Source organism: Eptesicus fuscus, chromosome 18, assembly GCF_027574615.1.
Source record: "Eptesicus fuscus isolate TK198812 chromosome 18, DD_ASM_mEF_20220401, whole genome shotgun sequence".
Taxonomy (NCBI): domain Eukaryota; kingdom Metazoa; phylum Chordata; class Mammalia; order Chiroptera; family Vespertilionidae; genus Eptesicus; species Eptesicus fuscus.
Window position 1 is genome coordinate 30,677,012 of NC_072490.1, and position 288,358 is coordinate 30,965,369.

A 288,358-nucleotide genomic window follows, 5' to 3' on the forward strand; every position below is an offset into this window, starting at 1 on the left:
TTTGGAGTGATGGGTATGTTTATTATTTTGAATGTGGTGATGGTTTCACAGGTGTGTAAGAATTTATCAAATCATATACTTTAAATATGTATAATTTATGTCAATTATACATCAATAAAATTGTAAGAAAATCAAGAGCTAAATAATATTTGCAGAACTTTCCTTATATTTTAACTAATTATCTGATAAAGAGGACAACATTTTTACTAGTGGCACTGTCCCCCTCCAAAAGACTCCTAGGCCTTTGAGGAAGAGTCTGAAAAACCTTTGTTTTAAACCAAGAGTTAGCCACAGGCTCTTAAACTAGCTGACAAAATTTAGATTAACCCTTTTAAACTGCATTTCTTCCTTTCAAATATTGTTTAATCTCCAAACTGTCTCATAGCAATTTCCTGGAATAATCTAATCAACTCAGCATATTTACATTATTGAATATCCAAATACATACATAAACACACACATATATACATATATATCTTTTTAAGTTTTTATTGACTTGAGAGAAACATCGATCAGTTGTCTCCCATACACACTCCAACTGGGGATCGAACCTGCAACCTGGGTATGTTCCTTGACCAGAATCAAACCCACCACCTTTTGGTGTACAGGACAACACTCCAACCAACTGAGCTACATTGGCCAGATCCCAAATATTTTTTTCTATCCAACCCTCAGATACAGGTTCTTTCACAAATTATGGGCTAGTGTTTGGAAATGTAATCGCAGGCTAACAAAACAAAGAATTTTAAATTTAGAAAGAACCATGTCTAATCCCTAAGGTCACAACACCAAGGATCTGTATGCATATCTACTGACATTCCTCTCTCCACTCTAGCCTGCTGCTTCCTGGAAATTCTTTATAATATTCTACACAACAACAAACAAGAATAACTAAGTAGTCTTCCTAGGCCTACTACTTATGAAAGTGAGGGGGGAGGGGTACAGGGCTGTGGTAGGGGAAGCAGTAGTAACCCAAAGTGGCTTGTACTCATAGATGTGAAGCAGAACACTAGTCCTTTAAGAAAATAAAGACTCGAATATTGAGAATAAAGAATAAGTAGACGGCAGCCAAGGGTGAACTTGCTGCCCAAGGAAGGCTCAGCCTAGTAAGAGAATATGACTCATTATTTGTGAGTGATACAAATAAGCCACTGAGGACGCTTATGTTTGAAAATTCTTCATAAAAGTTTTATTTAAGATCTCATGCCCTTATAAAAAGTACATTACATCAAGATTGCAAAAAAAAAAAGACACTTCTTTATGAGAAACTTTTATCTACTCATCTATGTTACCTCATAATTTATTTCCTACCCTAACACATTTCCTCCTCCTTCCTTTTCTTACTCTTGCTTTGAAAGGATAAGTGCCATGAGGGATATCTTAATAGAAGGTGCCATTTTCTTGCCAGGAAAGCAATATCTTCCTACTGGACTTAAGAGAGCCATTGGCATTCCTTGTTCCCAGAACCAGAAAGGTCTGGACTTAAGAGAGCCATTGGCATTCCTTGTTCCCAGAACCAGAAAGGTCACTAAATCCTGAACTTAAATGTGACCTTTCTATTATTTTCAATCTCTCCCTGAGTTTCTCTTTTACTTACACACTATACTGTAAATCAATCTTAAATTTTAAGCACTCAAGAATTGCTTAAGAAATGATTAAAGGGTCTAAAGTTAACTGACTACTTTAACTTAACTGTTTTCTACATAAGAATCTCAAAGTTAAAAAAAAATATGAGTGAGGACCCAATACTAAGAAGGGAATGAATTCTGAAAGTAAATACTTTTTATAACTCATCTCAAAGGTAAGATCAATCCTACAAAATAATTAGAATGTTAAGAATGCAATTTACACAGTAAAAATGATTTGTTTTCAGTATGAAAGTACTTTTAATTTCTTTACTGCAGGTACAATGGCATCCAAGTTATCAATTTCTGTAATAAAAAAACACAAGAATAATAAAAGAGTAGCATTGTCTAGTAATAGGCTCAGATAAAATGAGAATCTCTATGCAAAGGCAAACCTCAAACACAAAAGCAACAACACTGGTGCTTTCATGTACATGACATTTTTCTCCAATAGTGATGATGAGAGTATCACTAATGCAGACACAGATGCTTCACAGGGCATCTTGTTTGTAAAAGCTACCACATACCATAAGCATTCACTGACTTTGATATTAAATTCATTAGCAGTATGCTCTTATTACTAGATCTTTCTGGCCACATTTATGATATTATGTCACTGCCTCTTTAAGTCTGTATAGTTACGTGGGTGAGCCTACATGTGAAATCCCAGGTAGAGGCCATCTCTCTCCTGGGTCCCTAAGGATTTCTTTGCATGGAACATAGTCCTGTCCTTAATTCTCTTGGAAAGATTTCTCATTAGTAGGATCACTCTTAAGTCTACTTCTTAGGATGAAATGTATCTATCTAAAAAAGATGTGAAGCTTCCCAAAGTATAAATATCAGATGCAATGTATTATAGAGGTTAGCCTGCTCCAGCTTCCCAGATAAATCAGTTCATGTTTTTCTCTGCCAGCTTCTTTCTGAATCTGATTTTTCTTCCTAAAACTATCTTTTCCCAGTCAGCCTAAGTCAGAACTCTGTCTGAAAGCTCCTGGCTACTGAGGAAGCACAGTCCTTTCTCCGATTATCTAAACTCCATGCCCTCACCGGTTTGGCTCAGTGGATAGAGTGTCAGCCTGTGGACTGAAGGGTCCTGGGTTCGATTCCGGTCAAGGGCACGTACCTTGGTTGCAGGTTCCCTGATTGGGGTGTGTGCAAGAGGCAACCAATCGATGTGTCTCTCTCACATTGATGTTTCTTTCTGTCTTTCCATCTCCCTTCCACTCTCTCTAAAAATCATTGGAAAAATATCCTCAACTGAGGATTAACAACAAAAAATATAAAAATAAAGTCCAGCCCTACTTAAAGTAAGCCCCAATGGCAGGTTCTCTAGATTCTCACCACTTTTTCTGGATTATTCTGCTAGGCCTCTGTTCATAAATCTTACATAAAACACACTTCCTTAGTATCCACCTTCCTCCCTCAATGTTTAGCTGGATTTTGGTTGTTCTTTCTTTTGTCTAAACACATGACCCATGTTATTTAAGCTTCTGACTTCAGTCAGAATACTTGTCTGGATCCAATTACAAAGCATCAAGATATAAGAAAGGAAAAAATATAAGCAAATTTACAACATAGAATTTGGTTCACACATTATATCCTGGTAAGGTACAAGAGCAAGCTATTATCTAACCCATTCTGAAATCACACCTATTTCCTCACTAAATGAGAAATCTACCTGATAAATGAGAAGAATCTTGGCTAATATGAGAATTTTCTCCGCTTATATGAAATTCGGAAGAAAGACCTCCATATCTGATATTCAGTACATCACTCTGTAGTTATAGGTGCTTACTTTGACATCTAGTAATAAAAAAAGTCATGCTTGCCAAAACAGATTTAACTTTCCCAATGTTATATATAATATTTAACTCCAGAATTGCAACTAAATGATCTCACATGAACCATGCTGATAACATCTGAGAGGAAGTTGTATAGAAGGATTCTGAAATAAGTGTTAGCAGCACATCTATTAAAATATTTATTAACTAGAGGCCCGGTGCACAAAATTCGTGCATGGGGGTGGGGGAGGATGTCCCTCAGCCCTGCCTACACCCTCTCCAATCTGGGACCCCTCAAGGGATGTCCGGCTGCCCGTTTAGGTCCAATCCCAGTGGATCGGGCCTAAACGGGCACTCGGACATCCCTCTTACAATCCAGGACTGCTGGCTCCTAACTGCTCGCTTGCCTGCCTTCCTGATTTCCCCTAACCGCTTCTACCTGCCAGCCTGATCACCCCCTAACCACTCCCATGCCAGCCTGATTGATGTCTAACTGCTCCCCTGCCAGCCTGTTTGCCCCCAACTTCCCTCCTCTGCCAGCCTGGTCACCCCTAACTGCCCTCCTCTGCAGGGTTGATTGCCTCCAACTGCCTCCCTTGCAGGCCTGGTCCCTCTCAACTGCCTTCCCTTGCAGGCCTGGTCCCTCCCAACTACCCTCCCCTGCTGGCCATCTTGTGGTGGCCATCATGTGTCCACATGGGGGCAGGATCTTTGACCACATAGGGGCAGCTGTCTTGTGTGTTGGAGTGATGGTCAATCTGCATATTCCTCTTTTATTAGATAGGATAGAGGCCTGGTGCACGGGTGGGGGCCAGCTTGTTTGCCCTGGTGTCCCGGATCAGGGTAGGGGTTCCCTTGGGGCGTGGGGCGGCCTGAGCGAGGGGCCTGTGGTGGTTTGCAGGCCAGCCACGCCCACTGGCGACCCAAGCAGAGGCCCTAGTATATGGAATTTATTTACCTTCTACAATTGAAACTTTGTAGCCTGGAGTGGAGCCAAGCCTCCTGCTAGATCCATGGCTGCCGCCATTTCTGTTTGGATTTGTTTACCTTCTATAATTGAAACTTTGTATCCTTGAGTGGAGGCCTGGGCCTGCCAGAGTGTGTGGAAAGCTTGGCTTCCTCTGTTGCCGGGGAAACCCAAGCCTCCCTTCTGGTAGCCATCTTGGTTGGGGTTAATTTGCATACTCGGCCTGATTGGCTGGTGGGTGTGGCTTATGTAGCTGAGTGATGGTTAATTTGCGTATTACTCTTTTATTAGAGAAGATAATGAGAACTTCATTATTTAAGTTAACTATGCAGAAGCAAGTAAAATCATATTATTCTATACTGGGGATTAAACCCACAACCTGAGTATGTACCCTGACCAGAAATCGAACCCACCACCTTTTGATGGATGGGACACTGCTCCACCCAACTGAGCCACACCAGCCAGGAATAATTTGTATATTTAAAAAACACAGTAGACAGGTACTATCTTTTAAAAGGAGCAAGAGGATGAGGAGGAAGAGAAAAAAACACTATTCAAGGTCATAAATTCTATCAAGGTTTCTCATTAGGTAATCACAGAGTCAGGGCCTAGCCAGAGTAAATGCCATTTCTCATCTCAAGGTCCCAGGACAAAGGCAGTCCCCTGCTCTTTAAAGGATATGTGCTTCTCTGTTCTGTAGACTAATCCCAATCACCTCTAGCTGCAAGTTAGGAGTGTTTTGCAGAACTGTTCATGGTTTCCAGACACTTTCTACCAAACACTCTAGGTGAAAACCCTAATTCAGTGAGAACAGTCTTCGCTCAAACCCACAGACATCTTGAAACTTGAAATTTAAACACTATTAACAGAGAGCTTACCTAAGATTTCAAGTAGATCATTAGTGAATGCCTGAAACGCTGGAAAAAATTCCTCGTGTTCTTGCAATTTGATGATAATGCTTTAAAAAAAGGCAGTTTACAGTGAATTTCCAACTTAAAGTTCTTGCATCTGATTGAACATAGAACATTTTCAAAATAGAAACTGTCCTGTTAATAAGTTATTTAATAATTTACTGTAATACTTTCTTTTGAGCTCTTTGTTCATCAAACATCAGTTTTCTAAAATATATATATCTTATTATCAGTGTAAATATCTGATCCAAGGTTAAATTTAGGTAAATTCATATAAAGTTTCCCTACCATTTAGCTCAAGGATTCTTAAGAGACCATGTTCTATAATATATTAAAAAATAATTGGCTTTTATATCCAGTATTCTCTTAAATATTAAGTATTAGTAGCCAGTACTAGTAAAATGGTGGGAAGGGGAAAAAGACCAGTAGTGAGATAAATGTTCCTTTTAAAAGCATTAAGTAGCCCAGCCGGTGTGGCTCAGTGGTTGAGTGTCGTCCTACAAACCAGGAGATCACGGTTCAATTCCTGGTCAGGGCACAAGCTCTAGTTGTGGGCTTGGTCCAGGTCCCTGGTAGGGGATGTGCAGGAGGCAGCCGATCAGTGATTCACTCTCATCATTGATGTTTCTGTCTCTCTCTCCCTCTCCCTCTCCCTTCCTCTATGAAATCAATAAAAATATATTTAAAAATAAAAGCATTAAGTATCAGAAAACTAAAGTGTCAGGTTAGGTAAAGGTTCTTCTTAGAATATTTATAGAACATATGGAATAGCGTGTGTTTCCCTTACAATATGTTGCAATATAAAATTTGTGTGGGGGGTGGGGGAGGAAGGATTTTATAACAGAGATGCCTAGCTTAAAAAAAAAAAACACAACCCTTAACATTTTTATCTTCTAATCAAATATATAGTGTACTAAAAATAGAACTTGTTTATATATTCTAAACTCACATGAAGTTGCTAACAAGGTTTGAATTTCTCCACGTATTATTTCCCCTGGAAACAGACTTATAGCAATAATGCTGGATTATGTAAACATATCCACCTTATGTAAGCCTATAGGCTCTACAATCTATTTTTATCTTGAAAATACTTGGCATTCTCTCCATCCCTAAGGTGTAAGATTATTTTAGATTGTCAAGTTATTTAATGGATGCTATTCCAAACAAGAAAGATAAAGAACTTAAAAAGTTTTGAGTCTTTAATTTCACCACTCCAAGCATTTGGGATGATATTTTGCAAGCTTTTTAAAACAAATACCTTTGGAGGTCTTCAGGTCCCAATACCTGCATAACCTGTTCATTCATATCCTCATTAATCAGCCTACACAATTTTCCAACTGTGCTTACCAGCACACACAATGAGGATGAACTATCTGCAAAAGAAATAAAAGAATAATGTATTTTAAGCTAAGATTTGGAAACAGCCTAAATGCCCATCAGCAGATGATTGGATTAGAAAACTATAGTACATCTACACAATGGAATACTGTGCTGTTGTAAAAAAGAAGAAATTCTTACCATTTGCAACAGCATGGACGGACCTGGAGAGCATTATGCTAAGCGAAATAATCCAGTCAGAGAAAGATAAATACCACATGATCTCACTCATTTGTGGAATATAAAGAACATTATAAACTAATGAACAAAAATAGATCCAGAGGCAAAGAAGCATCGAACAGACTGTCAAACTACACCAGGAAGGCAGGGGAGGATTGGCGGGGAGGCGGGGGGAGTAAGAGATCAATTGAAGGACTTGTATGCATGCATATAAGCATAACCAATGGACACAAGACACGGGGGAGGAGGGGGAGGCATGTGCCAAGGGTAGGGGAGGCCAGGGGGAGGTCAATGGGGAAAAAAGGAGACACAGTAGTCTATTTGTAATACTTTAAACAATAAAATAAAATTTAAAAAAGAAGAATAAGGTATTTAAAAAGAATTCTCAAAATCATTAATTTATCAAACCAATTATCCTCAATTATCCCTCACTTATCCTCAATTTTTTTCCTTTAAACTTTTTTACCTACTTTTTGTTGATTACAAATAATTCTTAAATGGGGGCCCAAAATGACAAAGGGTCATCACCTAATTCTAAGAGTTCTTGGAGGTTTCTCACAGCACTGTTCAATTCTCCAAGTCTAGTATAAACTTCATTCATTCGGGGATAGACTCCATTTAAAGAAGGCACATCAAATAATTTTTGGAAATGAGAAACAATAGCTTGCAAAGTTTTAAAGTTTGGTATGTTGCTGTCCTGTCCAAAAAAGGGAGAAAAAGAAAGTTCACATGTTAAAAATAATCCCCAATCTTTAAAAAAATAAAAACTTTAAAAAGAGAAATAGAGTCCTAGTAGACTATCAATATCCATATTGTTACCAATTTTAAGTTAAGATTACATCCTCCTATATAATAAAAAGCTAATATGCAAATCAACCAAATTGTGAAATGACTGGTCGCTATGATGCACACTGATCACCAGGGGGCAGATGCTCAATGCAGGAGCTGCCCCCTGGCTGGGCTCAAGGCTGGTGAGCACAGCGGCAGTGGCGGAAGCCTCTCCTGCCTCTGCAGCAGCGCTAAGGATGTCCAACTGCAGGCTCAGGCCTGCTCCCCACAGGGATCAGGCCTAATCTGTCAGCCAGGCATCCCCCGAGGGCTCCCAGACTGGGAGAGGGCACAGGCTAGGCTGAGGGACCCCCCCTCCAAGTGCACGAATTTTGTGCACCAGGCCACTAGTTAAAATATAAACATTTACATAGTAGTATTACCTTTTCCTTATTTTCAACTTCTTCCAACATGGTATCTACCATAAACAACAGATCTTCAACTATGATACCTTCCTTTTCATCCTGCTTCTTTAAATTATGCCAAGGCACCAATTCTGCAGATAGTATTTTCAAGGACTTATACAAATCCTTTATAACAAAAGAAATAACAAGGTATCATTGATTTAAAAATAAGTTTCCATAAATATACTAATAAAATATAATTATGTTTCAATGTCTTTTTAAAAGTCAGGATTTATGTTAGGATCTACTAAGTACATTAATTATTATCAGTATTTTTTTTAAATACCATTACCAGTTTAGGGAAACCTGTTAAAATAGTTTTCTCCAGGTAAATATAGGCCTTACATAAAACTTTCCATATTAATTGTCTTGAAACTGGATGTTTTAAGCAATTATATATTATTTCATTTTCAGCTTATGTAATTTAAGTAATTGGTTTGATTACTGATGGATAAAAAAATAAGTTTGTTCTTTATATTTTAGCCTGGAATTTTTTATAACATACTTATTAAGATGTAATTCACATAACATAAAATTCACCCTCTTTAAGTGTACAACTGAGTATTTTAATATATTTACAAAGATGTGCAGCCATTATTTAATTTCTGAGCATTATCATCAACACAAAAATAAACCTGCACCTACTTGAAGTCATTCCCCATTCTGCCCTGACCCAAGACCCTGGGTAACTACTGATCTACTTTTTTTCTATGGATTTGTCTATTATGGGCATTTCACATAAAATGGAATCATATAATAAACTAGCATTCCCGTTGCAGGAAAAATCCTGCAATAGGGTTTCCTGCAGCACTCTACCCCACCCTGGCTGCTCTCCTCCCTTCTCCCCCACCCCGCCTTCTCAGCCAGCCCGATTGCTTTTCTTCCTTCTCCGCCAGCCCTCCCGCTCTCCTTCCTTCTCCCCCGGCCCTGCCTCCGCTCCTCCCTTCTCCTCCCCCCGGCTTGCTTGCTTCTCCGCAGCTTTGCTCCCTTCTGCAGCTCTTGGCTTCTTTCTACACTGTCTTGATATGCAAATTATCCGTCATCTTGGTTGGGATAATTTGCATACTTGTCCTGATTGGTTGGTGGGCATGGCTTGGCTGGTGGGTGTGGCTTGGGCATAGCGAAGGTGCGGTCAATTTGCATATTTGTCTATTATTAAGTAGGATGGCCTTTTGTGACTGGTCTCTTTCATTTAGGATAATATTTTCTAGCTTCATCCATATAATAGCATATATCTCCAAGCAGGTTTGAATTTGAAAGGATGCCTAAATTAATTGTACTTAATCTTGATGATGGCCTACTTAGTTTTCCTGGTCTAGACACGTTGCCCTAGTCTATTTTAAACTGCATAGGGGCAAGGCTACTGAAAGTTTACAACTTTAAGATTGTTCAACTGATAAACAAATATTTACTGAACATCCATATGTGCACGGCACAGTACTTGGCCCTTTAGAACAATGCTGTCCAAAAGAAATGTGAGTCAGTAATTTTAAATTGTCTAGTAGCCACACTTTAAAGAGAGAAACACGTGACATTAACTTTAATGATTTATTTTATTTAACCCAATATATCTGAACTATTATCATTTAATATTTAATATTATTTTTTCCACACTAAGTCTTCTAAATCGTGTATTTTATACTTACAGCACATCTCAATTGGAACCAGCCACATTTCAATGATCAAAGCTGCATGTGGCAGGTGGTTACTGTATTAGTGCAATTTCAGAATACAGAAAGAAGTATATAGGAAATTCCTTTTCCAACTCTTTTAGTCCTCCACTTATTTAACACTTTCCAATTAATGCCCAGACTTCACATATTGATATCTTTAACCTTTCATTTGGTATTTCAAGGCAATACATTCAGTGTCAAATGAATGTTTTAAACATTAGGTGACACCAGAATTTTTTAAAAAGTCCAAAAGTTGCAGCATAATGATACTTTCATTAACCAACGTTCCACCAACAAGATGTGGTCATAAACAAATGGCCTATGGTACAAACCACACCAATTATAAATTTCTGCTTGAGAATAAAAGTCTTAGCAAGATTAAGGGGGGGGGGGGGAAGATGTCTGATGTACTTAGCAGTGCAGGATGGCTGGAGTGGTCCATCAAGTAAGCCCTGAAAAACCTAAAAGAGGGTCTTCTAGATTCTCCACATTGCTCAGCTAAGGGATGTAGAAGTACAGGTCATGTCTGACTTTGGATGGCTGGCCTCTGGAGCACTAGGGGATGGGAAAGCCACAGCACACCACAGCATTGGGCTGGGAAAGCTACAGAGTCTGTAGCTCAACTTTCCGGGAAATGTGGGTGGTGGGAAAGACAGAAGGAAGGAGACAGCTAGCTAGCTAGCTCCACGCTTTTTCCATCCTTCTCTTTTATGCCAAATCTAACTTGAGAAATAAACTAGTCTGGGAAAATGGTTGTCCCAAACTTAGAGGCTGCTACAGTATAGAAAACCTTTCATATGAGGAGACCTCAAAGAACCTCATGTACTTCCTCAATCTGGATCCCGATTCTGCAGTATAAGGTAAATATCTGACGCACGGCCCCAAATCTTTGAGTTACTTCAGTGGCAAAGTCACTGTTGGGGGTCCTCAGGATAAATTCCTGTTGGGGGTCCTCAGGATAAATTCCTGTTGGGGGTCCTCAGGATATTCTAATTATAAAACTAATTCTCCTTGTCTCCTTCTAGTGGGAAAAATACACAGTAGCAAGAACTCACCACCACTGTAAAGCTTTCCTTGGGGGCTCCTTCCTCCTCCAGAATCTGGAGTACAAATTATGTGCATCATCCACTTGGCACTGCATGGCCTATCTGTTTTCATTTCTTCCTATGGTAAATTTTATTTCATATATTTTAGCATGTTTTCTCTCTCCAATTAATCTGAATCTGTGTTCATATTTTCTGATACCTCCCACAATGAACAGAGTAAATAACCAGTAACTATACATTTATTTGATTCTTCCTTTGCCTCCTTTCTCTTCTAATCTTTCCCTTGTTTTGGGAAGGCTGGGGCATTTTTTTTAGCCCATGTGCCCTGAGAAGGAGAAAAGTGAAATCAGCACTATTCTCTCCTACTGGAAGAATCCCCTGACAAGCAATAATTTGGAAAATGCCATGATTTACATAATTAATCACTAATTATTTCACTCTCTTCTAAGATATAAACTGGAGAACTCAAGCCTATAAAATAGGTATATTAATCCAACACTGTCACTCAATTTAAATTTTTTTATTTTTATTTTATAGCTCTGAGCCCTAGTTAAAAAGGGAAGAAAAAATTAGGCTGAAATGTGAAGATTCTTTCATCAGTTACAGGTGTGTTTTCATTAAAAACTTTTTAAATTCAGGACTATCTTCTCTATTTTGTTGCCTTGGACTGTGTTACTCTGATTCATTCTTTTGACAAATATTGAGTATTTATTATATATCAGGAGATTCCTTGGAACACGTCAGAGGACAAAGACAAAACCCCTGGAGCTTATACATTCTTACACGTATCTTCGGCATCCTTTATACTTCCTGTGATAAGGCTTCTACTGACAAATACTATTACTGAATCACACATTCATGAACAGAGGAATGCTATATATATTAGTTATTGAAAAATCTAAAGTTTAAAGGGTACAGTCCTAACTGGTTTGGCTTGGTGGATAGTGTCGGCCTGTGGACTGAAGGGTCCCAGGTTTGATTCCGGTCAAGGGCACATGCCAGGGTTGCAGGCTCGATCCCCAGTGCGGGGTGTGCAGGAGGCGGCCAATCAATGATTCTCTCATTGATGTTTCTATCTCTCTCTCCCTCTCCCTTCCTCTCTGAAATTAATAAAAAATATATATATAGTTAAAAAATAAAAATTTAAAGGGTACAGAAATTAAATACTATGACTTTAGCAATTCACCTTTCAGTGAGCTACTCAACAAAAACTGGAAAAACCTGAAGTTAATAAAAAATATACAACAACTCTATAAAGTGAAAAAATTTCATCTTTCATGGATAAAAAGAATAATAGTAGTACTGGCTAGCTATCTGACCAAAATCTGCTCCACAGAATAGACAGACATGGAGATAAGCTTTAAAAGAAAAAATAATAATTTTAAATATGAAGAGAAAATCTACATTCCCAATTAAAATGAAATGAAGGATAAAACATTACATTTGAAGAGGAATAAGGACCAGGAAAATCTGTACCATAGGGATACCAAAAAGAGGGAGATGAAAGTAGAACAGGGAAGCACCTAGAAGTCAAAGTGGATCTACTATGGATTTCCAACAAGGCAATGAGCCTAAAAAATGTCTTGTTTGGTAGAATCTTATAGGAGGCAGCTTATAGTAATGACAACATCAAATAGATAGTACTTAAAACAGGTATTTAAGTAGCAAGATTAACATTTAATATGATAAGCCGTTTCAGCTTTACAGTTAAACAAAACAAATTAAGCCTAGCCTATTAATGAAGTCCACAACTCCAATAGATTTTCTAAGCATGTAAAAACTATTCAACCCCTTACCTTCAGGGAAGTCAGTTGATCTGCCCACATTTCTAGGATAGGAACAAGATGCTCAAATTCACAATCTTGACCAAAATCTTTATTAAAATGTTGGACTCCTCCTTTGCTCTGTTTATAAAGTATTACTGGAGCTCTTGGGTTGTGAATAATTGAATTGATGCTACTCAGTACCTTTAAAAAAAAGACGGTTTTTAGTTGAAATGTTTACTATAGTCCTTTAAAAGTGACATAAGTAAAAGAAGTCCTTTATATGTCAATGTAACATCATTTTCAAAGTTAATTTTAGACATTAAGGTCTTTAATAAGACTGACACTTGTAATGTTTCAAAAGTACAATAGTTTCATCAACATGATTAAACCTAAGTTCTAATGAGAACCACAGATTTCACACAAAAAAAATAAAATGTATTTTTAACTGATGTAGAGTTGAAAGTAGTTATGACCTATTATAATCCACATAGAAAAGAAGCATCATCTAGATATCCTTAGCTAGAGCCCCACATTTCCCTATTTCTATCTTCTCATATTTAAGCTAATTTAGATATTAAATGGGAGCATTTCCTGATGTTTCACAGCTTCAGCTGAAGTTCTGAGTAAAGATAATCCTATACAATAAAGAGGTAATATGCAAATTGACCATCACTCCAATACACAAGATGGCCACCCCCATGTGGACACAAAATGGCCACCACAAGATGGCCGGCAGAGGAGGGCAGTTGTGGGCGATCAGGCCAGCAGGAGAGGGCAGTTGGGGGCGGCCAGGCCTGCAGGGGAGGGCAGTTAGGGGTGACCAGGCTGGCAGGGGAGGGCAGTTAGGGGGTGATCAGGCTGGCAGGCAGAAGCGGTTAGGGGCAATCAGGCAGGCAGGCAGGCAGGCGAGCGGTTGGGAGCCAGCAGTCCTGGACTGTGAGAATGATGTCTGACTGCCCATTTAGGAATGGGCCTAAATGGGCAGACATCCCTCGAGGGGTCCCAGATTGAAGAGGGTGCAGGCTGGGCTGAGGGACACCCCCCCTCCTCTGTAACGAATTTCATGCACCGGACCTCTAGTCAATTATAAAGCCCAACACATTCTAAACAGAAATCCTAAAAAACATCATGCAGGTCTTGCAAAGAGGTGATCAAAATGATCCTGGATAGTGACCAGCCTATGTAAGAAAATGTTAGTGATTCATTGGACAGGATTTACCAAGATTAATGTATTTTTAAAAAGTGGCAGAACTAGTGAGTGAAAAATGCTATGCTATTTTTCTTTTCTCCCCATAAAAGCTACAGGTCTCTTGAGAATTTGACTTCTGATGCTTATTTACAAGCAGTTTTGTTTATTGCTTATTTTAGTGCATTTCAGTATATCACTTCTATTATATTTAAATTTTTTAAATACAATTTTAATGGGAAAATATTTCCCTCCACTAAATTATCACTGAGAGCAAGATCTTTAATAAGACTGACACTTGGAATGTTTTGGAAGTACAACAGTTTCCTCAACATTAAACATAAGTTCTAATGAGAACCACAGACTTCACACAAAAACTAAAATGTCTTTTTAAATGATGTAGATTTGAAAGTAGTTATGACCTATTAGAATCCACATAGTCCTTCTCCTCCTGCCTCAGACCAAAAGTTAAGGAGGGCATTAGCACTCCTAAAAGAGACCAGGGAACTGATCTAGCTGAGCTTCAGAAGTTCATAGGAAAGGGAAGGAGGGGAGTGAGTGAGAAAGAGAGACCGAAAGACAGAGGCAGACAGACAGACATTGCTCAGTTGCCTCCATATGTACCATGACCAAGAATCAAACCCACAACCTTGATATGTGCCCTGACTGGAACCGAACCCATGACTCTTCGATGCCTAGGACGAGACTCCAACCAACTGAGCCACACTAGCCAGGCTGCCAGATTTACTTTTTAAGAGAAGCTATAAATAAGCAATTAATAAACAAAATCTCTTAATTTAAGAAATATTAATAATTAATTCAAAGTTTAAAAAAAAAACCCTGTGTAGGTCCAATAAAATAAAAATGCAGGCCCAGTTAGGTCAGTAAATAATCAGGCTTACCTGCACATCTAGTCAATAAATGCTCATCTACCTATTCTATAAAATCAGCAAGGTAAGATCTCTGTATCATACCACATAAAAAATTAAATTTCAGATTAACTTAATATCTAAATTTTAAAAAAAGAACCATACAAGAACCTTAAGAAAATTTACTTATATAATAGTAATAATAATAATAATACCAAAAACAATAAAAAGGGAAATGGCTTAAGGAGGGAGAGCAGAGAAAAGTATAAAATCTTACCAGCTTTTTACTACCCTGCTTTGAACTAGGCCAAAGTCTCTTTTAAAGGTAAAGACAAATTCTAAGTTAAACTATAATGTTTTTAGCCAAACAGGTATGCCATGGCAAGACATGACAGGATAAGCACAACAAATAGTGGATACAAATATTCCTTACCAACTGATAATTTAGGACACTGCAATTAAAACCAAAGTTGACTACAAACACTAGTCTCTTTGCCAGCTATTCCATACCTGAAAGTATCTCTGGTCAATTAGGGCCTGCCGCTGGTTATCTTTGCTGGGATCATCTTTTTTCTCTGTGTCCTCAGTCTTGTTTTGACTGAGACAATCATGTAATCTAGAGGGGGGAAAAATCAAGATAATACAAAATGCTTTCCTACATACTGGATTAAGATAACAAACTCAGTCAATGATCCAGCTACCCTCCCAACAGCTTTATATCATTTTATGTATGTGTGTGTGTACATGTGCTCACAAACATGCATACATGCATTTTTTAAAACTTAAACCATATTGTCACTGGAAATAAGAAGGTCCTCTCAATAGACCACAAATTAGAAGGAATCGCTGATAATAAAAGGGATAAGACTGAAGAAGAAAGTTCTAACCACTCCCCAACACTTGCAAAAAATACAAAGTAAGAAAGAACTACAGTAAAGAATGGAAGCAGCTTCAAAGGGATCCAAGCTTGGAAACTAGAGAAAGGAAGCAAGAAGCAATGGGTAGGGAAACTGACTTGGGCACTGAAACAGCAAGAACTAGAGCAGCGGTCGCCAACCTTTAGTACCTCATGCACTACCAGTGGTCCACGGACCACCAGTTGGCAACCGCTGAGCTAGAGAGTATGGCCCTTCCTTCTTCATGCTCCACAGATAACGTGATGCTTGGGCCAGTCAAGAGGGCATGAAAACCCAAGAGAACATTATTCCAGGATGCTACTAGAACGCTGGGGGAGTCTCTTTGCCCAGAAACCTAACTATGTATGAGTGTATACCTAGTAGCAAACCATTGCCCTTCTCCAAAAATCTCTGAAGTCAAACTGTAGTAGACATTCCTCCTTCCATCCTACCTTAAAAAACAGGTCTATTTATACCCACTTTAAATTAACTATCTTAATTTAGAGTATGCCTATCAGTTTCCTACAGAATCTTGACTCATAAAACTGATTCCATGACTCATCTGTAAAATAGGATAGCAATATGCATCATGTCATTTGCCTGCTGAAAAACAATCAATTGCTTACCACTGCTTTGTGAATTAAATCTAATCTCCTTGGGTTAGCATTTGAATCTCTCCAGGCGGTTAGTCCTAACCCAATATTCCTACTGACTTCTTTCTTACCTCATCTCTTACTACTACCCTACAATTATCTACTCCAGTCATATGTATTGCCCTTGATCTTCACTCAATTGCTCTTCTCTGCTCTCTGGTGAGTATATGACAAAAATAAAAATAAATTAAATTAATGGATTAGCTCTAGGTAAAAAGTCAGCCTCTTTCCTCTAGTAGACACAAAGACCTCATAATCCATTTTCCAGTTGATTTCCCACCTATTTTCCATATTCACATACTTTACAGCTTTGCCTAAAGGCAGTCAGGAGCATATTATCTAGAATACAAGAGAGAAAAGCCAATATGCTCTCTAGTGGGAATACCAGTAAACTGATATATCTGAATTTAAATGTCAGTTAACTTTACAGTCTTGCTCCTTGAACCTCTGGAATGTTCAAACTGGGCAAAACAACCTTTGGACTAGGCCTAAAACATCACTGTATTTCAAACAACTATTTGTAGAGCTAACAGGAAAGCTGACACTCTGGACTAAAAATTAAATACCTTCTTTAGAATTAGCACCACCATATTTAGCTAAAAAATAACCTAGCTTACGTGCCCCTATAGAAATTCCTTCCTTTACTTATTAACATCAATAGAAACTCCTACCTTCTATTCATGTAATTATTCCCCTTCCCTTTCTCATAAAAACCGTTTGCCATTAACCCCAATTGGGACACTTTGGGTTTCCGCCTGAATCAGTGCTTCCTGATTAGCTATTCTTTTGGATCTCAAACAAATGCTTGTTGTCGCTCACTGTGGCTTTTTTTTTAGATTAACACTCTTATTCACATAATTGTTCCCTTCCTTTTCTCATAAAACCCCTTGTTTTCACCCTGTAATTGGGACACTATTTGAGTTTCTGTCTCAATCTGTATTAAATTCTTTTTTTATCCCACCAAAAATGCTGTTGTCTCTCATTTTGGCCTTTTTTTTTTTTTAAGTTCTTAGTTTATTAATCCTCTCATGAAAAATCTGCACAATTACCACAGAGAGTCACTCAAGAATCTTGATTTGTTTTTGCCAGCACCAACATGGCCTTTGTAGTCCCCGACTTTCTTCATTCTGTTCTTGCATTCCTGTCGCTGTTTTCTTGAAGTCATCTCTTTTCATACAGACCATGTCTGACAAGTCTAGAGTTCATGTCTGACAAGTTTGAGTTCATTTTTCTTTTTCTTTTTTTTTTTAAAATGTATTTTATTGATTTTTTACAGAGAGGAAGGGAGAGAGATAGAGAGTTAGAAACATCGATGTGAGAGAAACATTGATCAGCTGCCTCCTGCACAGATGTGCCCGCAACCGAGGTACATGCCCTTGACCGGAATCGAACCTGGGACCTTTGAGTCCGCAGGCTGACGCTCTATCCACTGAGCCAAACCGGTTTCGGCGAGTTCATTTTTCTTTACATAATCCAAGGAATCATAAATCACCCCAAAGACTGTTGTCTTGCCATCCCCAAAGTGGGTTCTGAATCCAAATACAAAGATAACATCTGGTGTGCCCTTATACATTTTGGCTAGCTTTCCCCCAATTTCTGTCTTAGGTACTGTTGCCTTGCAGGGTGAAGGACATCAATGACCATTTGTTTCAGCGCAAGCAGTCTACTGGTCATGAACTTTCTGGTCCAGCTAGTTACTGTGTCATTCATGATGGTGGCTGACCTTCAAGCAGCCAAGGAGGAAAAGCTTTTTTTATTTTTCCAATTAAGTTAACAATGTTTGAGAAACCTATATTGTAGCAGAATAGGCTGTTCTCAGAAATATGCTAGGGTTGTTTTGTAGTTTCCAAAGCAGTGAGCAGGGCTTGAAGGCCATAAAAATCCCCTAAGAGTGACTAAGGGATATTTTTCGTACTTAGCAGACCCTCATTCTATGTAGACAACAGCAACAGCTCAGCTTCTTTGTGGAGTCTGGGAAAACCAGAAAACTGCACTTCCAACTTAAAATATGCTGTTATCTCCGTAAGATAACGTTCTGTGAGCAGGCACTTCAGAGCTTTCAACTGTATCTGTTGAAGCCTTTCCATGATCTCATGTGATTCCATTCTGAAGATGAGGAACGAGTTGAAAAGTGGAAAGCCCATTTTATTTTTAAAATCATGCTAATTTAGCCACAATGAAATAAAACACATCTGCATCAACATGAGCCTCTCAAAGTTGTATGCTCCCTAAGTCCTTTTCCCTACACTCCTACAATTTTGTAAATGATTAGGATGAAAAGAAGTATGGTTCTCTTCAGTCTAGCAGTCACAACTCTAAAGGCAACTGTTTCTCTAGGAGGGGAGTCCATCTCCAGCCCCAAAACCTATGTGTTATCTTTCAGGCCCAAACCGTAGGCAATTATACAGGCTGCCTGGGAAGCCTCATGGCGTAAAGCTGCCCCTCCACCCACCAGACTGGGTGTACAGCCTGTGCATCACAATCTTTGAAGGGAGTTGCTGTCAAGAATTCAGTCCCCCTAACCTCTCCCCTCCCAGCTGGCCATGCTCATATGCATTTCTGCATTCCTAGCCCAAGTGTCTCCTTTCTGAGCCCTTATTATTGGGGGACTCTGAGAGAGGCAACTTTCACTTCTTAACGAAACATTTTTCTCCAGTCTGACTCTGTTTTTCTACTCCTGGGCCTCCTCCTAGGCCCATGAAACAGTAGGGGTCTTTTGTGCCAGGCTCCTAAGGCACTGAGATGCTTCCTCCCATCTGTTCTACATGTCACTGAAGACCCTTGCCTGGTGCCATTCCCTGGGGAAAATGGAACACTGAGGACCCAGCCTTTTTCTTTTTGACCCCTTGCTAACACTATTGCAGAAAGTGAGTAATACCTAGATTGTTCATTTCAATTTGGCTCGTTGGTCTAACTGAACACCTCAGTGGCTGTCATATCTCAACACTAGGTGATGGGACTCTTATTTTGTTTCCTCCTAGCAAAATACAAACACCATTGAAAAATTAAATGGAATTGTGCTTTGGTTATCTTGCAATGGAAAACCTAGTTGATCACTTCCTAGCAACAGAATTCTATAATTAACTTGTTCATAATATTAACTCAAACAAGAGGAGTCCATGTTTCCGCATGTTAAATTAATCACCTTATCTGATATTGAAGGTTGGTTAGTTGAAAGTTAACTACAAATCTAAAGGGGAAAAACTGAATCTTCTTTGATTCTAAAAGGGAAAGAGACTTTCCCCTCCTCTTGTAGTAATTCCTTTGAAAAACTTGTAGCTATAAATCCTGTCTCTGTCTCTTTAAGAATAATGTAAATCACCAACAAAAAACCATCTCAGAGAAATCACCAACAAAAAGCACAAAATTGCAAAAAAAAAAAAAAAATGGCAACTGTGATAACAAGAAGGATGCTGTGGCTCAGTTAGTTGGGCATCCTGTGCACCAGGAGGTTGCCGATTCAATCCCTGGTAGGGGGCATGCAGGAGGTGCTAATCAATGTTGCGCTCTTGCATGGATGTTTTTCTCTTTCCTTCCTTCCTCTCTCTATAAATCAATAAACTACTCTTTAAAAAAAAAAGAATGTAAATTTTTAAGATTTACATAAGCCTCTTGCCAATTTGTAATGCCTGCCTTGGAAGCTTTGGAACCATCTCTCTGAATGTGGACGTCAGGGAGGACTGTCCCTTGTCTCCGTCTCTGTTGGAGGTTATCGAAGGCTCCTGGCTCTAAATTGTAACTTCTTGCTTGGCTAAGGTTCTGAAAAGTTTTCTTTTTCCTTTGGATAAAGACAATTCACAGGTATGTAATGGATAGTGTCTGCCTGGCTGTACAAAAGGGCGAGGTCTCTTTCTGTCTTTGCCATCTCTTTAGCAGACTGCCTATAGCACACATCAGTCTGGTTGAATGTTTATTCAGTAATGAAACAGTTTCTTTTTTTCTATATATGTAGAAAGGATTTACTGGATTGACAGATCATATTCTTAATTATTTCTCCAACATCAGTTGTTTGAAAAATATTTTACCCCTGACACTTAAAATAAAAATTTGAAATGTTTTACCTTACACTTTTTTCATTGGGTGTTTTGTTTGGTTCTAATTATTAGTGTGGTGGTTAGGAGTGTGTGCTTTGGAGTAAGAATGATTGGGTACAGATCTGATTTCTTCTATGTACCACCCATGTGATGCAAGCTATCTAACATTCCAAATTCTGTTTCCACATCTAGATACTCAAAAAAAAAAAAAAAAAAGATTTTTAAGCCCTAGCCAATGTGGCTCTCAGTTGGTTGCACATTGTCCCATATACCAAAAATAGATTTTTTAAATTCTAAATTTAAATTAATAGAAAATATAATTTCTTCAAATTTAGCAGAAAAATATGGCAGGGATTGGTTCTGAATCACAATTTTAAAGGCTAATAGTGAAAAGTCAATCTAAAGACCAGAGCCTAAATGAACAACACAAAACATATTTAGTCAATTCCTATTTGTGGTAGCTATGTTCTATCAAGTCACAAATATGCTTACTAAACAATAGACACTAAATTAGCGAAGATGAAACCACTACTCCTAGGGGAAACACAAGGGCAGGTTCCTGCATGCATCTGGTCACACTTTCTCAACTGTGTGTGCATGTTTAAAGACAGGGCTAACAGCACTGTAACTCATGCCATAATGAAGTTTACTAGCGCGTGTATTTTTCTGTAAGGCACATCACAGCCTTCTTGTGTATACGGAAGAAGAGTATGAGCTAAGGGTAGTAAACTGGGGGAAACTCAGATTCTTCTTGGTGTCCCTCTGTCTTCAGAGATAAGTTGCTCCTTTCCTCCTGGTACAGGGAGGGTACCTGTCACAGGAGGGCTTGGGAGCCATCTCAGAGAAATCCAACAAAAAGCCCAAAAATGAAAAAAAAAAAAAAAAAAGAGCGGCACTTGATAACAAGGATGCTTGTTTACAGTATAAGGGCTGAATCAAGAGGGCAGAACATCATCTTGTTCAACAGCTGGAAACGTTTGTGTTGGGCATGTCCATGAGTGATTATGAAAGTGCGGCAAATATTGATTTGGGGATTAAAAATAAAATTTAGCAGGTAGGCAAGTTCCCAAATATGTTATCTGCAAATAATAAGGATTGACTCTGTTATCTCTGTATATATACATACATGCATGTGTGTGGGTATTATACTTGCCTTGCAGTAAGATTCCCTTGTAGAGGATCAAGATATGGCACTACTAAATATACCACACTGACATAAGAAATGCTTTAAGCTGAAGGAATTTTAAAATGGCAGGTGCAGGGCATGCAGGAGGCAGCCCATCAATGATTCTCTCGCATCACTGATCTCTCTCTCTCTTTCTCTCTCTCTCTCTCTTTCTCTCATCCTCTCTGAAAATGGCAGGTGCAGGAAGGTCTTTCTGACCTCCCTCTTCTTTCCTGAAGCAGATCATACAGCCCTCCTGTGACAGGTACCCTCCCTGCACCAGGAGGAAAGGAGCAACTTTATCTCTGAAGACAGAGGGACACCAACTGAGTTTCCCCAGTTTACTACCCTTAGCTCATACTCTTTTGTCCTATCACATTTTACCACAACTTTCCACTCTTCATCAAACCTGGCTTAACTGCACTCAGGCTTAACTGCATGTTCAGATCTTCATTTCCTTAAGGATGCTCCTATGTCATATAAAACTTATATTCAATAAATCTGTATGCTTTTCTCATGTTAATCTGTCCTTGTCAGTTTAGTTTTCAGGCCCAGACAGAGACTCCAAGAGGGCTAATGAAAAGCTTTTCCTCACCTACACTTTCTCCTCTGACTTATTACCTCCCTATAGCCTCCTTTTACTAGTTGTTTCTCAACTGATTTTCCCATCTTGGTTAATGCACCAACAATTACCTAGTTATTCAGGCCTAAAACTTAGGAGTCTTGATTCCCCTCTGCCCCCCAGCTGCCTATATTCAATCCATCACAATCTATACATTCTAATACTCCAAACACTTTTCAACACCTCCACTACTGCCACCTTTGATCATGTCCAAACCTCACACAATAGCAACTCTTACACTATCTTACATTTATTATTTTTATATCAAAACTGTCTTGTCATTTTCACTGGCCTTCTCCCGTTGTGTAATCTCCATGAGAGCAGGAACCTTTTCTATTTGGTTTACCACTGTAATTCCAGTACCCAGAATGCCAAGCAGATAGTAGGAGGTATCATAGGTACCCAAAATGTCAAGCAATAGTAGGAAGGAAAAAAATAGTAATTGAATGAATGAATGCAGCTTTTCCAAACCTTCACTTCTCTCCTTCTTTAGTTTTCCTTCTGTACCATTTTATCTAATTCAATATATAATTCTTGGATATCCAGAATACTTGCCTTTCACTGTGGCATGTGTTGCCATAGGAAGAAGGAAATACAGCTGTCACTAAAAACTGAATCAACTTATGCTAATACAATTGATTTAATACATCTAATACATATATTAATCATATAGTTTTCAAAATATTTCATCCCAATAATCCCTTAAGTCCCATTCCCTTGAGTCAAAGAGTATACATAGATAATCTTCAGAAAATACTACCACTATTGGAGGAAAAATTTTTTGAAACTCTTCTGAGTACGTGCTTTTCAAAGTCAAGAAAGATACAAATGGTGAATATAAATGGATCACTGCACTCATTCTGGTACTTTTAAAGTATGATGAGGCTATATATTCTTCAGGTCATGGCTACCACCATGATTTGGGGCTTGTCATTTCTAATTTCAATGACTCTCTTATAATTCCTCCATGATTTCCAAAGACAATTTTCTAGTTAAAATCTTGCCCTTTATTAAATTAGGCAAATTCCGTTTTCTTGTTCTTAATTAAGATGAATATATAGCCAAATCCAACACAGTAGAAATTGTTTTTAGACTGTGGAACCAGAAATACCCCTTTTTAATGTCATTTCCCTCCATCAGCCTGGTAATTTTAAGCCAAGCTCACTATGAAGAAAAATGAGAGGTAATAAAATACAAAAGCCTAATAAATTTGTAACTTTCATAAAATATAATTACTTGATGCTTTTCTTTAGGGCTTTCTCCAGTTTCTTCACCTGCTGTTTATAAAGTATTAATTCATGCTGTGTGGGCCTGCAGAAAATAAATCATATTGAATACATTCAATTTATTAAATAAACATGTAAGGATATTTAATAATAAACAATAGTGTATACTTTGTTACTTGTCACAAATATGCTTATTAAAATTCTTAAAATATCTCACGACTGCTAGTGAGGGTTCATTGGCCATTGGATTTCTTCTCTATATTTCCTATTCAAAACTTTTTACCCATTTTTATCATTGTAAACCTATTATTTGTTTATATGTGAAATATTTAGTAAAACAAATAGTATTTTACGTGTGTCCCTTATTAATGTCATTCCGCTCTTTTGCATAAGTAACCACTATCCCAAATTCACTGTTCATGATTCCCATGCATGTTTTAAATTTTTACTATTTATATAATCATAATTTTCCATATTACTATGTGGCAGGCTGTTAAAATTTATATAAGAGGTTTATACTATAGGCATCAATGCCCTCTCCATTAAAATATAAGCTTTATGAGAATAAGGTATTCGTTTTGGTCATTATATTATACTAGATGTTCAACAAATATTTGTTGAATTAAATGTCTCATCCTTATTAATCACTGTACACATGTAGAGTCTCATTCTTTTGTAGTAGTATGCTGTATATAAATATACCTTTCTATTGTATTCTATTTAAACTTTTTTAAAAATATATTTTATTGATTTTTTTACAGAGAGGAAGGGAGAGGGATAGAGAGTCAGAAATATCGATGAGAGAGAAACATCGACCAGCTGCCTCCCGCACACCCCCTACTGGGGATGTGGCCACAACCAGGCTACATGCCCTTGACTGGAATCAAACCTGGGACCCTTCAGTCCGCAGGCCGACGCTCTATCCACTGAGCCAAACTGGTTAGGGCTCCATTTAAATTTTTAATTTTCTTCTTCTCCCACAACATAAGGATAAGATGAAATAATATGTCCTAAAGGAATTTGGGATGGGAAACCTACTAGTACAAGAATCTACTACTGAATCAACTCTGAGTTCCTACCCAGTTTTATCTTTTCAATGTAGACTCCTATTTTCTCACTTCCCTTGCCTACCTATGTGTTCTTGTTCCTTCCATCATATGACAGACAACTGACTAAAATGAATATGAGAGTATGAATTTCCTCAAGATTAGTTTTAGAGTAAAAGGGCTAGAATGACTCATTTAACATTTTAAATTCCAGTATGTGTTTACTTTTCAAAGGTTACATAAAAATTACTTAAGTTTCTCTCACCTGGTTTCCAAATCTTTTTGGAGATTCAGCTTTTCACTTAAAAGTGCATCAATCTTAAATTTTGATTCCTTCAGTTGATTCTGTAATGACTGCAACATATTTCATATAAAAAAATAGTTAACTTTCCTACATGATTATTTTACTTTATAAAAAAGTATTTATGAGTCATGTAGTCCCTGTACCAGTAGAAGGCCTTTATAAGTTGGTGAGGCATCAAGACTGCTGTAGTCGTCTTCTTCTGACTGACTTTCATCTTCTTTATATTGCCTATGAAAAAATAGATTTTTTCCATAAGTGTACTGTATCTATCTTCAAAGAAATGCTTTAGCTAACAAAAATTAAATCAATCCAGTAAGATTTTGATAACCCAAATATGAATTAAAATTTAAGCCAAATTTCTTACTTGTCCTCATAGAGAATAGTATTAGGTATTAAGTACTTCTACCTAATAGTAGAGTATATATCTGCTATCACCTTAATTAAAATATAAGATCAACAGAAACCAGAACTTTGTCTTGTTCACCATGATATCTCATTTACTAGAAGAGTATGGAGCCTAAGAGTGAATGAAAAAGCACTTGTTGAATGAGTAAACAAAGCATACTGTTTTTTTCCTTGTAGTACTTTTATGTCACCAAAAAACTGTATGAAAAAATGTAGAGTATAAGTGGACATTTTATCTCCCTTAGCAGATTGCAAAATCCTAGAATGTAAGGACCCTACCTAAAACTTTGTCCTATCTCTGTAGAATCTAACACCATGCCTACAATCTAAAACGTAAGTTTCATTTGAAAATGAGAAGGTCCCTGAAGTTACTTATAATACTGCTTTCTGAATAGAATGAAGCAAGGAGTTACTCTACCATTAGCTGTTCTTTTCTTGTCTTCCCTTCCTCCCTCTTTCACTTTTTCCCCCTTCTTCCCTCCATCTGCTCTCTTTTTAAAAGAGTCTCAAGGGTCTAGAAGGAATCAGCAACCAGCACAGCTCTGTCACTGGTCCTGCTGAGTTTCTGGAAAGTTATTTTTCTTAAGAATACTAGAATGTATGCTTAATCAAAGTGGAGATTTATCTGCTTAGTTTATCATGGTAACCTTAGTCCTTAAACCAGACCATGGCACAAAGAAGGTGCTCAAATAGATATCTGTTAAAAGAACTGTTCCATCTATAAATAATGAAATAGACTAGCTACTGTTTTAATGACCGTATATGAAAGCACTTTAGGTTATTTGGCCTTATATTATTCGGCTATTTTAGGTTAATTGAAGACCATTATTTTTATATTTACCCTTAATTTCTTTTATCAGAGGTAAACTGTGTTTTAGTCTATATGCTTGATTTTTCACTATGACATTTTATCTTTAGCTCATATAAATCTGCACACTAATTAGACTGCATGTTGGTAGATAGCTAATCTAATCATATCACTTTGTGACTATACTCAGTATCTATCTGATGGCCTGATGACATCCAATAGAATAAATTATAATACTTTAAAATATAAAATAAATCCTACTTCTTCTGTAACCAATATTTTGGTGAAATAAATATATATATTTAATAGAAATGCAACAATAGATTTTAACATAAGTAGTAAAATACAGTCTTCAAGATCTTTATTAAAAATTCATAGTTACAGGAGGAGAAACCAAGATGGCGGCATAGGTAAACACCTAAACTGCTGCCTCGCACAACAATTTCAAAACTACAACTAAAAGACAAATGGACATCATCCAGAACCACAGGAAGGCTGGCTGAGTGGAAATTCTACAACTAGAAGGAAAGAGAAAAGCACACTGAGACTCAGAGGAGCTGCAGGAGGCAGAGGTACTGAGATGTGCGCGTGGAGAGGACTGGCAACTGAGTGCGCGGCTGGCTTTCTCAAGCGGGAGGGAGACAAAAGCTCCCGACTGCGCTGAACTCCAGTTCTGGGTGAGACTCTGGGGACCCAGACTCATACGGGGTGAAACTGGATGGTCAGGAAAGAGAAAAGCACACTGAGACTCAGAGGAACTGCGGAAGGCAGAGGTACCGTGGTGCGCGAACGCGGAGAGGGCGGGCAACTGAGTACGCGGCTGGCTTTCTCAAGCGGGAGGGAGACAAAAGCTCCTGACGGCTCTGAACTCCAGTTCCGGGTGGACTCTGGGGATCCAGACTCATTCGGGGAGAAACTGGACTGTCTGGCAACAGCGGAACTCAAGGGCAGCATTCTCTCACAGGTGCTTGCAGCGATTACCACGGGACACTGAGACACAGGGGCCTATTAGGGCAGGGCTGATGGGAAACCAATGCTGTCTGCTCTGCCCTGAGACTCCGCCCCATCCAAGCTGAGCACGGAGGCTTTTGCAAGTCTTGTCTCATAAGGGTGTCTCCAGCACAGAAGTTCTCCCAGCATAGACACAGCTGATCCTCACAGCCAATTGGCCTAGAGGTCAATTCCTCCCAGTGATACCAACAACAATCAAGGCTTAACTACAACAAGACTGTGCACACAAAAAAAAACAAAACAAAACAAAACAAAACAAAACAAAAACGGAAAAAGACTGTGCACACAGCCCACAAAGGGGTGCACCAAGAGTGTCCACCTCAGGTAACTGGGGAGGCTGAGCCACTGGACCCTATAAAACACCTAGCACACAAAGCCACTCTATCAACTCAGGGAAGCAGCCAAAATGCAGAGACAAAGAAACAGATCACAAATGAAAGAAATGGAGGAAAGCAAACAACTGGATATAGAGTTCAAAACCACGGTTATAAGGTTTTTCAAGAATTTTCTAGAAAAGGCCGATAAATTTAGTGACCCTCGAGGATATGAAAAAGGACCAACTAGAAATTAAGCATACACTGACAGAAATAAAAAATATTATACAGAGATCTAACAGCAGACTAGAGGAACGCAAGAATCAAGTCAAAGATTTGAAATTCAAAGAAGCAAAAAACACTCAACCGGAAAAGAAAAAAGAAAAAAGAATCCAAAAATATGAAGATAGTGTAAGGAGCCTCTGGGACAACTTCAAGCGTACCAACATTAGAATTAGGGGGGTGCCAGAAGAAGAGAGAGAGCAAGATACTGAAAACCTATCTGAAGAAATAATGACCGAAAACTTCCCCCACCTAGTGAAAGAAATAGACTTATAAGTCCAGGAAGTGCGCAGAACCCCAAACAAAAGGAATCCAAAGAGGACCACACCAAGACACATCATAATTAAAATACCAAGAGCAAAAGACAAAGAGAATATTAAAAGCAGCAAGAGAAAAACAGTTAGTTACCTACAAGGCGAGCACCCATACGACCATCAGCTGATTTCTCAACAGAAACTATGCAAGCCAGATGGGAGTGGCAAGAAATATTCAAAGTGATGAATAGCAAGAACCTACAACCAAGATTACTCTACCCAGCAAAGCTATCATTCAGAATTAAAGGGCAGATAAAGAGCTTCACTGATAAGAAAAAGCTAAAGGAGTTCATCACCACCAAACCAATATTATATGAAATGCTGAAAGGTATTCTTTAAGAACAGGAAGAAGAAAAAGGTAAACATAAAAATGATGAACAACAAATACATATCTATCAACAAGTGAGTCTAAAAATCAAGTGAATAAAAATCTGATGAACAGAATAATCTGGTGAATATAATAGAATCAGGGGCATAGAAAGGGAGTGGACTGACAATTCTTGGGGAGAAAGGGGTATGGGGGGTGCAGGAAGAGACTGGACAAAAATCGTACACCTATGGATGAGGACAGTGGGAGGGGGTAAGGGCGGGGGGGGGGGGGAACCGGGTGGAGGGGAGCTAAGGGGGGAAAAAAGAGGAACAATTGTAATAATCTGAACAATAAAGATTTATTAAATTAAAAAATTTTTTTTTAAATTCATAGTTACATATTAGGAGATTTCCAAAGCATATTTTAGGTTTCAAAATGCTGACTACTTTTGGTGTGATTCACAACTGGGTAGTATCTTTAAAAATTGCAATACAGGATTAGTTTGTACCTTTGTTTATGAAGTTTTCTAATTTTAGATTCATAGTAGTCAATTAGGCAAAGTAACCTAGAAAACAGGAAATAAATTATTTCAAAATGTGATATTGTAGCATTTACTATTCTTTCTATATAATTTCAAATTACAGTGATAAGTGTACAGATAATCTAGCAAGTTTATAAAAAATTTAAGTGGTTTTGCCAGTATTATACTAAATCATATATTATATTACTTTCAAAGTATAGTTTTAAAAATAACCACATATTTCAGCATATTAAATGTATATTCTCGTTGTCCCAACAGTTCTACCTATAGCAATCGTTCTCACAGAAATATATGCCCCAAGGTTGTAGTCAAGATGAACAAAGTTGCTCATTGTACCATTATTTAGAAAGGTGAAAACACAGAAACAATTTATTCTTCAACAAGGAAAAAGTTAAATAAATAATGGCACATCCATACTATAGAAAATGATGAAGCATTAGAAAAATAATGTATATTTTACATTATTTTACAATAAGGAGTAAGAGAAAAATTAATGTTGCATAGCCAAATGTATACCACTACTATTTTTTAAAGAAATAATTGTATGTGATTTTGTATGTGTATTGAAAAAGAACTCTACAGGTTCTTAACAGGGGGATAATTCTATAATCTAGGGAACAGAGTTGGCTGCAGACTGACTGGTTGGGGAGAAGGCAAGATATTAAAATTTCATCAATGAGCATGACAGCCCTACACAATAATAAACTGTCCCACCCAAAATACCAAGAGCACTCCTGTTTGAAACTATGAAAGGCACAAACCAAACGATTAAAGTGGTTATCTATAAGGTGTGGGAATTAGGAGGGACAGGCAGGTCTATAACATTTTAAACACTTCTATATTATTTGAATTTTTATAAGCATGTACTGCTTTTTTAATTTAAAAAAATCCTCAAAGAAAAATAAAATAACACTATACTTCCACATGTTCTTTTTAAAATAAGAATTCACACTATGTCTCTCCTATCTTGGGAAACTTACCCATCTCCTGCCTTTAGATCTAATTCAACCAATTGTGCTTTTAATATAACTTTCTGGATTAGTCTTTCTTTTCAACTTTCCCCATCCCAACACATACTAGCTTACATATCATCCTTTCTATCCTTCACAAGCCCTCTCATCCCCACACTTCCCCCTTAAGCTACCATTCCATTTTTATCTTTTCCTCCTTAGCAAACTTCATTCATTCTGGGTGATTGTTACCTGCTATCTTCAATAAACTTTTAGTGAGGAGTTATTATGTGTCAAATGGAAGTTCTGAGCAAATAAGACAGGAAGAAGGTAAACATATAAACTGAGGCAGCATGTAACACTTCGTACCACCCTCTCCTTGAAACACTCTGCTCCTTGGTTATCCTGACACCCAAATATAACTTCTCTTCTGCCTCTTTTTTGTCTATCTGAAATTTGGAAGTTTTCTGGAGTTTGGTCCTTCTAACTGCAGCCCTGATACTTCTACATAGCTGGCATAAGGTGCTTAGGTACATGTCCAAAAATTAATTCATCATCTTTTCTCTCCATTCTCCAAATCTAACTTGAAATCTAATAATCTTTCACTCCTCTCCTCCTCTCAACAACTATAGCCAGTCAGTCTGGACAATTTCTGTCCATCTCCGCAATCTCTCTCTTTTAGCCCTAACACAGGCCTTCATTATCTCCCACCTAGACTATTACAGCTCATTACTAACTTGTCTTTCTGTCTCTGGGCTTAATTTCTTTGCTTAGAAATCCTGGGGATTTTTATCCTGCTATATAGAAAGCAGAACCCAATTTATGAGAGATATACATAACCACTCCCAAGATAAAATCAGTTTTAAAAAATGATAAATCTATCCACATATCAATTTATAAAGTAAACATTACTGTCTATCCAAGATGGTATGAGGAACTCTTTTGCAGAGATAAGAAAATACTCTGTTTTGAGTGACAATGCGCTCTTCCTCCTCCTTTGTTAATCTACAGATATCCTTTTGCAAAAAAGCAATAGTCTCTTGTTGCTCCATTTGTTTTCTCTTGTAATGCTGACATTTTGCCTAGAAGAAATTTTTTAAAAAACAATTATAATATGTACATCTAGGACATGCAGTTCTAACAGTATTGTACACAAAGCCATCTTCACAGTTTCTATCAAGCTGCTTCATTCAAGAACTTCAGTACTGAGGCTGTTTTTAAATAGGTACTAGCTCCAGAAACACTGTCATAAATGTAAACATATAACAAGTAAAATAGGTATAAAATAGGGGAATTATAGCTTATAACTGCTTGCATTCAAGGTTTCATAATAGTAAAGGAATCGGAGAATCTCCATAACACTAAAGAAAAAGGAAAGCCATTGGAGAGTATTGAGCTACTATGTTGAGAGCACATTAAAAAGACAAAGCTCAGTGGTTGAGAGTATCGACCTATGAACAGGAGGTCATAGGTTTGATTCCCAGTCAGGGCATATGCCCAGGTTGTAGGCTCCATCCCCTGTGTGGGGCGTGCAGGAGGCAGCCGATCTATGATTCTCTCTCATCATTGATGGTTCTCTCTCTCTCTCATTCTCTCTCCCTCTCCCTTCCTCTCTGAAATCAATAAAAATGTTAAAAAAAACACACACACACACAAGGGGACCCCTAGCTGGTTTGGCTCAGTAGGTAGAGCGTCAACCCTACCTGAAGGGTCTCAGGTTCGATTCCACTCAAGGGCATGTACCTCGGTTACAGGCTCAATCCCTGGCTCTGGTTGGGGCGCGTGCGGGAGGCAACCAACAGATGTGTCTCTCTCACATCAATGTTTCTCTCTTTCTGTCTCTCCTTCTCCCTTCCATTCTCTCTAAAAATCAATGGAAAAGTATCCTCGGGTGAGGATTAACAAAAAAGAAAAGAAAAAGAAAAAAGGCAAGGTGAGAAGCAGCAAAGCCAAGAGAGAAGCCGGGGATAAATGAAGGTGACTTGGACCAGAGTGGAGACTAAAAGAAGAAAGTTTTGGAGAGGAAATACAGGAACTCAGTTGTAGACGTTCTAGATGCCTATATTAGACATCCAGGAGTGATGTCAAGTGGGTATCAGGAAGTAAGGGAAGAGGTCTGGACTATAGATTTAAATTAGGTGCTAAGAAAGACTGAGCATCACCAAGGGAGTTAGAGTATATAGGGAAGAGAAAAGGACTAAGGAATTACTTGTAGGGAATCCCAACACTGAGAGGTTAGGGAGATGAGAAGAATCAGCAGTGGGGTTAGAGGGAAACCAAATGAGAAAATATTCTAGAAACTAAGGGAAGAATATCAAGAAGAAACAGTAATAGGCCAAGTAAAGACCATTGAATTAAGCAACATGGAAGTCACCTGTAACCTTGATGAGCTGTTTTATACTATCATGTAAGAAAATATATAACTCAGTACCTGTAAAGCTTTATGCTCCTTTTGAAGATCTTTTATTTTATTCTGCTGCTGGCAAACTCTATTTAGGGATTCATCCTCCAATTCACCAATTTTGGATTTCACACTCTCCATTATTTGTTCCAAGTCATTAGCTCGTTGTTCCTGATCTACTGCTCGGCATTTTTCTAGCTGAACTTCTTTTCTAATGATACACACAAATCCTTCCTTAGTAATAAACATAAATCACATCAACAAATCTACTCATCTAACAACATAATGAATTTCTAAAATTTCTTTGCTAAGCTATTACCAAAAGATTACCTACTAAAAATATTTATATTTGCGCCCTATCTGGTTTGGCTCAGTGGATAGAACATCGGCCTGCGGACTAAAAGGTCCCAGGTTCAATTCCAGTGAAAGGCACATGCCCGGGTTGCAGGCTCAATCCCCTGTGGGGGACATGCAGGAGGCAGCCAATCAAGGATTCTCTCTCATCATTGACATTTCTATCTCTCCAACCCTTCTTCTCTGATATCAATAAAAATATATTTAAAAAATATATATATGTATTTGCATCTACATAGATACAAAAAATCCAAGAGAGCTCCCCCTCCCCCATTTTCTTACTTAAGCTGCTGATTAGTTTCTATGAGCTCCTGGATCACGTTCTGTTGACGCTCTGTTTCTTCCACCAACGTTTTCAAGTTCTGTCTCATCCTTTGTGATGACCGTCTGTCAAAAACGATGAGATCTATATTTTTTAAAACATAGAATACAAATAGTAAAAATAAAGGTAAGGCAAAAAGATTTTAAGATAAAAAACATTTTAAAGGAAAAAACAGCTTTTTACCATCAGGAGCAAGAATAGGATCGGGTTACCTTTAAGATCTGTTCTTTTGACTAGAACTAAAGGTTTTAAGCCATGCGTCATCAACAGCACATTTATGCTCTCCCATTCTGCTTCTTCCTGCTACAATTACAAAGGAGAGAGAAAAGGATCAAGTTTATGATATAAAATGAAAAAATACCTTCTTGTATATAATTTCCTTTGTTTTCAGAATAACAGAACTTTTTCTCAAAAATTTTAATATGAAGTTTTGTGTACATACAATAATTAAAATTAAAACAAAACAACTAAAAAACACCTTATAATTGCAGTGAATCAAACAGACCTTAGGTTTTTCATTTAACTGAACCAGTTCAGGCCCCACTCAAAAGAAACAACTGCAAACTGAGTTACATTAATTGAATAGTAAAGAGAAGGTGAGTCACTTGGAAATAAGTGTAATTTTTAAAAATATATATATTTTATTGATTTTTTACAGAGAGGAAGGGAAAGGGATAGAGAGTTAGAAACATCAATGAGAGAGAAACATCGATCAGCTAACTCCTGCACACTCCCCACTGGGGATGTGCCCACAACCAACGTACATGCCCTTGACCGGAATTGAACGTGGGACCCTTCAGTCCTCAGGCCAACGCTCTATCCACTGAGCCAAACCGGTTAGGGCATAAGTGTAATTTTAACAATGACTAAGGTCACACACACACACATACACACAAAACATATCTGAATGGTTGGAGCCAATAATTTAAATAGTTTCTTGTAAAATGGATATGATCAAACTATAAAATTGAGTCTGTCCATTCAGGTAACCGATTTGAGTAGAATCATTCTGAGTGATTCTCTTTTTTGTTTGTTTGTTTTTGTTTTTCTGAGTGATTCTCAAGTCTTGTACCCCTGGTTCTAAGTATGTCATTATGCCATAAAGCTGAGAGGGGAACTCTAACTCTCTAGTCCAGGGGTCCTCAAACTTTTTAAACAGGGGGCCACTTCACTGTCCCTCAGACTGTTGGAGGGCCGGACTATAGTTTAAAAAAAACTATGAACAAATTCCTATGCACACTGCACATATCTTATTTTGAAGTAAAAAAACAAAAGGGCAAAAACACCCGCATGTGGCTCACGGGTCGTAGTTTGAGGACGCCTGCTCTAGATTAAGTGAATAAAAACATAATGGGGCCCTGGCTGGTTTGGCTCAGTGGATGGAGCGTCAGCCTGCAGACTGAAGGGTCCCGGTTAGATTCTGGTCAAGGGCGCATGCCCCAGTTGCGGGCTTGATCCCCAGTGGGGACGTGCGGGAGGCAGCCGATCGATGATTCTTTCTCATCATTGATGTTTCTCTCTCTCTCCCCCCTCTCCCTTCCTCTCTGAAATCAATAAAAAATATATTTTAAAAAAACAAAATAAAACATAATAGGAAGAAAAATATAATAAGGACATAAAAGATGGATCAGGCCTGGCAGATGTGGCTCACTGGTTGAGCGTTGACCTATGAACAAGAGGTCATGGTTCGATTTGCAGTCAGGGCATGTGCCTGGGTTGCAGGCTCAATTCCCAGTGAGCAGCTGATCAATGATTCTCTCTCATCATTGATGTTTCTCTCTCTCTCTCTCTCTCTCCCTCCCTCTCCCTTCCTCTGAAATCAACAAAAATATATTAAAAAAAAAAGATGGAACGGAATAATAGAGATAATTTTTTAAATGACACATTTAAATCCCTGATATTGATATCTATAATAATAAAAGCATAATATGCTAATTAGACCAGAAGTCCTTCCAGACGACCATCCAGATGAAGCCGGGGCTGTGAGGGAATCCCGGGTCCCGGGTGCCAGTGGGAAGCCGGTGCTGGCAGCCAGGGGAAGGAAGGCCTACTCTTGCACGAATTTCATGCATCAGGCCTCTAGTAGTTTTATAATGGGCTTTTAATGTTAAGTACAATAATCAATTTTGAAATCACTGTGTGAAGTGCTTTGCATGCTCTTTAAGGTATTAAAGAATATTTGTAAAAAGCCAATTTGAGTGACTTTTCAATGTTTAAATGCTTGAAAAAATATAATTTATACAATAAATACGTTTTTATTACTGGTATAGTATGTAAATACTGTAATAGCTTGAAGGTTAATAAATTAGACAAAGCACGAATAAAAGCATTACTCTCCACTCCAAATGCTCCTCTGACATTAAAGATTCTATCAGGATAAAAAAGGAACATATTACCTTGATGACTCTTTGACAGTATTATGACCCACAGCGCCAAATAAACCTTTTCTTTTGATTGCTGACTTTCTTTCCCTTCTTTATCTTTTCTATACTTCTCCTCCTTCCCCAAACCTTTCCTCTTCTTTATGCTTAGGTCTTCTGGTCACAAAGATTAATGACACAGAACTAGAATTACTACGATAGCCCTGGCTAGGTAGCTCAGTTGGTTGGAGTGTTGTTCTGATAAGCTCCCTGGTCAGGGCATATACAAGAAGCAACCAATAGCCCTAGCCAGTTTAGCTCAGTGGGTAGAGCATCAGCCTGTGGACTGAAGGGTCCTGGGTTCGATTCTGGCCAAGGTCACATGCCCGGGTTGTGGGCTCTATCCCCAGTTGGGGGCATGCAGGAGGCAATCAATGATTCCCTCCCATCATTGATGTTTCTATCTCTCTTTCTCTTTCCCTTCCTCTCTGAAATCATTAAAATTTTTTAAAAAGCAACCAATAAATGCATAAATAAGTAGGACAACAAATTGATATTTCTGTCCCATCCCCCTCTCAAAAATAAAAAAATTTATTACTGATATCTGTTTTAGGAGCCAAAAGCTCTGTGTGGATACCTCAGTGGAGGTCTACCTAGTATGACTCATAATGACAAAATGCTTTGTAAATAATAATGTTATGAATTTTGAATGATCAAGTTATACATGTTGTTCCTTATCTTTTCAATCGATTTTTTTTTTTTAAGAGAGAGAGGAAGGGAGAGAGAAACATTGATCGGTTGCCTCCCGCATGCACCCCAACAGGGGATCAAACCTGCAACCTGGTATATGCCCTGACCAGGAAATGAATCTGCAATCTTTGGTGTATGGGACAACACTCCAACCAACTGAGTTACACTGGCCAGGGCCTCTAATACCTTTTAAGAGAAAGAATAACATCAACTGTTTGCAAATTCTGAAAAGAGCTAAGAATGGCATTTTCCAAAGTATGTGCTGCAGAACACTTTATACTTGAGCCTCCTTTTAGAGACTGGTATCTTAGAGTAATGAAATCATTTAATAGTTTTTAACCCGGCATTTCCCAAAATTATACTATATAATAAAAGGCTAATATGCAAATCAACCAAACGGAGGAACAACCAGTCGCTATGACATACATTGACCACCAGGGGGCAAACGCTCAACGCAAGAGCTGCCCCCTGGTGGTCAGTGTGTTCCCACAGGGGGAGTGCCACTCAGTCAGAAGCTGGGCTCATGGCTGGCAAGAGCAGCGACAGTGGTAGGAGCCTCTCCCGGCTCTGCAGCAGCGCTGGGGATGTCTGACTGACAGCTTAGGCCCACTGTCAGCCGAACATCCCCCAAGGGCTCCCGGACTGCGGGAGGGCACAGGCCGGGCTGAGGGACCCCGACCCCAGTGTACAAATTTTGTGCACCAGGCCTTAGTTTTACTAAATAAAAGAATCTTTTTACTTTATTTTTCAATTACAGTTTATATTTAATATTATCTTGTATCAGTTTCAGGTGTACAGCATAGTGGTTAGATAATCATATACTTTACAAAGTGTTCCCCCAATATTTCCAGTACCCACTTGGCACCATACATAGTTATTACAATATAATTGACTATACTCCCTATGCTGTACACCTGAATCCTTTTAAATTAAGAATCCTTTTAAGATTTTTCACGTTTGTAGATGTAGTATTATTTGCCACCACATATTTTGAAAAACACTGGTTTCAAATATTTCACATTTACCTGTTTTTCAGTCATGAGTCTGTTTGATGATTTACTGGACTGCTGGGCTTTAGGGGCTGCTGGAGATATACTTTTCCTTTGCAGAACCAAAGAAGTAGAGACTGGCAGTGAAAAATTTTGAGTTGCCTAAATTAAAACAGAAAAAAGTGCAATAGGTGTTAAATGAAATTATACTTAAAAGAACCACTACTCTTGACAATTTAAGCCATTCCTGTGTCAAAACTTTTGTTACTTCTTAGAAAGCTAATTTAAAGAATGATTAGAATATACCTTATCTTATAATGTTTTCCTCTAGATATAAAATATGGGGTTTTACACACATACCAACACAAAGAAAAATATTTTTGTTTTAACCCTTTGCACTCGCTTGCTTTTTTCTCGATTCCTTTATTCTAATGCTAACCGTGTCGAGTCACACTCGACATCCGAGTGCAAAAGGTTAACTGGATGTGAAAAGTACATGATGCTAATAAACTGTTATCTTTTGGAAGCTGCTTTTCAAAAAACTAAAAGAATTGTGCCTGACCCAAAAGTTACGGGCCAGTCGAATAATTCACTGGACTGACTCCAAGAGTGAATGGAGTGCCACTTTCTTAGATGGACTTTATTTCTAAATAGATCAGAGGTTAGCAACAAAGGATTCTATTTGACAGGCACACATAGAAGTTTATATTCAGTCTAACCTACCGTCACTTGCTCTCATTATCTAAGAATGTACCATTCTATAGAAAAAAAATTTTTGGGTTGTTCGACATATAGGTATAATTCTTCCCCTCCAGAGGCACAATCCCACATATTCATTAGCATCATGGAATTTTAGAACTTGAGAGGACCTTGAAAATTGTTTAATCCTAAATCTCTAGCTGTTCATAGCTGGCAGAAAAGTGTGTAGGGAGAGCTGCACCAATAGATCAGGTACCAGAGACATCTGAGGCCCAGAGAGGTACAACAATCTTCCAGGACTGATTAGAGGTAGGCCTCCTTCCTGCCAGTTTAATGTTTCATCCAAAGCACCCTTCTGCTTCAGATAGTGAAATCCAACTAAACATTTCATTGGTCACTAATAATTTATTTTTAGCTAAACTTAGTAACATATTACCTATTCTCAAATGCTGCCACTTTTGCAGTTTCACATCAGAGTCCTTACTCCCTTTAAACTCTGGTCTCTTTCAATAACTCAATCACATACTACATTCAACCCTCCTGCCTTTATCCTATATAATAAAGAGGCAATATGCAAATTGACCATCACTCCAACACACAAGATGGCTGCCCCCATGTGGTCAAAGATGGCCACCCCCATGTAGACACAAGATGGCTGCCACAAGATGGCCAGCAGGGGAGGGCAGTTGGGAGGGACCAGGCCTACAGGGGAGGGCAGTTAGGGCTGATCAGGCCTGAAGGGGAGGGCAGTTAGGGGTGACCAGGCTGGCAAGGAAGGGAAGTTAGGGGTGACCAGGCCAGCAGGGGAGGGCAGTTGGTGGGGCAAGGCCTGCAGGGGAGGGTAGTTGGGGGGAACCAGGCCTGCAGGGGAGGGCAGTTGGGGGGAACCAGGCCTATAGGGGAGGGCAGTTGGGAGAGACCAGGCCTGCAGGGGAGGGCAGTTGGGGGTGACCAGGCCAGCAGGGGAGGGCAGTTAGGGGCAACCGGGCCGGCAGGGGAGGGCAGTTAGGGGCAACCGGGCCGGCAGGGGAGGGCAGTTGGGAGAGACCAGGCCTGCAGGGGAGGGCAGTTGGGAGAGACCAGGCCTGCAGGGGAGGACAGTTGGGAGGGACCAGGCCTGCAGGGGAGAGCAGTTGGGAGGGACCAGGCCTGCAGGGGAGGGCAGTTGGGAGGGACCAGGCCTGCAGGGGAGGGCAGTTGGGGGTGACCAGGCCAGCAAGGGAGGGCAGTTAGGGGTGACCAGGCTGGCAAGGGAGGGCAGTTAGGGGTGACCAGGCTGGCAAGGGAGGGCAGTTAGGGGCAATCGGCCCGGCAGGGGAGCAGTTAGGCATTGATCAGGCTGGCAGGGGAGAGGTTAGGGGGTGATCAGGCTGGCAGGCAGGCGAGTGGTTGGGAGCCAGCAGTCCTGGATTGTGAGAGGGATGTCTAACTGCCCGTTTAGGCCCGATCCCAGTGGTCGGACATCCCTTGAAGGGTCCCAGATTGTAGAGGGTGCAGGCTGGGCTGAGGGACACCCCCGCCCCCATGCACAAATTTCGTGCACCGGGCCTCTAGTTTTAAATAAAGATCCTTTTAAAAAATGCCAGCCAACTTCAGTTACTAGCTTTTTAACTTTTCATTCGAAAAATTTTTCAAAAAATACACAAAAGTAGAGAGACTATAATGAACTCATGTATTCATCAATCCAGCTTCAATAACATTCTTCTATTCTTGTTACATTTCTTCCTTACCTACTTATATTTCGGTAAACATGTCTAACAAATATAGACTCATTATCACACCCAATAAAAATATCAGTAATTCTTTACTATTACCTAATATCTAGTCCATGTTCAATTTCCCCCAAATACCTTGTGATTTTTTTTCAAATAAGGTCCATATATAGCACTCTTAAGTTCCTTTTAATTTTTAAGTCCCAGTCTCCTTTTTAATATGGCATTTATTTGTTAAAGAAATAGGCCATTTGTCTTCAGAGTTACCCGCATTTCATATTTAGCTTATTGCATTATCATTTAACATATTTCTCCATCTCCTATATTTCTTGTAAACTGGTTATATCTAGAGGCTTTATTAAATTCCAGTTCAGTATTTTATGGCAAGAATAATTTAGAGGTAGTGCTGTGTTCTTCCAACTGCATCACCATTAGTAATCAGCCAAAGTTTTAAAGTGGGAAGAATACACCATGTAAACCAGACATAACGTTAGTAGACATCAATGTAATAGAATCTTCCAAAAAGCATGGAGCCACATATTCTAACAGTCTTCCTAATCGCCACCCTGGATCTCTCTCAAATCTTCAAAATGCCATCTCCCTCCATGTTCAAGGCCTAAGAGTTCAATCTCTTCTTCACTTAGTTAACTCATACTTGACCTTCTGATGTCAGCTCAAATTTCCTTCTTCAGGGAAATCTCCCCTGATTCCATGACTAGATCAGGTTCTCTTGTTATATGCTCTTGTAGCACTATAAAGAATAAAGTATAGAGGTTTAGAGTTCAGAGTCAGATGGCCTGAGTGACTACCAGCTTAACCATTTATTAAACTGTGACATGGACAAATTCATTAACATCTTTGAGCCTTGATATCTTCATTTGTAAAAGAGTAATAATAATATCTATACCTCAGCAGTTGAATTAAGTCAGACAACATGTAGAAAGTATTTAGTACAAGTGCGTGACACATAGAAATATATAGATAATTGGTAGTTGTTATATGTAAGTATGCTGAACAAAATGGAACTTACCTAAGCATACAATCATATATTATCTTAGACCTTTTTCTACAAATTACTCAACTATCTGTTACAAGTTGTTTTACATAATATGTCTAGGTAAAACTAAATTCCAGGACATTAATAGTCTTTTTTTTTTTTTTGGTAATAGTCGAATAGGCAATCTGCCTCTAAGAAAGCCAAATAAAATACTTTTTCTTTTCTTTTTTTTAAATAAATTTCAGAGAGGAAGGAAGAGGAAAAGAGATAGAAACATCAATGATGAGAGAGAATCATTAATTGGCTGCCTCCTGCATGATCGAGCCCGAAACCTGGGCATGTGCCCTGACCAGAATTGAACCTGGGAACCTTTAGCCCACAGGTCAACGCTCTATGCACTGAGCCAAACCGGCTAGGGCCTTTTCTTTTTCTTAAAAGCATTGAAGAACTAACAAGATAATGAGGAATTACCAGGACAAAAAAAATCACAAAGATGAGAACACACTTTTTCTCTGAAGGCATTTACCAAATCCAAAGAAAAAACTGTGAGAACGAGCGCTAAAGAGCAAAGCCAGCTACCTTCAACAAATCAACGAATGACAAGTGCTGGCGAGGATGTGGAGAGAATGGAACCCTAATACAATACTGGTGGGAATGCAGACTGGTGCAGCCACTGTGGAAAACAGTCTGGCCCGGCTGGGTGTAGCTCAGTGGTTGAGCATCAGCACAGGGACCAAGAGGCCAATGACTGGATTCCCAGTCAGGGCACATGTCCGGGTTTCGGGCTCAATCCCCTGTGGTGGGCGTGCAGGAGGCAGCTGATCAATGATATTTCTCTCATCATTGATGTTTCTCTCTCTATCCCTCTCCTTTCCTTTCTCTCTAAAAAGTCAATAAAAACATATTAAAAAACAAACAAACACAGTATGGAGTTTCCTCAAAAAATTAAAAATAGAACTGCCATTTGACCCAGTGGCCCAACTTCTAGGAATATATCCTAAGACTCCCAAACACCAATCATAGAATATATGCACCCCTATGTTCATAGCAGCACAATTTCCAATAGCTACTAGTAAGATCTAGAAACAGCCCAAGTGCCCATCAGCAGACGAGTGGATAAAAAAGCTGTGGTACATTTATACCATGGAATACTATGCAGCAGTGAAAAAAAAAGAATCTCTTACCCTTTGAGACAGCATGGAGAGACCTGGAGAGCATTATGCTAAGTGAAATAAGTCAGTCAGAGAAAGACAAGTATCACATGATCTCACTCATATGTGGAATCTAATGAACAGAATAAACTGATGAACAAAATAGATCTAGAGACACAGAAGCATGGAACTGACTGACGAATCTCAGAGGGAAAGTGGGGGGGGTGGGGAGGAGGAGGGAGAATTTTCCAAAGAACTTATATGCATGACCCATGAACACAGGCAATAGTGTGGTAAAGGTACGGAATGGGGGTGGAGGAGTAGAAGGGGAAAAGGGGGAACACCTGTAATACTTTCAACAATAAAGATAATTTTTAAATAAATATATAATAAAAATGTTTAAAAAGAGCAAAGCCACCCTATTTAAAATTGCTGCCTGGAAGGGCTACAGCTCTCAGGAGAAAGGTGAGCAAGAAGTAAACCATCCCTGCCATGAACTGAAACCTGGCTTCCACTTCTCTATTTCATTCCATTATCTCAACAAGGTCCCAAATTAATAGTGCTTCCAAGCACCTGGCAGAGCAAATGAAATCTCTGGAAAAAGGCCTCAAATTATCCCCACCAAAAAAGTTTCAAGTGCAATATCCAGAAAACAGCCAAAGATAACCAAGACATATAGGAAACAAGACATAAGGAGATCAGAAGCAACAGTAAAAAAACAAACAAACAAACAAAAAACAAAGAAAGACTTCTAATATTGTAATTATTAGGCACAGACCATAAAATAACTACGCTGACAATGTTCATAAAAATAAAAACTTGAAACTTCTGGCAGAGAACTAAAACTGAAAGGAAACAAAACATATTTGAAAAAGAATAAAAACTTTAGAACAAAAAAGTTACAGTAACTGAAATTAAGATCTTAAATCACATGCTTAACAGTAGATTAGAAAGAGCAGAAGAGAAAATTAAATTAACTAGAAGGGAAGTTAGAAGAGACTACCACCTTTTTAGTTCTCTATGCTGCATTCAGGAAAACACAGAAAAGATTAAACTTTAAATGAAGGGAACACTGGCACATCCAAGAAAGAGGAAAAAATGGAGCAGCAGCAGCATTTGGAGATAAAACTAAGAAGTTTTGAGAGCCATTAAAATAAAAGTCCACAGATTCTAGAAGCTCAACATAATCTTGCATCAGGATAGAAAAAAAAAATCACTCCCAGGCATATATTAAAGTATAAAAAAAAATCTCAAAAGCAATTAGAGAAAAAAAAGATTATCATGAAAGAAGTGACAGAACATCAGCTAACTTTTTAAAAAAAAAAGTATTTTATTGAATTTTTACAGAGAGGAAGGGAGAGGGATAGAGAGTTAGAAACATCGATGAGAGAGAAACATCGATTAGCTGCCTCCTGCACACCTACCACTGGGGATGTGCCCGCAACCAAGGTACATGCCCTTGACCGGAATCGAACCTGGGACCTTTCAGGCCGCAGGCTGACGCTCTATCCACTGAGTCAAACCGGTCAGGGCATCATCAGTAACAATGAAAACTAAGAGTAGACTAATATCATCAATGTGCTGAAGAAAAATTTGCCAATTTAAAATTCTAAACCCAGTGAAAATATTCATTAATAATAAAGACAAAGGATATTTTCAAACAAAACAAATATGACAAATCTGCTCTATAAAAAATTCTAAAGATGCTTCATGTAGAAGATTCCTTGATACAAAGAAAGAGCTGTAGAAAGGAATAAAGATCAAAGAGTCCAGCTGGTGTGGCTCATTGGTTGAGCATCGACCTATGAACCAGGAGGTCACGGCTCAATTCCTGGTCAGGGCACATGCCTGGCTTGTGGGCTCAATCCCCAGTGTGAGACATGCAGGAGGCAGCCGATTAATGATTCTCTCCTATCATTGATGTTTCTATCTCTCTTACCCTCTCTGAAATCAGTAAAAACATTTTAAAAAAGAAATAAAGCCCAGAAACAAACCCACACATATAAGACAAAGGTGAGAAAGTGATTCAGCAGAGAAAGGATAGTCTCTTTAAAAATAGTGCAGCCAAAACCGGTTTGGCTCAGTGGATAGAGCGTCGGCCTGCGGACTGAAAGGTCCCAGGTTTGATTCAGGTCAGGGGCATGTACCTTGGTTGCGGGCACATCCCCAGTGGGGGGTGTGCAGGAGGCAGCTGATAGATGTTTCTCTCTCTTCGGTGTTTCTGACTCTCTATCCCTCTCCCTTCCTCTCTGTAAAAAAATCAATAAAATATATTTTAAAAAAATAAAATAAAATAAAAACAGTGCAACTGGGTATCTATGTGCCAAAAAAACAGACTTTGATTCATACCTCACACCATAAACAAAAATTTTCTCAAAATGAATCATAGACATCTAAAAACGTAAAAATACAAAGTGTCTAGAAAAAAAGCATAGAAAACCTTTGTGACCTTGCAATAGGCAAAAATTTCTTAACTATATCATCAAAAGCATGATCCATAAAAGAACAAATTTGGCTTCATAAAAATGAGAACTTGCCCTGGTTTGGCTCAGTGGATAGAACATTAGCCCACATGATTATAGCAAGTGCTTAAAAAAAAAACACAACAAAAACAAAAATACATTCAACTAAATCCAATGCCCTTTTTTGATAAAAACTCTCAGCAATGTGAGAATAGAGGGACCATACACAATAAAAGCCATAAATGACAAACTTATAGCCAACATCATACTCAATGGGCAAAAACTAAAACCATTTCCCTAAGAAGAGGAACAAGACAGGGATGCCCACTTTCACCACTTTTGTTTAACAATACTGGAAGTCCTAGCCATAACAATCAGACGAGAAGAAAAAGATAAAACGAATCCAAACTGGAAAGGAGGAAGTAAAACTGTCATTATTCACAGATGACATGATATTGAACATAGAAAACCCTGAAGACTCCATAAAAAAACTACTAGATTTAATAAATGAATTCGGCAATGTAACAGGATACAAAATTAACACCCAGAAATCTATGGCATTTTTATACACCAATAATGAACTCACAGAAAGAGAAGCTAAAAAAACAATCCCATTTACCATTGCAACAAAAAATGTAAGATACTTAGGAATAAACTTAACCAAGGAGGTAAAAGACCTGTACTCAGAAATCTACAGGATGCCCGGCTGGCGTGGCTCAGTGGTTGAGCATCGACCTATGAATCAGGAGGTCACAGTTCGATTCCCGGCAGGGCACATGCCTGGGCTGCAGGCTCAATGCCCCAGTGTGGGGCGTGCAGGAGGCAGCCAATCAATGATTCTCTCTCATCATTGATGTTTCTATCTCTCTCCCCCCGCCCCCTCTTCCTCTCTGAAATCAATAAAAATATTTTTAAAAAACACAAAAATGAAAACTACAGTACATCAAAAAAAGAGACAGAGGGGAAAAAAAACAAGTGGAAGAATATACCGTGTTCATGAATTGGTAGAATCAACATAATTAAAATGTCCATACTACTCAAAGCAATCTATAGATTCAATGCAATCCCTATTAAAATACAAATATCATATTTTACAGATCTAGAAAAAACATTCCAAAAATTTATATGGAACCAAAAAAGACCCCAAATAGACACAGCAATCTTGAGAAAGAAGAACAAAGTTGGAGACATCAAGTTATACTACAAAGATACTGTACTCAAAATAGCCTGGTACTGGCATAAGAACAGGCATATAGATCAATGGAACAGAACAGAGAACCCACAAATTGACCACTATGCTCAATTAATATTTGACAAAGGAGGCAAGAGCATACAATGGAGTAAGGATAGTCTCTTCAATAAATGGGGTTGGGAAAACTGGACAATGCAAAAAATGAAACTAGACCACCAACTTACACCGTACACAAGAATAAACTCAAAATGGATAAAGGACTTAAATGTAAGACATGAAACCATAAAAATCTTAGAAACCATAGGCAGCAAAACCTCAGACATCTCTCATAGTAATATGTTTACTGATACATCTCCAAGAGCAAAGAAAACTAAGGAGAAAATAAAAAAAAATGGGACTACATCAAAATAAAAAGCTTCTGCACAGCAAAAGAAACCATCAACAAAATGACATGATTACTTACTACAATGTTATTTATAAAAAAAAAATAGAAACAAACTAGATATTCATCAATTAGGAACTGGTAAATAAATTCTGGTAACATACAATGTACCAGGGTAGACAAATGAAATATTATGTAGATGTAAATATAAACAATAATGCTCTTCACGTACTGGTTATGAATTATCTCAAAGACATATTTGTTATTAAAAATCAAGTAGAGGACAGTACATAATTTTCACTGGGTGGGAAAAGTATAAATGCACATAATTTCTTGTTTATGTATAAATGCTTTCCTAAAAAAAAAAAAAAAAAAGAAATACAGTAAACAAAAAATATTTTTTTACTTTAGGGAAGGACCAGAATTATTAAAATAGTGACTTAAGTGAATATTTTCAATATATATATGCATTCAAATAGGAAAATTCAACTTTGTGAATGTCTAACATTGTCAATATTTACATTAAAATGTAAATTTAATAATATCTAAACTGGAAAAAAAAGGAAATAAAGAACCAATTTATAATCTTGAAAACTGGTAAGTAAATGGTAGGAATCAAGAATAAATGCTGCCTTTCCTGAAGGAATTATACTGCTGCCTATCCAAATGATAGATAAGGGACTAGTACTCCAACCAATAAGTGAAAAAGATATGATAGAAATACAATACCACTATTTCACCTTCAGTGAACAGATATATAGGCATCAAGTAGCACCAGCTGCTGAGATCAGGGAGAGAGAAACAAGGACACATTATGCACCTCCTATGGTCTTGCCAACCACCATTTAGACAATTGCCAAGGGGATGACTAAGTCTGATCCAGTCTGCAATCCAACTACTAATGTGCAGGAACTACCCATATGAACTATACATGATTATACAATCAGCAAAATCCAGACTGTAAGATATACAGGTCAAATGACTCAGGTTCTTTATCAGGAAAAAAAAATTTTAAGAAAAAGAAAGAAATAGAGAGAAAAACTACAAATTAAACATTTTTTAAAAATTTTAATGGGCAAAACTACATTATAATATCTAGGAATATACAATATGCATTTATGCATTTATGAAAAAAATGTTGTTTTAAAACACAAGGAAGCAATTACTATAAAAGTAAGAAGAATGGCTACTAATGGAAGTAGCTGTGCTTGGGATGGGGCAACAGAGCAGCTGTGGCATGGCTAGTACTGTTCTACACCCTGACCTAGATGGTACTGTCTTTTAATAATTCATTAAGCTATGCATCTGGTATGTGTGTTCTACTTGATTTCATAATAAAATTCATTTTACTATTTAAAAATTGTATCTATAATAATAAAAGCATAATATGCTAATTAGTCCGGACACCCTTCCTTCATGACAAAGCCGCGGTGGGGGGGCTGAGGCAGAGGGTAGCCGCCTCAGGCCCTTGCACAAATTCATGCATTGGGCCTCTAGTTAAATAATAATAAAAGTAAAGGAAATACCAAAAGAAAGCTGGTATAATTTTGTAGCCAAACTGCCTATGTTTGAATTGTGGATTCTGCCACACAGCCAGGAAAAGTACTAATCTCTCTGTGCCTCAATTTCTTTATCATGAAGTGAGAATAACAAAAGTGTTTAGCTCATAGTGTTGTTGTGAAGATTAGGAGCGTTAATATACAGGCATACCTCAAGAGATATTGCAGGTTTGGCTCCAGACCACCATAATAAAGCAAGTCATACAAATTTTTTGGTTTCCCAGCATATATAAAAGTTATGCTTACATTATACTCTATTAAGTGTGCAATAGCATGATGTCTAAAAAATGCACATACCTTAATTTTAAAATACTTTATTGCTAAGAAATACTAACCATCATCTGAGCCTTCAGAGAGTTGTAATCTTTTTGCTGATAAAGGGTCTTATTTTCAATTTGTAAAAAATACAATATCTGTGAAGTGCAGAAAAATTAAGTGCAATTAAACAAGGTATGCCTGTAGAAAGGAAACAGAACAGTGCCTGGCACATAGCAGGACAGAGGCGGTGATTAGAGTTAGGGGGTGATCAGCTGTGTTAGCTTAGATATTTAACCTCTCTGGGCTTCAATTTCCTTAACCTGATAAAATTATTAGGAAGTCAAAAGGAAATATATGTATTATACCCAGTATAGCAGTATAGCAGTCAATAAACAGTAGATTTGCCCTGGCCTGTGTGCTCAGTGCTTAGCAGGGGTCCTCAAACTTTTTAAACAGGGGGCCAGTTCACTGCCCTCAGACCGTTGGAGGGCCGGACTATAGTTTAAAAAAAAACTATGAACAAATTCCTATGCACACTGCACATATCTTACTTTGAAGTGAAAAAACAAAACGGCAAAAACACCCGCATGTGGCCCGCGGGCCGTAGTTTGAGGACGCCTGGATTAGAGCGTCAGCCCCTACACTGGGTTCAATTCCCAATCAATGGCACAAACCTGGGTTGTCGGTTGGTCCCCTGGCCTAAAAGCAATGGAAAAATACCCTCTTTTAAGAATTAAAACAAAACAAAAAAACACCAATAGATTCTTTCCATGGTCTCCCAACATCCACAGAGTCATCTGTCACATTAGGCATACCTCAGTCACAGCACATTCCTCTTGCACTTTTTATCTGGTCATTCAAGTTGATTTCAATGAAATGATCACCCAGTGAATCTCACGTTCGAAACTGGATCTTCATCTAGGTTTCAAAAAAAAAAAAGGCCAAAATCTTAAAATGTCCAACCTCCTAGTAAGAATGGTCTTGTGTTACTCCCAGAGCAGGAATTCATGGTACTGGTAACCACTAAACTGAGGCTGAACAACTGAAGTAACTGCTAATGGACTCCGATGCTCACCACCCCTTCCTAACTTTCCTCTCCCTGCTGGGGTCCAAATCTATCTTTCATTAATTCTGACTCCTGGCTTCACAGGTAGGGTCTTCTCATTTGCAAGGGCACTAACAAGAAGCGTGCTCAGAGACTCAGAGAGATAAATACCACTGAACATAAAAGGCAAGGGCATCAATTCCACCTGTAACCAAATGCTCCTTTTGAGGGATCCATACTGTGAAATTCATGTGTCAATAGTTTGCAGCAGCCCTTCCCTACTCAGCTGTGACAGGAAGAGCTGCAGGAAGAGAGGAAAAGCTTGCCACCGCAGAAGCTGTAGCTGCAACGGGTCTGGGGCTTTTTTGATACCTCACCTTAAGGAAGACTTTGGGCATAGGGGTTGCAGGGTAGGAGTTGGTTCGCATGTGGCATAGAAAGCCAATGCCAAACACAGCTGTATTTCTGGCACTGTCCAGGTTTCCCAAGAGCCCTTTGGTAACTTACCCGTTACAGTGCACCGTACATTAAACTGTAAATATTTTTCACCATTTGGGAGGTGGGGGAGAAGCTAGAAATAACAAACCATGGCGAGTCACTGTTCTTTCTCAAGTGGGCCACGTTAAAGTCTGTGATTAGCTTTCTCAAAGGCATGTCGTTCACATTATTGCAACAAATGGAATACGCATTGTTTTCAAAGTCTCTACTGTCTATCAACTGCAAAAGCTCTATTCCAAAAATATGCCAACACGCTGTGTAATGTTCCTAAAAAGAATGGAATCTCCCACAAATAAGGAAATGCAGTTAGAACTGGATATGGTCTCAACCCGATCATCCTGCCCCAGGAGAGGTTACATAAAAGGCCCGAACACACCTCTCCCCCTTAGAAGCCGAGCCCCAGTGGGTTTGGCTCCCTCTCCCCCAAAGTGGGGTCAGATGGCAATACAGAAAGTAAAACAACAGCAACAAATGGGTAATGCCTGCGCGGTGTTTAATACCGTTACAGTCTGAAAATAAAAGGGGCGGTAGACACCCTTTCTGGCTGGTCCCTGCATTCCGGGCCTCTTGGCCTCTGACGTTTCCACCTCACGGACTTCCTTCAGAGAATCAAATCGGACGCCCCATAAAGTCAGATGCGCCCGGAATCAGGGAAGAGCGGGAAGAAACCGGAGAAGAGGATAACACTTACCTGCCACCCACTCGCACACACGGCCCCCGCCTTCGGCTCCGAGCGCTCACCAGCCGCGCAACCTTCCCAGACGCCCGCTGGCCTACAATTTACCCAGAGCCCAGAGCCCGGCGGCGCGGCACCACCAAACGCAGCGATGGTCAGCCGGTGTGCCGCCGGGATCGCCGACACCTGCAGCCCCTGTTTACTCGGGCACTGACTCTTCCCCCTTCCACTGTCCAACACAATAGCCACCCGGCGCGAACGAGTCAAAATTATACCTTTGTTTATTATATTAGCAATATATATATATTTTAAATTTTTAATTTTTTTTGATGTGCCGCAGAATTGTAGTTATTAGTTTACGTGCCATGAGATGAAAAGGGCTGAAAGTCGCTGCTCTAAGATTGACACGGATTGCCCCATTTAACCTCCTCAACCCCCACGCCGGGCAAGAATGACCGGCTGTGCTCGGTAAACGAAGAAATCGCGGCGCCGAGGCGTTACGCCAGCAGCCACAGATCACAAAGCGGGGGGGGGAGGGAGGGGACCAGGTTCGCCCGGTACCCGATCCTAACCCACGACTGAGATTTTTTAATCGGCGCGAACCCGTCCCCGGCGGCTCCTCTCTGGGGACCACGACAAGGGTCAGTGTGACCACTCGCAGGGCCCAGAGGAAGCCGATTCTGGGGGTGCTTCGCAGAGGAACTTCAGCCGCCGCCTCCGCGAACCCCGAGCGCCGCACTCACCTTCCGCGGCCGCCCGTCTCCCACCAGCAGCGCGCCCAGCTGGGCCGGCTCCGCCGCCTGGGGCCCCGCCTCCGCGACCGTTACCGCGCTGTGGGAGGCCGACCAATCGAGCCCGAGCAGGTCGAGGTGTCTCCTCCTGCCCCGCTTCCGGACGCCCGCGAGCGATTGCTCGGGCCGCACGGGGAGGCTGGATGTAAGCCCCGCCCCGCGCCCTCTGGTTGGCTCCGCTGCTGGGGGCGGGGCTTACATCAAAGCAGTTGTAAGTTTGGGCGCGGCGTTGCCATCTGCGCCTGCGCACTTCCTCCACACCTGTACTGCGCTCTGGGCTCGCAGGTGTTTTACCACCCACCTGGAGTTCTCCTTTGTCCGGGCGACTTGCTGGTAAGAAATACCCATTTAAGGCTATCGGTGAAAGGGAGGCCCGGGGCACGTGGCCACCACAGACTGCCCGCCCGACACCTACACCCGCCCTAATTGTGAGCTCTTGCTGCACGATCCATCAGCTGTTTTCTATGTTCCAGACCTGGCTGAGCACGGCGGCGTCTGGCATTTGGAGGACCCTAAAAGCGTTTGTTGATGACATTTTACCCTCCCACTCATCACTTTCCAAATCTCCACAAAATGTCAGGACCTACATCGGGCTCCAGAGGTGCAGAGGTGGCTGACTGGAGATACTCAAAAGTCTAGTTAGGGAGAATGGGTATACACTCTGAAATTAAGAGACATTGTGATATGATCAGAGAAGGCTGTGACGGGCCCAGGAGGGACAGAGGAGGAGGCTTACCTAAGTCAGTCACTAAAGTCTTCCGAAACCAGTGGTTCTCAACCCTGGTTGTGCATTAGAATTAACCGGGGAGCTTTGAAACCCGTGTTGCTCACGCCTCAGACCAATTAAATCAGAATCTCCAGGGTGGGACCCAGGTGTCCATAGTTTGGAAAGCTTCCCAAGTGATTCTACTGTGCAGCCATACTTGAGAATGGCAAACCTGGAGAAATACTTAAGAAGAATGACTCTAATGATGAATAAGAATTCTCCAGCAATACAGGGGAGAAAAGTTAGAGAAATTTTTCATGTGCAAATTAATAACTCAAAAGCACATTATTATAATGCCTATTTCACAAGTGCTTAGCAAACCTTACCGTTTTGTTGTTGTTTTTTGTAATGAAGCCTGGCTGGGTCCCTTCTATGTAGCTCATATCTACCCTCCCTAAAAAACCTAACTCCCCAAACACTTACAAGTATTATGGAACTTACTGAGGGCTTCCTGAGAAAGTTGAAGAATGTGTTGCATCACTAGAGAGGCTGAGGAGGAAAGCCTCAGGAATTATGCTAAGGAGCTGGGACTCTATCTTGGAGGTGATAGGAAACAATAGGCAAGTTTTCAAAAGAGGCATGAATTGTAAAAAAACAACAACAACTGTAAAAACAGCTCCAACAATGTACAAATATGAACTGCTGTCATTGCATCATATAGCCACATGATGTCGCTGTTAACAGCCTGTATTTTCCAACTGGTTAAATGATGCAGGTCTGCAATGATGCAGGTCCCACAAAGGCCAACAAGGCTTCTCCCACACAAGACATGAGCCATGGTATCGCTCACAGGAAGGTCTTAGGTTCATAGCTCAATACTTTCGGGCCCATACACAGCCTTATTCCAGGCAGCTGGGACCACTGTGAGTCTGATCTCTGTGTCTGGCCCCCATGCAAAAGGGGATTACCATAACTGGAATTGGCAGTGGGGTAGGTGTTCCTTAAATCACATGGGTTGGAAGGTGGAGGCAACTTAAGTAAAACTGAAGTCCTGTAAGCAGTGAGAGGACAGTGGATGCTAGATGAACAGATCACCAGTATCCACAATTTTCAAAGCACAAGAAGCCTGATTGCTCTCTATTTCCTAACAATAGAGAGCTCCCTCTCTCATCACTCCTGGATTTTGTGTGTAGCAAGTGGAGGGGAGGAAGCTCTATATCATTGTCCTCCAAAGAAATCCCCTTCTTATGGACCACCAAGGTATAGCTCAGGCAAATATAGTAATAACAAATACTCAAGAACCTATACAGAATAACCATAGTTATATTAATTGAGCCCTTAAAATGTGCCAGGCTCTGGGACATTTTCATCTTCTAACTTGACTCTTCACAACAACTGTAGTGTAAATACTGTTATTATCTTATGTTACAAATTATCAAATTAGGAAATAGATGAAAAAAATAAAACACCACAAACAAACCAGACTTGCTTAGGTCTCACAGCAAGTATGTGGCAGAGCCAGGATCTGCAATTAAAATTCTGGCTCCAGCACCTATTTCATCAATCACGTGACCATACCACTTCTCATGATGGGCATCTGCTCTACTGTAAGTTGGTGTATGAACTTATTTTCATTTGCAATTATTTCATCTGTCTCTATATTAGTTATCTATTGATGTATAACAATAAATTACCCCTCATCACAGCAGCCTAAAACAAACATTTACTATCTCAAAATTTCTGTGGGTCAGAAATATAGGAGTGGCTTAGCTGGATGGTCTGGACAGAATCTTTCATGAGTTTGCAGTCAACCTGTTGGCCAGGGCTACCATCTCAAGGTTCAACAGGGGCTGAAGGATTTACTTCCAAATTCACACATGTGGCTGCTAGCAGGACTCAGCTCAATCCTTGTCATGTAACAAACAGATAGCTGCCATTCACGGTACCATTTAAATAATTTTTAATAGCAGGACTATATCCAGACCCAAGAATATTTACTTATGTATATAATTTCTATATAACTACTAGACGCCCGGTGCACGAATTTGTGCATGGGTGGGGTCTGGCTGGCCTGCCCCGAGGGGCCCACCATCGGAGGGGCCGAGGGCAGTTGGCCAGCCGGCCCCACCCCTGATCTGGTTGTTGGGGGCCAGTCGGGGCCCGGATCAGGCTGGTTGGCTGCCGCAGTGCACGTCATTGCCACCGGTCATTATGGTCGTTCTGCCATTCTGGTTGCTGGGCTTTTATATATAGATAGATAGAAAGTGGACTTGGAAGGTAACATCACATTCATGAGAACATTGGCCTTTGGGGAGGAGAAGAATATAATGGTGTTGGGATTGAAAGTCAAATAGGGTTTTATCTGCAACATTTTCTTCTATTAAGATTTTTATTGAGTCAATATTTAATGATGGTCAGTCAACTCTGGGTAGCAGGAATGTAGGAATTATATTCTGTTCTCTATATTTTAAAATATAGAGAACAGAATATAATTTTCAAAATAAACAAGATATTCCCTGGCCGATGTGGCTCAGTTGGTTGGATGTTGTCCCATGCACCAGAAGATTGCTAGTTTGATTCTCAGTCAGGGCACATGCCCAGGTTGCAGCTCGATCCCCCACGGGGAGTGTGCAGAAGGCAGAAGGCAGCCAATTGATGTTCCACTCTCACATCTCTGTTTCTCTCTCTGTTCCTCTCCCTTCCTCTCTCTCTAAAAATCAATTTTAAAAATCTTTAAGAAAATAAAAATAAACAAGATACAAATTTTCAAACTCTTAACCAATTGAAACATATGTCTGTACTGCCTTCCTTTGGCTCTTTACTCTAATTGAGGGTGTATCTACAAACCCCACTCTCCACATGACTCGGACCAAACCTATTTTCTCCTCAGATTTTCTGGTTTGAAGTTTTACAAAATCTCCTTGGTTTGCTGCTTCTCCACTTTCTGTGTTTGTGCCACAGCCTCCTTGAGCTGAGGGAGAGCTGGCCAGCAGCATGAGGCTATAGTTACTGGCATTGGTTCTGACACACGATCCTCTGAGGTCAGAATCCTGGGTCCTGAGCTCATTTCTAAAGTGCCGGTGCCTCTTCCTTTAACATAACCAGTAGTCACCCTGGAACAATTCTGGAAGTGCACATGGAAATCTTAAATCTGTAGGCATCAGATTATGTAACCCTTTCCTTCTATTCTGATCTCCATTCATGCTGTTTAAAAAACAAGTTCAGAAAATCAGTCAATCCATTAACAATTCCCTTTTCAAAAGGAGGCCCAATAAAAACATGGACTCTTGTGAATTAAAGCATTTTTAGCTGCTCTCTTAAAATAAATCACTGATGTCTAAGGGCAAATTGGTAAGAGGCCATTTAAGAAGAAAGAGAAGCATATAGGTACTTCCTGGGAAACAAAGAAACAACTCAGAGTGAGAATAAAGTCAAAAGCAGGGTACCTCTGAATGAATGAATATGTTTTGTACTCAATCTCAATACCTTTCACAGTGTTTTGTTCAGACTTTATTTTCCTCCATAACAATCCTGTCTGGTTACAATTCACTATTCCTACCTCCAGTGTCCTGGACGGAGGGAATCAGTAGGTAGAAAATGCAGGTATGTTCCTTAATTCCAGGTATCCTAGAAACTGGACCCAAAGAGAAAATAGTGGTTATCTGCGGAATCACAAACTGCCTTGCCTTTTCTGGGTGCAGACCTGGATGTACCTTATGAGCTGACTCTGGTGTCCCTGGACAGAGAAACTTTCCAGGCCTCGAAGACAGGGCTCGGATTTTTCTTCAATCAAAATGAACACTTTTCTAATAAGGTCCTATTAACATGAGCATTTCAAATTCCCCAGGCCTGGCTCCACAAGCTGTCATTTGGTGTAAATGTAATCACTGGGCTGTTGAAAGACCTATAGGTAATGATATACAAGACATATAGCAAGTATTCAATTACACGTATTGGTTTTATAAAAAATATCCAGATTCCTAAAGTTTCTCAAGAAAATCTGATTCTTCATTAACATATCTTTGATATGACAACATATCCCCACCAGGATTTCCTGGTCCTAACCCAACAACTCAGGGTTGTTTCTCAGAAGAACTAAGGACTAGGAAGAAAAAATTAAGGAGATGTCTTCACCTAGCCTTGTCCCAGCTCTGGAAATTTTGTCACACTGGAGCCTTTTACCTTTCCCCCCTAATTCATTCCTTCAACAATCGCTTATTGAAAAGTCTTTGTTCCAGACACTGGTATGGAAGAAAATGCAAATATGAAGTCTTTGTCTTCAGGGGACTTTCAATACAGGGTAGCAAACAAGAACTTAGCACTCACTAAGCAGAATCCCTGTAACATAATTTGCGTAAGAACCTGTTTTTATTACCTTGCAGACTGGTTAACCCAGTGGTCGGCAAACCTCAGCTCGTGAGCCACATGCGGCTCGCGAGCCGCGGTTTGCCGCTCTGTTGACTGAGTTTGCAGACCACTGACCTAAGCATTTAAAAGAGGAACACTGTTGCTCAGTAGTTGAACTTCGACCTATGAACTAGGACAGTGGTCAGCAAACTCATTAGTCAACAGAGTGGCAAACCGCGGCTCGCGAGCCGCGGTTTGCCGACCACTGGGTTAACCTAATCAATAGATAGTTACCTGTTTTCTCCCAACTTCCCCTTCATTCACGTACTGGCCCAGCATGTAGAAACGAATCCATCCTACCTACCAGGGTGTGACCATCCTTTACATTGCTATCAGCTGCAAGAAGAAATCACACAAGGGGCCTGGCTGCCTCTCTGCCCCCAAATCTGCTGGGCCCTCCGAACCCCTCCAGAGCACTTCACATGTCTCTAACGTGTTGCTGGTCCCAAGACCACTCATGGCTGTCTTCAGATGGCCCACTCAACAACCTTCCTCCCTCTCTGCAGGTGCCATTGTCCCTCCTTAAAGTGAAAGCCAAGGTACCTAACACATTACCGGGCCTGATGTTCATTCACTCACTCAACAAACGTCTATCAGAGCCTCCTGTGTAGGAGCCTGCACTGAGCAGAGGTGGGAGCTACAAGAGGGAGAGCCAAGCGGCCATGGTCCCTGCCTTCACGGACCTCCCGCTGCTAAGATACACTTCCAGCAAAAATCACACACAAAACTGCACACCTGGAAAGGGGCTAAGAAGCAGAGTTACAGGTGCTGCAAATCTTAGAGGCCAGAGTCGTTTTCCTTAAGAAATGATCGGAACAATCTCAACAACAAAATGGACGTAACCTAAGGAAAGAAGCCAGGAGCGTTGCAGAGGCCCTGGGGGGGGGGGTGGGGGGGGGGGGGGAGAAGGTGCGGGCACCCACGAAGGTAGGTAGGCGAGAGCATCATACACCGGGCCTCGGGCCTCTCCTACGGGGGTTGGGTCTCCAAACTAAAGAAGTAGTCGGAACCCACCCAGAGGTTTCACGGAGCGAAGGCCGCGATCGGATGAGCCTGCCCGGCGTCTGCAGCGCAGGCTCAGGGTCCGCTCTGCCCCCAGGTTACCGCCCCGCGCCCAGCCCCGCGCCCGCCCTCAGCGGGTTCTCACGGCGCCGCTGGCCGGGGCGCCGCCGCCGGGCTGGGCCTGGGGTCGGGGCCGAGGAGGGGCGGCGCGCCGAGGCGGCGGGCGGGGCCGGGCAGCGGCGCGGCCGGGCGGTGGCGGCCTGCGCCCCGGCGCCCCCCGGGGACCCGAAGCCGACACACAGCCGGCGCGCATGGGACTCGCGCTCGCCGAGTTTCGGCTTCCGCGGGGGCTGCGTCCGGTTCTCGGCGGAGGGAGAAGGCCCCGCGGCCTAAGCGGCCGAGTCCGCACCGATCCCCGGCGTGGCCCGGAGCCCCCCCCCCCGCAGCCCACGGCGCACAGGTGAGACCCGCGGCCCAGGTGGGGGGCCCGGCCCGGCCCCCCGGAGGCCCCTGCGCGCAGCCCCGGCACCCCCTCTGCGGCGCGGCGGCCGCCATCTCCGGGCGCGGCGGGCGCGTCCACGCGGCCGGGAGAGCGGCGGGAGGCCCCGGGCCCGCGGGGTGTGTTCCGGCGGCGCCCGGCCGCCCGGCCGCGCGGGCAGAGGCGGGGACCCCGGTGCCGGCCGGGCCCCGCGATCGGCCGCTCCAGCCTCCGGCCTCGTCCCACCTCTAAAGTTAGCACTTGTCGCTGTTGAAAAAGTGGGGCCGGACAGCACCGGGGAGGAAGCGCAGGAGCCGGGAAAACAGCCCGGGGGAGCTTGGAGCTGCATGTCCTTCCTTTTCCCCATAAGCGTGGCCAGACTGTGCTTTTGCAGGACCCGGATCGGAAAGGGGTGTGACTTGGCTTCTTTCTCGGTACATCGCGGGCATCACCCGCGGCTTGGGATGGGTTTCTCGGTTTCTTTGTATGGAGGACACCAGGCTGCGGTCCTGGGGGCCAGGTTGACCTCTGCATCCTTCCCCGGAGTCTGACCTGGCTCCACCTTCAGGCTGTTGAATGACAGGACTGTGATTTACTCCGTGGGTCCCCTCCCGGATGGTGAACACACAGGTGGTTTTCAGTTTTTACAAAAGCAGGTTGTTAGCACTGTTCCGTCTGGCTTTTGTTTACACTGACTCCTTCCTAAGGCTTGTGGTAGATATACATTGCACCGAGGTCGGCAAACTGCGGCTCGCGAGCCACAGGCGGCTGCTCTTTGGCCCCTTGAGTGTGGCTCTTCCCCAAAATACCACGGCCTGGGCGAGTCTATTTTGAAGAAGTGGCGTGAGAAGAAGTTTAAGTTTAAAAAATTTGGCTCTCCAAAGAAATTTCAATCGCTGTATTGTTGATATTTGGCTCTGTTGACTAATGAGTTTGCCGACCACTGATCATTGCAGAATGCTCCTTAGAAGAGTTATTCTGGTTTTTCCACCTTCACTAGTGTTGGGGAATACCTGGCTCAAGGAACTTCCTGGTCGCCTTTGTTGCAGGTCCCACAAGGCACAGGGAGCAAATTGTCAACACCTGTTTGTTAAAGAGTGCCTTGCCTTGTGGCTGTCCTTACCTAGAGCTTTTGCTGAAAAGGGAACTATGAGTATCTTAGTAATTTTAAAATTTTGATTTAGATTTAACTTGGACAAACCACTACAGTCCCCAATACGGTTAAACTTGGGTTAATGCAAAATTCAAGCTGGGCTTAGATGAATCGTGGAGACGTTTTAATGTTTCAGTCATACACTGAAACATGGGTGTTGGGTTGTAAGGGAAGGGATTTTAAGAGATTCTGCTGATGCCCAGTCACTAGAAACTCAAAAATCTTTCCTTGAAGACTTGAAAAAGACTTCGAGTGACATTGTCCTCATCAGTGAAAATACATGGAATTCGTTTTTCCATTCATTTCATTTACATTTTAAGTTTTGTGCTAAAATAGAGGGAATTTTTCTCTGTCATGATCATTTATTTTCCTGTTTGGTCACATGATCCTGAAAATTAAATGTGTAGATAGGAGTTTAAAACTTACAGTGGATTGGTTCCTTTCCCCCGAATATTAAACCAAAGCCTTCCCACCACTTGGCAGGGCTGGGGTCCTTTCTCCGGGCCCATTCTGTCTTTTCCTGCTTCCCTGTGTGAGACACTCCCATGGAGGTGCTGTGATCCTCCTCCCACCCCTCCGGGGTCCCTCACTCTGAGCTCCGTGCCCAGCTCCGCGCCTGGCACACAAGTGACTGATAACTATTAGCATGGTGGATGCATTCCGATTATGAGTGTTTAAGTCCAGTTTGTAAGTTAGAGATCTGTGTGTGACTGACTTTCCATTCCAATGAGTCAGGTGACCAGGGCAGCTGTGATCATCTCTTGCTTTTAAGTGGATTACATCCCAAGAAACACTAGCCTCAGGGCACCTAGGCCTTTTTTTTTTTTAAACAACTTTGTTGATATGTAATTCATACACCATATAATTCATCCATTCAAAGTATACAATTCCATTTTTTTGGTATATTACAGTATTGCTTTTTGTCACTTTATCTATTTTTAAGTGTCAAGAATTTAATGACATTAAGTACACTGACAGTGTTTTCAACCATCACCACTATTTCCAAAACATGTTTACACCTTAAACAGATACTCCATAAATACATATATGAATGGATGTTGATAATTTAAAAGAAAACAATTTCAATATTGATTTCTAACCCCCTTTTTATTTATTGTGTTGTCTTTTACACCTATATGAAAAGTTATTATAACTAAGATGGCATCATGCATTATCTTAGTCCAATAATACTTGAAGTTCCTTATAATGGAAAACTGGGCAATTCGTTCAAGTTTGAATGCTGAATTACTGAACTTTCTAGGGTCTCTACAAGTTGTAGAGCAAAATTTGAACAATATCCCTATGTCCACTCTGATTTGCAGAGGATGCTTTATCCAAGTTGATATACACTGTTTGGCTTACTCTATTGCTATGCATTCCCTTTGCTTTTATAGTTGTAGGATACCCTCCACTTTCTTTTTATTTATTTTTTTATTGTCTGAAATTTTACATATGTCTCCTTTTTCCCCAATTGACCCCCCCCCCCAACCATTCCCACCTGGGCAAGCCCCCACTGCCCCAGTGTCTGAGTGTCTGTGCCCATTGGGTATGCTAATATGCATGCATACAAGTCCTTTGGTTGCTCTCTAATCACCCTCCCCTCCCCCGACCTCCCCTGCCATTTGTCTCTGGAACTATTTTTGTTCATCAAATTATGTTGATCATTATATTCCACACATGAGTGAGATCATGTGATATTTACCTTTCTCCGACTGGCTTATTTCGCTTAGCATAATGCTCTCTAGTTCCATCTACCCTCCACTTTCATAGGAGGTACCCTAGGGCTTCCTAAGACTAGAAAAATCTATAAAATTTTAAGGTGCTAATAAAAAAAGAGGGATTTATTTTAGGTACAAAGTGTTTTTAAATACCTAGTTTTCATTCTGAAATTCTTAGCTTTTCTTTGCCTGTTATATTGCTTTTATGGATGTCAATCTCTTAACATCTTTTAAAAAACAATTTGTGGCTTCTGGTTGTTTGAGCTTCCATTTTTAACAAGGAGAGAGCACCCTTGGGCATCAGTAGGAAGAAGGCTAGGCTAGGGTAGAACTTGGGAGCAAAAATTAGTGAGCCCATTTTTTAGTAGGTTTGGCAGGGGTATAACCGTTAATCCCAAATCTTCAAATATGGAGGGATTCCTGTGTATGTGAGTACACCTGTGCTTCTGATCGCAGTGAAACTTAATTAGCATTATAGCCCAGTTACCGTTTAGTTAATTGCACAGGAACACTGGGCTCTAGGTTTGGCTTGGGCCCTGCTAGTGGCCTGAGCAAACCACATCATTTTTGTGGATTCATTTTTGGCACTAGTACATTAAGTGGGCTTGAGTAAACAGGTGAATTAAGTTTGCTCTTCTAAAGCCAGCTAGCATATTCTTGGCTGCTTCCTGCAAACTCACCATTTCTTTGAAGTTATCTAAAAAATTTGTTTTAATTATATATTCTACCATAATGTAGCCTTCTAAAATTTAGTATAAAGATTGCATTTTAAATTTGTAACCACCTGTAACATTGATGCGTCCAAAAGATGCATTCTGTTTATCCTAGAGTTTTGTGTATTCCCTGACGCACTGCCGAAGACCCTTGGGGCTCCTTCTGCCTCAATTTGAGAAGCATGGAACCCAGGGGACTTCCAGGTCTCTTGATGCTCTGATGTGGTATAACCCTTGAAATAAACTAGAGTTTATTCTCTAGTTTTAGGAGATTATAAATCCATACCACAGAAAAATATGATTAACCGATTTGAATGACTTAACTTCTTTCCCTGGAAATTAGAGATTGCAATTCTATTGTGTGTAAAAGCTGTTTCATCAGAAATTTCATTCCATTTTAAGAAATGGATTGCAAAGTTAGAAAAACCCTTTTACAGATGTCATCTCTGTTGCTCTCAATCTTTCTTGCCTGCAATTCTGCTGTTTTCTTTCCTGGCTGCTAATTGGATTAAAGACTGTTTTGCCAACCATGGCATCTGGAGATGAGAGTCCTATCTTTGAAGATGACGAAAGGTAAATATCTTGCATTGCAATCAGACTAGCTTTTGAAACTTTCAAGATTGTTTTAGTCATCCAGAAGAGTTATTTATCCAGGTTACTTTTTAAAGGACACATTTTGTAAAATTGCAAAGTGCATGGTTTTGCTTTTCTATGATGTGAACGCGGGTAGTAAACACCCGGTCTGAGGGTGGCCACCGCTAATGTGGCATCCTTTATAGGACCTGGATATAAGATCTTCAAATCCCTCTCAGCACAGTTCTTGGCAATCACTTCAAAATGACATAAAACCCACTCAGTATCCCTGATTTAGAGCACACGAAGGAGATGAGAGGGAACGAAGAGTCGGACATAGTTAAGAGAACAGTCTCTTGAGCCAGAGTCCTAAGTTTAAATCCCATCCCACTTACTGTCATTGTGACCTTAGACAAGTCCTTAGCCTCTCTGAGCCTCAGTTTCCTCACCTATAAAATAGGGATAATAATAGTACCCCTCCATGATGAGGATTCTATGAATTAATACATGTAAAGCTCTTACAATAGTGACTGGCACACAGTAAACACTTCACTGTTAGCTATGGTCATTAAGGCTGTAATGTTACTTTTCTCGAAGCTAAAAACCTCTATCACTATAATATTATATATGTCATTTACATATAAAACATAATATGTTTTATATTAAAATATTTATATTATGTTTTATATTAAAATGTGTTTAAATTATGCCAGAAACTTCTGACTAAATAAAATCCTTTATTTTTTTAAATAAGATTTTCTTTTTCCTTTTTTATAAATAAGATTTTCTACATCAATGACAAGAGTTACTATTTTTCATAACATTTTAATCTTTATTATAGGACATTTCTTCCATGACTTCTCCTTTTCTCAGTCTTACTTTAGTAAATTAAAAAGTGTTTTTGTTAAAATTAATTCTTAGTCATTGGTTTAAGTATGAAAGGTTTGTAGAATTCTTGTTTTGGAATTATTGGATCTGAAAAAAAAACCAACAAAATTAAAGACTGCTTTTCAATAAGGGGAGGGAGAAACAGAGACTTCTTACTGACCTTTCCAAGCATTATTCTGTAGCCTAGCTTAGAATACTGTCATGGATAAACTGATAGATTCTTAATCCTATTAAAATTAAGGTGACTTTGTTTGGAATTACCTGTGTATACCCATGAGAGTACTTTCATCTTAAAGGAAGAGTGCATAAGAGGGAGAAGATAGTTTCATGTACTGTGAGTGAGATTTCTTAGGTAATATCACTTTAATATTTTGTAATTTTATGGGTTTTAAACATCTGTTATTTTCTCCTTGGAAGGATTAGTTGGCTATCCTATAACTGTTTCTGGCCTTCTATAATTGCTGTATTTTATTCCCTTAGCCCTCCGGATAGCCTGGTAAAAATGACAGATCTTGTAGCCGTTTGGGATGTTGCTTTGAGTGATGGAGTCCATAGGATTGAATTTGAACATGGGACCACATCCGGAAAACGAGTGGTATATGTAGATGGGAAGGTAGGAAAAAAAGCATGTTACTTTGTAAATATGGTATACAGAGAAGGTTTATTTTGTTAGTGTAGATTCTTCATATGTGAATTCAGGCTTTTCTCTGACTAAAGTGGTTATCTTTATATTTTGGCCTGTATCATTTTGCTGTGCAAAGCTATTGAATCATAGTTAAGGAATTCATAGACTATAACATCTAACATCTAATATTTAAACATAAAATGCCTTTAGAGTCTAAAACCTTTGCATCACAAATTAATATTACATCTAACTAGCATTATCATTTGCTCACTTTAATTATATTATTTCTAACATTAAACATTACATTTTCTTCCATTTGTGTGTTTTCAACTTTTCTATTTTATTACTTAGGAAGAGATAAGAAAAGAATGGATGTTCAAATTAGTGGGCAAAGAAACCTTCTGTGTTGGAGCTGCAAAGACAAAAGCAACCATAAATATAGATGCTGTCAGTGGTTTTGCTTATGAATATACTCTGGAAATTAATGGGAAAAGTCTTAAGAAGTATATGGAGAACAGATCAAAAACCACCAATACTTGGGTATTACATTTGGATGGTGAAGACTTGAGAGTTGTGTTGGGTAAGTGATTGCTGTTACTACAGAATTGATTTTTATAATGGCTGTTTAATTACTTTCTCTAACTGTCCAGATCTTTTATGGGAGCTTTTTTTTTCCCTTTTAAATCTTTATTGTTGAAAGTATTACATATGTTCCTTTTACCCCAGTGCCCTCCTCCCCCCGCCCCAGGCCTTCACCACTTTATTGTCTGTGTCTATGGGTTATGCATATAGGCATATAAGTTCATTGGCTAATCTCCTCCCTCCCCACCCCACCCCCCGCCATGGGAGCTTTGAATAGGTGTATTTTTAATGTGTTCTGTGTGAATGAAGTATTCATTTAATTGATTGATTTATATATAAAATGTGAGAGTCAGAGTTTATAGTGATGGATTTGAGGAGTATAAACTTAGGTTTAAAAAAAGAACTATTGGGCCCTGGCTAGGTAGCTCACTTAGTTAGAGCATCGTCCTGATGCACCCAGGTTATGTGTTCCACTCTTGGATGGGGCACATACAAGAGCCAGCCAATGAATGCATAAATAAGGAGAACAACAAATTGATGTTCCTTTCTCTTCCATCCCCTCTCTCTAAAATCAATAAATAACATTTTAAATAAATAAAAAGAAGTATTGATATAGACATTGGCTGTTATTCGATATTTCACTTTAAAAGCATGTCTAAAGGCAGTTGGAAATTTAAGATTCACCAGTGAGAAGGGAATTTTTCTCTAGGTGGCAATAGGGTTAGGACTGCAGCAGATCAAGTTGGTGAGTCTAGATAAAAGTAGATTAAAAAAATAAAAGGCCCTAGCCAGGTGACTCAATTGGTTGGAGCGTTGTCCTGTATACCAAAAGGCTGGGGTTCAATTCTCAGTCAGGGCGCATACCCACATTGCGGGTTTGATCTCAGGTCAGGGTGAGTATGGGAGGCAACTAATCAATGCTTCTCTCTCACATTGATATTTCTCTCTCTCTCTCAGGTGTATTTTGGCAGCATTTTGCTCTTTTGTCAGCACTTAGCACAGTCCACCAGGTATACTTATATTTTTTCTTATGATCCAGTAATTTTTCCCTCAAGTGAAACCATTACAAAAATGAATAGAGATTATTGCACTATCCATTAAAATATTTACTCGTAAGGCTACATTTCTAACCCTTTAGAACTTTATCCTGTCTATTCTGTATGAGCTCTGTGGCAGCCCTTTGTAGTGGTCTTTTTTTAATCCTCACCCGAGGACATTTTTACAGAATTTTTAGAGAGAGAGGAAGGGAGAGAGAAACATTGATGGGAGAGAGAGAAACATCCATCAGTTACCTCCTGTACTCACTCGATTGGGGACTGAATCTGCAGCCTAGGCATGTGCCCTGACCAGAATTGAACTTGTGACCTTTCGGTGTATGACACAGCACTCCATCCAACTGAGCCACACTGCCCAGGGCTTGGTGGTCTTTTTATGCCATCTTCCAATTGACTCAGCGTGAGAGGCCGGGGTAGTCATCTAGTCACTGATACTAAAGGACATTCCTTTTGGAAAAGTCCCTCCTCACATTCACTTGTATGCATCTTCCTTTGAAGATTATGCTTCAGTATTTACTGTTGAGTTTAACAAGTCTTCATCAATTTGTATTGGGATCATGATTTTCTCTTAAAAGTTTGTTTTGTTTCATTTTGATTTTGTCTGTGAAGAAAATAATCCGTTTCTTCAAATTTAGAACCAATTCAAAGTTGTGAAAAGTTAATGGACTTTGAGGAATCCAGTGTATCAAACCTTTCTAAAAATAATAAATATAAAGAGTTATCTTTAAAATCATATATTATAATTTTTAATTTGTTACTTTTACAGAAAAAGACACTATGGATGTATGGTGCAATGGTAAAAAAATGGAGACAGCAGTAAGTTGACTTTTTTTTAATGTGGTAATAATTTTATTTTATTTTTATTTTTTAAATCTTTATTGTTCAGGTTATTACAGTTGTTCCTCTTTCTGTTGTATGCCATTTAAACTTTTCATTTTCTTCTTTTCCCACAACATAAGGATAAGATGAAATAATATGTCCTAAAGGAATTTGGGGATGGGAAACCTACTAGTATAAGAATCTGCTAGTGAATCAACTCTGAGTTCCTACCCAGTTGTTTTATTTTTCTTTTTATAAATCTTTATTGTTCAGATTATTACAGTTGTTCTTCTTTTTCCCCCCCATAGCTCCCCTCCAACTGGTTCCCACCCCACCCTCTGCCCTTATCCCCCCACCCCATCCTCATCCATAGGTGTACAATTTTTGTCCAGTCTCTTCCCACACCCCCCACATCCCTTCCCCCCCCAGGATTGTCAGTCCACTCCCTTTCTATGCCCCTGATTCTATTATATTCACCAGATTATTCTGTTCATCAGATTTTTTTATTCACTTGATTTTTAGATTCACTTGTTGATAGATATGTATTTGTTGTTCATTATTTTTATCTTTACCCTTTTCTTCTTCTTCCTCTTCTTAAAGAATACCTTTCAGCATTTCATATAATACGGGTTTGGCGGTGATGAACTCCTTTAGCTTTTTATTATCAGTGAAGCTCTTTATCTGACCTTCAATTCTGAATGATAGCTTTGCTGGGTAGAGTAATCTTGGTTGTAGGTTCTTGCTATTCATCACTTTGAATATTTCTTGCCACTCCCTTCTGGCCTGCATAGTTTCTGTTGAGAAATCAGCTGACAGTCGTATGGGTGCTCCCTTGTAGGTAACTAACTGTTTTTCTCTTGCTGCTTTTAATATTCTCTGTCTTTTGCTCTTGGCATTATGATGTGTCTTGGTGTGGTCCTCTTAGGATTCCTTTTGTTTGGGGTTCTGTGCACTTCTTGGACTTGTAAGTCTATTTCTTTCACCAGGTGGGGGAAGTTTTCTGTCATTATTTCTTCAAATAGGTTTTCAGTATCTTGCTCTCTCTCTTCTTCTGGCACCCCCATAATTCTGATGTTGGTACGCTTGAAGTTGTCCCAGAGGCTCCTTACACTATCTTCATATTTTTGGATTCTTTTTTCTTTTTGCTTTTCCGGTTGGGTGTTTTTGGCTTCTTTGTATTTCAAATCTTTGACTTGATTCTTGCGATCCTCTAGTCTGCTGTTGGATCTCTGTATATTATTTTTTATTTCAGTCAGTGTATGCTTAATTTCTTGTTGGTCCTTTTTCATATCCTCGAGGGTCTCACTAAACCTTATAACCATGGTTTTGAACTCTATATTCAGTAGTTTGCTTTCCTCCATTTCTTTCATTTGTGACCTCTTTCTTTGTCTCCACATTTTGGCTGCTTCCCTGAGTTGATAGGGTGGCTTTGTGTGCTAGGTGTCCTATAGGGCCCAGTGGCTCAGCCTCCCCAGTTACCTGAGGTGGACACTCTAGGTGCACCCCTTTGTGGGCTGTATGCACAGTCTTGTTGTAGTTAAGCCTTGATTGTTGTTGGTATCACTGGGAGGAATTGACCTCCAGGCCAACTGGCTGTGAGAATCAGCTGTGTCTACGATGGGAGAACTTCTGTGCTAGAGACACCCTTATGAGGCAAGACTTGCTTCAGTGGGGCTTTCGTGCTCACTGAGTCTGCCCCGAGTGTGTCCCTTATGGATCTGAGGAGTTGTAATCTGGATGGTCCTACTCTGTTCCCTGGGTACACTGGCTCTTGGATCTCCATGGAGGTGCTAATTTAGCCTCTGCCTGAGGCCACCCAGCAGGAGCTACAGAGAGATCTGCAGATTCCTCTTCTTTGTTTGGGTTTTGGAGGTGCCCAGATGAGGCCCAGTTGTGAAGCAATGCAAGCTGCTGAGGGGCCTTGGGCCTTCTTTTGGATGTTCTGGGTCTCTCTGACTCACCTGCAGTTTTATAGGTAAGTTTAGATTTCAAAGGACCAGGCCATTCATATGCAAAAGCCTTTGCGCACAGCTTGGATGGGGCAGAGTCTCAGGGCGGAGCAAACAGCAATGACTTCCCGTCAGCCCTCCCCTAAGAGGCCCCCAGGTCTCAGTGTCCCACGGTAATCACTGCAAGCACCTCTGAGAGAAAGCCGCCTTTGAGTTCTGCCCGCTGCCAGACAGTCCAGTTTCCCCCTGTATGAGTCTGGGTCCACAGAGTCTCACCCGGAACTGGAGTTCAGAGTAGTCGGGAGCTTGTGTCTCCCTGCGGATTGAAAAAGCCAGCCATGTACTCAGTTGCCAGCCCTCTCCATGCACGCGCCTCTGTACCTCTGCCCTTTACTTCCGCAGCTCCTTTGAGTCTCAGTGTGTTTTTCTCTTCCCTTCTAGTTGTAGAATTTCCACTTAGCCAGCCTTCCTGTGGTTCTGGATGATGTCCGTTTTGTCTTTTAGTTATAGTTTTGAAGTGGTTGTGCGAGGCGGCAAGTTCAGGTGTTTACCTATGCCGCCATCTTGGTTTCTCCATAAGTTGACCTTTTTATTATTCTTCACACCATGTGTGTAAGTTATGTTGAAATGTTGCTACATTTCCTAATTATGAAGATTTTATAATAAATCCGAAGGTCCTCTTAGTTGAAAAAAAAATAAATAAAAGGGAGGAATTACTTCAGACTCCAAAATTTGAAAACCTTTCCTGAAAAGTGCTTGGGGCAGCAAGAATTTGGAAATAATTTACGTTGTAAGCTTGCCCGACCTCCCACTCTACCTTTCATTTCCTGGACCAGGCTCTATCCTAAAAAGAGTTCCCCCATTAGAAAATACCTCCCCCAAAAGTTGTGTACTTCTGTGTTTATTCACATTAAAGCGGTGCTTCCTGCTGCTTCTCAAACATACATGCACATTTTTAACATTTCCCCAGGTGAGGCCCATGCTGCTGATCCACAGGTCACTTTGAATAGGAGGCTTTATACCATACACTCAAACAGATGGTACTTTCCTAAAAGCAAAGTTTTTGAAAAAGAAACGATGCACATGATGTCAGATGGTGACACAAAGACAGACAGGAAAGGGCATTGTCACAACCCCCAGAAGTCAAGTGGAATTTATAGACTAGCAGTGCCAGAGGCTACGCACTCATTGGGGCCACACAGGATGAGATCCCTACCTAAACCCCAGTGTGTTTGGCTTTTGCTATCAGCTGCTTGCACTGTGAGTAAGATGAATATAGGAGTGAATTCCAAGCTGGAATTAAGTAATAGTGGTGTATATAGAATTGTATCCCTGAAAACTATATAATTTTATTAACCAATACCACCCCAATAGATTCAATTAAAGGAAAGAAAGGAAGGAAGGAAGGAAGGAAGGAAGGAAGGAAGGAAGGAAGGAAGGAAGGAAGGAAGGGAAAGAAAGAAAGAAAGAGAGAAAGAGAGAGAGAGAGAGAGAGAGAGAGAGAGAGAGAGAGAGAGAGAGAGAGAGAGAGAGAGAGAGAGAGAAAGAAAGAAAAAGAGAAAGAAAGAGAAAGAAAGAAAGAAAAGAAAGAAAGAAAGAAAGAAAGAAAGAAAGAAAGAAAGAAAGAAAGAAAGGAAGGAAGAAAGGAAGGAAGAAAGGAAGAAGGAAAGAAGGGGAAGAAAGGGAAGAAAGGGAAGAAAGGAAGAAAGAAAGAAAGAGAAAGAAAGAAAGAAAGAAAGGAAGAAAGAAAGAAAGAAAGAAAGAAAGAAAGAAAGAAAGAAAGAAAGAAAGAAAGAAAGAAAGAAAGAAAGAAAGAAAGAATAGTGTAGTATACATAGCATGGGGAAGGGGTGAAAGCAAAGGAGACTATATTGGGAAGCAGGGAGGTTGGGACTAGGCACTGAAATTGTCAGATGGAAATTCCCACGTGTTATTGGGTCACCTGGCAAGCAGGGAGTACCTGCTTGTCCTGCTGGCTTCTGGTGCGCCAGGGCTAGAGAACGAGACGCTCTCTTCTGTAGTCCTTTTTAGCTCGCTGCACAATAGTAGATGCTGCCATCATCTCCGCTGTCTGGTGTAGGTATAGGAAGATGAGAAGAGCTGCTTGGTCTGGGATAAACTTATTCAGACTACCTAGAACCTGCTGGGTCTTATAGATGTTCGCTCTGAGGAACTGCTCAAGCCTTAAATCAAGACTTAATCCTGGCATTAATTCTTGAAGGGAAATTTAACCAGGAGTCACTCAAAATTGATTCTCAGAGATTAAGCCACTCTCCAAGTTCAATCTCCTCATTGACTTCTTTTATGCAGAGAGGCTTGGCGAGCTCTTCGGTATCCTGTGACCCCTTTGGGAACAGCTTCTGTTACCATTCACATGGACTGGGCACCTGCTGGGTGCCCGGCGCCACGCCCGGTGCTCCTTCCTGTTCTTACTTTCCTACCTTGCAGTTCTCTCGGTGGAGAACGAGCAGTTTGAACCACATTCCTTTCCACACTCACAGAATTCTCCAGTGCCTATGTAAAGAGAACATTGTTTTATGACATTAATATGGTTGTAAATTGGTTCAAAATAGTGTTCACCCTACACTGTCTCTGTTTCTCAGTAATTGATAGGAAACCACAAGTGTGTGGACAATAGCTCTTTATGACCCAGTTGCCTCCTCACTGTAACTACAGCCTAGTTTGCAGGACATTCGGCAGCTCTGTGTCCGGGCAGCCTCCCCAGTACTCTGCACACCTGCAAGTTACATCTTATTTGCTCCTTTTCATCTCCAAGTATCATGACCAAGGTTATGAATCTGTCAAATTGTCAAGAAGCTACTTAGAGGAATTATTTTACTAAACCATTGCCCTGCCCTCTGAATTGATCTTTACAGAAGTATGACTTAAAGGACATTTTTCAAGGCTCAATATAAAAAAGAGTGAAAACACATTGCACTCCAGGTCCAGACCCGCTCACTTTGGAGGTGTTCATACAGCTCTCCTAAGAGCTATTGACCACATTCTGCTCAGAGCTAGGAAAATGCTTCTCCCTGATGCACCTGTGCTTTCTTTGGTTTGATAACGTTAGCTGCGGGACTTTGCTCTGTCTGCTTTGGCTGCCAGGAAGCTCACAGCCAAGTTTTAAGTCTGACTGGGGTTTCCTTGCTTTCTGGAGTAATTCATTCTTATTCTTATCCTTTAGTCCTCCTCTTCTTCCTTCCTTCTCTATACTACTTGACCCCTATTTTTTTTATTCCAGATCAGTACTATTCAGTATGAGCCACAAACATGAGCTTTGAGTGTAACTTCTTTATTAACAATAATATTTTAAGGTGAAATTTATTTTATATTTGATTTAAATCCATCTATCAAAATAGTATTATTTAACATGCAATCAATAGACACAGTTTTTAGTGAGTTATTTTACATTCTTTGTTTCATACTAAGTATTCCAAATCCGGTGTGTATTTTACACTTAAATAGCCTATCTCATTCCAGACTCAACACATTTCAAGTGCTCGATTTTGCTACACATGGCTAGTGGCTACTTGTATTGGACAGAGCAAATCTAGATCTAGTAGTGTTTGTTACCTCTGTGTTTTATTATAAAGCCACTTTACACCCGAGGAGTCAGATCTTCAGAGCGGTTAGAACACTCCATCCCTTATTGACTAGGGTCTTAAGCAAGTTATTGACTCTGTGCCTCACTTTCCTTCTCTGTAAAAGGAGGATAATAGTATTTCTGTCCGGGTTCTTGTGAGGATGCAATAAAATAATGCATGTAAACTGTTCTTGGTCTAGAATAAGTAACTAATAAATGTTTTCTATCATGTTTATCTTTTTTACTTTTGAAAATATTCTGTATGTCTGCATAGTACATGTTACATACACAGAGCCATGAGGTGCATGGTTTTACTTTTCTCTGAAACTTAAGATTCTTAGATTGTAGAGAGTACAGATAAGAAACTTTCAATTCATAGCAGAATGTAAAAGCACCTAAATACTAGTTTCTAACTTTACAAAGCTTAACATTTAGCATGTAATTCATTTTACCACCCTTTTAGACGGTGTTAGTGCTCAAGGTAAATGTTTCTGAACACTAATTTCTCCTTCTCTGTTGGCCTAGGGTGAGTTTGTAGATGATGGGACTGAAACTCACTTCAGTGTTGGGAACCACGACTGTTACATAAAGGCTGTCAGTAGTGGAAAGCGGAGAGAAGGAATTATTCATACTCTCATTGTGGATAACAGGGAAATCCCAGAGATTCTTGAATGACTTCATGTTCATGAACATTAATCTTAAGAAGTAACAATCAGGACTTTTACATTACTGTGGTAATTAAATATGTTCAATATGTACTTCTCAGTACATTTAATCTGCCATGTTTTTATTTTTTTAGTTACTTGAAACTGTAATGTTCTAAGAGTCAGGGAAAAATATTATATACAATTAAAAAGACCTGCAATTTATTTTGTAAATAATGTAAAAATGTTTCAAAGCCAAATGGAAAATAAGGACCAAAATCACTAATGTTTTACAAAAGGACCTTTTACTATAATAAACATTATAAAATAAAATTGGTGCTGCTTGATTGTGTTTCTAAAAATGGATGTCTTCATATATTTCTCACTTGTGCATATCAGACAGGACAACATGAATAGGTGTCATTAGTCATCTTGGGCTGCTATGACAAAATTCCATAGACTGTGGATGAAACAAGACATTTCTTTCTCACAGTTCTGGAGATTGAGAAGTCCAAGATCAAGATATTGACTGATTTGGTTCCCCAGTGAGAGCCTGCCTGCTTGCTTGCAGAAAGCTGCCTTCTCACTGTGTCCTCACATGGCGGAGAGCGATCATCTTTAAATTTGTATTTACCTGATAATATTGCCTCAAACTCTATAAAACAAAAATTGACATAACTAGAATAGGCAAATCCAAACTCATAGTGGGATATTTTATCTCTCTCATAAATGCTAGGCAAAAACTCAGTAAAGATATGTACACTTAAACAGTAACACCATTAGCAGACTTGATCTAATGAACATAGGTAGAACAATCTAATAATTGAAGAATATGGATTTTTTACATGCACACTGAACATTTATAATACTTGACCATAGTGTGAGTCATAAAAACAAGTCCCAAATTTCAAAGAACTGAAATCATACAGAAGATGTTCTCTGAATGCCATGCAACCTAGAAATCAACAAAACGGCAATGAGAAAATCCATGAGTATTTGGAAATTAATAAGCATACTTCTAAGTAAGCAGTAGCATGGAGAAACCAAAATGGAAATTAGAAAATATTTTGTTCTGAATGGTAATGAAGACTTCATATCAAAACTTATGAGATGCAGATAAAGATTATTATAAAGATTGCTATTGATCAGCTAAGCAAACATACAATTGGAGGAGAGGAATAATAAATACAAATAGAAGGAAGAAAATAAAGGAGAGTTAAAAACATACAACAGGATAAAAAAGCAGAAAGCTGATTCTTTGTGAAGATCAATGCAACTGGAAAACCTCTACTGAGACCAATTCAGAAAAAAAGAAGGTACTAACAAATACCAAGACTGAAAAAGATCACTACCAATCCACTAAACTCAAAACATAAAAATAAATTTGAAAATGTAGATGAAATGGACACATTCCCAAAAAACTGGAACTCTTTAAGATGAACACAAGATACAAAAATCTGAATATTATTCTAGCTATTGAGTAAATCACATCCATATCTCAAAGAAAACATCAGACATAAGGTCACTGGCAAAATACTATCAAACTTTTAAGTAAGAAGTAATGTCAATCTTACTTGTGTTATAACATTACAAACACCTAGTTAACAAAACCTGACACAGACCTTAAAAAAAACTTAAGGGCAAGTTCCACTGATGAAAATAGATGCAAAAACCCCAAATGAAATATTGGCAATCAAACCCAGCATTATATAAAAAGGATAATACATAACAATCAAATTGCTCATTCTAGGAACGTAAACTTGGTTTAATATTTGCGTATCAATCAACATAACTCACCAAATCAGAAAAACTTTATGAACATCTTCATAAAATATAGAAGAAAAATTATTTGATAATATTCAACATCCTTTTATGATTTTTTTAAAGTTACTATTACCAGTTTATTATAAAAGTTATACATAACATACTGATGAAGAGGTCCACACGGCAAGGTCCGGATGGGTCCTGAGCGCAGGAGCTCCTGTTTTTGAGGAGTTGGTGTGCCAACATCTGGTATATACATGCGTTTACCAATCCAGAGGCTCCCTTTCATAATTAAAACAATACATATCTTGGGAACTGAAGTTTACTTCCTTAATTTGGTAAAAAAATCCAGAGTCTAGGACAAATACCACACTTAATGTTGAAAACTTTCACCTTTTATTGGAATTCCTAACCAATGCAGAAGGGCAAGAACAAGAAATAATTGAAGGGAACAGAAAGAAGAAATAAAGCTGCAATTATCTGTAGATGATTTATGTGGAATTAAAATAATTTCTATAAATAGGATTAATAAGAATGTTTAGTAAGTCTGGTAAATACATCAATTGTATTTTTATTGATTGCTCTGAAACTTTAAAATCACATATTGTTGGGCCGAAACCGGTTTGGCTCAGTGGATAGAGCGTCGGCCTGCGGACTGAAAGGTCCCAGGTTCGATTCCGGTGGAGGGCATGTACCTTGGTTGCGGGCACATCCCCAGTAGGGGTTGTGCAAGAGACAGCTGATCGATGTTTCTCTCTCATCGGTGTTTCTGACTCTCTATCCCTCTCTCTTCCTCTCTGTGAAAAATCAATAAAATATATTAAAAATAAAAAAATAAAATCACATATTGTTGGATTCTATCTCCAGAGTTTCTGATTCAGTAGGTCTAGTGTGAGGTTCAAGAATTTGCAGTTTTAACCAGTTTCTAAGTGATGCTAACTAATATTCCTAGTCAGGGAACCACTCTTCCAAAACTACTGTGATATTTTAGCAACAATGAAAATTAAATACCTAGGAATCTAGCAAAAGATATACAAGACTATACATAGAAAACTATAAATCATGATGGATATAAATTAAAGAGGATCTAAATAAAGGATACTACAGATTGGAAGTCAATATTCTGAAGATGTCAATTTTCCTCAACCTAATCTACAATTTAATGCAATCCCATTCAAAATTTCCATAGGTTTCTTTTGGTGAATATCAATTAGCAGATTTTGAAATATGTATGAAAACATCATCAATAATTATAAGTAAAGAACTTACACTTAAGACAAACTCCCTGGATTTGTATAGTGGTTCCTTCTTTGGACAAATTACTGAACCTTCTATGCTTCAGTTTTCTCATCTGTGAAGTGGGGAAGAACAATTATACCTATCACATAAGATAGTTATAAGGGTTAAATATATATAGTTTTGATATGTGCCTCAAACACACTAAATGGTATGTATGAGTTTGATAAAAATAGGGAGATGAAATCTACTGGGTGTCTTCTAAAGTCCAGAAGCAGACTCGTATATATGGGCACTTGGTTTATGACAAAGGTGGATCTATAGAACAGTGGGGGAAGATTACTTTTCCAATAAAAGATACTGGGACAACTTCATGCCCATATGGGAAAAAAACAAAATTTGATTCCCTCTTCACACTATATGTAAAAAGCAATTCCAAACAGATTATAGCTCTAAATGAAATAGCTAAAAAGTAAAGGTTTTAGCATAATCCAGGAGAATACCTACCTTGGGATAAAGGAAGATTTTTTAACTACTACACAAGAAATATTAACCATAAAGGAAAATGATAAATTTGACATTAAAATTAAGATCATGTTAAAAGAAACCATTACAAAAATGAGAAAGTCACACAATGAGTAGAAAACATATTTCCAACACATATGACTGATAAAGGGCTTGTATATGAAATATACAAGCACCTAACAGCCAAGGCACTGGGTAGCCAGCCCCCATGCAAATTATATATATCCTATATAATAAAGCCCTAATATGCAAATCAACAGAACAACCAGTTGCTATGATGCACACTGACCACTAGGGGGCAGACACTCAATGCAGGAGCTGCCCCCTAGTGGTCAGTGCTCTCCCATAGGGGGAGCGCCGCTCAGCCAGAAGCTGGGCTCACAGCTGGTGAGTGCAGCGGTGGCGGGAGCCTCTTGCGGCAGATGGACATCCCCTGAAGGGTCCTAGACTGCAAGAGGGTGCAAGGCTGGGCTGAGGGATTTCCCCCCCAACCCTGCCAGTGCACAAATGTCATGCAGTGGGCCTCTAGTGTGTGTGTGTGTGTGTGTGTGTGTGTGTATAAAATATATCCTATATAATAAAAGCATAAGATGCAAATTGTCCCCTTGACTGGGAGTTTGACCAGGGGGCAGGGCTGGCTGGGGGAAGGGAGGGAGGCCCCAGCTGGCAGCTGGCAGCTGGTAGCCGCTAAGGACCCTACCAGTGCACAAATTTCGTGTACTGGGCCTCTAGTCTATACTAATAAAAGGGTAATATGCTAATTAGACCAGACATCTTTCAGATGTCTTTCCAGACAAAGCCACAGTGGCTGCTGCTGCGAGGGCCGGGACGAGGCTCAGGCAGCTGCGGCAGCCGGCAGTGGCATGATGGGGGCGTCGCCTTCCCCTGATCGGGCTGGTCACCTCCCGCAGAGGGAGGCCAGACTACAGCTTAGGCCCGCTCCCCCCAGGGAGTGGGTTTAAGCCTTCAGTAGGACATCCCCTGAGGGCTCTTGGACTGTGAGAGGGGGCAGGCCGGGCTGAGGCGCCCCCCCCCCACCAGTGCACAAATTTTCGTGCACCGGGCCACTAGTATATATATAATTTCACATAACAAAAACCAAAAAGAAAGATTTAAAAAATCCATCCTACACCAAAGTGATAGGAGGCAACCAAATAAATGGACAGAGGACTGAAGCAGGCATTTCACAAAAAAGAAAATCCAAATGACTGATGTTCAGATCCTACCTGGATCCGAGTAGAGGTGCTGTATTCTGGAGTAGAAGGGGAAAGAAATAATTGCTGAGTGTGTTACTGCCTATGAACCCTGCTTTATCTCACCTCCATATGCTTTCTGCCTAGTCTGCTCTTCCTACTGAAGCATAGTAACCTCCATCTTGTATAAAAAAACTGCTGTTTGAAACTCTCTATTGTTATAGTCCCTAGTCCTATAAACTGTCATTATAAACTCTGTCACTTTAAGACAATCTGTTATTCTGTAACATGACTTTGTTTTTAGTTCAAATAATAGGAAAAGATTAACTGTCTGACCTTGCAAGCTAGCCATCCAATGTTATAGACTAAAATGACTAATACTGATAATATTTCCCATATTCTTATACCAAGTACAAACTCATTATGTATTCAAGGTTACAACTGCCTGTAACAATAACTCACACAGAGAGAGCCCTCTGTAATATCTGCAAACGAAGAGGCTCAAAAAGTAAAAATACAGGAGACTTCCTGTATGTGGTGCTCAGAGATTTGGAAGAGACACCTCCCTCTGGGCCACGCGCAATAAATGACTCCTAATTAATTGGCTCATTAAGGCATCTTGTATCTCATTTGCTGATTTACGAAACAACACTACCACCCCTTCACCTAGCTCCTATCTGTCCTCGAAGACTCAGCTTTTCTAAGGAGCCCCAGCTCCAGCCCCCTCCTAAGAGCTGCCCATCTCCAATAGTCAGGGTCCCGTGGCAGGTTTGGTGCTGAATTAGGAGACAGGATAGAGCTCTCAGGGAAGTGGCCTTTAAGAGGGGGAAGCAGGGAAAGAAATGAGCTTGCCTGAGTGAGGAACAGTTATTTTCAGTTTCGTTTTACAGACTAGGAAGCTCAGACCCTGAGAAATAAATACCTTACTCAAGGGTCACAGAGGCAGAGCTGGATTGCAAACATGGGCCTCTGCAGCCCAGGGTCTCCTAATGACATGAGGACGATACTCAGGAATTACTTGTTCAACAAAGTCATCCTTTGTGTTCCCAGACAGATGCTGTCCTCAAGTATGGAAATGGACAGGGTCTCAAAAACCTTGTTTTGGGAAAGTACCAAAAGGAGAGGGAGCTAAGTGTGTTGGGGGGGTAAGATCTGCTGTTGACCAGAGCACTTAATAGCCAAGGCACTGGGTAACCAGCCCCATGCAAAAAAGCTCATCCTGCAGCTCAGACCGCAACCCATCCCAGAGGCTGGCTATCCTCTGCCTTTTACTTTCTCCTCTCTGGCTCAGCCAGAGGCCCTGAGAATCAGACATGCAATTCAGCAAGTCTGTAGGAAGCACCTACTAGTTACTAGTATGCTTATCAGTTACTGAGGCTCCTGTCCCACAGTGTCCTGGCATCTTTAGGGGGCTTACAGTATGAAACAAGCCATTCTGGACTCAGGTCCAACACTGTCTGGAGAGGTCCTTTCCCTTTTTCGCTCTTAAAGACATTCACATTCACTGACCGAGGAGACCCCTCTGGAAACAGTGGTGCCCATTTCTACCAGGCAATGTTCACCCTCCTCCAAACCCCAGGCTTGCAATCTGGTGCATGTAATGATGGACTGATACCAGACAAAAACCCCTGAACATACCATCCTTCTACAGTCCTATTCCTGGAACTCTCACTGAGTCTAGACCAGCCCTAGTAATATTGAGAGATCAATCCCCATTCTCAGCTGAGTTATTTCCAAGAAACTGTGACCTGCTCTGAACATCTGCCTGTGGAAGAGAGCGCCAAAGTGGTACAGCCTGGCTTTGGCCTGGGTACCGAGTAACTGAAGAGGCATTTTAGACCCCGGGGTACCTCCCAAAGATATGGAAACGATGAGGGTACCCTCTTGCCTCAAGCTCCCTCCAAAGTCCAGAGGCCTCCCATAGTACTAATGGGATAGGGAAGCAAGGAGAGAAGTCAGGGAAGAGACCGTGTGCCTTACAATTCCTGAGGTTGGTTTGTCTCGACTTGACTGTTTCTTCAGAGTCCCAGTGCCAAGGTCCAAAGGCCTGGGCTGCCCATAAAGAAGAGGCCCATACATCCCAAGAGCCGCTGAAACCAGCTCACACATTTATTTGACTGAAAACATGAAGGAAGACAACAAAATTAAACAATCTTTAATGAAATTCCTATAGAAAACTCAGTCACGGGGCAAATACTCAGTTTTCTTTCCCGTGTCATTGAGGATTGGAGATCCCAATAGTCTTTGGAGAATAAGCAGTAGTTTTGCTGGATGTTGCCAGTACTCAGAAAGAGCATCCATTTACACATTCAAACCAGTAGTTCCTATTGCACATATTAACAACATTATTTGCCGTCTAGCACCCTAAATATATGGTACCTCAACAAATAAATTAAAGAATTCCATGAAACCATTTCATTTTCAACTAATATCCTTAAAAAAAAATCACATCATTATAAGTTTTAATAAATACAGTAAGAACAGCTGGCATTTTACTAAAATACTGAATTTTAGGTCTGAAGTTTATTTCATAAGAGTTTCCTTTTCATTTGTTTTCTGTCTTGGATACATTTGCTCAAGTATCTCTACCAAGTGAACGCTTTCACAGATACAGTAAAATCTGTATTAATGTGTGCCTCAGTACAGAAGCAGCTGGAAGAACTGGATCACATAATTAACTAAAAAAAGTAACTTAGGGAGATGCTCTGCTTTCTGTAAAACAGAGGCTGAAGGAAAACAAAAAAACATATTTTTATACAGAACTCCCACTAGAAATTTTATAAATATATAGTCAGCAAATATATTATATTTGCCTCACCAGTAGATTTTCAGCAAGTCTGGCTGGGATGATGCTATCACGACAGATAAATATCAACAAAAGAATTAATGTTCCCACAGGTTTAAAAGATTTCTTTTGAAAAATAATCATAATTTCATATTATATTATAATTTGTAGTTTACACAATTTAAAAAGGAAGAAAGATACTGTTTTTTAAGCCTCATTTGGAAATTAAGAACAGCCACCAGTCCCCAGGTGTGGATAAGTTGGCTGAGTGATAACACTTGGTCACAATTCATAAAAGAAGTATTTACACCTTTCTGGAAAAGTACCAAATAATGAAAACAAAATTTAAAAAGACAAAAAACAATCTCTAGTAGCATTCCTTGGCGTGCAAAGTCAGCAGGAAATGATTATCCATAATGTTGACAGTTTTCGTGATGAATCTTGGAAGCATACAAAAAGCAGAGGGTGGTAATTGGGGATTGTTCTGTTGATGCATTGTTCTTAATTTAACTGAGATTCAGAATTTCATTCCCTTTATAAAATCTCTGGCAGGGTCATGTTCAATTTAGTGCAAGTGCAAAATGAAAATGAAACAAAAGGCTGGTCATTAAGATCTGTAGTCTTTCCGAACCGTGTGGGCCATCCAGTTCACCTTAGTAGTCCAGCTTTCCCTGAGTGCCTCATCAAATTTTTGCTTAAATTGCTTGAGTGCTTCTTCTTCACTCTTCCCTAAGGCAAGTGAGTCCTAAAAATTGAAGGGAAAAAAAAAAATCAGATTTTATACATGCTCCAAAGTGATATGCAAATGTATGCAGGAAGCTTACTTGGCCATGCCACCCCAGCCAACATGAAGTTGTGCGCCTCATGTTTTTATTTTTATATTTATTGTTGACAGTATTACAGATGCCCCCACGCCCTCCCCCTTTCTCACCTCCACCCAGCCTTACCCCACCCCAGGCCTTCACCTCACTACTGGTCTGTAGGCTATGCATATATGCATATATGTTCTTTGGTTAATCTCTTCCCATCCCTCCCACCGTCCTCCCCTCTGAGATCTGTCAGTCTAGTCCATGCAGACTAGTCTAGTCTCTGGACCTACTGTTTTTATTTAAATGCCGTTTGCAGCAGGGAGCATGAACACCAAGGTAGGGTGATAATATGACCTCTGCCAAAGGGTTTTCGAAGATGAAAAGAATTTATGATTACTGCAAGACAGCTACTCAAGTGTTTGTCGCTACCACTCCTAATAAGAACTATCTCACTGAACATGACTTTGTTCCATTCCCTTTGAACATTTGAATGAAATAGGCAGGCATACTTGAACTCCTATATACATAGAAAGGGGTTTATACCTTAAGATACTGTATATCCTTGACTGATGTGAGCTCAGGAAGCCCTGCAGTCAACATCAGTGCAAAGAGAGTGATGAAGAGGTTCCCGTGCCGTCGTAAAATCAGATAGGCATCCTCACAACACTGGCGGAACCTTTAGTTGATGCGGCAAATCACAAGAGCATGATGTTAGAGGGGGAGATAGCAAATTAGTACAAGAAAACAAGAGAGACATAGCTAGGCTTTCCATAAGAGCTGAACATTTTCTACTGAATTAATTAATAGTTCTGCTTCTTTGAAAACTGCCAGGACTAAAATTTACATAAAATAAATCAAACTCTCTAAAATAACACTCACTTATCTCTTTGCTTTTTAAAAAAATTGATTTCCAAGAGGAAGGGGGAGGGATAAAGAGATAGAAACATCAATGTTGAGAAAGAATCTGATTGGCTGCCTCCTGCACACACCACACTGGGGATGGAGCCCACAACCTGAGCATGAGCCCTGACCGGGAATTCGAACTGGCAACCTCTTGGTTGCTGAGCCATGCTGGCCAGGCCACACATATCTTTTTCAACACCAAAACCAAATAGAAATTCTATGATAAAAGGCAATAAAAAAGTTAATTGAGGCTTTTAAATTCTATGAGGCAAAAAAAAAAAAAAAAAAGGTTATAAAAACAAAGTGATAATTATAATCCATGAGGATTCCTGAACATACTTCTAGTTTGTGGCCTGATTCCAGAGATTTTCTTTAATGTCCCCGAAATCAGTATCAATGCTTTTGCATTGGGCCTCCCTGTCATCTTTCCATCTTTCTCGCTCCTCTTCAAGATGGTCATTCAAGAGGACCATCCAAACTTAACTTTGCCAAAGAAAAAAATGGACCCAGAGGTATATTCTGCAGAAACCCAGGCAGAACTAGAAATGATAATGATAATAGCAATTATTTAGTAAGCCTATAATATGAGTTGGTCACATCATATAACATACCTCTAATAATCAAAACAGCCCTGAAATTTAATTATTTTTGTATCAGTTTTAAGATAAAACAAAGACAGGAAGACAAGTTATGTGCTTGGAAACATACAAGGAGGAATAGATCAGAGATTACAAAGTCTACCCCTGAAACCCTGGCTCCCGTACTGTACTCCACACTGAATAACAGCCAAGTGCCTGTTCTCAGCATCTCACTCTCAAATGCCTTAACAGTTTCAGAGAATTTTCTAAGAGAGGAAAAGGAGATATACTATTAGAATAAAACACAGTAGCTAATTTCAGTTTTGTAGCTTCGTTTCTCTTCTCTGAGTGTATCTGAATTACAACCTGGATCTAAAAGGCAAATTCCCCCCCAAAACCTCCTATTAACAGACTATTTCTCAGACCTAAATATTGCTCAGCAAAGAAATGCAAGTCTAGATGGTCAGAGGAGAAAACGTTAGGTGTGTTTATACCCTTAACATGAGGACAATACTCACCTGCCAAACTTTTCTGTGTTTCCTGTTTTTCCTTGTTGAATCACATGAATGAAATCATAGGTAAGAATAAAAGGCACTCGCTCCCTTTTAATGCCAAATTTAGACTTAAAATTTCCAAGAATATGTCCAAAGTCAATGTGGAAGAGCTGGAAAACAAATGGGATTTCATTTCCCTTGTTTTTCTTGTGGATTCTAAATAGAAAGGCAAGATCTCAGCAGTCCTAGATTCACATACACTACACCCACCCTCAGCTTGAGCTCTTCTCTCTTTCCACAGCCTTCTTGGGAACAGAGCATGTCTAACATTCATAGGTCTTTTATATTCAGTAATAACCGATCATAAAATGCATATACCCAGTGAGGAAGGCAACTCTTTAAAAGGCAAAAATATATCTGAAATAATAAACATGTCTGATTTTTAAAAAACAAATAGTTATACATACAGAACTATTTCTATAGTTCTACATGTAGAAACATAACAAAGAGAGTATATTCTTGTCCTAGTAGCTCCCTCACCATCTTGAGTGCTACTAGTGGTAACATCTCCCCATTTTCACACATATTTCCTGATATCTGCCTCCATTTTCCTAAATAGTATGTTTATACTTATTTTTTACTTCCTAATTTTGGATTACTATTCTTATTATGGAAGGTAAAGATTTAGTGCTCTTATACTGATGTAATGCTACACAATTTGGAACATTATATCATAATTTCCGATCAAATTAATATTCAATATTTATACTGTTCAACTACGTAAATGCATTTCAAAGCTAAGCCATGTGGGTTTTGGAATACTAGGACTACATTTCTATTTTTGCTCACCTTTTTCCTTGATACAACTTTCTTTTTTTTAAACTTAGAGTTCTAAGACCCTAGCATTAATTCTTCCCAAAATCTTCTTAAAAATCTAAAAATTGTTTTCAAAATATTTTCCCTCATGGTCAGGTAATCTAATAGTTCCTTTGTGGGCTGTTTGTTCTCTAGGGCTGCTGCACAACCATCATCCTGGGCTCTCCTTTCAACTCTTGTCCCACATCACATTCTTGTTTGGTTTAGACCAGAATTTTTCAATATTGGCACTACTGACATTCTGGGCCCAATAATCCTGTTATGAGGTTCTGTCCTGTACACTACAAGATGTTTAGAAGCATTCATGGCCTTTACCCACTAGATGCCAATAGAATATCATCTTCCCAGTTATGACAACCAGAAATGTCTTCTGATATTGACAAATGTCTCCTGAGGGCAAAAGCACCCCAATTGAGAACTACTGGTTTGTACCCTTGTTTTGGTGGATGTCCTTATTCAGATAGCCTGCTTAGGAAAGATGCAGAGGAGATACAGCTTTTAAGATCTTGTATGGTTGAAAATGTCTTTATTCCACCTTTATACTTGACTCATAGTCTGATTAGAATGCTAGGTTAGAGCTCGTTTTCCCTAAAAATTATGAAGGCTAACTTCCACTCTCTTATAGTGTCCAATATTGCTACTGAGAAGCCAAGTCTTTCTGACTCCAAGTATGTGGCCTGCTGCATCTCTGGGAAGGTTTGAATACCGTCTCTTTATGCCTGGTGCACTGAAATGTCATAGTGAAGGGCTTAGTAAGGGCCTTTTCATCCAATATAAGGAAACTTTTGTGCTCTGTTGACTGGATATTCATAAACATAAGCTTTAGGATATGTTTTATATTATTTGCTTGCTAAGTTCCTTCCCTTCTTCTTCTTTCTGAAACTCCTATTAGAATGATGGTGGACCTCCCTGGATTGATTCACCATCATTACTGGATCTTCTTTCTTCTATTTATCAGATGTTTTAGTTCCTTTGGTATATTAAGGAGCAACAGAGAGAATAGTGGCTAAAAAACAGACTCTGAGCCAAATAATCAGGATTTAAATGGTATGTCTGTTGCCTCAATTTTCTCACTGGTAAGTGGTGATTTCCCTACCACTAATTCTATAGGGTTTTCCTGAGGATTGAAGAAATTAACTAAAGAACTTAGCACTGTGCCTTCCACAGGTTAAAAGTTCAATAAATATTATCTAATCTTCAGTTTACACTAATTTTAACTTTTTATTTGTCCCTCTTTTTAATTTCTAAGAATTCTATTTTCTGTTTAACAAAAACCCCACAGAACCCTATTATTACTTCGTAGGTGCAATGTTCCTTTTGTTTTGATATTTTAATCATCTTTTTTTTTGTTTGTTTTACTGTATTTATTCTGTTTTCCCAGGTTTTTTTCACCCCTTCTGTTTGTTTTGGTCTATATTTTTTATGTTGAGGCTTCCCTCAAATTTCTGCTAATGCTTGGCCAAGCAGAAATTTGAACAATGAGTTGCTAAAAAGTTGAATGAAAATTCTATGTACACGGTAGGACTGATTGGTGGGCTTACTTGCAAAGTGATTGGGGGGAGACCTCAATTGTCAGGATCTGTAGGACTTTTCACTGGAACCAATCAGAGTCTCTTGAGAAGAATCTCTAGAGTCTTGCTGAGAGTGGGGATATACACACCTAATTGCTCCACATAAAAACTGCCAATCATTCGTGTTTCATCCTCTTCCCTCATCCACACCTTCTGTAGTGCCTTGTGCATTTGATCCCCAAGCTTTTCTCAGACTTGACAGACTCCTCTAAACGTACACAGGTTTCAATTTTCCTCAACTATGCTAAGTCATTGCCACTTTTTCCTCATGCTTTCTATCATTCCCAAATCTGCCGATGTCTTTCACTTAATGGGGGCCTCTTTTCATATTACTTTTTATTTCTCTTATTCCTTAGTATCATATTAAAAGAGTGTCAGAAAGAATTAAGAAAAACTCATGTGTTCAATCTGATTAACTGGAAGTCCTAAGGAATCCTTTTAAGTGTGAACACAAGGTTCAACTGTCAAAGCCCAAGCCGAACTACCTAAATCTCTCAGGTCTAAAACTCTGGGTCCCACCTAGAGCCAGAGTTCACACAGGAACCTAAACATTTTCATTTTGGAATGTGCTTCTCCCGGCAGGAAATTCTAAGGGTGGCTAAACTGAAAAAATTATCCTAAATATCTCATCTATGTTGCTTAATTAAAGGAATTAACAAAAAAAATAAGTCACATCGAAAAAAAACACACCTTCATTTGAAAACTAACAGCTTCTTCATAAATAACCTAGTCTAGTTCCCTGGTTACCCCAGAGTGATATTACTCCTACTCTACTTCTCCCTACTCCTATGTATGATTAGATTGATATTCTAAATGAGAAAATGGGTCAAGCAAATTTCATCTCCACTTTTTTCTTTTTAAGCACTGGTTATCTTATTTAAAGTTAATACATTTTGTACGTCATCTCTTCCTTCTACTCTATTTAAAAGAATAGGGCACTTTTAAATAACCATAATAATTTTAAAAATTTAAATTCTCATCACCTAACTCTAAGCAAACAAACCAATGGATAGATGAAGCAGATGGTATGTGAAACAAAGAATAGGAAATCAAAGATAAGCACATGACTCCGAGAATCACTACAGAATCTGCCTGAGTTTCACAAGAGACTGTGCTGTACATAAGTAAGCATCCCTGAGGCCCTTGGCAGACTCTGGGGAACAGCTCACCTGGCCATTTTTTTTTACCATGATGTTGTCACTATGTCTGTCACCAATTCCAAGGACATAAGAAGCTACACAGTAGCCAGCACAGGACAGGGTAAACTCCTCAATGGCTCGGTCCAAGTCATCCCTGAACAAAAGAAAAAATACAAGCAACAAACGTTTTTGGTCTCCAAATGAGTGAGATAAGACCCAATCCCACACTTGTTTCCTCTTTAATTGTGAGAACTGCAACACAGAGCTGCCAAAACCATATGATCAGAACTTGCTGGCTCAGCCAAGAGGGTGAGAACGGTCATCACAGGAGCAGAACCGAGAGGAGTAAACATGAACAGGCTGGCTTAAAGCCATAAGACTAGACTTTAGCCATTCAAATGACCATGTCCTAGGGCAGTGATGGCGAACCTATGACACACGTGTCAGCACTGACACGCGTAGCCATTTCTGATGACACGCGGCCGCATGCCGAGGATGAAACATTTGCTGCTCCTGAGGATGAAACATTTGCGACTAGAGTCTTGGAGTTAGTTTTTTCCTCAAAGTGACACACTACCCGAGTTATGCTCAGTTTTTTGGCGAAGTTTGACATACCAAGCTCAAAAGGTTGCCCATCACTGTCCTAGGGTCATGTTTCAATGAAGATGGGGGCAGGTTCATATGCATAGAAATGAGAGGAGACCATTAGCTTTTCTGGATAATGCTGGGGCTTTGGAACATTTTGGTCTGTTTTGACCTAACACTAGAATTCTATATTTAAGAGTTAAGTATTGCAGTTCCAATCATTCATGTCACTGACCTAAATTAGAATACAGACCCATTAGAGACAAGATCAAAATTTATAAACTGATACATACAAGAGCTTGGATTTTGTCAATAATCAAATTTAAGCCTGATTTTTGAGGTCTTCAGCTAAAAATACTTGCCAAGTGTTTTCCTCTCACTGTGTAATTTCTTAATTTCCTATATATTAGGGCTTTCTAATACAATAACCATAAAAAACACAGATCCAAGCACTTTATTTTTTAGTGTGGAGAGATCAGTCTACAAACTCATTTACTTCTATTACAAAAATCCATTGAGAACTCACTTAAGCTCACACATTCACATAATTATAAAAGTTGATAAATATAAACAAAAACTTGTAAGTTCTTTTTAAAATACTTAAATGTTGGAATTTAAGATTTAGATAAAGTAGAATTCAACACTAATCATCTGTAAGACTTTAGGAAGTCCTATTTTGTCATTTTGATCTAACCTGAAATGAAGCAATAAATACATTAATATTTCCTCTAGGACACTGATGATTCTAAATGGGATAACAGCTATTTGGATGTTTGTTCAGAAAAGTAATAACCAAACAAAATAAACTAACCCAGAATTGTATTCTTTAAGCCAGTTCAGAAGGGCATCTTTATTGAAGGCTGCTGCAGCAGCCACATTGCTACTGTTCAGCTGAATGTCAGCAATTGTTTCAGAGGTGCTCACAACTTCAATGAGGCCTGAGCGATCTCCTGTCGCTAAACAGCCATAAGGCAACATCCTGAAAGGGAAAAAAATGGGAATAAAGAGCCACATGTGTAAATTATCTATTAAATGAAATATTAACCGAGTTTTTTCTTTTATTTTTAAAAACATTTTACTACTAATTGATATCCTTGCCATTACTGTATTGTTATCATGTGGAAAGATATGAGTTCTACCTTCTGTTAGGAAGTAAATCTCTTGGCCAACAGATGGAGTAATTTACTAGAATTCCAATATGCCAGCTAAATGTAAAATCTGTTATCTAGTTATTCTGGTGAAATATTCTATTAATTCACATAGGTGGACAGAAGTACATCAGATAAAAGTCTTTCATTTTTTACTCTAAATTTTGAGGAAGGAAACAACCCTTAATGGAGCACCTAAAAGGTAATACATAGCAAGATAATTACTTCATATTAGCTTCATATAAGTATTTCACATTAGTTAATGGCAATTTCATGTGTCCAGATTCAAGCCCACAACCTTAAGGTCACCTTTTACGCTTTCTCTCATGCCCAACATTTACCTCTCGTGAATATGTATATTGCCTCCATCGTTCCTTCTGCTACCACCCTAGTTCAAGTCACCATCAACCCTTAATTATTCAACAGTTTCCTAACTAGTCTTCCTGCTTCCACATCATAGTTCTGGATGCAACAGCAACATAATTCACTTAAGATATACTTATATTATGTCCCTCTCCTGATGGAAATGTCTGCAATGGCTTCCCACCTTACAATGAAAGCCAATATAGTTGTCATAACTCACAAGGCCTTCAATCTACTCCCCCTTTACCTTTCCTAGTATCCTCCCCTGGCTCACTTTGTTCAGACTACACTGGCTTCCTTTCTGTTCCTCAAATACATCAGGCACTAATCCTCCCTCATTCCTTTAGAAGTGTAATTTTTTCTGCCAGGATCATTCTTTCCCAAGATATTTACATGACTTATTCCCTTGCCTTTTGGGAACCTTTGCTGAAATGTTACCATCTCAGTGAAAAATTCCTGGATCATCCTATTTAAAATAGCAACAATATCTGTGGTACAATACTTGCTCTCTCTTCCCTGTTTTATTTTCCTCTATAGACCTCAATACTATCCAGTATCTTATACATTTTATTTATAAGCTTATTGTCTATATCTACCCTCAGGGTGTAAGTTCCACTGGCAGTGATGCTTTGTTCACTGCAGAATCCTCAGTGCCTGAGAATGTGCCTGGCACGAAGCAGGCACTCAACAAATATTTCTAATGAATAAACATTTAATAACAAAATTCCTATAATGTAAGTTACCAATATTACACACGAGAAATAAAGTAATGTGCAAAAAATCATACACTTAACTAAGTAAAAGATCCAATGCTTAAAACTATGTCTATGAGGCTCCAAAACTATCTTTTTAACCTTATATAGTTTCTAATGTCACTGAATATATATAAGAAGCCTGTAAGGCTCCTTCTTGTGCAAAATAATTTTCACCAAATTGATAAGAAGCATTTTGCTTTGATTTGCATTTTTATGACCCCTAGTGAAAACAAAACTTCTCAGCTCTCTTTTAGCCATTTTAAGATAAATTTCTTTTGTAAATTAGCTATTCACATCTTTGTCTATTTATTAGGATTTTACATGTTTTCCTTAGTGATTTATATTAGTTGTTTATATCATAACTAGAGGCCCAATGCATGAAATTCATGCACGGGGTGTGTGGTTGGGGGGGAGGTGGTCCCCTCAGTCCAGCCTGCACCCTCTCCAATCTGGAACCCCTCGGGATCGGGCCTAAACCGGCAGTTGGACAACCCTCTCACAATCCGGGACCGCTGGCTTCTAATTGCTCACCTGCCTGCCTGCCTGGTTGCCCCATGAAGCCTGCTTTTCAGTCATTTGGTCACCCCTCATTGCCCGCCCCCCTGCTGGCCTGGTCACCCCACACAGCCTGCTGTTCAGTCATTTGGTCATCCTTCACTAACCCCCCTGCCAGCCTTTTGCCCCACCCGCCTGCTGTTCGGCCCGTTGTGAGGGCATTCTTTTTTTTTTAAATGAATCTTTATTGTTCAGATTACAATTGTTTCTCCTTTTTCCCCACATATCTCCCCACCACCCAGTTCCCACCCCCCTTTGCTCTTACCTCCCCCCCCCCGCTGTCCTTATCCATAGGTGTATGATTTTTGTCCAGTCTCTTCCCATACTCCCCACACAGACACCCTTTTCCCCCTGAGAATTATCAATCCACTCCCATTCTATGCCTCTGATTCTAATAAGTTTACCAGTTTATTCTGTTCTTCAGATTTTTAATTCACTTGACTTTTAGATTCACTTGTTGATAGATATGTATTTGTTGTTCATAATTTTTATCTTTCTTCTTCTTTTTCCTCTTTTTAAGGAATACCTTTCAGCATTTCATATAATGCTGGTTTGGTGGTGATGAACTCCTTTAGCTTTTTCTTATCTGTGAAGGTCTTTATCTGCCCTTCAATTCTGAATGATAACTTTGCTGGATAGAGTAGTCTTGGTTGTAGGTTCCTGCTATTCATCACTTTGAATATTTCTTGCCACTCCCGTCTGGCCTGCATGGTTTCTGTTGAGAAATTAGCTGATAATCATATGGGAGCTCCCTTGTAGGTAACTAACTGTTTTTCTCTTGCTGCTTGTAAGATTCTCTCTTTGTCTTTTGCTCTTGGCATTTTAATTATGATGTGTCTTGGTGTAGTCCTCTTTGGATTCCTTTTGTTTGGGGTTCTGTGCGCTTCCTGGACTTGTAAGTCTATTTCTTTCATCAGGTGGGGGAAGTTTTCGTTCATTATTTCTTCAAATAGGTTTTCAGCATCTTGCGCTCTCTCATCTTCTGGTACCCCCATAATTCTGATGTTGGTTCGCTTGAAGTTGTCCCAGAGGCTTCTTACACTATCTTCAACTTTCTGAATTCTCTTCTCTTCATGCTTCTCTGGAGGAGTGTCCTTGGCCTCTTTGTATTCCAAATCTTTGAGTTGAATCTTGCAATCCTCTAGTCTGCTTTTGGGTCTCTGTATAATATTTTTTATCTCAGTCAGTGTATGTTTAATTTCTAGTTGGTCCTCATGGAATTTATCGGCCTTTTCCATGAAATTCTTGAAAAACCTTATAACCGTGGTTTTAAACTCTATGTCCAATCGCTTGTTTTCCTCCATTTCTTTGGTTTGTGATCTGTTTCCTTGCCTTCTCATATTCTCTGCTTCCCTGAGTTGGTAGGGTAGTTTTGTGTACTAGGTGTCCTATTGGTTCAACGGGTCAGCCTCCCAGTTACTTGAGGTGGACATTCTTGGTGTACCCTTGTGTACTGTGTGTTCCCCAGCAGGAGCTACAGCAAGGGCTAGTTTTCTCCTCCTTTGCTTGGGCGGTTTTGGAGCAGTCTGACTGGAGCTGCAGTTGGTTAAGCTGCCACAGAACAGGCCTTTTATATGTAAAAGCCGCTGTGTGGAGCCTGGGCAGGTTTGTAGAATGTGCGGGGCGGGGCCTCAGGGCTGGGCGGGGTCTCAGGGCGTGGCCAACAGCGATGGCTGCCGTCAGCCGTCTCTGCCTTTCCCGTTTCCAAGTCCCTGCGCCCCACGGTCCAGCGCAGTAAACAATGATTGCTGGGCGCACCACCGCAAAAAAGTCACTCTCACTTTCCAACCCGATGGCTGAGAGTCCAGCTTCTCCCCGTAGGTGTCTGGGTCCCCCGAGTGTCCCCAGAAACTGGATTTCAGTGATCAGGAGCTTGTCTCCCTGCGGGTTGAAGAAAAGCCGCGCACCCAGCCGTCCGCCGCCAGCCCGATTCGTGTGCCTCCGTACCTCAGCTTTTCAGCGATTGTGCTCCTTTCTCTTCTTAGTTGTAAATCTTCCACTCAGCCAGCTTTCCCGTGGTTCTGGGTGGTAGACGTTTTTGTCTTTTAGTTGTGTTTTTGAAATTGTTGTGTGAGGCAGCAGATTAGTTGTTTAACTATGCCGCCATCTTGGTTCCTCCTGTGAGGGCATTCTGACCAATTTGCATATTACACCCTTTTATGAGTATAGATATCCTTTTCTAATTCTGGTTGTGAACATTTTTTCCAGTTTTCTAAAAACTTTATTATCATTACAGCAATTCCAAAATGAAATGAGATGCCTTGAAAAGTTCACATAAAACTCTGGTAACTACAGAAAATGAAATGGATGGAATTCATTCATTCAGTAAGTATTTGGGTGCAGCTATGTGCCAAGCATTGTGTTAGCTGATGGTGATGCAGAAATGAGCAAAAATACTAGCCTTTCATTGAGACAAATCACAAATGCACAATATACTACATATGATCTTTGTATGAATGAGAAGTGCCACAAGAACATGCCAAGAGTTAGGTAAGATCTCTGTGAGGGGGAAGGTCAGAATGGTTGGAGGAGAGTGCAAGGGGAGCACAAAAGCAAGGTGAGGACAAGAAACAATCAGTGTTGGAAAGACCATGCAGGGTTCTATAGGCCATGTAAAGGCTTGTCATTGTCCCAAACTCACTGAAAAAGCCTTTGAAGGACTTTATGAAAGAGTGTGTGTGTATATTTGTAATCTGGGGAATGTGTGTTAGTGCATGTAACAATCAGATAAAACAAGAGAGTTTTAAGTAGTTCCTAAATTTCCCACCAAACAACAATTCAACCAGTTTATGCCTCTTTTTTAAAAAACTGAAATAATGGCACCCTGGCTGGTTTGGCTAAGTGGATAGAGGATCGGCCTACAGACTGAAGGGTCCCGGGCTCAATTCCGGTCAAGGGCGCATGCCTGGGTTGCAGGCTTGATCCCTAGTAGGGTGCATGCAGGAGGCAGCCAATCAATGATTCTCTCTCATCATTGATCTCTCTCTCTCTCTCTCTCTTCCTCTCTGAAATCAATAAAAATATATTTTTTAAAAATTAAAAAAAACCTAAAAAAATGGCCAGGTTTTTTGTTTTGTTTTGTTTTTACATATGCTCTTATTGATTTGAGGGAGAGGAAGGGAGAGGAATGGAGAGATAGAAACATCAATGATGAGAGAGAATCACTGATTGGCTGCCTCCTGCACCCCTGACTACGGGGGATCGAGTCCGCAACCTGGGCATGTGCCCTGACTGGGAATCGAACCGGTGACCTCTTGGTTCCTGGGTCTAGGCCCAGATGCTGAGCCATACCTGCTGAGCATATTTATGCCTCTTGAAGCACTTGCCTAGTTCTAGCAAAATAAGGTTGAGAGCAGAGTTGTCAGTACATGCTGGCAGTCTGATATTACCAATGGATTGCTTTACATCTACATTATTAATTTATTTCTCCTTTTAAGAATTTACCCCTCAATAAAAAAGGCAGTTATGGTGCATGAAAGGTTTTTACCAATTTCCTTATCCTTATCATGACACAACACATGTGAAGTAAACACTGCCGATTCAAGTGCACTCTGGCTCACTTTCCTGCATCTCCTCCCACCCTACTTGCAGCCAAACTGGGCAAAAATCCAACAACTTCCCCTTCAAAAGCAGGCAATGATGAAAGCATTCAGTGTCTTGAGGATGGAACACTCACAATAGGAAGGAAAAAACATTCTTGTCTGAAAGACAGTTTGACAGAGTCAAGCTGGGGACAAATCCTGACCATCTTACATGGGCCTCATTTGCACTCAACTTCTACACTTCTTATAAAGGCCATGACAACGATTAGCAATGTTTACCTTCCTTTCTGACTCTCTGACCCGAAGAGTAATTTGCTACCTTCCCACTAAAGAAAGAATTTAATAATTTATTTAATTATACAGTGGAGTGGCAGCTCCTTAACCCTACTCTGAATGGGTATGTAGAAAGTTTTCTCTGGCCTTGACTCTGACACATTGACCCAAGTCTCATTGACCCAAGTCTTAGCCCATTGCCTCCAAAGCAGGAGAGCATAACATCTTTACTTAATGATTTCATTAATTCAATCTTCTCCCTTCATTCTGAGACCACTGATACCAGTGTCATTAAAGCACTCTCTCTTAATAGGGAAGTAAACCCCATTAGTGCAACTCAGATGTAAGTCACAATGAAGACAACTGTCCAAAATTTAATGTCACATGTATTTATGGGAGTGTGTATGTGTGTGTGTGTTGAGGGGGTAAAGAGGGAGGACTGTCAACTTTAACAAAGGCTTGACAGATTTAAATGTAGAAAACATATTGGACTTGACAGAAAAGGCTAACTATTATTTGTTGAGCAAAGGAGGTCAGGGTGTTCTAACATATTGATGGCTTACAAATGTTCTGATTTGAAATTAAATATGACAAAAGAGTACTTTAAGACATCAGGGGAAAATGAAAACGAGAAATATGCACTTTGGTTCAAGCTAAAATGGCACTGTTACAAGTACTAAAATATTCTGATCAAAATAGTGCTGTATAGAAGTTACATTAGATTTTAGAATAAACTTAAGAGTATGTGCTACGTGACCCAGTTTAACCTGAACAGCTGGCCAAAAGAAAAACAAACACAATAGAAACACTGGAGCATGTATATTTATAGAAACAGTAAAAATGTTTAGCGAGGAAAAGGTACTAGTTTGAAAATGAACTCAAAATAATTAAAGTCCTGCATATTTTTTTAAACATGGGGTCAGAGTACCAAAAGTCAGCAAAGATCTCTCTAGACAGACAAGTTCCTTTTTCTTGTTAGACACACATTGCTTCCTATCAGGGAGACACCAGGTTTATTTCTAGCACTGCCTCACATGGGGCTGCCTCCCTTTGCCCGAGGTCACACTGAACTTCAGATAATGCTAAACATACTTCACATTTGATCAGAATGTAAAATCAAAACTAAAAGAAAAGAACTTGGTTGGGGCTTTCAATTAGGCTGATGGAACTAAGGACAAAATCTTTAGCTCAGCCTTTTATAACTAAACTAGAGGCCCAGTGCACGGATTCGTGCACCAGTGGGGTCCCTCGGCCTGGCTTGCGGGGATCGGGCTGAAACGGGCTCTCCAACATCTCCCATGGGGTCCCAGATTGCGAGAGGGCACAGGCCAGGCCAAGGGACCCCACGTGCACCAGGCCTCTAGCATGCATATAATATCTTTAGTTAATCTCTTCCTGCCCTCCCCTATCCCCTCTGAGATTCATCAGTCTATTCCATGTTTCAATGTCTGTGGTTTCCACTCCTGCGTTGAACATCTGCTCCCTGGCGGTCAGTGTGTGGCATAGCTACCAGCCGGCAGGTCGAATAGTTGGCCAGCCAGTTGAATGGTCAGCTGGTTGCTTAGGCTTTTATATATTTAGATAAGATTCATCATATGGCCTGAATCTGTTCTTAGCGAAAGGAGACCACTATGTAGTTTAAACGCTGAATTTGAAAAGAATCAATGAGTTATTAGCCTAAGCCTGAAAAGTTTCCCCTATTTTTTATGGTATAAGTCAAATAAAAACATTTTTATCGCCGTTTACTGTTTTTGGAAGGGTCTCTAAACTTTTGCTGGAATGAGACAATATTTTAGATGCTGCAGACTATTAGGTTGCTACTCAATTCTGCTATTAATAGCATAAAAGTGGCCACAGACTATCTGCAAATAAATGGATTGTGGTTGTGCGCTAATAAAACTTCATTAAAAAAAAAAAAAAAAAAAGCCAGCCCAGATCCCTCTGGGTTTATATCCCTCAGGCAGAGTTTCTCACGATCACCATGCCTTTTATCTATGCAGTATTTCTTATGAGTGGTTGACCAAAAAACTTGTTTCCTACTCAAAATTACTAATTCCATTTTTACACAGCTGTATTAGAAATTCCTCCTAATTAAAAAACAACACTATAATTTATGGTGTTAAAAAGGTCTTTTTCGTATGAACTCTATAATCTCTCTTCCTTATTCCAATCACATCTACAAGTCTCATGAAAACAACAATACCTGTGAATTGTTCTTTCTACCTCAACAGCATAGCAAAAGTTTACCCTGGGAGGATTTAAGACTAGAAAACTTTCTAAAGAGAGAGAGAAAGAGAGAGAGAGAGAGAGAGAGAGAGAGAGAGAAAGAGAGAGAGAGAGAGAGAGAGAGAGAGAGAAAGAGAGAGAGAGAGAGAGAGAGAGAGAGAGAGAGAGAGAGAGAGAGAATGAGAACCAATGGGAAAAATACACACTTTTTGGGTACCAGAACACTTGGATAAATAAAAAAAATTACTATATAGCCCAACCGGTATGGCTCAGCAGTTGAGCGTTGACCCAGGAACCAAGAGGTCACTGGTTCGATTCCCGTTCAAGGCACATGGCAAGGTTGCAGGCTCAATCCCCAGTAGGGGGCATGCAGAAGGCAGCCAATCGATGATGTTTCTCTCTCTCTTAAAAAAATCAATAAAAACATATTTTTAAAGAAGGGGGGAGGTACTAGATATATCTTACCATAATTGTTTTCTCGTTTAGACTGGTAAAATAATAGAAAGACATCAAGTTTAGAGTCTAACAGAGCTGGATTTGAATGTGGCTCTGCTAATTAATATTTTTGTAAGTTTTGACAAATTATTTAATATCCTTTGAGCCTTAATTTTCTCTGCTGTTAAAAAGGAATCGCACACCCTAGCTTGTTTGGCTCAGTGGATAGAGTGTCAGCCTGTGGACTGAAGGGTCCTGGGTTTGATTCCGGTCAAGGACACATACCTGGGTTGCAGGCTCGATCCCCAGTAGGGGGCGTGCAGGAGGTAGCTGATCAATGACTCTCATCATTGATATTTCTATCTCTCTCTCCCTCTCTCTTCCTCACTGAAATCAATAGAAATATCTTTTTCTAAAAAAGAGACACACAAACCTCAATGTTGAACATATTAAACAAAAATTTTATAACACCTATTTCCAGTATGTTCAAAGAACTAAAAGAAACTATTTCTAGCCCTAACCAGTTTGGCTCAGTGGATAGAGCGTCAGCCTGTGGACTGAAAGGTCCCAGGTTCGATTCCGGTCAAGGGCATGTACTTGGTTGCGGTCACATCCCCAGTAGGTTGCAGGAGGTGTGTAGGAGGCAGCTGGTTGATGTTTCTCTCTCATCAATGTTTCTAACTCTCTATCCTTCTCCCTCCCTCTCTGTAAAAAATCAATATAATATATTAAAAAAAAGAAAAAAAAGAAACCATTTCTAAAGAACTAAAGAAAAATATGAGAATAATTAATTGCCAAGAAGAGACTATCAACAGGCAGGAATTATTAAAAATTAACCAAATAGAAATTCTGAAGTTGAAAAGAACAATAACTAAATATAAAATTCCCTAGAGGAACATAACAACAGATATGAGCAGCCATAAGAAAGAGTAGACAAATTTGAAGATAGGTCAAAGAATGAAGAAAGAGTGAAGAAAAAAATGAGCTTCAGGGTACTGTAGAATACCATCCAGCATATCAACAAGTACATAATGGCAATCTCATAAGGAGAAGAAAAAAGAAACAAACAAACAAACAAACAAAAATTGAAAAAGTAGAGCTGAACATTTCTGAAATTTGATGTAAAACAATAACCTACACATCCAAGAAGCTCAACAAATTTAAAATGTGATAAACACCAAGTAGGATTAGACACATTATAGTCAAACTGTCAAGATTAAAAAATAGAGCCCAGCTGGCAGGGCTCAGTGGATGACAGTGGACCACAAGGTCATGATTCGATTCCCAGTCAGGGCATATGCCTGGGTTTCAGGCTTGATCCCCAGTATGGAGCATGCAAGAGACAGCCGATCAATGATTCTCTCTCATCATTGATGTTTCTATCTCTCTCATTCTCCCTTCCTCTCTGAAATAAAAAATATATATATATGGGGAAAAAATATTAAAAAACAGAATCTTGAAAGCAACAATAAAGATGTGACTTATCACTGACAGGGATTCTCAATAAAATTAACAACTGATTCCTCCTTAGAAACCTTAAAGGCCAGAAGGTAACATGACATTCAAAGTGCTAAAAGACTCAAACAAGAATTCAATGTCCATTAAAATTATTCTTTAAACACAATGGAGAAATTAAGAAATTCCCAGATAAATAAAGAGGAAGAACAAAAGCTGGACTCACATTTTCCAATTTTAAAACATATTAAAAAGCCACAGTAATAAAGCCTATGACAAAGACAGACATGCAGATCAATGAAATACAATTTAGATTACAGTCCTAACTGGTTTGGCTCAGTGGATAGAGCATCGGCCTGTGGACCAAAGGGTACCCGGTTCGATTCCAGTCAAGGGCACAGACCTTGGTTGCAGGATGTGAGACTCATGCAGGAGGCAACCAATCAATGTTTCTCTCACATTGATGTTTCTCTCTCTCTTTTACTCTTTCTAAAAATAAATGGGAAAATATCCCCGGGCAAGGAATAACAAAAAAACAACAACAACAAAATTTAAAGTACAGAAAAAACTCTCAAATTTAGTCAACTGGTGTTCAATGAAGAAAGAACATCTTTTCAACAAATGGTGCTAAGATAACTGGATATCGAATTTAAAATAATAAAATTAGACTCCTGCCACATACCATATAAAAAGATTAAAAGAAAATATTTGCAAATAGTTTATGTAATAGGAGGTTCTAGTATCTAAAATATATAAAAAATTCTTATAACTCAAACATTAAAAAACAAATAACTCAATTCAAAAAGGAGCAAAAGACCTGAAAAGATATTTCTCCAAAGAACACACGCAAATGACCAACAGCACAATAAAAAGCTGGCCAACATATGGAAACATGCTAACATCTGTCACTTAATTGCTAAATATATGCTTATTAAATCTGAACATCAGAATATAAAACTTGCTGTAAATTTTCTTCTGTACTTTCATGTTTGAAACAGTCCACAATTAAAAAAATATAGAATTAGGTAAATGATAAAGTTAAATATTATTAACTAGCATTTTAAAAGTTTAAAAACTGTATGGACCTATGCTATATCATGAAACATGCTTAATGTTTTTTTTCTCCTTGAGTAAAAGAGATTGCCATTGTAGAAAACTAGAGAAATAGATACACAAGGGGGGGGTGGGGCGGGGAGAGGGGAATCATTTTCAATCCTACCACCTGAAATGACTATTGACATTAGTTTCTGTCAACATCAGTTTGTCATTGTTCAGTGAATTTTTAACATGGTTGAAATCTATATAATAAAAGCCTAAGCAACTGTTATGGTAGAACAACCAGAACGACTGGTCGCTATGATGCGCACTGACCACCAGGGGGCAGACGCTCAATGCAGGAGCTGCCTCCTGGTGGTCAATGTGCTCCCACAGGGGGAGCACCGCTCAGCGAGAAGCTGGGCTCATGGCTGGCGAGCACCTCTCCCACCTCCGCAGCAGCGCTAAGGAGCAGTGTGCCGAGCGGTAAGGAGCAGCGAGCAGGCAGGTGGTAAGGAGCAATGGGTCCCGGACTGCAAGAGGGATGTCACCTGCCAGCTTAGGCCCGATCCCATGAGCCCACATGAGGTGCTCGCCAGCCATGAGCCACATATATATATATACACACACACACATATATATATATATAAAGCCAGCATCCATCATGACCAGGACGACTGATGACCAGTCGCTATGATGTCCACTGTGGCCAGCAAACTGGCCTGATCAGGGGGTGGGGCCGGCCGGCCAACCTCCTGTGGCCCATCCCCCCGGCCCCCGATCGGCCCGCCCCACTATGATAGGCCCGCAGCCCCTCCCCCTGGCCGGGCCCCGCCCCTGATCACCTTCCCCACCCCAATAGGGGGTGGGGCCAGTCAGCCAACCTCCTGCAGCCCTCCCCCCCAGCAGGCCCCCATTACCCTGATCGGCCCGCAGCCCCTCCCTCCACCCGGCCCCACCCCAGATCGGCTCCCCCACCCTGATCAGGAGCAGGGCCAGCTGGCTAAACACCCATGGCCCTTCCCCCAGGCTGCTGGCCCCTAGTCGGCACCCCCCACCCCAATCGGGGGCGGGGCTGACTGGCCCACCATCCACAGCCCCTCCCCCTGGCCAGCCCCGCCCCCAATCAGCTGTGGTCCCTCCCCCGATCGGGGCAGGCTGGCTGGCCAACCTCCTGCCATCTTCTCCTCCTGACAGGCCTATCCCTGATCTGCCCCGATTGGGGCTGGGCTGGCCAGACCCCACCCGTGCACAAATTCGTGCACTGGGCCTCTAGTTTTTATATAAGTACATCAACATTTCATTTGCAATTATCATCTGCTCTTTACCTTAGAATATTTGATAATAATTAAACTTTTAAAATCTAGTATGTTTCCTTTTTTCTGTTGCCATAAGCCTTTCCTGCTCGCTGTCCACCCTTAATAATGGTGGTAACTTAAAAGCTCTAAAAGTTTACCAAAACTCTTGGCTCTCAGGAAGGCAGAGAAAACAATGTTACTAGGCTAAAAAGAAGGGCAAATCCTTTCGCTGGCCTTGTCACTCCATAACCCCGTGATTCCTCCCTGAGAGTAAACCGATTCCTTCTTTCTGAATTCACCATCACAAATCTACTTCTACACCTGATGAGGTTTAAATAAGATAATATATTTGAGAGTGCACTGCAAGCTATAAAAAGGTACATAAACATTATTATAAAAAATTAATAGTAACAGGAGGGAAGGAATCAATAAATTTTAAAAATTCTGCTGTGGAAGGAATATAACATGAGACAAAAATAATTCACTAGTGCCTGGCCAGTTTGGCTCAGTGGATAGAACACTGGCCTGCGGACTGCAGGGGCCCAGGTTCAATTCCTGGTCAGGGCACATGCCTGGGTTGCAGGCTCAATCCTCAGTGGGGGGTGTGTAGGAGGTAGCTGATCGATGGCTCATTATTGATGTTTCTATCCCTCTCTCCCTCTCCCTTTCTCTCTGAAATCAATAAAAATATATTAAAAAAAACAACTTGTAACTAATATTTAAAATAATAATAATAATAATTCACTAGAAATCTCACCGAAGATCCAGACCGGCTTCTTTCCAGAGTAAATCCATCAAGCGCAGCATTTGGAGTGTCAACATATCCTGTCGTAAATCTAAGAGAAAAAACCCTCATTATTACAAATGTTTTCCATTTTATAATTGCTAACATTAACTTAAGATTAGCTGATGCAGCCAGAATTAACTAAAACCATTGGCAAATGCTCTGATAATTTTTTCCCCAAAGTTTTAAAGTTGATCATATTCATTAAGGTTTGTTGGTTAGCACATCCCAGTAACACAATTTTAAAAATGGAGTGTAAAAATATTTTAGTTTACCATGTGTAAGCTACTCTACTAATTATAATACAGCTTTAACACAGTAATGTTATATTAAAGCATCCACACAATTCACACTAATTTTTTTCCTTCTTTTTTAATTTTAGGGATACACAGGAAGTTCTCAAGAATTGCTAAAGTAATAACTGCATGATGCGTTCACAAAACAGTAATAGCTTATTTTATTTATGATGTCCAGGGGTAATTTTCAGGTAACAGAGGCTGTGAAAGTAGTGACTTCTACATAATGACATTCATATGGTCAAGTGATGTAAATGTCTGGCAAAACACTACAACTTCTTTTAAAAGTAGTTGTAAGCACATATTATGCTAAGCACATTTACTTGTTATCTCACTTAATTCCTGTTAATAACCCAATGAAACACTGGTTGGCTGCCTCCTACACACCTCTTACTGGGGATCGAGCCCACAACCCAGACATGTGCCATGACCAAGAATCGAACTGGCGCACAGAATGACACCCAACCAACTAAGCCACACCTGCCAGGACTCAGTAAGGTATTTTAAAAAACAAAACTATGGCAGCAATATAAAAATTGTTATCACTGAAATAAGATGTATGAATATATTACTGGAAATATTCTGTTGTATTTCACAAGCTTTTTACCAAAGGAATAGACTTTGTATTTTGTAGGGGGGAAAGGGAAGGTATATTAGAACAATGTATATAAGTAAGCTGTAGAAGTCAATTTCCAAAAAGGGGGGGAAAAGATTTAGGACATGATGAATTCAACCTCACGACCACTGATAGCTAGCTCTTTTGGATGCCATTTGCTGTTAACATTTACACATTTCAGATAAAGAAACCAACAACAAAAGAAGAAATACTAAGAAATTTGGCACTATAAAAACTTCAGTACATACCATCACCATTTTTAAAAATCACGCCGACTGAATCCTCACCAAATACCTTGTTGTTGTATACCAGCCACAACGGCTTCATTTTAGAATCCATGTATTTACACTTTTCAACACTGAAATCAAACAAGGGGAAAATTAGCCCACTTCAATTTAAAGACAGGACAAGATTATAATTTTGCTGTGATATACTAGTCGAGGGAGAACCCCTCACCTGTTCCAGTCTACAGAAGTCAGAACTAGAGCATTTCCTCTTGGCAGAAAAGCAACCTGGATGACAGCCTTTGGTATGTAGTGATGCCAGATGGGCTGGACTAAAAACCTAGGTTTACCCTTCTTACTACCTACATTTAAAAGTCCTCCTTTCTTTTCCTTATTCTTCTTTATGTTGTTATGTATAGTCAATAATATTATTAAAATTATTAAGAGTTCATTCTTAATTTCTTAAAAAGGAGTCAATTTTGAATACTGATATACTGAATACATATTATTACTTCTCCATTATTGCTTCTATAGAGAATGAAAAAGTGAGAAATAATTTTCCAAATTTATTCAAGGTCTCATTTTGAAATAGGAAAGCTGGTTAGTAAATAATTTTAAAATAAGTTAATTATCAAATGATGGGTAGCAACATTTTTACTTACATAGGATTTTCAACTCTTAGAAACCAGTAATAGAAAATAAATTTAATTACTAGTATATACACTTGAAAGGAAGTGAACTTGTAATAACTTTCACTAACCCCACAGGTAAATTTAGCTAGCAGACATACATCCTATTGAACACAAGAATAACCTTTGAGGACATTTAAGGTCTCCCTTCTTTAATTATATTCCACTTATTGGTGCTAATACGTGGCCCTTTTCCTCCTCCAAGGCAGTCACTTAGAAATCCTTTCTTTATTGCTGTTTTCATGTAACATCCACTGAACATAGCATAGACTGTCACTTACTAGAGTTCCGAGAGGATGACACATGGGTTCAGAGGGGACTGCAGGTCAGAGAGGGCTTCCCGGTAAGCATTCTGTTTTAAACAAGTGTGCATGGCCTCTTTGCCTTTGGCTCTGTTTAGCTTCATTGCATTCAGTTTGATTAAACTATTTAAAGTTTTTAATTTATTGAGTGCTTCAACCTGGAAAATAAGTTTCCCCACCACCAAAATTAATTCATGGTTAAAAATAATACAAAGTACTATGACACAATTTGATCATATTAATCAGCAACCACTCAGAACACACCCCCAACCCCACACACACCCCAACCAGCTAAAGTAAAAACAGTACTTGGCTTATGAAAAACAGATACAACAGCATAAAAAACTTACTTTTATCACTTGTTACTTAAAACATCATTTTTCAAACTTTCTTTAACCCTTTTCTTAAATGGAATCTTATCAATCAGGAAAAAGTAAAGGGACATAGATTGTGGATAAAAAGATAAGTATGAAACTTAAACTACACAGAACTCTACAACTCACTAAGTAACAGAATTTAAAACACAACTAACCTGAAACACTCCATTTGGCCAACTCCGTAGTTTAAGAGGAAAATTTATGTACAAGTAACCTGGGGTTCCTAATATTCAACCTTACTACCTGCTTCTTGTCATCATTCTTATATGTCATCTTCTCAGTATATTCTCTTTCCATTAATAGTATGTTAAAATGGATTTTTTGTGTAATAAATAAAAATACAGTATTTGTTGTCCAAGTCTAAATTAATGACTTGTTTTTATAATGAGGACACTGGCTATCAAAACTTATGCAAATAAAAAAAGTTTATGCAAGAAGTACAAGGTCAATCAACAATGGCCAACTTAATCAAAACCACTGTGTTTAAAAGGTAACTTTGTCTAATAACTGAGGGTCTTTCCATCATGTTATGTAAAATTCCATAAAACAGCCTTGGCCAACCACAAACCAAAATAATTTATCATTATGGCATTAAAACTGGAAACAACTAATGATAAAAACAAAGTATGTATAAGTTGTATATAACAAGCATATAAAATATGTATACAAAAAACATTATGAATACCATGGCTTGAATTTCCATGAACATGAGATTTATTTTATACCATATTTTCATTTTCGAACTCTGCTCCTATTCAAGAAAACTACTAAGACTCTGTAGGGAGGTGAATTCAGGCATACAGTTTCTACAGACAGGCTGGGGGCTTACTCACAGGAAACTGGGAAATTTCTATTAGCTTGATGATAAAATTGAGACGGCAGACCAACCTGCCAAGTCAGTCATCTGTCAAAACCACAGACACTTCGTTTCTCAACAATTCCAGAAGCTGTACAAACAGTGGTGAAAAGGGAACCAGCTAAAAAATGGGCTATGCAAACAGGAACTTTTAGAAGTATTTCAAATTTTAATTTCTTTCATGTTTGTACAGTTTGGAATTTTCATGCCCCATCACTAATGTGTTGATATCCATTTCCTGGAACAGTGTCCTGAATACCCATATGGCCATAAGTGCTTCAACACCTTGTCTTTTTATAGCTTTACAGTGATAACAAGAACTGCCATGTAAAGGGTAGTCTTCCCCTTGCAATTCATCAGTATAGGAAAAAAAGTAAGACTAATATGATCATACATATGTCATATGATTGCTGTTATAAAAGTCAAGCTGAGGTCTCCAGAGAACCAAGATGTCCAGTGTGATTTGAGCATATGAGTGAAGCCAAAGAAGTAGGGACTTCATCAAGTGTGGCCTTACAGACTTTGACAAAGAGTTTGAATTTTTATTCTCCATGCAATAAAAATTACTGCAGGGATTGTAAAAAGGGAAATGACATAATACATCTACATTTTAAAAACATAACTTTATCTGTCAAGAAAAGGGGTGAAAGGAGGGGGGGAAAGAATGAAAAGAAAGGGTACAATATAGGAGGTTAATGAAGACATACAGGTGAGAAGATAATGGGTGAAACTAGGGTGGTAGCCATGAACACATGAGACATTGATAGATATGAGATAGATTTAAGGGGACTATAAAGTTAAGGGGATTAATAGTATCAATCTCAGATTGTTGTGAAGAATAAATGTCCCATAATAAGTGCTTAGCTATTATTGCCATCATTAAAGGCCTTTCTAAAAGGGAGGGATCAGATATAATTTGTTTCAACATGAATTAAAAGTCATCAATATTAAAATTATCTCTGAAAACCTATGGGAGTTTCTCTGGCAATGCAAATGAGTTAGAGAAGTGCAGTGGCTACGAATTTGCCTTCCCTGCATTCAATGCTTCTGCTAAAACTACCATGCATGGACTTACAGAACACCTTATCTATCATTGTGGTATTTTATATAGCATTGCTTCTGAACAAGAAAATCATTTCACAAAAAATGAAATGCAGCAATGGGCTCGGTGCTCATGGAATTCACTGGTCTTACCATATTCCCCACCACCCTAAAGTAGTTGGCTTTATAGAACAGTGAAATGGCCTTTTTAAGACTCAGTTACAGCACCAGCTATGTGATAATACCTTCCAGAGCTGGGGCAAGGTTCCCCAGAAGGCTGAAGGTGCTCTGAATCAGTGGCCAATATATGGTGCTGTTTCTCCCATAGCTCGGATTCATGGGTCTTAGAATCAAGGTGTGGAAATGGAGATGGTACCACTATTACTCTCATGGTAATCCACTAGCAAAACTTGTGTTTCCTGTTCCTGTGACCTTATGCTCTCCTGGCATAGTTATCTTAGTTACAAAGGGAAGAATCTTCCACTGGAAGACACAACAATGATGCCATGGAACTTGAAGACTCCTTTCCAGCCCATTTTGCGGTCCTTGTGGGAGAACAGGCAAAGAAGAAGGGCGTCACGAAGCTGGCTGGAGTAACTGATCCTGACTATCAAGGTGAAATTGGCCTACTACTCCACAATGGAGGTAGGGAAGAATATGTCTAGAATATAGATCGTTTGGTATCATCAGGCTCTGTGATTAAGGTCAATGGAAAATTAAAAGCCAATCCAGGCAGAACTACTAATGGCCTACACTCTTCAAGAATGAAGATTTGAGTCATTCTAGCAGGTAAAAAACCACAACCAACTGAGGAACTTGCTAAAGGCAAAGGAAATACAGAATAGGTTGGAAGAAGGTAGTAATAAACACCAGCTATGACCATGTGACCATTTACGAAAATGAGGACTAATTGTTATGAATATCTCCTCATTTTGTTATGTGTTTGTATGTGGTATGTTTATAGAAAATGCCTGTTTCTTCTTGCTCTTTTTTCCTTATCACAGAACATAAGATAAACTAACTTTATATTACAGTATTTAAATGTTGTTAATTTTACATCATAGTATTTAATTTATAGTATATCAAGGAGAAGAATAAACATCACTCAAGGAACCTCCTCTTCTGGGAAAGAGGTCAATCATTTTTTAAAAAAATATGTATTTTATTGATTTTTTACAGAGAGGAAGGGAGGAGGAGAGAGAATTAGAAACATCGATGAGAGAGAAACATCGATCAGCTGCCTCCTGCACACCTCCTACGGGGGATGTGCCCACAACCAAGGTACATGCCCTTGACTGGAATCGAACCTGGGACCTTTCAGTCCGCAGGCCGATGCTCTATCCACTGAGCCAAACCAGTTAGGGTGGTCAGTCATTTTTAATTATACTCAGGGTAGTTGTATCAGGTTAGGTGAAATTTTGACCTTGTTATTGCCCTTATTTGGAGATTAAGTATGGTTTAACATTCTGCATATGGATGCTTCATCTGCCATAGTTAATTTGATGTATTAACTTGACTGGGCAATGGAGTGTCCAGATATTTGGTCCAAAATTATTCTGGTTGTGTCTGTGAGGGTGTTTTCAGGTGAGATTAGCATTTGAATCAGTAGACTGAAAAAAGCAGATTGCCCTCCCTATGGGAGTGGGCCTCATCCAAGCATGAAATTTTGAATAGAACAAAAGGCAGACCCTCCTGTGAGAAAGAAGAAATTCCACCTGTCTTACTGCATTGAACGTGGACAAAGGTCTTTTCCTGCTTTTGGACTTGAACTGAAACATGGGCTCTCCTTAGGTGCCAAGCTTGTCCTCTTTCAGACCAAAACTTATATACTATTGGCTCTCCTGGATCTTCTGCTGAAATTGTTGAAACTTCATTTTTTTACTTAAATTTTTATTTTAAAAAATATGTTAAGATTCAGTTACTAAAACCTCTATAAGTAATGAAATGGAAGAAATTATACAATTTATCAAGTACCATGTGGCAAATTGAATATGAAGATTAAAACAAGCTGGTATTGCCCGGCTGGCATGGCTTAAAGGTTGAGTGTCGACCTATGAACCGAACCAGGAAGTCACGGTTCAATTCACGGTCAGGGCACATACCTGGGTTGCGGGTTCCACCCCCAGTAGGGGGTGTACAGGAGGCAGCCGATCAATGATTCTCTCTCATCATTGATGTTTCTATCTCTCTCTCCCTCACCCTTCCTCTCTGAGATCAATAAAAATATATTTAAAACAAACAAACAAACAAAAAAGAAGCTGATACCTGCTTGGAAAGCACTTTCATGTGCCCTACGCTTCCCCGGCAGTACGCTTCAAGGATGACACCAAACTGTATGGAGATAGCAGGAATGTGCACTTCTGATCTGCAGAAAGTTAATATTATGATCATTTATCAAACACTTCAGATTCACCAAACTAAAGTAATGACTTCTTTATTCTATTACTAGAGGCCCAGCACACAAAATTCATGCACTGGGGGTGGGGGGGTTATCCCTCAGCCTGGCCTGCGCCCTCTTGTAGTCCGGGACCCCTCGGGGGATGTCCACCTGTCAGCTTAGGCCCGATCCCCCTGGGCCCAAGCCGGCACTCAGACATCCCTCTCGCAGTCTGGGGCTCTCCTAGTCCAGGACCCCTTGCTCCTTACTGCCACGGAGGCAGGAGAGGCTCCTGCCACCGCCGCTGCCTCGCCAGCCGTGAGCCCGGCTTCTGGCTGAACTGGGAGAGGGGGGAAGGGAGGGAAGGAAATGCCGCTCAACTAGTAGCTGGCCCTGCCCCTCTGCCCACTGGTGGGGGTGGGGGGCTGATTGGGGGCAGGCTGGCCAGGGGAGGGGCCATGGGAGGTTGAGGCCCTGGCTGTGAGAAGCTGAGGTGTCGTGGTAGTGCCCAGTTCCACCTCCTCCCCACCTCTGTGGAGATGCTGGGACCACGCAGCCCCCTCTCCCACCGCCTCTGCGGAAAGGGGGCACCGGGACCAGGCCTGCACCCTGCCTCTCCCAGGGTGGCATGCCTTGGCCCTCGCAGCCCTGGCTTTGTCCAGAAGGTCATCCAGAAGGACATTTGGCTGTCCAGTCTAATTAGCATATTAGCTCTTTATTATATAGGACTAGAGGCCCGGTGCACAAATTTGTGCACAGGTGGGGGGTCTGGCCGGCCCTCTCTGATCAGGGCCAATCGGGGCCAGCCGGCCGGGGGGGGGGGGGGGGGGGGAGGGAACGTGGGAGGTTGGCCAGCTGATCAGGGGTGGGGGAGGTGATTGGGGGCGGGGCCAGCTGGGAGGAGGGGCCGCAGGAGGTTGGCTGGCTGGCCCACCCCCGATTGGGACAGGTTGTCTGGCTGCAGTGAGTGTCATAGCAAGCGGTAGTTCCAGTCATCCAGTCGCTTGGCTTTTATATATATAGATAAAATTAACTTATGATGCCAACCAAAGAAAAAAATACATCCTCTTGCTAAAATATTTTGGTGGGATGGTCAACTTTTCAATTCTTTAAACATTATAGTACAAAAAGTTATGAAATTTTATAGTTACTTAATTCTTCCAAGAAATCCAAATATTTTACATATTACCTTATTTGCTTTTTAGAGTGAAAAGGTAATATTACCAATTTAGAGATACTTACAAAGATCTGACTCATATCACACAATTGACTAAATCTCTCAACTTGCTTCTATTCAATTTTTCTCACTTAAAGAATGTGTATATATTTGAAACAGGAAGGAATACCTTATTCCCTGAGATGTTTATAAAACACTTACTTACCTAAGGTGCCAAAATAGAAACTGCCCTATCCTCCGATTAGCAAGTGCTCTTTCTAACAGGAATCTAGAGAGGGCACAATCAAGAAAAGGCTCATATTTTAAAACTTGCACCAGTTGTAAAAGATATTGCGAGAGTTCTTCATCGCTGAAAAAACAAAACAAACAAAAAACACACAGTAAGTCACTTAACATCCTATGCCAGAAAAAGATCCCTTCCTGTCAAACTATTGAATATTAACTTACTGAAGCACAATGGTTCTTTTGGGTCAGGCTTGTTGCATGCTTACATTCCCTGTTCCACTATTACAGTAACACAAGAAAAGCTGAAGATTTCAGCAAGAGGGAGAGTGGAAGGGAGCAAAGAACAGATATATGGGGCATTTTTATTAAATTATTTAGGTTGATACAAGTATAATCGGCCAGAGTTACAATAAAATTCAGTACTGATTTCTGGTCATGTTGAAAATGTTGTGTACTCAGTCAAGCAATCAGTTTTAAAAAATAAAAACTATATCAGTACTGTGGTAATTTATTTTACTCTCCTATCATTAGGATTAAGTAATTCTTTCTCCCAGATAATGAATGTACAATTAAAATCTTAACTTTAAGTAGTCTGAAGGATAAGAAAATGAGTGCATTTGTGAGTACTGAACCACTGAATTAATATAACATAATATTGTAATTAACATGAGTTGAATTAATTAAGATTAGTGGTTCTCTATTGGATGTCCATCCCAAAACCATTCACATGTAAACGCACTCCCATCAGAGGCAATTCCAGTAGTCGGGTAAGATATGAATCTCAAGTTCACAACTTACAAGTAAATGCCATAGATTTCCACACAGTTTTGACCAAAGAGGACTGTACAAGCATATTCACTGCAGGATTGCTTATAACAGACAAATCGAGAGAAGACTTAAAGTGTTCCTCAATAGGGGAATTAAATAATTAAGATATATCCTTATAACAGAATATTACACAGTGGTAAAAGGAATAAACTACATTTATCTGTAATGTGAGAGACTGACCTTAAAAACCTAATGTTGAATTTTTAAAAAAAGCAAAGTGCAAAACAATATACACAACAAAACACATTTGTGTGAATTTTAAATGTATTATATTATCATTCTGTATCTATATTTTTATAGATATAGAAGTGTGGTAAAGCAGAAAGTGTGATATAGAAGGATAAATACCAAATTCATGATTATGGCTGTCTCTGGAAAATGAAAGGAAAAAATCAGTGCTCAGTAAGGAAACTAAAAGGACTTCATCTTTAACTGTATTGTTATTTACTTAAAAATTAAATAATCATTACAAAATATTAACATTTATTAATTCTGAGTGGTAGATAGAAAGGAGTTAAGACAGCAGGCCTAACTGCTATCCTTTGAAAAAGTCTGGCCCTTGGCTGGCATCTGGAAACAGATTTAAAAGGCTTTCTACCAACCTAACAGAAAAGAGTAGCTCAGTGTGCCTAACCTATGCAAACAGTATATTTTATGCTGAACTTTTCTTCTGGAACTCTAGAATTTTGGTTTGTGCTAGACAGAGGGTGCTTGTGTGATTAGCCACCAAGTCTCTAATGCTTCCCTTGTAGACATTTCAAACGTGTCGTTTCAACTCATTACTGGGGAAATTAAGTGTATTTAGTTTGATTCCACTGGGAAAGGAACCTTAGAAACTTGCCTGGTTTCCTCCAGACTTTGCCCCATGAATCTTTTTCCTTTGCCAATTCTGCTCTGTATCCTTTTGCTGTAATAAATCATAACCAAGAGTATGATTATATGCTGAGTCCTATGAGTCATCCTAGTGAATCATAGAACCTGAGGGTGATCTTGGGGACCTCTGATCCAGTATGTTTTTGTTTTACAATATAGAGTAAATGCAGAGAGAGAGGGAGAGAGAGAGAGAGAAAACAAATGCTTTAAATTCTGAATAATTCCTACCCTTTTTCTTTCTTATTAGATATTCAAGCAGGCATTACCTTCTCTATCCACACCCAAGTAATTCCTTGCCCCCCAAAAAGCCAACTGCAGGAGATACCTCATCTGTCGCAGGCAGCCTACAGCATATTCCCGAACGTACTGATCTGGATAGTTGAAATCTAGAAGCTCCAGGGCCTCCCGAGGAGGTAGTTTAGGCCAAATCTGAAGTAGTGCCTGAAGCTGTTTAAAAATTGAAACTGGTTCAGAAATTATAGGGGTTAGGAGAAGAGATGGGTCAAAAGGAGAAGCCTACTTGCAATTACAGAGGCCTCAAAAATCCATTCCTGTTAATATGGAATAATAAAGACTGTCACAGTTGAAATACTCTATAGATAAGCAGAAAATAAAAGCTATTAAATACTTACTTGGAAATAGATGATGCACTGAATATATGAATTCTACAATCAATGACCATTAAATAATTTTAAAAGGAAAGCAACAAAGGGTGAGGAAGAGTACGTGTGCACAAAATGATCAAGAAATACTTAAAGGTAAAATTCAAAGTACAAATATAAGTGGCAATGCTCAAATTAATGAGTTATTTACATGTAAAGTTAATGAATAACAACATAAAATTATTTTGAGGGAGTTTACTTTTAACTCTTAATATTTTAAGAGAATCTTATGACTTGATGGAACTTTTTATTGACCATAACATGTTTAAACCCTAAATCATAATAAGTAACTCATTAGAAATAAATAGTAACTAGTTGTTTATTTTCTATAAACAAGACAAATACAACTAGTCTTCTACTTGCAGATGCCACTTAGAAATGGTCTAGATTTAGGATAAAAAAGAATCCCTTGGGGAGATAAGCTGGGACTACAGGTGGAGAACAGGTTTGGGTACACATGGCCACATCTTTGGAAACCTGAGTTCCAGAAAGCACAAACCTCTTGAGCTTTTGTGCAAGACTTAGGCTCTAAGAATTTAAGAATTAAGAATAATGTTTCTTTTTTCTTTTTAATACAATTTTTATTGATTTCATAGAGGAAGGGAGAGGGTGAGAGAGAAACATCAATGATGGGAGAGAATCACTGATTGGCTGCCTCCTGCTCGCCCCATACTGGGGATGGAGCCCGCAACCCCGGCATGTGCCCTTGACCGGAATCGAACTCAGGACCCTTCAGTCTGCAGGCTAATGCTCTATCCACTGAACCAAACCAGCTAGGGCTCTCATCATTGATGTTTCTTTTTTATTTTTTTAAATATATTTTATTGATTTTTTTACAGAGAGGAAGGGAGAGGGAGAGAGAGTCAGAAACATTGATGAGAGAGAAACATCAATCAGCTGCCTCCTGCACACCCCCTACTGGGGATGTGCCTGCAACCAAGCTACATGCCCTTGACTGGAATCGAACCTGGGACCCTTGAGTCCACAGGCTTACGCTCTAGCCACTGAGCCAAACCGGTCAGGGCACATCATTGATGTTTCTATCTCTCTCTCTCCCGCTCCCTACCTCTCTGAAATAAATAAAAATATATTAAAAAAGAATTAAGTAAAAATAGTTTGTATTTTATCTGCATCCTATCAGAGCACAGTGAGACTCATCAGGATTGCTCTTGACAAGAGCTCTTTCCTCATGTTTTTGATATGTTGATAGCATGCATTCTTATCAGGGATGGTTAAGTGGGAAGAAAATTGGTTATGGAGAGCAAAAACATTTTTTGGTAATTATGAATGTAGCACTCTAAAGCTCAACTCTATCTAATAAAATCTTTTTCCTTAATATTTATCTTGTTGGGTTTCCTTGGTTATCGCTGACATCAAGTCCAAGGAGAAAACACAAAATGCATACAAGATAAGTTACAAACTATGGCAAATAGATGGCAATGAGTGGAGAACGTTCTCTCAACTGACTGCCCCAATCTCGAAGTCATGTTGTAAGAGATGGTCTGTTACTACCTGCAAGCTGCCTTGTATATGTCATTTGAGCTGGTATGTGAGATTTGGGCTTTGAGAATTAAATAAAAATAGCTTACATTTTATTATTTAATTCTACAAATTATTCAACCTCTCATTAATTATGTCAGTGCCCCCCTAAAATCAGTAATATCTGAATATCTAATAGCTAAGTTAAAAGGTATTATCTTATATCAAAGAAATTTCAAAGTTTACTAAAGATAATTTAAGAAATTAACTTAATTTTTCAATCGTTTTATATTTACAGAATAGCTCTTGAATAAGTTTTAAAGATTTTATTACCTTGCTATTAGTATACATTTATATAAATTTGTGGTGGCCATCTTGTGTCCACATGGGGGCATCTTTGACCACATGGGGCAGCTATATTGTGTGTTGGAGTGATGGTCAATCTGCATAGTACTCTTTTAATAGGATAGAGGCCTGGTACAGGGGTGGGGGCCAGCTGGTTTGCCCTGAAGGGTGTCCCTGATCAGGGTGGGGTACCCTTGGGGCGTGGGGCGGCCTGAGCGAGGGGCCTGTGGTGGTTTGCAGGCTGGCCACGCCCCCTGGCAACGCAAGCGGAGGCCCTGGTATCTGGAAATAATTACATGAAAAATTTTCAACAAACAGTAAAATGTTATTTTAACTTTTACCTATTTTAAAATTTTGTTTAATTATTCTTAAAAGTTGCATTGAATAAAAATAAGCTTTATACTTGTTATTCATATATTTTAAAGCACATATATACATACAGTACATAAACATACATATACTTGTCTGTGGTATCAAAATCTCATGGGAATGAGGCTATTAGGAGACTAAAAAGACTCCTAAAGAGTGTAATATTAAAAAAAGTTTGAGAAGTACTGGTTTAAAGATATGAAATATCCACCACACCCCACTTTTTATCACTGATGGGGCCCCCTCCCCACTTTGCTCAAGGCCACAAAGGATCAGCAGTCCTCATTATGGATAGAGGAATTAGCGGGCACCATTTCCTGAGGGTCTGAAACAATAGTAAAAAAAGCTCCAGCATCTTGAGTTAACACTTGGAATATATTACTCCACAAAAACAATACTGCAAAGGATAGATAATACTCTAATACTTGAGGTTCAACTATGTTGTGCGTTAAAAACAGCCCTACTATTGAGAAGTAATTAACTTTGGTAAGATTATTTATAATTATTGAAAAATCAATTATATAAACATAAATAAATTACCAAAACCCATCTCTTTAGTTTACGGAAACCTACAGAAACCAACAGGGAAGGGAAATAATTGGACTCAGCCATATTAATAGTAAAAGCAATGCTGACTAATTACTTATCTGCCTGCTGCAAAGACCATTGAAACCCTTTCTGCATTATGCCAACAGAGTATTTTTCTGTGGATTAATGGGAGACTACTCTTCCATAGAATTTTCATCTATGGCCCATACCAGTAGAATCAGAGTACAAACTATGCACCAGGCTTCTGACTCTTCCCTTTTTAAGGTAGTAGGTTTACTGAAAATACAATTTACATTCTTTGGTACCAGTTTACTGTAACTGGCAATGGGGCAGGGTTGAGAGAAAAGCCAAACCACATTACTTTTTATTCTATTAAATTTTTTTCTACACTACTAAAAAAGGAGATTAAGATTGTGAAATTCATGCTTTCACACACTTGTTTACACACATTTAGGTGTCTACTTGAGTATTAAGTTACACTACTAGCTTTCTTTTAACATCAAAATGGAGGACGTTAAACTATCTGAAAATAATGCTTTAGATTCCCTCATGGAAATGAGATAAGCATGCTAAATTCCTGAATATAAAAATTACTGTCCCTAGGGTACAAATAAAGAAATATTAACCATAAATTAGTTCATTCCATTTTCTGACAGTTGACATATAGTAAAACCTCTTTCTCAGATATCTTTTAAGTATACAGCAAGAAATATTTCCTACTCTATAATTTTATACAAAATAATATGATGTATTTCTTGGTGGAGGGTAGGATCGGGAAGTACTTAGAACTGAACACTACCTATGAGAAGTAGGCAAATGTGCCAAATGTTTACATCTGGTACGCCACCATTATGAGGGCTCATAGAAAACTAAGCTTGAATTTAAATAAGATGTAACAACAATAAAACCTATCTAAAGGACAAAATTAGTTCTTTTCAGAGTAAGTAATGTGCATGTGGTCTAACTATAGAAACAGTTTAAACAAGGCCCATAATAAATATAATTATATAACATGTTCAAAAAAATCATTAAGAAGTAAACTCAAAAGAAATCCTTTTTACACTTAATTTGAGAAGAAAAACTGTAACAAAGATTTTAAAAATGCATTTGATTAAAATAAAATTTTAAAGTTATTATAGAATTACTAAGCCCAAAAAACTCTTTAAAAAAAAAAACACACTGGGTGAATTCAACTAAGTAAGTAAATTTGGTTATTTCAATATTCCAAATATATCTGTTCTGATTACAAACAGAAAAAGGATCTTTCTATAGATCTTTTATGGTCAATTAAATTTAATAAATGCTGGTGCTTTTTGAAAGTCTTAAAAAATCAAAAAAGGAGTTAAAATTTAGTGGCCTTTTAAAAGGAAGCAAAATTTTTTTCCCTTCTCTATTCTGCCTAAAGGCAAACATTCAACTCTGCCAAACAGAAATGAATGTTAAAATTGAGCTGAATGGTTTATGTTCTAAAATGTTAACTTCCACAAATGGAGGTAATTTTCAAATAATATACTCATTTTAGAATAGCCACTGCAAAGGATCTTAAGATTAAAACTTTGGAGTTCAGTGACCTGTTAGAAGTAACCCAGGACCTAGAACCTGTCAGTAATTACTGTGTGTGTGTGTGTAATTATTATTATCAAAACCATTGTTTTTATTGTGTTTAGTGAAAGATACAGGAAATCTACACAGAATCTGGGCTTTTTAAATCTTAATACTTTCTGGACTACTACTTAGATTATATATAAGAGTTAAAATCTCAAAATTTCTCCTATAGAAAAATAGCCAACCTATACACATATACCTACTATGTAGGAAAGGACAATTTACACAAAAGCAACAAAGTAACATATACTCCCAAAAGGTGTTACAGAAGTGATCTTTTGTTACCTGAGCAACATCCTCAAGTTTATTCCACTTGATCGACAGTAATAACTTTGGCAGTGACTGTGGGAAGTTCTCTCTGCAGTCTTGTCGCAAAGTCCAAATAAGATCCATTTCATTCTCACACAGTTGAGACAAGGGATCCCTGTCCAAGATTTCCTTCAGTACAGCAAGAAACTTTTTTCCACCCCGACTCTAAGAAAGTAAAATTACTCATTATAGAACTGAACTGTGCAAACATTCCTGGCAAACACTTAGCAAATTTTATACAATGAATTTATAAATAATTTATCAGCTTTAACATGTGAGATACCTAAAATCGAATTACTCAAAAAGATTAATAAAGATGAATTCTCCTTTTAAAGTTTTTATTGTCAAATATAACATCTGTAAGCAAAGAATAAAGGAATGAATTATTCTCAAGCAGTTCTGAAAAAAGAAAAATATTGTTTACTAAAAATCCATATGCAACAGAGAGGAATCGACAGGACTACTCCAGCCATGAAGACAGAAGAGAAGCAGTCCAGAGATGGAAGACGCTGACGTGGCCTTCCCATACTAGCAGTTAGCAGCTGTGCATCACTGCAGGTTGCCCAGGACCAAACCAGAGAGAGTCGGACCTGCATTACCACCATTTGTCCACCATCCAGAACTGTAATGTCAGTGCTGACATGTACACAAAAGGAACTGTTGGACATTGTAATTGGGTCTCAAAAGAACTGTTGGCCCAGAAAGACACTCACTACAGACTGATTCATTTCCTGTCACCATAACCATTATTGCTTGTCTCATTTTCGGTTCTTATAAGTGTATTTCTAATAGCACATGATCTCACTCATCTAGTGGAAATAATGAACAACATAGACTGATGAATAAGAACAGACCCAGAAACAAGGAGTCATGGATCAGACTGTCGGGCCTCAGAGGGTGGGGGTAAAGGGGAAAGATCAACCAAAGGACTTGTGTGCAAGCATATGCGCCTAACCAGCAGTTGGGGACAACAGGGGGGTGGGGGCATGTGTGGGGAGGAGTGTGGGATGGGAATGGGGGGATGAGGACAAATATGTGATACCTTAATCAATAAAGAAATTAAAAAATAAAAATCCATATGCAAACACTAGGTGGCAGAATTGTAACCTGGATTAAAAATAAGTTATTATTTGAACTAAATTTCTTCTTTAATTTTCAGTTCCTATCAAAATAAACCAACAAAAAGATAAACCAAACATATTATGTTTTAAAAGAAAAGTAGCTCTGGCCAGGTAGCTCAGTTGATTAGAGCTGCATCCCCATATGCAAAGGCTGCAATTCGATACCTGATGGAGGAAAATAGAAGAAGCAACCAATGGCCCTGGCAGGTGTGGCTCAGTTGGTTGAGCATCATCCTATGCACGGATAGGTCACCGGTTCAATTCCCGGTCAGGGCACATGCCTGCATTGCAGGCTCGGTCCCCAGTGGGTGCCATGCAGGAGGCAGCCGATCAATGATTCTCTCTCATCATTGATGCTTCTCTCTTCCCCTTTCCCTCTCACTTCCTCTCTGAAATCAATTAAAAAAAAAATTTTTTTTTAAGTCACAGGAGAGCTTGAATGGGCTGCCACTGGCCAAGTCTGGGTCATTTTTGAAAATCAAAATAAATGCCAGTGATTAATTATAAATCACTAAATAAAATGGAAATCATGAGTCTGTATTACTATACCTTAAAAAAAAGAGAGTGAGCAAAAAACGGAGAAGAAAACCTCTATCTTATGGTATAAGCCAACTAATAAATCTAACAGGAAAAATAAATTTTAAATTCAGCACTTGGCAAACCACTGTAATAATATTGATTCAAGCAAGGTATGTTAATATTAAAACAACTGGGTAAAAATGTGAATCAGGATGTCTACTTGGAGTCAAAATACACCCCCATAAAATACTTACTAACTTTATAGAGAAAAACCTAGTAGATCAAATGATAACAATTAGTATCAATATTAATCACACAAATTGACATTGTTGCTTCCTGATAAAATTCAGTAAAGAAGAACACTCCATTATTTCTATAGTATTCCTGCTAAAAATGCATAGCTGGTTTCTGATCATGGATAAAACATTAGGCAATCCAAAGTGAGTGACATTCTACAAAGTAACTGGCTTGTATTCTATAAAAAGTCAGTTATTAAAATAAGGAAAGGCTGAGCAACTGCTTTAGAATGAAGGAAATGAAAGACGCACAACAATGAAATACAACAAATAATCCTGAGTTGGATCCTGTACCCAATAAAGGACATTATTGAGACAACATTATTGAATGGAATGTATAGTTTATACAACAGAACTACAAGTGTGGCTCAGTGGGTTGAACACTGTTTCATGCACCAAAGGGCTGCCAGTTCGACTGCTGGTAAGGGCACGTGCCCAGGTTTCAGGTTCGGCCTGGGTCAGGGTGCATATGGAAGGCAACCAATTAATGTTTCTCACACTGATGTTTTGCTCTTGCTCTCTTCCCCTTTCTCTAAAATCAATAAAAACACATTAAAAAAGGAAAAGAAAATTACAGCCTCCTCATTCAACTTAATAGTATTCAGAGTAGTATTATTAATCTATGAGATGTCATAGCATCCCTTACAAACTAGCTGAACTTGTGTTTATCTCAGAAAAGGGCTTACCATGGAACACAGACCACCTACAGACAGCTGCCATTTAACAAAACATTAGTATGTACATATGCATGAGTACAGTCTTCTGTAAGTTCAATGCCATAAAGGAGATGAAGGTAGCTAATAATAAGCACAACTTTATAATAAGTCATTTAAAAACCTTGATACTTACTGACACATTAGCACTATCGCTGCTTGCAATCTCAGCTGCCTTTTCGATAATCTGTTTAAAAAGATTAAAAAAATCAATTTTGGCTCTTGTATTTGTAAAATTTTAAATATAAATGACTTCACTTGTATATATAGTCTGGCATTTCAATGCTTTATAATGTAAACATGAATTTGAAATGCAAAATGGTATTGTGCAGTGATTCACAATCTTTAAACTCCAGAAAACTAGGAACCAATGGCATAACTACAAGGGACTGTGAATCCTGGGATGCACTAGGATTGTCTGTAGATAAAGTGAGCAGTGGCTTGCATATGGAGGTGGGGAAAAATTTTTTTTAATATAGGTAAATGTCTTCTGATTAAGAAAATAAAAAGGTATATGAGAGTTACTAATGATAAAGTTTTGTCATTTGTCAGCACTTTTTTTCTGAATTAACAGATATCAAAAAACCTAAAAATATTTTTTAAATCATTAAGTTCAAAAGGGCTCTAATTATTGAAAAGATGTGACCCCATGAATTCAGGAAGAAGAGCAGCGGTAAAGAATCTGAGAATCTATATCTGAGTTACATAACAAGCTAATAATTTGTATCCTCATCTGTAAAATGTAATGATAATTCCCATCCTATTTCATAGGGTTTTTATAATAGTAAAATGAGATTATGGTTATTAAAACTAAGCAATAAAAATAAAGTTGATTTTAAAAGCAAAATGCGTGTGAGATTATAGCACACACAAAAAACACATGAAAAAGAATATGGGGAACTTTCACTTTTTATATCTGTATTATTTGATTTGGTGTTTATAAAACACAAAAAGTTGTACTATTATAAAAATTGTACTATTAAAGAAAACCCAGTAAGTATAAATGTGTTTAGACATACTTAAAGACTAAAATCTTCATCCCAAGTTGATCTTCAAAGACAAAGGAAAGTTTAATGACTGAATGGAGAGGACTTATGCAATGTTGAAATAACGCATTTTAAAAAAATTAAACTTCTCTTGAAGTATTATATTAAAAACATTTATATTTGCACAGGATGTCATATTTGAAAAAGTGCTTTGAAATGCGATCTCATCTGATTTCAAAAAAATTATACCTGATTGTCAAATATACCATAATTAAACACAAAAATAGGCACAGCTAGGCCTATTCTATTACTATGCTAAGGAATAAAGCCATGGCATAAATGTAATGGATGAGTCAAAATGTATCTTTTTTACTCAATGTACACTAAGATAGAGGGTTCTTGACATATTTAGGATTCCTATTGTAAGAATCACAAAGTATTATTGATCAGAAAAACATTTTATAAGAATCTGAAATGAAAAGATATTTCTTAGGTGGATAAAATTCAATTAAAATAGAAGTAAAGGAAAAAAACTTTAAATTATATACATTTAATTTACATACTACTTTTAAAACCTACTCCTTACAGGTCTGGTAGTGCTAAACATTAAAACACAATTAAGTTTATAGGTGGAATAATTTAAATACTACTTAGTATAACATCAACTTTTAAAGGTAGCTGTTCACAAATGGATTAAGGAAATAAAAGGAACATTATTACTTGAGAATTTGCTCAAAGATTTCATCATAAAAATCAGTAATCATACCTGAAACAAAGATACCAAACCTGAAGATAAAACATATGAGCTTACTTAACTCTCTTAGCAAGTAAATTAGACATACTATGATACTACTCTCCTTATCCTCAAGACATGCCAATTCACTCTAAGGAAATGTGTTTAGAAATGGAAATCCTTGCTATAGATTCTACAAAAATAATAGTACCTTAGGAAGTCCTACTACAAGTAATATTCTACATAAATCATCTTTTCTTGAATAACAACTCTAACACAGCAGTTATTATGTCTTTAATCTCTGAACCAACATGCTGGCATATTTCACATGTTCAGAATTACATCTAACTGCATTTACTGCCCTTGTAAACTGAAAAACAAACAAATAAAAACCTCTGAGAACAATTATGATTTCCTCATTTTATAAATGAGGAACCTGAACTCTAAAGATAACACATCTCACTTGGTCAGTGACAAAGCCAGGACTAAACAGAGTTGACTCCAGTGATCTTTCCACTGAACCAAGCTGGCAATTTATGCGATGTTTTGAAACAGAAATCGAAATAGACAAATAGAGCTTCAACTATAAACCTTCAGAACCAGGAACTAATAATTCAATTACTTCACACATAGTGGCCCTTTAAATAATTATCTTACCTTATCAAAGGGAGGGTAATAATAAGGTTGTTTTTTATTCTCTGGGAATCTGATATGCAAAGCTGTTGCATTCTCAGTATATGGATTTGTTTGAACAGTTCCCATTGGATTCAACATTTCTTCAAGTTCATCTAAAACATGTAAATAATTTTGATTCTTAAAATATATTTTTGAAAATGAAATAGAACTTTAATGGATTTAAACCATGAAAATGATTTTAAAAGTGTGTCACCTAAAGAAGTATGGCAGACAATTTTATCAGTAAGCCTCTAATTTTCTGTTAATGCTTGGCACAAAATTTGAATCTGTGTTTATATACATTTTTAAAATGAGAAAATTAATAAAAATTAATAGCTACATCACATCATTCTTCAATTTGGTAAGTAGTCTCAATTTTGGGGAAAAAAATTTAATTGAAACTGTTCTCCCTCCATCAAAATTAAGGGCCCAGCCCCCTGGCTGGTGTGGCTCGGTTGGCTGAGTGTCTTTCCATGCACCGAAAAGTTGCCAGTTCGATTCCCTGTCAGGGCACATGCCCAAGTTTCGGTCAGGGTGCACATAGGAGACAACCACTCAGTGTCCCTCTCCTTCCCTCCCTCCCTCCCTTCTTCCCTCCTTCCCTCCCTCCCGGCTTCCTCCCCTCCTGGACTCCTCCCTCTTCCTCCCTTTCCCTCTCTCTTCCTCTCTCTAAAATCAATAAAAAATACTTTAAAAAATTAAGGGCCCATAGGACTCATTATTTCATCAGTATAGATAGACTTCTTAATCACATGTAATCTGATTTCCATGGTCATCACAGTACCCAAACTGGTATTTTCAGTCATCAATGACATTCCTTTTGACAAACTTAATGTTCCTTATTATCCTATAACTGCTGATACAGTTAAACACCTTCTCTGGCAGTTTCTACAACTCCATTCAAGTGGTCTTCCTTTAACCTCACCAACTGCTTCTTTCTTCAAGGCACTCCTTCCTCTTCTCTACCACTCTAAACACAGTCCATGCACAGCATTGTGCACAGGAATCTTAGAATTTCAGTGTTTTCATAAAACCCTGGAGTTCATTAACTTTCTCATTTCATAGCTAAGTAAAATGTTGGAGACATGAAATTTAAGATGAGAGAACAGAGCTAGCTCCCCCTCTCTAAACTAATTTCTCTTTTCTTATACTGATTTTTAAAAGTTACTCTTATAGTTCCTGAGAAAAATCTGTCTAGGCCTAATGTCCAGATAGTATGTATAATCAGAATTATCTCCCAAAACTAGAAAATCTTTTTAATTCCATCTTTACTGGACTGAAGCAAACCTCATAATTTATACACCTCTAAAACTACCTTCTTGGCAAATTATGATCTTACATTTGCTAACTAGTGGCATTATACCTATTTGTCCTACCAAATGCAACCTATCTAAAGTCAAATGTAGCATTTTAGTATTATCAGCCCCAAACTTATGGAGGCAACCTTGCTTAAAAGTGATCACAAAAAAAAAGCAAATGGAGAGTACAAATTGGTACGATCTCTAAGAGAACAATTTGAGATTATCAATATTACAAATGTGTTTGTTCTTTGACTCAATAAATCCAACTTTGAGAATTTACTTTAGATATATACCTGCACATAAGCAAGGTTATTCATTATAACTGTTAAAACTATCACAACATAACTCTGCTTTTGTAAAGAGAAAAGTTCAAAAGGCAAAAGAGCAGAACACTGCACAGAATATGCTATTTTATGGAAGAATGGGGGGAAAAATAAAATCTACTTTTATATTGCCTAGTGTATACATGAAAAATTCTGGAAAGACACAAAAGTAAACAATAAATGTAATGATATACCTTTTAATGATGACCTAGGAACTCAAGATAATAGATTTATAGTTCATTTCTGACTTGCTCCTCCTCCTGGGATAAATGTGACAATTCTAGAGCTGATACATGCAGAGCAAAGGTGTTCACTTATTATTTTTCACCTTACATTTTGTTAGATGATAAAGTTAAGTTCATGGTATACCTAGTTCATACCACCAAAATATTTTCTAAAAATACCAGTCACGTTGCTTGATGATTCTGGAGAACATGTGTGAATCTAAATTCAGATTTTCAAAAAAAATATATTGCTGAAATGCATAATTTTTACCCTAACGGTGAAACCATAGTTCCTCTTAAGAAATGTGTACATGCACACTGCTTTCCTATAATTGGGTATTAATGTGATTAGTGAAAATTATTAGAGGTATATGCAGGAAAGGATAGGAACACAATATGTACACACATAAAATATTAGAATGTGAGATGAGTATATACATCCATAAATAACTAATTGTAATTTATGTACAAAACAATTATGTGTGTGGGTGTGTCCAAAAACAACTTCTATGCTAGCAACTACTAATACATGAACATTTTTCAAATGTTTGTCACCCACAAAATAATTTTACAATGCTAGTTCAAAATTTTATTAAATATCTATGAAGACAGAAAAACCCCCACTTATATAATGCAAGTTACACACTAAAAATGTCTAACATTTGGGTAAGTATAGAGTAATGAGAAGAGCCAAGCCGTCTCTTGTACAAATCCTAGGTTTGAACCAATTATGTAAGATTGACAGAGGTTCACTTTCCTCATTTGTAAAATGGAGATAAAACCATTGACCTGATAGGAGTACTCTGAGCTGTATTTGAAAAATATAGGCATGTAGAAGGTGCTCTTCTTAGCTCAAATTTCAGGCTAAAGCCAACTAATAAATAAGTGTTTTTATTATTCTTCCCATATTAGTGAATGTTCCTTCTACTACTATAGAAATTAGTACAACAAGGAGCAATAAAGAAAAGACAGTTATAAAAAGACATTATTCCTTTGGAGAATTTCTCAAAAACTTAAAAATATAAAATGCTTACAGCGTGAACACATTCACTGAACACAATATATTCAGACACAAATAACTTTTTGAGTATATTAAAATAACCTATGGAAATTTGTTTTAAAATAAACAATAAAGATATGAAATGACGGTTTTAGTAAACTGAAAAAATAGTGAGTCATAAAGAAACATTAACTAGTCCACATGCCAAAAGTTATTCTTTAACACTAAGAATTAGAAAGTAAATCTTACCAGGAAATGAAGACCAGCTGTGCAATATTATGTCTCCAGATCTCAACTGTCCTTTAAAGTCAAAAACCATCGTATTTACCCATGCTACAGGATAATGCTGTTGAAAAAGATACCATTGCATCAATATGCTAAGAATGAATTTTAAGGTGTAAACATGTTCATGTCTTTGTTCCAATAATCTTAGTTCTAGAAATGTCTAGAGTTCTAGATTATCCCCCATCAAAACAAACAAACAAAATCCTCCAAGATATATATTGTAAAATGTTCAGTGTCTTTACAATGGTTGAAGAAAACCCTAAAAACCAATGAAAGTTTCACAAAATAGTATATCTAAAAAATGAAATGTTATTGTACATCCACTGAAAATGAGGAGAAACTTTCAATGATTGAAGAAAATATATCTAATATATTGTCAGGTTGTATGTTTTAAGACCTTTCAGCATATATAACTAGAAGAAGGCAATGCCTCTAGATATCATAGAATTTATTTATATGTCTAAAAAGGAAGCACTAAGCTGATAGGACTTTTATGTAGACACTTAGACTAATAAGTCAGTGTATCAAAAAACCTTATTAACCCTCAAATGCTTTGAGTAAAAAAATTCTATATCAATGGGGGGTAGGGGAAAAGACTAAGAAAGTAACTCTTCGGTGACTTTTTTGTGAAAATTTTATTTTGAAAAAAATCTAATAACCAGCCTAGCTGGTATGCCTCAGTGGTTGACCACCGACCTATCAACCAGGAGGTTTGATTTCTGGTTAGGATACATGCCCAGTTGCAGGCTCCATCCCCAGTAGGGGGTGTGCAGGAGGGTGCCGATCAATGATTCTCTCTCATCATTGATGTTTCCAACTATCTCTCCCTCTCCCTTCCTCTCTGAAATCAATAAAAATATATAGTTCTTAAAAATTATAATAATCAGAGAAAATATTTACATTCTGATGTTAAGAATCCTATATAATAAAAGTCTAATATGCAAATCAACTGAACGGTGGAACCACCGGTCACTATGACGAGCACTGACCACCAGGGGGCAGACACTCAATGCAGGAGCTGCCCCCTGGTGGTCAGTGCGCTCCCACAGGGGAAGCGCTGCTCAGCCAGAAGCTGGGCTCACGGCTGGTGAGCGCAACGGCAGTGGCGGGAGCCTTTCCCGCCTCTGTGGCAGTGCTAAGGATGTTTGACTGATGGCTTAGGCCCGTTCCCCATGGGGAGCGGGCCTAAGCCGTCAGTCGGACATCCCCTGAGTGCACGAATTGTGTGCACCAGGCTCCTAGAAGTAGATAAATCCATATAGATAAATATAATAATCAACATTTTTTTAAGGTATAAAATTCTCTCAAAAACAAAACAAAACAAAAAACTCTCAACTTTTTATAAAGAAGAAAAATGATTTGGTTCAGTGGATAGAGTGTCAGCCTGTGGACTGAAGGGTCCCAGGTTCAATTCTGGTCAAGGGCATATGCCTGGGTTGTGGGCTCGATCCCTAGTAGGGGGTGTGCAGGAGGCAACCAATCAATGATTCTCTCTCATCATTGATGTTTCTATCTCTCTCCCTCTGCCTTCCTCTCTCTGAAAAAAAAAAAAAACCACACAAAAAAGAAAAAGAAGAAAACAAAAACGAAAAAATCTTGAATGAAAATATTAAATGGAAGAGAATATGGGAAAAAATGCACCATCCTTTATTCACAATTTCAAAATTGAAGAAAGTGAAAACTAAAGGTTTGTTCATATCATTTGATAGTTTAAAAAAATAACCTGAAATTAATATTTGCCTCATTTAACGTGACTATTCATATACTTTCCTTCTAGATACTGATGTGTTTGATTATAGATTTGAGTCCCAGACCCCCAAGGTGTGTTGAATGCAATATGATGATCTATGATCTTTCTAAAATGCACAAAATTCTTAATTCTCAAACATGTGGCACCTGAAATTTCAGTTAAGAGATTGTGGACTTGTAATTTTTAAAATGTCTTTATTCTTTTTCATCAATATCTCCTAAAAAGTATAACATTTATAATAGAGCACTTATAATATGATATTTACTAAAATAAATTGGCCAAAAGAGAAATGAATGAGCAGGACATAAAAAAAAGGAGATTTATTATCTTTTTGAAATCAGTTCTTAGGGATCAAAGTTATATTAATTTCACTTATATTACTCAATTATGTCAAAGGGTCTTAAAATTATTTCATTATAATATTATTCCATTGTTACTTAATTTTTAAAAATTCTCAGAAGTTAGTATATAATTACCACTTTCCCAGATTTCCTGATGGTCTGATATTTAGAGGCATTAATTGTTTTAGTTGATTTCTTTGTTTTCACTTTATCCAAAACTGCATAAACAGCAAAACATAATCTAGCCATTCGTGGCAGGTCACAAGTATTAATATCAAATTCCAGTGGTTCATTCCAAACATGATCATTTTTTCCTGATATCTCTGAGCTTACGATGGTTTTACACAGGAGTTCAGTACCATGAAAAAGGCCAGCCCTGACATGAACCTGTAATGAGGGAGACAAAAACAAATACAGATTCATGAATACTGTACCACGGCCGCACCTCTAATTTCGGAGAATAAAGGAACATATACAGGGAGAAGAAGCAAGTTGGTAATCTAAATTTAAGATCTTATAACACAGACATAACAGCAAATGTCCACAATCAACCTAAAACTCATTCCATTTAATAAAGGTATGGATAAAAATGAAAATGATATTTTTGGTATTACTGTTAAAAACCACGATTCACGTTTTTCTCCCTGCTTATTTAAATAGTTTCTAGATTGAGTAGCCATAGCTTTAAGCAACCTTTGTTTAAGTCCATGTCTCTAAACTGTTGTAAATGATATTTCCCCAAAGTTTAGATTAAAAGCCTGGAGATTTTCATATTTAGTTTATAAAGGATATGGTAAGAAAAATTAAAAAGATTTTATACAACAGTACTTTAAAGAAATCTCTGTATCTACCTTTATGCTAGACTCAAAGTATCTAAACTATGAGAAACAGACATTAGTATTTTTAACAGCCAAGACAGAAGAGGAATAAGAAAGCATACTGATACACAATTTCTCGTTTTCATAATTACTTTATTCTCTAAAGAAAAATTTAATTGCCTATAAGAATCATTTAACAGTTCTTTTCTAAGCAATGGCCCCATCATGAAACGCACAATAAATGGCATTTAGTGTCAGTAAAATTATATGGAAGGTAGGAAGAAAAAACACAAAACCTAGATTTCTCAGTTTTCTTTTCCTTCCTAACATACCTCAGAAAGATTGAGCATCAGTTAAAGAACACACAATGGATGGAAGTTTGAATTCATCAGGAGGTTAGGAAAAGGTTCCAGCACTTTTGTACCAAACATTATCTTAAAAGGAATTCAACGGGTAAAGAAAACAATGACAAACTCCCCTGGCATGCCTTAAGAACCCAAAACAGCCCCATACAGCTTGAGTCTCAAAGTGCTTGGGTTGGAGAAGCTAACAGCAAAGTCAGTGCCATTTAAAACTATTAAGCGCAAATGCAAGTTAAACAGTTAGAAGACCACTTGAAAATATTCCAAAAAAAAAAAAAAAAAAAAAGGCTATTATGTCAAAACAAAACAAACAAACAAAAAAAAACCACAACACTTTTTCTTCAGGGAGGAGAAATGCTGGGTTCAAGGTAAGGTGTGAAGAGAGGCAAGAAGAGCAGTCGGGAGGCTGTAATTCAGGGAGAGACAGTCCAGGCTGGAACTATGACAGAGTCAGAAGATGAAGGAAGGAATGGAGGTAAAGGATATTAAGGAAGGATCAACAGTATATGATCAATTGATCAAATATGATAGATGAGAGAGAGGGGCAACTTTAGCTGGTGTACCAAACATAATAGGAAAGGCAGTCAAAGAGGGAAGAGAATGAATTGGGAACTTTAGGTATCAACTGGCTTTAGAAATGTGTGTGAAGATAGAAGCCTGGAAGTGAGGAGATATTTGGGCAAAGGCTTGAGAATCATAAGCAAAGGTGGTATGTTTTTCAATTTTCTAACAAAAAAGTGATCAGTAATTGTTTTCCAAGAACTGAAGAATGCCCAGTGAGAGGAAAGCACTGAGAGTGCTGAGGCAGGGTCCACATGCCTGAAGTAAATAATCCATCTAATCTCTGAGTTACTTGGCCTCAAAAGCACCATAGTATTTTCCCTCCTTTCCCTCAGGTACACATCACACAGGAAAGCTCCCCTGCTCTCATTAGGCCTCCATTTCAATGACCAACCCCTCCCTGCCTTTCTGTCAGCTTTGTCTGACTTCATTCTCCCCAAACTCCCTGCAAGTGCCTGTCTTTCCCTCTGTCACACTCATCTGAAGCCCATGCTCTAGATCAGTGATGGCGAACCTATGACACGCGTGTCAGCACTGACACGCGTAGCCATTTCTGATGAAACATTTGCTGCTCCTGAGGATGAAACATTTGTGAAATGTTTTTTCCTCAAAGTGACACACTACCCGAGTTATGCTCAGTTTTTTGGCGAAGTTTGACACACCAAGCTCAAAAGGTTGCCCATCACTGGTCTAGATAAACCTAACTGCCTGTCTCTCTTCCATGCCAAATGACTGGCCAATCACAAATGTAAAATTACCCTTTCATCCCTGAGTAAAAATATACATAGAATTTCCTAAAAGACACACAATATATTTGTTTCTTAGGAAAGTCCAAATGTTACCATTCAATTAAGGATAAACTATCACCTGGTTGAGTACAGTACTCAGACTGAATTATTTTGGTGTCTCATAGAATAACTTTTTCTGAATTGTACTGTCAATGTTATTTTTTAAGTCTACCCAGTAAAACATATTGTAAGGGACAAATATGTGGAACATTATTTTACTACTGTAATGATGCTGTCAGTGGTAATGGTGCTCACTTTATCACCCACTGTATCTCCTTCAGTATCAGGATGAGCTACAAACACATGAACAGCTAGTTTGTTTTTATCTTAGGAGATTCTGAATATTTTAAGTGATCATATTTTCTTTGCTTTGACTACTAGCTATCTTGCAAGCTGAGAGCAAAATTTGTAGCCCACAAATTCTTATTACTGTATATATATATACCTACTGTGAATCTTGCTCCTGACTTTTCTTGGCCATTAAATATCCTCAATTTTATTTTCTCAATTATTTTTTTAAAGATTTTTTTTTAAATCCTCACCCAAGGATATGTTTATTGACTTCAGAGAGAGAGGAAGGGGGGGTGAGAGAGAGAGAGAGAAATCTCAATGTGAGAGAAAAACACTGATCAGTTGCCTCCTATATGCACCCCAACTGGGGATCGAACCCACAATTTAGGTATGTGCCCTGACTGGGAATCAAACCCATGACCGTTCAGTGCACGGGACAACACTCCAACCAAGTGAGCCACACCAGCCAGGGCCTCAATTATTTTATAAAAAGTCAAAACTTTGTATATTTTGTGTGTATATGTGACAGAGAGAGAGAGAGAGAGAGAGAGGAGACAAGTGCATGTGCACAAGTGCACTTGACTCAAATCATTTGTGAAATGAGAGTAAATAAATCATAAGACAAAACATACATAAAACATATTTTGCATCTTTTGTATGATATAATGGAAGTTAGAAATTTTAGGATAAAAATTTATTCAATTTTCACTCTCAGTGACCTCGAAGACTTATGAATTAACCACCTTTTGAAAGATAAATTATTAAAAAAATAAATTATTTTTCAACATTATTGTGATAAAGCCAAGCTATTTACAATAAACTGCTGAGCTTAAAAACAGAAATACAAGCAAAAGCCCACTACATAAGTATTCAATAAATGTTAATATTTTAAAATAAAAACAAAAAATGCTAGTTATAATTCCATCAACCAACTTCTGGCAAAATTCTGACATAAGGAATGAAGTAAAATTATGGATCAGATGGCTAGAAAGCTTAAAAAAAAAACCACCTCAATTATAATGAATAGAAAAGTCCTATACTAGCTGTAAACAGAAACAGTAAAGGGTGTGATCTGGAAAAGAATAACAATAAAGAATGAGTGTAACTTGGGCATGGTAACAATAAACAAAAAAGAGACCCTGCACATTTTGAAGAAATCTGTTGAAATAACATTCATTATCTAATAGTCAAAGTGTGACTTATTTAAAACCAAGTCATTAAGATTATGTCTGCTTGAGAAATCTCTTTAAAAGAGTAAAGTTGATTAAAAACAAGAATAGAAAAATTAATCCACATTTAAAATAAAATGAAAAAAATTCTGTTTTCGGAACTTAAAATCTCCCATGGTATCAGATATATTAAAGGTTTTGTTTTCAGAAAAAGCAGTAAGAAAAACCATTCCCTAAACTTCTATCATGTGAAATGTCAAAATTGTCCCATTTCCTGATGCTTGGTCTGGATCATCTTCAGACTCTGAAAAGTGCAGAATTTTAAAGCCACCATTATGCTTAATACAGTCACACATTTTATTGTCTGACTGTAGTAAACTTCCAGAGACACATTTTCACAAGCCCCACAACACATGGAGAGCAAGAGAAGGCAGGCTTTATAACGAAAAGGCCTTGCCACTGTGCTCCAGCAAGGGTGTGCCAAGCATACACACAGACTGTATTCCTGAACTCACCAATTAAAAATGTTCTGTTTTGGGCAAGATATGAAACTTTTTCCCAACATCAACACTTAATTTCCTTCTAATTTTGCAATATGGCCAAAATCCACTACATTTTTGCCTTTAGATATTAGACACCAAAAAAAAAAAGGCGGGGGGGGGGGGACAGTAGCATGAATAATAGGCTGAATTCTCAGTTTCATGAAGTATATCACTTTTGTAAAGAGACAGATTTGTTCTCATTTGTGGGAGAAGCCATGTGCTACCTTTAACTAAGGATATAAAGATGTTATAGCTACATGAAAATGTATTATTAATTCATTATACAAAAGTTTACTTAGGATTTAGGCACTAAAATAAGATAAAAAGATTAAGACACAATTTCTTTCCCCAGGTTACATATATTTTAGTAGGTTAAGAGTGCTGAGACCCATATAACTAGGCTATGAGGTGTTATGATTTATGACTAATAAGTGGGATATATGGGATATATCTGGCCTTGGAATTCTGTAAGTTTAAGAATCTGTCATAATAGTTATATCTTTCGCCAACTTTGGAAAGCTCCCAGTGATAATTTCTTTAAACAGTTTTTCTGAACTGCACTCTTTCTTTGCTTTCTGGGATTGAGATTATACAAATGTTAGACCCTGGCCCTGTAGATAGTCACAGGCCCTGTAGCTTTTTTCTTCCCTATAATTTTTCTCTCTGTTGTTTAAATTGGAAATTTTTTTGATTATTAATCTTCAACTTCACTGACTCATTCTGTTCTCATTACCATTCCATTGTTGAGTCCATTCAGTGAGTTCTTTAAATTACAGTTGTTGTTTTTTCATTTCTAAATTTTCCATTTGGTTCCTCCTTATACCATCTATTTCTTATCTGAGATTTCTATTCTTCCATTACTTTCAATTATAACTGCCCTTAGTTGTTGGCACATTTTTATAACTGTTTTAATAACTTTGTGAGATAATTCTAAAAATCTATGTCATATCAGCATTGATATCTGTTATTACCATTGTACATACAACTTCAGATTTTCCTGGTCCTTTATTTATTGTTTTAAATATGTTTTTATTGACTTTAGAGAGAAAAAGGGAGGAGGAGGGATAGAAAGAAACATCAATGATGAGAGAGAATCATCGATCCACTGCCTCCTGCACACTCCCTACTGGGGATTGAGCCTGCAACTGGGGCATGTGCCCTGATGGGGAATCAAACCTTGACCTCCCGGTTCATAGGTCAGTGTTCAACCACTGAGCCACACCAGCCAGGACAGATTTTCCTGATTATTTAAATGCCAATTAATTTTGAATTGTCTCCAAGACATTTTGATCATTATGTTAGACTACTCTGGGTTTCATTTATATCCTACAGAGAAAATTAATGTTTGTTTTTAGGAGATCATGATTAAGTTCATGCTGCAAGTTCCAACAAGCTTTCAATGAGCTGTGGTTCCAATACCAGTTCAGTTTTCAAATTCTTTGCAGGATTATTTGGATCTGTCCTATGTGTTCATCATACAGGGACTGGTCTGAGGATTGGGTAGTGATTTCTGCTATAGTTCAGTTCTCAAACTATGTAGGTAGTAAGACTCAGATCCACAATGAACAGCTCAGCAATAAACATATAAGCATAAATACACAAACATTTAAAGGGGTTGCTTTCCCAAGCTCTTGCACTCTGCAATCATTTGAGTATATTTTAGTTGCTAGGGCTCCCCTTTTCTTGTCATCCAGCCAGAAAGCTGAGGCTTTATTCACCCACACTTCCTGCAACTATGCCAAACAGCAGGAAGAACAGAAGGGGAGTTGGGGGGAATCAATGAGGATTTACCACATTCTCTTGAGATTACAACTCCTCCAATCAAAGAGGAAGGTTCAACTCTGCATTTTAAGCCTGTCCCGCTTTGGTGTTGCTGTTGCCACAGGACTTCTTAGAGACTGAGGCAAATGAGAACAGAGAAAAGAACAGAAAACAAAAAAAAAAAAGGAGTAAAATGGGGAGAACTTTCTCTGATAGTTAGAAGACCCTTTCCCCACAAAAAGCTGTAACTAGAGGGCTTTTTGAATGCTTTCCGATGGCACTGACACCATCTTCTAGATTTAGGCAGCATTGAGTTTAAGCTTCTGGTAAATATTAAGATGCGCACCAGAAAAATGAAATGTCACAAGGTTGAAAAAAGACTGACCAGGAAAGAAGCTGAATGCTACAGAACTCTAAGCACTCTCACAGGGTTGAAAGACATTCAATTACCAGCCAGGCAGGGTAGTGAATCCTCATTAAACAGCTAGGATTTTCATTACAGACTACAGAGAATCATCTGGAACTGTGAATATAATGTATCTCACTCCCATGATTAGGTTATACTATATGATATTGCTGGCTTTAAGGAAGGGAGATTATCTGTTAGGGGCCTGATGCATGAGCCCTTAAATCCTTGCAATAGATTCAAACAGTGAGCAGGATTTGATGCTTGAGAAATTCTCCACTTCTAGATTTTAAAATGGAGAGCCACATGGCCAGGACCTGAAAGATGCCTCTATTAACTGAGAGCAATCCCCAGCTAACAGCCAGCAAGGAAACTAGAACCTCAGTCCTACAACTACAAGGAACTGAATTTGGCCAGTAACTTGAATCATCTTGGAAGCAGATTCTTTCCCAAAGCATTCAGGAAGGAATGCAGCCCAACTAATACCTGGATTTCAACCTTGTAAAGACAACAAGCAGAAAACCCAGCCACACCATGCCCAGACTACTGACCAATAGAAACGTGAGCTAATAAACAGATATTGCTTTAAGCTGCAAAGTTTTCAGTAATCTGTTACCCAGCAACAGAAAACCAATTTAAAGGGCCACTATAAACTTAATGCTAATAAATTTAACAAGTTAAAATAAATTATTCAAAAGACAAGAATTACCAAAATTGACACAAAAGAAAAAAATCTATATATCCATTAAAGAAATTAAATTTCTAATTAAAAACCTTCCTACAATGAAAATTCTAGGCTCAGGTGGCTTGGAGTAAATCCTATCAAATATTTAAAGAAGAAATAATACCAAACCTACATAAACTTGTTCAGAAAATTGAGGAGGGGAAGGCTTTTCAACTCAATTCATAAGGCTAACATTATCGTGATACCAAAATCAGAGAAAGTCATTACATGCGAAGAAAAGTGCAGACCAATATTTTCCCTGAGTATAGACATAAAAATCTATAACAAAACAGTAATAAAACAAATCCAAAAATATATAAGCTACATCTTCACTGAGTGGAGCATATTTCAGAAATGCAAAGTTGGTTTCAACCTTTTAAGATCAATCAAATTAACAGACTAAAATGTAAAAAACATACAATCATCTCAATAAATATAGAAAAAGCATTTGACAAAGTACAACCTTTTTTTATCCCTTTCAGGATACAAACTCTTAGCACAGTAGGAAGAGAAGAGAATTTCTTGAATAAAGGGCATCTTGAAAAATGTACAGCTAACATTATACTTAAAGTTGTAAGACTGAATGCTTTCCTTTAAGAATACTAAGCCTTGGGATGTCCAAATGTTCTGGGTGTTCCTTTGGGGATTTTAGATGAGATAAACATTCAAATGGTAGGCTGACTAAAGCAGATTGCCCTTCCTAAAGTGGGTGACCCTAATCCAATTTGTTGAAGAATAAAATAGAAAAGGAAAAAAAAAAAAGCTGACCCTCTGAAGAGTAAGAAAGAATTCTTCCTGCCTGAATGATTTATCAGCTTTTCTCCTGTCGTCAGAACTGAAATAGCAGCTCTTCCTGGTCTTGAGCCTGCCAGCCTTCAACAGGGAACAACTCAAACAATCACCTGGTTCTCAAACCTTCAGACTCACACTAGAATTAAACTCTGAGCACTGAGTCTCCAGTTTGCCTCTATCCCTACAGATCACAGGACTTAACCAACTTCACAATCATGTGAGCTAATTCCTTAAATAAATGTGTGTCTGCATGTGCACGTCTGCATGTGCATGTCTGCATGCCCCCGCCCCCCACATATTCTACTGGTTCTGTTTGTTTCTCTGAAGAATCCTGACAGATACATCTACTCTCATCATTTCCATTTAACATCATATGTTGAAGGTCCTAGCCCGGCATACCCACTTCTTTTTTTTCCTTCAGATTTCTTTTCAACATTGTTCTGGAGCTCCTAACTTGTGTAGCAATTAAACAGAATGGTGTGTATTTACAAAAATAAATCATGTTATAATTGCCTTAACTTACTTACATTCAACAATATAACCCCAATGGAAAAAATAAAGGGGGCTGGCGAGAGGAGACTAGCAAACTAGATGGAGTGGACTAGGAGACATTTTACGTGTCATTACGACTATTACTCCTTAGAGCATGACCACAAACAACAGAATCAATTCAGCTTGAAATATCTGTTGGAAGTTATCCTATGGAAATAAAATGTCACTGACAAAGACATATAAAATGTAATACTCAAAAAAATAAAGCAGGCAGTGAAGGCTTCTTTGGTCTTTTTCAGAAGAAATAAAACAGAAGACCGTAGAAAATTTAATAACTACACAAGAATTAAATAACATAAATTACCTACAGAAGACAAATACAATAAACTACAAATGGGAAGAACAAGTAAGAATTCCCATTTTTACAATGTAAATTACACATCCATACATACAAATCAAGGAAAAAAACTATACAAACATATATAATACTCCATATGACTTGAGGATAGATTTGCCTATATGTGATTTCTGCCATTAGAAATATAATAACCAAGGAATTTTAGTGACTATTTATGACAGTCCAAGATGTATTATAAAGTAAATAAATCAGGTTGTAGAATAATGCATACAATATCATCCCTTTTTAACAAACCAACCAATCAACAAAATAAACACAATCAATCTATTCAATCTCCAAACTATATGTATATATTCTATTTATATAAATATGGAAGTCACTCACAATACTGGTTATATATGATGATAAAGAGATAGGTAGGAGAGATCGGTAACTTTTTTCTCTAATCATGTTTGGACTTTTTTTAACCTATTGTAACAATGTTACACTTTTACAATTGGAAAATAAGAAAATTTTAAATTAAAGGAAAAAATAAAATTACCACTAAAATAGAAAACAAAGGCTAATTGGCATACACACACTCATTAAAAATGCAAATCTAGCTAAGAATTTAAGAGAAAAAACACACACCCTTATTTTAATGACAGCTACCCAAAGAATCTTTAATGTCCATTTACAAAAGCAAGCTATTGGTAATCTTTGGCAAGGTGCTTCCTGTATATATTGTCATGCCAGCAAACATCTCAAACTAACTGAATCTCTTTCTTGGATCACAAAACTGTTCACTTAATTTCCTGCCAAACAAAATAGGGGAAAATGCATGCTTTATACTTTGAGACAAAATGCCTTGTTAAGTCTTCTCTTAATTGTATGGGGTTGTGCAATAAATCTCCATGTGTTAACAACTTGTGGTCTATAATGTAGTCATCTATTTTCTTGCAGGAAATTGTATTACATTTTTTGTGCTCAGCAAGTTTAAAAGAAAAAAAAAGGCGGGGGCTGAGTTCAGCTCTAAGCAAGGCCAAGAAAGAAGAGTAAGCTTGCATACAAACACGTAACCTATAGTTTCAACTTAAATTTCACTTGCTATATCCCTGTTCTAAAGCAATTTCTTTTATATAATATACTGGAAAATGTCAATCTATCCATTACATCTCCAAGCAAGTATTTAAAGCATAGTTTAAAACAAAAAAACATTTTTAATTAATAACAAAAATTCTTGTCTTATAATTAACTGCCATATTCTACCTCGTATAATTGACCAATGTTAGTAAAATTTAATTTCCAATGTGACATTCATTGAGCATATCAGTGAGTTATTTAAATAATGGAGCAGATGACAAATTCAAATCTTAGCAAGTACTCACTTTTACAGTTTCTTCTGTGTTAAGTTTATTTCCCTTAACCAAGACAATTTGGAAAGGGTTGTTATTTTCCCAAACATGCTGTAAAAGAATGAAATAAGTACAGGTATTTTAATTAAAGACATGAACATCTTATGCCAACAATGAAATCATCTCATCAATTCTCATGTCCACTGGCAAAATAATGAAAATAGACCTCTAAACTAACAACTGAAAGTCACATATGTTAAATTAAGCATCATAACCAGTAGCACCTAATTCTCACGGTAAAACACAAGCAGCATTCCAATATTGCTAAGAGATTCACTAAGCTAAATATCATAAACAAATAGTATTAAAAGCTTTGAATAAATTAAGAATTTACCATTTAAATTAATATATAGATAATATCTTACTCATACAATTTGTTAAGACTGAATAACTATTTAAAAAGTGTTAACTGTTCCCATGAACACAAACATTTCTTCTTTTGATACAATTAAAGTCTAAGAGTATTCAATAAGACAGGCAAATTACACTGAGTGGCCAGATTATTATGATCTCTAAACGCATAATAAGCTGGCCACTCAGTGTATATCCTATATAATAAAATGCTAATATGCAAATTGTCTCCTCGACCAGGAGTTCGACCAGCAGGCAGGCCGGTCAACCACCCATGTCTCCTCCCACTGGCCAGGCTGGCTGGACCCCACCCATGCACGAATTCATGCACCGGGCCTCTAATATATATATTAGAGTGGCCAGATTATGATGTGTTCAGAGATCATAATAATCTGGCCTTTCAGTGTATACCACAACACTATCATAGCTAAGCTGATAGAAATGAAATATAATAGTAAATCAACTATTTCTGCACATCTAACTTTTCTACCACAATGTCTCAAATTACTCCGGTCCCATGTTCAGCTCTAATCTAAAAAATCTCTCTAATTTAATGGCATTTTTATTTGGAACCAAAAGAACAACAGAAATATAAATGTCATATTTACATTTATATGTAGCTTGAGTAAAGAAAAATAATAGTAACTAAACAGATAGTTATTATAAATGGAAAGGGATTTGTATGCATTGGTTTTCACAGAAGAAGTGAAAAAAAAAGTGTGTGTATGTGTGTGAGAGAGAGACTTACGTATACAACTTAACAAAATCACATGCCTTTTGGGGTTGGCAAAAATTCACACATGAAACTTACAGAAATAATTCGTTTCTTTGGTGGTAAAGGAAGAGGAAGGTTAGATGAATTTCGATTTATGGCAGCCTCTATGGCAATCATTTCCTGTTCATACATCTTTTTGATCTTGCAACATTCCACAAGTATAAAATGGGGCAAGGTCCTGTTCATGACACAGTTCCGGATATACTAACAGTGGCAAGAAACAATAGGTAAGGATATTCAAGCAAATACTTAAATCAATAGAAGAATAAAATTAAGCTGAACAACACTATATTAAAATGACTATGAAAGTATATCTTAACCAATTTAATGTCAAGAATATGAGAAATAAAGTCACACCATAAAAAAACTACCATTCACTGAATATCTTAAGTACATAAGAACTGAGCTAGACAATTCTTATACATTAAAGGTAATCTTCATAAAAACTCTATTAGAGCAATTATCCCCCATTTAATGATATATTAAAGAACAAAAATTGGAAGAGTTAAGTTATACATCTAGTATCTTTAAGACCTGAATTTAAATCCACCTGCCTGACTTTTTTTTTGTTTATTGGCTAAACCTTGAAATACATGCCTCAGTCTAGATGTTTTATCTTCTCCTTTCTGCACTTAACACCTGACAGTTTGACAATAGGCATATCTTTCTAGGGCAGGACATGAACATCGTAGACTGATGTCACAGTACAAGCTTTCACCAATCAGTCAAGAAAGGTTAGCATGTAGTACCCATGTGGCCATTTCTTAAGTCATCTCAACTGGCCACTCACACTTTCCTATGGACCCCTGAGGTAGACCTGGTACCTTTTTAGCACAGGGCTCCAGGCAACCATTACTGTTTTCCAGAAAAAAAAAAAAAAATTATTGGCCTCTCAGCTTGAGGCTCTTGTTTTATTTCCATGAAACCAGGATGACTCTCCAGAGGCATGTAAAAAGGGGGGTGGTTATTCACATTACCAAAGATTCCTAAAAAAATGAATAGAAATCCAATGTATTACTCAAAAGAAAAACTTTCTTATCTATAAAAGCGTAATATGCTAATTAGACTGGACAGCCGAACCACCTTCTGGACTTCCTTCCCGACGAAGCTGCAGCTGCGGAGGCTGAGGCAGAGGCGGTTAAGGGCGATCAGGCAGGCAGGCGAGTGGTTAGGGGCAATCAGGCAGGCAGGTGAGCAGTTAGGGGCTATCAGGCAGGCAGGTGAGTGATTAGGGGCAATCAGGCAGGCAGGCAGAGTGATTAGGGGCGATCAGGCAGGCAGGCAGAGTGGTTAGGGGCGATCAGGCAGGCAGGCAGGTGAGCGGTTAGGAGCCAGCAGTCCCAGATTGTAAGAGGGATGTCCTGGACTGCGAGAGAGTGCAGGCTGGACTGAGGGACCCCCTCCCGCACCCCTGTGCACGAATTTTGTGTACTGGGCCTCTAGTACAGATATAAAGTGTGACTCTATGTATTGTATCAAATGTAGAACCACTAAAAATATATTTTTTGAAATAAATAAAAAACATTTCCAGGATGGCCTATAAGTGGAATTACATGATATTATGATAAATATATTCATTCAAAACTTTTCACTATGAAAGATGTATCATTACATTTCCTTCATATTCCTTTGTTGATACTGTATATTTTCTTTCCAATATGACCTTGTACAAAAACATATGCATGGCTTTATTTTTCTTTATAATAACAAATTCTAGTTTTTGGCAAAACAATATACCTTCCTCTTATTAAGTTAAGAAAAAGGTGTTAAGTTAAAGAAGCAGGAGGCTACTTAAAATATGGCAAAACATGAAGGGAAGAAGGCAGTACTTCTATGCTCCCACCAAGCACTTTATATCTTCCTTCTTCCTCTTATGAGCCAGAGTTCAAGCACTTACTATCAGAATGCACAGCTCCCAAAGCTGTGCACAGAAGTTATCATCACTGTTAGACTTCCTACCTACTAAAGCACAAGAATTGAAGGTTACACCAAAAATCTGAAAACAAAGGTGTAAAATTCCCTATTTCCTTCTAATAAATCACAGGTCTTTATTCTCAAACAAACATCACTTAATATTTGGCATGCCTGTATTCCTCTTTCTTAAAACAAAACAAAAATAAAAGTGATCACATATTACTCTAAAATCTTGCTATTTATCTAACTTGGCACTCAGCTTATTGTTCTTAATACAATGATCATTTTTTAGTCTCCAAATATAATTTCAAAAAATAATCCTCAAATTCCTTGAAGGCAAAGCTAGGATCCTATCCTTTAAGTAGCATAACATATGGTGGGGGAAGAGGTAGTGCACTGCACATATCTTATTTACTTTACTCCAAAAATAATCTGAGGCACTTCAGTGCCTTTCATAACACATATAAGCAGAGAATTCATGACTAAATGGTAATAAATAACCGAAAGGTAAGGAAAGACTTTTGGAGAATGGTAAAACTTAATTCTTACAAAATTTCTACCACATATGGAAGTAACAAAAAAGGTGGGGGAGGGGTGAAGGGGGAAATTACACATACAAATATTAGGCTTAAACTGAAAAGTTTTATAATACATAATGGAAATTTTTAATATTACTTTACCTAGTTAACAGACCATTGCAAATAAGTTTTTATATAATTCAATTAGTGGCCATTTAATGAAAATATTTTGTTTTGCTTCCCCCAGAATATTTCATATCTAAATCATTGTTTATATGATGAAATAGTGGGCAGCTATAACAAACTGTATAAGAATTCACAATACTATATGAAATTATGACACTGAAACAATTAAAAAAGCACAATAAAAACATTATAGATACACACATAATGCCAAAAATACATGTATCTTTGAGTAAAATGACAAAAACATGCCAAAATGTTAACAATGATTAACTCGGAGGGAGGTAGGATTGTAGCTATTATTTAATTGAGTATAATTTTCTGTAGGTTCCAAACGCTGACTATAGTTAACACATTTTTATATCAGAAATTTAAATTGTCAAATTGCTAAATATACACACACACACTTCTCTGGTAAATTGAGAGTTAATACTCATACCTGGAATTGGATTAGTGGGTGATCACCAAATACATATTCTACTCTCCCACTGATTTGCAGCACATAGTCATAGGGGCTAACTTCATCCTCTTTCCAATGAATAGTCAAACGTTTTTGGATTGCCAATTCATTTATTTTTATAGGATTCATATTAGGAGATACTTGAAAGCTAAACACATCCTAAAGAGAGAGGTAGAAAAAAAACCACAAATAACATTTGTGCTAAAAACAAAACATTCTTTACATTTGTACTTATTACTACATTATAAATAGCCATACATAATGTTCAGATATATACATCCTTTAGATTTAATATTTCAGTAAATCTTTCTGTTTTCTAAATATACTGTGTCCATGCCAAATATGCTAAGATTTCTGATAATTTGCAATTCATCTTACGCTATAGAGTGTGCCACAGTTTCCACAGGTCAGATAAATACTTAACTGAAGTTTAATAATATTTAACTAAATTTTATCTTCAGGTAGTTTATCACATGCATTTTCCAGTAAATATCCTTCTTTTAAAAAGTTACCCAAAACCCTGTGTTTTTAGTCTGTATTAATAAAAGAGTTATATGCAGTCACTAGTAAGAAGAGATTTTTACTTTATACTAATTGAACCATAATTTAAAATTTTTGTCTGATTTTATAAACATGTAAAAAGAAACAGAGAAATTTTTACTAGTGAAAAATGGAGATATAGTTGTGATGGAATATTATTAAACCTATGCATAAATCCCAAAGACAGAGATATTAAAGACTGTTTAATAATACCCAAATCCTTCTATAATATAGCAAAATAATTTCACACCAAATGATAATATATCAAAGATATAAGAAAGCTCACTCTCTCTCACAGCAGCCAACTGCTACCCTGGACAACTATGATTATTAGAACACTAGTGGCCTGGTGCACGGATTCGTGCACATTCAAAGGAAATTAGAATATTTTAATATCGTTATTCGCCCTTTCTCTATAATAGAAGTGTCAACCAAATTCATGATCGACAATGACAGATCGAAACACATGAGTGCAACTGGCGCCAGTGAGAGCTTTATATGTATTGAGCATGGGTGAGTCAACTTAGCCTTTTATATATATAGAATAAACTTGCTTAATTAAATCTGATTTCTGGTTTAGCTCAACTTTTCCCAGACCAGTGAAGCACCCCAACTTCTCTTTCAGGTCATTGTCAGCAACACAGCAGTAAATATCAACACAAAGCAGATTGTTATTGTAGATCACACAGGGAGAACAAAGGGTAAAATATTTAACTGTAGCAGTGTTTGACTATATTCTGTGCAGTGAGAAAACTTGAAGTCATTTTCAAGGTCCACCATTTCTTACTTCTTTTCATTGGGGTCAAGTTTCTAAACTTTCTAAGTCTCCATTTTCCAGCTAATGAAAAGAAAATAGGATTCTACTGAATCTCCTATCTATCTACTCCAGGACTTCTGTGAGGATCAAATGAGATGAGGCATGGGAAAACGCTTCACAAACATTTGGTTAAAGTGTAAAATATTTGCAACTGGCTATAAAGCAAGTCATGTTCTTGGGTGAAGAAACTCCAAAGAGGCTAGTTGCTAGGGAGAGGAAGCCGGGCATTGCTACCTGATGTCATTACCCGGTGCCCTCAGCCACCGTTTCTGGGCTGGGCTGGGCTGTGGGCCGCATTTTGCACCATGGCAGTGTCAGCTGCGATTTGGTGGGCTGTCGTCCCGGGATGGCAGCGGGGCCTGTGTCCAGCTTGGGGGAAGCCGATGTTGCTTTGTCAGCGCCAGATCCACACTGCCGTTTCTCTTTAAATGTCCAGTGCACATCATGGCAGCTCCTGAATTGAGCGTGAGCATCTGCCCCCTGGTAGTCAGTGTGCATCATAGCAACCAGTCAGTGGGCTGGAGGGACACTTAACATATTAGCCTTTTATATATATAGACTTTCTATACTGACCTGGAATTGATTTTGCAGTAATTTCCACCAAATTAATTTACGTCACCTCCCTTTTCTACAAGGTATCTCAAATTCAAACTTTTAAGACCTAAACCTACTGGGTCTTCCAATCTATTTTCTCCAGTATTTTTACCCCTTTCTTCTGTATTTTCTCTGAGTTGGTGCCTTGTGCATCATAGTACAGGAACTAGATCCACAGAGTCACTTGATAAGTCATACCACTTCTCTACCTCAATTCCCATAATAATAGTCACCTTCTTTCCATCTCCAGTAACACTCTTCTACTTCAATGATTCTCTACATCTCTCCTAAAGAGCAATATAGCTTCTTATTTGACCTAACTCTTGTACTATCCACCTCAAAACTAACCTTCACCCAACTTAGAAAGTAATCTATCTTTAAAAGAAAAGCAGCAAAAAGATATGGTAGTATCTTTTAACATAATGCAATTGCTCACAACTATTTAAAGCATGGCACACAAATAGAACTTTAATAATAAAAATATGTGCTGTCTAATACATTAACCAATACGCACAAATGGCTCAATATGTGGCTACTGTGAAGAAAGCAGTGGTACACAAATGAACTTTTAAATAAAATTACACATCTGACTAGTAGCTACTGTATTCAATAGCACAGGTCTGAATGATAAAGCCCATACTACTTAATATAATTACTCTATGGTCCTACTCTCTATTTCATACATAAACTCTTCAAAAATATAAAACTATAAGACAATCTCATGATCTCTAAACTCCTTTCAGTGGTAAATTCTATGACTACTTGGAATCTAGTATGATATCTGAATATCTCCATTTCTCTTCTAACTTCAAAATACTTCTTTTCACATATAGTTACAATGATGATTACATTAAAATTTGGGTCCAGTAGAGATTTGACCAATCTACATATATATAAAAGGTTAATATGCTAATTGACCAACCATCCAACCAGTTGCTATGATGCACACTGACCACCAGGGGGCAGACGCTCAACGCAGGAGCTGCTGTGACGTGCACTGGCAACGCGAACCTGGCGCCTACAAAGCAACACCTGACTTCCCCCAAGTGGGACACAGGCCCCACCACCACCCCGGAGCAACAGCCCACCAAATCTCAGCTTACGCTGCCAAGACCCCATGGCGCAAAATGCGGCCCACAGCCCAGCCCAGCCCAGCCCAGAAATGGTGGCTGTGGGCACTGGGTAATGAAGTCATATAGCAATGCCTGGCTTCCTTTCCCTAGCAACTAGCCTCCTTGGAGTTTCTTCACCCAAGAACATGACTTGCTTTATAGCCAGGTGGGAACATTTTACACTTTAACCAAATGTCTGTGAAGCATTTTTCTGTACCTCATCTCATTTGATCCTCACAGAAGTCCTGGAGTAGATAGATAGGAGACTCAATGGAATCCTATTTTCTTTTCATTAGCTGGAAAACGTTGATTTAGAAAGCTCAGAAATTGCACCCAACTGAAAAGAAGAAATGGTGGGCCTTGAAAATGACTTCAGGTTTTCTCACTGCACAGAATATAGTCAAACACTGCTACAGTTAAATATTTTACCCTTTGTTCTCCCTGTGTGATCTACAATAATAATCTGCTTTGTGTTGATATTTACTGCTGTGTTGCTGACAATGACCTGAAAGAGAAGTTGGGGTGCTTCACTGGTCTGGGAAAAGTTGAGCTAAACCAGAAAGCAGGTCTAATTAAGCAAGTTTATTCTATATCTATAAAAGGCTAAGTTGACTCGTGCATGCACAATACATATAAAGCTCGTGCTGGCGCCAATCGCACGCATGTGTTTCAATCTGTCATTGTTCGATCATGAATTTGGTTGACACTTCTATTATAGAGAAAGGGCAAATAGCGGTATTAAAATATTTCTTCTAATTAATTTCCTTTCAATGTGCACGAATTTGTGCACCGGGCCTCTAGTACTTAATTAAATTCAGACTGATCTAGAAATCCAGGCTGTGTTCAAGTTAAATTCTACTGTTTTTAACTTAAACTCTAATAATCTCTTAACAGTAAAATTCCCTATTCCAGATCTTCCAATACTGCAGAATTCACTAAACAATATTTTAAATTTGATCTTGACACCTCATAATATCCTAATCTTGGCTCAAATTGAACTTTAATCTCAACACATCTCTGGATAGAGTACAAATGGTTTTTGTTCTCTATACAAACTTCCTCTGTAAAATGCCAGAAGGCAGGATCCTTTTCTCATATTTGTCCTAATAAATACTTATAACATGCTGTTTGAAAGGTGGTAGGACTGGATAAAGCCATAAACACCAGGATAAAATCCTTGTTCTACCACTGGCCAGTTATGAAGCCTGGCATAAATAACCAAATTTCTCTTCTTTTCTGTTTCTTCACTATAAAATGTGGAGAAAATAACTTCACTTTATAGAGTTGTTGTGAGAAGTAGCAAATATATTAAAAATTCCTTTCATAGATCCAGGCATAGTATTAGTGCTCAAAATAGAATGGCTACAGATAATGGTTTTTGTCATTGTTATCATAGTAATTGAAGAATAAAACTATCTTTTAACTTCTACACTAATCCTAAGGCTGACCCTAGATGATAAGATAATAATACAAAGGTAGTAGCATAACCCAGTTTGTAAAATTGCTCTGAACATTCAGATGCAGATTAACTGTATAAACATACATGGAAATGTCCAACTCCATATCAGTACTTAATTTACATATTAACAAATACAAGAATATTTGGGGGGGATCATTTGGTCAAACCTTTCATTTTATAGACAAGAGAAAATTCACATGAGAAAATAAAATATCTGCACTAAAGAAAATTATCTAGATAGGAGTTAGCAAATATTTTCTGTAAAGGACCAGACTTTGAAGACATGTATCTTTGTCATATATTCTCTTTCTTTTCTTTTTAACATCCCTTTAAAATTCTTTATTTTTTTATAACCCATTGAAAATATAAAAACTATTCAAAAACAGTACAGTTTGCTAACATACAATTGCATAAAAAAATCATATATGAGCAAAGGATGTGTCACTTTAGATTATCACTATAATCCTAAATATATTTCCACACTAAATCTAAAAATACTCTTGCCCAGCCAGTGTGGCTCCGTGGTTGAGCGTCAACCTATGAACCAGTAGGTCACAGTTTGATTCCCGGTCAGGGCACATGCCCAGGTTGCGGGCTCGATCCCCAGAGTAGGGCATGAAGGAGGCAACCGATCAATGATTCTCTCTTATCATTGATGTTTCTCTCTTTCACTCTTCCTTCCTCTCTGAAATCTGTAAAAATATATAAAAATAAAAATAAAAAAAAAAATGTTCTTTATAAAAGTTTTCTAGGCAAGCAAGAGCCTCCTCTGAGGGTGGAGCTGTATTTAGGTAAAAGTCACAGATTTATTACAAAATATTTATTAAAATAATATTACCTGACAATTTTCAAAATGCACAGCCACAATGAGCTTTCCTCCATAAAGTTTATCTTCTAAGTTTTCAAGGATGGATGATTCATGCTCTGGTGGATATGTCTGCTTTAGCCAGTCCATCCAAGACAATCCCACAAGCGACTGAATTTTTTCCTCACTAAATTTACGCATTTTTATTCGGAATTCATTCACTTCAGGATCCTTCAAGGCATCAAATTCATGCAAACCTAAACACATTTTTTAAAGTAGTCATTTTGAGTAGCTGATATTAAAGAGAATATTAAAAATGTAAGAGAATATAAAATATATTCAATAGAAACATATAGATAATTGGCTTTTATCAAGCAAACAAAACTGGGCAGGAAAATATTATACAAAATCAATGAATAGCCAGATAAAATACTAAAAGTAGCCCAGCTGGTATGGCTCACTGGTTGAACTGCTCTATAAATGATAATTTAGAATTAAAACAGAAAATAAAATAATCAGGCACATCATATTTAAAAGAAGGTATTTTTAGACCCATTAGGCAGTTATATCTGTAAAGGTTCCATTGTTTTCTTTGGGGAGGATGCGGCAGCAAACTTGTTCCTGAAGTTAAATTGAAATAATTGTTTATTGTTTTGCCAGGAGGCATGACCTCACTAAACCCGGTTGTAGTCATGAAATACAAAACAACAATGGCAAAAATTTACTTATTAGGTATTTAAATTGGTTCTAAAATATTAAAACAAACTTATTTAACTTCCTAAATTAATGTTAACATTTAAATTTGTGTATATGATCAAAACACCAGTTTTTCTAGAGATGCTAAAGATCTAAAGTACAATTTATAAAGAGTTAAGAGTTTATAAACTGTTTAATTTAACATAGTAAAACACTTCTTACATGCTGATCTTTTAAATTGCAAGGAACACTGCAAAATAAAATTATACAATAAGCTTTATGATTCTGAGTGAAATATAATACATTGCTTATAGAAAGAGAAATTCAATTCTAATATACATATTTCCTGTGCTGTAGTAAGGTAAAGTTAGGTTTGCCAAAGAAAAATAGCATGCCCAATTCTATTTCAATTTTAGGTAAACAATGAATAGTTTTTTAGCATAAATATATCCTATGTAATATTTGGATCGCCTATATTTTTATTTACTAAATTTGGCAAGCTTGGGTAGAGTTAATGATAGCTAATGAATCCTATGTTTTATAAATCAAGACCAGAACGGAACACAGTGATCTAAGGGTTGAAAAGGTGGTAAATTTTAAAAAGATACCTATATTCCGAAGAAAGTTAGGTATCTCTGTGGTGCTACCCTTTTGGATTACCAAATGCTTTAGATAAATCAAAATATTATCAAGTGGATAGTCTTATCCTAGAGGATAAAAGATTATAAGTAATTTTTAATTCTTTCCAGTTTTCCATATATTCTTCAGGTGAAGGAAAAACTTTTTCTAATGTAGAAAATTAATAACCTATAAAAATCTTTGGAGCATTTGGAGAAAATGGAAAAGAATGCTTTCTATGAAGTCTAGTAACATATAAGAAAAAATCTGTATGGTAATGTAATTATCTATCTATTTAATTGTGTGTGTGTGTGAGGGGGAATTATTGCCAGAAGCTAACAAGCTATCCTCTGAAGTAATAAAACATTTTAAAGAACAGGGTGCCATTAGCAAATCAACAGGGTTCTGTTCTAAGTACTCAAAGGGAAGAGGTCAGCCTCACAGTGTAATTATTGGCTACCCTGAATTACCTAAGGTCAAGATCAAAGAATACTATTTTAAATGGGATGGTTCTTGGGATGGTACTAGATTATACTCTAATACTAAATTTGATTAATATAGGTAGCCAATCCAGATCCAATAATCTCCAGTAGATTTTTTGGTTTTGTATTTAAACTTCCAAGTCTCTTCCTCAATTACCCTATGGTACTCACTTCATATTGGTATCTTGTCTAAGGGAGGAGGATATTGATAGTAAATACTGGCCTCTGAGATTACCGTATTTTCCGGCGTATCAGATGACTGGGCGTATAGAAGATTTTCCTGGGTTAAAAAGTCATCTTATACGCCAGAAAATACGGTACTACTTGTCCTTGTTTTTCATTTTGTTACTAACAATTCTCCCTGAAATTTATTTGCAAAGAATACTATAGACATGCTGTATCTTGACTCACTACAAAATTAACTTCTTAAAGATAATTTTAGTTATGGAGTAAAATTTGTCAATAATATGGGTTACATATGGAAACTTACCAGCTTAAAGTCTTGGTTGGCATAAGAATCCTATCTAATAAAGAGGGAACATGCTAATTGACCCTCATGACGTCGCAAAATGGCGGCGCCCACAGCCAATAAGAAGGGAATATGCTTATTGATTGCCCCGCCATCAAAGATGGTGGCACCCAGTCCCCTCAGCCCCGCCAGGGCGGCAGGTACGCAGCAAGGCCGGGCCCACCCCAAGGCGGGCCTGGCTGCTCCGCTCACCTGCCTCCGGAGTCCCCCAGTCCCCTCAGCCCCCCAGCCACCCAGGGCCAGCCCGAGGCGCAGGCAAGCCTTGGATGGCGGCTGCCCAGGCACCCAGGGCCAGCCCAAGGTGCAGGCAAGCCTCGAATGGCAGCTGCCCAGCCACCCAGGGCCACCCGAGGCTCAGGTAACCAGGGCCAGCTGAGGCTTGCACTGCCGGCAGTGGCAGCAGCAGAGATGTGATGGGGCATCACCTTCCCCAGATCGCCGGGTGGCCTTCTGCCCCTGAGGGCTCCCGAACTGTGAGAGGGAGCGGGCCGCGCTGAGGAACCTCCCCCTCCAGTGCATGAATTTTCATGCACTGGGCCTCTAGTTGTATATAAATTATGTTCATGGGGGAGTAGGGGCAGGATGGGGGGGTTCAATGGGGAATAAAAGGGGGGACATCTATAATACTTTCAACAATAAAGATAAATTTCTTTAAAAGAACCAATACAAATATATTTTAAAAATTATGTTCATACTGTAGGGGCAGTTCAGTATCTCTTAGAAAAGGGCTTCTCAAACTATCTGAGGCAAAGGAACATATTTCTTTACAACCTGTCAAAAAAAAACACAGTATTTTTATAAAATAAAAATAAGTCACTCGAAAAAGAAACACAAAACTTAAGCCTTTGGATATTGTGGCACTATCACATCGCTAGAAGAGTTTTTATTCCTGATTTCCGTACTTGCCTCAGTAACTGGTAACAATTTACAGACTATCACTGGTCTGTGGACCACACTTTGCAAAGCAATGTCTTAAATCATACTTACTACATGTTTGAATATATTGCAAAAAACATGTTAAGAATTCATATTAGAAAAAATTTTAATTACCTTTTCCTATAAGGACTCCAATTTTTGAGTCTAATTTTTCCCCTGGGTCACAACTTCTAGTCACTAATTTGAGAACTGGAAGAAAAGGTCTGACATCACAGAGTCTTCTTGTTTCATCTTCGAGCTCCTCATATACAGCAGTTTGATTCACACATGCAAACATATAGGAGTCAATTTCCATAAGGAGGTTAAACATTGGGTAATTATGAATCTGTGTCCACAACATCTGCAGGATAAAAATAAGACATTTTCTGAAATGGCACTTGCTTAAGTGCACAAAGACACATCTACAAGGATACTCACTGTAGCACTGTTTGTAAAACTCAAAAACTGAAGATAAGACAAATGTTTAGCAGTAAGAGATTGGTTAAATAAATTGTAGAACATTAAAGAACTATGAATATAAAACAGAAATATGGAAAGCTATCAAAGACATATTAAGGTGTGTTTCTTTAAAATAAAAAATTGCAAGAGACCCCTAACCGGTGTTACTCAGTGGTTACAGTATTGGCCTGTGCACAGAAGAGTCTTAGGTTCAATTCCTAGGTTGTAGGCTCAATCTCCAGCTCTGGGGCACATGCAGGAGACAACCAATCACTGAGAAATTTTAAAGTATGTATCATCACCCCCATACAAAACGTGTGTTATTTTTGTCCTGCATTCTTTTCTATTTACGAGGGGTCACTTTATTAATATTGCCCTATCAGAATGAACATAGTCAATCTCTCTTCATCTCTCCCCAGGTCTCCTGGATTAGATCATGTACAAAAAAATCAACTTACAAATGCAAGACGGGATTGCATATTTTAACTACAGCTAGTACGAAAACCAGAAGCTGAAGATAAGAGACCTAGGTTAAAACCGTGGCCAATTCTCATCCTATCTAATAAAAGAGTAATATGCAAATTGACCAAGACACAAGATGGCCGCCCCCATGTGGTCAAAGATGGCTGCCCCATGTGGACACAAGATGGCCACCACAAGATGGCCTGGCAGGGGAGGGCAGTTGTGGGAAGTTAGGGGTGACCGGGCCAGCAGAGGAGGGCAGTTGGGGGTGACCAGGCTGGCAGAGGAGGGCAGTTGGGGGAGACCAGGCCAGCAAGGGAGGGCAGTTGGGGGGGACCCAGACCTGCAAGGGAGGGCAGTTGGAGGGTGGGGGCAGGCCTGCAGGGGAGAGCAGTTGGGGGGGACCAGGCCTGCAGGGGAGCACAGTTGGGGGGGGGGGACAAGGCCTGCAGGGGAGCACAGTTGGGGGGGGGGGACAAGGCCTTCAGGAGAGGACAGTTGTGGGTGATCAGGTCAGCAGGGAGGGCAGTTGGGGGGGACCCAGGCCTGCCAGGGAGGGCAGTTAGGGGGACCAGGCCTGCCAGGGAGGGCAGTTAGGGGGACCAGGCCTGCAGGGGAGGGCAGTTGGGGGGACCAGGCCTGCAGGGGAGGGCAGTTGGGGGGACCAGGCCTGCAGGGGAGGGCAGTTGGGGGGGGGGACAAGGCCTGCAGGGGAGGGCAGTTGGGGGGGAACAAGGCCTGCAGGGGAGGACAGTTGGGGGGGACCCAGGCCTGCAGGGGAGGGCAGTTGGGGGGAACCAGGCCAGCAGGGGAGGGCAGTTGGGGCGGACTAGGCCTGAAGGGGAGGACAGTTGGGGGGGGGGACCAGGCCTGTAGGGGAGGGCAGATGGGGGCAGGGCTGCAAGAGAGGGCAGTTGGGAGGGGACAAGGCCTGTAGGGGAGGACAGCTGGGGGGGACCCAGGCCAGCAGGGAGGGGTAGTTGGGGGGACCAGGCCTGCAGGGGAGGGCAGTTGGGAGCCAGCAGTCCTGGATTGTGAGAGGGATGTTCAACCACCTGTTTAGGCCCGATCCCACTGGGATCGGGCCTAAATGGGCGGTCGGACATCCCTCAAGGGGTCCCAGATTGGAGAGGGTGCAAGCTGGGCTGAGGGACACCCCTGCCCCCCCCCCCGCCCCACCCCCCATGCATGAATTTCGTGCACTGGGCCTCTAGTAGCTATATAAAAAAGAGAAGCAATGCTAGGCAATAAAAGAAAAAATAGGCAAATGAACTTTGTTGAAATTAAGATCTTTTGTGCATCTGACACTATCTAGAGAGTGCAAGGCAACCCACAGACTAGAAGAAAATATGTGTAAATTATATATTTGATAAGAGATTAATAGAGAATATATAATAAATTCCTATGACTCACCAACAATAAAAACAAACAATTGAATTTTAAAATAGGCAATAGTCTTAAACAGACAATTCTAAAAATGTGCATAAGAACATGAAAAGATGCTCAACATCCTTAGTCACTAAGGAAGTACACATAAAAACTACAATAAGATACCACTTCACAGCCATGAAAATGTTATTAGAGAGAGAGAGAGAGAGAGAGAGAGAGAGAGAGAGAGAGAGAGAGAGAGAACGAACCCTAGCTGGTTTGGCTCAGTGGATAGAGCATCGGGCATGTACCTCTCTTGAGGCTCGATGATGGCCCGGCCCTGGTCAAGGCCATGCGGGAGGCAACTAATCGGTATGTCTCTCTCACATCAATGTTTTTCTCTCTGTGTCTCTCCTCTCCTCCCTCCCTTCCACTCTCTCTCTAAAAATCAATGTAAAAAAAAATATCCTCGGGGGAAGATTAACAAAAAAAAAAAAAAAAGAGAAAAATGGATGGATAAACAAAAATGTGGTAGGATCCATATAGTGGAAATTATTCAGCCTTAAAAGGAATAAAATTTGGATACACTTTACAACATGGATGAACTTTAAAACTATTATGCTAAGTGAAAGAAGCAAAACACAAAAAGACAACTACTGTATGATTCCACTTACATGAAGGAGCAAGAATATACAAATTCATAGGAGACAGAAACTAAAATACAGATTCCCCAGATTGGGAGAAAGGGTAGTTTGTCATTTAATGAGTAGAGAGTTAGTGTTTGGGATGATAAAAAGTTCAGATATGGATGGTAATGACAGTCGGACAACATTGTGAATGTACTTAATGCCACAAATTGTGCATGGAAAAATGACTCCAATGGTAAATTTTATAGTATGCATGTTTTATAATATGCATACAATTTATAACAAAAAAGGAGGAGGGTATCAGTGGTTAATCCAGGTTCAAGTAAAACCATAGGCATCTTGGTCAAAATAAAAATAAGTACTCTCTGCACCTGCAGAGTACCTAAAAAGTGTCTTTTTCTTTTTTTCTTTTAACTTCATGGATCATGCAGTTTTAAAATTCTCATGTCTCTCTGATGAAGAAGCATGGGTTAAGAGTAAAAAAAAAAAACAAACAAAAAAAAACACAGTCCAAAGTCATGAGCTTTAAAAAGGTTTGTTGCCTGGCCGGTGTGGCTCAGTGGTTGAGCATTGATTCAGGAACCAAGAGATCTCAGTTCAATTTCCAGTCAGGGCACATGACCGAGTCGCAGGCTCAATCCCCTGAAGGGAAGTGCAGGAGGCAGCTTATCAATGATGTTTCTCTGTCATTAATGTTTCTATCTCTCTTTTGCTCTCTCTTCCTCTCTCTCTAAAAATCAATAAACATATTTTTTAAAAGTTTGTCATAAATACTTTTTCTTTAAATATCATAACCCTTGCTTTCCATATTGGGTTCAGCTACTTGAAAAACATTAAAGAGAAAGTTTAGAAAAACAATTTCATTTATGTGTCAGAGTCTTCACAAATCAATGGTACTAATCAATTCACTTGAAAAAATAATCCAACAAAACAGGCAAGCCTTGTCATACAAAAGAAATAGCTTCCAAATGAGGATATACCATTCATTACTGAGGGTGGAAATAAATCTAGTGAATAGCAGAAAACTTTTTCTTCCCCAAGAGTCACCATAAAAAGTAGTGGGTTAAGGACGGAAAAGAGGAAGAGAAGGAGAAGGAAAAGGAGAGAAGTAAAGAGACAACCAACCAAAAATCACATAGGGAAAAAAAAAACATAATAAGCTCAAAGATCGTAAATACAAAGATTTAACAATGTCAAATTCCTTTTAATAAACTGAACTAATATTTCAAACTAGCTAACATAAGCTTATTTTTCTTAATTCAGGTATCACATATGGATTTTTTTAAATTAAAGGTGGGAATAAGAATGAGGATGTTTTAAATGTTCATAAGAGATAAAGCATGAATCAAAATTTTTAAATGTCATGAACTAAAGGTTAAAAGTCCCTCAAATTTATCCTTTGGTTTACATTATACTTTCTATAATAGAAGTACATGTTCCCTTAAGTGTTATAGTAATAAGCTACATTTATAGAAATTCTACTATTATCATACCTGTTTAATATTAGAAATGGTAGCTTCCCGAGGTACCTCCAACTGGATATAAATCCCAGTGGGCAAAAGGAAATCCACAGGTATGGAGCCATCAGATGCTATCTGTGAATCCACTGCCCAGATGTCAAGGATGTCTGCCATAGCAGGAGGCATTATGAAACTGAAGCACATTCATAACCATGGGGCCCTAGAAATCAGTAAATAAAATTTAGTGAATATTTAGCCAGATACTACACTAAAATATGATAAAGCCCACCAATCCACAATTAGTCCTTGTATTTCAACATAGCCAGTAATGTAATAGGAGGCCAATTAAATCAAGCAACAGTAAGCCAACAGAAATAAATTACTTAAATATACTTCGGTTATCACTACATAAATATTACACACATCCACACACAATCACACACACACCCCCACCGACTCAAATTCAAAATAAGTATATCACATGTAAAAGATGAACAGTTAAGGACTATAGGGTCCTGAAAAAGTTAACAATCACTCAACAAGTGATTATTTCCAGACTTTACTTAGATGATATTGGCTTCTTTGGCTGAGTTTTTCTTTGCAAACTCCAATGAAAACAGCAATCAAGAGGCCTTCTTTCGAAAATAATTTTCTTTCAAGCTCATGTGAGAAACAAAATATCATCAATTTAATCCCATGACCCGCCACCTAAGTATTAAAAAGACCAAATCCCTCCACCCAGCTAGCAAAGTCCTTGGTACTATGTTTCTGGCCTATGTTCCTTTCCTCCCAGCACTTCATAGCCCAGACCCTTGTGCCACAGGTGCCTTTTGCCTTCCTCCTGTTAGACCTATGTTCATTGAGGCTGACACTCCTGCATCAAAACCCTATCCCAACAAATGCCCCCTCAACTGTGCCATTTAAGTCCCATCTATCCTTTAAGAGCTTCCTTCAAGAAGGTACAATAACAGCGGGAAGAACATTGGCTTTGAAGTTAAATAAACCTAGGTTCAAATCCCTTTATTCAAAGTATGAAAGTGTTACAAGAAAAGACACAGGAGCCATCTTAAAAAGCATTTTGAGCATCAAAAATAATGACACCCATGGGTTGAAACACATCAAATATATACAATGTGTGACTTAATAATGATATAAAAAAATAAATAAACCCTTTATTGGTCACCATGAGGGCTGCTTAAACCAACTCATTATTTTGAAAACTGATAAAGAATAAGGACCTATAAACCACACATTTACCTGCTTGTTTATACTAATTCATAATTGATATGATTAAGGTGTGTGTTTTTAAGAACAATTTTAGCTAATAAATGCAAAAAGAATAATAGAATTAGAAAAATCACCATATTGCAACCTCTAATGAAATAATGGATCTAGGCAAGGATCATTAATGAATGCTAAAAAGAAATTTACAATATAAGGTGAAAAGATAATAGGGAACTTTACAATTCAGACTGACACCATCTGAATTCTCTGAATAATCCAGGTGGAACTTTACAATTCAGGTTGACACTACCTAAACTCTCTTGAATAATCCTGACATGTCTGTTCCTGTACTACAGCAGTAAGTACTACAAAGTCACTACCTATACAGTATATTTAAGACTTTTTAAAAAATGTACTTGAACCTAATGAAGTTCCAAATTTGATATATCTACCAGTTTATAGAAACTAGGGGAAATAGAGGAGAAAGTTAAACAATCAAGGAAGCAATCAGTAAGTAGTGTCCAAAATGTTGGATCATCAGTAAAACAATAACAAGAAAGCAAACTAATTAATAACAGGAAGGAAAAGGCTGGTGGGAGGATTGTTAAAATAATAAAAGAATACTTAGGAGACATAGCCAAATTCAATGTTGATTTGAACAGATCCTACATAAAAAACTATCTTTCAAACAACCTAGAAAATTTAAATATGGATTGAATATTAGATGATATTGAGGAAATACTGTTACGTTTGTGACATATAATACTGGAATGTTTATTATGTTTCTAAAAATCAGTCCTATCCATTAGAGATGCATAATGGCAGTATATGTAGGTGTAAATAGCATTATGTTGACATTTGCTTTAAATCATTCAATTTTTTTCAAGTGAATGGACAGCTGGTTTCAAAAGTTTGTATAATGATAAGATGATGAAAAAAAATCTTTTCAACAAATGGTGCAGGAATAACTGAACATCCATATACTAAGAAAATGAACCTCAATTCCTATCTTAAGCCAAAAATAAAAATGAACTCAAAATGGGCCATAGGCCCAAATGTAAACTCTAAAACCAAAAACCTCAAGAAGAAAATAAAAGAAAATCTTGTGGTTTTGGATTAAGCAAAGATTTCTTAGATATGACACCAAAAGCAGAATTTATAAATTTAAAAAATTGATAAACATCATCAAAACTGAAAACTTCTGACCTTAGCTACAATCGTTCATAATATCAAAAGACTGCCTGGCCAGTGTGGCTCAGTGCGTTGACCTATGAACCAGGAGATCACAGTTCGATTCCTGGTTGGGGCACATGCCTGAGTTGTGGGCTCGACCCCCAGTGTGGGGTGTGCAGGAGGCAACAGATCAATAATTCTCTCTCATCATTGATGTTTCTATCTCTCTCCCCCTCACTTCCTTTCTGAAATCAATAAAAATATATTTTTTAAAAACAAGTCACAGGCTGGGAGAAAATGCTTGCAAATCATATTAAGGGCTTATATACAGAATACATAAAGAACTCTTAACATACAATAATAAGAAAACAAACACCTCAGTTTTTAAACTTTGGCAAAATATTTGAACAGACACCATCAAAGCAGATATGTAGATGGCAAAAGGGCTCAATATCATTAGTCAGTGCAAAGTACAACAATGAGATACCACTACACACTTATTCCAAAATCTAAAATTAAAAAAGACCAATCATACCAAGTGTTGGAAAAGATTCAGAGGGAACTAGAATTCTCATACACTATTGGCAGTTTCTGAACATATATCTACTATATAATCCATTATCCCACTACTAAATATAAATTAAATAGAAATAATGAAGACACATATTCATACAAAAACTGTACACAACTGTTCACAGAAGCCTTACCTATACTATCCAAAAATTGGAAATAATTCAAATGTCCATCAACAGATAAATGAATAAAAAAATTGTGACATATTCATACAATGGAATACTACACAGCAAAAAAAAATGCACTACTAATATATTCAGCATTATGGATGAATCTCAAAAGAATTATGCTGACTGAAAGAAGCCTGACAAAAAGAGTACATACTCAATGATTCCATTTACATAAAATTCCAGAAAATGTACACTAAACTATAGTAACAGATTAGTGGCTAACTTGTGTGGGGAAATGAGTGGGAGAAGCAGGGAGAGGGAGGAATACAAAGGAACACAAGGAAATTCTTGGTAGTGATGGATGTGTTGTGTTCATTATCTTGATTGTGTTGTGCTTGCAAGTTCTATACATGCATCAAAATATGTCAAGTTATGTACTTTAAACATGTGTACTTCATTATATATTGATTATACCTCAATAAAGCTTTTTTAAAGTTTTTTTTTTTTTAAATGAGAGGGATAGATGCAACAAGAAAAGCAAAATGTTGATACTTGCTGAAGCTGGGTGATGAGAAGTACATTCTATTACTCCTCTGCTTTTGTGTACGCTTGTAATTTTTCATAATAAAACATTTTTATTACATCTTATCTAAACTACTTAACCTGTATGTGAATTTTGGTAAGTCACTGAAACTTCCTGAACTTCCATTAACTAAAAAAATAAATACTATGGGGTCAAGATGGCCACGGCATAGGAGTACATTAATCTCACTCTTTAATGAACAAATTCAAATATACTATAGTGTACATGTATATGGAAAGCAAGTACTCCTACAAGACAACTAAGGGCTGAATGAATAGCTTCTGAACAATAAATGAGAGAAAGAGACAGAATACAGAAGGAACTCTCTAGGGTGGAGGAGTAAGCGAGTGCCATTGTTGAGTTCTCCTCCACTTAGATATGGTGGGCTGAGTTCTCTTCTGGTACTTTGGCCTACCTGCAAGATGATTACAGCACATTCCCAGCTACACTGCCTAAAGCCTTTTGCTACTAAACACAGAGAACAAGCATGAACAAAATTATGTCACAACACACATCTGGCCTCCCTGCCTGGAGCTACTCTAGGCTAGCAAGCTAGTGCCTAAGGCTCCAGAAACTTCTGCATGGCTCCACCTGCCTTCGCCAAACTTCCAGGCAAATAAAGACTAGAAGTCATGCCCTGACCAGGTGGCTCAGTTGGTTGGAGCATCATCACATACATCATGTATTAATAATAAAGTATTATTTAGAAATAAGAAAATAAAAGCTTGCCATTTGGGACAAAATAGGTGGACCTGGAGGGTATTAAGCTAAATGAAGTAAGTCAGAAGAGAAAGACAAACAGCATATTATCTCACTTATATGTGGAATCTTTTTTAAAAAATGAATGAACAAAACAGCCCTAGTTGGTTTGGCTCAGTGGATAGAGCATAGGTCCGAGGACTGAAGGGTCCCAGGTTCAATGCCAGTCAAGGGCAAGTACCTTGGTTGCAGGCTCAATCCCAGACTTGGTCAGAGTGCAGGTGGGAAGCAACCAATCGAGGTGTCTCTCTCACATTGATGTTTCTCTCTCTGTCTTTCCCCTTCCCTTCCACTCTTTCTAAAAATCAATGGAAAAATATCCTCAGGTGAGGATTAACAAAAACAAACAAACAAACAAACAAAAAAGACCAGAAACATATCTATATATACAGAGAACAAGCTAGTGGTTGCTGAAGGGGAGGGAAGAGGAGTGATGGGAATATAAAAATAAACGAGTTTAGGCCGTGGCCAGGTAGCTCGGTTGGTTAGAGCGTCGTCCAATTCACCAGAAGGTAGCAGGTTCAATTCCTGGTCAGGGCATAGTTAATAATTGCCAAAAATGAGTTGCAATATCAAGCATTTTTTTGGTACCATCTCAAAATGCATTATAAATGAAAGTTTAGTTCTTTAGCTTTACAGCTAACCATGCTCTCTTTGCTCACTAAAGGAACATCACACCAATCTCCAAAATCAATTCCCCTATCTTCAATTTCAAGGACAAAATCCACACATTCAAAATGTCAACAATTTAAAATGATTCAGCAAGACATTAAAGATGCTTGTAAAGCAATACTGTTTAAATAAGAGACCTAAAAATGTTTTTGTCAACCAGGGATAAATTCTCAAAGGGAATATTACAAGGTTATACCCAGGTATATAAATTTCTGCCTTGATACTTTAATATTAGTAATCCTCCTATATAATAAAGAGGTAATATGCAAATTGACCATCATGACCTCACTCAAGATGGCCACCCCATGTGGTCACAAGATGGCCACCACAAGATGGCCGGCAGGGAAGAGCAGTTGTGGGCGATCAGGCCAGCAGGGGAGGGCAGTTACGGGTGACCAGGCCAGCAGGGGAGGGCAGTTGGGGGCGACCAGACCGGCAGGGGAGAGCAGTTGGGGGCAACCAGGCCTGCAGGGCAGGGAGGGCAGTTGGGGGGAACAGACCTGCAGGGGAGGGCAGTTTGGCATCGATCAGGCTGGCAGGGGAGTGGTTAGGGGGTGATCAGGCTGGCAGGCAGAAGCGGTTAGGGGCAATCAGGCAGGCAAGCAGTTGGGAGCCAGCAGTCCCGGATTGTGAGAGGGATGTCCGACTGCTGGTTTAGGCCCGATAGTTGGACATCCCTGGAGGGGTCCCAGATTGGAGAGGGTGCAGGCTGGGCTGAGGGACACCCCCCTCCCCCAGTGGACGAATTTCGTGCACCGGGCCTCTAGTATACTAATAACTGAGTTAGAGGTTGTCAGACTTTGTAAACACTCCAGGGAGACATCTAGTATATAATTACAGCTTAACATATAGGCTGTACTTGTGTGTCCCTTTAATAAAAGCAATTTTATTAGACTAATTTTCAAGTACTTCAAGCTAAACACTATCTAGAAGAATGGTTTTCGTTTTCTTTTTTAAAAATATTTTTAAATTAGTTTACATTGAAATTTATTTTTTACTAGTGTCCTGGTGCACAGATTTGTGCACATTGAAAGGAAATTAATTAGAAAAAATATTTTAATATTGCTATTTGCTTCTTGCTAATGAAAAGAAAATAGTATTCTACTGAGTCTCCTATCTATCTACTCCAGGACTTCTGTGAGGAACAAATGAGATGAGGCAAGGGAAAACACTTCACAAACATTTGGTTAAACTGTAAAATGTTTGCACCTGGCTATAAAGCTAGTCAGGTTCCTGAGATGAAGAAACTTCAAGGAGACTAGTCACTAGGGAGAGGAAACCAGGCATTGCAATGTGACATCATTAACTGATGCCCACAGTGACTGTTTCCGAGCTGGGCTGGGCTGTGGGCCACATTTTGCGCCATGGAGTCTAGGCAGTGTTGGCTGTGATTTGGTGGGCTGTTGCTCCGGGGTGGTGGCGGGGCCTGTCTTCCACTTGGGGGAAGCTAAGTATTGGTTTGTTGGCGCCAGGTCCATGGTGCCATTTATTTTTAAACTAGAGGCCCGGTGCACAGATTTGGGGGGGTCCCTCGGCCTGGCCTGCAGACATCCTCCGAGGTGTCCCAGATTATGAGAGGGCACAGGCCAGGCCGAGGGACCCTACCGGTGCACAACTGGAGGCAGGGAGGGACCGCAGAAGGGCTCCAGGGTATGTCTGGCCCGTCTCACCCAGTCCCAATCAGTCAGACCCCAGCAGAAAGCTAACCTACCAGTTGAAGTGTCTGTCCCGTGGTGGTCAGTGCACATCATAGCGACTGGTCAGACGGTCAAATGAATGGTCAGACACTGAGCATATTTGGCTTTTATTATATAGGATGGCCAGTGCATGTCATGGCAGCTCCTGCATTGAGTGTCAGCTCCCCGGTGGTCAGTGAGTGTCATAGCTACTAGTTGGACGGACAGACAGACACTTAGCCTTTTATATTGAAATTTATTTTGTATTAGTTTCAGGTGTAGCAGAAAAATGGTTTTTAATCCTCTCATATTCAATATTCTTTTTTAAAATATGTTTTTATTAATTTCAGAGAGAGAGGAAGGAAGAGGGAGAGAGAAATAGAAACATCAATGATGAGAGAGAATCATTAACTGGCTGGCTCCTATACACTCCTGTACCAGGGATTGAGCCCACAACCCAGGCATGTGCCCTGACTGGGAATTGAACTGTGACTTCCTGGTTCATGGGTCAACTCTCAACCACTGAGCCACACAGGTCAGATTCAATATTCTTTTTAAACAAATATTTTACAAATACTTGAAAATTCTGAAATAAAATTATTAATATAACACATATACTTAATGTGAAAATAAAACCCATATAATGTCCTAACTGTACCATGAAAAAGAAATTAATACAATAATAATGTATATCAGAGTATGCAGATACTTGGGCATAGCCATATCACTGCATAATGAGATAGAGTTTTATATACAAAGCCCAAACGGTGTGGCTCAGTGGTTGAGCGTCAACCTTTGAACCAGAAGGTTGCAGTTCAATTCCTGGTCAGGGCATGTGCCAGGGTTGCGGGCTTGATTCCCCATGGGGGTCATGCAGGAGGCAGCTGATCAATGATTTTCTCTCATCATTGATGTTTCTACCTCTCTCCCTCTCCCTTCCTCTCTTAAATCAATAAAAGAACTTTTTTTTTTTTTTAAAGAATCACCTTGGATATGACAACTATAAATGCAGACTGATCCAGGTGTGTTGTTTTGATGATCAAATACCACAAATGCCACTAGAACCACAAGTTTTCCAAATCTATATATTCCAAATCTCTATCTTATGAAACCAATAATTAAAATAATATAAATTTACCAGGTATTATATTTTTATGTAATACTAAAGGCCTGGTGCACAAAATTTGTGCACGGGGGTGCAGGGGGGGCTCTCCTCAGCCCAGCCTGCATCCTCTACAATCCAGGACCCCTTGGGGGATGTCTGACTGCTGGTTTAGGCCCAATCCCGGGGATCCGGCCTAATTCGGCAGTCGAACATCCCTCTCACAATCCTGGACCACTGGCTCCTAATCGCTCACCTGCCTGCCTGCCTGCCTGGTCACCCCTAACTGACCCCTCCCCCCCCCGCCACCGACCTGATCGCCCCTTCACTGCCTCTGCGTGCTGACCTGATCGCCCCTAACTGCCCCCTGCTGCCAGCCAGGTCGCCCCCAACTGCCCCCTCCCTGCCAGTCTGGTCGCTCCTAACTGCCCCCCCTGCCGGCCTGGTTGCCCCCCAACTGTCCCCCCACCAGCCTAGTCGCCCCTAACTGGCCCCCTGCCAGCCTAATCACCCCCAACAGCCCCCCCTGCCAGCCTAATCACCCCCAACTGCCCCCCCCCGCGAGCCTGGTTGTCCCAACTGCACACACACCCGCCCCCCCCGCCGGCCTGGTCGCCTCTTACTGCCCTCCCTGCTGACCTGGTCGCCCCCAACTGCTCCCTCTGCCGACCTGGTCACCCCCAACTGCCCCCTCCTGCTGGCCTGGTCACCCTAACTGCCCCCCCCCCCGCTGGCCTGGTCGCTTGTTCAGTTGTTTGGTCGTCCCTCACTAACCCCCCTGGTGGCCTGGTCGTAGGCAGCCATCTTGTGAGGGTGGGAGGGTCAATTTGCATATTACCTCTTTATTATATAGGATAGAGTTCAGATCTAGCATCAGACACAATAAAGAGACTTTTCACCTACATGAATATCTAGAAGGAAATTCAAAAATTGTAATATACATGAGATCCTTTTTTGTTGTCCAAGACTGTCCATATCCCAGAAGGTTCCCCCAATGCTCTCTTCTACCCACTATCTTGTCCCTTAGAGGTAAACTCCCCTGGAAAAAAAAACCAAAAAAATAAAAATTGTCCTGTGCATTGTAGGATGTCCAATTATCCCTTACAAAATAGTAGAACCTCCCCCAATCACTGACTCAACAACAAGCACAACAAAATCACTTCCCACAAATTTACAAAGCATCTTATGAAGGAAGTTCACTCTGTCCACTTTCAGAACCACAGCTCTAGGACAATTCCTATTATATCTAAAAGTAGGAATGAATGGGCTCTTTGCACAATTTATCTAGACCTACTTGAAGTGTGTATTTAAAACAGTATAAGGCACATAACTTAGCATATATTTCTATTTGCCAATCAATGGTGTTTTGTGTATTTGCCCATGTTGTCTGGGGCTAATTCTTGAAGGGTAAAAGACAGGCTAAGTAAAAAATAAAAATAAATGAGGTAACAAGCCAACCGCTAAAAGATAATCTTTTGTAGAGATATTTTGAAGAAAATAAAATTATTGCTACATATTTGAAAGTAAAAGATATCCTAGTTTGTACTTCCCTATGTCACCCACCCTTCTTTTACAGGAAACACCACACACAAGAGTTCCATCTGTGAAGTAACACAGTTTCAGGTTAGGAGATAGGTGATTTAGGAGTTACAGACCTTTCCCATTTTATTTTATTTTTTTCAAAAATATATTCTATTGATTTTTTTTACAGAGAGGAAGGGAGAGGGATAGTTAAAAACATCGATGAGAGAAACATCGATCAGCTGCATCCTGCACACTCCCCACTGGGGATGTGCCCACAACCAAGGTACATGCCCTTGACCGGAATCGAACCTATGACCCTTGAGTCTGCAGGCCGATGCTCTATCCACTGAGCCAAACTGGTCAGGGCTGACCTTCCCCATTTTAAAGATAAGAAAATAAGACCCAGAGAAATTAAGTAAATTATCTAGGATTACGGCTGAGTCACAGCCAGGACCAAAAGAAAGAATTTTTTCCAAGTAATTAGCATACTTTTAAATTCTTTATTTTTTTTTTTGCCTTATTTTATTTTTTCTTTAAAGGAAATGTTCTTCACAGGGTTACCTAACCTAGCAAGATTCTCAGTCTTGTATCAAATGATGAGAGACGAAGGACAAGCATGAAACAACTATGAAAACTTTTTAAGGAAGCTATAAGAGGGCACAGGAACTTCACAGTGACAATTAACCAACTAAACCCTTAGACTGTAACTACAAACCCATATCCTGTCAATTGTTCATTGGCAGAAGGAGAGGAAAGCATTTAAATGTTCTCAGCTTCCCTGGCAAGTGCCAGCAGAGCCATTGGATTTTACTTCAAGTTTAAATGATAAGCAGAAATCAACATAAACTTGTCACATACATTAATAAGTTCAACCAAAAACTACTTTGGAAAATCATGGGAAAAATCTTGAGAGACTGAAAGGGAATTTTTAAGAAATTAAATGCAATAGAGCTTACCCAGTATTTCTCTTTCCTGTTATATCTAGAAGAAAAGTGCATGTTCATAAAAGAATAGAACATTATGCCTGGCCACTGTGGCTCAGTGGTTGAGCATCAACCTATGAACCAGGAGGTCACAGTTAGATTCCTAGTCAGGGCATATGTCCAGGTTGCAGGCACATCCCCAGTAGGGGGCGTGCAATAAGCAGCCAATCAATGATTCTCTGTCATCATAGATGTTTCTATTTCTCTCTCCCTCTCCCTTCCTCTCTGAAATCAATAAAAATATTTCTTTTAAAAAAAAGAATAGAACATTAGTATTGAAAGGGGCCAGGCACTGACGACATGCACTGCACTACATTTACTAATATTTTTAACCTTTAGGTTTCAATCAGAGGCAACTTAAGTAATGGGATTTTGATTCATCTGGACTTCAGCCCTCCTGTCCTCATTGTTCAAAGACAACATACCAGCCTTTATTATTGATTTGTTAACAGTGAAGTATACATTATACTGAGCAATGAAAAACTGAACAGTGTAGAATTTCATTTTATAAAAAAAGTTATTTGATCCAAATCATTATAATTCTATGTAAGAAATATCTCTAAAGTAAGTCTACAAATTACTAAAGAATAATTGCTAAAACATTATAAGTTTATCCTCTCAAGTAGAAGATGGCACTCTAAATTGCTTTTAGAAAACATATCCTTAAAATATTTCATACTTACTAAGTATCCAGTAATTCCAGTTCTATAATTTACATATTTAAAACTTGATTAGAGAAAAAATTTTAGGCATAAAGCAAAATATGCAATATGACAAACTTGCAAACAAACTGTCCAAACATGAAGCAATAATTAGATAAACAATGATATACTCATTTGATGTCATATTAAGTAGCCATTTAAACTGGCTTGTCAAGTGTGTGCAATACTATAGAAGTATTTATAAATGATATGAAAACAGCAAAATATAAAACCGTACAAAAGTATAATTAGAATTCTCCTTACTGCAAAAAGAGGAAAAACCATGAGCACAACCTAATGCATACAATTAAGACTGCAAGAAAATATATTAATATAGTTTGAAAGTAACTATGAATAAATATTTCCTTTTTTCAAGGTTTCATTAATGACAGCATACAGCTTATACATTTTTTAAAGTTTTATTTTCAGGACACTTTGACTAATCCAAATGAAAGACTCAGGTTAGAGTTAATCTATTTTTTAATGCCATTTTAATTTACTAAGCCAATAGTACAGCAACCTAAAGACTGTGGCTGTGATCACAGCAGGATGTTTTTATGGAATTGCTGTTGAACACTTGATTGACAGCTGGCACCCTCTAGCTCACTGTGCCAAGTAAGCATCTCTAGCACCAGCTCCTTGAGGAGACCTACAGATGGAGCGTGTAGCCCAGGTATTTCTTGCCAAATGGGAGCTCTTTGGTGAGGAATCCTTTAGGAAAAGGTTTCTTGGCTTCCTCTTCAGGATGGTTGGAAGGACCATCACGCTATCTCCAACTTCCCAATCACCTGGGATGGCAACCTTCTTTTCTGCAGTCAGTTGGAGAGAGATAACTACTCTAAGAATCTGTTCAAAGTTCCTGCCAGTGGTAGCTGGGTAAAGGATAGACAGCTTCAGTTTCTTATCAGGACCAAAAACAAACATCAGGTGTGCCATCACAGGCATGCCCTTTTTGTCCTTCTCTGCTGGGTCCAGCATGCCCAACAGGATAGCAAGGTCCCAGTTCCCATCATCAATGATGGGAAAAGGTAACTTTTCCGTGGGCTCTTCGGAGTTGTAAGCACTGATATCCTTGCTCCAGGCTAGATGATGGTCAACACTGTCTACTGAAAGGGCAATCAGCTTAACGTTCCTCTTGGCAAATTCTGGTGTCAGCTTTGCACCAACAAGTGTTACAAAACATACTATAAAAAAAGGGCTTTTGGTCTAACAGGGTTTAGAATCACTGGTATAAAATTCTTTAAAGTTCTTTATACATAAATTTTACCAATCTGGCTGAAACCGGTTTGGCTCAGTGGATGGAGCATCGGCCTGCGGACTGAAGGGTCCCAGGTTCGATTCCGGTCAAGGGCATGTGCCTTGGTTGCGGGCACATCCCCAGTGGGGGGTGTGCAAGAGGCAGCTGATCGATGTTTCTGACTCTCTATCCCTCTCTCTTCCTCTCTGTAAAAAATCAATAAAATATGTTTAAAAAAAAAAATTTTACCAATCTGTATTCCCACTACCTTAATAGTTGTACTAGTATACAGCATCCATTAACAGGATTGTAATCGAGTTCTTGAGTTAATTTGCATTTCTCTAATTACTTGTAAAATCAAACTTTTAAAATATTTAATGGAATCTGTGTTTCTATATGTGTTTGGTCACAGTAGTGTAATTTATAGGTTAGAGATCATTCTACTTAAACATTAACCGTCTTTTTGCATTTTGTAATGAATAATATGTAAAAATGTTAGAATTCTGAGTTACGGACCTGTTGGTTTGCTTATCTCAGGCTTTGTAACTTTCAATATGTTAAAATATTCTATAATAAACTGAATAATTTGGTATTCAAATAAACTGAATAATTTGGTATCTTAAAGAATATTTGCTTTGAAAATAATTCTCATTGTGATAAAATAAAGCACATAAATTTCTAAAAGACACTTATTCCTGATCTAAAGGGGAACACTTGTAGTTTTTGCCTATTGAGTATGATGTTGGCTGTGGGCTTGTCATATATGGCCTTTATTAGGCTGAGGTATGCTCCCTCTATTCTCACTTTGCTCAGAATTTTTATCATAAATGGATATTGGATTTCATCAAATGCTTTTTCTGCATCTATGGATATGATCATGTGGTCTTTATCCTTTATTTTGTTTATGTGATATATCACATTTATTGTTTTGCAAATACTGTACCAACCCTGTATCCCTGGAATAAATCCCACTTGATCATGGTGTATGATCTTTTCAATGTATTGCTGGATTCGGTTTGCTAATACTTTGCTGAGGATTTCAGCATCTATGTTCATTAGGCATATTAACCTAAATTTTCTTTCTTTGTCATGTCCTTATCTGGTTTTGGAATTAGGATGCTGGCCTTATAAAATTAGCTTGGGAGTCTTCCCTCTTCTTGAATTTTTTTGAATAGTATGAGAAAGATAGTTTGCTGTTAGTTCTTTGAATGTTTGGAAAAAATTCACCTATAAAGCTATCCAGTCCAGGACTTTTGTTTGTTGGGAGTTTTTTAATTACTGCTTTAATTTCACTAGTTGTAATCTATCTATTCAGATTCTCTGATTCTTCCTGATTTAGTTTTGGAAGATTGTATGTATAAATTTAAATTTATCCATTTCATCCAGAATGTCCAATTTGTTGGCATATAGTTGTTCATAATATATTCTTACAATCCTTTGTATTACTTTGGTGTTATAAAATATTCTATTTTAAATTACTTACATTAACTTGAGTTAGAATATTTAACTTTTTATTAATTAATGCTAATCAATTTTTTCAGTGTTCTAATTTTCTTTCATCTTGCTTACCAACAACAACAAAAGATGATTATTCTATCGGGGCATACATTTCTAAGAAAGATATATTTCATCCCCACTATATTCTCTCCTCAACCTGTCCCTTCTCTTCCTGAAGCCGAAATGAGTAGCATTGTGAAAAGGGGAACTAACTGTTAAACCTATTTCAATCACTATTTGACCATAACCATATTTTAGGGCAAAAGTGGATATTTTCCTAAATAGATAAAAATTAACAGGACAAAGACTTACTACTAACATCTATTACAAAGTATGTGACCTACATGATAGGCAAGTATTCTCTATTTTTAAACATTTTTATTGTTTAAAATAACACATAAATTAAAAAGTACCAAACAAAATTATTGAAAAGCAGCACCTATTATAAAGCAAACCACAATCCAGGTCAAGAAATACAACACTGCCTTGGCTGGGTGGCTCAGTTGGTTGGAGTGTCGTCCCATACACCAAAAGGTTTTGGGTTTGATTCCCAGTCAGGGCACATGCCTAGGTTGCGGGTTCAATCCCCAGTTGGGGCGTGTACGGAAGGCAACCAATTGATTATTTCTCTTTCCCCCTTCCTCTCTCTCTAAAATCAATCAAAACATATCCTTGGGTGAAGACTTAAAAAAAAAAAAAAAGAAATACAACACTGTCTGCATCTTCAGGGTGTTCCTTTTAAATACCAACCCCCTCCCCCTCCCTAGCCCCTCACCACAATACTGATTTCTGTGGTAAGCCCTTTTTGCATTTTAATCACTTTAGTTAATAGTAAAAAAGTGAAGCAAATAATTCTGGTTTATTGGATACACTTTTGCATCTATCATGCACATAAATATTTCAGACAAAAGTTTCATTGTCTGGATGACTCTTTCTGTTTCTCACTCCAGTGGCAATGGAACCAACAGACTAACCAGAGTGTTCTTTTGAATGTCAACAAATCTTCATTTGGAACTGGTGTCCAATCAATTCTGGAACATGTTTATAACAAGTGACATTGTGACAATCAGGAATGACTGTATAGTAAAGGGTACCCACATGTAAGCATTGTGAGTCATGAGTCAAATTATACAAGAGTGTGGTGATACTGGTGAGTAAATAACCAGCAGCCTTCACATCTAGGAACTGAACCAGTGCCAGAAAGCCATCTGGATGGCAAACAGTAACACGAGAAGAATTTTAAATAGCTTACAGCTGTAGAAAAAGCACTATTCCAGACTCTGAACCCTTTAGTTATTTCTGTGTGCTGTCGTGTTTAAAATAAGTTATAATATATAAAAATTAACAGAGAGCATCCCAAAAAGCTGGCATTTCTCCCAAGCCATTTCAGGATTACTCCTTTGCATGCTGGTTTAAGTTGGTCTATGCAAGTATTTGTTTGTCTGTTTTATAGCTTTTACTTGGAGACCAATGTTCCTCCTAAGCTATCCAGCCATAAATGACAAATGCTTCTGTGTGTAGTTTTTATTATCCCTTCACTACTGACATAAACTGAAAATTTAACAACAACAACAAAAAGTAGGGAAAATTGTCCTTGGTGCCAACTCTTCTTTCACTGCCTATTCTCTAGAGGACCCAGTAAGTCAAGAGAGGCTGGCTGATAGTGTCATCTCAGTGCTAGTACTTGATTAACAGAGAAAGGAAGAAAAATTATTAGACTTCAAGTCAATAAATATTTATTAAGAACTCATTCTGTTTAAGATACCATATCACACCATAGTTTGGGAAAAGATGGGATAAAAATAAAACATGGAGCCCTTTGCAACCCATCCTGCACCAGAGCACTTAGGTCAGCTGAGAAAGACAAGTGGGAGGTACGACTGTTCTGTTTATTTGGATGATGCGCCTTCTTAGACTGCTGGGGGGGCTGGGGGGGGGGGGGGGCGGCGTGTAAAACAGAGAAAGATAGTGAAGGCTTATATGACCAGTTATAGTATTTTCCACCTCAATCCAACAGAGCCTCAACCACAAGAGATGAGGATGAAATATTGGGAATTTCAGGAAGAGGTTTGGAAATTAGTGTCTAGGGATCAGGAGACCTGACCTTAAAGGTTAGGTAGCACCACAGTATTGCTGCCATGAAATCCCCCTCACTGCCTAACTGCCCCTGCCTACCACAAGGACCAGTACACAACAGAATAAGTACTGGGAGTTACATGATTTGGAACAGCAATTTTCAACCTTTTTCATCTCATGGCACACATAAACTAACTACTAAAACTCTGCAAAAAATATATATTTTGTTGATCTGACCCAAAAAATAGGTTTAACCCTTTGCACTCGCTTGCTTTTTTCTCGATTCCTGCTACCGATGCTAACCGTGTCGAGTCACACTCGACATCCGAGTGCAAAAGGTTAATTTTGAATGATTTAAAAATATATATATATACACACACATGTACACACACACACACACACACACACACACACATATTAGTAATTACCTACCCCTTTTGCTCCAAAGTGACTTTTAACAAAATCAGGTGCCTATATTGTTCATAAGAATTTTTAGTATCAAGTATTAATCAATCACATGCAACTTTATTATGCAATATGATCAATAAGATACAACTCTATTATATGACCTATACACTTATGGCTCAAGACAGGGCATTCACACTGGTTGGCTATTGTTGTATTGGCTGTTGCCATTTTTTTTATTTGACAATCCAGGGGAAAAGAGGTCAGTGCCCCTGACTAAATAGGTATCATATGTATTAAAAATTCTTGTAGCATACCCGTTGAAAATCACTGGTTTGGGATATTCTAATAATAATTCATCACAGGAATTCACTATGCCTAGGTTCCCAAAAGATCTGATATCTTCATTTATTTATGCTTCAAATTCAGCTTCTGGATTATGTCCTATATTGAATTTACAACATTTAATATATCACATTATTTAAAAAACCTCAAATCCATTATTTTTAAAGCAGCATAATTTTTCCTTCTGATGAAAACTTTTAAGATCTACTCTCTTAACAACTTCCAAACATACAAGATAGTATTATTAACTATAGTCACCATGTTGTATATTACATCCCCAGGGCTTATTTATAACTAAAAAGTTTGTACCTTTTAACCCCTTGCATCCATTTTGCCAACCTCTAACCTCCTACCTCTGGCAACCACCAACTGTTCAACTTTGTTTTTTAGTTCTATATACAGTATAAAAATGAAACTTACATTACCCAACTTTGATCTGTCAAACTTCAGTTAAGAAAACAACTATCAAAGTAGTTTCCTTTAAATCATAACTGCTGAAACTTACAGTCCAAATTTATAAATAAACTGATGCAAGCTCTAGTCAGCTTCCTTAATTACATGTTTATAAATACACTTAATAATCTTATATTTCCTAGAGAAAATATAGACTACTAGAGGCCTGGTGCACAAAATTCGTGCACAGGGGACAGGGGGTATCCCTCAGCCCAGCCTGCACCCTCTCCAATCTGGGACCCCTCGAGGGATGTCCGACTGCCCCTAACCGCTAGTCGGACATCCCTCTCACAATCCAGGACTGCTGGCTCCCAACTGCTCGCCTGCCTGCCTTCCTGATTGCCCCTAACCGCTTCTGCCTGCCAGCCTCATCACCCCCTAACCACTCTCCTGACAGCCTGATTGATGCCTAACTGCTCCCCTGCCAGCCTGTTTGACCCTAACTGCCCTCCTCTGCTGACCTGGTCACCCCTAACTGCCCTCCCCTGCAGGCTTGATCGCTCCCAACTGCCCTCCCCTGATGGCATCTTGTGTGTTGGAGTTGATGGTCAATTTGCATATTATTCTTTTATTAGATAGGATTAGATAGGATACAGGCCTGGTGCATGGGTGGGGGCCAGTTGGTTTGCCCTGGTGTCCCAGATCAGGGTGGGGGTTCCCTTGGGGCATGGGGTGGCCTGGGCGAGGAGCCTGTGGTGGTTTGCAGGCCAGCCATTCCCCCTGGCGACCTAAGCGGAGGCCCTGGTATCTGGGATTTATTTATCTTCTATAATTGAAACTTTGTAGCCTTGAGTGGAGCCAAGCCTCCTGCTCGCTCTATGGCCGCAGCCATTTTTATTGGGATTTATTTATCTTCTATCATTGAAACTTTGTAGCCTGGAGTGGAGACCTGGGCCAGCCAGGGCAGGTGGAAAGCTTGGCTTCCTCCATCTCCAGGGGCAACTCAAGCCTCCTGCTCTCTCAGCTCTGTGGCTGCCGTCATTTTTGTTGGGATTTATTTATCTTCTATCATTGAAACTTTGTAGCATTGAGTGGAGGCCTGGGCCGGCAAGGGCAGGCGGAAAGCTTGGCTTCCTCCATTGCCGGGGAAACCCAAGCCTCCCTCCTGCTCTCCGTGGCCACAGCCATCTTGGTTGGGTTTATTTGCATATTCGCTCCTGATTGGCTGGTGGGCATGGCTTATGGGCGTGGCTTGTGGGTGTAGCGGAGGTACAGTCAATTTGCATATTACTCTTTTATTAGATAGGATGTAAACAGGTTCTTAATTTAGCATTTATAAGCTAACATGTTTGCCTACTACTTTGTACAAACACATAACATCAGAATTATTTCACCTCACATAATAAGCTTCCATTCATGGTAGAGTTGGTACCCAGGGCCTAGATAAAGCTAAAAGTATGAGTAGCCTAGTTGTGATGACAAGGAGCCAATAGTGATGTAAAAGCTTTAGCATCTCACATTCCTTCAAAATTGCACTGAACAAGGTGAATGGAGACACAATGGAAACACTTTCCTTGTGCCTTTTAAATTTAATCTCTAAGAAAGAAGGATATGTACTATATTATAAGTCTTCTTGAGTATAGATGCCTTATTTTATGTGATCTACAAAAATAAAAGATTACCAGGGTCACTGTGAAAGAGACTGCTTTTCTCCTGTCACAGTATGGAATTGGGGCTGCGCACTTGGCAGACTAGGTATTCTAACCTCCTCTAGAAAAAAGCAAAACACCGTAACATAAGTAGTTTATGTATATTAAAAATACCAAACTATTATTGCTTAATAACATATGTATGTAAAGGTATGAAAGGCAAGCAAGAATAACAAAAATTCACAAAACTATAATAGTGATGACCTCAGAGAAGGGATATGCATGCTCATGGGACTGGAGGCTGTGCAGTAAGAAATAGTCATGTACTAAGAGTTCTCCAGGGGAATGTTGAATGGAAATGCCACTTCAGGTGAGGTCTTTTAAAAAACTGAGTGTGCTGCCTATATCTTCTCTTTTCTTTTCCACTGGTCATAGAGAATGGAAGTCATAAGATAGAAGAAATCACCCAGAAGAGAATCCACCCACCAAAGAGGGACAATACACTTTAGACGCTTCCATAAATAAAAAATAAACATCTACTGTGTTTGAGCCATTATTCATTTTCAGTCTTCTATAGCAATTTGGACTTCACTAAATTTAGTCAAATACATAGTTTAGATCAGCAATTTTCAACTGGTGTGCCGCAAGAATTTTTAAAACATGCAATACCTGACTATTTAGTCAGGGGCACTGACCTCTTTTCCCCTGGATTGTCAAATAAAAAAATGACAACAGCCAACAAAATAGCTGACCGGTATGAATGCCCTGTCTTGAATCATAAATATATAAGTCATATAATAGAATGGCATCTTATTGATCACATCACACAATAAGGTTGTGTCTGATTGGGTAATTCTTGGTACCAGAAATTCTTATATACAAATATAGACACCTGTTGTGTTGTATGTTTTTTTAAGTCACATTGGAGCAAAAGGGTAGATAATTAGTATTATTATGTATTTTTGCAAATCAATAAAAATTATATCTATATTATGGCAGATCAGCAAAACAACATTTTTGGTGTGCTGCAGAATTTTAGTTATTAGTTTATGTGTGACATGAGATGAAAAAGGTTGAAAATCACTGGTTTAGGTAGCTGCAAGGCCATGATTAAAACCCATGTATCACCCAGGAAGTCACGGTTTGATTCCCCGTCAGGGCACATGCCCGGATTGTGGGCTTGATCCCCAGTAGGGGGTGTGCAGGAGGCAGCCAATTGATGATCCTCTCTCATCATTGATGTTTCTATCTCTCTCCCCCTCTCCCTTTCTCTCTGAAATTAACAGAAATAGATTTTAAAGGAAATTCATTCCTTTAAAAATAAATGAAAGAACGAATGAATAAATGAATGGATAAATAAATCTCACATATCCTCCTCAGTCATATTCAGTCCATTGATTGGTTTACTCTACACTGAGTTTTCCTTATCACCCTTCTCCATCCAAACAGAAAACAGAATCATGAAGAGAAGTGAGGCAACATCATAATGAGAGTACCATTATGACACTAGCAGATTCTCTCCTATTTTAACTCAACAGCTTTCATCCTTGTTTATCACTTGCACAATGCATTTTTTAATTCACTGGCAGAAATACTGACTACTCTCTTTCTGCTCCTAATCAGTCATCTAACTAGAATTATTGTATTTCTCAGAAATAAGTGTAGATGTACAAAGTACTTGAATTTGAGGCAGGTAAAGCCAAGAGTAATTTCCTGGAAAAACAGAATTTTAGCACAGATTTGAAGAGAAGAAATGCTAGGCAAAAGGAGAAAGAACATATGCCAAGACCTAAAAAAAAAAAAAAAAAACACACATAGAAAGGCAGAAAACAGGGAGAATGGTATTGGAGAGGCTGGCTAGATCCAGATTCTGGTAGGCCATATAAAAGGTTGCTCTTAATGCAAAAAAAAAAAAAAAAAAACAAGAAGAGATTCAATTAAGAATGTTAAACAGGTAAATAAAAATTGATCAAATAATTTTTATAAATTACAATGAAAAAATGAATATGTAAAGAACAAAATCCCAATAGAAAAATGGACAAAATAATTAAACAGAAACTTCACAGGAACCCAAAAAAACCAAGAAACATATGGGAACAAAAATGTTCAATGTCATTAGCCAGTCACCAAGGAAATGTAAATTAAAACCATAATGCTATGACATTACATAGATCACCGAAGGTGGGAGAATAAACCAATTCAACCTCTTACAAAGAATTTGGCATAAAAATTCCATTATTAGGTTTATATACTAGGAAAATTCTTATCCAAAAATGTCACATGTACATAAATATTCAAAGTGTAATTTTTCATAATACCCCAAAACTAGACATAACCTAAATATACATTAATAGAATGATCAATATGTTGTATTGAATATTTTATAATATGGAAAATTAACAAAATACAGCTAGACACATCACTATGAAAGAACCATACAATGTTAAGAGAAATAAATAAATGTATACACACACACACACAATGTGATTCCATTTTTCAAGTATAAATACAAAGTTAAATATTGTTCAGAGATATAAATGTAGGTGATAAAGTTATAAAGAAAAGCAAGGAAGTAAACAATTCAGCAAAGTGTATCTTTGGGAGAAGGAAGGAAATATGATAGAGGAAGGCACATAAGTTAGCTAAGCTGTTACATACATGTTTTATTTTTTACTCTTTAAATTATAAATTTGAGTTTTCATGTGCTCTTCTGTATATATGCTACATTTCACAACTTTTAAAAATGAATTAATAGCAATAATATGTGTAAAGGCCCTAAACAGCACCTGGCATGGGAAATCCATTTGATGGGAATCCATTTCCATTTTCCTCTGCTTATGACCTCAGTGTAGGTGATAATCAAATTCAAGCTCCAGATTTCTACTGCCAGCACTATTCTCACCTAAGAATCCTGACTATCCTCGCGCCCCTACTGCTTCTCCTTATAACCTTTACCCCTTCCTCTAGATCAGTGATGGCGAACCTATGACGCGTGTCAGCACTGACACACGTAGCCATTTCTGATGACACGCGGCCGCTCAGTGGCCGCATGCCGAGGATGAAACATTTGCTGCTCCTGAGGATAAAACATTTGCAAAATAATGTTTTTTCCTCAAAGTGACACACTACCCGAGTTATGCTCAGTTTTTTGGCGAAGTTTGACACACCAAGCTCAAAAGGTTGCCCATCACTGCTCTAGATTCTAGAAGGGAAGTGACATTAGCACCAACAGCAAGGAGTTGTGATCCTGCTAAACTCTATTTCTGTCACCCTTGCTGATATCTGGATAGTATGTTCCTGAAAGACAGGGACAAGCTTTTTCATCTTCGGGGTTCCTCACAGTGCCTGATACAAGTCCTCGGTAACTATTTAAACAGGTAAATAATAGAGCTATATTACTAGTGAAAAATAAGATCAAAGTTTAAAATCAGGCTGGTGCTTACTCATGTTCCCCAGGTCCCTTCACAGTTTTAAAGAAGCCTCTCTTGACTGCTCAAGAACACCAGAAAGACACCTCCAAAACTGCTTTAAAATCTTTGTCCACGCCCTAACCAGTTTGGCTCAGTGGATAGAGCGTTGGACTGCAGACTCAAGGGTCCCAGGTTCGATTCCGGTCAAGGGCATGTACCTTGGTTGCGGGCACATCCCCAGTAGGGGGTGTGCAGGAGGCAGCTGATTGATGTTTCTAACTCTCTATCCCTCTCCCTTCCTCTCTGTAAAAAAAAATCAATAAAATATATATATTTTTTCTTTTCTTTTCTTTTTTTAAATTTCTTTATTGATTAAGGTGTCACATATTTGTCCTCATCCCCCCATTCCCATCCCACACCCCTCCCCACGGATGCCCCAACACCCTGTTGAACTTAACCATTGGTTAGGCTCATATGCATGCACACAAGTCCTTTGGTTGATCTCTCCCCCCTCCTCCCACCCTCCCCTATCCTCCCTCTGAGGCCCGATAGTCCGATCCCTGCCTCCTTGTTTCTGGTTCTGTTCTTGTTCATCAGTCTATGTTGTTCATCATTTCCCCTAGATGAGCGAGATCAAGTGTCACTAGAGATATACTTATAAGAACTGAATGTGAAACGAGCAATAATAGTTATGCTGACAGGCAAATGAATCAGTCTGTAGTGAGTTTCTTTCAGGACCAACAGTTCTTTTGAGACCCAATTTCAATGTCCACCAGTTCCTTATGTGTACATGTCAGCACTGACCCCTCAGTTCTGGATGGTGGACAAATGGTGGTAACGGAGGTCCAACTCCCTCTGGTTTGGTCTCGGCCGGTCCCAGGGGCACAGCTTCACCCGGACTCAGGGGCACGTGGCCTCACCCAGACCCAGGGGGCGCGTGGCCTCACCCGGGCCCGGGACCCAGCCTCACCTGGATCCAGGGGCACACGGCCTCACCCGGACCCGGGATCCAGCTTCACCCATACCCAGGGGCGCGAGGCCTCACCCGGACCCAGGGGCGCATGGCCTCTCCCAGACCCAGGGGCGCATGGCCTCACCCGGACCTGGGACCAGCCTCACCCGGATCCAGGGGCACACGGCCTCACCCGTACCCGGGATCTAGCTTCACCTGAACCCAGGGGCGCGTGGCCTCACCCAGACCCGGGACCCAGCCTCACCCGAATCCAGGGGCACAGGGCCTCGCCCGGAACCAGGATTCAGCTTCACCCGGACCCAGGGGCGCATGGCCTCACCCGGGCCCGGAACCCAGCCTCACCCGGATCCAGGGGCACACGGCCTCACCCGGACCCGGGATCCAGCTTCACCCGGACCCAGAGGCGCGTGGCCTCCCCCGGACCCAGGGGCGCGTGGCCTCCCCCGGACCCAGGGGTGCGTGGCCTCTCCCAGACCCAGGGGCGCGTGGCCTCACCCGGACCAAGGGGCGTGTGGCCTCTCCCAGACCCAGGGGCGCGTGGCCTCACCCGGACCTAGGTGCGCGCGGCCTCACCCGGACCCGGGACCCAGCCTCACCCGGATCCAGGGACACATGGCCTCATCTGGACCCGGGATCCAGCTTCACCCAGACCCAGGGGCGCATGGCCTCACCCAGACCCAGCGGCGCGTGGCCTCTCCAAAACCCAGGGGCGCGTGGCCTCAACCGGACCTAGGTGTATATATATATTTTTTAAATAAAATAAAAAATCTTTGTCCACAAAAAAGGTGGATTTGAACTCATGGCTATGTGTAGAAAGTTTCTGAGATTCACTAATAATTCTTAATATTTTGAGTAAAAATCTAGATGCTTTTTCAAAGTAACATAAATGTTTTCCTATTTAAATTTTAAGTATTTATCCCATATAATAAAGAGGTAATATGCAAATTAACCCTCATGCCATCACAAGATGGCTGCACCCACAGTGGAGGCGGGGTTCCTGTAACACAAGATGGCTGCACCCACAGCGGAGGCGGGGTTCCCATAATGAGCGATCAGCAGGGACCTGAAGCTGCGTGGCTCTGGGCCAGGCTGGGGGACCTGAGGCTGTGCCCTCCCGCCAAGCTGGGCTTGATGGGGGACCTCAGGCCGCACCTCCCCGGCACCGGCCTGGACTAGGGAACCTCAGGCCGCACTCCCCACCCCGGCACCCAGCCAGGGGACCTCAGACTGCCCCCCCCACCCCCCGGCAGGGCTTGACAGGGGACCTCAGGCTGTACCTCCCAGCCTGGCGGGGCTTGACAGGGGACCTCAAGGCTCACCCCCCACCCCGGCCCGGACCGGGGGACCTCAGGCTGTGCCCCCTGCCCCGGGGCCAGGCCAGGGGACCTGAGGCTGCGCCCCCCGCCCAGCTGGGCTTGACAGGGGTGGGGCTGGCCGGGGCTGGATCTCATCCAATGGAGGTGGGGCTGGCCGGGTCTGGGTCTCACACAATTTCGAGGCGTGCACAGGGATGGGTGGGGACTTGACTCTCGGTCCCACAGCACACCCTAGACTCTGACAGGAGGAAGGTTTTCATATACATTTTACTAATTTTCTTTCATCTCTGACACTTCTATTATAGAGAAAGGGCAAATAGCAATATTAAAATATTTCCTCTAATTAATTCCCTTTTAATGTGCATGAATTTCGTGCACCGGGCCACTAGTAAATGTTATAAAATCAAATGTAAGATATACTCTGCATTATGCATAAAGCTAGTTAATCCTCCACCTAAATAAAACAACAATATTTAATAACGTATGTGACTATTCAGCATGCTCTTATATTGGAAAACTGTATTGAGATCAACAAGGCAGTCATTTATGTTGTCCTTTATATACTACTTCCTCTGTCATGTGACAGTCAAAGGCTAAGTGAGATGCTTGCAGCAAAGAAAACAATTTTGAAAGGTCATGCTACACAGACAGTCAGAATTTCTTTCACAATATCCTTACTGTGTATGACAGAATATATGACAATCTGACCACAGTTATTTTCTGAGTAAAGCAAAAAGCATGTTATTTATCAAAGGACCAGAAACAGTAGGCACTTAACAATATAATCTTTATGAACATTTTTTCTAACTGCATAAACATCCAATGCAATTAAAGAAAAAGAACCCTGGGGCAAAGAAAGAACTGAGGAGGAAGAACTGCTAAAAATTGCAAGGCAAGTATAAATCACTCCGTTTATTCATACTGTTCATATAACATGATAAAAGCTTCTAAAGCGAACTTTTTCAAATTAAAACACCACTTACCAAGGGGAAACATAATTTTACAATATGATTTACTTCAAATTTTCCAAATCTTAATGACAATTGCAACAAGGTGCAAAGTTTCAAAAACCTCTCTGCAGGGGCTGTAATCCTACCAACATTTTTACCCTTAATAACTTTTATTGGTCTATTATCCAACTGAACAAGGAATGTCTTCCCCACCTGTTACATAAATAATGTGTCAATCAACAGGAAGATAAAATTCCTCCAACTACTTTTAAATTTCCAATCTCAGAGATTAACATATATACTCTTTGAGGAAGAAAAAAAATCATTCTAGCTCATTTAATCCTTTTTTCCAATCCTGAGCAATCAATTATTCTACGTAGAAACCAAAACATGCAGTTTTCTCCTGAGACTATTGAAAGTACTTAGTATATTTTAGTATATTTACACTTCACAGCCAAGTTACACAGACATAGTAACCACAAATTCCTGGCAATGCATTCTTTTAAAGGCCCCAGAATTTTAATTCCTGTGAGGATTTCTCACTAAAATTTAACTAGAAGACAACTTCCTAAACTAGTTCTAACTTCATAGTAGAGTATGAGGATTCGTGTTACTTCCAAAACTACTAGAAAACAATATATGATAAACATTCTTTTAAGGAAATATATTGAAAACATTCTACTGCCTAAAAGCAAAGATACACTGTAAACCAAATTCAGGCAAAGGCAACCCTGTGTATTACTGCTGGGAATGTAAAATAATGCAACTGATGTGTAAAAGAGTACAGTGGTTTCTCAAAAATTTAAACATAGAATTACCATATGATCCAGTAATTCCACTTCTGGCTATACACCCGAAAGAACTAAAACCAGGGACTCAAATAGATATTTATACATCCACATACATGGCAGTATTATTAACAATAGCCAAAAGGTGAAAAATAACCCTTATGTCCATTGATGGATGAACAAATCAACAAAATGTGGCTTATATACACAATGGAGTATGATCCACTTTTAAAAAGACCATTGTGACACATGCTGCAACATGGATGAACCTTGAGGACATTAAGCTGTGAAATAAACCAGCCACAAAAAGATAAATATTGTATGATTCTATTTACATGAAATATCTAGTATAGGCAAATTCAGAGAGACAGAAAGTAGATTACTAGATATCTGGAACTAGAGGTGAGAGAGCAATCTCCATGTCCTTGTTTAATAGGTACAGTTTCAGTTTGGGCTGATGAAAAAGTTCTGGAGATAAGAGAGTGGTCACGGTTGCACAACATTCTGAATGTATTTAATACCAGTGAATTGTACTCTTAAAAATTGTTAAAACGGTCATCAGAGCTAAATGGCTCAGTTGGCTGGAGTATCATCCCATACACCAAAAGGTTGTGGGTTCAATCCCAAGTCAAGGTGCATACAGGAGACAACCAATCAATGTTTCTCTCCCAGGATACCAACCCACCACTGATTATAAACCTAATAGATAACCTCAAGCCTCAGCTTATTTAAAAAGCAGGATACGAACTATAGTTTTCTTTCTCTTTGCCTAAAAATTCCTTGATTCACCCTCTCTTCCATTTGTCTGCTTTCTAAGCAGAAAGGTTGTACTTTTTGGTAAAAGTTAAGCCCTTTGCCAGTGTCCTTGATCTCAAAACATCTTACCTCCTCTGGGCAATTAATCACTCTAATTTTGAAGCTACTCTACATGTTTAAACTATCTAATGGATCATTCCTTTTTACAAAATATTGTATACCAAGTGCTAATGCTAAAAATATCTTTTCCTATGTGGCTAACTCCTCAAAATGATCACTGTCTCACATCCTGCACAAACTCCTTGAAACACATTCTATTTTATTCTTCTAGCTGTATATTTTGTAAAACCATTTACTTAAACTCTTACAGTTCATCCTGGTCTACTCAATCTGTTCTCCGTTCAATAATCTCTTAATAACTAAATTCAATGGCCCCTTCTAGGGTAATAAAATCCTTAATCTTTCTACAGTATCTCTTTCCTCTGAAGAGACCCTCCTTAAAACACCTTATTGTGCTTGAGAGAAAAACACTGCAGGATTATGGTTTCCTTCATGCCTTTCTTATTTTTCCTTTACTGATTCTTTTTAACAACAGCCATTCATTATAACAGGCACTTCCTAAAATTCAGTGCTTTACCTTTTTTTCTCTGCTCTCTGCTAAGATACTGGAAATATCTATTTTCAGAGCTTAAACGCTATGTGAATTTCTCCTAATTCTGTATCTTCATGGCCTAAATTATTTTTCCTAAATTTCAATCTCATATATCCACATTTAAGGAGATAATTCTCAAAGTTCTACCTGTACCCCCAAAATACAAATATGTCTAACAGAATTCATTATGTTACAGTCCTACCCTCTGAACCTCTAATACCAATCTTTCCTCACAGTTTCCTTACTTTTCTTTTTCTGTTCATGGTACCATCATACTTCTAACCACTGAAACTCAAATCTTGGATTCATTTATATGACTTCTTTCTTTCATATTCCCTGCCAAATCTACCTATGAAATCTACCTACCCTGCAAAATGAATTCACAGATCAATAACTTTCACTCCTACTACTCATTCAGGTGGTCATTATTTCACTTCTTCAGCATTTATCAATGCTGTACTTAACCAATTAATTTCATAACTATTTGTTAAACTCCTAACTTGCCTGCTAGACTAAAAGCTCAGACTAGCAGGCAAGATAACAACTTCAGGCAGGGAATGTCCATCCTTGTTAATAGTATAACGAGGGTATTATCAGTATAACCACGTCATTTATCATCCAAATCAGTAGACTTGAGAGTAAAAAAGGGCATTAAAAATAGCTGGGTAATTACACAGTATTATGTGTCAATTATATTTCAAAGTTGGAAAAAATAGTTGGGCATTAGTTGATCTATAAGAGCCTTAAACCAGGATATATATGGTCACACTAACTGTAATTCTAGTGCTTAAATGATTGCTGCATCCTAAGTACATACTACATGATGGTTTAGTAAATGAATTAAGAGATGAAATATTCACTTTATCATCTCCTTATTCTTTACTCCATTGCAAGCTTACTTACAGCCACAAACACTGTCCTGAAATGGGCCTGCTAGAGCCAGCAATGACCTTCTAACTGCCAAATTCAAAAAAGTTTCTTTAGTTTTCAATTAACCTCTCTAAAAAGTTTTCAACACTTCTGGCCCCTCCTCTCTCTTTCATTAAGCTCTGTTAACTCTGTGGTAAACTAATCCTAAACATACCCCTGTCTTAAAACAAGACCTAGTATCCCCCAGCTCCCACCCAAATAAACTAGAAGATTTAGAATCTAACCAATATTCACAGTTTCCTTCTATATTTTACTTCTGGAAAAATAATGTAAGTAATCAAAGATACAAAATTGAACACTTACCTCGAAATGGTAGCCCCCATTTCAGTCTTTTAGGAAAACAGATGGCATTATTTATTTTTTTAAAGTGAAGTTTTCATAGAAGACTTTTATCAGATTGGAAGATACACTACAAAAAAAAGTAAGGATAAAAGGTATTAACATTAAATGTGCTAAATTAAAACTAAAATAAATTCTATTACTTTTATGACATTTAATTGCTCAGAACTATATTCTCCTATCTAATAAAGGGGTAATATGCAAATTAACCATCACTCCGTCACAAAGATGGCAGCGCTCAGCCCCATCGGAGTCCCCCAGTCCCGGGGGGCCGGCTGCTGAGAGTGGGCAACGTGAGTGGCCTGGTGGAATGCTTCGTCGCAATGGCGACAAGGCAAGTGTTCAGCGCCCGGCCGCGGATGGGCCTCTGGGCAGCGGGCATGGAGCAGCCAGGCCCCGCAGAGAGCTACTGACGCACGAATTCATGCGCAGAGCTTCTAGTTTTTTAATAAGGGGGAAATATAAAACACACATGAACCACAACATTAAAATTATAGAATGTTAGAACTGGGAGGGGCTTAAGTGGACATCCTATGCAACTAAATGCTCTCCTCTGTCTTTAAATCTCCTATATAAGGCTAATATGCAAATAGACCGAACGACAGACGGTCGCTATGATGCGCACTGACCACCAGGGGGCAGATGCTCAATGCAGGAGCTGCCTCCTGGTGGTCAATGTGCTCCCACAGGGGGAGCACCGCTCAGCCAGAAGTTGGGCTCACGCCTGGGGAGTACAGTGGGGGTAGCGGGAGCCTCTCCCACCGTCACGGCAGCGCTAAGGACTCCTCGGGGGATGTCTGACTGCCGGCTTATGCCCACTCCCTGCGGGGAATGGGCCCAGGTTGCCAGTCAGACATCCTTAGCGCTGCCAGACATCCTTAGTGCTGCCCCAGAGGTGAGAGAGGCTCCCGCCACCACCGCTGCACTCGCCAGCCATGAGCCCGGCTCAGAGCTTCTTGCTGAGGAGCACTCCCGCTGTGGGAGCGCACTGACCACCAAGGGGCAGCCCCTGCATTGAGCGTCTGCCCCCTTGTGGTCAGTGCGCGCCACAGCAACCAGTTGTTCCGTCAATTTGCATATTAGCCTTTTATCATATAGGGTGTGTGTGTGTGTGTGTGTGTGTGTGTGTATGTGTGTGTCTGTGTGTAATGATTTCAGAGAGGAAGGGAGATTGAGAGAGGATAGAAACATCAATAATGTGAGAGAATTGTTGATTGGCCACCTCCTGCATGCCCCCTACTGGGGATCGAGCCTGCAACTTGGGCATGTGCCCTGACCAGAAATCGAACCGTGACCTCCTAGTTCATAGGTTGATTCTCAACTACTGAATCACACCGGCTGGGCTGCTTTTTCATTTTAATTTTTATTGAATTTATGGGAGTGACACTGTTTAATAAAATTATATAGGTTTCAAGTGTACAATTCTATAATACATGTTCTGTATATTACATTGTGTTCACCACCCAAAGTTATTATTACTTTTTGAAAAATAACTGTCACATATGCATATATTTCTAAATTATATTTTATTTGCTTGTGTCCCCTGCTTCCTTTTCAGCTTGATAAATTGGTGTGCTATATGAATTCTCCAAAGACTTGAATTTTTTTCCACTCAATTTTTTTCTAAGTTTTATTCATATTACATTTTCATTGCTCTATAGTATTTTATTATATAAATATGCCACAATGTATTTAACCATCCTGTTGAAAGACATTTGGATGGTTTATAGTGTTTTGCTTTTATCAACATTATTATACAAACAAGAATTTCTTTAGGGTATGCTTTAAACATAGACATGAAATTGGAGGGTTATAAAACATGCAAATTCCCAACTTCACTAAATGCCAAATTATCTTCCAATTGTATCACTTTACCAATTCACCAGCAGTGTATGAATCGATAACATATCCTCTCCAAATACTTGGTAAAGCTCAATTTCTTAACTGGTAGCATTATAGAACATATAAAATGGTATCGCACTATGATTTCAGCTATATTTGCTTGATTAAGTTGAAGACCTTTGCACATATTTGTTGATTATCTATGTTCCTTTCCGCATTCGTTTGGTCACAAATTTTAGGCATTATTATTGAGATGTTGTTTTCTTATTTTAGGAGGCTTTATATATTCAGGATGAGTACTGACTAAATAACTTGCAGAGCCCAAAGTAAAACAAACTAAAAATTTTAAGAGAGTGACAGCATAGCATTAAAATAACATGGGGTTCTGTGTGACTGCACAGATTGCACATCTATAAGACAGCCCTGTTCAGGACCCTAATTCTCTATTATATATAGTATTTTCTTTCCCAAGTTTGTGGTTTATCTTTTCATTGCATTTATGGAGTCCTTAGATGAACATTCATTTTAATGTGATAAAAAATATCATTTTTTTTTATTTGACTCTTCTGTCTTGTTGAGATCTTACAGTCTTCATAAAATTTTATAGCTTTGCCTTCCAATTTGAGCTCTAAACCATGGGTGTTTCCCAAGGATCGAGTTCACAGCCTTCTCCTCTCAGCTGTTATGTTCCATTCTCCACTGATGACATGCTATAGGATTTAGTAACCTTGATGATAGCATCCTAATCAATATCATTTAATTCATTTCTGGGCAAGCTCACTCAACTTGGATTAGAGTTTGTACTACACACCAAGTTTGGAATAATTTACATTTGTCAGTAGTACTCCATGTCAGGAATTTTACGAAAGAAGTTCAAGCATTTGGTTAGAACTGTTTACATTTAAAAGAAGGGAGCGAACACTGAAAAATCTTCAAGTTTCATGAAAATTGGTAGAAATCAAAAAAGAGAGCATAATTGTTGCTATTAAGGTTGAAAATCTTTTTCATATTGTATCTTCAAAAGAAAATTCAGCTAGGAAGCAAGTAATTTAATTCTAGTCTTGGTTTCTTTGTTTTTGAAATAGGATCAATAATACTCTTTTTAAAGTGAGAGAAATGTTATAAAGTAAATTTTAGAATGACGTCAAAACTATATCAAACTGTTTAGATTTCTTGGAAGTAAGGAAATCAGTAAACTCAGTAGGGGAGGCTATGTGTGTGGGGGCAGGGATATATGGGAACTCTGTACTTCCTGCTTAATTTTGCTGTGAACCTAAAACTGCTCTCTAAAAAATAATGTCTATTCAAAAGGGAGGAAAAAAAAGATTTGACACAATATCAGCTAATACTGAATGTAAATATATTGCTTACTGTTCTTAGACAGTCCACAAAATTACTCTGATTCATCACAGAATTAAAAAAATAATTTATTCTTAAAGTTCCTAATAATTCTTTAGGTATAAACAATGTTATCAATGACCTTACATATGAAGATCCACTCACACAACTTCATTGTGGCGGGGGGGGGGGGGGGGGGGGGGGGGAGGGAGGGACGGACAATATACTAGGTGGAAAAAGTTCTAGACAAACAATAAATATCCAATATCATAGGGGAAAATGGGTAATCTCATTAGTACTTCAGAAAATAAATATTAAAATCACAATAATACCACTGTGTACCCACCAAAATAGGTAAAAATTAAAGAAACTAGCAATACCCAGGCTTGCTGAAGATGTGCAGCAATGGAAATTCACATGCCTTATGACAGGAATTCCACATTAGATATAATATTTTTATATTAGTTTCATGTGTACAGCACAGTGGTTAGAAATTTATATAATTTAGGAAGTAATTGCCCCAGTAAGTCCAGTGCCTACCTGGTACCAGACTGAGTTATTACAATACTAGAGGCCTGGTGCACAAAATCGTGCATGGGTGGGGTCTGGCTGGCCCACCCCGATCGGGTTGATAGGGCCGGGCCAGCCAGGGAGAGAAGACGCAGGAGGTTGGCCAGCTGGCCCTGCCCCCAACTGGGGGGGAGGAATTGGGAGAAGGGGCCAGTCGGGGGGGGGGGGGAGCTGGCCCGCCCCCTGGTTGAACTCCCAGTCAAGGGGACAATTTGCATATTAGCCTTTTATTATATAGGATTATTGACTATATTCCCTATGCTGTACTTTATAGCCTTGAGACTATTTTGCAACTACAAATAGTACTTACTTCCTTCACCTTTTTTACCCAGTGCCCCACCCTCCTCCTCTCAGCAACCATCAGTTTATTCTCTGCATCTACGAGTTTTCTCTATTTTGTTTGTTCATTTCTTTATCCAATTGTCCACTGATGGACACTTAGGTTCCATATCTTGGCTATCCTATCTAATAAAAGAATAATATGCAAGTTGACCATCACTCCAACACACAAGATGGCTGCCCCCATGTAGTCAAAGATGGCTGCCCCCAAATGGACCCAAGATGGCCACCACAAGATGGCCAGCAGGGGAGGGCAGTTAGGGTTGAACAGGCCTGCAGGGGAGGGCAGTTAGGGGCAAACAGGCTGGCAAGGGAGCAGTTAGGCATCAATCAGGCTGGCAGGGGAGTGGTTAGGGTATGATCAGGCTGGCAGGCAGAAGCAGTTAGGGACAATCAGGAAGGCAGGCAAGTGAGCAATTGGGAACCAGCAGTGGTAGGATCAGGCCTAAATGGGCAGTCGGACATCCCTCAAGGGGTCCCAGACTGGAGAGGGTGCAGGCTGGGCTGAAGGCTTCTAGTTGTAAATAATGCTGCAATGAACATAGGGATGCATCTATCTTTCAAATTAGTGTTTTGGGTTTCTTTGGACAAATACCCAGAAGAATTGCTGGGTCATAAAGTAGTTCTATTTATAACTTTTTAAGGAACCTCCATAACTACTGTTTTCCATAGTAGTTACACCAATGTACAATCTCATCAACAGTTCATGAGGGTTCCTTTACTCCACATCCTCATAAACACTTAATGTTTGTTAAATGTGTACACATTTCAACAAAAAATATTTTCTAGAGGTTCACAGCAGTATTATTCAGTATAGCCAAAAACTAAACCCAAAACAGAATGGATAAATTATGATATATTATCATAATGAAATACTATACTGCAAGGAAAATGAATTAAGTACCTTAGAGCATTATAAAAATGAATTGATACATAAAATATGCAAGATGTTAAGCAAAAATAATAAAAGTATGGGATAGTTGCTATAATGTACTTTGGGGGGGGGGGTTTGGGGTTTGTGTTTTTTTGTTAATTTTCACCCGAGGATATCTTTTCCATTGATTTTTAGAGAGAATGGAAGGGAAGGAGGAAGGAAGGGCAAGAGAAAGAAAGAGAAATATCGATGTGAGAGAGACACATCAATTGGTTGCCTCCAGCACTTGCCCCAACAGGCCTGAATAGAACCTGCAACCCAGTTATGTGTGCACAGGCCAACGCTCTCCACCTAGCTATAATGTACTTTTGGCAGAGGGATGAAGATGTAAAGAAATAAAAATATATATTAATATTTGCTTATATGTATAAAAGGCATTGAAAGATTACAAAAGAAACTCGTAATACTAGTTTCCTGGGCAGAGTAAGATGTTAGAGATTTGGGACAAATATGATATGGATAGTTGGGGACAAGGGTGGGAGACTGTTTACCTTTTTACATCTTTTATTTTTGAACCATAGGAATCCATTATATAATACAAATGTAAATAATCCAGAAAAAGGATTTAAATACCATAGACATATTTTAAAAACAATTTAGATATGAACATCTGCATTATAAAAAGGTATTTCAGCAACAAAAGTAATTTCCAAATGCCTCAAACACACACAAATAATGGGAACCACTCTTACACACCATGAGAATGAGATTATAGCTTTGTCCACCTTAAAGCTTCATGGAGAAACTCACAACTATGCATAACAGGTAAATCTCATAAGCATATTGCTGAACAAAAGATATCAGGAACAAAGATACCCCTATGGTATGATTCCATGATATGTTCCAAAAAGTGGGCAAAGCTGGAATGAGGTGCTGGGCTCAAATGGAGGCTGAGCATGTGAATCCAGCTCTGAAGCATTCTGCATGGGGAGATGGGAGATAAAGGAGAATCTTCCCCATGAGCTCAGGAGCCCAGGCTTCAGGAACGGTGAAGGACCAGGAAGCAGACAGCTGGGGCGGCCCAAGGCACAGGCTGGACCACCCAGGTGGAAACTGGCACCTGGCACCAGCTAGTTCTGCTGTCCTGGGGAGCCCCACCCCCTCTTCTCTTCCCCATCTGCAGGCTTCCACAGAGTGTTCTCTTTCTCCTTTGTGGGGTCCCTAGCTTCAGACACCATGGGGTGGGACCTTCTGCTCTTGTCACCCCATCTTCCTGTCTGCATCTCCATTCATTGTCTGGACAATCTAGACAGATTATACCTGGAGCTAATGGTGCATGTGAGGGGCCAGCCAAGGGCTGGTCCAGTCCCAGCACCAGCCCAGGGAACAGAATGTGTGAGTTCTAGAAACAGATTCCTGCTCTCCTTCTTGTGATGTGCCAGGCACTTTTCAAGCCCTGGGGAGACTTGGTGACCAAGAAAAACATAGACCCTGCCTGCACAGAACTGACAGGCCACTGGGGAGGTAGTAATAGCAGAGGTCAAAGATGAGTTGATCAGACAGGGACATCAAGCTAAGGAGATGATGAAGCCCCGAGGAGGACAGCATACTGGGCTCCTGCCCCTGAAATGGAAGCATATTCTGTGCAAGTGCTTTCCTTCTCCGGGGCATGGGGTAGAAGAAAAATAAAAGGGCAAAACTCATCTGTAGAGTTAACTATCAGAGCATGATTACCTTTGGGAAAGAAGCAAGCAGTGATGGGGTAGAGAGTGGGGGAATAACATATATGGAGAGTTTCTGGACTCCTAGCAAGGTTTTCTTCTGGGTGGTGGTTAAATGGGTCTGATTACTTTGTGACAAGTCATGATGTTATACACTTAATGATTTTTTGCCTTTCACTACATGTATTATACTCCACTGAAAAAAAAAAGTTAAAAAGAGAAAACAAACAAAACACAGTGGACCAGTTTCACATCTACCAGACTGATCAAAAGGACTCAGAATCACTCAGCCAGTGTGGCTCAGTGGTTGAGCGTCAACTCATGAACCAAGAAGTCACTGGGCCCTAACCAGTTTGGCTCAATGGATAGAGTGTCGGCCTGCGGACTAAAGGGTCCCAGGTTCGATTCTGGTCAAGGGCATGTATCTTGGTTGCGGGCACATTCCCATTAGGGGGTGTGCAGGAGGCAGCTGATCGATGTTTCTCTCTCATCAATGTTTCTAACTCTCCATCCCTTTCCCTTCCTCTCTGTAAAAAATCAATTAAAAAAAATTTTTTAAAAGTCACTGGTTCGATTTCCAGTCAAGGTAAAAGCCTGGGTTGTGGGCTCAATCCCTAGTAGGGGGCGTACAGGAGGCAGTCGATCAATGATGTTTCTCTCTCATCAATGTTTCTATCTCGCTATCCCTGACCCTTTCTCTAAAATCAGTAAAAAGCTTTTTTTTTGAAGGGACTCAGTATCAACTGCATGTGAGAATGTGGAACAACAAAAACATTTTACTTTCCTGGTGGAGTATAAATAGGTATAACCTCTTAGGAAAAGATTATGGTATTATCTAACATACTACATCAATTTAAGTTGGGAGTTTTTTCCACATTTTAACACCCCTGATATTAAATTGCATCTTACAGTCACTATCAGTCAGATAGCATGTATGATCTAAAGGTCACTGCCTACACATGTGACCTTGATTCTTTTTCCTGATGGCCTAATAAGACAGCTACAACTCATTAATATTTCAGTACACAAACCATGCAAGGACCATTTGAGGTAAGAATAAATATCCTGGCTGTGATCTGAAATCTCTGTTGACATTTTCTGGTAAAAATCATCAAAACCCCCAGAATGAGTGTCGAGGTTTATGAAAATCCATGTCACTATGCCCTTACTTAAGATTTATATACTCTGCTGTATATGTTATTAGGAAAACAAAGGAATGTAAATAAAGATAACAGCCTGACCAGCGTGGCTCAGTGGTTGAGCGTTGACCTATGAACCAGGAGGTCACGGTTCAGTTCCCAGTCAGGGCACATACCCAGGTTTCAGGCTCAATCCCCAGTAGGAGGCATGCAGGAGGCAGCAGGTCATTCATTCTCATCATTGATGTTTCTCTCTCTCCCTCTCCCTTCCTCTCTGAAATCAACCACTGAACCACGCCAGCTAACTAGCAAATTGCCTTTGCATATGGTAGGTAATAAAAATGTTCACTAAATGATTTTTTAAAACTACGCTTGCAAACAAATGGTTGTTAAGTGTGGCCTAAATCCCACATATGTTCTGTTTATCCTGAAAGACATTTTACTTCGTTCAGCCCTTTTTGAAAGAAACAGCACCTCAATAACACTTTTCCTTAATGAAATATATTAATAAACATCTTCAATGTAAAGTTTTCATACATATAAAACAACTGAAAATATTAAGAACACACCTCAGTATTGCATAAAACTATGTAAAAAGTATGTATGTCTATTAAGAGATAATAAAGGGCGGGGGAAGCTGATGTTAAAGTGCTAAATTTTTATGACCTTTTGTTCATTTTTTCTGTTTTAAAGAAACTGAGATATAATGATAAAAAATAAACATATGTAACATCTTCTAAGAAGGTAGACAAGGTTACAAGGGCCAGGCATTTTTCCACATAGTGTCTCAAATGCTAATTTTTATGGACTTTGCCATATGGGCTGTCCCAAGTGGCCTGAGAAAGAGGAAGCAGAGAAGAGAATAAGTAACTATTCACATACACCCAAGAATTGTATGACAGGTACTTATTTTTTATATATATATTTTTTATTGATTTCAGAGAGGAAGGGAGAGGGACAGAGAGATAGAAACATCGATGAGAGAGAACCATTGATAGGCTGCCTCCCGCAAACCCCCTACGAGGGATCGAGCCTGCAACCCAGGCATGTGCCCTTGACTAAAATCGAACCCGCAACTCTTCAGTCTGACACTCCATCCACTGAGCCAAACTGGCTAGGGCGGTACTTATTTTTTTAACAATTTTTTAAAAATATATTGATTTGATTTTAGACAGAGAGTAAGGGACACTCAGGGAGGAACTAATTTGTCTGGAATCAGGGCAAGAGCTGGAGGGGCAGCTTTCTCACAGACAGAGGTGCTGGCAGAGGCCAGTGTTCCTGTGTTGAGTCCTCCCTGCCACAGAGCTGACAGGCTGCGCCATATCTCAATCTCCATCTACCTTTCTCACACTTTTGGCCCATCCTGGTGATTTCCTGAGACCTGCCCCTCCCTATTTGCAGGCTCATCCAAGTCATTTCCAGTGGTTTTTCCATACAACTGACCTCTCTTACCTCATGCTTTGGATTTTCCTAAAAGCTCTCAAACAAGCAGCAGCTGGCATCAGTGTGCCCCGTACCACTCAATAAGTGGCCCCAAGCCTGAAATAGTGGCAGCCTGCCCTGGTTCACAGCTTGGCCTCTCTTGGGCACCTCCAAGCTCAACACAAGTAGCAGCCATCTGCAGATTGCTTTGTAGCTCATGCTGGATGGCACCAGGCAGAGCATAGGCAAAGGCTGACTTTGCACCTCCCCCCCAGAACTAGTGCACCCGGTGGTCAACTTCCACCACAGAGGATTACAACCCTACCACCTTCCTGAGTGACACACTCAAGGGGCGGACTCAGTGAGTATCAAAGCCACAGTGAAGCAAGTCCTGCTCCATAGGGTCAGTTCCTGCACAGCAAATCTTCAGCTGTAGTAGCAGCTGATCCTCACAACCGATTGGCCTGGGGGGTCAATCCCTCCTAGTGACACTAACATAAATCAAGGCTCAACTACAATAGGATAGTGCACACAGCTCACACAGGGATGTACCTGGACTGCCCAGTTTGGGTGATGGGAGAGCCTATAGGACACCTATTACACAAGGCCACTCTACCTCGTTCGGGAGACATAGCAGACCTACCTAATACATAGAAACAAACACAGGAAAGCAGCCAAAAGGAGACAAAGAAACATGTCACAAATGAAAGAAGAGGAGAAATAACCAGAAAAATAAGTAAATAAAATGGAAGCAAGAAAACTACCAGATACAGAGTTCAAAAGAATAGTTTATAAGGATGTTCAAGGAACTTAATGACACTTAAGGAACTTAAGAATTTCAAGGACTTTAGTGAGAATATCAACAACATAAAAAAAGGACCAGTAAAAAATGAAGCATACACTAACTAAAATAAAGAATAATTTACAGCCCTAACTGGTTTGGCTCAGTGGATGGAGCGTCGGCCTGCGTACTCAAGGGTCCCAGGTTCGATTCCGGTCAAGGGCATGTATCTTGGTTGCGGGCACATCCCCAGTGGGGGGTGTGCAGGAGGCAGCTGATTGATGTTTCTCTCTCACTGATGTTTCTAACTCTCTATCCCTCTCCCTTCCTCTCTGTGAAAAATCAATAAAATATATTTTTTTAAAAAGAATAATTTACAGATCAACAGTAGAGTAGAGGATGCTGAAAATCAAATCAAGAATTTGGAATATAAGAAGCAAAAGAACACCCAATTAGAATAGCAAAAAGAAAAAAGAATTAAGGAAATATGAAGATGGCCCTAACCAGTTTGGCTGAGTGGATAGAGTGCCAACCTGCAGACTGAAGGGTCCCGGGTTAAGGGCACATACCCGGGTTGAGGGCTCAATCCCCAGTAGGGGGCATGCAGGAAGCAGCCGATCAATGATTCTCTCTTTCCCTCTTCCTCTCTGAAATCAATAAAAAAATATATTTTTTTAAAATATGAAGATAGTGTAAGGAGCCTCTGGAACAACTTCAAGCGTACCAACATTCACATCATGGGGATGCTGGGAGAAGAGAGGAAGCAAATCAAAAACCTATTTGAAAAAATAATGACAGAAAATTTTCCTTACTGGTGAAAGAAACAGACATTCAAGTCCAGGAAGCACAGAGAGTTCCAAACAAGGTGAACCCAAAGAGGCCCACACCAAGACACATCATAAATAAAATGCCAAAGGTTATGGACAAAGAGAGAATCTTAAAAGCAGCGAGAGAGAAGCAGTTTGTCACCTACAAGGAAGCCCCCATACGACTGTCAGCTGATTTTTCAACAGAAACTTTGCAGGCCAGAAGGGAGGGGCAAGAAATATTCAAAGTGATGAAAAGCAAAGACCTACAACCAAGATGACTCTATCCATCAAAGCTGTCATTTAGAATTGAAGGTCAGATAAAGAGCTTCCCAGACAAGGAAAAGCTAAAGGAGTTCATCACCACCAAACCAGTATTACATGAAATTTTAAAGGGTCTTCTTGAAAAAGGAGAAGAAAGAGAAGAAGAAATAAAAGATAAAATATATATGGACAATAAAATGGCAATAAATGCATATCCATCAACAACTGAATCTAAAAATCAAAATAAATAATCAAGAAATCTAATGAATAAAATAAATTGATGAATAAAATAAAACCAGAGGCATGAAAATATGGAACAGACTGAAGAATCTCAGAGGTAAGGGTGGAGAGGGGGTGGGAAGAGATTAACCAAAGAATTTATATGCAAAGAAGCATTACCTATGGATACAGACAATATGGTAATGAAGGCCTGGGGCAGAGTGGCGGAGGACAATGGGAGGACAATGGGGGATATCTGTAATACTCTCAACAACAAAGTTTTGAAAAAAATAAAGAATTCATACTGATATCTCAGATTCCAATCCAAAATCAGTCATATTTATAATTAGCTTTACCACAATGATAAACTCTTATTTCAATATATTAAAAACCTTAATCCTAAAATTCACATAAAGTAGTTATAAAATTCCTAAATCAATCCAGTATGAAAAACAATCTACAGGCAGTCCTCAGGTTACATCAGACTCAACGAATGTCGTTCCGTGGTTACGTCACCATCTCCCATCCTATATAATAAAAGCCTAATAGCTAAGTGTTTGACAGTTCATTTGACCAGTCGACCAGTCGCTATGATGTGCACTGACCACCAGGGGGCAGATGCTCCGACCAGTAGGTTAGCTTGCTGCTGGGTTCTGGCCGATCAGGACTGAGCTAGAAGGACCAGACATGCCCTGGAGCCCTCCCGCGGTCCCTCCCTGGCCCTGATCGTGCATCCATGCAAGGGACCCCACCAGTGCACAAATCTGTGCACCGGGCCTCTAGTTTATATGTATATATAAAAAAATGGTCCATCATTTCAACATATGTACATATGTGCTTTATGGTTTTTATTGTTTATTTACCACAAGTAAAGGTCAGGAATTGTTATCTTTCTTTTAATTTTTTTTTTTACTGTTTCACTTCATTACTGCTATGTGCTCCATGTGAATGACGTAGGTGCTTATGTAGGTGGGTTCCAACTTACAGCGAAAATCGCGTTATGTGGCACCATAGGAACGGATCTCCGACGTAACCTGAGGACCTACTGTACTAGAGTACAGTTATTTGTTCTGTGGACCCTGAGAAAAATGATACCTCCCAAGAAGGGCTCACTGCCTCTACTCTAGCCTCTCTATTGTGCCAGAGCAACCAGAATGTACCTTGTAAAGCAAAAAACAGACCACTCCAATACCTTGTTTAAAACTTTCCAAAAGCTTTCCAGTGTAACCAGACCTGATTTGCAACTAGGACCTATAATAAAGCATCCTATATGATTTGGTATCTGTCTACCTATGACCTCATCTTCCACTCTCTTCCTCATTCACTACTCTCTAGCCATACTGGTTTTGCTATCCCTTTGTCACATATTTTGCTCCTACCTGAGGGCTTTTGTACTTGCTGTTCTTGCAGCTTGGAATGTTCTGCCCCAGGTCATCCACCACCTTCTAACATTCAAGTCTCAACTCAAAAGTTACCTCTTTTAAGAGGATTTTGGTGTATCATCACAATTAAGATAGTAACCTGGTACTTTCAACAATATAAAGTTTAAAAGTTAAGTAAATTTTCAAAATAAAATTAAAATATCTTTAAAGATAGTAGCCTGGGTCATTCTTGTGAACAAAAAAAGGGTTCTACAGAAAGTAACCTCGCAGAGTGACCTAATCATAAATTCCTAACTGGGCAGGTCATGGTGGATAGTCAAATGCCAGGCACATAGCTTCTTTTTTTTAAAATACGGTTTGTTTGTTTTTTATTGATTTCATAGAGAAGGAAGAGGGAGAGATAGAAAGAAACCATCAATGATGAGAATCACTGACTGACTGTCCCCTACATGCCCCCACCGGGAATCAAGCCTGCAACCCGGGCATGTTGTCCTGACCTGGAATCAAACGACGACTTCCTGGTTCATGGGTAGTCGCTCAACCACTGAGCCACATCAGCGTGGGCCATATAACTTCTTTAGTAAAAGGTTTATCTTTGCTTTAAGCAAGCCTTGTCCATTGTTTCTGGGCATCTAGCTAAAAGGGTGGGGAACCTTTTTTCTGCCAAGGGCCATTTGGCTATTTATAATATCATTCACTTAATATAATTCACTTAATATAAATTTATGTTGCTTTGAAAAAAAGCTTCTAGATTTATTGAATTTCGAGTCCAGCCTGCGGTTGCCTTGGCAGAGCCAGACCAAATGATTTTGCAGGACTTATACAGCCCACAGGCCAGCCATAACCCACCCCTCATATCTTTGAAATGCCTTTCAGACCCCATAGGAGCCACCCTGAAGAGAGCATATAATCTTGTTAACTATCTTGTAATCCAATCTCCACCTTGCTTTCTCCCACTTTCATGTAATCTTCCTTCCTTCCCTCCTTAATTTCAAATGCCTAAAAAAACCTGCAAACGGACATTCCAAGAAGCAGTTTTCTCTGTCTGTTGAGATCTTTCTTACTTCTTGGAGTATCCTCAGTCTGGCTCAAAGAAATTTTTGTAAAAATTCTCTACAGGCTTGGAAGTTCTTACGTCAACATTCTCCATCACTTTATCACCTTCATAAAACTTATCAGTACTTACAATTCTCATTTATTATTTACATGTTTGTTTTTCCACTGGCAAAAAAAGGAAACTCTTGAGGATAGCTTTTAATCCACAGACCTTTATCTTTTTCAATACCTTTTTTATAAGTCTAAAAATATCTATCTATCTATATATATAAAAGGCTAAGTGTCCGTCCTTCCCTCCGACCAGTAGCTATGATGCGCACTGACCACCAGGGGGCAAATGCTCAATGCAGGAGCTGCCATGATGCGCACTGGCCATTTAAAAATAAACAGCACCACAGAACTGGCACCGACAAACCAACACTCAGCTTCCCCCAAGTGGGACACAGGCCCTGCCACCACCCCGAAGCGATGCCCCACCAAATCGCATAGCCGATGCTGCCGAGACCCCATGGCACAAAATGTGGCCCACAGCCCAGCCCAGCCCAGAAACGGTGGCTGTGGGCGCAGGTAATGACATAACGTAGCAACCCCAGGCTTCCTCTCCCTAGCAACTAGCCTCCTTGGAGTTTCTTCAGTCCAGGAACACGACTTGCTTTATAGCCAGGTGCAAACATTTTACAATTCAACCAAATGTTTGTGAAACATTTTCCCGTGCCTCATTTCATTTGATCCTCACAGAAGTCCTAGAGTAGGTAGATAGGAGACTCGGTAGAATCCTATTTTCTTTTCATTAGCCAGAAAACAGAGATTTAGAAATTTAGAAACTTGACCCCACTGAAAAGAAGAAATGGTGGACCTGGAAAATGATTTCAATTTTCTCACTGCACAGAATACAGTCAAACACTGCTACAGTTAAATATTTTACCCTTTGTTCTCCCTGCATGACCTACAATAATCTGCTTTGTGCTGATATTTACTGCTGTGTTGCTGACAATTACCTGAAAGAGAAGTTGGGGTGCTTCACTGGGCTGGAAAAAGTTGAGCTAAATCAGAAAGCAGGTCTAATTAAGCAATGTTATCTATATATATAAAAGGCTAAGTTGACTTGCACATGTGCAATACATATAAAGCTCTCACTGGCGCCATTTGCACACGTGTTTCGATCTGTCGTTGTCGAGGATCGTGAATTTGGTTGCACTTCTATTATAGAGAAAGGGTGAATAGCAATATTAAAATATTCCTTCTAATTAATTTTCTTTCAATGTTCATGAATCTGTGCACCGGGACACTAGTTTCAAATAATTCTCCATGGAATTGCCTATTCTGGACATTTTATATAAATGGAATCATATAATACATCATCTTTTGTGACAAGCCTCTTTCACTTAGCATAATATTTTCAAGGTTCACCCTTGTATAATGTAGCATGTACAAAAACTGTATCCATTTTTAAGGCTGAATACTATTTGATTGTATGGATAAAATGCGTTTTATTTATTCACAAGTTGATGGGCATTTGTGATGTTTCCACTTTGTAGCTATTATAAATAACACTGCTTTTGAACATTCATGTAAAGTTTTTTTTAATGGACCTGTGTTTCAATTCTCTTGGGTAAATACCCAGGAGTGAAATTGCTGGGTCATGTGGTAACTGTTTTTTAACTTTTTGAGGGACTGACAAACCGCCTTTCTAAAGTGGCTATGCTATTTTACAATCTAACTAGCAATATATGAAAGTTCCAACTCCACATACAAAACTTATTGTCCACCTTTTGGTTAGTCATGCTAGTGGTATGAATTGGTATCTCATAATGGTTTTGATTTGCATTTCCCTAATGACTAATGATGCTGAGCAATTGATCATATGTTTATTAGCCATTTGTATGTCTTCCTTGGAAAATGTTTAAACATGTTGCCAATTTTTAAGTTGGATTATTTACATTTTTATTATTGACTTGTAAATGTTCTTTATATATATATGCCTTATTTGATTTATACTTTATTAATATTTTCTCATTGACCCTTTATTTGAATGTTAGGGTCTGCATTTACCTATCATTAACCTTAAGGTTCAAAATAAGATTTTTGTTAGTATTAACTTATAACCATAACCAGCACATTAAAAAATATATATAAGAATTTGGCATCACTGACAAGTGGTTACTTGAAATCTACATTTTACAGTAAGTAAATAACTTCATTTACGTAGTATGAGGACTTGAAGTCACGGATTACTCATATGTTGTCAATGCTAAAATAGTGTATAGAATACCCTTTGATATACAAAATGTTGGCTGCCAATTTACCAAATCACACAAAATCATAAACACAACCTTCTAATCTCTTTATATAAAAAAAATGTATATAGTAAAATAGATACCAAAAGTACTTCACAAGGGTAGAAATAACACATTTTAGAATCTCATTATTTCTGAGTATAGGAACAGGAACAAACTTCTCAGTCTGGCATACAAGGCCTTCTGTGATCCACCTCTTCCTGCCTAACTTCTGAAACTCCCTCCCACGTTACATTCCAGCTGGCAGTTATTTATACACCTGTGATTAAGCCCTGGTATCATCTCATACAGGAATATTTCCTTGACTACCTCTCCCTTGAGGACTAGTTTGTAAATTTCTATTCAAGGGGTCCTCAGACTTTTTGGTTTCAGGATCCATTTCCACTTTAAAAAAAAAAAATTTTTTTTTTTTATTTCAGGGATGAAGGGAGAGGGGAGACAGAGATAGAAACATCAATGATGAGAATCACTGATCAGCTGCCTCCTGCATGCCCCCTACTAGGGATCAAGCCCGCAAGCCAGGCACAGGCCCTTGACCAGAATCAAACCTGGGACCCTTCCATTTGCAGGCCGGTGCTCTATCCACTGAGCCAAACCCACGAGGGCCCTTTACACTCTTATAAAATGGTAAATAGAGGGACATGTTCACACATCCTAATTAACATAAAGGAATATGTGAATGAACCAGATTTTCCTATGGCAAATTTTTTAGCTAATAGAAATGTATAAAAGAAAATCTTATGATAAATTGACAGCAATGCCAAAAGTAGAATAAAGGATACATTCAGACCTGGCTTAACCACACTAGATTAGACCTTTTCAAAGTTCAGCCCTGAGGCAACAAGGAAAGCAGATCCTAAAAAACATCTTAGACTGTAAACAAACACCCACAGCTCCAGTCTTCTGACTAAATAAAAGTATCCACCTCTGCAACAAGACAATTACACCACTGTTTGAAAAAATGGCAGGCCGGGGAAGAAGGAGTGTTGGTGTCAAGGTAGGGAGAGTACCAGTGACTGATAACTAGAATCAAACAGGTATTCTCAGCTTATGAATTTCTTGAATGTTGTCAATTGTACTAGAATATTTTTTAAAAAGGTCCTACTTTTATTCATCTTGTTTTTCAAATCAATACCTCCTTTTATTTCTATAAATGAACAAAACCCTCCCAATCCAATTAAACACCAATATAACATTATTGAAAATAGGACACACGTTTGTCTCTCTCACTTATACCTAGTCCAGTACCTTGAAGCTCAACCAATATGTCTAGTTTGTTCATTAACTGGGTATTTATTTATTTTTTAAATATATTTTTATTGATTTCAGAGAGGAAGGGAGAGGGAGAGAGAGATAGAAACATCAATGATGAAAGAGAATCACTGATTGGCTGCCTCCTACATGCCCCTCACTGGGGATCGAGCCTGAAATCCAACCGGAATAGAACCCTTCAGTCCGAAGGCTGATGCTCTAGCTACTGAGCCAAACAGGCAAGGGCTTAACTGGGTATTTAAAGAGATACATATGCCAAGGAAAAAGAAATACTTTTGCAATAAGGCCTGGGATCAGTTGGAATGGAATGGTACACTCACCAAGGGGATGAGAAACGCTCTTGGGACAATTCCCAGGAGTGAAGGGAAAACTGAATGCAGGGCTAAGGAGCCTAGGGGTTCAAGGGCCACTGCAGCTTGCACACCCTAGAGCTGATAGCCACTTTCCCTAGGTCTCCACTCTCAAATGTAAAATGAAGCTCTAAAATGCAGACGCTCTCTAACATGATTTTCAGGAAGTCTATGTTGTCCAGGAAAGCCCCAACCCCATGGCAGAACAAATCTGACTTTCCAAAGGTCTGAATTTAGATAAGTCAGTGCACTAGCATTCCACATCAGACTGGCAGAGCATTTAATTACTGTAAGATAATTTACAACAAACGAGTTAATACTGTTAACAGATTTTCTAGATAAGGAAATAATAACAGAAGTAAACTAATTACTTGACCTCTTATACAAAAAAGCCATGTGAATACTTTAGAAAATGATAATCATTAAAATAATTTCCTAGCTCCTATTGTTTTATAAAAGACCACTTAAACTTTTAGTGGTTAAAATCACAACATTTTTCATTGGCAGTACAACTTGTAAATACAGCACCATACAAAGACATTCACTTTGGCGTACCCTTAGAACAGGTTCATAGAACCATTATAAAGTCATGGTTTAGAAAATAGGCTTTTCTTGTGAAACTGTTATCCATTATGTTCACTAAAATTTCACTATGCCTGGCCGGTGTGGCTCAGTGGTTGAGCATCAACCCATGAACCAGGAGGTCACCATTTGATTCCTGGTGGGGGCTCAATCCCCAGTGGGGAGCATGAGGGAGGCAGCCTATCGATGATTCTCTTATTATTGATGTTTCTATCCCTCTTCCCCTCTCCCTTACTCTTTTTGAAATAAATGAAAACATTAAATTGCTTTTTCATAGTATTTTCAATTTTATTTCTCATGTTACCTATTGAAGAAGCCTTCTATGGCCTTTAGATTGTGTTGATTATTCTCACCAACTGTTAAGAACATCTCTACAAAGCTAAATCTGGTCATTAAATGCAAGATACACAACTCCTTAAGAATTCTTAATTTCTGCAATTTCTTCCCCAGGCATTAGGAACTTCACTTCGTATTTTTAAAGGATTCTTCCCCTTACAAAAAGAATCAGATTTCCTTAATTAGATCAGCAGAGCAACCGTTTGTATAGATTAAGAGAAAGGTATCTTGACACACAATTATAAACACTTCAGTGGTTTGTTTATAAAATCTTCAGTGATTTTTCAGACTTGAAAGGAAACATAAAGGTCCTTTAACCGAGGACCATCACTGTTAAAGTCATTCAGCCACATAACTAAACATGCTCGCCAGAAAGGAGTCCCAGGAATGACTGAGTTGACAGCCTACCTAGTCAGGGCTGGGACTAAAAAAAGGAGGCCCTGAATTCAGGGAACCTGAAACCTGTTTATTCAGAATTACTCTGGAAAAAGTTAGACTTGAAAAGAGACCAACAAGAGGTAAAGAGCTAAAATGGCCAGCAGAAAAATAAACTCACATTAAGGGAATCAGAAGATGGGGGATATTTGAGATCATCCTGGAAAACAAGTCACTGGCCAGGGGTGATAGCTGCACATGGGTGAATGTTAAACTCCATCATTAAAACACAAGAAACTGGGACATCACAGGCATCTGTAGGCAGATAACTAAATGCTTCCTCTTTACAATAAACCTCTGTACTTTTAAGCTTTATACTATATACTAGTGGCCCGGTGCACACAATTTGTGCACAATAAAAGTGAATTAATTAGAGAAAATATTTTAATATTGCTATTTGCCCTTTCTCTATAATAGAAGTGTCAGAGATGAAAGAAAATTAGTAAAATGTATATGAAAATCTTCCTCCTGTCAAGAGTCTGGGGCACACCATGGGAACCAGAGTCAAGTCCCCGCCCACCCACATGCACCTTGAAATCACATGAGACCCAGACCTGGCCAGCCCCACCCCCGTCAAGCCCCACCGGGTGGAGAGTTCGGCCTCAGGTTGCCTGGCCCAGTGCCAGGGCAGGGGGTGCGGCCTGAAGTCCCCCGGCCCAGCACCGGGGCGGGGGGGGGGCACACCTTGAGGTCCCCCATTAAGCCCCTCCGGGCAGGGGGCTTAGCCTGAGGTCCCCTATCAAGTCCTGCCAGGTTGGGGGGCGTGGCCTGAGGTCCCCTGGCCCGGCGGCAGGGCGGGGGGCGTGCCTTGAGATCCCTGTCAAGCCCCGCCGCGCAGGGGCACGGCCCGAGGTCCCCCGTCAAGCCCTACCGGGTGGGGGGCGCAGCCTCAGGTCCCTGCTGATTGCTCGTTAAGGCTCATTACGGGAACCTTGCCTCCACTGTGGGCACAACCATTTGTGATGGTGTGAGGGTCGATTTGCATATTACCTCTTTATTATATAGGATAAGCATTCCACAGCTCCTACAGCTCTTTATGGAAGTGCCTTCAAATACATAAATTATATTCATACATACAGATGTGTTAAACACTATTCTTTGAATGTGAGCCATTTATTACAGTATGTCAATTTGCTTTCACTGTTTCTTTCACTGGTCATAATCCATATTTTGAATTATACAGGTCTGAACCAAATGTTTCAAAGTAAAATCTAAACTTTTTTTTCTGTACAGTTGTACTTGTAATAGCAAAAGACTGTAAACTAAAAGTCCATCAATAGAGGACTGGTTAGGCACATTATGGTACATCCACATAATGTAATGTTCTGCAGCTACTTAAAAAGAAGTCTTTAAAATTTTGGAAAGATCACAATAAAAAAAACTGCAACGAGAAAAACAATAGAATATGCTATCGTTTTTGTAATAAAAAGGGGGGAATACATAAATACATATGTATTTGCTTTTATAAACACTCAGGAAATAATCACTTGAGCCCTGGCCAGGTAACTCCATTGGTTAGAGCATCATGCCAGTATGCAGAAGTTGCGAGTTCAATCCCTGGTCAGGGCACATACAAGAATCAACCAATGAATGCATACTAAAAAAGTAGAACAATAAATGGATGTTTCTCTCTCTCTAAAAATCAATCAACAAAAAAAATTTTTAACCTCTAAAAGAAAACTAAGAGAAACTCTAAGGAAACATGACAACTAACTTCAATGTGGTATCCTGGATGTTAAAAACTAAAAAAATCTGAACTGAATAAAATATGAGCTTTAGTTCCTAATAATTTATCAACATTGATTCACAAAATGTAACAAACATATTACATTAATGTTAATAATAGCAGAAACTACATGCAGAGCATATAGGAACTCTAAACTATCTTGGTAATATTTCTATAAATCTAAAACAGTTCTTAAAAGATTATTTAACTATATCTGCTTTCAGATTCTCAAACTTGCTTTTGTCTTTTTGTAATTCACCATCAAATCTTAACTTTTGAAAATTGCCCTTTACAACATTTTTCTCTTAAATATTATACTTTTAGGAGGGCCTAAATTTGTTATCCTTTTTTATACAATTTAACCCTTGCATTTTTTAAAAAATATATTTGCATTGATTTGAGAGAGGGAGAGAGAGATAGAAACATCAATGATGAGAGAGCATCATTGATCAGCTGCCTTCTACACGCCTCCCACTGGGGATGGAGCCCAAAACCTGGCCATGTGCCCTGATCAGGAATCGAACTGTGACCTCCTGGTTCATAGGTTGATGCTCAACCGCTAAGCCACACAGGTCAGGCAACCCTTGTCTTTTTAGGCTTGATTTTACATTCTTAATATATATGAAAGAATTGTTTTTTCTACTTGTTAATTGGATAATAAAATAGAAGTCAGCTCTGCCTTTTTGCTGTCCTTTAAAAGTTTATCATCATTTTGCAACCATGATAATAACAGCTGATTAAGCTACCAAAAAACTCAATGCATACTAAAATTGATGAACATTTGATGAAAAATGGGATCTTTATTTAAACTCAAAGTGTCTTCACACAAAAATACTTTTTATTGACAAAAGCAAAAATTTATAACTTTGAATGGAGAAATCAAGCCAAGATCACTTTAATCAAGTGATCAGAGTTAAAATGACCAATAATGGCATGAACTGCCATTTTGTGTATGCTGAGCAACACACATCATCACTTCTGTGGTACTCCTGCCAAAAATGCATAACTTGGATCTTAATCAGGAAGAACAGACAAACTGAAACTGAGGAGCATTCTACAACATAACCTGACCTGTACTTTCCAATTATATCAAAGTTATTTTAAAAAAGGGGGGTGGTAAAGGAATTGTTTTGGATTAAAGGAAATTTGAAAGACCTGAAAGCATGTGCATCTGATAATAAACTGGGTGATGGTGTAAAAAATATTGTTAGTACAACTGGTAAAACTGGAATATGGACTATATATCAGATAACAATATCGCATCCATGTTAATTTCCTAAATTTGGCAACTATACTATGGCTATGTAAGAAAATGTCTACTGATATATGCAACAACTTCAATAAAGCTTCAGAAAATTACGCTGAGTGGGGGGAAAAATCATCAGCCCTGGCCAGTGTCGCTAAGTGGTTAGAGCGCCGGCCCCACGCACCTCAAGAACTTATTCCAAGATTTTACTTTTAATGATTTTCCTCAGCCCAGTCACTTATTACATTATTAAAGAGTTAATACTGTCTATAATATCTACATTTTCATTATTACTTAAAAGTACAGTCATCAAAGTAAGTTGCTGGAGAAGAGCTTTGCTATGGAAAGCATGAACTCATCTCTGAAGGCAACCACAAGTCTACTTAACTAGGTAAAAAGTCAATGCAGGAAGATGAAATGACGATTCTAGTACTCTAGTAGCCCAATTCAAATCCTGATACATGGGACCTGACTTTGTGGCTTCCCATTACCCACTGCCTCCTGGATCCAGCCATCTCCCTCTTGGAATTATCTTGCTTAAAACCTGAAATGCTCCCAACTATCTATTAGATTTAACCCCTCGGTCTGATAGTCAAATGTAAACAATGAACTAGCATCACTGAGTTCTAGCTCCACCTCATGCACTAACTGTTTAACCTTGGGAATGTTCCCTAACTTACACTTTATTTGTAAAATTGGACGGTTATATTATATGATCTTTAAAATCCATTTCAACTCTAAATTCCACTTGGTCAAGCAACTCTACACCTCACAAGTACTCAGCTTTTGTTCTAGTCCAGTCGTCAGCAAACTCATTAGTCAACAGAGCCAAATATCAACAGTACAACAATTGAAATTTCTTTTGAGAGCCAAATTTTTTAAACTTAAACTTATTCTAGCCCTGACTGGTTTGGCTCAGTGGGTAGAGCATCGGCCTGCAGACTGAAGGGTCGCAGGTTCGATTCCGGTCAAGGGCATGTACCTTGGTTGCGGGCACATCACCAGTAGGGAGTGTGCAGGAGGCAGCTGACCGATGTTTCTCTCTCATCAATGTTCCTAACTCTCTATCCCTTTCCCTTCCTCTCTGTAAAAAATCAATAAAATATGTTTTAAAAAAAAACAAAACAAAAAAAAAACTTATTCTAACGCCACTTCTTCAAAATAGACTCGCGCAGGCCGTTGTATTTTGTGGAAGAGCCACACTCAAGGGGCCAAAGAGCCGCATGTGGCTTGCAAGCTTCAGTTTGCCGACCACGGTTCTAGTCAAACAAATGTCCAAGCTTCTTCCTACAAGATCCTGCCTGAACTTGAACTCATCCTACACATCTCTTATCCTACACATCTTTCCCTCACCCTCTCCTCTCAAGCTATATATGGCCTCATTCAGTTTCTACAAGATGCCAGGCTTCCTCCCACCAGAGTTTTCCCATGTGCTACACCACTACATCCCACCTATCTTAGGTGGTCACCTCAGTCATGTCAAACTCAATGTTCCCTTTTTTAAAAGAGCAAATATTCTATAACATCCCCTTTACTATTCTGAAATAAATTTGTAGATAAGACTAAACATAATTTTAAATAACTACATATATGTATATGTTATAGAGTCCTAACTATATTATAAAGGCGAAATAAAACATAATTTAGTACGAAATAACATGTCCACTAATAGTAAATTCTCAAATACAATTATTTTAGAAGGGAGTGGAGCAGCAGAATACTATTGTTTTTTCATAACCTTGGAGGACTATCTAACCATTCAAACAATATACATGAAAGTATAACTAATTTACAAAAGCAACACACTAGTTACCAAGAAACCAGAGTTCCAATACCAGCTTTGCCAGTGACAAGCCTAACATCACTTCCAAAAAAAAATTTTTTAAGTCACTTTACCTGTCTGGCCCTCAGTTTTAGCCTGTGTGATGAGAGCAGACAAGGCCAGCACAGTCCCTGAGTGGTGATCAAGCAGGTGGTACTCCAATCTTACTCCACCAGAACAGCAGCTCAGCTATGATTTATGTATATACTGCAGCTAGCATTTATATAAGGCTTCTTTATTAATCATTGTATTATTAAAAGGGACTGTTGGCAGTTTCTTATAAAACTAAACATGCATTACCCTACGACCTAGCAATTGCACTCATGGGCATTTATCCCAAAGAAACAAAACCTTAGGTTTACACAAAACCTGTACTCATACAAAAAAACAAATGTTCATCCTTGCTTTATTTGTAACAGCTAAAACCTGAAAACAATACAAATCTTTCAACAGGTGAGTGGTTAAAAAAAAAATGTGGTCCATCCATATCATGGAATTCTACTCAGCAATGAAAAGGAGTCAACTATTAATACATGCAATACTTGAAAGGCAAAATGGAAGACAAATTAGTGGCTGCCAGGGGTTAAAGGCCACAGAAGGCAATGAAAGGTGAGAGGGGTGGGTGCCCGAGGTGGGTGTGGTTATAAACATGTAACACAAGGGATCCTGGTGTTGTAAGAACTGCTCAGTATCTTGACTGTGGTGGTGCATACAAAAGCCTAGACAGGTGACATGATTGTATAAAATTTCATACACACATATAAAAGTACAAAGGAAACTGGAGAAATCTGAGTAACATTAGTGGATGATTGTATAAACGTCAATATCCTGGTTGTGATACTATGCTAATTTTATAAAACATTACCACTGGGGAATACCCAGTCAAGTATACAAAGAATCTGTTGTATTATTTAATACAATTGCACATAAATCTAAAATTGTATCTATCAAAATTTCAATTTGCGCCCTAACTGGTTTGGCTCAGTGGATGGAGCATTGGCCTGTGGACTCAAGGGTCCCAGGTTCGATTCCAGACAAGAGCATGTACCTTGGTTGCCAGCACATCCCCAGTAGGGGGTGTGCAGGAGGCAGCTGATTGATGTTTCTCTCTCATCGATGTTTCTGACTCTCTCTCCCTCGCCCTTCCTCTCTGTAAAAAAATCAATAAAATATATATATTTTTTAAATTTCAATTTGCTCTGGCCAAGCGGCTCAGTTGGTTGGAGCGTCGTCCCATACACCAAAAGGTTGCAAGTTCAACTCCCAGTCAGGGCACACACCTAGGTTTTGGGTTTAATCCCCAGTCGGATGTATGCACAACCAATCAGTTTCTCGTTTCTCTCTCACATTGATGTTTCTCTCTCTTTCTCCCTTCCTCTCTCTCTAAAATCAATAAAAACATATTCTCAAGTGAGGATTTAAAAAAAACTTTTTTTCAATTTTAAAAATCCTGAGAATTAACAACACACACACACACACAAACACACACGCATACGCACACACACGGACATATATAAATGCCTCCTGCACGCCCCCTATTGTATGACAATTAATATATGTATGACAATTAATGATTTCCAATGAAAAGGGGGAGAAGAACAAAAATGAAATTATTTCAAATGATCAAACCTTGTCCAAAACCAACAACCATCTACTCCTATGGATCGATGTTTTCTTATGCTCACAGTACAAAATAAACAAGCATATTAAGAGAATTCCTGGTGTCTCCTCAGGACACACTCCCAAAAAGGTAACCATAATAAATCTTAATTAAGAGGAATGACATCTATATAGCTGATAAATATAAAACCTAACTTTTGAAAATACACAACTGCAAAAATAAGCTTTACCTCACACATTTTTTTAAAATATATATTTCAGAGAAGGGAGAGGGAGGGATAGAAACATCAATGATGAGAGAATCATTGATGGGCTGCCTCCTGCACGCCCCCTACTGGGGATTGAGCCTGCAACCTGGGCATGTGCCCTTGACCAGAATGGAACCCAGGACCCTTCAGTCCACAGGCTGATGCTCTATCCACTGGGCCAAACCAACTAGGGTTACCTCACAAGTTATAATTTTTGTTCAGCTAACATAATAGCATAAATTTGTAATCTATCTATAATAATAAAACCTATAATAATAAAAGCATAATATGCTAATTAGACCGGATGTCCTTCTGAATGACCTTCAGGACGAAGCCAGGGCTGCAAGGGAAGCTGGGGTCCCGGGTGCCTGCTGGCAGCTGAAGGGAAGCCCAGGTCCCAGATGCCTGCTGGCAGCCGGAAGGAAGCCTGGGTCCTGGGTGCCAGAGGCAAGTCGGTGCTGGCAGCCAGGGGAAGGCAGGCCTACTCTTGCATGAATTTCATGCATCGGGCCTCTAGTGATTTATAAAGCTAGAGGAACCAGGCCAGTGTGGCTCAGTGGTTTAACATTGACCCATTAAACAGGAGGTCATGGTTCGATTTCCTGTCGGGGCACATGCCCAGGTTTCATGCTCAATCCCCAGTAGGGGGCATAGAGGAGGCAGTCGATTGATGTTTCCCACTCATCAATGTTTCTATCTCTCTCTCCTCCCTTCCTCTCTCTCTCTCTAAAAAAACCAATTTAAAAATCATATGTATAAAGCTAGAGGAAAACATTGATTTTAAAGTATCTAAATACAAGATTTTTATGTTGGAGGAAAGTTCTACACATACCCTGAAGGACCAGAAAGAATACAAGTGTGTGTAGGGGAGTAGGGATATACAAGTGGATCCAAGAGCAAATGAAGCCTGAAACAATGCTGGAGGAAAAATGGCAAAACTAAAGCTGTCCTATTTCAGGCACAGCCTGATCTAGAAAAGAAAATAATGCTGGGAAAAGCAGAAGGCAGCAAAAAAAAAAAAAAGACCAAATATGAGATGGGTGACTCCATGTAAGAAGCCATAGGCACGAGTCTACAGGAGCTGAGCAAGGCTGCTAGGACAGGACATTGTAGACATCACTCATTCATAGGGTCACCAGAGTAGGAGTCTATCTACTCAATGGCATGTAACACAAATACAGGACCTACACTAAATCAATAGCTCAAGAGTAAACAATTTTAAATGACCATATTTCAACTATTTAATAGAAATTAATTATTGTGTAACTACATGTAACTTGAAAGTAGTAGTTAGTGACCTGGCTACAAAAACTCAGCATCTCTATTTTGAATAGCAGGTCTTCAGTTACAAATTCAAATTAAACTTAAAACTCAATCTGAAATCTCATTATTTAAATCTGAAATCTCATTATTTAAATCACAAAAGCTCAATCAGTTATGCCAGTAAAGTGCAAATGTCTCAAAATGGAGTATGACCTCTTGTTGACGGTCACCTCAGATTCCTTCCAGTGGCTCAGCAGATAAGGAATTCATGGAATTCAGGTCTTCAAGGTCTAGTAAGCATCATGGCTAAACCACCCAGTCAACACCAAATTATGTGGGGCAATGCCTGATGATTATCTAACTCCTTTGACTGCTCCCATCTTTCCACTACGTCACAGACTACCATTACTTCTAACTGGTAAATGGAGATAGATAGGAAATAAGTAAATATTATAAATTCGAGAAAAAACTATGGTCAGGAATGTGGGTAAAGTACAGTTTAAATAAAGCTTCTGAATTACCCAAGGATTTCTTTTAATCCACATAATCCTCCTCCTGAAGGCATGGATAATCAGGATCACATTTCCCTTCAAGGCAAATGAGCATTTGCTTGGTGGTCTCCCAAGAAGCCAGAGCACCAAAAAAATGACAAACTACAGGGTCAGCAATGTGGCAGTCTCTCGGGATTCTGAGCTGCAGACCTGGCTCTAGCAATGCCAGGATATAGGGGACTGTCCAGATTAACATTATTTCAGCAGTAAATACTCCCGAAGGGTCATCTAATAACCTCAGGTGATCTGCTTTAAATATTAGAGGAAATAAGGCGATATCCATAGCTTGGTGAATAAGTAGGGAAAGATATATAAATCCTGAAGCCAGGATTTTTTCAGGGGAAGGATTTGTGAATTTTCTGAGTAAATGATGGAATTTCTACATTAACTGCTTTAGGCTGGAACCAAGTTAATAGGAGAATGGAAAGCTACATTTGCAATGTACTTTAGCTGTACAGGTAACAACATATCCTCCTCCTCAACTCCTAGGAAAGTTGAATACCTGCAACTCTTAAGTGCTGGAATAAAATGGATAGGCTAGCAGAAAGTGACAATGCTAGACAGACCCGGGAGAAAAGCTATAACTTCACAGCATTATCCTTTGCAAAATTAATCTCTACCCCGTGATAGCAGTAAATGGGAATTCTGAATTTATTAAAGAGACTTGAGAGGATATGTGATGATGTCCATTACCATTTTATCACAGACTTAGCCCCCAAATTTCTTTGTTAGATGGTCCCTATTATAACCTGGTATTATGAGATTTGCATCACTTGACAGGTTCCAAAAGGTATAATTTTTAAGTTAAAGCCCTTAGAAACATTCCTCCATCTACAAGGTTAAATATTTTATTGCATGTAAACCCATTATGTTGAAGATTGGAATTCTCTTTTATATTTCTAAAAGAAAACCAGTAAGTAGGTTGATCAATTAATTATCCACTTATTCCAGTTCTGATACATTCTGATACTTGAGAAATTTTTTCTTTAAAAAAACACCTAAGTCTGCCAGGCCAGCATAGCTCAATGGTTGAGCATTGACCTACGAACCAGGAGATCATGATTCAATTCCCAGTCAGGGCACATGCCTGGGTTGCAGGCTCGATCCCCGGTGGGGGTGTGCAGAAGGCAGCCAATCAATGATTCTCTCTCATCATTGATGTTTCTCTCTCTCTCTCTTCCTCTCTGAAATCAATAAAAAATATATTAAAAATAAAATAAAAAATACCTAAGTCCAAGTGTCAAGAATTAGGGGGAAGTGACCACAAAGGACTAACATAAGGGAATTCTTTGGGGTGTTGGAATTGTTCTGAATACCGTTAGCTGCCGTAGTTACAAGAATCTATCTATGCATGTGTCAAAATTCATAGGACTACACATGCAAAAGTGAACTTGACTGTATGTAAAAATTTTTAAATTCAATGTCACTCCCCTTTTAGAAATGTCTTTTTATTGAAATCTCTTGCTCTAGCCAGTTTGGCTCAGTGGATAGAGCATTGGCCTAAAGGGTCCTGAGTTCAATTCCAATCAAGGGCACATGTCCAGGTTGCAGGCTTGATCCCCAGTAGGGGGCATGCAAGAGGCAGCTGATCAGTGATTCTCTCTCATCACTGATACTTCTCTCTCTCCCTCTCCCTTACTCTCTGAAAACAATAAATTATTATTTTTTTTTTCAAACTCTCCTTAGCCCTGGCCGGTGTTTCTTAGTGGTTAGAGCACCGGCCATGCACCAAAGGATCTCATGTTCAATGGGAAAAGGGGGGGGCAGTGAGGGAAGCAACTAATAGATGTGTCTCTTTCACATTGTTTCTCTCTCTCTCTTTCCCCCCCCCCTCTCCTCCCTCTCTCCCTCTCTCTCTAAAAATCAATGGGAAAAATATCCTCGGTGAGGATTAACAAAAAAATATACATATATATCTTTAGTCATCTAAAAAGAAATGTCTATTAACTCAAAAAAAGAAATGTCTAAATTAGAGATATGCAACCTGCTTTACTACAGCAATAAGTAGCTAACACACTATATATACCCAATCATACATCTAAATCCCTTTCATTTTCCTTCTCTTAACTAGAGGCTTATAACTCAGAATTATTTAACCTGGAGATAACATAAAGACAACCATCCTATATAATAAAAGCCTAATATGCAAATCAACCAAATGGCAGAACGGCCAGTGGAACGACTGGTCACTATGATGCACACTGACTACCAGGGGGCAGACGCTCAACGCAGGAGCTGCCCCCAGCCCGCAGGCCCCAGGCCAGGCAAGGCGGGTGCCAGCAGGAGCCCCCCTGATCGCCCTGCAGAGGGAGGCAACCGGTGGCAGCAGGGGGCGGGGCTGTCGAGCCAAGGCAGGTGCCTTGCAGGGCGGGTAGAGGGGGAGTCCCCATCAACTCTGATCTCTGGCCAGTCTAGGGACCCTACTCGTGCACAAATTTTGTGCATCAGACCTCTAGTAGAATATATGGGAAAACAACTTAAAAAGGAAGCGTACCAGTTTGAAGCCATTCTCAAGGGTAAAAGCTGGACCCAATGGCTGAAAAAAATCCAAGAAGACATCTTAATTATGGGAAAATAAAAAGGCCCTGCCTTAGCTGCCACTGTGGCTCGGCTGGTTGGAGCATCATCCCATACACCAAAAGATGGGTTGGATTTCTGGTTAGGGCACATACCCATGGTGGGCAATGGAGGCAACCAACCAGTATTTCTCACTCACATAGATATTTCTCTCTCTTTCTCTATGTATCCCTCCCCCCCCCCTCTAATCAATAGATATAAAAAGAAAAATAATAAAACAAATAGTTTTAAAAGAAGAAAAGGATAGCTGTGGCTGGTTAGAGCATCATCCCAATACGCCCAGGTTGCCAGTTCAATCCCAGGTCAGGGCACCAACAAGGAGCAAGCAATGAATACATAAATAAGTGAAATGATATCTCTCTCTCTCTCTCTCTCTCTCTTTTCCTCCCTCCCTCCCTGTCTCTAAAATCAATAAATAAAATAAAAATGCAACTGATTTCTGGGTATTAAAAAAAAAAAGAATAGTTTCCTTTTCTGCAATGTGTTCTGACATTGGACTACAGTAGGATCATAGACACTTCTTAGAAAAATAACCCATATATATCAGCAAATGGAGAGGAAGCAAACGGGAAAATACCCAAGTGTCAAAATTTGGGGAGGGTGGTGAGAGGAACGCTGTCTCAAATAAGCCTCAAAATCTCTATTTTCCCTTATCTTTCTTTTCTACTAAATGTTCAGTCAATATTATTCCACTAGAGGCCCGGTGCACAAAATTCGTACACGGGGGGGGGGGGTGTCCCTCAGCCCAGCCTGCACCCTCTCCAATCTGGGATCCCTCTCACAATCCACGACTGCTGGCTCCCAACTGCTCGCCTACCTGCCTTCCTGATTGCCCCTAACCTCTTCTGCCTGCCAGCCTGATCACCCCCTAACCACTCCCCTGCAAACCTGATTGATGCTCCCCTGCCAGCCTGTTTGCCCCTAACTGCCCTCCCCTGCAGGCCTGGTCACCCCTAACTGCCCTCCCCTGCAGGCCTGGTCCCCCCCAACTGCTCTCTCCTGCAGGCCTGGGTCCCCTGCAACTGCCCTTCCCTGCAGGCCTGGTCACCCCCAACTTCCCTCCTCTACCGGCCTGGTCACCCCTAACTGCCCTCCCCTGCAGGCTTGATCACCCCCAACTGCCCTCCCTTGCAGGCCTGGTCCCTCCCAACTGCCCTCCCCTGCTGGCCATCTTGTGGTGGCCATCTTGTGTCCACATGGGGGCAGGATCTTTGACCACATGGGGGCAGCCATCTTGGGTGTTGGAGTGATGGTCAATCTGCATATTACTCTTTTATTAGATAGGACTAGAGATCCACCAAAGGACTTGTATCCATGCATATGAGCATAACCAATAGACACAGACAATAGGGGGTGGGGGCATGTGCTGGGGGTAGGAGCAGGTGGGGAGAGGTCAATGGGGGGAAAAGGAGATACATGTAAAACTTTCAACAAAAAAGAATTTAAAAAAAAAAAGAATATAATGGAGCTGAAAAATTCCTATTGCCCAGTGACATCATAGCTGTCTTAACACTGTGCACAACTCACTATCATGTATTTGTGGTGATGCTGGTGTAAACAAACCTACTGCTGTACAAAAGTGTAGCATATACAATTATGTACAATGCATAATATTTGATAATGATAATAAACAACTATGTCACTAGTTAAAAAAAAATTATTCCTCTAATCTCGAATTTCATCGTCCAACATATTTTTCCTATATTTCTACTTTGACAATGGAATTGTACACTTCTAATTTTTTCCATGCCCTTCTTTGTTCATAGTTTTCAGGGCTAGACTCAGTCTCAGGCAGAGAAGAAAAATACTAAGTTATTTGCCTCTTTCTACAACATGACAAAGCTGTCAAGTGAGCAGGTAATAGAAACCAAATAGCCCTAGCTGGTTTGGCTCAGTGGATAGAGCATCAGCCCGCGGACTGAAGGGTCCCAGGTTCGATTCCAGTCAAAGACATGTACCTTGATTGCAGGCGTGATCCGGTGTACGCGGGAGGCAACTAATCAATGGCTCTCTCACATCCATGTTTCTGTCTCTCTCCTTCCCTTCCACTCTCTTTTTTTTTTTTTTTTTTTTTTTTTTTTTTTTAAAATATATTTTATTGAATTTTTACCGAGAGGAAGAGAGAGGGATAGGAGTTAGAAACATCGATGAGAGAGAAACCTCAGCTGCCTCCTGCATACCCCCTACTGGGGATGTGTCCGCAACCAAGGTACAGCCCTTGACCGGAATCGAACCTGGGACCCTTGAGTCCGCAGGCCGGCGCTCTATCCACTGAGCCAAACCGGTTTCGGCTCCACTCTCTCTTAAAATCAATAAAAATATCCTCAGGTGAGGATTAGCAGAAAATAAAGAGAAACCAAATAATAGGGATTTATCCCCAAGATATGGTAAGTTATGACAACTTCAAATCAAATGGTTCCCAGAATATGTACATATATGTATGCACACACACTCACAAAAGGTGGGGGGGAAAAGTCTCAGACTTTTGTTTTTAAATAGTGCAACTGAAACAAAGACATTGGCTCTCTGTAAAAATTCTGCTACCCTACAGGATTTGTTATGCAATTATTTGATCAAACTACCACATTCTAGAACCAACTCCCTCCCATCAAGACCAAAATTCAATGCCTCAAAATAACAAAACAGACCGGAAAACTTGTTTGGTTCCTTATTCGCAAAAATACTAATGATCCAGTACACAATGAACAAAATTCACATTTGTTTTGTTATCAGTGGCTTAAGTTCCAAATGCTTAGCCTTTTCAGGAAGTACAGCATGTTTATGAAGACTGAAGGAATAAGGATGTCTAGCAGAGTAACTCTATGCCTTCTGATTTCTTCCTCATTTGCACAAATCTGGGACCAAAAAAGTGTAAAGTGTGATCAGTACATGTTATACTTGGAATCAGAGTATTTTATAACTTATTTCATTCGCACGTTCATTCATTCAACGTTAGTTAAATGTTCCAATCACTGTTCTAGTTACTGAAAATAGCCCAGGAAGACAGGTCCCTGCCATCAGATAACTTATAGCACAGCTAGATGGAGGAAAAGACCATAAACAAAGAACAAAAGAATAAGCAAGATAATTAACTGATAGTGCAGGTGAAGAGTTGGATTTATTTCTTAGTGTAACAAGAAGCTACTAGAGCAAGAAACTAAGTAAAGATCATGCTGATTGCTGTTTGGAAATGGACTGTAGGAGAGTAAGACGAGAGGCAGACACCAGTTAGGAAGCTACTACCCAGTAAGAACTGGGATGGTGTCTATAAAAACAAACTAAACTAAAAATACTCAGCACATATTGTGGAGGTAAATTTACAGATTTTGCTGGTCATTTGTGTGATAGGCGAAGAGTGAGGCAAAAGAATGAATTAAGAATGGATACCAGATTTTTCACTTATGTAGGGTGGAGGAGGGGAGGAGGAGCTCTTATGAAATGGAGACTGCTGGGAAAGAAATAAGTTGAGGAATGGAAATCAAGAGCTCTACTTTGAACATGTTAAGTTTAAGATGCCTACAGACAAAATAGATAAAGATATCATGTAGGCAAGTAGAAGAAATCTGAAGTTCAGGACCCAAGATAAAAATCTGAGAGTAAACAATACATTGAGAGTATTTAAACCATAGAGCATGTTTGATAGGATCATCCAAGAAGAGTATAGATCAGTGATGGCGAACCTCTGACACGAGTGTCAGCACTAAATATTTAGTTTTTGGTTTCTTAAATACAATTATATATAGCAATTATACATTTATGTTATTTAAACTATAAATATCGTGAAATAATGTTTTTTCCTCAAAGTGACACACTACCCGAGTTATGCTCAGTTTTTTGGCGAAGTTTGACACACCAAGCTCAAAAGGTTGCCCATCACTGGTATAGATAGAAAAAAGTAGAGGGGCAAGCTTGAAAACCCTGAGGCATTAGAATGTTTGAATTCAAGAAGAGAAGAAAAAGTCAACAAAAGAGAGAGAGAAAGCAAAAAGAGAAGGGCAAATATAATATCCTGGGATATCCTTTATATGTATAATACGATTCTCTAGTCCACTACCATCCTCCCAATCTGCTGGTCACACACACACTCAAATTCCATTAATTATAAAAATATATACATAAATTGAGGTCCAGAAAGACTGAGTGACATCCCCAAATCCCCAGCTATTTGGGACCCATGTTCAGGCCTAGAACCAAGATGTGACTTCTGACCCCTAGCCTTTGCACAGTAGCTAACAGTACTTCTACTGTTGGGCTCACTAGTCCAAAATGAGACAACAGGGAAGATCATAACTTAGGAAGAACACAATTAGACTACAAGGAAGAACATAATTTAAGTGATAAAGCTCATTTTTAATTATTTTCTATGTATTTTGTTCACATTCACAAAGCAGCTTGGATCAAAAGTCTTTATGAATGAGTCGCTAGGAAAAGCAGGAAACACAGACAAGAGGTGCAAAACGGCAATAAACCCAACTCAATTTTCTCCACTTATAAAAAATAACCTGAAGGTAGAAGACACTCATCCGAGTGTGAAACAGGGATGTAAAACAAAAGTTCTTTGTTTTTAGTCATTTTTGCTTTAGTGAGTACAAGTCCAGTGTTAAAGCTTAAGGGTTTTACTTTCTTGCACACTTGCCTCCTGAAACTAGGTTAAGAATTGTAACCTGAACACCCTCTCCTATAGCTACATGATCATGACTTCCACAGTTCTGCTTTTTACCATAAAAAAAAAATCTTAAAGAGCATAGCATAAAAATCCCCAAATGATTAATGAACTGCTGAGAATTCTGACTCGTTGGAGATGATTTAATTAGGAATCATATTTCCAAACATTCATTCAGTGCTTCAAAATAAGTACTCATCTAATTTAATTATGATGACTTCACCAGACAGTAACACGGCCCACGACGATGTTTACAGAAGCGCTTGTCACTCCCTTCGGATGTAGCAATGCAGAAAGAGAAAGAAGAAAAAAAAAAAAAAAAAGTCTGTTTCCATATTCCTCGTGTGTTTATACTCTGTAACAAGTGACAGAGTTTAAGTGTCACTTAAGATTATTTAATCACCAAAGCACTTCAAGTTGGTGTGTCCCGCCATCTTCCATCCTAAGCGAATCCTAAACTCGCTGGGTTTTTATTCCAGCCACAGTTCCCCCACTCGGTACGTGAGACAGGTATTCCCAGGCAACCGAAGCAAAAGACGACAGGGTTCTAGGATGAGGCCGGAGGATTCTGATGCCACTCCCAACAGTAAACAATCCCACTTGGAGGTTACTGCAACCCCCGAGTACCTCCGAAATAATGTGCCCTCCGAGCGTACCCGCGCGGCCAGCAGTCAGCAACAGCTGACCAGAGGATGCACCAGGGCTGATCACTTGCTGTTCGGCCTTGCACATCTTCCTAGTGTCTATCCTCACAACCAACCTGTGAAGTTACATGTTATTATTCCCACTAACAAAACTGGACACTTTGACCCAAGGCCCCAGGGCTGATCGGTGGCGGCACGAGGATTTGAAAACACGACCATACCCCAACAAGTCCCGGATCTCTGCCCCTAAAAGACACTTCAGTGCAAAAAAGGTACCCGAGAGTCGGGAGGCTCCGGAGCTGGCCGCGTAGACGCAGGGGGCAAGGACACCCTCTCCACGGAGACTCCCGTCAGGAACGCGACCAACTGCGCCGGCGGCCCGGGGCGCCCCGCGGCGTCCCTGCCGTGGGAGGCCGGGCAAGCGCCGCTCACCTTGGAGAAACCGGGAGGGCCGCAAGTCGAGCGAGGCGCCCCCGCGGGCCGGCGGGCGGGAGTCCTCTCCGAGCCGGGAGGAACCGCGGCGCGGGCAACCAAGTCGCCGGCACCACAGGCTGTGGCCAGCAAGAGCACGCCGCCGGCCCGCTCCGGGGAACCTCGGCGGCGGCGGCAGAGCCCGCCGCGCCGCCCAGCAGCCGCGCCGCATATCCGGGTCGCGCTCCGCCACACTCACCTGCCTGGCGCTCCGCCGCCGCCGTGGGCTCCAAGCTCGGGTGTGCGGTCAGCAGCCCAGACCACCGCTCCCGACCAGCTGCGGCGCTCCCATCTCGCCTCTCTCAGTCACCTCCCGCCTGCCCCGCGCGGCGCTACACCGTCCCGCCGCCCACTGCCATGGCCCGCCCCGTTCCTCCGCCGCCGCCGCCGCAGCCCCTGCCGCTGCCGCCGCACCGACCGACGGAGCACGCGCGCGCCGCCGCCGTGGGCGCGCCCGCGCGTGCGCGCGCGCGTGACTACCCCTCCCCTCGCGCCGCTCGGGCCAATCCCAGACCCCGCAGCGGCCGCCGCAGACCTACGGGACAGGCGGGGCGGGGCGGGGCGGGGCTGGGCGGGGCGGGGTTGGGAGAAGGGAGACTGCTGCCTAGTCCTCTCGGCTGCCCGCCCGCCCGCCCGTCCGGCTGCTGCGCGGTGCTTCTGCTCCAGTTTGCTGCTGCCTGAGGACCGCAGGACGGGGAATCCCCAGCAAGCAGCCTCCGGAGACCTCCACCACCTGCCCCGAGAGACCTCGCTGTTCCTGGGTCTCCTTGCTGGCCGTCTCTTCGCAGTTCCTCTCCCTAATTCCGTTCTGCGATTTTGGACAGACTCCTCGGTTCTTGAGCGCAGGCAGCACTTTGCTTTCACCCCTTCCCCTCCGTTTGTCACTCTGGTTCTGGGATGGGAACCCTTGGTCAGCCGCCCCACAGCCGGCCCTTCGTTCCCTGCACTGCCAATGATCATAAAAGAAAAAGTTTAGCCTTTCAAGCCCAAGAGTCTTTTCCTGTATGTTCATCGTGGCGATAACAACAGCTAACATTTGCTGCAGAGCCTTAAGGTTTACCCAGCCCTTACTCATACCTTATCTCCTGTTATCTTTGAAATTTCATGGCCCTCTTTCTTAGTGGCACACTCGAATTTCACTTATTGAAAACCAAAAATTTAACTTATTGTAAAGCTAGTATTTGTAACGTTATTGTAACTGACTACCATAATAGCTCAGGCATATATAGTTTAGTCTGGGATAGAATCTAGAAGTAGAACCTAATATAAAGCAAAGGTGGCTTGATAAATGATCTTGGTTTAATTGACTCTCTGTTCATAATAGATCAAAAATAGAACCATGCCATATTCAAAAATAAATTCCAGAAGAATTAAAGATATAAAATATACAAATTAAAAACTTGGAGGAATATTTTTAAAGAATAGTAATATCACTGTAGTGAGGGGGGACCTTACGCAAGACAGGAAGCCCAGGCTCATTAAAGAAAAAATAAAAACACTTGTCTCTATAAATATTTTTAAAGTTTTGCATGACATCACAATGACAAGACAAGTTTTTTTTAAAAAAAAAGAAAAAACAATAGACGGAATAGAACTACACAAAACATATGGCAAGCACATTGTATCTCTAACATAAAAGAGTTTCTATAAATGGACTTTTTTAAAAAGCTGAATAGCTCAATGTTTTAAAAATATGGACAAAGTATACAAGCAGGCAATCAATAGAAGATAAAACCCAAATTTGAAAGATGCTTATTTCACTAATAGTCATGGAAAAGAAAATTAAGACATATAGTCCAGGTTTCTCTCATTATGTTGTCAAACATTTAACAAAAGCAATCACGATACATGTGGAAACAAGCGCTGGGACATAGCTGATGGAAATGTAAATTGACACAAACTCTGGGAATATCTATTAAAATTTAAAATACACATACCTACTCATTGGGGGGAGGGGGGAATTAACTCTGCCCTGTAGCAAAACTACAGAAATTACCAGTTGTAAGGATATACACAATGATGCCACAGTGGATTGAATGTTGGTCCTCTAAATAAAGATATGTGCACCTGGCACCTGTGAGCATATAGACGTATTTGGAAATACCTTTACAGGTGTAATTAAGTTAAGGATCTTGAAATGAAATCATCCTAGATTTAGGATGGGTCATAAATCCAGTGAAAAGGAAAGGCAGAGGAAGATTTGAGATACAGAGACACAGAGACGAAGATGGGAAGAATGAGGTAGAGATGGGAGTGGTGTGTCTACAAGCCAAGAATGTCAAGGATTGCTGGCAGCTGCCAGAAGGTAGGAGAGGGGCATAGAAGAGATTCTCCCTCAGAACCTATGGAAGGAATGACACCTTGATTTCAGACCTCTGGACTCCAGAACTGTGAGAGAATAAATTTCTGCTGTTTTAAGCCACCCAATTTGTGGTGATTTGTTAAAGCTGCCAAAGGAAACAAATACAGGTGCGTATTGTACTACTTGTAGTGCAAAACAAACACAAACAAATTTGGAACCACCTGACTGTCCATAGGTAATGGAATCCATGAATCAAATGTACTGCCTCTGTACTATGGAATATTACGCAATGACGAAAATGAGTTAGACCCAGAGGGATGTCCATAATATATTGCTAAATATATTCTAGAGTGATAAAGAGTGGTATGATCCTGTTAGTATATTGCTGACCATTTTTATATATATTCATAGGAACATAAAGAAAGGGGTGGAAGAATTTACACTAGGCTGATCACACTGGATACCTCCGAGTGTGAAAGAGAAGGGTGTGAGTGGGAGGGAGTTCTTTTTCTTTATAGATCTTTGAATTATCTTAATTGTTATAACCAGTGAATGTATTATCTCATTATTTCAATCTAATAAATGTAGTTTTAAAGGGGAAACACTTTTGTGACTAATTCTTTTAAAATATATATATATATATATATATATATATATATATTTTTATATTTTTTATTTCAGAGAGGAAGGGAGAGGGAAAGAGAGAGAGAGAGAAACACCAATGATGAGAGAGAATCATTGATCGGCTGCCTCCTGCATGCTCCCCCACCGGGGATAGAACCCGAAACCCAGGCACATGCCCTGACCGGGAATGGAACTGTGACCTCCTGGTTCATAGGTTGACACTCAGCCACTGAGCCACACCTGACAGGCTATGACTAATTTTGTTGTTTTTGCTGTTAATCCTCACCCAAGGATATTTTTTCCATTGATTTTTAGAAAGAGAGGAAGGGAGGGGAAGAGACAGAGAGAGAGAAACATCAATGTGAGAGAGACACATGGATTCCTTGCCTCCCACACAGGCCCCAACCAGGGCTGGGCATCAAGACTGCAACCATGGTACGTGCCCTTGACTGGGATGAAACCCATAACCCTTTGGTCTGCAGGCCGATGATCTAACCACTGAACCCATTGACCAGGGCTTTCTTCAATTTTAGAAGACTCATTTGTTCTCCTTGACCCCCGCACTTCTCACCACTGAGTTCTGAGCTATACTCAGTATATACTCTTTTGGCATTTCCCCCTTCTTTCCAAATACTTCTCAGTATTTCCTAGATTCATAGAATTTTTAAATTTTTCTTTTTAAAATTTGAGTGCTTTCATTTCCTTGTATAAGGAATATATTCACATGGTTTGAAATTCAAAATGTACAACCAAATATCCAGTAAAAAGTCTCTTTCACAGACAGCTAAGAAGTTCTCCAATGTTGCCATTTTCTTGAGTATCCTTCCAGAAATATTGTGTGCATATGTAAGCAAACACAGATATATATTCCTCCATTTTTAAATTAAACATTTTTTTATTGATTTGAGGGAGAGAGAGAGAGAGAGAGAGAGAGAGAGAGAGAGAGAGACATTGATTTGTTTTCCACTTATTTATGCATTCATTGGTTGATGCTCTCACTGGGAATTGAACCCGCAACGTTGGCGTATCAGGACCATGCTCTAACCAACTGAGCTACCCAGCTAGGGCATAGTTCCCCATTTTTTTACACAAATCACAGTGCTTGATTTATACTTGTGTGTGTGTGTGTGTGTGTGTGTGTGTGTGTGTGTGTGTGTGTTTTCTATTTTTAAAATACATTTTTATCGATTTCAAAGAGGAAGGGATAGAGAGAGAGAGAGAAACATCAATGATGAGAATCATTGATCAGCTACCTTTTGCACGCCCCACTGGGGATTGAGCCTGCAACCCAAGCTTGTGCCCTGACCGAGAATCAAACCGTGACCTCCTGGTTCCTAGGTCAACGCTCAACCACTGAGTCACGCCAGCCGGTCTATACTTGTTTTTTTGTTTGTTTGTTTGTTTGTTTCATATATATCAGCTTATTTTATATCAGTACATATAGATTTTCTGTATTATTTTTAATTTTTTATTGGTGTATAGAATATATACAAAAAACTGCACTTCATAATTTTTCACATATCAAACACACTTGTATCTTACACAGTTCCTAAATCAATAAAGAGAGCATAATGAATATCTCTGAACCCAGTTACTGCCCTGCCTCCAGGGGTAACCACTATCCCAGCTTCTAACTTCCTGTTTTTAAACTTCAATCAAATAGATTCATGCAGTGTGTGCTCTTTTTGGGTTTGGTTTCATTTGCTCTACATTTCCTCCACATTATTTTAAGAGTCATACACTACTGCAGTAACAGGGCTTGGTTCATTCTTTGCCATATAGTATTTCATTATATCTGCCTTCTATTTTATGGCTATGTAATATTTCACTGTAAAGATATTCTATAACTTATTTATCTGGTCCCTTATTGATGGATATTTAGAATGTTTCCAATCTTTTATATATATATATATATATATATATATTTTTTTATTTTTTTTTTTTTTTTTTTTTTTACAGAGAGGAAGGGAGAGGGATAGAGAGTTTGAAACATCGATGAGAAAGAAACATCGATCAGCTGCCTCCTGCACACCCGCTGCTGGGGATGTGCCTGCAACCAATGGTACATGCCCTTGACCGGAATCGAACCTGGGACCCATGAGTCCGCAGGCCGATGCTCTATCCACTGAGCCAAACCGGTTAGGGCTGTTGCCAATCTTTTGATATACAAACCTGCAACGAACAACTTTGAATTTATATCATTTGGCACACGTACAAGTATAACTACAGAATAAATTCTTAGAAGCAGAATTACTGGGTCAACAGGTATAGGTATATGCAATTTTTAAGGATATTACCAAATTACCCTCCATACAGGATGGACCCTTTATACTCCTGCCAGCAGAGTATTTGAGAACTTTCTTTCTTGGAATTTTAGAGCTTGGAGCTTGGAGACTTAAAGATCCCATTGTACAGCCCACTCATCTTACACAGAGAAAAATTAAAGCCCTTAAGGGCGAAAAGACTTGTACAAAGCCAGAGAGCAAGTTAGTTACCATCCCCAGGTCCTGAAGGAGGAGGCTTGGATGCCGGCCTCCAGTATCAGAGAGAGCCAACAAAGCCTCACACATCCTGTCCTGCCCACAGCTATTGGCATGCTGCCCTCCTCTCCCCTCCTCTTCCAACGGTCCTCAAAGACCAGCACAAAAAGGCCACACACACCAGGGCCACCAAACATGGGAGGAACAAAACAGAAAGGGGAAGGCAGATGGAGGGCAGAGGAGAAGGTGAAAGGGTGAGCAGCAGACACTTGAGGAAAAATAAACTCTGCAATAGGAAAGAAAACTTGGGAGGTAAATGAAAACTTGGGTAACAGATAAAGGTGGACAGTGATATTGGAGAGAGAAGGAAAGGCAAAAGGCATGGATTTCTGTCTTTTCTCCAGATAAGAAAAATATTTTCACAAATGCCTGGTTATCAGTAATATCAAATATAAAAAGCCTACTTGAGAAACCAAGATGGCGGCATAGGTGAAACACCTAACCTGCAGCCGGGCACAACAATTTCAAAGGCACAACTAGAGGTCAGAACGGACATCGTCCAGAACCACAGGAGAGCTGGCGGACTGAAATGCCCACAGCTGGGGGGAAGGAGAAGGCCACGGGGACAATCGGGGGAGCCGTAAAAGCCTGAGGTATGGAGAAACTGGCGGAGACACGAGCACGCGCGCCTGCGGGGAGGATGGAGCCGGAGAGGAAGGGGCGGCTGACGGCCTGGCCGGTGTTCACTGGCAGGAAGGAGATAAAGGCTCCGGAGTGCGCTAAGCGCCGGCTCCGACTGCACTGAGCGCCAGTTCCGGGCGAAACCCTGGGAAGCCAGGCGCAGGCTGGGGGAATGAATCTGGGCTGTGGGGCGCAGGCACAGAGGAGCGGGGGAAGGCAGAGCTCCAGAGGCGCGCACGGGAAGGGGCGCAAAGGACGGACTGTTGCCTGCGCCACTGAACTGCCCTAGCGGGAAGGAGACATAAGCTCAGGACCGTGCTGAACCCCAGTTCCGACTGCACTGAACCCCAGTTCCGGGCGAAACCCTGGGAAGCCAGGCGCACGCTGGGGGAATGAATTTGGGCTGTGGTGGCGGAGGCACAGAGAAGCGGCGGCTCCAGACGCGCGCACTGGAAGGTGCGCAGAGGACGGACTTTTGCCTGCGCCACTGGGTGGCCCTGCTGGGAAGGAGACAGGGACGCCAGACTGCGCTGAGACCCAGTTCCAACTGCACTGAAACCCAGTTCCAGGCGAGAATCTGGGAGTCCAGATTCATTAGGGGAGGGACTGGACTGTTTGGCAGTGGGCGAAACTCCAGGGCGCGTTTCTCTCAGAGGTGTTTGCAAGGAATACAGAGGGACACAGACACAGGAACCTCATAGGGCGGGGCTGACAGGAAGCCAAGGTTGTAGGCTCCACCCTGTAGCTCCGCCCCAGCCAAGCTGAGCAGAAGCTTTTTCCTGCTGAGTGCCTCAGGTAGTGGCTGACCCACACTGCATTGGAGACCCAGAAACGAGGGCATCTAGTGGTTGGTGGGAGATGACACCAGATTTCAATCACTTGCATAAGGGAGGCATTCTAGAGGCAGACTCAGTGAGCGCCAAGGCATTGCTGCATCAAGACCCGGCCCACAAACATGTCTCCTGCACAGCAACTCTTCCTATATGGACAAAGAGGGTCCTCACGGCCAATTGGCCTGGAGGACAATTCCTCCCAGTGACACCAACAACAATCAAGACTTAACTGTACAAAGGAGGACCAAGATGGAGACATAGGGCGGCAGCCTGATCGTTGCCTACCACAACAATATTGAGACTACGACGGGAGAGCAGAGCAGACACCAGCCAGAAAGACCGGGGGGCTGGCTGAGCAGATGCTCTACAACTAGAATAAAAGAGAGGGGTACGCAGGATGATGCTGATGCCGGTGACCCAAAGTCCACACTTTAAGAACTATGGCTCAGGCGACACAATGGTGGCCAGGAACGTGCTCGGCGCAGTTCCCCCGGCGGTCTCCGGCTGAGGGGACGGCTCCACTCGCTGCCGAGCACGGACAGACGAGCCCCTGGGAGACATGGGGTGGGAGACTCCGTGCTTGCTGACCTCCGAGTCCTTCAAGAATCTCAATGCCCCGAAGTGGCCAGGTGTGCACGCTCAGCGACTGGCCACCGTTGCAGACCCAAGGGCCGACGCAGCGACACCGGACCAGCCCACCGCCGGGCACCGGGCACACCGGAGCCTTGCCGAGCCCGCCGCCCAACGAGTTCTGCGGCAGCCGCCCTGGAGCTCTGAGAAAATGACCGAAGGAATTGCTGAGAGGGAATTGACCAACAGGAATTGGGATCAGGAAGACGAAACCCCGCTGAGACCCGAGTCCAGGCGAGCCTGCGAGCCTCTGGGCTCAGATGTGGTCACACGCCTCTGGGTCTAGGTGAGGCCTCACGCCCCTGGGTTTGGGTGAGGCCACGCGCCCCTGGGTCCAGGTGAAGCTGGATTCCGGGTTCGGGTGAGGCCATGTACCCCTGGGTCCGGGCGAATCTGAACCCTGGGTCCGGGTGAGGCCGTGGGCCCCTGGATCCGGGTAAGGCTGGGTCCCGAGTACGGGTGAGGCCGTGAGCCCCTGGATCCGGGTGAGACCACGCGACCAGGGGTCTGAGAGAGGTAACGCGCCCCTGGGTCCGGGTGGCTTCGTGCACCTAGGTCCAGGTGAGGCCACGTGCCCCTGGGTCTGAGAGAGGCCACGCACCCCTAGGTCCGGGCGAGACCATGTGTCACTGGATCCGGTTGGGGCCTCGTGCACCTAGGCCCGGGTGGGGCCGCGTGCCCCTGGGTCTGGGGGAGGCCAGGCGTCCCTGGGTCCGGGTGAGACCATGTGTCCCTGGATCCGGGTGAGGCCTCGTGCGCCTAGGCCCAGGTGAGGCCACGTGCCCCTAGGTCTGGGGGAGGCCAGGTGTCCCTGGGACCGGGTGAGACCGTGTGTCCCTGGATCCGGGTGAGACCTCGTGCACCTAGGCATGGGTGAGGTCACGTGCCCCGGGGTCTGAGAGGCCAAGCGTCCCTGGGTCCGGGTGAGACCATGTGTCCCTGGATCCGGGTGAGGCCGCGTGCACCTAGGCCCGGGTGAGCCCAAGTGGCCCTGGGTCTGGGAGAGGCCAAGCGTCCCTGGTTCCGGGTGCGACCATGTGTCCCTGGAGCCGGATGAGGCCTCGTGCACCTAGGCCCGGGTGAGGCCACGTGGCCCTGGGTCTGGGAGAGGCCAAGCGTCCCTGGGTCCGGGTGAGACCATGTGTCCCTGGATCCGGGTGAGGCCTCGTGCACCTAGGCCCGGGTGAGCCCAAGTGGCCCTGGGTCTGGGAGAGGCCAAGCGTCCCTGGGTCCGGGTGAGACCATGTGTCCCAGGATCCGGGTGAGGCCTCGTGCACCTAGGCCCGGGTGAGCCCAAGTGGCCCTGGGTCTGGGAGAGTCCAAGCGTCCCTGGGTCCGGGTGAGACCATGTGTCCCAGGATCCGGGTGAGGCCTCGTGCACCTAGGCCCGGGTGAGCCCAAGTGGCCCTGGGTCTGGGAGAGGCCAAGCGTCCCTGGGTCCGGGTGAGACCATGTGTCCCAGGATCCGGGTGAGGCCTCGTGCACCTAGGCCCGGGTGAGCCCAAGTGGCCCTGGGTCTGGGAGAGGCCAAGCGTCCCTGGGTCCGGGTGAGACCATGTGTCCCAGGATCCGGGTGAGGCCTCGTGCACCTAGGCCCGGGTGAGCCCAAGTGGCCCTGGGTCTGGGAGAGGCCAAGCGTCCCTGGATCCGGGTGAGACCATGTGTCCCTGGATCCGGGTGAGGCCTCGTGCACCTAGGCCCGGGTGAGCCCAAGTGGCCCTGGGTCTGGGAGAGGCCAAGCGTCCCTGGGTCCGGGTGAGACCATGTGTCCCAGGATCCGGGTGAGGCCTCGTGCACCCAGGCCCGGGTGAGCCCAAGTGGCCCTGGGTCTGGGAGAGGCCAAGCGTCCCTCGGTCCGGGTGAGACCATGTGTCCCTGGATCCGGGTGAGGCCTCGTGCACCCAGGCCCGGGTGAGCCCAAGTGGCCCTGGGTCTGGGAGAGGCCAAGCGTCCCTCGGTCCGGGTGAGACCATGTGTCCCTGGATCCGGGTGAGGCCGCGTGCACCTAGGCCCGGGTGAGCCCAAGTGGCCCTGGGTCTGGGAGAGGCCAAGCGTCCCTGGGTACGGGTGCGACCATGTGTCCCTGGATCCGGATGAGGCCTCGTGCACCTAGGCCCGGGTGAGCCCAAGTGGCCCTGGGTCTGGGAGAGGCCAAGCGTCCCTGGGTCCGGGTGAGACCATGTGTCCCTGGATCCGGGTGAGGCCTCGTGCACCTAGGCCCGGGTGAGCCCAAGTGGCCCTGGGTCTGGGAGAGGCCAAGCATCCCTGGGTCCGGGTGAGACCATGTGTCCCTGGATCCGGGTGAGGCCGCGTGCACCTAGGCCCGGGTGAGCCCAAGTGGCCCTGGGTCTGGGAGAGGCCAAGCGTCCCTGGGTCCGGGTGCGACCATGTGTCCCTGGATCCGGATGAGGCCTCGTGCACCTAGGCCCGGGTGAGCCCAAGTGGCCCTGGGTCTGGGAGAGGCCAAGCGTCCCTGGGTCCGGGTGAGACAATGTGTCCCTGGATCCGGGTGAGGCCTCGTACACCTAGGCCCGGGTGAGCCCAAGTGGCCCTGGGTCTGGGAGAGGCCAAGCGTCCCTGGGTCCGGGTGCGACCATGTGTCCCTGGATCCGGATGAGGCCTCGTGCACCTAGGCCCGGGTGAGGCCACGTGGCCCTGGGTCTGGGAGAGGCCAAGCGTCCCTGGGTACGGGTGAAGCCAGATCCTGGGTCCGGGTGAGGCTGTGCGCCCCTGGATCCATCCGGGTGAGGCTGGGTCCCAGGCCCGGGTGAGACCACGCGCCCCTTGGGTAGGGGTGAGGCCACGTGCCCCTTAGTCTGGGTGACGCCGTGCCCCTGGGTTCGGCCGAGACCAAACCAGAGGGAGTCGGACCTCCATTACCACCATTTGTCCACCATCCAGAGCTGAGGGGTCAGTGCTGACTTGTACACATAAGGAACTGGTGGACATTGAAATTGAGTCTCAAAAGAACTGTTGGTCCAGGGGGAAGCTCGCTACAGATTGATTCTTTGCCTGTCAGCATAACTATTATTGCTTGTCTCACATTCAGTTCTTATTAGTATATATCTAGTGACATATGATCTCGCTCATCTAGGGGAAATGATGAACAACATAGACTGAGGAACAAGAACAGAACCAGAAGCAAGGAGGCATCGATCGGACTATCGGGCCTCAGAGGGAGGAGAGGGGAGGGTAGGGGGAGGGTGGGGGGGAGGGGGAGAGTTCAACCAAAGGACCTGTATGCATGCATATAAGCCTATCCAACGGTTAAGTTCAACAGGGGATTGGGGCATGCGTGGGGAGAGGGGTGGGATGGGAATGGGGGGATGAGGACAAATATGTGACACCTTAATCAATAAAGAAATTAAAAAAAAAAAAAAAAAAAAAAAAAAAGCCTACTTTAAACAGGATATCTGGAGTAAAATTATCTGGTCTCCCTCACATTTGTTTCTTTTATCTATTGCCTCCCCAAGACTGAGATTTATTCCTAACATATAGTAGATGCTTATTAAATATTTTTGAATGAAGAAATTACATAGCAGAAACCAAGGCCCAGAGAGGTTAAGGGGCTTGCTCATAGTCACAGAGGCCATGGAAACCCAGATCTTTTAGGCTCCTAATTTGGTGAAGTGCTGCCAGTTGCTCCTCATAACCCATTGAAATGGCCTCATTAGGTTGCCAAGCACTACTTATGCCAGCATTCCTAGCTGAATGAGAAATTCTCTAGGAATACTGAGGAACCATTCCTGGACTGCTGAGAGTGATGAAACCCACATAGGTTTGTCAGAAGAGTCAAGATGCATTTGTTTTGTTTTGTTAATCCTCACCTGAGGATATTTTTCCATTGATATTTTAGAGAGAGTGGAAGGGAGGGGGAGAGACAGAGAGAGAAACATCGATGTGAGAGAGACACATCAATTGGTTGCCTCCCATATGTACACCAACCAGGGCCCAGGGATTGAGCCTGCAACCAAGGTATAGCCTTTGCCCGGAATCAAACCTGGGACCCTTCAGTCCTTGGGCCAACACTCCATCCACTGAGCCAAACTGGCTAGGGCTCAAAGTGTATTTTTATAAAAAATATATTATTTATTGATTTTTTACAGAGAGGAAGGGAGAGGGACAGAGAGCTAGAAACATCGATGAGAAAGAAACATCGACCAGCTGCCTCCTGCACACCCCCTACCGGGGATGTGCCCGCAACCAATGTACATGCCCTTGACCGGAATCGAACCTGGGACCTTTCAGTCCGCAGACCGACGCTCCATCCACTGAGCCAAACTGGCTAGGGCTCAAAGTGTATTTTTATAGGCACCAGAGAGTAGGTTTATCTTGACTGGTGACATCTTTCCTGCCTGCCTTCCTAGGGTGTATCTACTTTGGTGCTGAAGGCCCAGGGGGATTTAGGTTCAATTGTTTTTTTTGTGTGTTTTTTTTTTTACTAAATATACTTATTGATTTCAGAGAGGAAGGGAGAGGGAGAGAGAGATAGAAACATCAGTGATGAGAGAGAATCATTGATCGGCTGCCTCATGCATGTTCCCCACTGGGGATCGGGCCCACAACCCAGGCATGTGCCTTTGACCAGAATCGAACCCGGGACCTTTCAATCCACAGGCCAACACTTTATCCACTGAGCCAAACCAGCTAGGGCTAGGTTCAGTTTTTAAATTTTTCCCTACCACTCTCCATAATCGAAGCCACATCTGCCTTTAGTTCTCTTGGCCAACCTTTCTCCATGGCCTCAGCCTCAATTTCACTTCCTTGTGACTGCTGGCCTCTCCCTGCTCCACTATGAGACTCTTATTTTGATTGGAGGCAGAAAAGTTACACTCGGAGACTGATTCTGTCTTTTCCAGCAATTTATTTAGCACAGGTTCACTGTGAGAATTATAATAATTTTAGGAGCCATTAGCACACAGGATAATATATCTCCTAATAAGGCAAATAAAGAAATAACATACTCCAAACAAATGACAGATTAATCACAGGCAAGGGGAGGCAAAAGGAATAAAGTCCAAATTTAGAGGTGTACTGTTTATAGGAGTTTGGTTTCTTGGGAGAGATGGCGAAACCACCTGCAAGCTGACTTTCAGCTACTAGAGCAAAATGGAAGTCCCTTGTTGCTAGAGCACGTTGCTAGGGGATGAAGACGGCCAGTGTTGGCAGACAAGCTATGCTGCCCTGAGGGCTATCACTCCAGGGACCATTACACAGTTTAGTGCCGCCACCCACCAAAGAATCCCTTTGGCCATTGCAGGAGCAAGCATTTCAAGATCTCTGGAGAACTCCTTAAGTCGGCAAAGCATCCACTTACCCAAACCAAAACTCTCGAACAGTCCTCATAAACTTTCCGTTTTTATAGTCTAAATGTCCCTTGGCCATAGGTGGGTTAAAACAATGTTACCTGTCATAAACAGATGGATTTGAAATCGGATCAAACCAATACACAGACTCCCACCTCTCTGTTGGACAATCGCTGGTTTTCCAGCCTGTCTCTCGGTGGGCTGCAAGAAAGCTGAGGGCTGGAATGCTTTCTTGCTCCCTTTTGTATCTTCAGGTCCCAGCACAAGGGGCAGCTGGTTTTAATCGAAGGCTTTCTTTTGAAGAATCAGCTTCTCTTCTCTACTCACATTTTTAGCCATATTGTTTTAGGAAAGGGTTTAGAGGAGAGTATCTGGATACACCAATGTACCCCCTTCGGGGCTGGAGCCTGTAGAAATAGGGCGGGCATTCTGAAAAGAAGGAGAACGCCAGGCATTGGGACACAAGGAGGACCAGATACTACATGCTCCTGGAAATCAAAGAGATACATAAGGCTTTGGAGAAAAATGGAATAAAACACAATTACACGCACATGCATATGAGCACATGCATACAAACAGACACAGAGACTTTATCTGAATTACGTGGTATTATACAACTTTAAAAAAGAACAAGGCACCTCGGCCTTGTTGGAGCATCGTCCCAGACATTAAAAGATTGCAGGTTTGATCCCCGGTCAGGGCGCATAAAGGAGATAGCTAATGAATGTTTCTCTCTCACATCAATGTTTCTCTCTGTCTCGTTCCCTTCCTCTCTCTCTAAAATCAATTTTAAAATATAGGCATTTCTAAATGTACTGGTCTCCAAAATATTGTTTAATAAAATAGGCAAGATGCAGAACAGTAAAATATGCTACTATTTGGATGTACAAAGATTATCATCAGCCAGGTATAAGAAGTTAACAGTGGTTGCCTGGAAGACAGAGAACTAAAGGCTGGAAAACAAGAATGTAAGGGAGAAAAAAAGAGTGGAAAGGACAATTAATTTTTGTGGTTGTTCTCTTTTATGCTATTTGACCTTTTTGTTGTTGTTGTTAAATATATTTTTATTAATTTCAGAGAAGAAGGGAGAGAGAAACATCAATGATGAGAGAGAATCATTGATCAGCTGCCTCCTGCATGCCCCACACCTAGGATAGAGCCCGAAACCCAGGCATGCACCCTGACCAGAATTGAACCTTGACCTCCTGGTCCATAGGTTGATGATCAACCACTGAGCCACGCCAGCCAGGCTGCTATTTGACATTTTTATCATGCTTATGTGGGATAGGGATTTCCCCTCTTTTTCCTCATAATTCTTCTGGATGATCTAATAATCAAATTGACATGAGACAGATTAACTGGAGGAAACCATATAACCAAAATTAATTATATATGTACATACCAGGGTTCCATAAGACTATAGGACGCCAGAACAAATGGGGCAGTTGGGGCTTCTAGGCCATCTTGAGCTAAGGAGAAAGGGGAATAGTAGCTTGGACTTCAAAGGGAAGGTGGGCAATTCACAGGTAGATGAGAAGGAGCAAACATTTGGTGAACAAATTCTTGCCAGGGCCACCCAGAAACAGTGGGACACAGTGGGGAGTCTAACAACAAGATTGCTGGTTCCTCCCTGACTGCCACACTTAGTTCATCTTAAAATACAATTATCTATGATAATAGATCCCTTACTGAAGCAGATCCTCTATCTAAATTCTTTTAGACAGTTAGGGTAAGGTCCAAGTTTCTTCCGGTGTCTTTTGTTTCTTAAAAATAAAAGGTTTTAAAATAATCAATATCCTAATAAAGGCATATTTTGATGTGTCAAACTCTGCTCCTCCTCACTCACGTATTACTATATCATACCATATCAAAGGGCTGTAATTTAGCAGGAGGTACTACTGTCATTGAGAAAGGAGAGGCAAAAAAGCAAGAGGAAGGGGTGGAGCCGAGTGCGGGAGTGAGCCTGTGTGGCAATGAAGGCACTAGAAGGACAGGATGTAGGCTCAGGAACCAGCCTTGCAAAGTGAGAAGGCTGATTACATTGTACTTTAAGCACAATTTCTCTTCAATCCTATTAACTTGCACCACTAGAAACGGTGTCATCCACTACAGAAATATAAGTTGAATGTTGAAAAATAATAAATCAGGTACTTTTAAAACCAATTAGTGCTGGTATGCAGGGTTAGGTAGATCAAAGATTGTAGTCCTGGCTCCCAAGGGGTTCGGGTGTGACTCTGCCCTGTGGAATGTGAGCAATTCATCAACAAAGGCACTCACTGCCCTGCCCTGTTTGTTGTTGTGGACAAGCCACGGAGACTCCAATTTAACCTGTTTTCATAAATACGGAAGATAATGTAATGTCATTAGATTCACATTTTAAAGTTGTACACTTGAAACCTACAGAATTTTATTAACCAATGTCACCCCATTAAACGCAATTAAAACAAATACTTTCTGGCTCATTAAGAAGACATCGGAGGAAGAAATGTCCCAAACTCTGGTGCCAGTGGCCTGTTGGCAGTTTCACCCCACCTCACCATATTACGGAGCTTTTACTGGAGAGCCTGGATTCAGCTCCTTAGGCAGCTCACAAGGCCTTACCTTCGCAAAACAAATTCCAACTGCAAAGGGAATTCCTTTAGCTAAAAAAAGTGGTCTCCATCACATCCTTTTTCTTCAAGCAAACTCAAACCAAAGAATTGACTTTCTTGAGCTTCTGCATCTTTTTAAAAAATTTGTCTTCATTGTTGAAAGTATTGCAGATGTTCCTCCCTTTTTTCCCCTATTGACTCCCTCCACCTTGCACCCCCTGCCAACTTCTGCATTTTAAGTCTTCATTTCAAAATATAGGTAGACTAGAGGCCCAGCGCATGAAATTCGTGCATGGGGGGGGGGTCCCTCAGCCCAGCCTGCACCCTCTCGAAATCTGGGACCCCTCAGGGGATGTCCGACTGCTGGTTTAGGCTTGTGGGACCGGGCCTAAACAGGCAGTGTGACATCCCTCTTGAAATCTGGGGCTGCTGGCTCCTAACCACTCACCTGCCTGCCTGCCTGATCGCCCCCTAACCACTTCTACCTCTGCCCCGCTGCTGTGGCTTCATCCAGAAGGTCGTTCGGCTGTCCAGTCTAATTAGCATATTATGCTTTTATTATTATAGATAAGGCAGTTTGGCTTCTTGCACTAACTTTTGATTCTTAAATCAAACTGAGCTCACCGTTTGAGAGCAGTCTTGAAATACCTATGCAAATGAAAGGGGAAGTTGGTAGGTACAGGATAGGTCTGGACAACCAAAACCTGGATTGCTCAACACTGGTGGGGACTGGAGTGAAATGTGAAATGACTTCCTCATACTCAGTCCTCCAGATGGGTCCAGAGGCAGATAGATGTTTCTTTTACAAGATCGAAAGTCACACTGTCAGAGGGTTCAGGGATGTTCCATTGAGAATAAACTTTCAGATTGAAATCAGCAAGTATTTGTTAAGTGTCTTCTCAATAGTTTTTTAGTAATTTAAGCTGGGGTTCCAGTAGAGCTAAGAGAAATTCATACAAGGCAGTGTTTCTCAAATTCCAATAAGATGCAGACTCTTTGGAGGGTAAAAAAATTATTCCCAGAATCTTGAGAATATTCATTTCTTTGTTCACTCAGCAACAGTCCCAGGCAACTGGAATAAATGGTGGGGATACAGAGGTGAACAAAACAATGTGATTCCTACAGCATATGCTGCAGAGGAAGAAAGTCTTTAATGAAGTCATCTCATGATTAACTGTAAATTACAGCTAAGTGCCATAAGGTGGGGCGCCGGATGCTCTGGAAGTAAATAATAATGGGGGAATTGACTGAGAGGGGAAAGCAAACTTTTCCCTAAGGAGGGGAAAACGTGGCTAAGTCTGAAGGAAGATTAAGGGAGGCAAAGAGTGGGAGTGTTACAGGAGAGGGGAGGGGCTCATCTCCCCCAGGTTGCTAGTGGGAGTGGGGTTCTTGGGGTGCCGCTAGAATAGCATTTTGGAGGCCCCCATGGGAGGATGAGATATAGTAGAAAGCTTTATTTCCATGGAATTACACCCCATGTCCCTTAGCCCAGTCATAGAAGTGTAGCTGGGGTTCCAGTAGAGCTTAAATCAGAGCTGCTGTCCAGAGTTTCCTCTCCGTGTTGGAGCCGGGTCCAGCATCAGGCTAGCTTAGCTTGTGTTTCCCGTTGCAGTCCATTAGTCCATTGCATGTGGGGTCTGCACGGCCATGGCTCAAAGGGGCGAATACAAGAAAGCCAAGCCCGAGCCATGCAAGCAACAAGAGTCCCAAGAGTGGCCCGGCCAGCCTGGGTCAGTGGCTGAGCATCGGCCTAAAAATCAGGAGGTCATGGCTCAATTCCCGGTCAGGGCACATGCCCAGGTTGCGGGCTTGATGCTCAGGTTGCGGGCTTGATCCCCAGTGTGGGGTGTGCAGGAGGCAGCCGATCAATGATTTCCTGTCATTATTGATGCTTCTATTTCTCTCTCCCTCTCCCTTCCTCTCTGAAATCAATAAAAATATGTTAAAAAAAAAAAAAAAAAAAAGAGGGAGTCCCAAGAGTGCAAGAGAGCAAACACCTTTGTTTAGGGGATTATGTATTCTCAAATGTTCAGTGTACTTGCTGTGGCCACACCCATTCTGGCCAACCATCTCTGTCCCCAGGTATGATTGACAGACACCTTCCGTAGTCACCCCAACTTTCCTGGGCATGTGTCTATCTTCCCTTTATTGGATCCCTGGGGAGTTCGAAATTGCAGCTTCCCAATTAAGCTGCCCATATGACATGCCTACAAGGTCTGGCCTTTTCCCTTTGCTCCTTTCCTATTATTAATAGCTAGCTCATTACAATGCTATCAGGGGCAAGGGTCCTGTGGCAGGAGGGAGCATGGCCATTTGTACCTGAGTTTGTTTATTTAATCTTCCTAATAGCCAAATGAAGTAGGTCTATTATTATATGCATTTAACAGATGAGGAAACTGAGGCTCAGTCCTACCAGATTGCAAACTCCTTGGGGAGAGCATACAGGTATGGTGTTTATTTTTATACCTCCCACAGTAGACACAGGGCCTTGCTCTGAGTGAGTCTTCAGCAAAAGTGTATTCGGTCCCTTCGCCTGAATCCACATAGCCAGCAAGTTACTGAAACAGGGACTCCAACACCACCTGTTTAGGACAATAGCCCCTGTGCCTTCCATACCACATAACTCCTGCCTTCCAGCCTCCCTGAGTTCCTTTCCTCCAGGATTTTAGTTAATTCTGTGTGTTCTAGGGATATACAATTTATGGCCTAACCTTACATGGCAGCAAATGTTTTAAAAAAATTCTGTATTCAACTTTGAAAAACCATTAAGTCATCTGTTATTTGAAAAAAAAGAAAAAACACACCTGACTCTGCATATGATTAAATGGCCTTGAGGATGTAACACAAGCCAACCAAAGCACAAAAACCCCGAGTTCACCCTGCAACAACATCCTGAAATTGTGTCTCCACTTCCACTTTGATTCTGTGAACGAGCTTCCCAGGTGTTACTTCCCAGTGATGACATGACTCAGTATCTGGAGCTCTGGACTGCTCCGAACAGGGAGGACGCTATCTTAACACACTTCAGTCCAGGCAGCGTAATGGAGGGCCTCTGAAACAGTAAACGATGCATTTTACACTGCAACCCAGTACAAAGGGGTGTTTGTGTGTCTGCTTTTATAATATAAGCTGAAGTCAAAATGTGATGGAATAACACCCTTATTATGTGTGATGCACTCTGATGTTTTCTAGCCCATTCCTATTTTTTATTCTATTTTATTTTGTTTTAAGAATTGTAGTTGCAATCCACCAAGTTAATTTCACCCCCCGTTGAATCTTGCAATTTGAGAAACATTGGCCCAATACATACGCAGAAGTTGATACTCCTTGAGTACAGTAACACAAACAGTTTATGCACCCGTGTCCCTAGCACCTATCACTCCTTTTTCCCTCCTGAATAAATGAGGGGGTGAAAACCTACCATGTGCAAGTGAACCGGCCAAAACTAAGAGCCAAAGCTATGAGGATCCTTGCCATGGTGGAGCTTGGAGCCTACTGAGGGAGACAGACTTTCAACCAATATTAAATTAAATTTAAAAAATTTAAAAAATTACAAATTGCTATAAGAATGTCAGTCAGGTAGATGTACCTTAATGTGTGGGGTCAAGGGAGACATCTCTCAGAGTAGGACACATCTAAGCTGAGACCTAAAGTCCAAGTAGGCGTTAGCTACGTAGGATCTGAGAGGCAAGGGAATGGGTAGAGCATTCCAGGCAGAGGAAAGAGCATTCATGTCAATGAACAGAGGCAAGGAGTTGGGCACGTTAACACGTCTCCCCAAAGAGGGGCTGGAGCTCTGCTGTTTCTGTCCCCACTTTTTATTTTATTTTTATTGATTGATTTGAGAGGGAGAGAGAGGAGGGGGGAAAGAGAAAGAGACATGAGAGACATGGATTTGTTGTTTCACTTATTTATGCATTTATTAGTTGTTTCTTTAAAAAAATGCTAGTATATATATAGCCCTAGCTGGTTTGGCTCAGTGGATAGAGCGTCGGACTGCGGACTGAAGGGTCCCGGGGTTTGATTTCAGTCAAGGCCACAAGCCTGGGTTTCAGGTTCAATCCCCAATATATTTTTATTGATTTCAGAGAGGAAGGGAGAAGGGAGAGAGAGATAGAAACATCAATGATGAGAATCATTGATCGGCTGCCTCCTACATGTCCCCAGTGGGGATCAAGCCCACAACTCGGGCATGTGCCCTGTCTAGGAATCAAACTGTGACCCCCTGGGTCATAGGTCGACGCTCAACCACTGAGCCACGCCTTGCTTCTTATATGTGCCCTGAGCCGGGATCAAACTGAAACCTTAGCATATTGGGAGGATGCCAGGGCTATGTCCCCACTTTTCCTATGGAAGCCCCAGTATTCCCTGCTCCACCTCGGCCTGGGTGGAGCCAATCAGAAATCTTCATTTCCCTGGCCACAGTGATGAATGTGATTAGTTCGGGGAGGAGCAAGTGACCTCAACTGGACCAGCTGAAGTCATCTTTGGTATGTGAAAAGGATCTCTTTTTCTCTACGACTGCAGATGCAAGATTAAGTGAAGCCTGAACTCTCTTCCATTGTATAAGGAGACCAGATCAGAAAATGAAGTTGACATCAACAAATCAACAAACGACAAGTGCTGGCGAGGATGTGGAGAAAAAGGAACCCTCCTGCACTGCTGGTGGGAATACAGACTGGTGTAGCCACTGTGGAGAACAGTATGGAGTTTCCTCAAAAAACTAAAAATGGAACTCCTATTTGACTCAGTAATCCCACTTCTAGGACTATATAACAAGAAACCAGAAACACCAATCAGAAAGGATATATTCACCCCTATGTTCATAGAAGCACAATTTACCATAGCTAAGATTTGGAAACAGCCTAAGTGCCCGTCAGCAGATGAGTGGATTAAAAAACTGTGGTACATCCACACAATGGAATACTACGCCGCTATAAAAAAGAAGGAACTTTTACCATTTGCAACAGCATGGATGGAACTGGAGAGCATTATGCTAACTGAAATAAGCCAGTCAGAGAAAGATAAATATCACATGATCTCACTCATATGTGGGATATAATGATCAACATAATTTGATGAACAAGAATAGATCCAGAGACAAATGGCAGGGGAGGTGGGGGGGTTAGAGAGCAACCATAGGACTTGTATGCATGCATATTAGCATAACCAATGGACACAGACACTGGGGCGGTGGGGGATTGCCTGGGGTGGGAAAGTGGGGAGGGGGGTCAATTGGGGAAAAAGGAGGCATATGTAAAACTTTAGACAATAAAAAAAGAAAGAAAGAAAATGAAGTTAAAATACAGAGAAAAGGAGAGCAATCAGCAGGAGCAAGAGAGAGAAAGAGAACATCATTTGAAACTCTGAGTCCACACAGGCCTGAAAGCCAGCAGATTAGCAACACTTCGAAAGTGTTTGAGCAAATAACTTCACTCTCCCCGAGTGCTGGTTTTAGTTGGGTCTCTGTTCTTGTAACTGACTACAAGTATGAAAGAAAGAGTAGAAAGTCAATTAATTTATTTTTTTAAAGAGAAACAAGCCCTGCCTTGGCTGGTGTGGCTCAGGTTAGAGCATCAGCCCTCGAACCAAAGGGTCTCAGGTTCGATTGGTGGTCAAGGGCATGCACCTGGGTTGCAGGTTCCATCACCGCCCCTGGTCCAAGTGTATGTGGGAGGCAATCAATCAATGTGGCTCTCTCACATCGATGTTTCTCTCATGCGCTTTCTCTCTCTTTCTCTTTCCCCCTCTTTCCCTCCCTTCCACTCTATCTAAAAAAAAAAATCAGTAAAAAAATATCCTCAGGTGGGCATGAACAAAACAAAACAAAACAAAAAAGAACAAGTAGCTCAGTTGGTTAGAGCGTGGTCCCAAACCAAGGTTCTGGGTTTGATCAGGGCACATATAAGAATCAACCAAGGAATGCATAAATAAGTGGAAAAAAAACAACAACAAAATAAATAAATGAGTGGAACAACAAAATTGATCTTTCTCTCTCTCCCTTCCTGTCTCTCTCTCAAATCAATAAATAAAAATAAGAAGAGACACAATTCTTCCATGAATGAAAAATTTGCCTGGACTATGCGAGATTTCAAAGGTTCCAATTTATGAAATTGGTGACTTTTTTTAAAATTTTTTTTTTACTTTATTTTTTAAAAATATTTTTATTGATTTTCATAGGAAGAGGAAGGGAGAGGGAGAGAAAGAAACATGGATGTGAGAGCAGAACCTAGACAGCCTGGGATGAAGCCGGCAACCCTGGCATGTGCCCTGACTGGGAGTGGAACCAGCAACTTTTTGGTGCTCTGGATGACTGACTGAGCCAGACTGGCCAGGGCTTTTTCTATAAAAATAAAATAAAATAATTGATTGATTTTAAAGAGTGAGGAAGTGCGGGGGGGGGGGGGGGAGGGGGGAGAAGAGAGAGAGAGAGAGAGAGAGAGAGAGAGAGAAAAATTAATTTATTGTTCCACTTATTTATGCATTCATTGGTTGATTCTTGTATGTGCCCTGACAAGGGATTGAACCTGAAATCTTGGCATATTGGGATGATGCTCTAACCAACTGAGCTACCCAGCCAGGCTCTTCTTCTTCCTTTTTTCTTTTGTATTGACTGTGTGGAGAAATGTTAAAGGAGTTTATAAAGAAAGCAGGGAAGCTATGATATAGTCTTAGCTATAAGTATCTAGAGGTGATGAGAAGCAAACATAATTTTGGTCGAGGTGCTAGGACTTGGTCTTAGATTAGATAGAGATAAGGGGCTAAACTGTCAAGATGAATGAATAAAATAGATAATTTAATACCTGCTGAGTTCAACAGCCACAGAGCAATTGGTATATCTTGGACAACCTGGAGCTAAGACAGCAGAGCCTAAGACAAGGCCTGCCTTCAAGGAGCTTACAGCAGGGGAGATCCTACAATCAGAAAAAAAAAAAAAAGAAACAAACAAAATCCAAGAACCCCAGAAATAGGGAAGTGCTCACCTAGAGTTAAGAGAATTAGTTTTGTTTTCCTTCTAGACCTGAGGTGGAGGGTGGGGGTGGGGGGCTGAGCCTTGCCTTTGTATAACAGGATTTGTGTTAACTGGTAATCTAGACTCTCAGTCTCCAAGGCCATTAGGAAAGCATTTGGCATGGGGAGGGCACTAGGTGAGGGGAAGGAAAAAACATGGGGGCAAAATGTACGCAGGATGGGAGCCTACACTGAACTTCACTGTTATTAACAAGTCAAATGGGATACCCAGAAACAAGGGGTATGAGAGTAGGTGTTCTCCAAGTGCAGCAACAAGGCAGCTATCTCAGAGGCCATAGAACTGAAAGGCTCTCAAACCGGGCTAACGCCTCAAATTACATCCTTTATTGAAGCACACATAGGGAAGAGCAAGGGGAAAGGGATGGGGTAGGTTACCTCACTTAGGGTAGGATGCAGAGGGGTGCAAGCATGACAGGACCTGAATTCTGGGGGACACGATATTTGTATGTTGTCTCTTGGCCACATCAGCCTTCCCTGCGAATGGTGCCGTTAATAAGGACCAGAGGTGAGGTCTGAACAACGGCGTGCCCGTAGATAGACGTCTCCCTGGATCAATAGCACACCAATGCCAAAGAAATACACAGCCCAGTATACCTGGCCATTGAGGTAGCTCACCAATTAGCCAGCTGATCAGCTATAGATTTCATTTGTAGATTTTGGGGAGAGGATTGGGCCAGAATGGTTGTCCTCCTCCACATTAAGACTTCATGCATGAATATTTAGGGTCTCATGAATATACAGAGTTCCAGTGCCTCATGTATGTTCAGGACCTCAAAAGTGGTAGGGAACTCTTGGTCCTTCCAGCCTATGTTTATGTAGAATTACTATCTTCACTTACCAGATTTCTAAGTGGCTTTGCCTTTATTTTACAAACTGTAAACTTGTTCATTTTCTAAAATAAATCAAAGTCTGTGAAAAGTTCACATTACAGTAGGACTTGCAGATATCCAAGTCAGAGCAACCTCTGTGAGTGGGGAAAGAAGACTTGGGGAGGGCTCTTTTTAACACCAAAGAGGGAAAGCACTTTCTCCCCCAGGGGCTGAACCCAGGCGGGGAGAGGGGCAGCCAGATCCTTCTAAGGGGTACTCAGGGGCCAGGGGCCAGAAGTGTGACAGGGAAGCAGCTAGGATAAGCAGATGCAGCCTAGCGTCCAACCCAGACAGGCGGGATTGCTGACACCCAAACCCTGAAGCTAGTAGCGACTTTCCCCTGAGGCCCCCTCAAGCAGGAGAATTCTGGGAAGAGGTGAGAGGAAGCCCAGCCAGGCCCAGCTCAGCGGGTCTAGCCTTCCGCCCAGTGAATAAGGACCAGCTCAAACCAGGACTCCCCAGGTTTCTTGCAAATCTGTAACTTCCTTAAAGTTAGTTATTTCTGTTACTCCTTATTTCCCTGCAGCTCAGCGGGTAACATGAATAGGGTTTAAGCAGAGAAAGGAGGAGGTGCCAGGGGGATCGGTTACGTATTTAAAAGCTGACCCGAGGTGGCTGTGAAGCCGAGAGAGCACCTGGGAGCCTGCGGGGAGAGCTAGGAAAACCGACCCCAGCCCCGTGGAGGTGTGAAAGCTGGATGGGGCTGGGTGGGGTGGGGTGGGGGGTGGGTGTGAGAGCTCTGACTGGCACAGTTCAGCTAACCCCTCAGAGAATAGCTGGGCTTTTCCAAACCGCTTTGCTTTGTAGTCAGAAGTGTAGGAACTGACTGCTGTGGGAAGAAGCTCGGCCCCCTCCCCTCCAGGCTCCTACCCTTCTCTCGGCTGCCTCTCTAATCACTGTACGTGCATTGTCTGTTCTCTGTAGGTCTCCCCAGACAGACCATGAGCATCCTGGGAGCAGGCACTGTGTCCGATTCACCTCTTTCTGCTTCACAATGTGGCCCAGCATGGGGCCTGACACTTGGAAGTTTCTCAAAGAGTTACTTGTTGAATGAATGAACAGATGAATGCTTTCTCCCGACTACACTGAACTCTAGAAGGGATTTACAAAGAGCGAAAAGCCTGTTGGCTGCTCTCAACTCCTTCCTCACGCTGAACTTACCCAGGATCCCAGGAGGCAGTGAGCCCCTAAGGTTTGTTTCAGTGTTTATGTACACTTTCCTGGGGATACAATTCTGGGTAACTAACCAGATTTTCAACGGGGGGTATGTCCCCCCAAAAGGGTAACAATAAGTCATTTGAGTAAGTAGCTCCAGGACAGAGATTTTATATACATGTTCTCAGCGTTGATTTTCCTGAATCAAATTACTTTTCTTCGCAACACTACTGTTCTCTTCTTGTCTAAAATCGTTTCAATTTGTTATTTTGTAATGTCAGGATCTCCTCCTGTTCACCTGCGTAAGTGATAACAACATGCTGATGGGATTCAGGACACGGTACCCTGAAATATGGCACGCTGGCATAGTAAATATTTAAAGCTGAAGGAATTTTTAAAAGTGGCAGAAGCAGGAGGGTCACTCTGACCTCCCTCCCCTTCTTCCCTGAAACAGGTAATAAAACTCTCGTGTGAAAGGTACCTGCCCTGCACCAGGAGAAAGGAGGACATTCATCTTCAGAGACAGGGAATTGGGGGGCGAGGCTGTATAAGCAAAACTTGTTAAACGAACCCTCATCTTCTTAGTTACTTCTTCACCACTTGCTATTTCTAGCCCAAATCCCTCGTCTTGTCAATTCTTCACAAATGCTCTGGTCACCACTTCAGGTCTTCATTCCCTTGTGAAGGCTCCTAGGTACATGTAAAATGTTAATAACACCTGTATGCTTTTCTCCTGTTACTCTGTTTTTGCCTGTTTAAATTTTCAGACCCAGCCAGGGGCCCTAAGATGGTGGAGTGAAACTTTTTCCTCCCTTTCAATGCCACATAATCTTTGAATCCTCCCAGCGCCTCCCTTCACTGCCTCAGCCAAGGCACCCTTCTTGGTTTCTTTCACACTTCTGGTTCTTCGGGCGGTTTTTTGCAGGTGGAAAGAATGGGTGTGGGGAGTGTTGGAAGTGAGACCTCAAGGAACCAGGAAGAGCTGCTGAGATATCCTGCTACCCAATTCAATATTCTTCGCACGTTTAGCAGCCTCCCCTCCCTCTGCATAACAATGGAAGGAAAGAGGAAGTGGGGAAAAAAATTAGGTCCTGTAATTGAGTTATAAGGGGTAATTACCCGGACCCAGGAGCTCCCAGAAAGGAACGCTAAAGCCAGCACACGAAGATGGCAGTTGGGGAAATTAGTAACAAATATTCACTGGTGTGGAGAAGCAAAACAAAAAACCCTCAGGGCTGAACTGGATAGGCACCGAGGACACGTGAGGTGGGCAGCAAGGCCTGGGCCAGGGCCACCAGGTTCAGGACAGGAGGAGAGAAAGCCACCAGCCAGGCCGGGATTTTGCTGCAGCTGCTGTGGCCTCATATTGAGTATCGGTGCCTCAAGGGAGAGATGAGTCAGTCCCAGCAGATCCAAGTTTAGGATAAGAGAGCCACGGGGAAGACACTGGGCAAATACCTTTCCAGTGAGAGCGCTAGCTGACCATTCCAATAAGGAATCCCACTAAGTTGGCCCTGGACCCTGCCCCACGGTCTCATTTGCATGCAGACTGAGCGTGAGGTGCTGTTTTAAACTCCCTTGCCTTCCTCTGCCAGGAGGTTTCAGCCAGATATGCCACCCTTCATTTGGTGTCATAGAGTTGTCCAAAGCCAAGGTTGACATAGTCACAAGGATAAGTGACAGATTATGGTTGCGAATGTCACATCTTGAAGCAGGAGGCAGGGAAAGGTCCTTGAAACCAAAGAATCTTCTCAGTCCTGGGCGTGGCTGGAAGTGCACAGTGAGTGTTGGTGCCTCCTGGGGGAGAGTGAGGAACTGGGTGGGGATCTGGCCAACTGGTGTCTGGTTCCTTTGAGGAAGGTAAGCTCCACCTCTCACTACTGACATTCATGCCTCTTGAAAGGATGGCAGGATTAGGGTGCATTACTCTGCCTAGGTCTACATGGAAACAGAAAGTGACCCAGAGCTGCCATTGGCCCAGTATGCAAGCTGTTAGCTCATGGTGGCTGCATTTGTGCTGCATGCTAGAGAGATTTCCCTTGTTGGGAAAAAGTTTGTGATGGGTGACGTTTCCCCCCGTTAAATTTTTATTTATTTATTTATTTATTTATTTATTTATTTATTTATTATTATTTTTTAAATATATTTTATTGACCTTTCACAGAGAGGAAGGAAGAGGGACAGAGAGTCAGAAACATCGATGAGAGAGAAACATCGATCAGCCGCCTCCTGCACACCCCACACCGGGGACGTGCCCGCAACCAAGGCACATGCCCCTGACCGGAATCGAACCCGGGACCCCCGAGTCTGCAGGCTGACGCTCTATCCACTGAGCCAAACCGGTCTTGGCAAATTTTTATTTATTGATTTGAGAGAGAGAGAGAGAGAGAGAGAGAGATTGACCCATTGTTCTACCTATTTATGTATTCATTGGTTGACTCCTGTATGTGTCCTGATCGGGGATTGAATCCACAACCTTGGCACATCTGGACAATGCTTCAACAGAGTTATCCGAGAGGGCTGGATGACTTTGATCATATGGTTTTGGGTTTGTTTTTCAATTATGGTAAAATATATTTACCATTTTAACCATTGCTAAATATACATTTTCTTTTTTAAAAATATATTTTATTGATTTTTTACAGAGAGGAAGGGAGAGAGAGAGAGAGTTAGAAACATCGATGAGAGAGAATCATCGATCAGCTGCCCCCTGCACGCCCCCCACTGGGGATGTGCCCGCAACCAACGTACGTGCCCCCGACCGGAATAGAACCCGGGACCCTTCAGTCCGCAGGCCGACACTCTATCCACTAAGCCAAACCGGCTTCGGCTAAATATACATTTTCTTTTATTTCTTTTTTAATCCTGGCCTGAAAATGTTTTCACTTATTTCAGAGAGAGAGAGGAAGGGAGAGAGAGAGAGAGAAACATTGATGTGGGGGAGAAACATTGATCAGTCAACTCCCAAACATGCCCTGACTCAGGATCAAACACAAAAACTGGGTATATGCCCTGACCAGGAATCCAACGTAGAATTCTTTGGTGCACAGGACATAGCTCCAACCAACGGAGCCACACTGGCCAGAGCTAAATATACATTTTAATGACATTAATTACAATCCCAATGCTGTACAAGCATCACCACTACCTATTTTCAAAACTTTTTCATCTAAACAAAACCTCTGTACTCATTGTGCTTGGTTTTTTGTTGTTGTTGTTGTTTAAGTAACATTTTCTCTAGAGTATGTTGGTCTCTGTGCTGGTAGGTGGGGCCCTAGTCAAGAGGTCTCTTCCCTTAAGCTTCTTTCATCACAGGATTGCTGCGAGGGGTTTTTCTGTGTAAACAGCATTTCTATGTCCCTTCTATCTATACACATTTATTTTTAGCAAAGTAGATATTATATCAAACTATTCCAAAACGTAGTGCTTAAAACGACAACACTTATGCTTGCTCAACTCATTTCTGTGAGTCATCCTTTGGGCAGAGTTCAGCTGGGCATTTGTTTTGCTGCCATCAACTAGGGTGTTCATGCCACTGCAGTCTTCTGGCGCTTCCCCTGGGGCTGGATGCTATCATATGGACTCATTCTATGAATGAGACATTCTGTGTCTGGTGCTGGCTATGGGCTGGGTGGTATATTTTCAGCATGCTCCCTATGCAGCTGAGTTTTTAAAAAAATCAAGAGAAAAAAGTCAAGACCCACTGTGCAAGTTGTGTTCAAGCTGCTGCCTGAATCATCTTTGCTAATGTCCCAGTGACCAAAGGAAGTCACATGGGGAAGCCCAGAGTCAAGGTGAGAGGGGACCTCATGAAAGACCAGATATAGGCAGGTGTGGTTCATTGAGTCCCTTATGGTAACCATCTACCACACTTGCATGCTATTTTGCATTTTTCTTTCCCCACAACAATATGTCTATTTTCCATGTTAATATGGTTATTATAATTACATTTGCAATGACTACTTAATAGTCAATCAAAGGTTTATGCCTAATTCAGCAATCCCTCTCCTGGGATATACCCGAAGAACTTGAACATATGGATGGACCTTGAGAATATTATGCTAAGTGAAATAAGCCAGACAGAAAAAGCTCAGAGCCATATGATTTCACTCAAATGTGGGATATAAAACTGAAACTTGTGGAAATAAACACCAGTGTGGTGGTTGCCAGAGGGAAGCAGGTGGGAGGTGTGGGGTGAAGAGGACCTAATGTATGGTGATGCAAGAAGATTTGACTTGGGTGGTGGGCACACAGTGTAATATACAGGTCTTGTATCATAGAAATCTACACCTGAAACCTATATGATCCTCTTAATTAATGTCACCCCAATACATTTAATAAAGAAAAGAAAATCTATGCCAAAATGTACTTAATCATTATTACCTTATTTTCCACATTTGTTTTCATTTTCACTATTTTATTTATTTATTTTATTTTTTAACTTCTTTATTGATTAAGGTATCACATATTTGTCCTCATCCCCCCATTCCCATCCCACACCCCTCCCCACACATGCCCCCACCCCCCTGTTGTCCTTAACTGCTGGTTAGGCGCATATGCTTGCACACAAGTCCTTTGGTTGATCTCTCCCCTTTACCCCCACCCTCCCCTACCCTCCCTCTGAGGCCCGACAGTGTGATCCATGCCTCGTTTCTGGGTCTGTTCTTGTTCATCAGTCTATGTTGTTCATTATTTCCCCTAGATGAGTGAGATCATGTGCTATTAGAAATACACTTATAAGAACCGAAAATGAGACAAGCAATAATGGTTATGCTGACAGGCAAATGAATCAGTCTGTAGTGAGTTTCTTTCTGGGCCAACAGTTCTTTTGAGACCCCATTTTCACTATTTTAAATGATTCATTAATTAAACAGATATTTACTGAGTATTTACTATGTTTAAGGAATTATTCAAGGGCAGTAGGAACACTCCTCACTTAGATTCTTTCCTAGGTGTGGGGGTAGATATGGATGAGGAAAGGCAGACAAAAGCATCTTTTCATTGAAGCATGCATTTACATGTTGGCGCAACTTTCATTCATTTGGTATACATTTATTAAGTACAAGATTTATACTAGAGCGATCAATAATAATTAGTTAGGAATCCAAATGGGTATCCAGAGAAAGGTCCCAGGCTGTAGACCTGCAGCCATGTTGTTGGTGCATAAATTGAGATCATGGCAATGTGCTGGCCAACCCTTCTTGGTCCACTGACTTTGAACAACTAAACTCTTGTTTTACCAAACCAGAAACAAAATATACTAACTGAGCATTCTTTATTAGGAAAATTGTATTATTTTTCTCTTTGTGATAGAAAAGGTTGGAATAACAATATGTGACCTTACAGTTAGTTTTGGGCACTGAATACACTATGTCAGCTGTGAAAAAACAGATGTCCCTGCATTCAACTGACAGCCTTTCTTTGACAATTTTATGTACCTTTGTGCTAAAGAATAAGGGGCCTTAATATATATATATATATAGATATATATATATAGATATATATATATATATTTTTTAACTGATTTTTAGAGAGATCAGAAAGGAGAGGGAGAGAAAGAAACATTGATGTGAGAGTAAAACACCCATTGGCTGCCCCCTGTACCCCCCTTATTAGAGATCAAGTCCACAATCCTGCCATGTGCCCTGATTGGGAATTGAACTGACAACCTTTGGTGCACAGGACAACCCTCAACTAACTGAGCAACACCAGCCAGGGCGAAGAGCATTTATTTATTTATTTATTTATTTATTTATTTATTTATTTATTTTTATTTTTTATTTTTAAAAAAATATATTTCTTTATTGATTTCAGAGAGGAAGGGAGAAGGAGAGAGAGATAGAGACATCAATGATGAGAGAGAATCATTCATTGACCGGCTGCGTCCCGCACGCCCCCCACCGGGGATCAAGCCCGCAACCCAGGCATGTGCCCTTGGCCAGAACCGAACCTGGGACCCTTCAGTCCGCAGGCTGATGCTCTATCCACTGAGCCAAGCCGGCCAGGGTCATTTATTTATTTTTAAAATATGTTTTTGTCCTACCTGGTTTGGCTCAGTGGATAGAGCATCAGCCTGTGGACTGAAGGGTCCTGGGTTCGATTCTGGTCAAGGGCACATACCTCGGTTGCAGGCTCCAGGGCGAGTGCAGGAGGCAACCAATCGATGTTTCTCTCACATTGATATTTCTCTCTGTCTTTCCCTCTCTCTTCCACTCTCTCTAAAAATCAATGGAAAATACCCTTGGGTGAGGATTTTAAAAAAGTGATGTTAAAAATATGTTTTTATTTATTATTTATTTTTTAAATATATTTTTATTGATTTCAGAGAGGAAGAGAGAGAGAGAGACATCAATGATGACAGAATCATTGATTGGCTGCCTCCTGCACAACCCACACTAGGGACCGAGCCCGCAACCCTGAGCATGTGCCCTTGACCGGAATCGAACCTGGGACCCTCTGGTCCACAGGCCGATGCTCTATCCACTGAGCCAAACCAGCTAGGGCAAAATATGTTTTTATTGACTTTAGAGAGAGAAGAAGGGAAGTGGGGGGGGGGGGGTAGAAAGGCAGAGAGAGAGAGAGAGAGAGAGAGAGAGAGAGAGAGAGAGAGAGAAACATTAATGGACTGCCTTTCGCACTCACTCCTTCTGGGGATAGAGCCTGCAACCTGAGCATGTGCCCTAACTGGGTACCAAACTGGGGACCTATTGGTAGACATCTGGACAATGTTCAACTGACTGAGCCATCCTGGCCAGAGCAAGGGAGGCATTTATCTTAAAAAGCAAAATTCAGACCCCTGTCCTTAGGAACTTATAATTTAGTTGGAGTAATAAGGTTAGTCCACCTGGAGTTATAGGTCATTAGAGGCCCAGTGCATGAAATTTGTGCACGGGTAGGGTCCCTAGGCCTGGCTGGCAATCAGGGCCAATCAGGGCCTTCTGGCTGCTGGCCAGGGTCTCCCTTCGTTCCATGCTGCCCCTTAGTGGTCAGCGAACTTCTGAGGGGACAATTTGCATATTAGGCTTATAGATAGATAGATAGATAGATAGATAGATAGATAGATAGATAAATAGATAGATCGATAGAGAGATAGATAGATAGATAGATAGATAGATAGATAGATAGATAGATAGAAAGAACTAAGTAATGTTTTACATTGAAGGCTGCCTGGAGACACATCTGGTCTTTTTTTAAAAAAAATATATTTTATTGATTTTTTACAGAGAGTAAGAGAGAGGGATAGAGAGTTAGAAGCATTGATGAGAGAGAAACATCAATCAGCTGCCTCCTGCACACCTCCTACTGGGGATGTGCACGCAACCAAGGTACATGCCCTTGACTGGAATCAAACCTGGGACCTGCCGAAACCAGTTTGGCTCAGTGGATAGAGCGTCGGCCTGCGGACTCAAGGGTCCCAGGTTCGATTCCGGTCAAGGGCATGTACCTTGGTTGCGGGCACATCCCCAGTAGTGGGTGTGCAAGAGGTAGCTGATCGATGTTTCTAACTCTCTATCCCTCTCTCTTCCTCTCTGTAAAAAATCAATAAAATATATTAAAAAACAAAAAACAAAAAACAAAAGTGACTACAGTGCACCTACTATGAAATAGAATTCTTAAAAAAACAAAACAAAACAAAACAAACCTGGGACCTTTCAGTCTGCAGACCAACACTCTATCCACTGAGCCAAACCGGTTAGGGCCCACCCCCCTCTCTTTAAAAAAATGGAAAAAAATATCCTTGGGAGAGGATTAAAAAAAAATGGTTTTTAAGACTTAAAAAAAATTTAATAGTTGAATTGAGTAAATTTAAGTAAAATAAGCCAGTTACAGAAAGACAAATAATACTGCATGAGCTCACTTATACGTAGAATCTAAAAAAGTGGAACACCTAACAGAGAGCAGAATGGTGATTATTAGTTTGGGGATGATGGGGGAAATGAGATGTTGGTCAAAGCATACATATTTTTAGTTACAAGATGAGTAAGTTCTGGAGCCCTCATGTATAACATGGTGACTAGAGTTAACAATAATGCATTATCTAGTTGAAATTTGCTAAGAGAGTAGATCTCAGGGGTTCTCTCTGTAACTGAGTGCAAGTTTGAACTGCTTGCCGCACAACAGCCAATAAGTCGAGTGACAGGAGTTGGGGCAAGGAAAGTGATTTTATTTGGAAAGCCAGCATGCCGAGAAGATGGCAGACTAACATCCTAAAGAACCATCTTGAGACAGTACAGAATTCAGGCTTTTTAAAATTTCAGTGTAAGGAGGAACAGGAGGGTTTTGAGGCCAGAAGGTGAATGATGACTGCAGACATCTGGACGTCAACAAGGGTCCAAGGAGGATGGTGAAACGTCTTTGCTTTTGTGGTCTCAGCCAAGAGGTTCCTATAAATCTTTTGATAAACAAGAATTGTTTTTGTATATACCTTCCTTATCTCCTTGGGTGGTTGTTTCAATAATTCCTACGCTACAGGTTAGATTCCTTTAATGATCAGCACATTATATGCAGGACAAAGCAAAAGTTGCTAACAAACATGGGAACTGGGCAGGCTCAAGCAAGATGGAGTCAGGAGGACTGATTATTTCATTCTATTACATCACCACCACCACTACCAGCACCACCAAAAGGTAACTATGTAAGGTGACAGGTATGTTAATTGGCTTGATTGTGGTAATCATAGTGTATATGTATATCAAAACATTATGTCGTACACCTTAAATATATACAATTTCATTTTTTTCATTATACTTCATTGTAGCTGGGGGGGGAGGGAGGTGGAATTTATTAGCACTTTATTTTATAGCTGCTTTTAAATTTATTTATTTGTATGTTTATTTTACCATGCTGAGGCAGTCTCGTCTAGCAAGATTATATACATACAGCCCTGGCCGGTGTGGCTCAGTTGGTTGGGCAGCATCCTATGCACCGAAAGGTTGCTGGTTCGATTCCCAGTCAGGGCACATGCCCGGGATATGGGCTCAATCCTAGGTAGGGGACATGCAGGAGGCATCCAATCAATGGGTCTCTCTCACGTCAATGTTTCTTCCTGTCTCTCCCCCGCTTCCACTCTCTCTAAAAATCAATGGAAAAATGTCCTCATTGTGAGGATTAACAACAACAAAATAATAATCCTGGTTCTGCTAAATGTCAGATTAATTTATTGTAAATTGACATCTTTAGAATATTGAGTCTTCCTACTTAATAATATATATTTTCCTTCTCCTACCAGGCTATTTTTTGAGGCAACCCATTCCATTATTGGGTGGTTCTAATAGTTTTTAAAGTTCCCCTTGTTTTGAAGTGCATGTCTTTTTGTATTTTCTAGGCAATAGTTCTAATTTTGTCCTTTGAAACTACACAGAAGTTAAAATTTAAAGTGTGTTTTTTAAAAATATATTTTCAGCCCTAGCCGGCTTGGCTCAGTGGATAGAGCGTCAGCCTGCCGACTCAAGGGTCCCAGGTTCGATTCCGGCCAAGGGTACATGCCTGGGTTGTGGGCTCAATCCCCAGTGGGAATCGTGCAGGAGGCAGCCAATCAATGATTCTCTCTCATCATTGATGTTTTTATCTCTCTCTCCTTCTCCCTTCCTCTCTGAAATCAATAAAGAAATACATTTGAAAAAAAAAAAAATATATATATATATATATATATATATATATATATATATATTTATTATAAATATATATTATATATATATACATATATATATATTTATTATAAATATATATTTAATATTATATATATATATATTAATAAATATATATATATATATATATATATATACACACATATATATATATATATATTTTTTTTTTCCATTTATTTCAGAGATCGAGCCCGCAACCCAGGCATGTGCCCCGTCCGGGAATTGAACCATGACTTCCTGGTTCATAGGTTGACGCTCAACCACTGAGCCACACCGGCCAGACTAAAGTGTTTAATATGTTCTACAAAAACCTACATTAGCACTTCCCAACATTCCACATCATAGAATATGAGGGAAATTATAATATGTCCCTGGAACACTGGGGTAAGTAGATCGAACTTTTTGTAGTGATGGTGGTGGTAGGGAGGGATCAGGCTGCCCCTCATCCTACTTCTACTGCCTTGAGGGCTGAGCAGGTCACAGCTGGGACCATGTGAAACCCCTTGGGGCACATTATTAGGGAGGCTCTTCACTAGAGGGTCCATTCCTTGCCCCTCTGTACCCCTCTAACTTCATTTCAGTTACCAGGACCTGCTTAGCTTTCTAGACCTTAAACACACCAAGCACATTCTCATTTTAGTGCCTTTGCACTCGCTGTTCCCTCTGACTAGATTGCTATGGCCCCAGAAGTTCACACAGCTGGAACTCATTCTTCAGGTCACTAGATGGCCACATCTAAAGGAGCACTCCTCTCCTGCCCCACGTCATGCTATTTTCTGGGTAACACCAGTTTCAGAAAGTTCCAGACCCTTGGTGACAGCATGGATGGACCTGGAAAATATTATGCTAAGTGAAATAAGCTAATCTGAGAAAGACAAATATCACGTGATCTCACTTATTTGTGGAATCTAATGAACAAAATGAATTGACCAGCAAAATAAGACCTGAAAGCATAGAGGCATGGAACAGACTGACATACCTCGATGTAGAGTTGGGAAGATGAGAAGAGATAAACCAAAGAATTTATATACTTACTAGAGGCCCGGTGCATGAAATTCATGCACTCGGGGGAGGAGGGGAGTCCCTCAGCCCGGCCTGCACCCTCTCACAGTCTGGGAGCCCTCGGGGGAGCGGGCCTATGCTGGCAGTCGGACATTCTTAGCACTGCCGTGGAGGCGGGAGAGGCTCCCACCACTGCCGCTGCGCTTGCCAGCTGTGAGCCCAGCTCAGGGCTTCTGGCTGAGTGGTGCTCCCCCTGTGGGAGTGCACTGACCACCGGGGGGCAACTCCTGTGTTAAGCGTCTGTCCCCTGGTGGTCAGTGCATGTCATAGCGACCGGTCATTGTGCCGTTCAGTGAATTTGCATATTAGCCTTTTATTATATAGGATATGCAGAGCCCATGGACATGGGCAATACGGCAGTAAGTAGCGGGTAAGGGGTGGGTAGGGGCTGGTAGGAGGATAAAGTTGGGGGAGGGAATGGGAGACATCTGTAATGCTATCAGCAATTAAAAACAAAGAAATTTCCAGATAATTTGTGTGTTCATTGTCTCTCTCTCTCTCTGTCTACTAGAATATAAGCTCTAAAAGGGCAGGAGTCTTTTGTCTGTTTGTTCTCTTCTAGCCCAGAGCCTTATACAATGCCCCACACAGGCACTCAATAAATATTTGCTACATAAATGAGTTGATGGGCTTCCTATTTTAGTTCTTGGAGGATATTTTTCATACCACACCAATTCTTCTAATTCCCAGGTTAATTTCTCTGCATCTACCTACTTTCCCAGACTTCTTGGTCTGATCAAAGGGCTTCAGGAAAAATTGTTCAGCCAGTTATGACTCCTGCTATCTACCCTCTTTCCCACTTTGTTTGGCCATTCTGGCCACAGAGAGACCACGGGACCTTATCATACCCCTTGCAGAATCCAGATACACTGTGTCTGCAGTATTCTCAGAACCCTTCCAGTTTAGTAACCCTATCAAAAAACGGAAATGAGGTTAGCTTGGCAGGAAATAAGGTCAGTTTGGCAACTGATGGTGAAACACTGAACAATGTGGGAGTTAATAGTCCTGAGTTAACAATACAAGACATGCCCTGAGGCATGCAGCGGAATAGAAAGATCAAATGGACCACCAGCCGTGTAGGGCAATTTCAGCTCTGAGAGGGAAGATCCCTGTAAATTGCCGATTGGTCACTTTCTGTGTAACTTGGACAGCTGAGTATGTAGTGGAGCACTGCTGAGTCCTCCCAACCAGGACAAGGGTACCTCAGGGCATCGGTAGGAGAATGGCTTTGGCCAAAATCAGTAAGCACTATTTATTAAGCCTCCCATACGCTGTGCTAAGCATCTGTTATCTCTACTCCTCCCAATAGTCCTAAGTAAGTAATATTAAACATTTTAGAGAGAATGAAATGGAAATCTAAACGACTTACCCAAGGTCCCAGGGTGCATGATAAAGTGAGGAATCCATCCAGCCCCCATCCTCACCCCAGTTTGGGCCCTTTTTCTTTTTCTATGCTAATTGAGGGGAAAAGGATGCAAATCTAGGGCTCCAATAAATATTTTGGTAAGCAAACCCTGGTTTGAATCTATCTAGTGGAGTCTGCAATGCGTAACCAATTTTGAAATGCTATAATAATTATTTGGAATTATTCTTTTTAATGGACCACATAACACAAGGGTGGGGAACCTTTTTTCTGTCAAGGGCCACTTGGATATTTATATCATTTGCGGGCCATACATAATTATCAACTTAAAAATCAGCCTGCCTTGCCGAAACCGGTTTGGCTCAATGGATAGAGCGTCGGTCTGCGGACTGAAGGGTCCCAGGTTCGATTCCGGTCAAGGGCATATACATTGGCTGCGGGCACATCCCTGGTGGGGGGTGTGCAGGAGGCAGCTGGTTGATGATTCTCTCCCATCGATGTTTCTAGCTCTCTATCCCTCTCCCTTCCTCTCTGTAAGAAATCAATAAAATATATTAAAAAAAAAATCAGCCTGCCATATTTGGTCAAACATTTAATTAACTCACTCCTAATGCCTTGGCAGGGCCAGACCAGATGATTTCTCAGGCCTTATATGGCCTGAGGGCCGGATGTTCCCCACCCCTGACATAACAGAAACAGAAGGGAAGAGTCGATGGAGAAAGAAAATATCTACAGAAAAATCTAGGATGGTTATCAGAGATAATCAATTCACTCAAAATTTCCATACATCATAGTCTCTCAAGAGCTAATAGGCATAAAAGCTAATCAACAAAATATACCCATTAATGAAAATAATGATGCTGTTAATGTAGATGAGGGATAGGATTGAGCCCATTAACCTCCTGTTTCATCCACATCTTTCCTGAACTTGTGGAAACAGGGATGTAATTATAGTCAGAAAGGACAGAGGCCAGTGAGGATCATAACTCCATGTGGAGGACATTTAATGTTATCACGGCAGGCTCCTATCTTTCCATTTCTTCTGGAAAATCAAAGCCCCTGGCTGCCTTCCCGGCCGCCTGCCTAACTGCCCCAGTCCTGCACTAGGACGTCTGAATGAGCACTAAGGGAAGGAGTAAAGTTCCTGGGTGGGGTAGTTGGGAGATGCGGTCTTAAAACTGCCAACAGCTATTCTCCCATTCACTTGTAGGAACTTGTCTGAGAGAGAATGGAGTTGGCATTTAGAGAGATACTCAGAGAAGGAAGGGGAGAGAGAGAGCTGTCTTAGTTGCAGTTGCCCTTGAGGCACTTTCTGTGGCTGTCTGAGCTAAGAAGAATTGAGTTTCTTTCACTTGTAGCCAAGAATCTGACTGTTTACCTTATTCATTCCAAACATCTCAACATCATTCTATTGGTGGATTGAGATGCTTCCTCTCTGATCTAGGGAGGTTCTGTTCTCAGTGTATGTCCCCACCCATTCTGTCCCAGGAAATCTCTCTACCTTCCAGGCTCCACCCCTGCCAGCAATGTGTTCTCAAATACGTTTAGTTCTACCTTTTTAAGTCAGCCTCATCTGTTGAAAAAGAATTTTTGGTTTTATCCTTCAATTTATCCCTACAACTGGATGTGGGCAAGCCTTGGAGACAATGGTGGAATAGTAAGTGAAGCACTAGTAAATAAAGCTTGAATCCTGGCCTTTTTGTCCTGGCTGTGTGATCTTGAGCAAGTTTTTTGAAAGTCTGAATTTTTCCTTACCTGTTAAATGAAATGTTTTTTTTTTTTAATATATTTTAATTGATTTTTAGAGAGAGAGGAAGGGAGAGGAAGAGACAGAGAGAGAGAAACATGGAATGGTTGCCTCCTGTACATCGATCTGGGACCAAACCCACAACCTGGGTATGTGCCCTGACTGGGAATTGAACCAGCCACCTTCGGTGCTAGGGACAATGCTCAACCAACTGAGCTACATCAGCTAGGGCTTAAATGAAATGGTTATGTGCAAGCATCTAGTACAGTGCCTGGTACACATTCATGCTCAGTAAATGTCTGTTAAATGCATAACTTAAATGAAGGAATTGAATCCCAGTGCCCCTTTTGGAGTTCACTATACGGACAATAATTTCCCTTTTCTCTTTAGAGGTCTACTCCATTCTTAGTCCACTGAGATCAAAGGTCATATCCCCCCTCTCAGTTTGTTCAAATGCCAAAGCCCTAGGAGAGAGCATTTGATTGGTGGAGCTTGTGACACATGCCGTACTGGAGCAGGGAGTGGAAGTTTCTGTTAGAAGGATCCTCTAGGGACACTTACAGTTTCCTTAGTGAGAGGGGTAATTCCTGTGTTAACTAATTCATGCTCAGCAATTACTAATTAAGTGAACAAAGGACAATTTACCATAAAATTATCACAATATACTTCAAAATCAAATATATTCATGGATTCTTATTTGGCGTTATTGGTGCCTTTCCCACACTCCTTTGGGAGAATAATCAGATTTGACTACAGAAACACCATAGCTTTGCCATCAACCACAAACATGTATCAAGTTCCCTCACTAAGGTAGAAGAGCTGAGGATGTAAAGAGATGGCAGGTCTGGACTTAATCAAGAAGACTGTGTCCCTTTCCAAATATCTTACTGTCGTAGTGTTCACATATAAATCAACAAGTATGTTTGCTAAAGGAACTTCTAAAATCTTTTAATCTAGACTGGGAGGGCAGAGGACCATTTTGTTTTATGGAAAGGGATTTTGTATTTTTCCAGTTTTATTGAGATCTAGAGGCCCGGTGCATGAAATTCATGCATGTGGTTGGGGGGGGGGGGGCGGCTTAGCCCAGCCTGCACGCTCTCCAATCCGGGACCCCTGTGGGATCAGGCCTAAACCGGCAGTTGGACATCCCTCTCGCAATCTGGGACCGCTGGCTCCTAACTGCTCACCTGCCTACCTGCCTAATCACCCCTAACCACTCTGCCTGCCTACCTGATCACCCCCAACCCCTTCTGCCTACAGGCCTGATTGCCCCTAACCGCCCTCCCCTGCCGGCCTGATCACTTCTAACCGCCTCTGCCTCGGCCTCTGCCACCGTGGCTTTGCCCGGAAGGAGGACCAGAGGACTGGATGACCGGAAGATGTCCAGTTGAGCCGGTCTAATTAGCATATTACCCTTTTATTAGTAGGGATAAAATTGACTTGTAAACATTGTAATAGTTTAAGGAGTACAACCTAATGATTTGATATATGATATTGCAAAATGATTACTGGAAAGAGATTTAAAAACACTTCACAATCTTGGTAACTTTCCTTTTCCATCCTGTAATCAGATTCTCTGTCACTTGACTCTTGTATGTTAAATGTTTATTTCCTCTGATTATAAATTTATGCATGGATTCTAGTCCCATACTGTGTAATATCACAATTAGATTAAATTCAGATGCTCATCTAACTTGTGCCTCTTCCCTGGAGGCTAGGGCCTGCTCATCCACTTGCAGATCTGCTTACCCCACCCCCCACCCCCACACACTCAGTTCTGCACAGCTGGGGTCTGGGAGGATGGTGGAGGCATTTTTCTGGCTAAGACCCACTCCCAAACTTGGCCTGCCTACTCCTACTGGTCATATTTTTGTTTTGTTTTTTTAGTAATGCTCGCCCGAGGATATTTTTCCATTGATTTTTTTATTTTTTATTTTATTGATTTTTTACAGAGAGGAAGGGGGAGGGATAGAGAGTTAGAAACATCCATGACAGAGAAACATCGATCAGCTGCCTCCTGCACACCCCCCAATGGGGATGTGCCCGCAACCAAGGTACATGCCCTCGACCGGAATCGAACCTGGGACCCTTCGGTCCGCAGGCCGATGCTCTATCCACTGAGTCAAACCGGTCAGGGCTCCATTGATTTTTAGGGAGAGTGAAAGAGAGAGGGAAAGACAGAGAAACATCCATATGAGAGAAACACATCGATTGGTTGCCTCCTGCACTTGCCCTGACCAAGGCCCGGGCGGGGGAGGAGCCTGCAACCAAGGTACATTCCCTGGAACAGAATAGAACCCGGTACCCTTTGGTCCGCAGGCCAACAATCTATCCACTGAGCCAAACCAACTAGGGCTGGTCACTGTTTAAATCTACAGGAGCATTGTTTAAGGGTCCTTTATAAATCAGAAGTGTGGATTTGCTCTTGATGTCTAAGTAAACACTCTCCCCACTGAACTAAGCTCAAGTGGAAGGAATCCATACTGCAGAAAGCACTGTGCAGAAAACGCATTCCAGCTCACACTGCCCTGCAACCCCGATGAAAGGAGCAAAGTTCTGATTCCTGGCAGAAGCAGTGCCAAACCTCACTTGGGGGAATACTGATTTTACCATTGTCTTTTGATTATTTCTTTGTAACAGTCAAGGTCAGCTACAGCCAGGGGCTCCTTAGCCCCCTCTCTCGATCCGCACTGAGTCAGCCCTGCACCTTGGTGTGCCTTTACTTCCCACGAGCTCCCAAGTAGTCTGAGGCTCACAGCACCGGTTGGCAGGGGCTTCTGCTGAGCCGCCCCTGTGCCTGTCTAGGATCTGGAGCTTCAAACCCAGTGATCATCAGGGGAGAGTCCTCCAGAACAAGAGGCATTAACTTTGATCCAGAGGTTAGACCCTGAATGAAACAGTGACTTCAATGTTAGAGGGAGAATTCCAGACCAGATAACTTCTAGAGAAAGTTAAAGTGAAAAAAGAAAGGTAAACAGAATTTAAATACTGTTCAGTCTATATCTCAACCAGGTTACTGAACATGGTCCGGTGCACCAAGAGGTTGCCGGTTAGATTGCTGGTCAGGGAACGTGCCCGGGTTGCTGTGAGATCCCCGGTAAGGGGCATGTGGAAAGCCAATCAAGACCAATGGATGTTTCTCTCACTCCCTCTCCCTTCCTTATTCTCTCTAAAATCAATAAAAACATTTTAAAAAAATTAGTTATACCCAGAAAAGGAACTGAAAAGATTGACATTAAAATGTTGACAGCGGTTTTCTCTTAATGATGGGATTACAGCTGATTTTTCTTCTTTATATCATTGTGTATTATCCTACCAGCTGGTATTACCATTTCCTTTTTTAAATTGTTTTTTAAATCACAAAAATAATGTAAGTTCATTGTAAAATCTTCAAGTCCCAGAAAAATACATAAAAATGAAAATGCCACTCTCCCCAAGGGCCAATGTCAGTATCCTCTCAGGTTTATAACCATTGATAAAAGTTTATTGTATTTGTACTGGTATACATGCAAGCATGCATGCCGTTAAATAAGAACATGTACATTTAAATATGTAATCAGCCCTAGCTGGTTTGGCTCAGTGGATGGAGCAATGGCCTTCGGACTGAAGTGTCCCGGGTTCGATTCCGGTCAAGGGCACATGCCCAGGTTGCGGGCTCAGTCCCCAGTAGGGGGTGTGCAGGAGGCAGCTGATCAGTGATTCTCTCTCATCATTTATGTTTCTATCTCTCTCTCCCTTTCCCTGCCTCCATGAAATTAATAAACATATATTTAAAAAATAAATATATGAGCCGAAACCGGTTTGGGTCAGTGGATAGAGCGTTGGCCTGCGGACCGAAAGGTCCCAGGTTCGATTCCGGTCAAGGGCATGTACCTTGGTTGCGGGCACATCCCCAGTGGGGGGTGTGCAAGAGGCAGCTGATCGATGTTTCTCTATCATCGATGTTTCTAACTCTCTATCCCTCTCTCTTCCTCTCTGTAATAAAATCAATAAAATATATATTAAAAAATAAATATATGATCATTTTTTTTCTCTTAACATTATGTATTGAAGACTTTTCAATGTCAGCTCTATTTCATTCTTTTAAATTTCTGTTTAGTATTTTATAGCATAAATGCACTGTAATTTGACTAAATGTTCTCATTAGTGGGTATTTAGGTCATTTCAAATGTTCTACGATTACAAACTATACTGCATTCAAGATTATTGCATGTACTTTCCTGTATACGTGTGTATTTCTTTAGGATTCATTTATTTATTAATTTAATTTATTGGGGTGACATTGGTTAATATGAGTTCAGGTGTATAGGATCAGATTAGAGAAGTAAAATTTACGGGCCAAAGATATATCCACTTACATTTTGATAGAACTTATTAAACTGCCCTTCCAAAAGATTTACCAATTCATTTTCTGCTCATGGAGAAAAGAGAGCACTCATTCTTCCATAGCTTTTCCAACAATGGAAATTACTGCATGTTTTAATGCTTGATAATTCTGTCCTCCAAAATTGTATCATTATTATTATTATTATTATTATTATTATTTTGGATTTAGAATTCTTTAATGAGGCGAGAGAGACATTTCAGTGATATGATGAGGCCAAAAGCCAGTTTTTAGGGATTGGAAGAATCTATTTATAAATGCCAAAGTGTTTTTAGAATGAGTATTTTATTTATTTATTATTTAAAACTAGAGGCCCGATGCACGAAATTCGTTCAAGAGTAGGCCTTCGCAGCCACAGCGGCTGCCTCGATCCCTCCTTTGCAGCCACGGGCAGCTGCCTGGATCCCGCAGCTGCAGCCCCTGCTTTGTTCCAAAAGGACGGAGGTCTAATTAGCATATTATGCTTTTATTATTATAGATTTTATTCATTGTATTCTTCAGAATTTCTGTTGAGTTCTTTTTTATGATTTTCATCTTTCTGTTGAACCTCTTGTTTGGTTCATATATATTTCTGATTTCATTGAGTTGTCTGTGTTTTCTTGTAGTTCACTGAGCTTCGTTATAACAATATTTTGAATTCTTTGTCAGGGAATACATAGATCTCCATTTATGGGGGCCAGTTACTAGAAAGTTGTGCTATTTTGGTGGCAACAACTTCTTTATTTTTCATGTTTCTTGAAGTTTTGCATTGTTGTATTCACATTTGAAGAAAGTCACTACCTCAAATTTTTACTGACTGGCTTTGGAAGATAAATACCTTCACCGGTCAGTCCGGTTATGAACTCTTGAGAATTTTTCAGATCTTTTCTATGGATATACCCCTCCTTTTTTTCAAATTCTTATAATTATATGCTTTCTCTCAATCCTACAAAGCCAGATACGGAGAACTTCTTTTTTTCCATAGCATGGTGCCCTAAAATGTTCAAGTTTGTGAGTTCTCAGATTCAGGCTGGCTTTCTGCACACACTCAATAGTCACCTGCAATGTGTTGCACTTACTAATCATGGGAGCACATGCCAGGAGTCAGCCAGGGATGAGAGTTGAGGCATTCAGGATGCCCATGGGCCAGTTGGGGCGGTCCACAGGCAAGACATAACCAGAAGTTTGTGGGTGGGCTTTCCGATGGAGTCCACAAAGCACCTAGTAGTATTAACTGCAAAGCACTCATAAGAACCCTTTCATGGATCTCACTCACCTATGGATATTAGAGAAAATTATAAGCTGTTGAACAAAAAGATAGATACAGAGACAGTAAAGCATCAAACAGAAGGTCAAATTACAGCAGGAAGGTTAGGGAGAGGTGGGGGAGATAAGAGATCAACCGAAGGACTTGTATGCAAGCATATAAGCATAACCAATGGACACAAAACTTTGGGGGGTGAGGGCATGTATGGGAGTGAGGTGGGGGTGGGGCAATGGTAAGATATGTACACATATAATACCTTAATAAAAAATAAAAAAAAAAGAACCCTTTCATGAGTTCTGAGACCTGTAACTTTCCATTTTCAGACCCTCTGTTCCCCACAGCCCGGTCTGCTCAGCACACCTGCAGGTCTTCAAGCAGCACCAGGTCTGTTCAGAACCTGGCTCTGTTCAGGCTCCAGCCTCTGCTTCTGGGCTGTTCTGACGGGGGGCCTTGTGTGTAAACGTGAGGACACTTGAATGGTCACTGACCAGTTGTGCCATGTTGTCCTTGACAGTGAGGCATTCCTGAGGGCACAGTCTTAGCTCCTCCTCCACTTTTCATGGCAAAGAACCACAAAAAATTCCTTCATGTTTCCCAGGAGAAGAAACGCTGAACAAACAAAATCAAAGGCCACAGGGCCAGTTCCTGGCTGGCAAACGGGGTGGCTGCAACAGCCAGAGCTCACTGAGAGCAGGACCTCACCTGGGTCTGCTGTGAACACTGAAATAGTCATCAGCTAATTTATGTTGTTTTAATTCGCATTTCTCTGATTACTAGTAAGGATAGTAGCTTTTTATATCTTTATTGGATATTTATATCTCTTGTTCCATAACTTACATCTTTGTTATCTGTGTCCCGATTGGGAATCAAACCAGTGACCTCCTGGTTCATAGGTTGACACTCAACCGCTGAGCCACACTGGCCAGGCTCTTAAAGGTGTGGGATTTTTATTTGCATATGGGGTGAGGTAGAATATAACTTAATTTATAAATATTCAGTTGCCAATTCCATGCACTGAATACTCATTCTGTTACTGGAAAGGGACTGGCCCAGAGCGATCAGCCTGGGCCAGCCTGCAGTGTGTGGGTTCTTGACTTCATGCAGGAAAGACTTCACAGTGAGTCCAGGAGATTATGAGTGTGTGCTTATTAAAGCTGGGACCTTAAAACAAGGAGAGGCTTCGGACAGAAGAAGCAACAGGAGAGAGACGAGGCGGGGCTGCTTTGGCTCACTGAGAAGTCAGAGCAAAGGTGGCCTTGGACACAGGTTCAGGAGGTTAGCCCCAGACACGCTGCCACTGCCCATTGCTCCCGCCCTGGTTGCAAGTCTCCTGGGGACCCTTAGAGGTTAGGAGATGCATGCCTGTGGGGAAAGAGAAGGGAAAGGCTTGGGCATGCTCCCAGGAGGAAGAGTGCATGCTGGGTCCTTTGGATTGAGGGTTTTAACGGCTGGGGGTTTAAGGGAGGTTTTAGAGGAGGATCTCAATAGAATCATCATCAGCTCCGTGCTGATGTGCCAAAATGAGATTTATCCCCTAACTTCATCTGTCCTTGGGTGTGGTTGGCACAAATGGTACTTAATGGATTTCTGCTATCGCCCTGATTAGGGTTATTTAAGCTTTTTTCACCCTCTGATTGGGGAGAAGTGTAAACTGTCGACTCTTTAGTGTCCTTGGTTATGGAAGATAGGATTTTGTGATTTACTAGATGGCTGTAAACTGCTTGGCCATTTAACTCTCTGTCTTAGTTTCCCTATCCCACTTGTCCTGGCTTACTAGCCTGTCTCAATTCCAATTCGCTGATTTGAAAATGCCATCTTTATCATCATAAACTGAATATATTTTTACATATATGCAGAGTCAGTTTTGGGGTTTTCTATACATTCTAATAATTTTTCTACTCCTGCAACAATACCACACTGTCTCCATTACTGTTGCTTTTTACTATGATTTGGTATCTAAGGCAATTTTTCTCATTGTTGATAATTTTTAAAAAATGTTCTTTTTGTGCTCATGCATTTTTTAAAAAATATGTTTTTATTGATTTTTTAGAGAAAGGGAGATGGGGAGAGAGATAGAAAATGAATGTGAGAGAGAAACATTGATCAATTACCTCCCATATGTGCCTCTCCCGACCGGGGACCAAACCTGCAACCTGGGCATGTGCCCTCACTGGGAATCGAATCAGTGACCTTTCGGTGCATGGGACGACGCTCAACCAACTGAGCCACACCAGCCAGAGCTGTGCTCATGCATTTTTCAATTCAAACAATCTTGAGAATTAGATAAGCTTGAAGATGACCAAAGGATCATTACAATAGATGTCAAAAAAGCTTTTGATGAAATTATACAGCCACATTATGTAATGTAATAATTGTTTAAAAACAGAGAGACAGAGTCTATGGCCATAGAACCCTGAACGCATCAATCTTGTCTGATCTCAGATTCTAAGCAGGGTCTGGTTAGTACTTGGATAGGAGACCACTGGGAATAAAGGGTGCTGTAGGCTTAAAAAAAAAAAAAGAGGTGGGGATTTATACCCTAATTGAAAGATTGCCAGCCCAGTGAACAAAGCAATAGGACAATGAATATCTTATGAATTTCTTGAAGTGAAAAAGGAAGAGGTATTTACATATATATCTGTGTATGAAAACATATGCATATGAATTAAAAATCATGGTCCAGAGGGATACACACTTAACTGTCATGGGTTTTCTTTCTGGGGAGGGAAACAGTAATATAAGGGTGTACTGGGCACTATGAAGTGTTATCCAGATGCCTCTCTTTAGGACCAAGACACTTCACCCAGTTGCCAGGATGTTGTCTGCTGACAGCTTATGCAGAGTGTCCCTCCAGGCATTGCCCTCAGCTGCATGTAGCTGCTTTGCCAAGTTGAAGCCCCTCCCTGGGGACAGATTGAATCCCATGACTGGTTTTATGCAGTACAAAAGGCAGGTCCCCTTTGCCTCCGTTTGGGACAGTTCTGAAGGGCCATCCTAGCTTCAGAGCTCCCCAAGGGATTGCCGCAGCCTCTGTTGCAACTGCATTTGCTTTGCAACCTGCCCTCTCTCTGCCTCATTCCTCTTGTCTCCGTCCTTTGCAAATGCTGTTTCTGAGAATACTTCCCAATAAAGCACCTGCACACAAATTTGATGCAGAGTCTATTGCTTTTAACAATGGGAGGTAAATTACTTGGTGAAAGAGGTGGGTGGGCTTTTCATATTTTGCTCTCTTATGTAAACCTGAGTAACTTATAAGAATCTATTATGTAATTTTAAATTTGTGTTTAAATATTGCCATTAACTAGGAAATATAATAACAATGTTGAGCTAATTTTTAAAGGAGAAATTCTCATGCCCTGCTTCCCACCCACGAGTCTCACTACCGTGGCATGAGTCACTTCATGTCTACATACTTCCTGAGTGGGGATCATACTCAGTCATATTGTTGCATGGCTTGCATTGTTGGGAAAAAACAAATAGTCATGCAAATATTTCTCATGAAGGTGGGTTTTCACTGTTCTATAAAGATGATAAAAAAGCAAGGCACAGTTGAACCAGAATGGGCATTCAGAGAACTCGGTAGTTGTCTCGGCCGTGGGTCCAGAGCAGGTGAGTTAGCTGCACTCTTTGAAAAAGGGAATTTCTGGAGGAAGTCCGTGTAACATCACACAGCTTCGGAGCCAAAGCACCAGAACTGAAACCCAGGGTTCTGAGCTCCAGATTCCTAGTTCAGCGTTCTTTCCACCAAAGAATGTCGCCACATTCTAAAGGCTGAATGCATTCTCTGATTAGGAGCCTCCTCCAGATGGGCATAGCAGGCCTCTATTCCCTGGCAAGGGCAGAGGAATTGTTTTTTTGTTTTTTTTTTATAGGACTGTTTTTTAAAAATATATTGTTATTGATTTCAGAGAGGAAGGAAGAGGGAGAGACACAGAAACATCAATGATGAGAGAGAGCCATTGATCGGCTGCCTCCTGCATGTTCCACACTGGGGATCAAACCGAAACCCGGGCATCTGCCCTGACCGGGAATCGAACCGTGACCTCCTGGTTCATAGGTTGATGCTCGACCACTGAGCCACACCAGCTGGGCAGATTTTTTTTTTTTTTTTGGGTGGGGAAAGGAGCAGAGGAATTCTTGTCCTTGAAGGGGAAGGGGGTAGGGAAACCTGTACAAAGGACCTGCCAGTCTGTGGCCACCCTGAGGAAATAAGTAGCTGTGGTCCTCCGCTGCTCAGGAGTCCCTTCCTCCCCCAACTTTTCTCCTGAGTTCTATTTTCAAGTTTCTCTGGGGACCGTTCTCCGGAAGCCACGGGGAAATGCTGTCACACTCGTTATTCTCACATATCAATGAAACTCCCCATTTAGGAGTCTGGATCTCAGGTTGGCCAATGAACAATTAACCACAGTGGTGTGGTTGGAAACTTCCCTTAAAAATGAGGAACTTAAAAATTGAAGAGTCTATGTTTGTTGATCCAAGACCATTGTGCTTTATTCTGTCCCAAACAAACCTCATGAAACCCTAAGTACAGAAAAAAAACAAGTGTTAATGAAGGTATGGAGAAATTGGAAGCTTTGCATATTCTTAGTTAGACTATAAAATGTTACAGCCACTGTGGGAAACAGTTCCTCAAAAAAAAATTAAAAATAGAAATATCATATGATCCAGCAATCCCACTTCTGAGTACATACCCCAAAGAATTGAAAGCAGCATCTGCAAGAGATATTTTCACTCCCATGTTTACAGTAGCATCATGGAAGCAACCTAGCGTCCATTTATGGATTAATGGATAAACAAATGTGGTCTACACATACAATGGGATATTCTTCAGCCTTAACCAGGGAGCTATCCTAACACATGCCTCAGCACGGGTGAACTTTGAGGACATCATGCTATGTGAAATAAGCTAGTCATATAAAGACAAACACTGTATGACTTCACGTATACTAGGCATCTGAATTAGTTAAATTCATAAAAACAGAAAGGTTGCAGAGGTGGTGATGGAATCAGGAGTTGTTGTTTAATGGGTATAAAGTTTTGAAAGATGAAAAAGTTCTGCAGATTGGTTGCACAATAGTGTGAATATACTTAACACTACCAAAAAGTAGATGGATTTAAATATGTATTACGCTAAGAGGCATTCTCTCAAATGAGTTTAAATGCATTTCATTGTTAGACAACATACATTGTCATGTTTTTCTAAAAACCATGCTTCGACTCCAAATAAATCAAGGTTAAAATAAATGAAAAGCTCAAGAGCTCATTTGTCCTAGTCCTGATGTGTGGATAACAAGCAGCAATCAGTTATGATGACAGGTGATAGATCCCACTTGCCAAACTTGTTAACATTTTTCCATTTCTAAACTGTCCTTAAAGAAAATCATATCTGGCCCTAAGCTGGTTTGGCTCAGTGGATAGAGCGTCGGCTGCGAACTGAAAGGTCCCAGGTTTGATTCCGGTCAAGGGTACATGCCTGGGTTGCAGGCTTGATCCCCAGTGTGGGGTGTGGAGGAGGCAGCCAATCAATGATTATCTCTCATCATTAATGTTCCTATCTCTCTCTCCCTCTCCCTTCCTCTCTGAAATCAATATACATACATATATACAGAAAATCACATCTGGGGTCACACCATCCTCACAGTAGCCCCACAGAGCAATCATGCCATTTGGATTTATGTTTTCACCAGTAAAGAACTGATAGGCCCTGACCGGGAAGTCTCAGTTGGTTGGTGCATCCAAAAGGTGGCAGGTTTGATTCCTGGTCAGGTTGCAGGTTTGATCCCCGGTTGGGGTGCATGCAGGAACCAGTCAGGCTGCGTGCAGGAAACAACTGTTTGATGTTTTTCACATTGGTGCTTCTCTGTCTCTCTCTCAAATCAATCTAAAAAAAGCCAACAAAAGAATTTTGAAATTACCAAGAAGGTGCTTGATTTGTTCTGCACCCTGTCATAAAATTTTATGCTTTCTGGTCTCTGTACTCCAAGTTTCTCTTTGATTGATTTCATGCAGTCCTTGATGTATTTCTCGTAGGCTTCTTTTGTGAAGCTTGTTTCCTGTAAATGATGGTCATGACAGTATCCACAACAGTGATGACTGTGCTCTAGGTGCCTCTGCCCTTCAGGCCTTCATTGGAGGCATTTCCAGCAATAAGTGAGTCATCAATGCTATCTGCTATCCTCCTGTCCATCTTCTTCACCTTCAGGCACAGCCCATCAGCCATGTCCCAGGTCTTGAAGACTTCTGAGAACACCTCGTCACTGTCAGATGACCATGACAGTGGCTGTAAGGAGAGGATGCGGCCCTGGTGACACAGCCAGAGCTTGCTCAGGGCGAGGGAGATCAGGTGGAAAAGCCACACCTACATTCTTCATAGGAAAACTGAAAGACAGGGAGTCTATAGTAAAAGCATCCAGAGAGCAACCCAGATGAATAACCAACTACTGAAGGCAGGGGGTGAATGGGTAAATACCAGTGGTATGTCAATACAATGTATACATTGTACACTATACATGGAATATTCAGCTCTAAAAAGAAATGAGCTACCAAGTCATGAAGAGATATGAAGAACACTTAAATGCATACTACTAAGTGAGAGAAGCCAATCTAAAAAGGCTATACATTATGATTCCAAGTATATGACATTCTGGAAAAATGCAAATAAATTCTTCAAAACTACGGGGCTTCTGGTTAAGATGGCAGTATAGGCAAACACAGTACTTGGAACCTCTCACAACCACATTAAAATTACAATTAAACTACAGAAGAGACTAGTAGGAGTGGAGATGCAGAACAGGCTGGTCTGACACCCACATGTGGCAGTTAAAAATTGGGAGGGATATCTTAGCTGTGGAGGTCCCCCCGAAGAGTCAAGGGTCCTATCCCCATACCAGGCCTCCCAGCCTAGGTTCCAGTGCTGGGAAGAGAAGTCCCTATAACTTCTGGCTGTGAAGACCAGCAGAGATTGTGGCTGAGTGAGATGGAGGCTGCTGGAGTCCTAGGTGTTCCTCTTAAAGGGCCCACCCACAGACTTACTCAAACTCACTTGCTCTGAACACCAGTGCTGGGGCAGCAAAGGTGTCAGCAACATATGGGGAGGGACTAAATTGTTTGGCATCAGGGTAAGAGCCAGAGAGGCAAATTTCTCCCAGCAGAGGTGCTGGCAGAGGCCATTATTCCTTTGCTGAGCCCTCCCCTGACAGAGCCTGCAGGCAGGCTACCATATCTCAGTCTCCATCAACCTAACACTGTTGGCTCTACCATGATGATTCCCTGAGACCCTACCCACCCAACTTGTGGGCCCACCTGTTGTTTCCAGTGGCTTTTCCATACAAACAGGCTGTCTTGGCTCATGCTGCCAACTTTCCTGAAATCTCTCAAACAAGCAGCGTCTGGCCTCAGTGTATCCTGTACCTCTTGCCAAGTGGCCCCAGGCCCAGCACTAGTGGCAGCAGGCCTTGGTTCAAAGATTGGCCTCTCCCAGGTACCTCCAAGCCCAGCACAAGTAGCAGTCTGCAGATCACTTGGTAGCTCAGGCTGGGTGGCTCCCGGGCAGGGCAAAGGTGGCAGTTGACCTTGGCCTGCACCTCCCAGGAGGCCCCACAGCCCACCCGGTGGACAGCTTCAGATCCAACCACCTTCATGAGCAACACACTTAAGGAATAAACTTGGTGGGTACCTGAGCCCCTCTGCTCCATGTAAGTTCTGCTCCATAGGGTCAGCCCCTTCATAGCTATCCTCGAAACTATGGTTGTGGCCAGTCCTTGAAGCTGATTGGCCAGGTGGGTAAGTCACTCCCATTGATGTGCCAACAGCAGTCAAGGCTCAACTATAACAGGAGGATGCACATAGCCCACATGAGGGGTGTACCTGGAACACCCAGCTCAGGTGACTGGGGAGGCTGCACCACTGGGCCTTACAGGTCAGCTACTACATAAGGCCACTCTAACAAGACCTGGAGATCTAATACACAGAAACAAACACAGGGAGGCTGTCAAAATGAGGAGACAAAAACACATGTCCCAAATGAAAGAACAGAACTCAACTCCAGAAAAAGAACTAAACAAAACAGAAGAAAACTCCAGATAAAGAACTAAACTAGAAAAGCAATCCACCAGATACAGAATTCAAAACAGTGGTGATAAGGATGCTCAGTGAACTCAGGGGAAGAGTAGAGGAATTTAATGAGAACTTCAACAAAGAGATAGGAAATGTAAAAATGGAGACAGAAAACATAAAAAAGAACCCGTCAGCAATGAAATGAATACACTAACTGAAATGAAGAATACGGCACAGGGAATGAACAGTAGAGTACATGAAGCAGATGATCAAATCACCAAATTGGAATATAAGGAAGCAAAAAACACCCAATCAAAACAGCAAAAAGAAAAAAGAATCCAAAAAACGAGGATAGTTTGAGATGCCTCTAGAACAATTGCAAGTGTGCCAACATTTGCATCATGAGAGTACCAGAAGGAGCAGAGGGAAAGCAAACAATGACAACCTATTTGAAGAAATAATGACAGTAGCCCTGGCCAGCGTGGCTTCAGTTGGTTGGGCACCATCCCATGCATCAAGCATCACCGTCCACCAATTCAATTCCTGGCTGTAAGTTCTGCTCCATGGGGTCAGCCCCCAGTAGAGGCATGCAGGAGGCAGCCAATCGATGTTTCTCTCTCAGCGATGTTTCTCTTTCTCCCTCTCCCTTCCTCTTTCTCTAAAATCAATAAAAACATATAAAAAAATAATGACAATAAACTTCCCTAACCTGGTGAAGAAAATAGGCATACATGTCCAGGAAGTTCAGAGTCCCAAACAAGATATCCCAAAGAGGCCCACACCAAGACACATCATAATCCTATATAATAAAAGCCTAATATGCTAAGTGTCGGACCGTTCATTTGACCATTTGACTGGTCACTATGATGCGCACTGACCACCAGGGGGCAGATGCTCCGACCGGTAGGTTAGCTTGCTGCTGGGGTTTGGCTGATCGGGACTGGGTGAGATGGGCCGGACACATCCTGGAGCCCTCCTGCAGTCTCTGCCCGACCCCGATTGTACACCTCGGCCTGGCCTGTGCCTTTTCGCAATCTGGGACCCCTCAGGGGATGTGGGAGAGCTGGTTTCGGCCCTATCCCCAAAGGCCAGGCTGAGAGACCTCACTGGCGCATAAATCCGTGCACCAGGCCTCTAGTTAAAATAGAAAAGGTTAAAGACAAAGAGAGAATCTTAAAAGTAACAAAAGAAAAGCAGTTAGTTACTTACAAGTGAGTGCCCATAAGACTGTCAGCTGATTTGTAGGCCAGAAGGGATTGGCAAGAAATAGTCAGTGATGAAAAGCAAGGACTACTCTACCCAGCAAAGCTATCATTTAGAATCAAAGGAGAGGTAAAAGGCTTCCAACAGCTTAGGTCTGCCTGCTATGAAAGTCCTTACTGAAGTTCACAGCTCTTCCCCCAACACATTTCAGCCATTCTTTCAGTGAGCACCTAAGGCCTGGTTCCTTCCTCGTGGTCACAGAGGGACTCTTCTCCAGACTGGCAAATGAAGTATGGTTTGGGGGAAGTGCTTGGCTGGGTCCCCTACGTGTTGAGTTCAATTTCCTCCTTTGGGTGTGTTTTAGCTTCCAACTGGGATCTTTGCCATAGTAATTGTAACAACCACAGTCTGCATGGAGACTCTTAAAGCTATACAGGCAAACAAATAGAAAGGACTTCTTAAGCCATGCAGCTATTAGAATCTCCACTCCTACCAGACCCAGAAGTTCTGTATAGCCTGCGCAGTGCTTAGTGAGAACTATTTAATCAGCTTGAATTCTTTTATAACCACAACGAAATTGTATATTCCAAAGGAATGAGCTGTTTTTCCCACCCCCATCCTGCTCCTCCCCAAGCCTTCCCCATCCAGCCAGTAGCACTGTTATTCACCTGGCTGTTTGAGAGAAAAACCTAGACGTTTACCTTTATTTTTCCTTATCCTTCACCCCTCATTCTATCTATCGGCAAGGCCTATTGACTCTACACAATGCCCAGAATCTATCTTCTTCTCTTCATCACTTTGTGACAATCAGGTTCGTCACAGACAACTGCAGTGGTCTGCTAACTGGTCTCCCTGCCTCTACTCATGTCCTGCTCCAGATCACCCTCTTCACAGCAGCCAGAGCCATCTTTCAAGGACAGGCCGTAGTCCCTGCTCATAATCCTCCCACTGAACTTTGATACATTACAAACTTCTGATCATGGTGCAGGAGGCTCTGTACATGTGGCTACAGCCTTTCTCTGAAGTCACGTGTCTTACTGCTTCCCCCTTCAGCCACGTGGCCTTGTTGGCTCGTTCAGTGTGCCAAGCTTGTTCCTGTCATAGAGCCATGGGATTGTTGTTGGCAATGCGTACGATGCTGTGAAGATTTCCTTGTGGCTGGCTCCTTGGTATTTAGGCCTCAGCTCAGTACTTTGAAACCTTCGAAAGTTCAGTGGCTCCAAAACAGCAGTCATCTGTTTTGCTTATGTATCTGTAATCTGAGCAGGCTTTGATGGGGAAGATGCATTTCTGCTCCATGCAGCATCAACTGGGGCAAATCCACCAAGAACTGAGGATCTGCTCACTCCCATGGCTGGCAAGCTGGTGCCGAAAGTCATTTATGAGCAACACCAGGGCTGGAGCCTGAGAGCTTTGGTTGTTCATGAAGCTGGATTTCTAGGAAAATGTCCCCAAAGACCCAGGTGTAAGCTTTATTGTCTTTCATGACCTACCCTCAGAAGTCACAAAGCATCACTTCTGTTGTACTTCTTTAGTTGAGCAAGTCACAGGTCTCAAGGACAGAGACTCTACCACTTGAATGGGGAGGGGCAGCGTTCTGCAACAGTACTCTAAAATGGAAATATTGCTTTTCTGGACAATTCTGGGTAATACTATCTGCCATAGCTTCCTCTTCAATGCGACCGTCACTGACTGTCCTATATCAATCAGCTCCTTCTTCTCACCCCAAATCGCCAGCTGTGAGCCAGCTTCTGGCTGAGCGGCGCTCCCCCTGTGGAAGTGCACGGACCACCAGGGGGCAGCTCCTGGGTTCAGCGTCTGCCCCCTGGTGGTCAGTGCACATCCTAGCGACTGGTCGTCCACTGTTCGGTCGATTTGCATATTACGCTTTTATTATATGGGATATAAGCCCCCTGAGAGCAGGAGCCTTGCATGCAGGGAGGCCATGTGGGAGGCTGATGCACTAAGGTCTGCCAGTTGCAGTCAGAGAGATGATTGCTATTTAAAGATATGTAAGGGTGGAGACAATGGTATTTGGTAACTGGCTGTGAGGCATGAGGGGAGAAAGGAAGACACTGGGTTGCTGGTCCACCTCAGACCAAGGAATAGCATGGGAGTAAGGGTGTGTATGTCTCAGGATTCTCTGGCCGAGGCCATGCTGAGACCTACTCTAGTGGAGGGTAAATGGTATTACATGTGTGATGAGACTGGCTAGATGCTCACCAAACACCATTCTTCTTTTTCCCAAGCTTCCAGCCACATTTCCCAGCCCTCTTCAGTTAGGTAAGGGCCTGATGAAGTTATGGCGAAAGAAATGCAAGTGGAAGCTGATGAATACCACTTTCAGGGGTGGCCTATTAAAAGCCATCCTGCAAGGCCCTGCACACTCCCTTCCCCTTCCTTATAGGTATGTTAGCGATGGCAGCATCGCAGATGAGAGAGGCATGGGAATCGCTATGTGGAATAGTTAAACTCTCCCTCCCAATCTTCTTAATTGCATGACACAGAATTTGTTAAGTCAAGTTGTAGACTGTCCCAACACTCAGGATTTGTCTCCATGTTTCTTCATATTATTGAACTTCCTCTATTTTTGCATTTCCTGTAAATTTAAAGTCTGATCTATAGCTTGATTAGATTCAGGTTGACTTTCCTGGTAAGATAGATTTCAAAGGTGCTGTTGTACTTTACCTAACATCTTATCAGGAGGGACATCAATAGCAGGTTGTCCCATCATGAGTGATCTTATGGTTGAAGACTGAGTTCAGATGGTGGTTGCCAGATTTCTCCATTGTAAAGACACTTCCTCCTTTTGCAATTAGAATGTAAACCATGGGGTAAGCCTTGTAACACCCTGTTCCTGAATAACATTTCATCTAATTTTTTTATTTTAAAAATATGTTTTTATTGATGTTTGAGAGAAAGGGAGAGGGAGATAGAAAGAGAAACATCGATAGAGAGAAACATCGATCAGCTGCCTCCTGCATACTCCCTACTGGAGGTCAAACCTACAACCCAGGCATGTACCCTGGCCTAGGATTCAAACTGGTGAACAACTGAGCCACACAGGCCAGGGACCTAATGTTTTTAGCATCTATTGTGGTTCCTTCCCTCAATTATTTATATTTATTATTTTTTCTAGCATTTATTGAGCAATTTACTATACATGGGGTACTCTTTGAAGGGTTTTACCTATATTTTCTCTTTAATCATCACAATAACCCTACGAGATAATTTTGCTTTTGCTATTTGATGAGGAAACTGAGGCATAGAGAAGGTGTATTAGCTTTCTATATGCATATAAGTTCTTTGGTTGCTCTCTTCCCACCAACCCCTACCTTCCCTCTGAGACACATCAGTCTGTTCCATGCTTCTATGTCTCTGGATCTATTTTGTTCATCAGTTTATTTTGTTCATTAGATTCCACATATGAGTGAGATCATGTGATACTTGTAAAGACAAGTATCTTTGACTGGCTTATTTCTTTTAGCGTAATACTCTCCAGATCCCTCCATGCTATCTCATGTCTTATCATCTTTAAAAATTTTTTTAAATTGACTAGTTTTCAGAATAGTTTTAGACTTATATGCAAAAATTTAGACTAATATAAAAATTGAGGAGATAGCCCTAGCCAGTTTAGCTCAGTGGCTAGAGCGTCGACCCGAGGACTGAAGGGTCCTGGATTCCATTACAGTCAAGGGCACATACCTGGGTTGCAGGCTCGATCACCAATCGATGTGTCTCTCTCACATTGATGTTTCTCTTACTCTGTCTCTCCGCATTCCATCCACTCCCTAAAAATCAATGGAAAAATATCCTCGGTGAAGATTAATAAAAAATAAATAAAACTGAGGCTATAGTACCAACTTCCCATATATCCCACTCCTACTTCCCTCTATTATTACCTTAGGTTAGTATGATACATTTGTTCCAATTAATGAATTAATATGATAAATAGTCATTTACTAAAATCCATGCTTTATTCAGATTTCCCTAATTTTTACCTAATGTCCTTTTTTTCTCACCCAGGACCCATTCAGGACACCTCTACCACATTACATTGAGTTGCCATGTCTCCTTAGAATCTTCTTGGCTGTGAGAGTTCATCAGACTTTCCATGGTTTTGAGGACATTGACCATGTTTAGGAGTACTAGCCCCTTTTGTACAATGCTCTTCTATTGGAATTTGTCTGATGTTTTTCTCATGGTTAGACAGGGGTTATAGGTTTTTTGGAGGAAGGCCACAAAGATAAAGTCCCAAATTCATCACATCATATAAAGGTACACACTGTCATCATGAGTTGTCGCTGTTGATACTGACCTTGATCACCTGTCTGAGACAGTCCCTCCACTATAAAGTTACTCCCCACTCCACGCCGCCCTTTCCAAACTGTACTCTTTGGAAGGAAGTCACTATGCCCTGCACACACTTAAGGAGTTATGTGCTAGCTCCTTGAGGAGTGTATTTGTTTCCCAGGATTGTATATCAAGGTACCACAAACTGGGTGGCTTAAAATGACAGAAATTTAGCCTGGCTCCTTGCTTGAGCGTCAACCTATGAACCAGGAGGTCATGATTCGATTCCCCATCAGTTGCGAGCTCGATCCCCATTGTGGGAGGTGCAGGAGGCAGCCAATCAGTGATTTTCTCTCATCATTGATGTTTATACCCCTCTCTCCCTCTCCCTTCCTCTCTGAAATAAAATAAAAAATTTTTTAAATGACAGAAATTTATTCTAGTTGTGGAGCCAGAAGTCTGAAATCAAGGTGTCAGCAGGGCCAGTTCTCTCAGAAGGTTCTAGGGAATTTTTTAAAATATGTTTTATTGATTTTTTTACAGAGAGGAAGGGAGAGGGATAGAGAATTAGAAACATCGACAAGAGAGAAACATCAATCAGCTGCCTTCTTACACTCCCTTCTGGGGATGTGCCCACAACCAAGGTACATACCCTTGACTAGAATCGAACCTGGGACCCTTCAGTCTGCAGGCTGATGCTCTATCCACTGAGCCAAACCAGTCAGGGCGGATTTTTGATCGGTGCCTCTGTCCTAGCTTACTGTGCTGCTTTGGTGTTCCTTGGCTTGGAGATGCATCACTCCAGTGTCTGCCTCCATCAGCACAAAGGGTTCTGTTGTTGTTGTCTCTGTCCTTCTCTTCTGATCAGACCACCAATTATATTGGACTAGAGGCCCGACGCACGAAATTCGTGCAAGAGCAGGCCTTCCTTCCCCCGGCTGCCAGCACCAGCTTCCCTCCAGCCCCGGCTTCGTCCGGAATGACGTCCAGTCTAATTAGCCTTGTGCCCTTTTATTATTATAGATGGGAGCCCACCCTAATGACCTCACCTTAAGTTAATTCTTTCTGCAAAACATTATTTCCAAATAACCTCGCAAGTACCAGGGTTTAGGATTTTAACATTAAATTATTTGGAATTCTTCTGCATAGGAAATGTATTACTTCTCCCTATTTATTTATTTAACCATTTATTTATATCAGTATGAACTGCCACGTTGCTATACTTGTTTATTAACTCCAGAAGTTATTTTGGGATTTTCTACATAAACAATCATGTAATCTGTAACTGCTTCCCAATCTGTTTACCTTTTATTTCCTTTTCTTGTCTTAACGTAGCAGCTAGGACTTCTAGCACAATGCTGAATAAGAGTGTTGAGAGAAGACATCCTCGCCTTAGACTTGCTGCCAATTTTGAAGGGAAAGCATGCAGTTTCTCACTCCTGAGGACAAAGTTATCTGTAGATTTATTTTTTTTTTTTGCCCATTTGAACAATCTCTTTCAGTCTGTGTATTTAGACCATTCACATTTTTTTTAACTATTTAAAAAAAATTTTTTTTGGAGCAGTTTTAGAATTACAGCAAAATTGAGCAGAAAGTATACAGAGTGCCAATATTTTCTCCCAGTTTGTGGCTTGTCTTCTTATTCACATGAGACAATTCACATTTAGAGTGATTATTGATATCACTGGATTAATATCCACTATGCTTGTAACTGTTCTTTATTTTTTAAGTTTATTCTTTTTTTTAACTCAAACTTTTTTTTTTTTTAAATTGATTTGAGAGAGAGAGGAAGGGGGAGAGAGAGAGAAACGACCAACAGTTGCCTCTGCATGTGACCTGACCGGGTATTGAACCTGCAACATGGGTATGTGCCCTCACCGGGGACCGAATGTGCCACACTCTTGTGTATGGGAGGATGCTCCAGCCAACTGAGCAACACCAGCCAGGGCTACATTTGATCTCTTTATGAAGAAAAATTTTGCTGCTATTGTTTACGTAAGCAGTTCCCAATTGACAGAGATTTTGCTCCCTCCGCGACTTCTGGCAATGTCTAGAGACATGTTTGGTTGTCACACTGTGGGAGTACCACTGGTATCGAGTGAGTAGAGGCCAGTGATGCTGCTAAACATCTTACAGTGCATAGTACTGTCTTCCACAGCAAAGAGTGATCTGATCCAGGCTGCCAACAGTGCGGCTATGGGCAAACACTGAGTAAGACACAAAGAACCAATGTGTGTTACTCAGGAAAGGCTGGGTTAGGGTTATGAAAAGGACCCGCCAAATCTTATTGACTTAGAGCAATTAAATTCAAGGAAGCACTCTCAACAATGTGCGTGGAAGTGGGGGGACTAACGGTACTTGGTGAAGAGCACTGATGACTACCATACAATATTCCAGTTTTTTCTTGTGATGCCAGGAAGCTCGGGACTAAGTTTTATACAGAATGGCAATAGTTTTTGTCTTCGTTCAGGTCTTCCAAAAAGGGGACGCCAAGATGGGGTTGGACCCCAAGAAATTTACAGGGAAAAGATCTGGGAGGGAAAAGGATTAGGAAGCTGGAGGAAGTTGGGAGAGCATCAGGCCATGATGTAGGTCTAGCATGTGTGGAGGAGGAGGAGGAGGAGGAGGAGGAGGAGGAGGAGGAGGAGGAAGGAAGGTGAGTGAGGAAGTCTTAGAGTGAAGTTCTGGCTATGCTGACGAGGAGACCCTGAGTCTAAGTCGCCTGTCAGAGGAGTCCCCATCTCCTGGACATGGGCCTGCCCTCATGTCCCTGTTGAGCTTAGCCATTGGTTGTGAGCAGCCTGTGGGAAGTTGTGATGGTCAAACACTCCCACAGATGGCGATCTGAGGGGCACATTCTCGTGGCCACTTCAGCCCACCCCCCTGCACTGCACAAATGTGTTTTTCCACAGAGGATCCTGAATGCCTCTCTTTCTGGGAGGTTATTGGACGACAGCACCCATTGCTGCAGCTGATCTCTGAGTTGCAATTGGTATTTATTCTCTCCCCGCTTCACTACTTACTCGAAATGCCCCTTATGGGTCACCTCTGCAGGTTGTAGCTGACCTGGTGGACTGACCGCTGGTAATCATACCTATCTCAGGCTGGGGTTGCTACACATGTTCATTCATAGTTCTGAGGCAAGGGGGTGGAGTAGATTAGTGGATCACCTGGGCCCCACACGTGTTCCTGTTGTCCATTACGTAAAAGCAGTTTGACCTCCTTCTGGTCACGGTGGTTTACCCTTGCCTCCTCTCATCAGCAGGACCCTGGTGAGGAGCTGTAGCTTGTCATTCAATGGGACTCTTGTTGTGTCCCCTGGCAAGAGTGCAGCCCCTTTGGGGACCAGGACCCCCAACACTGCAGAACTCAGTTGCAGGCACCAGAAGCACAAAAGTGGATCCTGGGAGCAATGGCAAATGGGCCTCCGGTCCCTTGGGTTCCCTGACCCAGGCTGACTTCCTGGTCCACTGCAGATCACCTTCTTCTCTGGCTTAGCTGGCCTGTTATCTCTTGGCAGCCAGCACCCCAGTCTCACTTTGCAGCTCTCCTGTCTTGTCTCTTAACTTAGTCTCCAGCTTGAGTTAGTTCTGTCTCCTCCAGTTGCCTCTAAGCTCCTGTCACCAGGGCCCGCCCAGCAGGAGCTCAGGAAGTTCAGACTGTCTAAGACCTTAGGTCTAGTGTTACTAAATGCCTCCCAGCTCTTTGCTCAGACAACATGTCCTGAGACAATACACGTCAGAAGAATAGGGCAGACTTCTGGAGGAGGGACCCTCAGTGCCGAGTTTCTTTCTGTCTAATCTTGTTCTGTTAATGCTTTGGTTAGAATGTGGTATTTTGATAGGAAACACTGGCTATTTCTTGGGTTGTTTGTTTTGAATGGGTAATTATTCACAGGGTTCAAAATTCAAAAAGCATAAAACAGTATTCAATGAAATGCTTTCCTCCGACCTCTATTTTCCAGCCACCCAAGTCCCCACTTTTGGGCACAACAAATGCTTTCAGCCCAGCTGGTGTGGCTCAGTGGTTGTGCATCAACCTAAGAACTAGGAGGTCATGGTTCAATTCCCCGTCAGGGCACATGCCTGGTTGCGGGCTCAATCCCCAATGTGGGCATGCAAAAGGCAGCCGATCAATGATTCTCTCTCATCACTAGTGTTTCTACCAGTATATCTCTCTTCCTCTCCCTTCCTCTCTGAAATCAATTTAAAAAAAAGAATTGGCTCCTTAAAAAAATTTTTTTTTCCAGGTCATTCATTATAACACACACCTTTATATTTGTTTATACAGATGGTAACATACTATACATAATGTCCTGAATCTTGTGTGCACAGTTTTAAAAATTCTATCAGTGTATCTTAGAGATCATTTAAAACCAATGCCTTAAAGAGACTCCTCATTCTATTTTTACTAATGCTTTGTTGTGCATGTGTATCAATGTACCATAATTTATCTAGCCAGTGTACCAACTGATGGGCATTTAGTTTTTTTCCTAATGGTTTGAAATTACATTGTTGTAGTGAATAACTGTGTATATCTAGGTATGTGAGTACCTATCTAGATTTGTTTTGCAGCAGAATAGCCGAATCAAAGTATATTTACATTTATCATTTGAGAGGCAACTGTCAAATCGCCTTCCATATGTGTTAGCATTCTGCCCTCAATGTCCCTGTTTCCTCAGTCTTGCCAACACAAGATGTTGACAAACCTTTTAATCTTTATCAATATGAAAGGATAAAACCAGTATCTCAATGTTGTTTTAATTTGTATTAGCATTAGCCATATGAGGTTGCTGTTTTTTTAGGTAAAATTGTTGAGTATCAGCAATTTTATGTGGTTTCACTTCTCTCATTGTGAGACTGAGAATTCTTTAATCTTAACAGTCATTTATTACCCTGGCTGGTGAGGCTCAGTTGGTTGGAAGGTCAGGGGTTTGATTTCTGATCAGGACACATACCTAGGTTGTGGATTCAATCCCTGGTCAGGGTGTGTGCAGGAGATAACCAATCAATGTATCTCTCTCACATTGGTCTCTCTCTCTCTCTCTCTCCTCCCCCCCCCCCCCACTTACTCCCTCTCTAGAATCAATTTAAAAAAAAAATCATTTATCTACAACTTTATTTTCTCAGCTTCTGTCATTTTTTTTAAATTGGGGGGTTGGTCTTTGTTGATTTGTAGGAGAAATTAAACTCTTATTCTATTACATGAATTGAAGAATGTGTTCCCAGTTCATTGTCTTCTGAATTTGCTTATAATGGTTTCTACAATCAAGTATTTTAAAAATGTTTATTTAGTTGTATTTAACAACCTTACTTTATGGCTTCTGGATTTAGGCCATAGTTAGAAATGCCTTCTTTTTCCCCCTCCAAGGTTATACAGGAATTTTGCTGTAATTTCTTATGCAGGGGCAGGTATAACAGGTGAGGTCAGGTCGGCTATTAGTCATTTCAGGAATGGGCTGCTCTGGGACTGCAAACCTCAGCAGCAGGGGATCTGCCTCTTCATTTAAACTCTATGGACTTTAGGATTCAAGGGGGGAGGTTCTGGTGTTTGAGATAAGGGTGATCCTCAGCATGAAGATGGGCTGAGGGCCAAGATTCATAGGAACCAGATGAGAAGCCTCAAAAGTTGATTGTGATGGGACAAAACCAGGAAGTCCTTGGGCTCGGCTAGCCATGACATAATCAGTACGCCTCACCAGGCCACCTCCAAGCTCTTGTGTTCCAAACCGTCCAGAACGAGCCCCTGCAGCGCAGCCTGGAGCACGAGCAGGGACCACATGATGGGAGCCCCGGGCTCGGCACATCCAACAGTCTGGCAGGCCCACAGAGCGCACCCTCCGGAGCTGTGACTTACATCACTCCAAGGGTCTGCTCCATCACAGTCTGTCCTTTCCGCTTGTTGTGAGCTTCAGAGGAGACGGTCCCATCACCTCCTCCTGCTCTGTGGTGCTCGGGGAATGCCGGTCATGCTTTGTACTGCACTGGGCACTGAGGCTGGAGAGGAGAACAAAGCAGAGTCCGGAGGGGCTCTGCTCCAGGAGCTCACTCACTGCTATGGCGTGCATCCCTTTCTGAGGCCCCCAGAGCAGCCTCCTCCACTCTCAAATGTTTCAGGACACTTACTGTGAGGACTTGGGCTTTTACTTCTTCTCTTCTTCTTCTTTCTGTTTTTTAATTGAGGAATATTTTACAATAAAATACACACATCAGGAGTTTTCTGACTTTTGGTGATGCATACACCCGTATAACCCAAATAAATAGCAATCAAGACATGGCCTTTTTCAGTCACCCCAGAAAATTCCCTGGTAACTCTGAAGTGTTAGGTATTATTAGTAGGTTAAGTTCACAGATGTGAAAGCTTGGGCATACCAGGATAGTACTATTTTCTGAATCCTAGATAACGGATGGGGCTAGTTAAAACCCAGTCAGTTTAGCTCCAGTCAGTGGTCCTGGCCCCCATGCACACGCTCAACCACTGGAGTCCCAGACGGAGGCTTTTGGTTCAAATGGTGACCACATTTAAAAGTGCGATGCTATTGCCCTGGCCGGTGTGGTTCGGTTAGCTGGAGTGTTGTCCCATACATCAAAAGGTTTGATGCCTGGCCGGTGTGGTTCAGTGGCTGGGCGTCAACCTATGAACCAGGAAGTCAGGGTTTGATTCCCGGTCAGGGCACATGCCCAGGTTGCAGGCTCAATCCCCGGAGTGGGGCATGCAGGAGGTGGCCGATCAAATGATTCTCTCTCATCATTGATGTTTCTATCTCTCTCTCCCTCTTCCTTCCTCTCTGAAATCAATAAAAATATATTAAAAAAAAAAAAGAAAGGTTTGATTCCCGTTCAGTTCTCATACCCCGGTCCCGGCGTGTGCAGGAGGCAACCCAATCAATGTTTCTCTCTCCCATCGATGTTTCTCTTTCTCTCTCCCTCTAAAATAAATAAAAACGCATAAGAAAATATTTGGTGACTAGGGGCTATGTGAAAAGGGTGAAGGGATTAAGAAAAAAAATTAAAAAATTTCATAGACACAGACAGATGTATGGTGATTACCAGAGGGAAAGGAGGGTGAGGGGTGCAGAAGAGGATACAGTGGGGATAAATGGTGATGGGCAAAGGTTTGACTTGGGGTGGTGAACACACAATACAATATACAAGATAATGTATTACAGAACGGTGCAAATTGTACACCGAAACCTAGACATTTTATTAACCAATGTCACCGCAATAAATTCAATTAAAAAATATAAAAATCTGGTGGCTGTGGCACCTATTTAGTCACTGTTTCCAGGAACTGGGTGGTGCAGCAGCCGGCGGCAAGAAAACCTGCCCTCTGGGCCTTTGTGAATCCTGCCCAGGGGTAGGAGCCAGGAGTGTCCCCCTCCCCCCCCCCACCCCCCCACCCCCCCACCCGCGGGCCCCAGGTCGCTTGGCCCGTCTCCAAGTCAAACTCGGGCAGCGACCGCTTTCCCGCGGCGCCGCCCGCCCCACAGCGCCCCCTGGCGAGCCTCGCGCGCCCGGCGGCCGAAGTTGGCGCCGCGCGGGCGAGCCCTCCCTCCCTCCCTCCCTCGCTCCCGGGACGCTGGGAACCCCGGGAGCTCGGCCCTCGCACACTTCTGCTTTTGCCCCTTTGCCCCGGGCGGGAAGAGGAAGGAGGGCTGGGGGAGGGCGGGGTGAAGGGCAAGGTCGGCGGGGAAGGGGGAAGAAGGTCGGGGTTCTGGAGCCTTCTCCCACAAGACCTGCTTTTTCCAGTGCGAGGTCCCCACCCCCACACACACACCTTTTAGGATGTCTGGCTTCTTCCGGCTCCTCTCGGGTCCCCCCCTCCGCCCTCCCCGAGGCGAGGGGCTGCGAGGTCGAACGGTGGAGGCGAGGGCCGTGCCAATGGCCTCCCTGGAACCAGTCGTCCCTCGGGCCCTCTCCTAGGGGTTTGGGGTCAAAGCACGCGGTACCTGCGTGTTGGGGTGGAGCTTCTCCGGGGTCCCCGGGCGCTAGGCGCGTCCCCTTGGGACCTGCGGGGAGGGCGAAGCTGGCGCCGCGCGCGCTGAGGTCAGGGCGCCCCCTGGCGGCCGGTGGGCCAGCCGCTCCTAGGGGTTGGGAGTCTCTTCCCAGGCCCTGCCCTTAACGCAGGATCCCGTGTTCCCTTAGTGGTGGGCGGCCTTTATCATGGGACATGTGCACGGTAAGATGGAATGAGTTTTTGCAGCGTTGAGGAACGACAAAACTAGGATGGTTCTTGGTGTAGGCACTCTCGAATTTCCTGTTTTCCTGGATGGTGTAAGGGCTCCAAGTGGTGTAAGGGCCCCTTCGCTCTACTTCCCCCAGCCCAGCTGTATTATTCTTTTTATTCGGGCTTTGATATGATGTGCTGTGTGATTATAAAAGGAATGCACCGTCTTTTTCATTTTTTTTAAAGGAGAAAATATCACCCGGCCAGCGTGGATCAGTGGTTGAGCGTGTGCCTGTGAACTGGGAGATCACGATTAGGTTCCTGGTCAGGGCCTGTGCCCTGGTGGCGGGCTCCATCCCTAGTAGGGGGCGTGCAGGAAGCAGCCAATGAATGATTCTCTCTCATCATTGATGTTCCTCTCTCTCTCTCTCTCTCTCTCTCTCTCTCTCTCTCCCCCTTCCTCTCTGAAATCAATAAAAAAAATATTTTTTTTTTTTAAAAGGAGAAAATATCTTGTGGTTTCTGTTGGAAGTCCTTCCTTCACTGGCACATAGGTCTGTGCTCCTTGAAAGTGCATGTTTGCTGGTTCTTTTTCCTTGATCCTGGCAGGCCCATGGCCAGGCCCATCCCCTTCCTGATGTTGGCAGGACCGGCCCATCCACTTCCAGGGCTGGGACCACAGAGGCAGCTCTAGATGGGTGGAGTCTGAGGGCAGAGGGGAAGCAAGGGGAACACACCCCCCCCCCACCCCGCCCACACACACACACAAGGTTTCTCACTTTTCTTGTTGCATAACTTGATGATAAATTTTTTGTCCTTGTCAGGTTCTTGCCCACTCAAAGACAATTTTATTTTGTTCTAGGAGGTTTACCTTGATATATCAGTAACCCCTCTTACCATGGGTGAGCCCTTTTCTCAGCTGATCTGAGTTGCTTCCAAAGGGCCACAGCAATGAGGAGCCAGTATCCCAGGTCTGGGGGACAGAAAACAAGGTTTGTGGTCCACTCTCCCAGTTTAGCCAGGGAGGTCCCGTCCCAGGAGTCCAGGTTCTAGTAGAAGCAAAGTTAAGGTGGCCTCATTTTCTCCTTTAATTACTACAAAAATGTATTTATTTGTTTCTAATAAATACCTGGAAATAGAAAGTTTAACAATTCTGCTGATATCATGCTCTAAAACAGGGGTCCTCAAACTTTTTAAACAGGGGGCCAGTTCACTGTCCCTCAGACCGTTGGAGGGCCGGACTATAGTTTTAAAAAAAACTATGAACAAATTCCTGTGCACACTGCACATATCTTATTTTGAAGTAAAAAAACAAAACGGCAAAAACACCCGCATGTGGCCCGCGGGCCGTAGTTTGAGGACGCCTGCTCTAAAACATAGAGGTCCTCTTCAAAGAACTGACAATCTGTGGGTGTCATGTGGTTTATTCAGGCAGCCTGTGGGAGGACAGAGTGGGAACAAGTCTGGGTGCAGAAGCTGAGGTTCCCAGACATTTCCGCTCATATGAAGCCCCAGACCAGTGTCTAGTATGGTAGTTGTTAGGCTCTCGCAGTTCATGAACCCATGAAGCAGCCCCTATAGTTAATGAGAAAACAACACAGACTGCCAATTGTTGCTTTGACACATCACGACGTTAGCAAAACCAAATTCTATGATCAGTTCAGGAAAGACGGGGCATTTTAATACCAAAGGCTTCTCGATGGAAGTTTTCTCATTTCACCAAGGACGAGTGGAAGAGGAAAAGACAGCCTGGGTCCCAGTGGGCATCTGGGAGTCCTGGCTGATTCCCTTCAGAGGAGCTGGCTGCCACCGCATCCCGAGGCCTCGATGAGCAAGAGGGGGGACTTCCATTCAGGGTGTAAGTCTCCGAAAGCACAGACTTCGAAGTATCCAACCTGTTTCACCTGCCCGTTCTGTGGCTGGTCGTCTCCTCTAGACTCTAGTACCTTTGGGCCAGGTCTCTGTCCTTGCAGTCCACACATTGTCTGGTGGCTCTCACTCCCCACGGAACAGCTAGCTGGCCAAAGACCGGAGCCTCCTTAGAGCTGGCTGCTGGCTGCTGGCTGCCCGGCACAGTGCCCAACGCCCAGCAGGTGCTCACCAAATACTTATTGCCCGAATGAATTACACTCAACTTCATTCTTTTGCGTGTCCAATTAAATAATTAAGGAAGTACTCACTGTAAGCTACTTCAGAATGAGAGGGGAAATGGCTAATTTCATGCTGAGAGAGAAAATACGTTTGCTAGTTTTCACGTAGGCTATGTCACAGCTACTTGATTTCCTTTTGGTTGTGTATGTTCTGTTGGGCAATCCACACTCCGCAAAGGAGAAGTACTCACGCCTTTCACCGCCCCACCTTCTAGAACAGGGGTTCTCGCAGCCTCATTTCGCATTAGAGTCACTTGGGAGAGGTTACAGTCCTGACGCTGAAATGCTGAGGGCCCCACTTCGGGGGCAGGATCTGAACATTGTTTTTTGTTTCTTCTTTTTTTTAAATCTGTTTTCCCCAGTGATTTTAATGTGCATCAGTGACCAAGAACCTGTACCCTACAAACACTTTTTTTTTTTCCTAGCAACTGAGCAAGAGGAAGTGGTGAGGGAGGGGAAGTCATGGACCGGAGGGGAGACTGAGGTTCTAGGCTTGGTTCACAACTTCCTGTGGGTTGAAGCCCTTCGCTTCGTCTTCCATAAAAGGAGGATGGTGATGGCTGCCTCACATGGTGCTGCTGAACTTATCTGAGTGCCTGGCACAAAGCAAGTGCTTGTGATGGTTAGTTTTATGTGTCGCTTGTCTAGGCCGTGGTACCCAGTGGTTTGGTCAAACACTAGTCTAGATATTAACATGAAGTTATTTTTGAGATGTGTGGGGAGGGGAAAAATTTTCCTCTAACTTTTCCAAGTTCTTCTGTCTGGACTAATAAATAAACAAACATGAGATAGATTAACAGGAGAAAGTGACCAAAATTAGTATACATATGCATACTGGACTTCTACAAGAGTATGGGATCCAGGGCAGATCTGGCAGGTAAGGCTTATATGTCATTTTTTTTTTTTAAAAAAAGAATGTTAAACTTTTAAAAAAATGTTTTAAAAATGATTTTAGAGAGAGAGGAAGGGAGAAGGGGAGAGAGAGAAACATTGATCGGTTGCCTCCCACCAGCACCCCAACTACAGCACCCCAACCACAGCACCCCTGACCGGGGATCTAACCCAAAACCTGGGCATGTGTCTGACCAGGGATCGAACTGGCAACCTTTCGGTGCACGGGACAACACTCAACCAACTGAGCCACACCGGCCACGGCATTATATGTCATCTTGAGCTAAGGAGAAAGAGAGAGTGGTGGTTTGGGACGTCAAAGGGCAGGAAGGTAATCCACATGGAGAGGGAAAAGAAAATGTTTGCTGGACTCCCTTTAACAATGGGATACAGAGAGTTCTTTGATCAAACGGGCCTCGTTAGGTTCCTCCCTGTCTATCACACACTAGATCATATGAACCTATAGTTATTGATGATAAAACTCCCTTCCTGGAGCAGGTCCTCTACATTCTTTTAGGCAGGTAGGAGGAAGGTTAAAGGTTTTTCCGGAGTCATTTTTTTTTTCTTGAAAATAATCAGCTTAAAATTATCAATATCCCAAAAGTCATATTTTGGGGTGGGAACTCTGCTTCCCCTCAGATATAATTAGCATTCAAATCAGTAGGACTTTAAGTAAAGCTGATTATCTTCCAACAATGTGCGTGGGCCTCGTCCAAACAGTGGAAGGCCTTCGAGGAAGATTGAGGTCCGGCAAGAGGAAGGACTTCTGCCTCCAGGCTGCCTTTGGACTCCTGCTGGAGTTCCCAGCCTGCCAACATGCCTGCAGATTGCAGGATTTCAGACTTGTCAGCACCCGTAATCATGTTAGCTAGTCCCTTAAAATAAATCCCTCCTCTCCCTCTCCCTCTCCCTCTCCCTCTCCCTCTCCCTCTCCCTCTCCCTCTCCCTCTCCCTCTCCCCCTCCGTCTCCCCCTCCGTCTCCCCCTCCCTCTCCCTCTCTCTCTCCCCCTCCCCCTCCCCCTCCCTCTCCCCCTCCCCCTCTTTATCCCTCCCCTCCCCTCCCCTCCCCTCCCCTCCCCTCCCCTCGCCTCGCCTCCCCTCGCCTCCCTTCTTCTCCCCTCGCCTCCCCTCTATCTCTCCTGCCCTAATACAGTGTTCGTAAATGATGGCTACTGTTGTTACCATCTATTCTGTAGTAGCTGGAGCTGGTTTGGGGCGATAAATAAGACTGCAGCTTGCCCTGACCGGTTTGGCTCAGTGGATAGAGAGCCTACCTGCAGACTCAAGGGTCCCAGGTTTGATTCCGGTCAAGGGCATGTACCTTGGTTGCGGGCACATCCCCAGTGGGGGGTGTGCAGGAGGCAGCTGATTGATGTTTCTCTCTCATCAATGTTTCTAACTCTCTATCCCTTTCCCTTCCTCTCTGTAAAAAATCAATAAAATATATTTTAAAAAAAAAGAAAAAAGACTGCAGCTTTATGGGTTAGGGCCGTGGTCGGCAAACTGCTGCTCGCGAGCCACATGCGGCTCTTTGGCCCCTTGTGTGTGGCTATTCCACAAAATACCACGGCCTGGGCGAGTCTATTTTGAAGAAGTGGCGTGAGAAGAGGTTTAAGTTTAAAAAATTTGGCTCTCAAAAGAAATGTCAGTCGTTGTACTGTAGATATTTGGCTCTGTTGACTAATGAGTTTGCTGACCACTGGGTTAGGGCAGTGGGATTATCCCAAGTAAGTGCTAGGTATGAACTCCCACTATACAATTCCAGAGTGTGAAGTGCAGGTGCGAAGATCACAGCATGGCACAGAAATCCTTATCCCTTTCTTCATCTGAAACATGGAAATTTCCCTCAGAACAGGGGCCCTGCAGCACAGGGCACAGAGCCCCAGACCTGGCTTTGGCTCTGGCTGTGTCACCAACTCACTGTGTGACCTTGGGCAAGTTCCCTGCCTTCTCTGGGGTTGGGCTGGGTGATGTGTGAGGAGCTTTCCATCTGAGAACCTCTGAGCTTAGAGTTTTCCTCTGATGCTTCTGATTGCAGAACCGGTTTTCGCCAGTCTGTTCACGTGGAGTTTGTTTGTTTTCTGCTCTCCAAGTGGTTACAGGTTGGGGCATTTGTATTTATGCTCAGGAGAGGCCTCATGGCTGAGTCGTGGCTGCCCCCTCCTGGCTCAAAAAGATGTCTCAGACCTCACCCCTAGCTGCAGCCAGGCTCCCAGGGACAGAGGCCCTGGGACAGGGAAAATCCAGGCTCCTATAGGTCTCTGCTGCTGGGGTTCCCTTCCCAAGTCTGCTCAGGCACATGGGGACCGTTCCTTCCCTGCCAGCTTGCCCCGGAGGGAGCAGAGACCATGCACAGAAGATGTAATGCTCTTCTACAAACACAGGCGAAAGAAATAGCACAAGCTGTGGTCCTCTCCAAATGACCCTCATTCCGACTATTCCCCCCTCCTGTCTGACGTCAGGGGCCTCGGGACATTAGTCCTCAGACATTACTGCCAAGTTGTTTGCTGTCCCAAGCTGCATGGTCCCTTCGGGCCTGGCACCTCTGCTGTTTCAGTGCCAGGCTGGTGAAGCTGGAACCCCAGTGTCCAGGT

The 288,358-nt window shown here is 40.8% G+C and overlaps 3 protein-coding genes, 1 non-coding gene and 2 pseudogenes across 12 annotated transcripts; 1 reads left to right on the forward strand and 5 right to left on the reverse strand.

Annotated features, from left to right (window-relative positions):
• Window positions 1-1,858: 1,858 nt before the first annotated feature.
• On the reverse strand, window positions 1,859-50,118 carry CEP70 (centrosomal protein 70). Of its 4 annotated transcripts, XR_008558875.1 has the most exons (21): window positions 50,045-50,118; window positions 47,898-48,000; window positions 47,160-47,237; window positions 39,742-39,832; window positions 36,707-36,832; window positions 32,784-32,874; window positions 32,532-32,655; window positions 31,926-32,106; window positions 30,407-30,576; window positions 28,512-28,568; window positions 24,703-24,787; window positions 24,521-24,609; window positions 23,220-23,294; window positions 15,124-15,229; window positions 12,589-12,759; window positions 8,053-8,199; window positions 7,370-7,538; window positions 6,543-6,657; window positions 5,252-5,331; window positions 3,304-3,428; window positions 1,859-1,931 (listed from the first exon to the last, which is right to left on the reverse strand). XR_008558875.1 is itself a non-coding variant. In XM_054729751.1 (20 exons), exons 5-20 carry the CDS (start codon window positions 36,719-36,721, stop codon window positions 1,870-1,872), a joined length of 1,737 nt encoding a protein of 578 aa, XP_054585726.1. In that variant the 5' UTR covers window positions 36,722-36,832; window positions 39,742-39,832; window positions 47,160-47,237; window positions 47,898-48,000; window positions 50,045-50,118; the 3' UTR covers window positions 1,859-1,869. The 4 variants fall into 4 exon arrangements, 3 of the variants coding, with proteins under 3 accessions (XP_054585726.1, XP_054585727.1, XP_054585728.1); XM_054729751.1 differs by lacking the exon at window positions 3,304-3,428; XM_054729752.1 differs by lacking the exons at window positions 3,304-3,428; window positions 47,160-47,237.
• Window positions 50,119-56,363: 6,245 nt separating this feature from the next.
• Window positions 56,364-71,320, forward strand: FAIM (Fas apoptotic inhibitory molecule). Of its 3 annotated transcripts, none has more exons than XM_054729909.1 (5): window positions 56,364-56,667; window positions 62,211-62,343; window positions 62,707-62,935; window positions 64,759-64,808; window positions 70,869-71,320. In XM_054729909.1, exons 1-5 carry the CDS (start codon window positions 56,519-56,521, stop codon window positions 71,016-71,018), a joined length of 711 nt encoding a protein of 236 aa, XP_054585884.1. In that variant the 5' UTR covers window positions 56,364-56,518; the 3' UTR covers window positions 71,019-71,320. The 3 variants fall into 3 exon arrangements, with proteins under 3 accessions (XP_054585884.1, XP_054585887.1, XP_054585885.1); XM_054729912.1 differs by lacking the exon at window positions 56,364-56,667 and adding an exon at window positions 57,172-57,315; XM_054729910.1 differs by lacking the exon at window positions 56,364-56,667 and adding an exon at window positions 60,784-60,842.
• A 6,463-nt stretch (window positions 71,321-77,783) lies between these two features.
• Window positions 77,784-217,454, reverse strand: PIK3CB (phosphatidylinositol-4,5-bisphosphate 3-kinase catalytic subunit beta). 4 transcript variants are annotated; one of them, XM_054708177.1, is made up of 25 exons: window positions 217,254-217,454; window positions 181,163-181,268; window positions 152,436-152,622; window positions 148,142-148,367; window positions 144,800-145,023; window positions 139,419-139,598; window positions 136,401-136,568; window positions 135,212-135,289; window positions 124,916-125,167; window positions 122,654-122,750; window positions 119,539-119,669; window positions 117,299-117,349; window positions 114,490-114,678; window positions 109,521-109,642; window positions 109,164-109,229; window positions 107,475-107,618; window positions 105,981-106,080; window positions 101,421-101,599; window positions 100,475-100,584; window positions 99,288-99,366; window positions 86,257-86,424; window positions 84,891-85,014; window positions 81,299-81,444; window positions 79,843-79,975; window positions 77,784-79,235 (listed from the first exon to the last, which is right to left on the reverse strand). In XM_054708177.1, exons 3-25 carry the CDS (start codon window positions 152,604-152,606, stop codon window positions 79,098-79,100), a joined length of 3,276 nt encoding a protein of 1,091 aa, XP_054564152.1. In that variant the 5' UTR covers window positions 152,607-152,622; window positions 181,163-181,268; window positions 217,254-217,454; the 3' UTR covers window positions 77,784-79,097. The 4 variants fall into 4 exon arrangements, with proteins under 4 accessions (XP_054564152.1, XP_054564153.1, XP_054564155.1 ...); XM_054708178.1 differs by lacking the exon at window positions 181,163-181,268; XM_054708180.1 differs by lacking the exon at window positions 109,164-109,229 and having other exon boundaries at window positions 107,475-107,537.
• Window positions 164,132-211,375, reverse strand: LOC103299692 (peroxiredoxin-6-like; annotated as a pseudogene).
• Window positions 217,455-234,096: 16,642 nt separating the features above from the next.
• MIR9247 (microRNA mir-9247) lies at window positions 234,097-234,166 on the reverse strand. The gene has a single exon (NR_128945.2). It is a non-coding gene; the product is annotated as a microRNA mir-9247 (primary transcript).
• A 32,182-nt stretch (window positions 234,167-266,348) lies between these two features.
• Window positions 266,349-268,646, reverse strand: LOC103299681 (translationally-controlled tumor protein-like; annotated as a pseudogene).
• Between the last annotated feature and the right edge of the window lie 19,712 nt (window positions 268,647-288,358).

Excerpts from the sequence above, each read along its gene's own strand:
- CEP70 (XM_054729753.1), bottom strand. Across the intron at positions 32,107-32,531 it reads GAAACTAATCAGCAGCTTAA|AAAAGAAGTTCAGCTAGAAA; the intron begins GTAAGAAAATGG and ends GTGTATCATTAG. Across the intron at positions 7,539-8,052 it reads AAGTTGAAAATAAGGAAAAG|GACAGCAACATACCAAACTT; the intron begins GTAATACTACTA and ends TTTTTTGGACAG.
- FAIM (XM_054729909.1), top strand. The coding sequence starts at position 56,519 with ATGGGACTCGCGCTCGCCGAGTTTCGGCTTCCGCGGGGGCTGCGTCCG. Across the intron at positions 56,668-62,210 it reads CCGCAGCCCACGGCGCACAG|CCCTCCGGATAGCCTGGTAA; the intron begins GTGAGACCCGCG and ends TTATTCCCTTAG. Across the intron at positions 62,936-64,758 it reads AGACTTGAGAGTTGTGTTGG|AAAAAGACACTATGGATGTA; the intron begins GTAAGTGATTGC and ends TTACTTTTACAG.
- PIK3CB (XM_054708178.1), bottom strand. The coding sequence starts at position 152,606 with ATGTGCTTCAGTTTCATAATGCCTCCTGCTATGGCAGACATCCTTGAC. Across the intron at positions 145,024-148,141 it reads TGGAGTCCTTATAGGAAAAG|GTTTGCATGAATTTGATGCC; the intron begins GTAATTAAAATT and ends AAATGTGTTTAG. Across the intron at positions 114,679-117,298 it reads GCGATAGTGCTAATGTGTCA|AGTCGGGGTGGAAAAAAGTT; the intron begins GTAAGTATCAAG and ends TTACTTTCTTAG.